At 66.9% G+C, this 255,638-nt stretch overlaps 3 protein-coding genes across 7 annotated transcripts; 1 reads left to right on the plus strand and 2 right to left on the minus strand.

Annotated features, from left to right (window-relative positions):
• Positions 1–81,458: 81,458 nt before the first annotated feature.
• On the minus strand, positions 81,459–160,245 carry TBC1D22A (TBC1 domain family member 22A). Of its 3 annotated transcripts, none has more exons than XM_045834919.1 (13): positions 160,070–160,245; positions 139,901–139,957; positions 138,825–139,126; positions 137,064–137,240; positions 128,519–128,589; positions 125,035–125,163; positions 123,379–123,441; positions 119,859–119,973; positions 113,664–113,773; positions 112,525–112,600; positions 101,845–102,021; positions 87,988–88,083; positions 81,459–81,939 (listed from the first exon to the last, which is right to left on the minus strand). In XM_045834919.1, the coding sequence occupies exons 3-13, from the start codon at positions 138,994–138,996 to the stop codon at positions 81,485–81,487; spliced, it is 1,641 nt and encodes a 546-aa protein (XP_045690875.1). In that variant the 5' UTR covers positions 138,997–139,126; positions 139,901–139,957; positions 160,070–160,245; the 3' UTR covers positions 81,459–81,484. The 3 variants fall into 3 exon arrangements, with proteins under 3 accessions (XP_045690875.1, XP_045690874.1, XP_045690876.1); XM_045834918.1 differs by lacking the exon at positions 160,070–160,245 and adding an exon at positions 146,243–146,467; XM_045834920.1 differs by lacking the exon at positions 160,070–160,245 and adding an exon at positions 146,243–146,467 and having other exon boundaries at positions 81,673–81,939; positions 101,894–102,021.
• A 3,233-nt stretch (positions 160,246–163,478) lies between these two features.
• CERK (ceramide kinase) lies at positions 163,479–191,983 on the plus strand. The gene is made up of 14 exons (XM_045834756.1): positions 163,479–163,638; positions 163,787–164,281; positions 175,521–175,634; positions 176,014–176,136; positions 177,553–177,678; positions 178,832–178,895; positions 179,470–179,615; positions 184,153–184,227; positions 185,055–185,207; positions 185,830–185,935; positions 186,653–186,729; positions 187,412–187,617; positions 188,259–188,449; positions 189,939–191,983. Exons 1-14 carry the CDS (start codon positions 163,479–163,481, stop codon positions 190,009–190,011), a joined length of 2,109 nt encoding a protein of 702 aa, XP_045690712.1. The 3' UTR covers positions 190,012–191,983.
• A 1,376-nt stretch (positions 191,984–193,359) lies between these two features.
• GRAMD4 (GRAM domain containing 4) lies at positions 193,360–243,532 on the minus strand. Of its 3 annotated transcripts, none has more exons than XM_045834951.1 (19): positions 243,286–243,532; positions 219,671–219,881; positions 217,646–217,766; positions 206,930–207,050; positions 205,630–205,691; positions 204,157–204,289; positions 203,682–203,707; positions 203,168–203,259; positions 202,722–202,813; positions 201,796–201,844; positions 200,671–200,742; positions 200,268–200,311; positions 200,072–200,181; positions 199,814–199,971; positions 198,171–198,315; positions 197,414–197,507; positions 196,750–196,834; positions 196,109–196,177; positions 193,360–195,690 (listed from the first exon to the last, which is right to left on the minus strand). In XM_045834951.1, exons 1-19 carry the CDS (start codon positions 243,312–243,314, stop codon positions 195,583–195,585), a joined length of 1,821 nt encoding a protein of 606 aa, XP_045690907.1. In that variant the 5' UTR covers positions 243,315–243,532; the 3' UTR covers positions 193,360–195,582. The 3 variants fall into 3 exon arrangements, with proteins under 3 accessions (XP_045690907.1, XP_045690908.1, XP_045690909.1); XM_045834952.1 differs by lacking the exon at positions 243,286–243,532 and adding an exon at positions 242,038–242,160; XM_045834953.1 differs by lacking the exon at positions 243,286–243,532 and adding an exon at positions 234,600–234,746.
• Between the last annotated feature and the right edge of the window lie 12,106 nt (positions 243,533–255,638).

The raw sequence follows: 255,638 nt of genomic DNA on the forward strand, positions 1-255,638 counted from the left end.
AATGTTGGGTGTTGGACCCAGAGGCACAGAACGGGGTTGATCATCATCCTTGGCTGGTGGCGGTGGCAGAGGTCATTTTCCAAAATCGGCCCCACGGAGGGGAGCCCCCCTCCCCCAGGGCTCTCCCAGGACAGGTGGGTCCCCACTCCCCGCCCACCTCCCAGCCCCGAGCACGCCTCGTCACTGCCCCCTAGAGACCAATGATAAACTCTGACTGGTCCTGGGCCGCGCCGGGCGCCTGCCCCCCGCCTGACCTCGGGCAGCTCTCCCCGGCCGGGTCGCGCTGACTTGACCTCCCCCTCGCAGCTTCTTCCTGGTTATTGATCTCGGGGTTTTCCCTTCAGTTCATTTTCGGTAAAGTGCGCGTGCCCAGAATATCATTCATTATTTTTTATTTATCACTTCATGCATTTGTAAGCCTGGTACATTTTAAAATACAAGGGAGGGCCAACGTGGGTCAGTGATAATGAATAATACAAGAGTTAATAAATAAACAAGGACACCAGAACAAACCGTTCCGCGTGCTCCCGACGGCAACCCCGCTCTGGCGCGCCCGGCAGGGCGCGCGCCCCCGGCCAGGGCTCCCGCGCAGCCTCGACCCCGCCCCCCGCCCTCTCCTGGTTCTCCTGCGCTGTTTGCTGACTCCAGTGGCATTTACTCGTGTTTAATGCTTTTTTGTTGTTCTGTTTACTGCAGTTTATCAGTTTTATTGCTCCTGTGACAGGGAGCAAGTCCTTGAACACATTTACAACTCGGCCACTTCTCTGTGTCCTACGCCAGCCGTCTCCGCGTGCATCTCTATTACAAAATAATCTCCCTGCCCCCCGACCGGGTTTCGCCGAGGTTCCCTGGGTGTTAATCACAAGCCGCGGCTGGCGGCTGCCAGCGGTGGCGCTCCCGCCGCCCGGGCTGGGTGCCCTTGGTCTTCCTCCACCTGACTCTGGGCTCTGCCGTGCACTGGGCTGTGGCCGCCGGGTCCGCGGCACACAGGACACACGCAGAGGCTTGGGAAGAGCTTCTGCTCTGGGCTTCGCTCTCCTCGCCGTCCTCGGAATTCTGGGGCCGTCTCGCGGCCGAGCCCAGGCCGGCCGGTGGGGAAAGGCCGCGCCAGAGCCAGCGCGCCCCGCCACCAGCTGGCCGACCACCCGATACGCAGCCCAGGCGGCTCTGGGTCGGCTGCCTGCCCACCCGCCAGCCCCAGGGAGGGCCCAGCGGAGACCTGCCGCGCGGACCCGGAGCAGAGGAGCCACCCGGCCGACCCGCTGAGCCAAGCACAGCGGTCCACTCAGGTCACGAAGTCTCGGGGTGGGGGGGGATTCGTTATGCACCCAAAGCCAGCAAATGTGAGTTCTCCGTCTGCCGATAAAGTGATTCCCGGTGACGGGTTTTCCTCTGGGGACTAGTCTGGTTGGATGCTGGACGTTTGGGTGCGTGGCATTGAACTGTCTGCCATGAACACATGGTTTCTTCTTTCTTTCCTCCTCCCTTCTTTCCTCTTTCTTCTTTCTTTGTGCTGAGAGTGAGTCAAGAGAACGTTTACATTCCACCTTTCCTTAGTTTACAACCTTGTTTTCAGCTTGACGACGCTGTAGTTTGCAGAAGGGACTTGAACGGTTGCTTTGCAGTAGACGGCTGATTTCTTTACGGCCTAAGAGCTCGCCGACTTTTGTGCAGGTTCCGCCAGTTCCACACGAGAAGCGGACCCCCCGGAGCCCCTCCCCCGCTGCGGGACTCACAGCACAGACGCCGACGTGTGTTCGGACCGCCCGTCCTCCGCCGCCATGCGCTCCAGGGCGGGCGTCCCCCTCGCCCCGTGCGCCCAGCACACGAACCTTCTGGAGGGTCCTCAGTCGGTGTCGAGTTGTTGAGCGGTGAGCAAAGGGGCCTAGTCAGCGACGCTAGTGTGGTCCACGTTACCTTGACCTACGACTTCTGACCTCCAGACTGCCGGGGGACAGACCCCCACCGCCCGGTGCTTGCAGGGCCGGGTGTGTGCTCAGCCCCCCGGGCCCGCCCCGGGCTCGTTGTCACCTGCGCTCCCGTTCGAGGGGCAGGCGGACGAGTGCTAGGGCCGCGCCCCCTGGAGGACACCTTCTGGGTCACAGGGGTTCCCGGCCTGGGGGACGGCCACGTGCCCTGCTTGGCCACAGGCTTGGCTTCAGAGCCCTGAGAGGTCACAGGAAGCGGTGCTGTCAGCTGACCCTCATGAGCGAGGCCGTGGCCCGGCCGATGGGAGCCCCGGGCATTGCGGCCCCGCTGCGCTCGGTCAGCGGCTCGGCGCTGTGGCCACCACGGCCAGCAGGGGCAGTGACGGACAGAGGTGCACCGTTCCCCGCAGTCCAGTGGAGGCCAGAAGGACGAGACCCAGGTGCTGGCGGAGCTGGGCCACAGGGGACTCTGTGCCAGCCCCGCCCAGGCCCTGGGGGCTTGCCGACACATCGCCCCAACCCCGCCTTCTCCTCCCGTCCCCTCTGTGTGCGTGCCCGTGTCCAAATGCCTCCCCCTCCTCTGGACACCCGTCACGTGGGAGTGGGCGCCCGCCCTGGGCCAGCGTGACCTCGCCTTAACTGACGGCATCAGCGAGGCCCCTACTTCCGAACGAGGGAGGGGGCATTCTGCAGCTCTGGGGCCCAGAACCTCAGCGGACGGATTTTAGAGGACACGTCCCAACCCCGCACCGTCACCACACCTCAGAGGCCAGGCCCGTGGGCGCCGCCTCCCAGCGGTTCTTCTCTTCAGAAGTCGTTTCGGCCGCCCTAGGCCCTGCGGCGTTCCACAGACATGTTTGAATCCGTTTGTTGACACTGTCAAAAAAAAAACTCTCCGGGGACTCATGTCGACATTGAATTAACTCTGAAAGTCCATCTGGAGATCATTTAACAATCAGCCACGCCGAGTCACCCTGGTCCACGAGCAGGGTGTGGCTTCCCTCGCTCGGGCCCTCTCCGGTCCCGACGCCCCAACGGGGCGTTTCCTGCGGGCCGACCCCGTGCGCCGCTCACCAGGCCGAGATCCCAGCGTTTCACTTCCTGTAAGGCTACTTTACATGGTAGCGTTTCTATACATTCGGGCTCCCAACGATCCATTGCCCGCACACGCACCTACGATTCAATTTTTGTGTCGGCCCTGTGTCCCGCGTGCTGACAAAACCCACCCGCTCTGCCCATGCCCTGATCGATTCCCCAGGGGTTCCGAGACATGTGGCGAGGGCGCACGCAAAGAGCTGCAATTCTGTCCCTCCCTTTCCCAAGCTGCGTGTCTCCCGTCGCTTCCTCGCCGGAGTGCACGCCCGGGACGCACCGCGTGATGTCGATGGAGGGGCAACTCTTCTCCCGCTCCCCACCCGCGGTAAAAAGCGTCTCGATTCTCACCGGGGAGCAGGACTCGGGCTGTGGGTTTGGAGGGCGACCTTCTTCAGATGAAGGACGTTCCCTGCTTTTTCTAGTTTGCTGACCGCTTTGATCGCAAATGGAGTTCAATGTCTTGTCAAATATTTTTCTGCAAAGCGTTATTTGATCATACGGCTTTTTTTTTTTTTTTTTTTGTCTTTGACTACACTGGGTCACCCTGACCGCTGTTTGCTCGTGGAGCATGCCTTTCTGTATTCCCGGACTCGGTTTGCTGGCATTTTATTGAGGTGTTTCTAAAACTGGTTTCAGAGAGGAAGGGGGAAGGGGTGAGACGGTGGCGGGGTGGCGGGGGAGAGGGAGAGCTGCGTTGTTCCACTTATCTGTGTGTTCCTGGATTCTCGCACGTGCCCTGACCGGGACTGAACCCGCCACCCGGTGTATCGGGGCGACCCTCCAACCAGCTGAGCCAGGGCTTACGTTTCTGCCTCTCTGGTCGAGAAACGTGACAATCTTCACCAGTCTTCTTCTCCTGCCTTCGTTTTTTCTGGTTTCACCGTCAGGGGAGCTGGGGCCTCATGAAATGGGTCAGGGAGCGGTCCCGCCTCTTCAGCTCTTGGGGGAAACCTGCTCCACAGAGATGGTGCTCTGTCCCCTCTGAGTGTCCGGTGACACCCACTCGTGAGCCCGTCCGGGCCTGGGGGCTCTGCCCCCTTTGGAAGATTTTAAACGATGAATCCAACGTTTTTGGTAGATATTGGATTCCTCACAGGACCTATTTTTTCTTGAATGGATTATGATAGTTTGTGGCTTTGAAAGAATTGCTTCATATCATCAAATCTGTCAAATTTATGTGTGTGGGCTGTTTGCAGTATTTCCTTAATGCCCTTTAAATCTCTGCGGGGTGATTCTCTCCCTCCCTCTCTCTCTCTCTCTCTCTCCCCCCCCCCGGCCCCTCCCTCGCCAGTCTGGCTAGAAGTTTATACATTTATAGATCTCTTACAAAAGCAGGTTTTGGTTTCCTTCTTCTTCTGTTCTGAATGTTATGGTTTTCTGCTTCAGCCATTATTATTATTTCTTTTCCTCTATTCACTTAGGGTTTACTTTGCTTTTTAAATATATATATATATATATAGTGTACTCAGGTAGAAGCTCACGTTTTTTTATTCTGAACATTTTTTTTCTTTTTTCATTAAATATTTATTAGTATAAACTTCCCTCTAAATATGTTGCCATCTGTACCCCACAGATTTTTAGGTGTGCTTTCTGTGTTGCATTTTCACTTCAGTTCAGTTCAGAACATTTTCTAATTTTCCACAAAACTTTATTATTGAGAAGCATGCTCTTGTTCAACTGTCAAATTTTGAGGATGTACCAATTATCTTTCTCTTATCAATGTCTAACTTAATGCCACTTTGTCCAGAGAACATACCCTGCAGAATTTCGGTACTTTAAAATTCGTTGAGGTTGGTTTGATGATCAGAAGAATACAGTCTGTTTGGGCCAATGTTCCCCGCGCACTCGAACGTCACACGTGACTCGAACGTTGGTTGACACGTCATATAAATGTCACCGGGATCCGTGCGGCTGACAGCGCTGTTCAGTACGCTGGGTCGTCCCTGGTTTTGCGCCGTGTGCTGCATGGGTTACCAACAAGGGAGCAGTGAGTCTGCGCACGGGATTGCGGGTTCGCCCGCCTCTCCTTCCGCTCGCCCGGCGACGCCGCGTTTGTTTGGCGGCTGCATTTTGGGGGGCTGCTGTCCGTTCATGCAGGTCGGTCCTTTCACCGCTGGGTGGCGCCGGCCCCTCCGCGCCCCCGAGCGCGGTCCGGGCTCCGCGCTCTGCGCTCTGCCGAGTGGTGCGCGCGCACTGGTTCCAGGTCCCCTTTGATCAGAGTGGAGCGGACGTGGTGCGTCTTTGCCCGTCGTTTTTGTCGTTTCTCCTCTGCCCTTGTGTTCACAACGGGCTCTCGAAATGGCACTTCACTGTGTCGTATTTTTATTATAATTCTGATCACCTCCGACTTTTCAAAACACAAATGACTGATGATACTCACCTTATTTTCTAATTCATCCGCTTTCAGAGCGTGATTGGAACATAGCGCAAGCCCGCAAGGTTCTCCCACGGGAGGGCCGAGCGGCTGGTTCTGGCTGCACGCACGGTGCGGAGCCTCACGGCGATCAGACTGAGAGTATCTCCGGCATCCCCACGGGGGCTCCACGTGCGTCCGCGGTCGCTTCCCTGCACCCCACGCAGCCACCACTGATGGACTTCCTCACACGGGGACCCGCGTGTTCCGGACATGTCCCACGTACCGCGTGGTGCTGGCGACTGACTTCCAACGTCTGGCTTTTCACCGCGCCTTTAGAGTCCATTCTGTGCGTCTTTCCCCGCGTTCTAATCGGATCATTGTGATTTTTTTTTAATTTCACTTTCCCTACTGCGCCCGGACTGCTTCTTGGGTGTGGGCTGAGTTCCGTGGTTGCTGTAGGGATTGCGTGGACTGAACTGTGTGTACAATTAATATCCCGCCACTTGGAGTGGAGTGTGTGCACCTCAGCGTCGGGTGGGCTCCTTCCGCCCCCCGGGGCTGCGCGGGGCGCGGGGGGGGCGCGCACGCGCCCAAACACATACGCCCCGGCGGGCGCTGCTGTGATCTTGCTTTTTGTGCTCTTGCTTATTTCAAAGAACTTAAGAGGCGGCTGGTCTATTTACCCAGACAGGTATCCCTTTTTTTTTTTTTTTAGTGTTTCCTTTATTGACAGTGTTCCAGATTTTCCTTTGGAAAAATTCCCCTTATTTCTGGAAAACGTCCTCGGGCGTTTCTGCTGGAGTGAAATCTGTTGGCACCGAATTCCCTCGGGGTTTCTTCATCCGTCCTCACTCACCCGGGCCCTTGACAGGTGTGTGATGCCGAAACCAGAACTCCAGTCGACAGCTTCTCTCCCTCCGCCCTTAAAAAGCATCACCGTGGCTTCCCTGGCCACCCTGGCCTGAGGAGAAACCCAGTCGTCCGCCCGGGGCCTCCTTGCCCGCGATGCTGCGTCTGCCTCTGGCTCCTTCCTCTGTCGTTGGGGCTGACTTGCTTTCAGCAGCTCGGTTACTGTTCGCCTGGTCGAGGGTGTCTCTGTGTTCATCTGCTTGGAGGTCCTCGAATCTGTAGGCTCATGTCTCTCCCCAAATTCGGGGACACCTCTAGCCCACACGTGTCCCCGCATCTGCCCGCACCCCGGTTTTCCTCCTCTCTCCCCGTGACTGTGACGACGCGGGTGTGAGAGCTGTGGCTGCTCCCCCAACCAGACTCAGAGGTGGGCTCATCACCCCCACCCGCTTCTCTCCGGCACTCCCGGCGGAGGGCCCCTGCTGCCGGAGCCCCCCCAAACCCCCCCCCGTTCACTCTCTCTCTCTCCAGTCGCCTCCCACCTGCTGCTGACTCCGCTGGCGACACTGTCACTGCAGCCGTCACACCTCCAGCTCGGGAATCCCCGTCTGGTTCCTCTCTCCGCCTCCTGTCTCTTGGCTGTGAACGTCTCCCTTTCCCTCTGTTTCTAGGGGTCCGCCCTCACTTTGTAGCGCATGGTATTTTTACCCTTAAATGCCACTCGAGTATTTTCCTAGTGACACCAGCATCTGTGTCCTCTGGGCACCGCTGGCTGCTGATTGGCTCTTTCCTAACTGCCTGGGGCAGCGGGAGAGAAAGGGAGAGAAGGAAAGTGGAATGTGGACTCCTCCCCCACGTCCCAAACCTCTGGAGTCTCCCAGGCGCAGCTCAGGCCCCGGGCAACGGTTTTCCGGAGGTTCTTTCTGCCCACGCCTGGCGTGCTCACCTGGTTCCGCTGCCGTTCGGGCCAGGCTGGCAAACGGCAGGGGACGCGACACGGGACACTCACCGCCAGCTCAGAGGTTCCCGGTTCTCGTCTGTGCCTGCTGCCGCCCCCCACCACCCCGCGTCCCCCACACGCTCTGACCAGGCGTCGCCCCTGCACACCAGAGGAGGAGGAGATGAGACATGAGCCGTTATTTCTCAAAATTAGATCTTGATGTACACTTCAATCTTCAGTCCTGCGGGAGGGGACCGCCAGCTCCACGGTGCAAACGGGAAAGCGGAGGCCGGGCGTTCGCACGTGGGTGGATCTCGGAGCCAGGTCTGCGCGACCCGCCTCCACGGCCACTGCCCGGGGAGCTGTGTGGGGTGGGGGCGGGGACGGGCGCCCGGTCCCCCACCCAGCTCAGCCCCTCGCTGTCTGCGGGGGTCTCCCTGCACCAGAGCCGGTCCTTGGTGCTCCGCGGTGCCGTCGGTGAAGTGAGGGAGTCACCCAGGTGTCCCCTCTGCACCTTGCAGGCAGACTCCATACGGGTTTCCCTTTCGACGGGACACCGAAGGCCCGCTGTAAACGCCCCTGGGTGCCAGGGGTGACCTGGGCAGCGGGGACGAGCCAGCAAGGTCACCCACCCCTCCCGGCGCCCCCTCCCCGGGCTGCCTTGGGGCTTTGCTGTCGGGGAGGGGTGGAGAGCTGGTTTTCTCTTCGTTTAACATGAACAGAAAATCGGTGAGGCCTGTTTGCGTGGGGGGGAGCTTGTGGCCTCACACACACCTGCGTGGCTGCAGCTGGCCGTGTCCCTGCAGCCACGTGGCCTGGGAGACTGCCCCCTGTGGCTGGGCTGGGGGGCTGGGAACGCGGTGGGATTCCAGGATCCCCGAGTGTGCGGAGCGGGGTGGAGGGACCCGGGTTCCTCCCAAGACTCTGCAGGTCCTTGGCGGCCCAGAACCCCAGGGCCCGGCATGGGGTTTGCCCCGCTCCCTGGACACTCTCTAACGGGTGCCTCCACCGTGACCCCTGGCGCCCCCTGCCGCCCCCCCGCCGCCAGTGCCGGGCTGGGTAAGGCAGGCGCCCGCCCGGCCCCCAGGCTGTCACGAGCAGCTCAGCTCCCAGGCACAGGTCCTATGGGCCCGCCCCTCTGCCCGCACACACGGTTCTTCCTCCAAAGGCCCCGCCCATCCTGTGTCCCTGGAGCGGGAAAGCCAACCCCGCCCCTTCCCAGGGTCCCGAGCCCCCTCTGCCCCACCCCCCGCCCAGGGTGCAGAGGGCGCGGTGCCGTCAGCCCCCCTCCCCCGCGCCTCTGGCTGGTGTGGGCTGGTTCCCGCCGGCTCGGCCCCCCCTTCTCAGCCCCGCGCACTTTGGAGCATCTGAGAGAGAGTGATTATGTGCCCGTGGATCCCTAGCAGGCCGGAGCTGTGTCTCCACAAATGGGGTTTTTCTGGGTCACAGCCCAGAAGGAACCGAGAGTCCCGGCGGAGCTGCAGGGAGAAGGGGCCGCACGGCAGGGTCGGACGCCGGCCCGCATGGTGCCAAGGGGCCGCGGTGCGCGTCTGCAGGCAGCCGATAAGAGCCCATGGCGGGGCCTGGAGGGGCCGAGGCCGCCGCCCGCCTCTGAGTGGCTGTGTGACCCGGGGCGGAGCGGGCCGCCCGCCTCTCTGGGCCCCAGCTCCTGTCTGCGCGTGGCAACAGCCCCTGCCCACGGCTCACCCCGTGGGGGACGTCACCGCCAGGGGGCGCCGGCCCTACCACAGCTCCACGGTTTAGCGCCGACTTGTGCTCCCGGCACGGGACTGCGGGAGACGCTGGGGCCCGTGGGAACACGTCACACCCGGGGAGGCTGCGGCCCGGGCGGGGGCTGCAAGGGGAGAGCTCAAGTGGAGACCTGGGCGCACGCCGGGCTCTCCCACGCAGGACGGGCGGTGACTCGAGGCCCCGTGGCTCCGCCCGGACGCCCCTGAGCACGGAACTCGGGCCGAGGCGCACGGCGGCCCTCAAAGGAAGCACCCGCGGCTCTCGGGGCACAGGCGTCCTCCCCCCCCGCCCCGCCCGTTCCCTGCACGCGACTCCACACACGGCATTTGGGGCGACAATGCGGTGACCTTGGGCATTCCAGGGTTTCTGGCCTCGGGGAGCGGGCCCCCTTCTGTCTGCAGGGGAGAGCCCCTCCACCCCAGCATGGGCCTGACCCACCCAGCCCGGACGCTCTGAGGGACGGCACCTCCTGGGGTGGGGGAGTCACTGGCCAGCACAACCCGGCTCTGCCTGCTGGGGAGAAGGAGGAGGAAAAGTGAGACCGTGGGACAGAGCCACGGCGCCCCCCCCCACGGCTGCCAGCGGGCCCACGGCACCCGGCGTGCATGTAGCCCATTTCTGTGCGAGGCGGCATCGAATCAACATGATGCCGTTGGTTGCCACGGAAACCGCTGCTCGCTCACTCTCCTCTCCAGGGCGGTGGCGCAGGGTCGGCTGTGAGGTTGACCAGAGCCTGTCGCCTCTCCAGGGTCTGTTTCAATAAGCAGTGACTCCTGGAGCAGAGCGTCACCCGGCCCCCGTCTGCGAGCGGGTCGGGGCACCGCCTGCCCCGCAGGGCGCAGTCACGGGAAGGGCCGGCAGCCTGGCGGGCGCCTCCGGGCACTGGAGCCCTGCGAGAAAGGCGCTCAGGGAGAGCGTGCTCAGTGGAAGGTTCTGGAGCCAGGGGTCCGCGGGGGCTGGATCGGCCGGTCAGTCCCCAGATCTCCGTGGGGCATCGGGGCTGCAGGGAGAATGGGCCTCCAGCCCCTGAGTCCACACGGTGAACATTCGGGTGGGGACCCACCGTGAGGTCCCTGCCGTGTGGTCAGCGTCGCCAGGAGGCAGCAGCCGCCGCCCACGTGCCCCAGGTTGGAGGCGTGGACACTCAGCGTGGCCCGTCCCCACGGCAGCACGCCATCGGCCCTAAAGAGGCGCAACATTCTGACACAGAATGAGCAGGGGTGAACCGGGAGGGCGTCCTGCGGCACGGCCCTGCCGACCCGGGCCCCTGGAGCAGGCAGCCTCGTGCATACGGGAAGTGGGATGGCGGGGCGGGCCATTCTGGTCCTGCAGGGGGTGGAGCCGGCCACCCTGTGCCCTGCGGAGCGGGGGCCCTGCCGCAGGCGGCACCACCGGGAGGCTCCGACCGTACCGGGGACGGTGTGTGGATTTTGCTGTTTTACAACATAAAAATAAGAAATGCTATCCCTGCAAAACACTATAAACCACATTTAAAAGCGAATGACACATTTTACAAGGTGGGAAGAAGAGAGCTGAGATGAAGGCAGGCGGAGCGGCCTCGGGGTACAGAGGGGCCCCTGCGGGGTGGGCAGCCCCTGCCAACGCACCTCCCCCCACCCAGGGAAGGAGCCGGGGGTCGCACGCAGCTGGGGCACTGCGGGAAAGAATGTGCCGTGGTCGCCCACGGCTGGGAGGGAGTGGCTGGCTGGGCGCCCTTCCGCACAAATAGGCAGACAGAGGAGCAAACCCAGGCCCAGGCTCTGGCGGGGTCATCGCCCTCTGGGCCAGCGGTCAGTCCTTTCCTGGCCCTGAGCCTGCCCCCTGGGCCCAGCGGGCAGCGCGCACCTGAAGCGGCAGGTTTGGGAACGGGCCTGCCCGGGCTCCCTAGGAGCACCCTCCCTCCTTGGCCAGGCGCGAGGTGGGCACCACGGGGCCTTTGCACAGGCTGCGGCATTTCTCTTCCCCAAAAGGAGGGCCTGGCCCACGAGGCTCCGGCTGCTGCCAAGGCTGCTGGCGAGGGGTGATCCCAGGGCCAGACCCACCCCCAGGGCCCTGCTGGTGCTTGTCTCAGCTGGGGCTGCGGCCTCTCTGTGCAGAATGCTGCCCCCCCCCCGCCCCTCAGCCCCGTCTGCAGGCTGGGGGCAGCCCTCACAGGGGACAGGACGGGCCCTCCCGGGGGACAGGGAGACGCCGGCCCTCTGCCGGCCCTGCCAGGGCCGCCCCTCAGCGCACGCTCACCTCCGCAGAGGCACCGCGCACCCCTGCACGGAGTTGGGGGCAAGGCCAGCTCCTCGCTGCGGGGGGGGGGGGAAGGGGGCCGTTCTAAGAGACAGGGACACGGGTGGTGTGCCTCGGGCCCTGGGTTTGGTTCAAAGGAACGACAGTGACAGCTGCAGGCCGCCCCCTGGGGGCGACAGCGCAGGAGAAACTTCCAGCAACCCCCTGCCTTCCGTCCAGGGCCCCTCCCCCCACCCGGGCTGGCCGCCTGCCAGCACCGTCAGTGAAGATCACAGCCTCACTTTGCAGGCGGGGCCGGGGCAGGGCCGCGAGGGGCCACTGTGGATTCAGGAAGCCACGGCCCCTCGGGGAGCGGTTTGCGAGGCGAACGGAGGCGAGTCCAGTCCTCCGTCCCGGGGTGTCGAGGGGTGTCGAGGGGTGCCGCCACCGCGGCGGAGTGGCCCACGGAGAGCGACTGAGCTGTCGGGGACGGGAAGCGCACAACACGGACGTGACCACAGACGCCGGGCTCCGTACTCTCCCCGAACCTCAGGGTGAGGGCACAGGCCGGTCGTGACGGGGACAGGCCCGGCCTGGAGGGACCGGGGCTGAGATCCTCCTTGTGACAGACCAGCCCCCGTCCGAGGGAGGGCGACGACACCCAGCAGTGGGAGTGACGGCTCACGCACCTGGGGGTGACGAAATGCACACCTGGGGCGATCACACACACACACCTGGGAGTGACGGCGCACAGTAGGGGGTGACGGCACATAGTAGGGGGTGACGGCGCACAGTAGGGATGACGGCGCACACACTCCCGTGGAGTAACAGGCAGTAACAGGCAGTTGACTCAGGCGACGTGTTACAGGCCCTCCAGGTGCCCGGCCAGGGGGCTCGTGATGGTCCCACGACGAGGAACAAGGCTGAGATGTCGCCCCCCCATGGGGTTCAGCCCCTGGAGGGGACGAAGGGGCTCAGCACTGCCCCTGCCCCGGGGGCACTTCCCACAGGTGTCTGCCCCTCCTCCGGGGCACTGGCCCGGTCCCCTGCCTGTCCCCAGCGCACCAGGGAGGTGGCTGGGTTGCTTGGTTAGTCGGTTGGGCTGGTTGGTTCTGAGTTGGTTGGGCAAACGGGCGGGTGGGTGGGTGGGTCAACTGGCTGCTCTTCTCCCTAAATGACAAAGCGCTGACCCTCACGCCCAGCAGAGAACGCTCCCCCCACCCCAGAGAGGGGTCTGCTTGGAGCGCTCACGTCCCGTGCCGACCTCACCGCAGCTCTGCCCTCTGGGACCGGAGGAGAGGAAACGGGAGAACCGAAGTGACACGGCTTCTTTCTCTGCCTCCTCACGCGATGGGCGAGCCCCGGAGGCCAGATCGCTGCCTCTCCCGTTCACGCCCGCCCCTCACGACGCGAGCAACCCGTCGGCCGGCGCTGTGGGTCCAGCGTTTTAAGGCCAAGTTTTAATGCCAAGCGGCCCTTCGCTGAGGCGAGTCAGCCACCCGAGCTCTCCGCAGAAGGACCACCCAGCAGCCAGAGAGCAGTGAGCGCCCGGGTCCCAGGTCACAGGTCACACTTTGAAGGCGTTTGCGGGCGCCTGGAGGGGTGGCCAGAGGAGGGTGGCCCACGCAGGACGCCCACCCCACCCCGGGAACGCAGATCCCACACCAGCAGCTCCGACTGCAGCGCCCGGTTGAGAATCTTCCTGTCGGCATCCCCGAGCGTGCGTGGTGCCCGGAAGGCGCGCACCGAAACGAGGGCGAAGCTCTCGCTGGTTTCCCCGAAGACTCGCGTCCTCGGGCTGGGAAGCGAATGACCCGCCTTCACCTGGTCACCCAGCAAACCCTTACTGACACCACGGACCTCGAACCTCCGGAGCCCCGAGGACAGAGGGAGAAGCCAGACGCACGCGCACAGTAGGGCAGACGGGGATATCCCCACCGGCCGCCGGCCCTGGGCTGCTGCTCCCAACGCCGCAGGATCCCGGCGCGTGCGTCTGACATTCTCCCAGAAGGCTCGGGCCCCGGGTGTTTGCCAAACATCGACCCCACGGCTCGGAAGCCGGCGTGATGTTTCCGGGAGATGCCATCTGGCTCAGAAGTGACATTTACCCACAAGCGGCACAGAGCGGCTGACGCCGCGGCGTGTCCTTCGCCACGCAGGCCCCGAGGCACTCGCGGGAGCTCGCCCCACCGCCTCCCCGGGTCCCCGCGGGCTCCCGCCCCGGCGCGGGGCGTGGGTGTGAGGCGGCTGCCATGTTTATTCATGCTCTACACTCAATTAGCTCGGAAGCAGTCGGAGGCCCGAGTTCAGAAGTAAAACTCAACCCAGGAGTCTTTTTAAAAATTCCTCTCCCAGTGGGAGACTTTCTGGAGACAAAAGCAAACCCATTTAACTTATTACTGAAATTGATTATCTGTTCCGCAAGACGCTGCGGCGGTTTGCCTGGGAAGGAGGCACAGGACCGATTACGCCAACGGGAAACGGGCCAGAACCAGGCGGGGCGCTGCCAGCGGCGGCCCCGTGACAAGTGACTCGCAGCCGCACTCACGCTCCACCCGGGGCGGGGGTGGCACGGCACACCGTGGGGTGTGGGGCTCAAGATCAAGCTCCAGAGGATGACCCCGAGCCGGCAGAGGGAGGCCGGGCGACCCCACACCCCTTCACCCGCGGGACAGACCGGGGGTGCTCCGGCGTCTCCACCCGTCAGGACGTGAGGGCGCCTGGGCCCAGGCTGAGTGACAGCCGGGGCTGCACCGGGAAGGGAGGTGGGGCGGGGGCTCCTGGAGGGCCCACACACCTCAGGGGCTCTGGTAAGAGGGTCCATGGCCCCCGGCCCCCAGAGGGGTCCCCAGTGTGCGCGGTGGCCCTGCTCCAGGCGGGGGGGCTGAATCAGGGGAGTGAGGTGTCCTCCTCAATACACTGTGAGCTCCTCATCACACGGACTTCATTTTATAACGAGCACGGGAGAGGCAGCCCCTGGCCCTCCCCGGGGCAGAGTCGGCAGGGAGAGGAGCCAAAGCCAGCCCTGGAGGGCGGGGTCGTCAGCAAAGTGGAAGAGCGATGATGTCCTCTTAGTAATTAAATACATCAAATTAATCACTTCGGAAGAATCAGGTCCCCAGCAGGAACCAGAACTCCGCTCAGAGGCTGAACCGGGAAACTGACGAGGACTGTTTACAGAAACCAGGGCACCCCAAGGCAGCCTCCCCCAGCGGCCCCGGGGCCCTGACGGAGCCTCCCGCAGGTGGGGGGGCAGGTGGGAGGGGCCCTGGGGGCTGGGGCCTCAGGAGGGAGCTGGAGGGACCCGGCCAGGGGCAGTCCCAGGGGGCAAGCGAGACTCTCCCGCCCCCATCTCCCACCAGGACTGCCCTGGGCTGCACGCACCAGGGGCTACCGTCCCCGGGACTGGCTTCCTGGGTGCAGGTGGGGCATGGAAGCAGTGTCGCCAGGTCCCCCTCACCTGGGAAAACATCAAAACATGCCAGACTGCCCAGGGGGCCACCGACCCAGGCAGATGCCAGCAGGCCCCTAGGTCTCAGCACTCGACCCACCCACCAGCGGGTGAGGGGCGAGGGAAGGGCTTGAGTCACCGAGGGCCAGGCCACCCCTGGGCCTGGTCCCCAGGGCGTCCTCGCCCTCACTGCAGCCAGAGAGGCAGGCCTTGCCCCACCCCCAGGCGTGCAGATGAGGCAGAGGGTCTTGGTGGGTAGATCAGCACGTGACAGGGACATAACCAGGGTCCCAGGAAAGGGGCTGCCACAGAGCAGTTTGGGGAAGGATCCTAAGGCCTCGGCCAAGTCCTGAGTCTCGGTTCAGAGCTCATCCACCCTCTGGGGGCAGGCCGCAGGCTCCGGAGATGGAGAAGGGGCGGGGTCTCGGGTGGGAGGGGCAGCACGTAGGGGTGGGGGCAGGGGGGGCACATCTCCGGGTGGGGCTTCACCTCCTGCCAAAGGGGCTGCACCGCTGTCCCCGTGGCCCCGGGGCACAACCCTGAGTCCTGGCCATCCTGGAGCCCTCCGCCCTCCGCCCTCCGCCCTTCGCCCTCCGGAAGTGGCAGAAGACGCGCACGTGGCCCCGCAGGCGCCGTCCCACAGGCTCCACTCCGCGGCGGGTTCGGGGCTCCGCTCCCACCTCGGGCATAATTTAAAGTGAGCAAGGAACGCTTTAAACCATAAATTACTGGGCCGGCGTCCCCCCGCCTCGCGCCGCGTGATGGATGCCGGCGCTCCGCGGCGCCCGCGCTGTGGCTCTGCGCGGCACGTGGTCCCCCCATCTCCGCTCCGCAGCGCGGCTCCATTAAAAATGCAGCTCGCGGGCTCCCATTGTTGTTGCTCCCGCTCTTCCCCAACATCCGTCTTGTCTTAAAGCCGCCTCCTCCTTCAGATCCTTCCGCGCCCGTGTCCTCCTTACCGTCTCCTCTGCTCTCGCCCTGTGTCCCCTGTCACCTCATTTCCTCCCAGACGTCACAGATGCGCGCGGCTGTGCGCGGCGATGCGGAGGCAGCAGGGGGGCGGGGAGGGGCGGGGCGCTGTCTGGACAGACTCAGAAACCTGCAGGGGACGCGCGTGTCGGCCGGACCCCGGGCCCCCGCAGCCCGGGACAGAACAGTCAGCACCAGACTCGGCTCCAGAAGGCCACTTGGGCCTGGGGACGAGTCACGTGTCCTCTCTGGGCCTCACTGGCCTAAACCGGAACACAAGCGGATAAAATTACCGCTGACCCTCCGCTCAGCCAGGGTCAGACGCGACCTCCACAGTGGCTCTGCCACCGTGGTCACTGCATGCCGCCGGCCTGCTGCGCCCTACCTTACCATCCTGGGAAACCCGGCGAGGGGGTGAGGGGTCCCTCTGGAGCACCAGGCCTAACCCTGCCAGGCCAGGCTCCAAGTCCCCAAGTCCCCACGGTTGGGGGTCATTCTGCACATGTGCCCTGCGGTCTCGCTTGCTCCCCGGGGGCCAGCGTCCTGTCCCCAGGGGGCCCTGGACAAAGCCGGACATCACATCCCTCGGAGGGACTTTGCTGCTTGTCTCACTCTGGCCCTCCCCACCCCAGGACCCTTGTGATGCAACTATCCCCCCAGATAATCCAGGGTCACTCCCACTCTGTCCCTAACTCACCACAGTGGCAACGTCCCTCTGGCCTGGTGAGGTCACACAGCCTTGGGGTCCAGGGACCGGTGCGACCTCGTTGGGGACCCGTTCTTGTGCCCTCCAGGGGAGGGGACCCAGAGCCTTGAGGAGCTGGACAGGGAGCAACCGGAGCCCCTGAGGGGACTGAGGCCCCCAAAGAAGGGGGGTGGAGGGCACTGCCCCCAGGCCCCGGCCGGCCACCCTGCCACGGGCCCTGAGTTTCTTACACGTCCTCCATTCGGCTTTTAATCCGTGCACAGCACCCTCCCCTGTGGCTCCAGCTGTGCGGCCTGGTGACTCCTCCGCCTCTCCCCGTTTTCTGGTTTGCCCCCGGCCCCCGTCGCCCCCTGTGCTGTGACGTCACCCACCCTGCACCCGCCCACGGGAGAGAGGCCTGTGTCTCTCCATCGTGCCCTTTATCCACCCTGGGGTCCCCCTCTGCCTCCCCCACGCCCCGCCCAGTCTATCACCAGTGGGTCTCATGCAGACCCCCGGCCTCCCCTTCGGCTGCCCGTCCCCGGGGCACTGCTCCAGCACTGAGGGTTTGCTCCCCAGGGATCGCCATCAGCTTGGTTCAAATAAACTCACCATTCTCTCTCTGCAGGTCTGGGTGTTTCTCATACAGACCGCCCCCCGGGGGCTGGAAGTGTTAACACAGGGCGTGAGGAGCCGGAGACTCGGCCCATCGCCGGAGCTTCTGAACAAACACGGAGATCCCGGGAGGCCCAGGCCACGGCCACGGCCACGGCCAGGGCGGCTGAGCCGCTGGGGGACCCTGGGGGAACCCCGGCCGGCTGGAGGGCTGACAGGGCAACTTCTGTGACCGACACTGGTCTGGGGGGCTGGCGGTGGGGGAGGGGGGAGCAGCAGCCGCTGAGTACTGATAAATGGCTCATCAGTAGGGACCCGGCGGCTCCGGTCAGCATTTCCTACTGCCAGTGAGCAGTGACGTCGCCCCCACTCCAGACGACTGTGAATCAGTGGCGGTCTGTTTTCCTGGGACAAGCAGGGGGCTTCTGTGCAGGGGCCCTGAGCTGGCCCTCGGAACTTTCTAGAACACCACTCCAAATGGAGAGACCCTGGAACACGCCACACCCGTAGGCAGCAAGAAGACCGACGCGGAAATCCCCCGAAAGCTCCCGCGGGCAGCGCGCCCCCACCCGGCGGCTGTGGGGACTGCCAGGGTCTCGGCGGCTTTTAAACCCCCGGCGCCATCCGGCCTCTCGCGATGAATGACGGCACGTCGGTGTCACGAAAAGAGCAACCAAACGGCCCTGCCAGGAGTCACCGGGGAAATACAGCCATCCCTCTCCCGGCCCCGGCAGACAGTGGGCGCGGCATCAGAGCACCGCGCACCCCGCGCGGGGCAGAGGCACGTGGATTGGGGGCCTGACGCATCGGGCTGTTCACGAGGCTCTTGCCGGAAAACCTGGCAGAGGAACGCAGCAGCGCTTGTGTGGCTAGCCCACGGTCGGGACCCGCTGTCGGGGCCCGCCGGGGACCGGCCGAGCCGAGTGTGCAGTCAGACCGGGCACCCCAACCCCTGAAGCCTGGGCCTCTGCGGCCCAGCGTGTCCCTTCTCCAGCCTCGGTCTCCACATCTGTACAGCGGCCGAAATCCCCGGGGTAGGGCCGCAGGCCCTCAGCAGCTGCACAGCTGACTGGTCTCCCTGCCCCGCCTCCTCTCCCCCCTCCCGCCCACCCAGCACCAGCACCCTGAATCTGCAAGGGTCCCCCCAGGCCTCAGGCCAGGCCCAGCCCCTCCCCCGCGCCTCAGCCTGGAGGGGCCCTGAGCAGACCGCCCAGCCCAGCTTTGCCCAGTGTCTGCAAATCGGTGTGGCTGTGGGCCTCTGCCTGCGCCGATGTGCATCACAGCCCCAGAACCGGAAGCAACCAGCTCACACAGAGGGGCACGCATGTGTGAGCGTCCTGCTCCATGCGCAGAGGGTCACGGGCACCGGGATACTGCGTCCACACACGCGCACACACACACACACACGGCTGCGCACACCAGGGGGACGGGGACCAGACCCAAGGGTTGCACGGCCACCCCGCCCTGCTGGCCACTTGCAGGTCACTGTGGCTGCGGAATCTGGTTGAGACCGGTTTCTGTTTGTGTCCGCTTCAGGAAACGGGGCGGGCAGAGCAGCGAGCAGGTGCTCAGTGCAGGTGCCGTTCGCTGCGTCCCTGCGTGGGCCGAGGAGGGCAGGGGCGCCGCGGCCCTTGCCCCCTGCTCTGACTTCCCTGCCTCGCCCTTCCCGCCCCTCGCCCCCGGCAGGTGCAGCCCCTCCGTTCCCCAGCGCTTCCTGCTCCTCAATCCCGGGTCCCATGGAGGGGCAACTTGGTGCACGGAGCCTGAGGCTGGGGCGCGGAGGGTGTGGGGTCAGATGCACGTCTGCCTGCACGGTGGTTCTGCCCCCACCGCTCGCCAAGCTGAAGCCTCCGGACCGTGCAGCCCAGGGCCCGGTCAGGGAGGGGCCCCCCTGGGCCCCAAACCCCGGGTTTCTCTCGCCCTTTCAGAGCGCCCCTCAGTGTGGAGCTGGGGGCGGAGCCTGTCTCCACCACCAGACTGTGAGCTGCTAAGAGCAGCGGTTCCCTTCCCCCTCTTGGTCCCCCAGGGCTGTTACTCACCTGGCACCAGCGGCACCAGCACCATTGGCTGCACGGCCTGACCGACCAACCTGCACCGGGTACAGCCTGCGCCCAGGGCCTCTCTGAGGTGCCTCAGTGGGACCCTCCCTAGGGACCTCATCCCGGGCCTCCAGAAGGGCCTCTGAGCAGGTGGCTGGGGACGTGATCACACCCAGGCCCCACCGCGGCCCCGCCGACCCGGGGCAGGCACCTCGGACCCAGGCCCCAGAAAGGCGCAGGCCTCGCTCACCTCAGACCTTAGCCCGCCCGCTGTCTCCAGGGTCCGAGTGGGGGAGCCAGCTGCATCGTCACTGTCAAGTGGACAGAGTGTGGATTTTGTGTCCAGACCAGAAAAGGAAGCCCTTTCAGTATGGCCGGTCGCACGGGGTCCCCTCAGCTCCCAGCCCAGACCCCTGCTCCCGCCTGCGAGTGGAACCGGGACCCCGGCGGTCTCGGCTCCTGTCGCTGTGGCCCCCGCACAGGCCCCCGTTTCAGGCAGACGGCAGCCTCGGGGCGGGAGGGCGTGCCGGCCGGGACCAGAGGGAAGCAGCCGGGGCAGCAGGGCTGACGCTGCCCCCACCGATCGTGTTGGCAGACGCCGCTAGAAGCTGCCCCCAGGCACTCCATCCGATTATTTAAATCGTAGCCTCTCCGCTTGCTGTGAAGATTGGACAGGACCGGACATTTATTAGCTAACTGAATGACGGTAATAAGATAGCAAATCCAAAGGAGCAGAAAATTAAATGTTCTTGAGTTATCTTATTGAAATTTCCCTTCTACGGCTTTTATTGGAGGCGACAGCGCCAGAATCTCAAAGACGCGTTGTAAGAGACTTCTTTGTGGGGCTACCCTGCGGAAGCTGAGGCCGTCGAAATGCCAGCAGCCGGGGAAGCTGGCAGGCGGGGCTGACGGGTGGGCGAGGCAGGGGCCCCGCTGGGCAGCCGCCTGGCGCTGGCTCTCCCCGCCCCCCTTTTCCCGGTCCTGGGCCCCCGGGGAGCTCGGAACAGACACCAGTGTGCCCAGCTGATGGCTCTGCGGATGCAGGCTTTGCATTTTATTAGCAGGGTTCACTATGTTATTCACTGAATTTTGATTACTTATTACCATAAGGAGATGCACGGGTTTCGTGAGCAAGACGGGGGGCTGCAAGGCCCGTCCGAGCTGCCCTGGGCTCTCGGCCGGCCGCCTCCAAGAAAATCCCAGAAAACGAGGCCCGCCCTCACGCACAGATGCTTACTTGTCTGCTGCAGACGCAGCGAAGCCACTGGGGGGCGCTGCGGGACCCAGAGAGAAGGAGGCTGTCCGGAGCAGAGCCCAGCCACGGGCCGGGTCCCAGGAGCTCGGGGCAGGGACTGCCTGAGCCCCACTGCGGGGGGCAGTCTCCCCCCCCCCACCGGGGCAGGGACTCCTGCACGGGACTCAGTGGGCCCTGCCAGCCTTCCCCGCCCCAGGCCGACCTTTCTAGGAAAGTTCACCCTATCCCCACGACGGCTTTGGTAAGTGCCCTGCAGACCACGTGGTGTTAAGAGTAATGGTAACAACACGACCGGTGCCCGGGTCTGAATCTGTAAAGGGACTGTGCACCCTGAGGAAGAAGGATGAGGACACCTGCTACAAGGGCTCCCGGCGGCTCCCGGGGCTCAGACGTTAAGCGGCGGAGCCTCCCCGCCGTTGCTCATTGCTGCCCAGGGGCTTCTCGCCAACCCGCCCGGAGCCACCGCGTGCACTGGGTCCTGTGGCTGAGCAGCCCGGATAGAGGAGTCCCTGGATCCTGCATCAACCAATAGGACTGACGCTTTCCCCGTCCAATCAGAGCCATTTCATTCTGACCAATCAGGACAGTGCCTTTTGGATTTACCCGACTGTGAGGCCTGAGAGCCCTCATTTGCATGAGGATGGACCAATCAGGGGCCCGGCGCAGGGACTTCCGTCTGTGTCCCCCAGCTGCCCCGGGCACTGGAAGTGCCCTTCCTCTCCATCCAGGACTGGAGACTCCCTTCCCCGGGAAGCAGAGCCTCTGCCGGGAGCGGGGCCTCCGGGGCTGCCCCCCAGCCCTGCGTCCCAGCCCTGCCTCCCGTGTCCCCGCTGAGCTGCTCTGCATTGAATACAGTGTCTTCCTTTACTGCACCTCAAACGGGGGCTCCCGTTTGTGTTGAACTGGTGGCAGCAGACGGACCGTCATCTGTTTACAGTGACAACGTGGCGACGAGGACAGGCCAATTCCACTGAAGGAGGAGTGCAATGCGACCATCCCCCAAACACAAGAGGCTTGAAATCCCTCCCCCGCCCCTCCCCAGGGAGGGCAGGGGCCTGTCCGGCGCAGCCTTTACCCGGTGCTCCGAGGACGCAAGGGTGGGGGGCGGGGAGCAGGTTCAGGACGGCTGGGCTGAGTGGCTGTGCGCCGCAGGGGTCGCTAGCGGTCTGGCGTGGGCCTGGGTGATGCGGGACAGCGGGACTGGCCGGGTGTGTGGGAGTCACGGGGGCGGGGCAGTGGGACTGAGATGGCTTAGCGTGCCCTCGGTGGGCATGTCAGCCAGCCCGGGAGGGGCAGTCTCTCCCGGGCAGCGAGGCCCACGGGGTGGCGCCACCACGAGGGACAGAAAACGAGCAGCGTGACTAGGGTCCCCGTGTCTCCTCGCTCCCCCAGCGGAGCGGATCCATCCCCTGGTAAAGACAAGACTCCGCAGCCGAGGACAGGCCTTATCTGGGCACCCGACCCATCGTGTCTCCAGAGTGACGCCCCGCATCCTGACTGTGCATAGGACAGCAGTGTCCCCTGTCAAGCAGGGAGGGACATCCCGGAGGGGGGGAGGGAGGGGCAGGTGCCCTGAGGGCCCTCCGGGGGGTGCCTGCTGAGCCCCTGCATTGAGCCGGGTGCCGGGATGTCCTGCTTTCCGCACCCACTGCCACTCCGAAGGCAAGCCTGCGGCGACACACCGCACAGCCCGGGGCTTTCTCCCGGAGCCTGTAAAACACGCTCCGGGGCCTTTGCCTCTGCAGCCAGCCCGCCCCGCCCTACCCCGCCCTACCTCACCCCGCACCCAGCCCCCCCCCCGCCTGCCCGCCTCCGCCCCTGCCCACCCGCCTCCTCACAGGGAAAGTGCAGGACCCGCAAAAGAGTCCTCAGCTCCAGAGTGTAAGGAAGCGACCCAAGGCCAGAGAAAGGGCGTTAAAGGTAACAGTGACCGATGCGTGTGCACACTCTCTCACACACACACACACCTGGGCACAGCACCTGTCCCCGCAGCTGGACAGGAAAATCTCATTTGTCACCAGACGCCGAGTTGCTACCAAGAAGGACTGGCCCCGGAGTGGGGAGTGGTCAGCTCCCCCGGAGCCCTGTTCAAACTCCCACCTGCCGGATCCTGAACGCAGGACACAAAAAGGTCAAATGGTTTCAAGCGACTTAACTGCATCCCGGGAAGAAAGCTCAAGGATACCGCTAGGAATACGACATGTCCAGCATCGAACAAAATGAAATTCGTAATGCTTGGCCTCCAACCAAAAACTACCAGGTGTGCAAGGAAGTTGGAAGCTATGACCCGGGATGAAGGGATAATCAATTGAAACTAACTCCTAACTGACAGATGATAGAATTAGCAGAGAGGGACATTAAGACAGTTATTATGGCTGCATTCCATATGTTTAAGTTAATCCCATATGTTCATTAAAGATGGAAAACAAAATGTCCCAAACTGAACATCTAGAAATGAAACTACAAAGCGTGAGAAGAAAACTACCCTGGCTGAGACTGAGGGCACGAGGAGCGATGAGTCGCTATGACAACAGGGCAGCCGCAACTACCCAGACATAAACCGCAGCGGGAAGACGGGGTTTTGGAGAGCGAGGAGAGCGTCGGCGAGCGACGGGCAGCCTCAGTTAGCCTGGTAAGCATGGGACTTGGGTCCCCGAGGAGGGGGATGGCAGGCGAGGGAGGGCAAAAAACTTTTGAGTGTTCCAAACTTGGTGATACCTTTAAACTCACAGACCCCAGCAGCTCAGCGAGCCCCAAGCAGAAGAGATATGATGTAAAGAAGACAACGTAAAGGCGCATCCCAGTTTGCTCAAAAAGACCAATAAACGGAAAGTCTCAGAAGCACCCAGACATAAAAGACAAGTTATAGACAAATAAACAAACATAAATACGAGAGAAAATTTCTCCTCACAAAAGATGCAAGAAATTTTGCATCAAAAGTGTGAAAGAAGTAAGGGCTCAATTCTCACTCCTCCAAAAAAAATGCAAGAAGACAGAGCAGCAGCATTTTTAAAGCACCGAAAAGAGAAGCCTGCCGATCCAGACCTCTGTGTACACCTAGTGCGGTGTTCCTACAAGAATTTCTGCTCCTGCCCCTTCTCTGCAACACTGTACTTGAGATGCTAGCTAGTGACCTAAGACAAGCTGAGAAAAGGAAAGGCATCCCGGATCAGAGAGGAGGGTGTCAGCCGCCCTTGCTCACAGACGGCGCGGCTGCTGGAAGTCGGGCGAAACGCACGAGAGAAGCTGGTGGAGTCGCCGAGTTTCGAGAGGCTGCGGGTTGCGGATCAACACACAGAGTCGGTTGTGTGTCTGTGTGTCGGTGACAGTCACACCGTGAGAGTAAAACAAAATTATAACCGCATCAAAACATGAAAAACTTTGAGATAAATCTGGCAAAAAATGTAAAACACCTTAACGCTGAATGCAATGATCACTGCCAGGAGAAGCTAAAGGAGACAAATAGAGAGACACCACATTCGTGTTGTTAAGAGACCAATTCTTCCCCAATTGATCTACATACTCAATACAATATCAGTTAAAAAATCTGGGTTCTCTTTGTAGAAGCACACAGACTGATTTAAACATTTTTAGGAAATGCAAAGGGCCTAGAATAGCTATCGAACTTTGCAAAACATGAAGAAAGTAGAACACACAACGAGGATGCTCTGATTTCAAGACTCGTGGCAAAGTCGCCTCATCCAGACAACGGAGCCCCGCCAGTCAGACAGACAGACAGACCGCCGACGCAACAGGACAGAGCTCGCAGAACAGACCGTCCCGCACGTGCACAGCTGGCTTTCCACGGAGATGTGACGGCAGCTCAGCAAAGAAGGAGCAGTCTTTTCCACAAAGGGTGCTAGGAAAAAAATAGGTACGTACATGCAAAAAAAAAAATGTACTTCAATTCATACCACAGACAAAAATTAACTCAAAGCACAGCTGCTAACTATGAAAGTTCTGGAAGGAAAGCACTCTCTGTGACCTTGAGGTTTGCCTGGACACGGCACCGGAAGCAAAGGCTGAACGTGAGAAGGTAAAACCGGAACTTCTGCCCCTCGGAAGACACCCGGAGGTGAGCGCAGAGTGGAAAGGCGGCTGCGGACCTGAGATACTATTTGCAAATCGCCCCGTAGACAGAGGACGTGCATCCAGAACGTGTCAAGACCTCTCAAAAGCCACGAAACTGAACTCAATTTTTTAAAGGCTAAAACGTCAACGGCAGACACTTCACAGAAGGAAGTGCGAGGACAGCAGCCGCGCCCACGAGGAGACGCTCCGCGTCGCTGTCGTCAGGGCAACGCGAGGCGGAGAACGGCAGGGGCGTGTGCTGCGGACGCCGCGGAGGACAGGCCCCGCGGAGGACGGGCCCCTCTCGGGGCCGAGGCTGCAGACTGTGGGGGCACGTGACGGCTTCCGAAAACGTCCAGTTCTCCCGGACCACGGGATCCCATCCTCCCACTCGCAGGTGTGTGTCCCCAAGGCAATGCGAGCCCGGGCCCAGGCCCAGATGCGTGCACGGGCGGCCACAGCGTCTTTGTTTTGTGGGACTCAGTTACACGTTCATCGGCCGTTAGAAAAAAGACACAGAAGCCAGGCGGAAGGGGCTCTCCCTGACCAAATTTGGGGCCATGGCAACATCAAAATCAATTTTGATAGTGACGTCTTTGAGCCGCACTGGGGCCCCTGGGCCCACACAATCAGCATATACCCAGTATAAGTCAGTATCGATTATACTGCTATGGACTGATTGATTAATTTCCTGATCTTACAGAAGGATGCCAAATAATCAATGCAGAAAGAAAGATGAAGTTAGAACACCACCATTTATCAACTTACGTAGTAATAAGAAATTCAAGCAACAAATATCGAGGCCTGCTAACTACAGATGAAGCTGGAATGAGAAATGGTATTTAATACAGTCTCAGGGTGTCTCCCCACAGAATACTTACACACTGCAAAAAAAACCAATAACCTTATAGGATAAAACTGTGCAGACACGGCCTTAATCAAGTCATCGTGACGGACTACATTCTCCAAAGGCGCTTTTACCAGTGTCTCCAACCTGCATGCTGTTCTTCCATGACCTTGAACCTGCTCCCACTAAGTCTGGTCCCTCCCTTGATCATGGACCGGTCTGTGTGACTACCTTGACCCACAGAGCGTGGCGGAAGTGGCCCCTGATCTGAGGTCATGAACATGACACGTGCATACACCTCATTTTCTCAGAACAGCATTCTGAGGACACCCGCCCCCACGCTGGGAGTCCCCCAGCCTGGAAAAGCCCAGACCGCCCTGTGGGGAAAGGTCCCAAGACTCCAGGGAGGGAGAGGAAAACGTCCAGACAGCTGTCCCAGCCACCGGTTCACTGCCACCACCCGAGAGACCCCGGGGCCGACCTCCCAGCCAAGCCCTCCCTGAACCCTGATTCGCAGGAACCGCCAGGATTACAAAACGGTCGTTGGGTGCTGCCAGGCGTCTTGGCGGTTTGTCACACGGGCAGAGCTGGCTGGAACGGTGATGAGAGTCGACAGTGTTGGCACGGCGGCACCCAGTCAGATGGAATGAGCAGCAGGCGGCATGACAGATACGGCATGCCTCCTGGGCAAAGCAGCACAACCTGGGCCCGATCAGGTGGAAACAGCAGCCCCCCCCACCCCCACCCAGTGAACAGACCCACTGCAAAATGCCGGCCCACGACCTGCAAACACAGCGGGGTCACGGGAGTCCGGGAGAGACTGCGGGCCCGCTCCAGGAAGGAGCTCGGGGGACGTGACCACAGGCTGCCCTGGGCCTGGGCTGGCTCTCTCCTGCCAGGAAGGGCATCGCTGGGACCATCAGTGAAATTTGAATGAGATCTCCGAGTGAACTGTGACGATTTTTGCAACATTTTTGTAAGTTTGAAATTGTTTCAAAATTAAAAAGAGGAAACATGAAAGGAATAGAAACAGCCTTGGTTGTGCTGAGTTCTGTGAAAGGGCTTGTGGTGCTCAAGGTCGGAAAGGAAGGTCATTGTCATTTCGATCAGGCTGTCTTCCCCCAGCCCCTGGGCTGCCGGGAGACACCTGGACCCGGCCACAGAGGTCACAGGTGGGCAGTCAGGGAGGAAGGCACTTGGAGTGGGGGAAAGGCGCGTTCTGGGGCCTCGTTTTGCATATGGTTGTTAATAATGCAACATTGAGTCTATTAAAGACGGTGAGAGGTAACTTTGGCCCGTGGGAAAGGACTATTATGCAAATTCAGGCAGAGCAAGCTCCTTAAAATGCACATATTTAAGGAAAGCATCCAGAGTTTTCAGTCATCGGTTTCTTTTAAAAATAGTCCCCAGACAGCATTGTTTTCACCCGTCACCATGGCAAAGCGAGCTCCAGGTCTGGACTCCAAAGAACAGGACGCCAGCTCCACAGTTGCTGCATCTGCGCCTGCACTGGGGACGCGCCTCGCAGGCTCCAGGCCCAGAGCATCCTCCGGGCCTCGTCTTCTAATCCTTTCCAGACCCGACGCCCGCGCTGGGATCCGGAGCCGCGCGGAGGCGCCAGCGGCGGGGCGCTGTCCAGAGCCGCGCGGTGCTGAAGCTCGCCCTCGCCAGCGCCTGGCAGAAACGTGGCCTCTCCGAGGTGCGTCGCTGGGACCCACCTGCGCCATCCTTTCCGTGGGAGGCAGCGCGCCTCATCTGCAGCCATGGAAACAGCTCTCAGATAAGCAATTAGCGCACAGGTGTGTACTCTAGATCCGCGGTAGTTTGGATTTATAACTGTGAAAGCAATTAGTCTACATAATGAACTAATCACTTACTGGAATTTGGAGTTCTTTGGGATCTCCATGTAACACGCGTGTATCAAGCAAAATCTCGTTTTCTAAATGCTGGTAATTAAATCAACTCCAATTTCACTGCAATTACGCTGAGCACGACTATCATAGCAGATCTGGAAATTGCCCCGTGTGTGTTTCCCTCTCCCTCCCACCTGCTGGTTAAAAGAAGTGAGGTTACATGAGAATCCACTAAGGTAAATATTTCTCTTTGTGGGAGCATGGAGTGACCCTATTTTATAAAAAGGATTTGCTTTACAAAGGTTAAGGCTAATTTTTAAGATGACTAAGTGCCCCTTATGAATCAGTAACTCTATAGTATGCTATCTAATTTAATTCATATGAATATATGTGACTACATATATATATATAGTCATACTTTTACAGATGAAGAAATTTGGTCCCAAAGTACGAGGTAAAAGATAACAAAAATAGTTACTAGACACCAAATAAGTGTGTGTGCTATTCTTTAACATCTGTAACAATCCTAAAGGGAAGAATTACCCACCAATTATACATGGGAAACCCGAAGGTCAGAGGTGTTAAGACACCCACTGAGATTTGTCCCCAGTCAGTGGTAAATCTGGGTTACAGACCCAGACCTGACCGGCCCCAGACCATACAGCCTCCCCAGGCCCCCGAGCAAAAACCCAGGCCGGCCCTTGGGGGACTCGGGTCCCCCCCCACCGCCAGACTCGGCACCACCACCCCAGGACACCCACCCTCACCCTTTGTCACCCCCCACCCAGCCCCCTCCAATGACCCCGCCCCCACCAACAGTGCAGACAGCGGAGGCCACCGCAGGAAGGGTGGACAGTGAAGTGTCACTGTCTTTCCTTCAGGGGCTGGTGTTCAGGCCGGGCAGCCGGTGACAGGCGGTGGCTTCCGTGACCCGCACAGCCCCGCGTGGCTCTGGGCACTCCGGCCTGAGGACCCACACCCGCCGTCCCCACGTCCTCCCGGGACGGTCAGCGAAGGAGAGACGCACAGGGGTGTGAGAAGCCGTGTGGGGAGGACGGGGCAGCAACGAGAGCATCCCTGCGGTCCGGCAGTGCAGGAGGGAACCGCACAGGACACGGGTGGCCATGGCGGCGGCGGGACAGCGGCACAAGGGAGACCATCACAGAACCTCCCGCCAAGAGCTGCCCCAGCAAGAGGCAAAGCGGTCAAAGGTGAACCAGGGAGCCCCCTGAGGTCCCTTCTTTGTGGTCCAGGAGCCTTGCACGGGGCCCTGACTTCCGTCACTGCCAGCTCCTCCGCAGCGTCAGCGTTGACCAGGAATCGAGGAAACGCTACTTCAGGTCGCAGCTGGCGCGTGCACCACGTTTTTTGCTGTCACAGCGGTTTTACCCCCGCCAGGTGGACACACCGCCTGCGGGGCGGGTATCGGCCTCATTCCGCGGCTCCGAGGTACCGGGAGATTCGCCCCAAGCCACCGGTCAGAAGGGGGCAGGCTGGGACTGGGACCCCAGGCGCTGACGCCCAACCAGCATGGGGTCCCCTGCCGGCTGCGCCATCAGGGAGAAGCAGGGAGCCCCCTGAGGGCTGCCAGCTGTGCCCCCAAATATCGCCCCACCCCCAGTTACTGGCCTCGGGGCCACTGCTGCCCGCGGCGTGGGGTCCCTCGCCCTCACAGGCGGCTCCGAGAAAGGGGGCGGGTGGGCGGCCGAGGCCACGCTGGCCCCGCGCGGCCAGTCCTCTCCTCCGCGGCCCCGCCGCTCGCCCCGAGGGGCGCTGAATGCCGGCACTGCTTCTGCGTCGCCTGCCGGTGCCCCGCTCGCCCGGTTATTTAAACTCCAATAAAAAGCAGAATAAAAAAGTTAATGGCCTAAAACTTATTTTGTGAACAAGCTAAGAGGACATTTTACTCATAAACGTGCGGGAGGAAACAGGATTCCATTTCTGTGGTTATGAGACAAACAAATATCTTTCCCGAGCACCGCAGCGTCATGCAAATGAGCCGGCAGAGCTCACAGGACCAATCGGGAGGCCTGGGAGGTGCCCCCCCCCCCCCGCTCGTCTGCGGACTCCCAGCTCCTCCCACCTGGAAGCTGACCCCCAGGGGAACAGGATGACACAGCAGGGATGGGGACCCCTCCAGGAGCCCCACCTCTGAACAGGGTGCAGCCCCTTGTCCCTCTTGACCAGCAAGCAGGGGCCTTGGAACAAGGCACAGCCCCCCTCAGGACCGCCAGGGAGGACACAGGGTGGGGGGGGGCAGGGAAGGTGCAGCGCACACGGCCATCGTGGAGGAGGGGCAGGCTGTCAGTGGGAGCAGAGAGAGACACCCAAGCAGGGCATTCCCCGAAGGCTTCCTGGAGGAGGCTGGAATCACTCTCAAAAGGGAGTAGGATTTCTCCAGGTAAAGAGAAGAGAATTCCAGAGCAAGAGTCTGAGCGAGATGGGGAAAAACTGGGCAGCCGTGCTCACAGTCCCAGGGCTGTCGTGTGGGAGCTGCTGAGGGAGGGCCCCCCACAAAGCCCGCACCGGGGAGTGGGCGAGGGGGCAGAGCCCGGGACCCCCGGCTGGGATGAAGCAGAGTCCGGCGAAAGGCACTCTGGTCAGGAGTCCAGCGAGCCCTCCCGCCCCTCGCCCAGGCCGCGGGAAGGATGCAAATGGATGTAGCAGTACCGTGGCTCTCCCCACACCCAGGTGGCTCTGCCCCGGCACCCCATTCCTGCCCCCTCCCGGAGCTGGCAGTGTGCAGGGCAGGGTGGTGGGAGGGGCAGCCGGGGGTCCAGAGGAAGACGAAGGCCTGAGTGCCCTCCAGCCAGGAGACCCCTCCCCCCTCCCACGCGGCAACCACTGCGCCGGCCCCTCTCTGACCGCCGAGCACCTCACACAGCACACGCCTGTGCGGGGGACCGGGACCGGGCGGGGGCAGGGTGATGGGCTGGCTCAGCGGCTGGAAGGCCAGCCTAGCGTAAGAAAATCTGCAGGCGTATGTAACAAAGCGCATTGACTCACACCCTGAACGAGCCCTGCAGAGCCCCCTGGAGGCGTGGACATTGCCCTCTCGGGGGCTCGTCCTGCAGAGACAGGCCAACACCAACCAGAAACACCCGACACCGTGAGACGCTCGCGTGCACACCCAGGCCGCTGGCTGCCAGGCGTGAGGGGCCTGGCGCACACGGCTCCAAGCACCGCTCGCCCGGGGACGGGTCTCCCACGCCCAGGCCCACCCTCCGCGGCGCCGTGAGTGTGGCAGCAGGTTTTCCAGGTCGGCGTGGCCCGGCCAGACGCCGGCTGGCGATGGCTGACCTTGACCTCGTGAGACTGGGCACCAGAGCTGACAGGAAAGAGTGCCGTGGGTGTAAAGACAGCTAGAGAGAAGTTCTAGAAATAAACCGATAAGAGATGTGACAATTGGAGTGAAAACGTGACAGACAGGTGAGAGCAGACCATGTCCCTGTCCCAGCTGGCGGGACAGTCCCCGAGCCGGGAGGCAGAGTGCAGCACGAGCCCCGAGGGACGTGACGGGCGTGAGGGACAGGCACGGGGGGGGGGGGACAGGTGCTGTGGGGACAGGTGGGGAGGCGCACCTACTGCTCAGAGTCCCGAAGGGGCTGACAGGAGGGGACGGAGGCAGCGGGCGCCCGAGGCAGGGAGAGAGTTTCGGAAGCAGAAGCAAGGCGCTGGTCTGCAGAGGCTCGCCTGGACGCCGTGCAGACAGGTTTCTGGACAAGAAACCTACGTTCGCTTCCGTCGCAGCTGGACCGCAGACAAGCACAGAGGGTGTCAACGAGACACCACAGCCAGCGAGAAGTGACACAAATGTCACCAACACAGGGGCAACGGCCAGACTGAGGGCTGGTTTCTCGGCAGCCACCCGGACACCAACGGACGTGGTGTGTGCAGAGGGAACGGAGGGGCTGCACCCCAGACCGCCACCAAGGCGGGCGAGGGCGTGCTCCGGAGCGAGACAAACGCCAGGCAGCACGCTGCCACTCGGCCCCGAGCAGACGAGCCCTCCCGGCTGGCTCTGTCGGACGCCGGGAGGCCGCTTGCCCCGGAGACCGAGAGGCCCCCGGGGGTGGGGCAAGGGCAGGGGAGCTGGAGAGCGCGGGAGGAGCCCGGACAGGGCGCGGCCGCGTGGAGCCCAAACGACAGAGGCACCAGCAGCAGCGGCAGCAGCAGCAGCAGCAGCCGCCCCCGATCCAGGGGCTGAAAACCTACAGAATTTAAAACCTGTCCAAATGGCCAAAACAGCGCCCAGCTACTGGAGCGGGAGTGGGGGGGCTGGAAGTCAAAGACCCCCTAGACCAGGAGTTTCTGGGCAGCAGGGCCAGTCTGCACACAGCCCTCCACTCGCTGGGTATGAGGACGGAGGTTTCCAGGAGTGTGCTCACAGTGACAGTGCCAGGGCCGCCTAAGAGTGGTGGCGGGGGGGGGGGGGGTGACTCAGGCAAACCGAGCACGCCCGGAAGGACACAGTGACAGAGCCACGGCGGGGAGAGAGACGGAAGGGCGAGGACGGCAGGAACTCGCCAGCACCCAGCACCCGTCCCTCTGCACGCCAGACGTGAGTGGCCCGGACTCGTCCGTCCGGGCGCAGGGCAGCCCCACCAGACTCTGAGCCGATGGCAGGCCTCCAGACCCCAGGCCGCGTTCACGGGAAACCCTGCGAGACTCCAGAGTGCGGGGAGGGCGGGAGAAAGGGGAGGAAAACATGTATTGGCCAAAGGATTTGGAATTTTTTTGAATTTTATAAAACTGGAATCTAACACACACGTGTAAATATAATTTTTGCTTGTATATGTTTACTCTTTTATTTACATATATTTATTTACATTTGTATTATGTATGCATATACATTAGTCAAACAACTGAAGGTTTAAGGCAAAATGTATAGAAATAAAAAGGTCACTGTAAAGTAAGAAAAAGTTAAATAAGCCTGGATAGATAACAATTCCAAATAAGAACAACGCAGGTTCAATGAAACGTAACTGATAACACACCTAACAGCACAGCGTCAAAACACGCGGCTGAAACGGACGGAACTGTGTCCAACTCCCGATCCACGTGGGGAGGGGGAGACGGGACCGGAGCACACAGCGCGGACAGCAGGAGGAGCAAGTGCGCTATCCCGAGAAGACGCCAGTGCGCAGAAGCCAGCGAGCAACAGGCGAGGCCCGCCGAGCTGTGCGGCTACTAAGGACACGCCAGGACTCGGGCGAGACGAGAGGGAGAGCGAACGGCGTGAACCAGGGAGAACAGCGCCGCCAGTGTCTGAGCAAGAGGCGGAGGGGGCGTGGCCACCGGGGGCGGGGCTCCGGACTGGGGCGGGGCGGGGCCTCCGCGGGGCGGGGCTCCGGGCTGGGGGCGGGGCGGGGCTCCCCGGGCGGCGAGGTTGCCGAGTGCCACCGCACTCTCTGCACCTGCCCGCTTTGTTTGTCTCGGGCACACCTCTGACAGGGCGCACGCGCGTGTGTCACCAGCACTCTCCCGAGTAATCAGGACACTCCCATTTCTGACACCTCGTGTCATCGGCCGTCTCGCTGCAGCAGAATGCCAGGGCCGAAGGGCGTGGTCACTGTCGCGGGGGTCACTGTCGCGGGGGTCACTGCCACGTCCCCGAGACCTGGAAGAGGACCGGGCACACGGGGACAGCGCTCAGCAGGGAATGAGACGCCCTGCGCGGCCCACGGGAATGCCTGACGTCGCACGAGTGGAAGCCGCCAAGGAGGACCCGCGGCTGTCTCCCAGCCGCCCTGAAGGCTGACACCCACCAGGACAGGTCTGGGCGCGCTGGCTCGTCCCACCCTGCGGCCCGTCCACCCCCGCCCACCCCGGGCGGGGTCGGGCGTGCTTGGAGGCGCTGCGAGAACGTTGCCACTTACTTTCCTAAAAGCGCACCTGAAAATAATCTGCTCCTGGTAATTGTGTGATAAGTGTGAAGCACTCAAAGACAGTTGGACCTGTTTTGCATCCTTCTAGGTGTCTTTCTGAATTAATTTTGAATTCTTCAAGGGCTTCTTGGCCATTAATTACAATTAACTCCGTCAGTTGCTCCGCTCCCTGCATCCTTGATCCGCTCCCCGGAGCCGGGTCTGTCCGCCTAATGGATGCAGCCCGTGGACGCGGCGCGGCCCTGGTGGCGGGGCCGCCAGCCCAGCCCTGGGGCACCCAGTGGCCACCCAGAGCTGGCACCCGGTGTGAGTCAGTCACTGCCCTGGAATCTGCCCACTGGGGTGCCAGCTTCTCACTGACAAGCATTTACACTCCCCAGTGGAGTGCTAGGAAATAGAAGGGAAACCATCATCGACAGGGTCCAGTGCAAGGGCTGGCGGGGGGCGGGGTGCAGGGGGGGCAAAGAGTTAGGGGACTGGACTGTTTGCCACCAAAAAAACCTTCCTGAAACAGGTGAACGTATCGAGTGACCAGCAGCGGAGGCCACACCCGGTCATGGGCAGAGCGAGAGCTGTCCGCCCCGGCTGGGGCTGTGTTCGCCCATCGCTGACGCGTCCACAGCCCGGCGTCAGCCCAGCGCCCCCCACCCTGCGCAACGGGGCGCCACGTCCTCGACCCTCCCTGAGCCGCAGCCTCCTCACCTGGGGCCGGGGACCACAGGCCCGCACACCGGGCAGTTGTTGGAACCGCCAAGCCGATGCGAGTCCTGGGCAGCCCTGCACCCCGACAGAGTGAGGGGTGGGTCCCGGCCCCCTCTTGTTCCCGCCTGAGACCCGGCCCCCTCCGACCACAAGTCCGAGAAGGACCAGGCAGACGGGGGCTCTGTCACCCTCCGTGTCCTTGTTGCATGTCCACGGCCCGAGAGCTGCCCCCCAGCCGCGCCTGGGGTGTGGACAGAGGCTGGGGAGCCTCCTTTCCATTCCCGGAACTTTCCTCTGGTCCTTTCTTCAAACTGCGTGTGCGATCTCTTCACCGCGCCCGACTTCGGCCTGGAGGGTCCACCCTCCGTCGCACGCAGAAGCTCGGACACGCCAGTTCAAACCCTTCGGCCGCTCCCCGCCACCTGCCACCTGCCGCTCTAGGACTCGAGTCCCCCCTGTGGGCCGTGCGCCCCGCGCTCTTCCACTCGGAATGTCCCCTCCGGGAGAACCGTCCTCCGGGGGTGGCAGACGTGCCCCAGTGGGGCTTCCGCACTTGCCTCTGCCGGAGACCAGCAGCTTTGACCCGAGCCGCATGGGTCTCTCCCGGACCCGATGCAGACTCCGCGCCGCAGGGGCTCCGCGCCGCACAGGGCCGGCACCCCCAAACCAGGGCCACAGCAGGCGGCAGGTGCCACTTGCTCGTCCCACTCCCGGAAGGGACGGCCTCGGTCAGACCTGGATTCTGGGAAGGGAGCTCCCTCCGCCTCTCCCACCCCGGCCGCTGGCCCTGAGCCGCCACTCCCCACACTAGGGGGGCCCCGTCCACACCTGCTGCCGGGGGCTTCCCCTCACCTTCCAGCTCCACCTGCGTTTATAGCCGGGGGCTCTGCAACCCATCCTTGCTGTGCCTGTGAGCAAGGGCGCCCCCTGTGCCCACCCACCTGCCACACCAGCTACAACGCAGGAAAGACACCGTGCATCCGGCGTCCGGTCGGGGGGCGGCTCTGGCCGAGGGAGGCAGCGGCCCCATCACATGGGGACACCGTCCGACCTCTGCTCCGCTCCAGGCGGATGCCGCGTGGTGTGGTCAGCACCGCCGCCCGGTCCCGGTCGGGGGGGAAACGCCCTGGTCCCGATTCTCCGGATGAGGAATCACAGTTCACAGCCTGACACCAGAGCTCAGAGTTAGTCTCGCCCTGCTCGTCCACAGGAAAGGCCGGCATCAGCTCTGTCCTGTACGGGACTTCCGGGGAAGCTTCTGGAACTCCGGGTGCCCAGGGTGACCAGCATCCTGCCCAGAACACAGAACCCAGGACTGTCACAGACGGAGGCGGCGGGCAGAGCACTGCCCACTCCCCACCCCTCCCTCTGCCAGCCCTTCTGTTAAACCGCCCTGGGAAATGGGGGGTCACCCCCCAGGTCAGTCCTAGCGATGCCCACCTGAGGCCGTCAGAGTGGACAGTCCCCGCCCTGGCAAAGAGAGCTGAGGCGCAAAGGGCTGCGCAGCCGCGCCCCCACTTCCCAGGCTGACACCCCACCCCACAGGTGGTGTTGGGCCGTGGGGCTGTGGGCATGGTCAGGGCTAGAGGAGGTCAGAGGGCCAGGCCTTTCTAGGAAGAGGAGCCTGGGGTCTCTGTCTCAGCTACAGGAGCGCCAGCAGAGACGCCCCCGTAGCCGGGAAGAGAGCCCTCCCGGGAAGCGCACTCGGCCGGTTCCCTGAGCCCGGGCTGCAGCCTCCAGCTCGTGAGAGGCCAGGGGCCTGTGCACCCGGTCTCTGTGCGGTGCGACCGCCGGAGCCGCCGGAGCCCAGACGGGCAGGCGTGGCAGCGCCTCTGAGAGGGAGGCCGGCCAGGGCAGTGTCGTTTACAAAACCTCCGGGGGACGCTGGCCCTAAGGACCTGCCTGGCTTGTCTGGCCCACCAGAGGGACGGACACAGCCCTGGGCAGTGGCTCCTCCACTGTCACCTCGGGCCCAGCGAGTCAGGGAGGCCGGGGGGCGAGAGCAGGGCAGGCTTGGAACGAGCCCACGCCAGCACAGCAGTGTTGAATCTGCTTGTCCGTCAGGCCCGGTGGTCAGGAAAGGGGACAGTCGTCACGTGAGCAGGGCGGGGGCGGGTGGAGACGGCCCCAGTCACCTCCGGACCCTGTCCCCAGTGCCCTGGGTTGCCAGTGGGCCCAGGGCTGAGTGGGGGCCAGTGACCGAGCACAGGGGTGCTCTTGTTCTCTCCAGAACCTTCCGGGAGCAGGCCGACCAGAACCGTCCGGCTTCCAGGGCCGCCTGGGGCGCGCTCCTGGTCGGCTCCACCCCACACACTCCCCTCGGCCTCACGCTGGAAGCAGACACGTTTCTCTTAGGACCACCAGGCAGAAACAGGGCGAGCCCATTACCGTCCGAGCTCTGTCCTCACCGGGGCCCCTGCAGGTCCCCGGTCACACCCACACTGAGCATGCCCCCCGGGGCGACTCCCAAGCCCAGACCAGGGCGGGGGCTGCCGGGAGCCAGGGGGGATGCCACCAGCACTGCAATGACAAAAGTGGTGACAGACGGCCTGTCCCGGGAGACAGGCAGGTGTCATTTCACGACAGCTGGTGACGCGACCACCGTGTGGCTGTGATCATCCAAGCTGCTACTCATGAGGAGAGAGTTCAGAGGGCGCGGTCACGTGTCCAAGCCCCCGGGCGGGAGGACACAGCGGGGAGCGCTGACCCCAGGTGGCCACGATGGCCGAGTCCGGGGCTCCACATGTGCCCACCGGAGCAGGGGGGCCTGGGCGCAGACCCAGCCCGCCCCTAGGTGTGCTTCGGCACCCTGGGTGCCGGCCAGAGGGAGGAAAGGGCCCCCCCCACGGGAGGAGCCGGTGGACAGCAGGGTGACCCTGCCAGGGCCTGAAGAAGCCAGGCATCAGCCACGATGCAGGAATAAAGAAAAGAAAAAAAAAGAAAGACAAATTGGACTTTATGAAAATTTTAAAATTTTGTGCATCAAAGATACTGCCAACAGACGAAAGAGACAGCCCCCAGAATGACATGCCCCTCGGGGTGCTCTGGGCGTGGGAGGGGGCTCGGGCAGCCCTCCTCGCCCAGCTCTGGGCTCCTCCCCCGCCCCAGCCCCTGGCCTGGCGGCTGCTCCCCGAGCCCAGGACTGTCCCCTCCCGGCAGCCCTGCTGGAGACGGGGTACAGCCTCACTCATGCGGGTCTCCGTCGAGATAAGAAACAGCTTCGCACTGTGGCTGTCAGAGCAGCCCGCAGCCCGGCACGTGCAGCCAAACAACCTCCTCTCCAGCGAGGAGAGCTCTTCTCCCGTCGTGATGGGGGCAGCTGGTCAGAGACACTAAGTACAAACCACTTCACAGAGCGACAAGGGCACCGTTGCGGATGGGCAGGTGCCAGTTCCACTGCCGACTCAGCGGCGGAAGCCGGGCCTGGATGTGCAGCGTTCCTTCCAGAGAGGCTCCCGCGCAGTGCCTGGGGCGGGGGGGTGGGGGTGGGGGTGTCCTAAGGCCAAAGGTGGCGGGGGGCGCAACTCAGAGCGGCACCGGCGGGGACCCCAGGGCAGGGGCAGCGCCCCCCAGTTCCAACTGGGGAGAGAGGCCCCCGGAGGGGACGGATGGAAAGGCCACATCCGAGCTCAGAGCCCGCAGAGGCGGCGGGAAGGAGCAGAAGGGAGCAGCAGCTACCGGGGTTCCCCTTGGGGACAGGCAGGGCCCCCGGGGCAGGGCGCCTGGGTAGCCACGCCCTTCGGAACCCTGCGACTGCGGTCACGGTGACCGTGGAGACGACCGGCGGAGCCGCAGCCAGGCTGGCGCCCCTGTGGGCACCTGGGCTGCTGCAGCCCCCCAGCAGTAAACGTTCCTTGGGTGCCCACGACCACCCCCACCCGGGGTCTCGTCTTCCCCAGCAGGAAACTGAGGCTCAGAGGAGTGCGGAGGGAAGTCGCACATCCGCCCCAGGACCTCTCCAGGCCTCGAGAGATCAGTCCTGTCCCCGCCTCGCTCTCCACGTCACCCTGAGGCCCCCACAGGGCCAGGCCGCCCACAGCGACGTGCCGGGCTCGCCGGGAGCCATGGTCCCAAATTCCATTGGGCCTTCTGTGGGGCCTGCCCTTCGTCCGCTGGGGGCAGACTGCACACTGGCGAGGGCCCCGGACCCTCCGCACGTCCTCCCCGCGCCCGGCCCCAGGAGCGGCCCCGCGGACAGCAGCACGGTGGCCGCCGTCTGTCCCCGCTCCCTCCTCACCCTGGAGTCCGGGGGACACAGACGCCCAGAGTGTAGACAGGACGGGGCGGCGGCTGGCGGAGGCTTTGAGTTGCCTCCACGCCCAGGCCAGGGGCTGCGCGGGGCCGAGGCCAGCACCCCGGAAGCCGGGACAGCGCACCCAGGCGGAGGGACCCTGCCCCGGCGGAGGGTCAGCGGCCCAAACACGCGCGGGCCTGGGGGTCAAAATGCCGACCAGCCCTGCTTGATCAAGACCGCGTTGATACAACGTAACCGGGCCTGAGAAGCCGCACTGAGCGAGCGAGCCAGCGAGTGCGCGGTGCCCTACTTGCGCGCGCGGTGAGGACGCACATGCGCGGTGACGTGACCTCAGACTCACCTGCAAGAGCGGCGCTCTGAGAGCCCGCAGCCCAAATCCGAGACTGTCGGGAACTGGGAAGGAGGGGGGCGTTCCCAGCGCACCGGAAAGGCCACGCCTTAAACGCTGACCAAGGACAACAGAGGACAACCACAGGTTGCCACAGAGGACGGTGCACCCCCGGAACGGCCGCATGTCGCCACGCAGGGAGCGGGTCCTCTTCGTCCGGTATTGGAGAAAACAACAATGTGTCTCGAAAAAGGATGACTCTGTTTTTAATGGTGTTTGTAATTTATGTCCTTATTCGTAGAGAGATAATTTAGGCACGAAGATTTGTTGTGGTTTAGAACAATGATGTGTGGCTCAGCACGTTTTCCCATCTGTTTTTTTCTTCTGCTCCATTGGAATTAAATGCACTAAGTTGTGTCGTTCCACACAAGGTGGACTAACTCCACGCTCATCCCCGTGTTCCTGTCGGTGCCACCCCGTCCGTAGAACCTGCACCTTCTGCAGACGCAGCCGTCTGCCGCCGCTCAGTCGCAGGGACGCTGAAAGAGTGTTCTGGAAGGGCTGTCACTCTAGGGGTGGCGTCTGATTCCCTGCCGTGAACTCGGGCTGCCTTCAGCGACCACTGCGATGGAGAAACACCGTGTGCCTGTGACCCGAGGGTGTCAGAAGAACCCTCACAGCTTCCACCACGGTCTCCCGGAGCAGCCTCTGTCCACCCCACTTTGGCGTGCGCCCCCCCCCCCGCCCCACGGAACAGCCGCCCTGCTGCACCAGCCTGAGCGTCCGGAAAGACAGCTGCTTGCCAGTCCCCACAGCCCAAGCACCACGCGGCTGAGCGAAGGTGCTTCCGGGAGATTCCAGGGCCCAGCCAGGCAAGCCAGGCGCAGTCCACTGGGCCGTCCCGGCCCAGCCCTGACATCATGGAGAGACTCACGCCCCCAGTCCGCATGGACCGCAGGGCCGGGGAGTGGGACGAGATGGCCGCGCTTCGTGCCACCGTGGGCGGGGCTGTCTGTCAGGGGACGGCTCTGCGATCTTCTCCGAGGGGCAGCACCGCAGGTCATGTGTGGCTTGCTCTGTATACATCGCCTGACTTTTTAATGACAGGCTGCTGCTTTTATGGAAATAAGGGTCTCCTTACGGAGAAGGCTCTTTCTGCTGCGCTGGGCTGTCCGCTGGAGAGCCAGCCGCACCGAGAGGAACGCTCGCAAATCTGGGTCCCCCGCCCCAACTTTACTGAAAACCGGCATCAGTGACACGAGAGTGCCATCGACTGGGGGGGGTGGGGAAGGAGCAACTGCGCGGGGACAGGAGCAACTGCCCACGGACTCGGTGGCATCAGGTGCCTGACGCTGAGGAGGGCAGGTGAGCCAGGTTGGCAGCACGCAGCCTGGCCACCCCCCATAATTGTCTATGTCCCAAACCACGTGTTGCCTGCCCAGTGGCTGGACGCCTCCCGCCTGTGCCGGCTGGGGAAGGCTCGGCTCCGGGACCCTCGCTGGCGCGGAGCGGCCGCTCCGGGGCTGAGTGCTCCGCCGCCCCCGGCGCTGGCCCGTCACCCTGATGGAAAACCTCTGCACGCCAAAGAACTCCTTTCAATTAAGGCTGTTTCTTCCCCTAATCACAGAAAAGCTGTGTTATAAAGTCACTTTTTAAGTAGAAAGCCCATATGCCGCCACTCTAGCCTTTTAATGGGACCAGCCCCAGGACGCGGTGGAAACGCGCGTAAATGGGAATCGTTCTGTGAGCTCTCAGAGGGAAGGAAAGCGCCACGGACGCGTGCGTGCAGGCGCTCGCATTAATGGCTCGGGCGCCTGAGAGAGCTGCACACTAATCACCAGGGAATTTGACAAATGAACTCCAAACGGAGGCAACAAATGCAAATGGCCTTGGCGGAGGCTGGAAGGCACTTCTCCGGGGGTGGGGAGGACGCCAGACGCAGAAAGCCCTGAGGCAGCAGCGGTCAGGGCCACGTGTCACCTAAAAGCTGGGCCGGGAGTCGGGAGGTCCCCACTGTGTTCAGACGGCACCTCCTCCTGGTCACGTGACCTGGGGCGGGTCACACAGCCATCCTGCCAGGGCACTGAGTCCTGGGGCTGCGCTGATGACCTCCGGGCACAGTGTGTGTGCGGTGCCCAGCGCACAGCCTGGCCCCCCGCGAGCCCCGCCCCCTAGCGGGCCCCGCCCCCCGTGAGCCCCGCGGCGGTGAGCTCCTGTGACCTGCGCTCAGCCCCCAGGGAGTGCACCCTCTCTCCGGACCATGCCGGCTCGCCCCGGCTCGGCACGTGCAGCACCGTGGGGGGCCAGCTCGAAACAGGCCAGGAGGGAGCGGTCACGCCGCGGACACTGGTGCACACCACAAATCAGGCCTCTATTTTTATAGAGTTGTCGTTAAATATTCACCAGCCCACCTCTGGACCCAGCGGCAGAAAGGGATGGGAGACCCTGAGACGGGACGGCTGAGATCAGAGCACATCGCGGTGAAGAGGCACCCGCTCCCTCTCCCAGCGTGGCGGGTGCCGCGTGGTGCGGGGGGCAGTGCGTGGGCTGCAGAGTGACGGCTGGCTTGGAACTCTCCCACTTTATGGGCGGGAGCCCTCTGACAGCCCCGTCTGCCTCTTCCGCTCACCGAGGCGCCCCTCCCGTCCACCCGCCTGCACCCCCCCCCCGCACCCCAGGGCCCTGAAGATGTCCCAGCAGTGACGTGACCTGGCCCGTGGGGCGCCCGGGGCCCAGCAGGACGGGCTGGGGGGACTCGGCGGAGCCTCCAGCCTGGACTCTGCGTTTCCCCACGAGAACGAGGGGAACCAGGCCCGGCAGGTGAACACCAGAGGCCCCCGGTGAACCCCGGTTGTTAAAACCCCACAGAAAAGAGTTTAAAGGGGAAATAAAGCCCGCATTGATCTCCCTGCCCGTGCATCCAGGCCGCGGAGCTCCGTCCTTTTATTTCCCCTGGGGAGCAGGCTGCAGCAGCCTCCGAATTAAGGAAATAACTTTGCAAACTCAAGTTTTATGCTTTCTTATTTTAGAATTATTCATTGCCTCAATAGGGCCCTCCTATACACTCCAATAAAAGCTTTTTTTTCTCTCCCATTTGCCAATTTTTAATGATTTTTCCCACCTACTTACAACAAAGCAATCATTTCAAATTAATTAAGTTTTCATTAAAATGTACTATTGTAATGTTCCAGGTACTGCATGGTGATTCTGTTTCCGGAGAACGAGCCGGCTAGAACATTATGAATTTTGTAAGCCGGCCATTCCCGCCCGGCGCCTTCCTCCGGCGCCGCGCGCTGGGGCTCGGCGGCGCGCAGTGGGCTCCGAACGAAAGCTCGAGAGGGGGGCGAACGGCGGCCGCGCTTATTAGCGCCATCAATAAAGGGCGCGCGTCCTCGGAGGACTCCCAGAAGCGCGCGGCCGCCCTGCACACGCCGGCCCGCTTTGCTCGGAGACAAACCTGCCCAGACCCTTCTTACCGCGCGCTGCGCCAGCCGAGGCCCGGATGCCGAGAACACGCGGCCGGGGGCAGAGCTGCCGCAGACCCGGGGTCTGTCCGGCTGGAGCGCACGCGGGTGTGAGGCGTGGCGGGGTGTCTCTCACGCTTACCCCAGGCCTGTGACTGCTCAGCGTGGAGCACGGTTACTTTCAAGACGAACGCGGCTGATTCAAAATCAGGGTCACTCGAATGTTTTAAGCATGCCAAGGAGCCCAGGCTGGTGTGGCTGAGTGGATTGAGCGTCGGCCTGGGACCCTAAGGGTCGCCGGTTCCATCCCCTGTGCCGGCACGTCCCCGGTAGGGGGCACGCGAGAGGCAACCACACGTTGATGTTTCCCTCCCTCCCTTCCCCTCTCTAAAAATAAAATCTTAAAAAGAAAAATCAAAGAACTGAGTTTGACATTAAAGGGGAGAAAAACAAGTATTAGAGAGAAGCAAGCTGACGTCGGCTCCAAGGGCCACGGAGCCTTCCGCTCTCTCCCCGCGTCCACGGAGCCACAATGCAGTGGCGCCGCAGGACCGGGAGCTACCGGCAGCGCGGGGCGGAGCAGCGGCAGCGCCGCGCGTGCGCAAACACTCGCCTCCCGCGGGGACGAGGAGCAGGCCCGCCCACGTGACATGGGAAGGGCGGGCCCACCTTCCGAGCTGGCGTCTTGCAGACGCGGACTCAGCGTGGCCCGGGGGCGGAGTCTGGGCCCCGGACCGTTCAGGCGGCACCCACTGTGGCAGTGTGGTCAGCGGCTGGACGGAGGAAGCCGAGCTGGGGTCCTCCGCACAAAATTCAGATAAATCCTCACTTTGTGCGTTACTGAACGTGATGGTCCCCTTGCCCGGAAGGCCGCCTGTCTGCGTCACCTCGCCCTCTCGAGGCACAGTGGGCACGCGCGGCCCGGCCTGTCCGGGTCCCTGTGCTGCACGTGTCCGCCCGCGTGCCTGTCACGTGGCCAGCCCTCAGGGCTGCGCCTGCAGGGCGAAGGGCGTCCCTGCCAACTGCCCGGGCGGGGGGTGGTGAGACACTCGGTGAGTGGCGCCCCGAGCGGGTCTCAGTGCCCGCCTGCCCGCCCCAGCCCTTCAGCCGGGCCAGGTCCTCCAACCGGAGCCCACGAGCAGCACGGGGCTGGCGTGGGGGTGGGCGGAGGTGAGGCGGGGCAGCCGGCCTGCATCCCTGGCCCCGGCAGCGGTGGGATCAGCTCCGTTGGGCACTGTTCCCGCCTCCGCGGGTACCAACCTCGCCGGGAAGCCCGTTTGCAGGTCCGGACCTGGCAGGGAAATGCACCCACGTGGTGGGCGCCCTTCCCAGCGCAGGTCAGCTCCTGAAGACGCCCTCAGACGGCTGCCGGTCCGCACAAAGGGACAGAGACAGTCACTTTGTACTTGCAACACTGTCCCCACCGGACTGGAGGGCAGGGTGGAGGGGCTGACCCTTCCTTCCCGGGGAATGGAGCCGGGCCCAGCCACAGCCTGCGGCTGCCGGGGCCGCACCTGAAGGCTTTTCAGATGCAACCCCCAGAGCCCCATCCACACCCGGAAAAAATATCCAAATCAGACGTCACAAACACGAAGGACACTGGCTTCGGGAAGACACGGCGAGGAGAGGCAGAAGGCAGGCCACAGACCTTGGGGCGGGGGGGGGGGAATACTCGCAGACCACGTCACCCACAAAAGCCTCGTGTCTGCAGTTTGTGAAAAGGAGCTATCAAAACTCAGCGATTGGAAAACAACACCCAAACTTAAATAAAAACATGGACGAAAAGACTGAGCAGGCATTTCACCAAAGAAGACACCTGGGTGGCAGGTGGGCGCAGGAAAAAAGTGCCAGGCCCCCATCTGCCATTAAAGCCCCAGGGGACAGCACCCCTCACCCACCACCAGCACCACCGAGACCAAAACAAACCAGCACCAGCAAACCCGCACCCCGAGGGCGAGTCCGGACGCAGAGCTGGCAGCCAGATCTCTGCCACAGGCTGGGGGCGGCGGGGTGGCCAGGGCGGGCCGGGCAGCGTCGTGGGAGCTCAGTGGTGTCCAGATGACCCAGCCATCTCGGTCCTCAGTGTGGAGAAATGATGATTTACAAACACACAAAACCCACATGGCAGCACCTACGACGGCCCCAGCAGACACAGCCCAAACGCCCCTCAGCGGGCGAGCAGGTAAAGATGCAGACAGGCAGGCGGCTTCCTTTATTAGATGTTCTTAGTGTTGACATTAGCAAGGACGTCCCTATCTCCGCACACGCCCACCCCTTCCCCTCGGCCGTGACCGAGGTGTTGTCCGTGTCCACGGGTCTGGTTTTATTCTGTCAGTTTAGTTTGTCCATTACAGCTTCTTCAGCGCAGTCCAGCCCCACAGGCACCTCCAGCAAACTGGGGCAGCCAGTTTTCTGAAATCGGCAATGACGGTACCGTGGAACATGGCTCGGAAATAAAAAGTAACCAGGGCTTGACTCGTCCCAGCGCAGGTCTGTCTCGAGACACGTTCAGCCGTGTCAGCGATGCCGCCGGCTCAAGAAGCCGCCGGTATCGTGCCCTGTCTGTGACCTTCCTGAAAAGCAGAGGCCCAGGATGGAGCGCGGGCCAGGGGTGCTCAGGGCTCGGGGCGGGGAGGGGCTGGTCCCGGGCAGACAGGACCAGGGCCCTGGGCGGGTGGCAGCCGCCCTGCACCTCCACGGGGATGCTCAAGTGACTGTTCCCCTGCCAAAACTTGTGGTTCCAGGTAACAAAAAGTTCGTTTTATTGTATGTGATTTTTTTTTATTTAAAAAGAGAAGAACATACAGCCAACTCCGACCCCCAAGCTGGAGGATACTATAAGGAGGAGAGACTACAGCCCTGGCTGTTAGGGCATCGTCCTGATGCACCAAGGTTGCGGGTTCCGTCCCGGGTCAGGGCGCAGACGAGAATCCACCCACGGGGGCACACGGGGGAGCAGGATGGGGGACACCTGTGATAGTGTGGACAGTAAAAAAGAATCAACCAATGCTTCCCCTCTCTCTCTCTAAAAACCGACACATTAAAAAAGAGGAGAAAGTCACAAGGCAATCTCACACAAGAATGCGCACAGAAACACGAGAGGGTGCCGGCCCGGCGCTCGGCACACAGCGCTGTGCGCCGCGTCCTCGCCGTGCGCAGCTTTCATGGGGATTGTGAGCCCGTCCGACCTGAGGAAATCCGTCATCCGGGCACCGGCCGCACACACGCCTTCCTCTCCATCGATGGCAAGGCAGGCGTGCAGGTTTTAAATCTCCCCTTTCCACGGTGGAACCCCTGAAATCACGGGACAAACAGAGGAAGTAGATCGTTCACACCAATCTAAATAATAAAACCCTGCAGACTCGGAATTCATCACGATGCAAAAATGCCAGTGGCCTGTTAAAAGGTAATAAAAATCAATCAAACTTGCAAGAAAAAGGAAAATCTATTGTTCTGACACCCAAAAGGAACAGATGACAAAGAGCCTACAGGCTCCCCTACGCAGATGAAAAATGGCGTTGGGTCCAGTCAGCACCACCCAGGGCCCACGTGCTCGGGCCACGGTGGGGGGGGACAGTGGGCCACCGCCTCGAGTGATGCACCCAGACTCTGGGGGGCTGCGGCGCCCGGGAGCCATCTCGTCACGGTGGGCAGCCGTCCACAGGCAGGACGGACAGACAGACAAAAGAATGAACGAACATAAAGGCTGGATCAGGATGGAGGGGCAACCATTGTCATTAAAAACGCCTGTCGCAGCTTTGCCGAGATGTGGCTCCCACGGCGCGCACCGCTCGGGAGGGGGCAGTGAGGGGTGAGGAGCCCATCCCACGGCCGTTAGTGCGTGCAGCGCGGAACGGCGGCCACCGCGGGCCCTTCCAGGAGCCCCCCACCCCCCCTCCCGGACCGACACCGCCCGCCGGTCTCCATGGGTGCACCCACTCTGCACCAGCGTCACGGCTCGGGAGGCCCCTCGCGTGCCCGCGTCTCAGTCCCCGCGCCGTCTGCAAGCGGACAGGGCTGGCCCCTCCTTTCCAGCCAGGAGCCTCCGTGCGCCAGTTGCCCCTCGCTGCCCGGTCGGGGCGTCCCAGCGCCCTCGTGAGCAGCAGGGGGCACGAGGGGACATCACTACCGGGCCCCTAAACTCGGGAGGAAGTCCTTCCGCCCTCCACCCTCATGCGTGACCTCAGCCACGTGACGTCACAGAGGCCCCCTTCACGGGCGAGGGGTCCCTCTGCTGGTCCGAGTCCCCCGAGTGGGGTTTTTTCGCTCCCTGAGGTGCTCACTTTCCACTGGAGGCAGCTCCTTCCTCTACCGAGGTGATGACGTAGTTCTTGCTTCTTCTCTTCTGCCGGCCACGTGCAGGACACCGATTTTCCCGGGGTTAGCCGGCCTTGCGTGCTTGGGAGGAGCCCCACGCAGCCACTTTCTCCCTTTTGTCTGCACGTGGCCGAGCTGGGCAGGCTCGTGTTTCCCGGGAATGCCCGGGTCTGCGTTACCTCGGCCTGCACTCACGTTTCTCTGGACGTCGTCGTCGTCATCCTGTGGTGTGGTGTAAGGGCGACACTGGCCGCGTCAGGGGAGTCGGCACTCACTCCCTCCTCATGTTTTTGGGAGATCCGGGCTCCCACGAGCCCCCACACTGAACGCCTCCTGACCCCAGTTCCTATCGCCTGCTGTATCACGTTGCCTCTCAACAAAAGATTAAAACACACGCTGAAAGGAAAAAAAACAAAGACTCAGAGAGTGCGGAGATCTTTGAATAATCAGGTCCGGACCGTGAAACGCCTGTGACGAGCCAGTCGGGGCCGTCACCTCGAGCGCAGGCGGCCGCGAGGACAGGCGGGGAGGGCGGGCAGTGAGACGGAAGCACTGCGAACCGCCGGAGGTCGCGCCCCCGGACAGGCGCCTCCGCGGGCTCCTCGGCAGACGGGGCGCGGCTCAGGCGAGAAGCCGTGGGTCTGGAAGCCCGCAGAGCCGAAGTGCAGAGAGAAGAGGGATGAGAAGAGACCGGAGCGCCCAGGGCGCGGGGCGATGGTGAAGGGTGTGACCTGCGTGTCAGGGGGACACCAAAAGGGGGAGAAAAGGGGGAGCAGGGAACTGTTTGGAGGAATAACGGCTGAGAACACCCACTGGGCGGGTCCCGGGCTGGGCGGTGAAACGCGCCCAAGAAACTTAAAAGACTAGAAACCATGTAAAGTATCTCCTCAAACCGAAACAGAATCAAATAGAAAACCAGGGCCACAAAGATGGCTGAAAAATCTCAGAGTATTTGAAAATTAAATAGCTTGCATATAACACCCAGATCATCTTCTTCACACAAAAAAACTCCCAAGAAAAAAAATTTTAAATGTTTTGAACTAAACGAAAATAAAAATGCAAGTTCATGGATACAAAGGCAGCAGGTTTTAAAAGGAAGTTTGTTGCATTCGTGCAAATACCACGTAGGAAGAAAACATAAAATCGATCATCTAAGCTTCCACCGAAGGAAATGGGAAAAAAAAAAAGAGAAGTGAAGAGCAATAGAAACATAAAGCAAGGAAAAGAAAGTAAATAATAAAGTTTTGAGCAGAAATCAATGAAAGTGGAAATACAAAACCAGTAGAAAAAGCCAGTAACTTGAAGAGCCGTTTCTTGGGGACCTGCTAACCCCCAGCCAGGCCAACGGAGGAAGAGGCGGACACGAGTGACCGCCATCGAAGACGCACACGGGGCCACCACTGCAGGCCCCACAGGCAGAAAAGAAGGATAAATGGGACTTAGGGACAACTGCGCCCACGGGTTTGATGACGCAGGCGGCACAGGCCAACTCCTGGAAGAGGAAAACCGCCGAAACTCACACAGCGGGCAAGAGAGGACCTGAACCCGAACACTCAACGAACTGGACTGATACTGAGTAACCTTCCGGAAAAGAAAGCGCCGGGCCAGGTGGGCTCGCCGGTGCACTCTACCAAACTCGGAGCCAGAGGGGAGCCCACGCCCCTCCGACGTGGTCCCCGACGCAGAAGGGAGGCGGAGCCCTGGCTCATCCTGGGAGCTGCCCGCGGCCGGCCCTGCGCTGACCGGATAAAGACGTTGCAAGAAAGGAACCCGCAGGCCCATGCTCATCGCAGACCAAGACGCCAAGACCCTCAACAAAGCACCAGCAGACCGAGCCCGCCCGTGTGTGGGAGAAGCTGGCCCCACGGCCGGGCGGGGTGTGCCCCAGGCACTCACCCAGGTGAGCCGCCACTTCCACGCTTGCAAGGAGGACGGTCACCGCGCGGCAGACACAGAACGGTTCTGAGAGACCGCGACACCCGTCCGTGACACAGACCCTCAGCCCACGGGGACAGGGGACGATTCCGCAGCCTGACAAAGCGCACTTGCAAAGGAGCTCACAGATGATAGACACCGTGTTAAACGGAGAGACCGGGTGCCGGCCCCCAGGACGGGGACTGGCTCCCTCCCAGCCCCGTTCCCGTGGCCCTGAACGTGCCAACTAAGCACCAGGCAAGAAAGGGGGACCGTCTGAACACGCTGCACACCGCGTCGCGTCACTCCAGCCGCAGGGCATTCTGGGGAAACTACCCAGGCAGGGAAAAAGAAAAAACCAAAACACAGGGGTGGGGAGGGAGGGAGGAAGGCCGAGGAGGCAGAGGGCAGGATTCCGGGGCCGCAAAACCCTCTGTGTGACTGGGAGCGCGGCCGTGTGTCAGCAGGTGATGGTCGCAGCCCACGGAACGTGCAACGCAGAGCGCACCTGGGTGCCGCCCGCGGACCTCAGTCGGTCACAGCGCACCTGCACCTGCACGGGTGCGCCAGCCCTGACCATGTGGGACGCAGGTCGTGGGGAGGGCGCGGCCGGGGTTCGCAGGAAGAAACTCTTCCCACCGCCGGCTCCGTGTTTCTGTTCAGCTAAAACTGGTCTAAAAAATAAAGGCTGTTAATTGTTTTTAAAAGAACACACATACATGGGACACGCAGAACCACGCGATGACACGGGTCGCACGGAGCTCCTGCGCGGGCCGGCGTGGTTTCTGCGGAGCCAGCGCGGACCCCCGTCACACTGGTCAGCACCCGGCGGGGTGCGGGGGACCCCGGCAGGCTCACCCTCGGCGAAAGGTAAGAAGGTGGGAAACAGATATCACAGGAAACGCTGGGCACGGGATACGTGGGCATCACTGGGACGGGGACATTCCACCGTGACGAGGGAGTCAAGTCGCCCAAAAGGCCGGTGACCCTGACCGTGAGCAGACCTCACAGTCGGACGTCGCGGGGCACGGAGCAGAAAGTGGCAGGGCCACACTCGTAACTGGGGGCACCGACGGTCTCCCCACAGCGACGAAGAGAACGGAGAGACACACCGTCACCGCCCGCCCGGACCAGCTCCCACGCGCCCCCACCCAGGGCGGCGGATCACACGGTCCGTTCAGATGCCCGTGAAACACTCGCCGAGATGTGCTCCGTGCTGGGCTGCTACGTGGGTCTCAACAGGGTGGAAAGAACTGAGATTCTACTGAAGCGGAAATGTTGCAATACCAAAGCAGAATGAAATTCGAAACCAAGAACAGAAAAATAAATATTTTGGAAATCCTCCAGCATTCGAAAGTGTAACCAGACATATCCACCTACTCCAGGGGTCAAAGTAAAAAAAAAAAAATATATCCCAAGGGAAATCAGAAAATTCATGCTGAATACAAACAAAACAGAAAGTAAAACTTCATAGACTACAACCACGGTGGTGTGCAGAGCTTTCAATGCTGATCTTGGAAAATCAGAAAGGACAGAGTCCGTAATCTTATTTTTCACCGGAAGAAGCTAGAGAAAAGGCGGCTGTGAGACACAGAGTTATTGGCAGGAAGGGAACTACACAGTTTGGGGCAGAAGTAAACCGAGTCGGGGGAGGCGAGCAGAGGACAGGGAAGCCGGTTCTGGCTCTTAGAACCGACCGGCAAGGTGGAGACGCGCCTGCACGGCTGTGTGAGCCGGAAGCCATACACCTGCCGCCGCAGGGGTGCGGCGGCGACCTCGCCACACACCACAGAGAGGGTGACGCGAAGAAAATTCATGCCGATAAATTCAAACACCCGCCTAAGACAGACAAGCTTTTTAATGAAAGACCCCAATTACCAAAACTGACTCAAAAAGAAACAGAAAACCTGAATAACCCTGTAACGACCAAAGAAATGAAATTCACGACTAAAAGTCCTCCGCAAAGTTAAGTCCGGGCCCAGCAGACTTCACTGATGAATTGTATAACACATCAGAAAAAAGCAAAACCAATCCACAATGACCGTCTCCCAGTGAGGGAAGAAAGATGACTTCGTAATTCATTTTATAAAACCGTCATTACCCATTATTAAAACCTGACAAAGATGTTACAAGAAAACTATTCACAGAGATTTCCCACATAAATAGATGCAAAAAAACTAACAAAATCTTAGCAACTCGAATCCACCCACATTTAAAAGTTGGTGCATCTGGGCTTCTGGCCAACCTGGAGGTGTGGGCAGAAATGCTTCGCTTCCCCCTACAACTGAGAGGATAAGAACCGATTTAAAAACAAAGAACAACCAGAACGGCCAGAAAATCATTTGCATGGGAGTCTGACAACCAGAGAGTTAAAGAAGAAACACTCATCCAGACCGGGGGGAGGGGCAGAGATGGGCAGCCGGGAGGACAGGATGCCGGGCAAGGTGGCAGCTGGTAGAGCAGGTGGTCCCACATTCACGTGCGGATACACCGGGAGGAACAACTGAGGAGCAAGACAGACCCACAACCCAGGGTGCCAGCAGGGAAATAAAGCCCCAAACCGCTGACTGAAAACACTGGGGGTTGAGGCAGCAGCGGGAGAAACTCCCAGCCTCCCAGGAGAGTCCGTTGGAGAGACCCACAGGGTCCTGGAACGTACACAAACCACTCACCTGGGAACCAGCACCAGAAGGGCCCACTTTGCTTGTGGGAAGTGGGAGAAGTAACTGAAATCCGGCAGAGAATGGAGCAAGCCCCCAGTGTTCCCTCTCAGACCCTCCCCCACGTATAGCATCACAATGTGGAGATGTGTGTTACCCCGCCCTGGCGAACACCTAAGGCCCCTTCCCTTACAACTTAACAGGTGCACCGAGACAAAAAAAAAATTGGCCCAAATGAAAGAACAGATCAACGCTCCAGAAAAAATACAACTAAGTGATGAAGAGGTAGCCGACCCATCAGATGCGCAGTTCAAAACACTGGTGATCAGGATGCTCACAGAACTGGTTGAATATGGTTGCAAGGTAGATGAAAAAATGAAGGCTATGCTAAGTGAAATAAAGGAAAATGCACAGGGAACGAACAGTGACGGGAAGGAAACCGGGACTCAAATCAACGATGTGGACCAGAAGAAAGAAACATTCAACCAGAACAGAAAGAAGAAACAAGAATTCAAAAAAATGAGCAGAGGCTTAGGAACCTCCAGGACATCTTTAAACGTTCCAGCATCCGAATCCTAGGGGTGCCAGAAGGAGAAGAGGAAGAGCAAGAAATGGGAAACTTATTTGAACAAATAATGAAAGAAAACTTCCCCAATCTGGCCAAGGAAACAGACTTCCAGGAAGTCCAGGAAGCTCAGAGAGTCCCAAAGAAGCTGGACCCAAGGAGGAACACACCAAGACACATCATCATTACATTAGCCAAGATGAAAGAGGAGAGAATCTTAAAAGCAGCAAGAGGAAAGGAGACAGTGACCTACCAAGGAGTTCCCATCAGACTGTCAGCTGATTTCTCAAAAGAGACCTTGCAGGCAAGAAGGGGCTGGAAAGAAGTATTCCAAGTCATGAAAGGCAAGGACCTGCATCCCACATTGCTCTATCCAGCAAAGCTATCATTTAGAATGGAAGGGCAGATAAAGTACTTCCCAGATAAGGTCAAGTTGAAGGAGTTCATCATCACCAAGCCCTTATTTTATGAACTGTTAAAGGGACTTATCCAAGGAAAAGAAGATAAAAAATACAAACAGTAAAATGACAACAAACAGAACTATCAACAACAGAACCTAAAAAACAAACACTAAAACTAAGCGAACAACTAGAATAGGAACAGAACCACAGAAATAGAGATCACATGGAGGGTTATCAGCAGAGAAGGGGGAGAGAGGGGGAAGGTACAGGGAATAAGTAGCAATAATGGTAGGTACACAATAGACAGGGGGAGGGTAAGAATAGTACAGGAAATGGAAAAGCCAAAGAGCTTATATGCATGACCCATGGGCATGAACTAAGCTGGGAGGGGGGTAGAGAATGCTGGAGGGTGGGGTGGCAGGGCAGGGGGGAGGGGAATAAAGCAGAGAAAAAAAAATTGGGGCAGGTGTAATAGCACCATCAATAAAATATACTTCAAAAAAGCTGGTGTCTCCCAGGAATGCGAGGTTGTTTCAGCATTCGGAAGATCAAGAAAGGCACTTCCTCAAAATAATAAAAACCACCTTCCAAACCCCTGCAGTTCTGCTAACACGTAATCGTGAGGACCAAAGGCTCACCCCCTTAGGGGAGAACAGGGCGAGGACCCCGTGTCTGTCCCGGTCGCTGCGGCCAGCGTCAGCCCGGGACGGTCGCCAGCACCCCGGGCGTGAACCGGAGATGACAAGCACGGGGGCTGGGGAAGAAGGACCCGCCCCCTCGCCCACGGAGCGGTCCCGGGACTGGAACCGAGGGCTGAAGTCGAAGGTAGTTGCGGGTAAATGCGAAAACCGAGGAAGTTCCAGCGAAATGACTCTGCGGCCTTGAGGAAGCAGAGATTTCTTCGCTCTGACCCAGACTGCACAGGCACCAAAGGAGGTGTTGACAGATTGGACTTCATAAAACTCAAAGCGCCTGCTCCTCAAGGACATCCAGGGGAAATGAAAAGGCGCGCCCCGGCCGGCGGGGCGGAGTCCGCAGCCATAAATCTCAGCCGAGGCCTGGCACTGGGAGCGCGGAGGAACCCCTCGCGCAGCTAGACGGAGACGGAGCGGAAACGGAGGGACGACTCGAAACGAGCCTCGGCCCGAGAAGATTCGGTAACAGTCCGCAGAACAGGCGCAGAGGCCCAGCGTGACCCGCCACCAGCGGGGGGGGGGGGGGTTCCGGGGGAACCACGCGGGCACCCGAGGCCCGCCAGGCGCACGGCAAACGGGGCGCCGGCGGAGGGCACGCGGCTCGCGCTCCGTGTGCGGGAGGAGGGCGCCAGAGGCTGCCGTCACCAGGGCCTGGCCCCGCGAGTCCTGCGCCCGCCCTGCGACACAGACACTCCGCCCAAGCAGCAGGAAAACGTCGCCAGGACGTGCCGGGGAAGGCTCCTCGCAGCTTTGTTCAGAAGCGCCCAGCGTGGCCCCAGCCCCCGGCCCAGGTGGCCGCCCACGGGGAGCGGGCGCGCAAATTGGGGCGGAAACACGCGATGGGGTCCTGGAGAAACACATACCGCAAAACCACACAGGACAAGACACCCAGAAACAGACCAACGGACACCACCACGTGGGACAGACAGCGTGGGGACTGTGACGTCACCCCCCCTGAGTGGCAGGGCTGGAACAGAGGGGCGCCTGCCGTGTGGCCCGATTCACAGGAGGCGCTGGAACCCGCAGGAGGGGCCTCTGTGATGGAACTCGGGTCAGTGGTGGTGCGTGCTGGGGGTGACAGCAGAGAGAGTGACCGAGGGGACTCGAGGTTTCGGAAACACTCTGTGTCTTGGTGGCGGCAGTGACGGTTACACGCAGGGGTACACTGGTCTAAATTCACCCATCCGTGCGCTCGAAGGGACCGTGTAATTTACTGTGTGTGCAACATGACTCAGTGAGCTGCTTTCGAAACGAGCGAGACTTCATCGGACACGTCACCGAAGAAGATGTAACACGGCCACTACGAGGGCCCCGTGGACACGGACCTCGGCATGGGGGTTGACCGTGGGAGGCGGGCTGGGTGGAGGGGGGTGGAGGGGAAAATGGAGACAACCGTAATAGCATAAACGATAAAATAGTTTTTAAAAAATCTTTACTAAGAAAAAAAATGTGGCAGGGCAAAAGGAGAGGGGAGGGGAGGGGAGGGGAGGGGAGGACCCAGGCGCCTGGTGTTGAGGTAACCTTCAGGGGCAGGGGCTGGGAGTGGGAAGGGTCCCTGGGGTGGGGGGCCTGGCGACCCACTGGACGTAGGGGAGGAGCGTTGGCTGGAGGTGCTTTAGACTCAGAGGGGCTTCCTTTCACTCGGTGGCTGGTGTGGCCATCTGCGCGCTGGTGTGGCCACTGTGGTCCAGTGCAGCGGCAGGAGGTGGCGATGTGGGGCTGCTCGGAAGGTGGGGATCCCGGTGAGGGGCACAGAGGGAGTCCCTGCACAGGGCGGGGGGACCCCGGGCACCCTGCCGCTTCACCCCCCCCAGAGTGTGGGGCCAGGACAGGAGGCAGAGGGGTCCAGGGGAGAGGCTTCCTGCCTGGCCCCCTCCCCTTTCTCAGAGAAGCAGAAACAGGGTCGGGCTTGTCCTGCCGGGCCTGCCAGAACCACCTTGGTTTCTCAGCACTCGGGCTGGGCCCGTCGCCGGGTGGCCAGCCGCACTGCCTGTCTGCCCGGGTGCTAAGTGACAGCCACGGGATCCCACCCGGGAACTGTAGGGGGAGGGGGACACGCGGAGATGCCTGCCGCCGGCAGCGCCCGAAGAGGAAGAGCGCTGGGAAGGGCCTCACCTGTGTTGCGGCAGGAAAAGGGCCCAGACCACCTGGCCGAGTGGACTTCTTTCTCCCCGTGGCCAGCGGTCAGGCCAAAAACGTGCCCAAACGCTGGGTGCGGCTCACCCAGAGGCAAGAGTTTATTTTAAAACCCCCCAGACTCAGGTTCTTACGTGGAAAAGTTGCCTGTCGACCTGGAATGATCGCACTGAGGACCGTGGCCTGTCCCAGCCATTCTCAGCTTTCTGCCTGGGAACGGGGTCGGCGCCCCGCCGGCCCGGCAGAGCCTCGGCCCGGAGCCCCGGCCGGCACCAAAGTCGCCAGGGGCCCCCAACACGCCGGCATCGCTGGCCTTCTGAGCCCTGAAATGCTCCTCCTTTAAAGTTGCATGAACCACATGGAAATGGGGTGACATTTCACAACAAAGCTTATGCGGATTCAAAGCAAAAACGTCGACTCGGAAGAGCGAGCTGGGCCGGCTCCCCCGCGGCGGTCGGCGGGGCGGAGATCGGGGCTCGGCCGAAGACTGATTGGGACTCTGGGAGTGCCATCTGCGGGTGCCGGGGGAGACGTCGTCGTTATCTTGAAATATTCGATACAAAAAGTTCAATTAGATTCAAAACCCATTTGCATTATCGCAAAAATTCCAGCAGTCTATTTGTCAGCGGGAGGAGGAGACGGCGGTTAGGGTGGAAGGATGAGCCTCCCTCCAGACTCGGTTTGGAGAGCGGCCGGTCCGAGCTGCGGCCGGCGGTGAGAAGGGACGCGCCTCCGGCCCTGGGGTCCAACGGTCCTCGCCGCGCGGGCCTGAAGCAGCGTCCCACAGCAACCTGATGGTACAGGGGCCGTGTGGCGAGCTCTGTCCCTGGCTTTAAACTTCTAGAAGGGTTTTATTTTGAAGCTTTACGCAAGTTCAGTATCCAGCCTTCCCTACTCTTTGCACAGTCTCTTAGAACAGATAACACGAAAGTACCTGGGCACCTGCCCCGGGCCCCATGCGGACGCTGCTGCATCCGCTGCGATTTGTCCCCGAGTGGTGTGCACCTGTGGCGCGTTCTGTGTCCGCCGGGAAGCCTTGCAGTCTCGGGCCCGGGTCAGAAGGGGGGGGCCCAGACACAGGGGGCCTGGAGGGGGTGCCGCACGCCACCCACGGCGGCCAGGCCCAGGCCCGGGCAGAGACAGCGGAGGACTCTGGGGAGGGGCCGGAGGCGTGTGGCAAGCCCGGGGACAGAGACAGGAGGCCCCGCCCCGGGAGAAGCAGCTGTCCCGGCTGCTCCCAGACAGGTGGTCCCGCCACCTCAAACACCCCCATAGGACGGCGTTCTTCCTCACCCCCCGCGCCGAGACCCTCGGAAGTCGGGAGCCCGGCACTGCCTGCGCCAGGACGTCGGAGCACCTTGCCCTCACACGACTGGGGCTCCGAGGAGCCAGCCCCGTGCCCCCTTGTGCCCCCAGGCCAGGGCGGGGGGCCCCCTCTGTGTCGTGAGGAAGAGCAATTAGAGGACAAAGGAGGAGCACAGGGGAGGTGGCAGAGACCTGTGACCTGCAGGTGGGTGTCCCTCGGAGCAGAGACACCCCCGTCAACGCCACCGCCGCAGGTGGCTGGGGTCACACTCCCACACCGTGCCGGGGAGGAAGCGGAGGCTCGAGAGGCGGCGGACGGGTGTGGGCCCACGGCGCGGGCGGGGGCAGGGAGGAAGTGCGTGCAGAGCGGGAGCAGGAGTGAAGGGGCGTCGTCTGCCAGGAGCCTGCGGTGCGCCCGGCTCCCGGGCGGGCCCTGTGCGTGCAGCACCCACCTGCTACCTGGCGCGGCCACCCCTGAGGTCCATGAGAGAAACAAGAGGCTCAGGTGGGGGGGGGGGGCGACCCGCCCACGGTCACACTGCTGACCAAGGGCTGGGCCAATGTCAGACCCGGGCAGGGGCCAGGCCCAGCACCCCCATCATGCCCTAGACGCGCTCTCTTGTGTGTTGTGTGTGGGGAGCCGTGAGCAGGGCAAGCAACGAGGAAACAGGAGCACACACAAGCGCCAGGCGACCGGGTCAGCCTCACCCTCGCTGAGCCTGCAGAGGAGCTGGACACGGAGGGACGCTGTGCAGAAAACAGGGACAACAGGCCAAGGGCCAGGATGGGGAGCACACAGGGGAACACCCACCCGGACTGTGGGGGTGAAGGAAGGAAGGCTTCCTGGAGGAAGGGACATGCCATGTGCAATAGAGTGGAGGGGTGTAGCGAGGTGTATCCGTCACCGCTGCTGCGTAACAGGTGGCTCCACTCAGACACTTCCAACCACGGTGTGGATTCTCAGGCCCCCCGGCCCACAGGCCCCCTGCAGATGGGCCGACCAGGCTGGGCCTGCAAGCCAGTCCTGCTGTGGTTGGCCGGGTCCAGGACGCTCCCTCCGCGTGCCTGGCAGTGGGGTCATGGGCACAGAGGGCGAGTCCAGCCACAGTGATGCACACCGGGTCTGCTGGCCTGCCATTCCCGGGGTGGGAGAAGTGGGCGGCGGGGAGTAGGGCGGCCAGGAAGAATGTTCCAGAGTGTTCCGGAGTGCCCTAGGGAACATCCCACAAGGACGCAAACCCACGGCTACAGAGAACACAGAAGGGAGTGGGACCCCGAGTGTGAGAGTGTCCCCAAAGAGGACCAGAGGACCCCGACCCCGTGTCCGTGCCCTTGGCCTCCCTCCTCTGAGCAGGAGAGCGGTCCTGGCGGAAGGATTTGGGCACCCACGGGACTGTCCCATGTGGTCCCTGGGCCACACAGACCCCAGCAGCAGAGGGACATCTTCGTGTGAGGCCAGGACCCACCATCACCTTTGTCCACCCAGACACCCCGCAGCCCCTGCTCTGTCCCCGGGGGGCTGCCGGGGGCCTGGGGGAGGGGCCCTCCTGCAGGCCCAGTTTCCAGGGCGACACTATGGGAAAATGCCGGCGGACACCTGAGAAACAGGCACGGAGCACCCCCTCACCTCCAGGGGTCCAGCGGAGTGTGGTTGGGGGGGGGGGGCCACTGCTGACAAATCAGAACTGGCACGCACGTTTTCCCGGCACCTGCTCGGCCAGCCCCAGCCCGTCCTCGCCGCTTCAGAACCCTGACCCCCCCCACCGATGCGGCAGCCGACGAACCCCTAATTAACTCCCAAACCTCCCGTGCAGACCAGTCTCCTTTCATTCTCGTCAAACCCCCTTAATTACGGACTCGCAGCCGGCCAGCCTGCACACGCGGCTGAGCTGAGCGGCGGCCTGCCTTCTGCCACACCAGGTTTCAAAGAGAGGCTTAATGAGCCTTGCATTTCAGCGAGGACGTGAACTTGATAAGAGACACTGGTACCGGGAGTCCCGCCGCACACCCACCCCGCAGTCCCCTTCGCGGGCCTTGGAGACAGCCTAGGGCCCCCAGCACAGGCCCCACGTCCCACCCACTCCACTTGCAAGCACCCCACTTGCACTGTGGCCTGGCCACGTGACCCACAGGAGGGGCATCTGACCTCCCTCTTGACTCCAGGAGGGTGACTTGCAGTGGCAAAGAACTGGGACGTCGGCGCATCCTGAGCCTGGCCCTGGGGCACCCGCAGGCCCTACCCCCCGCCGGCCGCCACGCCCGGAGAGAGCCAGGACCAGCTGGAGGACAAGGGTCGGGCGAGGCCGGAGGGTCGTCCGTGTGAAGGCCACGCTGGCACAGAGGAGGCACGCCCCAGCGGGGGGAGGATGGCGAGTGGACACGGGGAGAGAGAGAGAGGCCCCGCCCCTGCCCGCCCCTCCCGGCCCGGGCCTCGGTCAGTGTGCGGGGCTCCAAACCCGCCGGTGTCTATTGTGCCTTTGGGGCCCAGAAGGACGAGTGTCTGGGGCCGTCCTCGGCCACGGGACGGGATCTGGGGAGACCGGGGTGGGGGAGCCTCGGCCCTCACCCGCTCCGCCCACGCGGCCGGCCCCCGCGGGCTGCCTGCTTCTGTCTCCACCTGGAGGTTCCGAGCCGCGCAGGCGCCCCCTTGCGCCCCGCCGGCGCCGTAATTAGTCCGTGACCCCGCACTCTCCGCGCTTTGAAACCCGCCCGGAGTCCCGCGCTCGCCCGCCCGCTGGGCTTCGTTTCCAGCGCCCGCGCGCTTTCATCTCCCGAGCCGCGCTCATTAGCGCGCGCACCTGAGCCCCCGCCGCCGCCGCCGCCGCCGCCGCCGCCTCTGCTCCCGGGCGGCTGCCAGCCCAGCCCTGCAAACGGAGCGCCCCCCGCCGCCCCCTGGCATTTGCACCATGGGGAGCGGTCCGTGTCTGCAGCCCTGATCCCCCTTCCCTTCTCCTCCCCAATTTGCAGAGAGCGTTTGAGCTCTGCGGCGAAGGGGGTGGGGCGGGGGGGGGGGCGTTAAATGGCAGAACCACCGGACCAGCGAGGCCGGTGCTGCCCCAGAGTGGGCGAGGGGCTGTGGCGAAGCCGCCGTTTAATTGGTTACCTGTGACCCCCCCTTCTGCTTTCCACTGAAATTCTAACTCCTAACATTTGAAGCCGCATCAATATTCATGAGCGCTGCCCCCTCCTGCGTCCCTGCCCGCCCAGGGAAGGGCAGGTCCGTTTCTCAAAGGTGGGCAGGCAGGGTGGGCAGCCTGGGACGTGCGGGGAGTCCGGGACAGCAGCCCGGCGCCCGGCCGTGGGGAAACTGAGGCCCAGAGACAGAGTGCCCGGGGCCGGGGTGTCGCAGTGTCCCGATGCGGGCCGCAGCCTCCCTGCCGCCCTCGAGACCGGCCTTAGGTCTGCACATCACGGGACGAGGGAAGAACCCGGGACAAGGGGGGCCGACGAGAGGAGGGGACAGCGCCGCTCCGTTTCCATTTTCAAGTCCGCCTGCGTTCCTGGGGAGACCTGGGCCCCCTCCTCGCAGGCCCCGGCGCCGCCCGGAGTCTCAGCCCGGCCGCGCCCTCCGGAAGCCTGGTCCGCGCCATGGAGTGCGGCCCCTCGCAGACGCCCGCCCCGACTGCAGGCGGCGCTCACTCCCTCGGTTTCAGGGCCGGCGGCCGGGCTCAGCGGCCGTCCCGAAACCCCACTTCCCGCCTGGCTGCGTGCGGAATGTTCTGTCCTTCTCGGTAAAACCAGCAGGTTGGCGCCGCCGGACTTTCTAGCTGCCGTCCACCACGGCCTCGCAGCCCCGGGGCCGCTCACCACGGAGATTTATCGGGTCTGGGCTCTCGGTGCGGAGGCCTCGGGTCATGTTAATAGATGGTTCCTTGTGGCAATAAATCCCTCCGCGCTGCAGAGAGAAGTCTATTCCGGATGATTCTCCAGGGCCAACCCCCCTCCCTTCCGAGAGCGGAGGGTCCTTGGGCTGGACCGACACCGCCCAGCAGGCAGGAGCACTCCCGCGGGCCCAGCCAGGTGCCCACCTCTGCCTCCTGGGACCCGAGCCACAGGCAGACGGAGGCGGCTCGCTAACACATGCCGATCACACCTGTGTCTCCAAACCACCGGACGTGGGGTGCGGCCACCCAAGCGGCGACAACCGGGCTGGGGGCCAGGGGCGGGGGGGCCGGGCGGGAGCAGCAGCTGCTCTCCGCGGGGCCGCCCAGCCACGGGCTGTGGTCTCGGGGCTGAGACCAGGGCCTCCCACGCTGCTGCTCCGGCAGCTCCAGCCATGGGGGGCCGCACTCAGAGGGGCAGCGCCTGGGCCGGCAAGGCCCCCAACCCCGCTGCACGGAGTTTCGGGCGAGACTGTGTGCCTGCAGATGAGCCTGTGCTATTCCAAGTGTGACCAGCTGGAGGCGCCCCTCCTTCGTTCAGGGTTAGGGACAGCCCACCTGGGATCGGGGGTCGAGTTCAGCACCTCTGCAGGGCGCCGGGGTGGCCCTGCCCGCCCTGCAGAACGGGGCTGTAGCCACACTCCCACATGCCTCCACGGACCTGGGCAGGGGCGGTCCGAGGAGAGGGGTTTGCAGCCACACGAGGGAGACGGGGCCCCGTCGTCCCGGGGCACCCCACCCAGGAGCCTCCCTCGGCACCCCACCACCTGACCTGGGGCCCTCCTGGATCCTTCCTGTTCCAGCCAACCCTCACTCCCACCTCCTCTCCGCTCCGGCCACAAGGAACCACGTGGCGTTCCCACCGCACGCCCAGGGCCCGCGGCCTCCAGACCCTGCTGGTGCCCAGCCTCGGGCCCGCAACGCCCTTCCCGCGGCCGCTCTGCCTCTCCGGCCGGCAGCCACGGCCGCCCGGGAGCACCGTGCCGGCAGCACGGAAAGGCGCTGTTCCTCCGCGGTCCACGCCCATCTCCCCCACCCCCGCCTGCAGGGCCCGGGAAGGCTCGGCCGCTGCCCTCCCTGTCCCAGGGCCAGTGCTGGCGGGGGTCCGACGGGGACCCTCCGTCCCCAGGAGAGCAGCGCAGGGTGCTGAGGGAGCCTGGCCTCAGCAGGCAGAGCGGGCTCGACATCCCGTCTCCGGGGGGACTTGTCCCCTCGTGACCCCTCCTGGGTCACCATGGCACGAGCCAGGAGACTAGCGGTCATCGTCCCCGGACGGCCTGGTCCCCAGGTCAGCCCACTGATCTGGCCCGAGCCTGGGGAGGCCGCAGGCCCCGAGGCACGAGGACCGCCCCCCCCAGGCCCACGCTCTGAAGAAGGGGCTGCCCGTGACTGTCCATCGTGGGCGTCTCCGAAGCCCGGGACCCGCCCTGCGTCCGCTCCCTGCCCACAGCCACCGCCGGTGGAGGCGGAAGAATCGTGCGGAGCCGTGAGGAGCAGAGTCAGGGCCACCCCGTCTCACGGTCCCCTCCATCCTGGGATGAGCGTGACGTCACCGTCACTGGCGACGCTGACAGAACGTGCTCCCCGAGCCGCCGGTGCCCAGACCGCAGAGCAGCTCGGCCGCCGGAGGGCTTCCAGCGCCAGACCGCCCGGTGGGCCCGGACGCTGGTCATGGCGTCCAGACTGTCCTTCTAAAGAGCGAGAAACACCCGGTGGGGACGAAAGAGAGAGAAACAGAGAGAGACCGGCCGGGGACACCGGGCTTCCTTCTCCTGTGGGCGGCCGCCAGGTGGCCTGGACTGGACGGCCGGGCATCAGCAAGGACCCCGAGCGCCTGCCTCGGCCTCAGGGACCATCTGGTCAGCAGCACCCCAGGGCCCAGGCCCCCTGGGGAAGTGCGGGGACAGCGAGGGCCTGGCCCCCCTCTGCCTTGCCGGCCAGCTCGAAAGGTCGGATGCCTTCCCCGCCTGCAGGCTGGGCGGCGCCCCCCACAGGCACCTCGGTGCTGGGCAGGCCTGGGCCCTGCCGGCTCCAAGGGCTCCGATGCTGCCCGCCCGAAGGGGACGCCCCCACGGGGGTCTCAGACGGACCAACGTTCCCAGAGGAGCTGCCTGCCGGGCAGCGCGGAGCCCTCTCCTGGCCTCGGCCATCTCTGGCCCCCAGGCCAGCAGCCCCACCCTGGCCGGCTCCCGGGGGCCGCCCAGCACTGTCCCTGCCCGGGCAGCGGTCACTGGGGTGAGATGCAGAGGCCACTGCTCACAGTGCACCCCAGGCCTGAGCCAGCCTCGCGGGAAGGACAGCTGTCCAGGGTCACAGGGAGACCTCCGACGCTGGCAAGGCCACACGGGGGGCCTCAGACGAGAGGCGGGAAAGGGCCACATGGTGCTGGGGCGTGTGGCTGTCCGGGGTTGGTCCGGACAACCGGCCTCACTCTGCTGCTCCCGGGGACCCACCCTGGTCTCTCGTTCATCCCGGCCCCTCGTCACAGGACCGGGAGGGGCCGAGCCTGCGGCCCGAGAACTCCGGAGATGAACCAGCCCTGGGCACCGAGGGGCCCCTCAGAGCAGGAGAGGGTCCCGAGGGCCCACCCACGCCCGCCCGCACGCCCGTGCCGCCGTCGCAGGACCTGACCGAGGACCACCCGGCTCGGAGGCCGAGGGGCTCCGGCGCCAGCCCCCGACCTTTCCACCCGCGTCTCCGGAGCTCGCGTCTCCGGAGCTCGCTGCTGGGAGCCGCCTGCCCCGCTGCCCTTTCTCCCGCTCAGCATTCCCTCCCCCACCGCGTCGCTCCGGCAGCAGCCCCCGTGAAACGGCGCGGCCCACGTGCCTTCCCGACGCACTGACCGTCCCGTGGAGCTGCCCCGGGTCCCCAGCCCCCACCTGAACCGTCCTGGGGGCGTGGGGACCACGGAGGGGGCGGGCGGGCACCCGGAGGACACGCCCCCCTTCCCTGAGCCCCCTTCCCGGTGGTTCTCGCCCTCGGCCCCGCCCCCGCCCCAGCCCAGTGGAGGTCGGCGCCGGCTTCCACCGGCAGGGGCCGCCTGGATCCGGGAGCTAATTGTATCGACATTAACCTGTTTTAACGGGCCTAACGCATCAATAAATCATTTTTTAGTGGCTCCTCTTATTACCGCACTTTGCTAATGTATTACCCTTGAAGTGACAAATAGCCCGAGAAATCATTGCCTTCCTGTTAATACACTTGGTCTCCCTAAGCCTCCTCTGGCCTCCCGGCGGTTCAGATCCCTCTGACGTTGATTTAGGGGCGAGTGCGGCGCGCGCCCGGCCGACGCCGCCCGCAGGGCCGTGGTCCTCCGCCGCCCGCCGGCTCCGGGGCGCGCCGGAGCGCGGGTCACCGCGGGTCACCGCGGGTCACTTCCTCGTGGCTGCGGGAGGAGGTGCGTGCAGTCGAGGACGGTGGGGAAGAGCTTCAGGCTGAGGACCTCGGAGAAAAACCGTCCTTCACGCGTTTTCCAGCTACAAAAATCCACAGGTGAGGAAGGAAATAAAAAGCACAACGTTGTCCGCTAACTTCGGGGTTGCCAAACTCCAGCTCCGAGCCGACGGGCGGCCGGGGGGAAAAGAGAAATACTGCTTTGCATGTAACTCGTACTTGGAATAAACGAGAAGCTGGCTGACCTTTCGGGACCAGCGAGCGCCCTTTCGGTGCTGAGTTCTGAGAGGGCTTGCTGGAGCCGGTCGGAGCCCGTGGGCCCGAGAGCTTGAGGGGCTGTTCCCGGCGACCTGGGGCCACGGCGGGGCGGGGCGGGGCTCAACCTGCACACGTCACGCATCCTCCGGTGCGTGAACAAGGGGACACGGGAAGAGGAGCACCGCCAAGAACACAGCCCCACCGACAGCCCCGCGCTGCCCAGGGGCTCGCACACCGTTGTCAGCCCTTAAAGCCGGTGACGGGGGACGTGCCGGCCGCGGGGCCTGGCCCTCCCGCTGGCTGGAAACCAGGGCCTGGCCCTCCCGCCGCCGGGTCGGCCTCCACCTCACGTGTGACAGTTCGCCCATCGCACATCCGTCTGCGCTGGTCTCCACCCGTGGGCCTTTTCTCCCAGTTCCACCGAGGCCCAGGGGCCTCCCACAGCCCACGCACAAAGCCCCTGTGCCCAGCTCCACGGGCTGGGACATGCGTGTGCGCCCGGGAAACTATGGGGGGGCACCAGACACGCCCGTCCGCCCCCGTGTCCTGTGTCCCTCGATTTCTGCTTCTTTGTCCCTGCATTTCCGTGTGTTTCCTGCGGACAGGACACACTGTGACGTGAGGGCTGCTCGCAACTCCGCCGTCCGGGGTGGACATGGGGACCGTTCATCCGAGTGAGCCACCGTCGTCCCCGCAGCGCCCCCTTGTGCCGCGCCCCGGGCTCGGCATCCGGCAGCGTGGCGGTTTCCCATACGCTCGTCCGGCACAGTGAGCAGGCGTCTCTTCGAGCTCCTGGTCCCGGCGTTTTGGGGAGGACACCAAGCGCCGGGGTCGCTGGGTCACACGGCCGTCCCCTTTCACCCTTTGTGAGGAGCCCCCACTGCTTTCCACGGGGGTGGGGGGTGCATCACTTTCCGTTCCCACCAACAGGGCATAGGTTTCCCCCTCTCCACGCGCCCCCTGCAGGAGTTAACCTGGGGCACCGGAGCACGGTTTACCCCGACGACCGGTGTCCATGGGGCTCTCCAGTTTTGGGGTGTGCGAGCATCCACCTGTTGGGGGCCCGGAGGAGCACGCGACCCTTGCAGCCCAGGGATGCATGCGGTCCCACCACGAGCCAGTCTCCAGCCCGGAGGCGTCAGCCCAGACTCATGGCCACGGTGTCCCCAGCCCTTACGAGCGGAGGTCTGACGCCCCGCCAGGCCCTGAGAAGCCCCGGGTGCCACCGCCGGCACAGCGGTCTGTCCGGCGCGGGTGCTGCACTGCTCCCGGGCAGGTGCCTCTCAGTCTGTTCAGGTCCGGGGCTGGCAACGACGACGTGTCACCTGCAACTTCGTTACAACAGTGAAACACCATCAGCAAAAGTCCAAAGGCATTTGGTTAAATTCCAAATCAATATACAAGGGGGGGCCCAAAAAACTTACTCATGAGAAGCTGTGTATATACTCCCACATGTTTACACCTCAGGCTCCTTCCAGGTCCTCCCCCTGGACGCGGTGCACCCGCAGGGACCGTCTCCTCCCCCCTGGACGCGGTGCACCCGCGGGGATGGCCTGCTCTGCCCCAAACGGTTTCTGAACGCGTCACTTTTGATGCCTTTTGGTGCTTCCGCCCTTTGGTGTTTCGCTGCTTCCGCTTTGGCAAAACGTTTCCCTTTGAGGACTTTTTTCATCTGGGGAAGCAAAAAAAAAAAGGTTGCTCATGGCAAGAGAGGGTCAATGGGGGGGCACGGGGGCCACCCCTGATCTGGTCAAAAACCACCGAACACTCAGCGCAGTGTGGGCAGGTGCACCCGTAAATCACCCAGCAGGAAATGGGCAAACATGTTGAAAGAATCTTCAAAGAGCATTCACCAAAGCCGAACACATCCTCTCACAACAACCCCAGCTGGCGCACTGGTCTGGATGGGCTCCTAGAACACCCACCCAGTGGGGGAGCCTGGACTGCAAGGGGCCCGCCCTCCAGAAGAGAATTCTGGTTTGGGGGGTCCCCCTCACATTCCTTTCAGAATTTTTCGACCCCCAGCTGCTATTGCCTCGACAGATCGAAGTTCCTCCACTGAAACTCATTTTCCAAGACTATCAAAGACCAACCGGGACCCGAGAAAGGGTGCTCATTCACCCTCGCTGTCAATAAAATGCAAATCCCGCGAAAATCTTAATTATAACCACATAATTAGTGGCAATGCAAAAACGAAGGCAAGAAAATAGACCCCATCGAGCCGACGTGTGATAATCCATACGCTATGTACCTAATCCATACACCGCGGCTGCACCGCCCACCGGGGCGCCGCCGGCCCGTCCGCAGAGCGTCCAGCCTCACGCGGAGGTCACTGCGTTCCCTTCTCCTCGACACGGTGCCAGCGTTCGGCCATCAAAGCATAACCCGTGATTTTATACGTCTCTTCAATTGTCTTATTATGAAGGTACATTTGTCAAAGTGGGAGGCTGGAACATTTTTTATTTAACAGTTCGTTAACTTGATTTATAATTCATAAATATTTCGACATATGGTGTGTGGGACCGTGTGTGTGCTCTGCTCCGAGCCCCACCAATGTGGGGAGGGGGGATCAGGGTGGGGAGGGATAATCGGGCAGGGGGCCCAAGGCTCTGGAATATTCCATCCTCAGGGATGGAGGCAGTGTCTTTCTGGGTACTTTTCTGTAGACAGTATTTATATTGGGTGCCTTCTTGTATGAAATAATCAACAGTCAGGAAATAAAAATAGGGGTGGGAAAGAACACGCCCCGATGAGCAGGCCAAGGTCATCTGCGTACCGGTCAAGGTCACGGGCAGGAAAGCGGGTCACACCCAGAGACCCCCTGGCTCTGGCGCAAACCGTCCGCATTGTTTATCTGGCTCCGGCCCCCCCAGGGGGACTGCACATGGCCGGCTTGGTCGAGAATAAAAATGCTGTTGACATTTTTCTTACCAGAATTTTTAATAACATGCTTCCTTCTGCGCTGGCTCGAAACACAATGCGTGCCTCTTCTGGAAAGTCTGAAAGCGGAGAACGAAACGCAGTGGGAATGCAAGCAGGCCGGTCGCGGGGGCCCAGCGAGGCGCTGCAGGGGCGCCGGCGCCGGTCCGTCCGGGAGAAATCGCACTCACCGCCCGAAGTGCAGCTTCGCCTGGTGGAGCCCCGCCCCCCCGCGTGCGACTGTCGCCTTGTTGTGTGTGTTTGTCACTCAATGCGCCGGACACCTCCCCACGCTGTCACACTCTCATCGTGAGCATCTCCGGCTGCGCGATGGGCTGGGTCATCTCCCCGTCACGGGGCCCCGGGCGGCCCTCCCTCCTCCCGCTCACCAACCGCCCGGGGCCGGCAGACACCACTGCTCCCGGGTCCTGAGCGGACCCGCGGTCTCCTCCTGAGGATCGGCACCCGGAACTGACCTTCAGAGCTGCCACCTTCCAGGCACGGCGACCAGGATCAGCGGGTGGGAGGGCCACAGACAGTGTGGGCGGACACCTGGCCCACAGCCTGACCCGCGGCAGGTGCCCGGTAAAGCCTGGCTGGCGCCAGAGCCCTGCAAAGTGCCTCTTTCCTAATGACTCCAGAGAAGGATCCCAGGGCAGCCTCTGACTGGCCAGCCTGGAGTCACATGCCCCTGTCCAAGCAGTTCCCTGGGGCCGGGACACGGTGGGCGGGGCTAGGGGGACCCTCAGTGCCCTCAGCGTGGCAGGTGCCCCAGAGAGGGGCAACGGGAGGAGCCCACTGGGCGAACCCACACAGAGGAAGTGTGGGGGGGGGGGCTGGGACTGCAGGCCGCAGGCGGGCACCTGACCGGAAGATCGGGCGAAGGAAGCCCAGGCCCGGTCTTCTGAGCCCCCTGGTGACCCTGACCTTCAGAAGGGACGGAAGCCCACCACCTCTCTTGCACCGCCCTGGGCCGAGGGAAGACTGGTTTCCGGGCTCCAGGCGGCGTTGCTGTGCCCTCCTGCCCCCCACCCACCTCCTTGTGCCCACCAGCTGGGACGGGGTGGGCCCCTTGGGGTGCCAAGTCCTTGAACTCTGGCCACGGGTCGGAGGCAAATAGAGGAGGGGAAGCCCTCGGCCGGGACTGGCTCGAGACCACGTGGCCTCCTCGGAGTTCTGTGGGCGGAGCCCGGTCAGCCCCGCCTCCCCGCAAAGCCCCTGCTCCTTGCATGGCCCCGCCTCCCTGCACGGCCCCGCCTCCCCGCACAGGGGGCGCTCCCTGCTCACAGGGCCCCCCAGCCCCCAGGGCGAGGTCCTCCCTGTCCACGCTCCAGGCTGTGGTCGTGACACAGTCAGACACGACTGCAGCTCCGGGAGCCACACAGCCTCCGAGGTCCGGGCAGGAAAGGCCGACGTCGTTTCAGCCACCAGCTTCCGCACACGTGGAGGCAGAGGCCGGGCGCCGGCCTTCCGGGGCAGGGGTCCTGGTCCGGGTCACGGCTGTGTCCCGGGTGCGCAGACCAGCGCCCGGCCGGGAGCAACCTCGCTGCTCCGGGCCGGCCCGGGCTCGGCCGGGGACAGGACGGCAGACGGCAAAGTGGGACGCAGCACACGACGTGCCGGGCGGGAGGGAAGACGGGGGGCGGGCGGGGGGGCGGTGACCCGTGCAGTGTCTGAGCCGCTCACTGCGCGGCTCTGCTACCTCTGTCCCTCTGCGTGACGCCAGCAACGTCCTCGCCGGAGGGGGGCGCCCCTCAGCCGGGTCCCGGGGGGAGGAGCCGCAGCCACTCAGGACGAACGTGGCGTGAGATCCAGAATCCGAGGGAGGTTCGTTTCTGCCCGGGACGCGGCCCAGGCTGACTGATGGCTATACAGCCGGGGTCGGAGGCTGAGAGACGTGGGCGTGGTCACCGGTGAGCTGGTGGCGGGGCCCGGCCCGGAGCCCAGGGCTCCCGGCCCTTGGCTGGCCCTGCCCGCTTCTGGGGAGGGGGGAGGGCGCTCCCGGGGAGCGCGCAGCGGGCGGGGCAGGGCGAGGCGGGGCGCCCGCCAGGCGAGGGCAAGCAGCGGTGAGGTCGCAGCGTGAACAAGACCCCGCAGCTGGGAGTTGGCCGCGCACCGAGTGTCCCATGTCCAGCGCGGGGCAAGGCGCTCTCCAGCCTTCCGCCCTCTCCTCTCGGTGACACCGGTGACCCCCCCACAGTGGGAGGGACTCGAACCCGCACCCGACAGGCGAGAAGACAGGATCACGCGATGTCATGTCAGTGCAACTCTGCCGCCGTCCTCGGCACGTACCCAATCCCTGCCTGAAACCGCTGGCTTCCCCTGCAGCGGGCCACAGCACAGGCGGCAGTGCATGAGCAGGTGCCGTGTGGGCTGAGCGACATGGGCTCCCAGCCGCTCCTGTGGACACCGACAGGGACTCACCAATCGCCGTAAAGAATAAACAGCATTTCACGTCCTCACGGCTGCGACGCCCTTTGCCCCACCCTGCCTGTCTTCACCGACGTGGGCTGCCGGTTCTGTGGGGCGGACCCCGAGGGTGGCGTGGAGCCAAAGGAGAGACACGCGTGCTCCGTGTTTAACGGGAACTAGGTACGACTCACCGGAAAAGCAAAGGCAGTGCCTGCTTGACTAACTCGGGGGACGTGTCCCGCCTGAGTCCCCGAGCTCTGGGGGCTGAGGCCCAGTCCTGCCCGCTGGGCCTGGACCACAGCGGGGCTGGCGTCCACGGTCCTCCGTCCACGGGCACTCAGAGTGGACGGACCAGTTGAAAACCAGAGCTGGACTCGTGGACCACCGGTCACCCTTTTTCCCACAGTAGTTTGTGGACTCGTGTAATAATGAACCTGGCTAGTTCTTAAACCATGACTTTGGTTTGGGGGTGTCGGTGCTGGAAATAACGTGTCCCTCGCACTGCGCTGCCGTCCAAAGCCAGGAAGAGACACCATGGCCTGGGGACCCACGTGGCCCCGAGGGCTGGGGCCGAGTCCGAGCTCACCTGCGTTGCCGTGCAGAGTTGCAGAAGAAGACGGGGGTGGCCAGTGCCTCTCTGACAGGCGAGTTTAAGTAAAAGCAGGACAGGTGCCTGGCTCCCCTTGGGGGCAGCCAGACAATCAAGACAGGTGGGCGCAAGGATGGGACCACCCTTCGCAGAGACACTTGGCCGTCCAGGCGGGATCCATTGACGAGTGACTGGAAGTGAGACTGAGCCACTCAGGCCCACGGTGCTGGGACTGGGCCCCGAACCCCACCCCGAACACCACCCTGTGCTGAGGCCACTGGTGTCGGTGGCGAGTGGGTGGAGCTCTGAGTGTTCTTGTCGGTGGTAGGGAGGTCTTTGACACGGTTGTAGCCGCTCACACCTTCCCCGTTCCGAGGGGGGGGGAGAGACACTCGGGACTTGTTTGGTGAGCATAAAACCACGCCATTAAAGCCCTATTGGTACTTTTAGAGAATTCACCCATGACGCTAAGAAAACACACAGCCAAACACTGCCCCATCCGGTGGCCGCAGACCGGCAGCCTGACCTCCCGGGCCAGTCCCCTTACACGGCAGCCACTGGCACGGCAGTTACCGTACACGCGTGCTAAGCGTTTCCTGTGTGCCCAGGTACACATGTGTTTACATAATGTACATGGCATGTGTGGTTACTGACCATTAAATTGGTGTTATGTTGGTGGGCCTATTATTAAAAGCTTTTATTAAAAGTAGTTTTGGCCCTGGCTGACGTAGTTCAGTGGATTGAGCGCAAGCCTGGGAAGCAAAGGGTCACCGGTTCAATTCCCAGTCAGGGTACATGCCTGGGTTGTAGGCCAGGTCCCCAGTAGCAGGTGCACAAGAGGCAACCACACATTGATGATTTTCTCTATCTCTTTCTTTCTCTAAAATATAAACAAATAAAATCTTTAAAACATAAAAAAGGAATAGCCGGTATATATTAGGAAAAAGTATTTTTTTTAGGAAAAGTAACTTTTAATAAAAATTTAAATGTAACGTATTTATGTACATTGAAGCAGAATTCTAAAGCTCTTTATGTGATTACCTAAACATTAGCATTTTATGAAAATAAAGCTATTGTTCTTAATACATATTAATATCCTTCAGTCATTCTCCTCCTGATACACATCCTAACACTGCGTCCCTGGCATTTTTCAGAGGAGCATTTTTTTAAAGATTTTATTTATTTATTTTTAGAGAGGGAAGAGAGGGAGAAAGAGAGAGAGAGACATCAATGTGCGGTTGCTGGGGGCCGTGGCCTGCAACCCAGGCATGTGCCCTGACTGGGAATCGAACCTGCGATGCTTTGGTTCGCAGCCCACACTCAATCCACTGAGTTACGCCAGCCAGGCAGAGGAGCATTTAACACGGTATCATCATCAGTGTTTCTGACAGTGTGTGCGCCGTCTTCAGACGGTGTCGCTCGCCGCCAGTGCCCACCCACGGCTCCCCAGCGGGCGCACTCCTTGAGGCCCGGGATCACCGACCCCTCGGGGGCGGGGCCCCTGGTGTGCTCGGAGGAAATCCCTGAAGTGAGAGCATTTTCCGTCCTGGCACCGTCCCGGGGACACGCGTGCGCACGGGCCGGCAGGAACCTTGTCACACACGCCGCCTTGGCCTCTGCGCGGGGCGCCCCTTCCCTGGACACCTGTTTTTTCCGAGCAAAACGTGTGAGGTGCCTCCTCTCCAGCCCCGAGCCGGTCGCAGCAGAGCCCGGGCCTCCCCACTGGACGCCCAGACGTACCCACGCACACAGAGGGGCCGCGCTGGACTCCCCCCGAGGTCGTGCCAGGACGCCGGGTCAGTAAGGATCCGGCTAGCGAGGGGCTCCAGCTCCAGCTTCGGCAGACGGCGCCCCCCCACTTCTTCCACCACCCCCCCCACCCCCTCCCGCGTTCAGTTCGTACAGGCTCCAGCCAACGTCTCCTGCTGTTTCCAATGGTTACAATTTGCGGGAAAGGTTAGTAACTGACATTTTGCAGCTTCCAACCACCAAATGCTTCAATTAAAGATTCCCCACCAATCCCACACAACGGCAGCCAACACGGAGAGGCTCTGTTGGCTCTGTTTACGAGAAGTGGGGTCCGTGACAGGACGTGGGCCGGCCTGCCAAGGAGCCTCACCAGGGCCCCGCCGTCCCCCGCCCCCGTCGGGCCGACAATGACAAAAGTCAGAGCAAGCGTCCCCACATCCGACTGCGGGTTTTCACGTGCAATGTTCACGTCACAGACGTGCTCTCTCGGGTCATCCTGGGCACGCGTGTGCGCGTGGAGAGCTTGGACGGCAGCCCCTGCCGGGGTGGCGGGTTCCCTGGGGTGGGGGGTAGGATGTCCCGGCAGGACCCCAGTACGAGCGCCACCCGTCCACCGAGGAGGTGTTTGCGCCGTGACGCCGGCATCGCCGACGTCACCAGCTGCAGCAGGGAGTGGTGGGGGGACTTCAAAGCTTTCCCGCACCCCGTGAACTGGATGACGGCAGTCCGGCGGCCATCTGGTGGAGACACTGGGAGGCTGGAAGGGCGTCCTCGGTCCCGAAGGTGCTGGCGCAGCCGGCACGTCCCCGAGACCCCCTCAGAGAAAGCCGCCCGCCCGCGGCAGGGAGCGAGGTTCACGGTCCCCCAGGGCCGGCCCACCTGCCGACCAGGCCCGGCTCCCACCCCGCGTCAGGTGACCGGCGGGGGGTGGGGGACCAGACGGCGGCCCCACGGCCTGGCCACTGCGGGCGCACACGCAGCCTCCACCCCGCCCGTCTCTCAACACGACTCGTGACGTCACCTTTCGTTCCAAAGGCGGAAACTGGGGACAATGCCAACAGGAACATGGGCGAGCCGTGTCCCCTCGCCTGGGAGGCGGGGCCCTGAGGGGCCCCTGTCCTGGGGCTGCCTGAGGGGCCGGCGTCGGAGACCTGCACCTGCTCCTCCCGGCCGGTGCGTGCTGCCTCAGTTTCCCCTGCAGACTCAGACACCCACGCCCTCAGGGGCCACCCAGGGCCCACCTCTGCCGGCTTCCCCGCGGGGGCTGGTTTGGCTGACACGTTCCAAGAGAAGACCCTGTGTCGGCCAAGGAGGGGCCCGTCTGTAACTGATGCCTTAGCAGCCGGCACCAGAACCTCATCAGTCTGCGTATCCGGACTCCATAAACACTCACACCAATAAATCCCAACACGCTGCCGCGGAACCGTGCTGGGCTCCGCCCCCAGAAAGCCCTGCACCGCCTGAAATGCCGCCTCAGCCTCAGCCCGTGGCCCGCGCAGCACCATGCGGGTACCCCCTCCTCCAGGAAGCCCTCCCTGGCCGCCTCCCTCCTCACACAGACCTTCGGGACAGCACGCATTCTGACTCCGGTGCCCAGGAAGCCGACCAGACGGGGAAACTGCCCACAGGGAGCCCCACTCCGTGGGGCCGGGACCGTGCACGGGGCTGCCAGCGCACAGAGGCCGAGTCCAGTGGGGGCCCCGAGACGGAGCAGCGACGGGGGCTGGGGGCAGATGGAGAGAAACGGGGGAGGGGAAAGGAAGTGGGGGAGGGGAGGAAAAGGGAGTCACGGCAGGGTGGAAAGGGGGGGGCCATGGGGGCGGGGGCAGGGCTGGGACCCGGACTGGAGCGCCAGCCCACGCACCAGCTGTGCCGTGGCCACCGGCTTTCTGTGGCCCCTCCTCTGGGCCAGAAGCTCTAAGAGCAGGGACAGGCGTCATTCACCACTCACTCACTCACTCACTCTCTCACTCACTCATTCATGCTCGCTCCACGCTTCCAGAGCAGCCCTGGGCACTGTCCTGGGTGCTGGAATCTCAGTGCCCGCCCACCCTCTGAGCCCACCTCCGAGCCCCAGCCCCGCGCCTGGCACAGGCACACGTCGGGACATGCCGGGACATGCCGGGACACGCGGGGGGGGAGACCCCGGCCCGGCGAGCGGGGACTCTCAGGCGGAGCTGCACTGTGGGGCGAGGGATGCGCACGCTCTGCAAACCCCTCCCTGGCCCCGGAGCGGCTTCTGGGTGCACGCCGTGTTCTTGGGGACCTGCCAACACCCAGCGCTCTGGACGGCCCTCAAACGACCAGATGGACGGGCAGGTGCCGCGCTGTTCTCGGCGAGTAGCAAGGAGGACCCACGCCAGGCTGACGAGCGACAGACAAGCGCCTCTGGGCTGCGTCCCCCTCGCCTCGGCCCGCTGCCCGGAACGCTGACCGCCACAGAGGCTGGCACCAGAGCCACGCCCACCACAGAGCCGGGAGCCTGGCTGGGCTGTGGAGTCCGGGGAGGGAGGGAGGGAGGGAAAAGGAGGGAGGGAGGGAGAGGGGAGGGAGGGAGGGAGGGAGGGAGGGAGGGAGGGAAAAGGAGGGAGGGAGGGAGGGAGGGGGGAGGGAGGGAGGGAGGAAGGGAAAAGGAAGAAAGGAGGGAGGGAAGAGGTAGGAAGGGAGGAGGGAGGGAGGAAAAGGAGGGAGTGAGGGAGGAAGGAAGGAGGAAAGAAGGAAGAGAGGGAAGAAGGAAAGAAGGAAGGGAGGGAGGGAGAAAAGGAGGGAGGGTGGGAGGAAGGAAGGAGGAAAGAAGAGAGGGAAGAAGAAAAGGAGGAAGGAAGGGAGGGAGGGAGGAAGGAAGGGAGGGAGGGAGGAGGAAGGAAAGGGAGGGAGGAGGAAAGGAGGAAAGAAGGGAGGAGGAAGGAAGGAAGAAGGAAGGGAGGAAGGAGGGAGGGAAGAAGGAAGGAGGAAGGAAGGAGGAAGGAAGGAAGAAAGGAGGAAGGGAGGAAGGAGGGAGGGAGGGAGGAGGAAGGAAGGGAGGGAGGAGGAAAGGAGGAAAGAAGGGAAGGAGGAAGGAAGGAAGAAGGAAGGGAGGAAGGGAGGGAGGGAGGAGGAAGGGAGGGAGGAAGGAAGGAAGAAGGAAGAGAGGGAAGAAGGAAGGAAGGAGAAAGGAAGGAGGAAGGGAGGGACGAAGGAAGGAGGAAAAGAGGGAGGAAGGAAGGAGGAAAGGAGGGAGGGAGGGAAAAAGGAGGAAGGAAGGAGGAAGGGACGGAGGGAGGGAGGAGGAAAGGAAGAAGGGAGGAAGAAGGGAGGGAGGAAGAAGGAAGGACAAAGGAAGGAAGGAAGGAGGAAAAGAGGAAGGAAGGGAGGGAAGAAGGAAAGGAGGAAGGAAGGGAGGAAGGAAGGAGGAAAGGAGGAAGGAAGGAGGAAGGAGGAAGGAAGGAAGCAGGAAGAAGAACGAACTGTCAGGTCTAACCCCCTTGGTTTACAAAGGGAGAACCGGGGGGCCCACACGTGGGAGCCTCTCCCCGAGTTACCGAGCATTTTCGGGGTGGGACCCCAGAAGTCTACCAGACGGAGGGGAGCAGGGCGCCAGGGCCAGGGCCGGGGTCCTCGCCCGGGTGAGCTCTGCACTCCAGAGGCGTCACTGGGGCCCACAGAGCCCAGCCCTCGGGGACAGGTGCAGCTGCAGCGCGGAACCCCAGGAAGCACAGGCTTAGCTCAGACGCCCCCCCCCCCTCCCCGTTACCCGGGCTGCGGCGACCGCCATGCTCACCGTGGCCCGTTCACCTGGACCCGCCCTGGCAGGCCCTGTTCCCGGTGGGCGGCCGCCTGCCCGCTGAGCCCCCTGCAGGGCCCTAGAGCGCCCCCTGCAGGCCAGGGCCCAGGCAGCGGCTGCGCGCCCTCCATGACCCACCGGAGCAGCCCCGCGCAGGGCCCCACAGCGGCGGCGGTGGCCGGCGGCGGCGGAGGCGGCCGGCGGAGGCTGGGGGCTGCACTGTTTGCGAACGCGGCGCTCCCTCCCCCGCCGCGCACTCTCCCTCTAAGTGTCAACGCTGTCATTTCCCTCTCAGGCCCCTGCGTCTGTTTTGCAAGAAGGTGATTACACATTCATGGCGCATTAATGATCTATTAACGTGGAAAGGCCGGGGAGAGAGAGCTCGGTGCCGAAAGAACACGCATTTTTATTCAGAGAAACTACACGGATGTTCGATGGGAGTGCCCCACTTAGAAGGGACGCGGAGTCCCAGGTGCTCTGGGCGTCTGCTGCCGGCTCCCCCAGCATCGCGGCCACCGGGCAGCGGGCTGGTGGGGAGGAGGCGTCTGCCAGCCCCGGGGGCGTCCGAGGTCCCTGCGCTCCCACCTCGGCGCCTGGGGTTCGCCCCACCCTCCCCGGCGTTGCTGCAGCAACGCATGGGCCTCGAGGGCTGGCTGGTGCAGGGGACGGAAGCCCTGCCCCACAGGACCCCCCCCCCCCCGCGGCCATCGGCTCTGCCTCCTGCAACCGGTTCACCACGAGGACGAAAGGTCGGTGCCATCAGCCACGCGGTGTCTGAGCCTCAGCGCTGCCCGCTGCCCGCGAGATGGAGCCCAGACCCCTCGGCCTGGCGCCCGGGGACCCCACGCCCTGCGCCCCGACCCCAGGCCCCTCAGCCTTGTGTCTGGCCCCTCCTCCACCCAGGCCAGGCCCCTCCACACGCCGCAGCGACAGCACAGGGCACCCTCTGCTCGCAAACCAGCTTCCAGGGGTTCCTCAAGGCCCCGCTGACGCCGTCCACCTCTCCGGAAGCTCCCCTGGTTCCCCAGCAGACACCCCCCGCTGCTGAGTCCCCCCAACACTGACCACGTCCTCCTAATATGTCTGCTGACCAGCTGGTCTTCCCCAAGTTCACTGTCAAAGTCTCAAGGGCTCACCAGAGCAGGAGCTGCTCTGAACCCTGGGGCCTGGTACGGAGGGATGCTGGGGGAGTGTTTGATGGATGGATGGCCAGGAAGACAGATGGGTGGACAGATGGACGGATGGATGGATGAGTGATGGATGGATGATGGATGGATGGATGGACACATGGATGGACAGACGAATGGATGGAGGATGGATGGATGGATGATGGATGGATGGACACATGGGTGGACAGATGGATGGATGGCGGATGGATGGAGGATGGATGGGTGGACAGATGGATGGATGATACGTGGATGATGGATGGACGGATGGACAGACGGATGGATGGGTGGATGGACAGATGGATGCAACCTGGGAGACAGACGCTGGAAGAGGAGGTGAGGGTGGAACAGACTCGAGGAAGACACACCCGAGAGTGGTGGGAGCCGCCACGTGCCTGCCCTGTGCGGCCGGGGAAAGCCGTCACCCAGGAACCCGGGGTGTCCCCCAGGGCCCCCCCCCACAGACTCTCCCACTGTCGGAGTTTGCAAACCCATGTGGGCCCCGGGCACAGCCCCCTGCCCCCAGCCGCCTCGGGCTGCTTTCCGGCGGCGGCGACAGCGGGGTTGAGTATCTGCAACCGCCCCGCACGGCCGCAGAGCCGAGCTATTTACGGAAAACGCCGCCGCCCCCACGGCGAGAAAGCCCAGCACGGCTCTGCTGCCGGGGCCACGCCGGGCCGCCCCATCAGACGGGGATAAAAATACACTTATCTCCAGAAAACGTGGTGCCTCGGGGCACCGCTAAACCCTGCCAGTCCCCCCCCTCCCCCCTCAGTAATCCGCGGCGGAGCGGGCTGGACGCGGCGCACGGAGGACTCTCCACTTCCAATTAGCGCCCGCGGGGACTCGGAAGGACGGCGCGACTGTGACACGGGAACCGGCCGCAGCTTTTTAACGGGGGATTACAGAACAAGAAAGGGCCTTTGAGGTTAAAAGCGGGATTGCTGAAATAACACGGCTGGAGAGGAGCTGCGGACCCAGGGCTGAACCCGCCCCGGGGAGCGAGGAGGCAACACCATCCGGCCCCGCGGCCCGCAAGAGGGAAGGGCGAGAAGGGGTGAGGCCGAGGGACTGAGGCTGAGGGACGGGGACGGGAGACCCGAGTGCGGGGTCACGCCAGCGGGGCCCGAAGGGCACGGGGGTGTCCCACAGCAGTGAGAGCACCGCCTCTGAAGCAGGGAGACGCGAGCCTGCAGACCGCAGCGTGGGGAGCAGGAGTAACGGGGAAAGGCCCGCTCCCTGGTGCGCTCGGGCCCCGGGGAGGTTTCTCTTTTTTAAAACAGCTCCACTTTTTTTAAAGATGTTATTTATTTATTTTTAGAGAGGGAAGGGAATGAGAGAAACATCCATGTGCGGTTGCTGGGGGCCGTGGCCTGCGACCCAGGCACGTGCCCTGACTGGGAATCGAACCTGCGATGCTTTGGTTCGCAGCCTGCGCTCCATCCACTGAGCTACACCAGCCAGGGCTCTGGGGAGATTTCTGACTCAGAGGATAAGAGGGATCCGTGAGCGTGCCGAGTTCAGGGGGGAAGAGGAGGAGGGTTGCTTCGAGAATGAACAAACGCCCCACACGGGCCGCTCCGTCTGGAAGCGCCCACTGCGCGCTCGCCGCCGAGGCCCAGGACACAGGCGCCGCGACGGGGACCGGGCACCATGCGTCCACGGAGACGGGCCGGGCGGCGAGTCGTGTCTGCCCCCTCGCGAGGACGCGGGCGAGTCCCGCAAGCCGTGCTCCCTGGGAAAAACCGCCGCCGTGCGCTGCCGCTCGGTCGGTGGGGGGAACGGGTTTGGGGGAGGGCGGGGGGGGGCGGCGCCGGCCCGAGAAACAGGGGCGAGCCCAGAGGTCGTTAAAATCACCGTTTCCGTCCGGTTACCGGGGAAACGAGGGTGGGCGGAGCTGCGGGAACACAGGCCCCGAGCAGACGGACGGGCGCCGTGCTCCGGACGACGGGACTGACGGCCCGTGAGGGAGTCCATGGTGTTCGGGGAGGGCGGCTCTGGGTGACCGCGAGGAAACCGCGCTGGACGTCTCCCGCTCCCGCTCAGCGGTGGTGGTCTGGGGGCGCTGATGCGGCCCGAGGACCGAAGATGTGTGTCTTGTAGGGTTTACTGTCCAGGGCTCCCCTTGGTGGCCGGTCTCACAGGACGGTGCGGGGACCTCAGGACGGCGGGGCTGGGCCGCCCCCGTGGGCATGGGGGCGAGGGGCGGGTCGAATGTGGGCCCCCCACCCACCCCATGCTGGGCCCCCAGGCAGCCCCGTGTCCCCTGTGCCCAGGCTCTGCCCACAGAACGTCCCCCCAAAGCCCACGGCCCGCCTCTGGCCCCGCTCTGCCCGCTCTCGCCCCCGCCCCTCGCTGCCGGGCCCCTGGGCGGGGGACAGGATGCAGGGCGACGGTGACCCCTCCCTGGTGACCTCAGTGTCAGGGTGTGTCACCGCTCCCAGCGCGGCTGCCCCATGAACCCCAGGCCCCTGGACAAGCGCCTGCCTCCAGCTGGCCACTGGGCCTCAGAAGCCAGTTGGCCGGCCGGGCAGCAGAGGGAGGCTGGGGCGGAGCTGAGTCTGGCCCCTGGAACGGGGGGAGCAGGGGTCCAGGGCAGTATGGGGAGCGATAAACAGGTCACATCACCCAGAACCAGCAGAGCGGCTGCCTGGCTGGCGAAGTTTAGGCTCTGAAACACTCACAGTGGAGCGGCCAGCCCACAAAGGGCTCCGCTGCGGCTGGGAGGGCGCCAGGCCCAGGGGGTGGGCTTCTCCCCACCAAGGACCCCCGCCTTTAATAAGACAACCAGACGGACAGACGGGCATGACCTGCCGGTTACTACCAAGCTGCCACACCCTCTTCCTGTGCCAGGGTCACGTCCGCGTTGGGGGGTGGGCCTGCTTTATTTTTCATGTTTTACTTATTTATTTTTAGCGAGAGGGGAGAGGGAGGGAGAAAGAAAGGGAGAGGAACATCAGTGTGTGGATGCCTCTCAAGCGCCCCCCACTGGGGACCTGGCCCACAGCCCGGGCCTGTGCCCTGACTGGGAATCCAACCGGCGACCCTTTGGTCCACAGGCCGGTGCTCAGTCCCCTGAGCCGCACCAGCCAGGGTGGGGAGAAGAGTCTGTTTTGAGAGGCACTTTGGGGACCAAGATAAGGCACCTCGGGGCCAGGCCCCCACCTCCGGACCGGGAGCTTCCCGTGGGCACCCCCCTCTCCCGCCGCGTCCCGCCCACCGGGAGCCCTGCGCCCCGTCGCAGGACAGAAACTTCCCCGTGGGAAGCTCCGGTGAGCTCAGGCCGTGTGTGTGGGCGTGACTTCCTGCGTGAGCGGACAAGGACCAGGCTGGCCTCTGGGGCACGGTGTCGGCCACCCCCAGGCGGGGCTCCGTCCACCCCCAGCCCCACCGCTGTCCCCAGACTCCCAAGGCAGTCAGTCCCCGCTCCACGAGGGCCCCCCGGGGGGGGGGGCCTTCCCCTGTGTGACTGACTGCGTGTGCCCCTGTGCTCAGGAGGGTGGGAAGTCGTGGGGCTCGGGCAGGGCTCTGTCCACGAACCTCGAGGCCACCATCCCTGAGCCAGCAGTGTCCCGGAGCCCGGCTCCACAGGCGGCCTGGAGACAGAGCCCTGAGGAGCTGGCAGCTGTCACTTTCCCACAGGTCCCCCAAGAGCTGACCCGATGCCCCGTGAACTCCGCAGCAGGGAGCTGAACTCGGAGGCCAACAATAAGGGGAACGGGGGCCGAGGGCTGCCTGCCGCCCCCACGCGGGACCGACGGCTCACAGTGGGACCGGCCGCCCCAGTGTGCCGTGTCATGGGCCGCGCGGCATCCGTGGCGACGACCCTGGGGGCCCAGCAGAAGGGCCGGGCCGCACACCCACGAGCAGGGCATACACAGGCGGTGTCCCCGCTGGCCAGGCTGGGGTGGGGGTGGGGCGGAGGTCTGGACTCAGAGCACAGGTGGGGGGCCGTGCTGGGGACCTGCCAGGCCACAGGGAGGGAGCAGGGCGAGCCTGGGAAAGAGAGGACACGGGGGCGGGGGCCCAGCCTTCGAATACCCGAGCTGGGGGGGGGTGGGGGGGCGTGCCCCAGGGGCCACATGTGGAAACCCCCGGGGAGCTGACCCCCGAGCCACCTCGCCAGCCCGGGGGGGGGGGTGGTAGTGGGCGGCTGCCAGGGTCCCTCAGCTACTGGGTCGTCGGGGCAGCACAAGGAATGTTGCAGCAGCTCCGGGACCTGGGCACACCGGCCAGCCCAGGGACACACTGTGAATGACCCACGGTCCACGCAGCCGTGGCCCCTAGCGAGGACCCAGCCACTCCCTCCACTCCGCCTCTCTCCAGGTCATTGCACAACTGGCCCCTCAGCCACAGCCTTCCTGCCCACGTGTCCTGTCAGAGCTGCTGGGCGGGGGACCGGTCTGGGCCGGCCACGGGCCCTCTGCCACCCTCACCCTGCAGGCACCCCCACGGTCGCTGGGTGTCCAGGACCCAGCTGACTCCCCATCAGCAGAGACCCCCCCCCCACCTCGGGCGTGGTGAGGGCCGCGGAGACCCCTGAGCACGCAGGAGAGCCGTGCCTACCCCGCTGGCACCGTGCCTGCAGGCGAGCTGCGGAGCGTGGGTCCCCGCCCTCCTCCCGCTCCCCCGGCCCAGGTCCGCCCGCCACCGCCCCTTCTCCTTCCAGGTGGTTCCTGCTCCTGCCCTTCCCACGATGCCCTCTCCCACCCAGCGGCCCCTCCTCGCCCCTCGAAGATGTCCCCAGCCCCCCCAAGGCGGACGAGCCCCAGGCACCCGTGTCAGTGCCGGGCCGGTCTGTGCAGGTTCTCACCGCCCGGGCCCGGAGCCGGCCACCACCCAGTGTGGGGAACCCCCGCGGCTCCCTCGGCCCGAGCTGGCGGGGGGCACAGGGTGTGCAGGAGGGGGCTCGGACAGGAGGGCCCGAGGGAGCTCTGGCCCAGGCACATGGGGCAACACCCCCGGGCCTCTGGTCGGACGGGAGGCGGCCTCGGGCGGCGGCGGGCAGCAGCGGAGGCGGCTCGGGGTGTCTGCGGCCTGGAACCTGGACCGGGCACCGACGTCTTCGCCAGGCGACCGGATGAGTTACCACGTCGGTACGCTTCACGCTGACAGCAACACCTTCCCACGAGCGTGCGATGACCCTGCAGAGGTCTCCTCGCACACACGCATGGTCCCCGCTTCCCCGACACGGCACTACAGCCCCTGGGCCGCGGGGGGCGGTGCACGCTCATCCAGCGAGTGGGCAGAGCTCCCTCGGGGCCCGCCTTCCCAGCTCCGCCTGCGCCCGGCGCTGGGGGGGCCGGGGGAGCCTGGGGAGACCCCTGGACGGCATCCAGCGGCCACTCCCACCCACGCTGCCCGATGGTCAGTCTTTCAGCCGGGCTGGACGCGTGACCTCAAGTCACCGGGCACCCCACCCCCACCACCTCCCAGCTGCGGACAGTGACGCCCACAGGGCGTCATGAGGATAGAGGGAGGGTGGGCAGGCAGGGGCCCCGGACCGGCTCCGGGAGCCCGGGCAAGCTGCCTGGCCGCCGTGCCTCGGTTTCCTCGCCTGCAGAGTGGGGTGTGCGCAGGGGCTTGGCGTGGAAGGGCCCGTGCTGTTGCTCTCCGCACCCCCCAGGGGTGCAGAGCAGACGAGGGAGGGGGGCCCCCGCCCCGACCCCTCTGGGTGGACGGGCAGGCGAACAGGGCAGAGGCGGCCGTCCCGCTGCGGCGGCCTTTGCCCAGACGAGAGGGCACGGCAGGGACACGCGTCGCCCGCCTCACGCGCTGTGTCTGTCTGTGTTTTATTCTCCTTCACGCAGCAGGACACACGCCCCGCGTCTCCACGCGGGTCCGAGGCGGCCACCGTGCCCTCCGCCCCGGCCCCCAGGGCGGGCCTCTCCGAGAGGGGCCGCCGCCGGCCGGGGCCTCCGGGAGGCGGTCGTTTGGCAAGGGCGCTCGGGGCGGGAAGGGCCCCGGGAGGCCGGGACCCCCCTCTGGCTCTCTTTGGCGTCTCAGGGAACAGTCAGCCCCCCCAGCCGGGCCCCGGGCCGCGCCGGACGTCCTCCAGGCGGACACCCCGTCGGGTGGGACAGCCCGTCCAGGCCGCTCCCGCGGCCGGCCCCGGGGGGCGCCGCCGCTCATCTCTTGTAGTGGTTGGGGGCGTCGGCGAAGGCGAACTTCAGGCGGTAGGCCTCGGCCAGCAGCAGGCTGACGTCCCCGTCGCCCCAGTGGGCCGTGGGCAGGCTCTGCAGGAAGAGCAGCAGCTCCTGGGGGAGAGACGGGCCAGGTCAGAGGTCTCGCAGTGGCGGGGGGCCGGGGGGAGGGGGGCTGTGGGCCTGGCTCCCCTCGGCACCGAGCGCAGGGGCTCCCTGGGTCCCCGGCCCACCCTGGGGCAGCCCGCAAAGCCCCCCACCCCTGGACCCTCGGGGGCCAGCCCGGACAGCCGGGAGGAGGCCCAGACTTAGGAGACACATCTGTGGGGCGGGGGGCGGGGGGGCTGTGACCTCACTTCACCAAGGGTCCCCAGCACCCCAGGGCCCGGGCGCTGGTCCGGCGGGGCCTGGCTGCCTGGTGCGCCCCGCTCCCGGCCCCACCCCCGGAGGCCCTCTGCAGGTGGAAGTGAGGTGCGCCCCGCGGACCCCAGGGTCCGTGGGCCTGCACCTGTGTGCACCCATCCAGTGACCCCGCAGCGGGGACCGGCGGGACAGGGACACACGGGCAGGCGGACGCCTGGCAGCTCTCGAAACGGTCCCTCACGCGGCTCCCGGTGCCCCGGGGGAAGCCCTGCCGCCCCGCCGGCCTGCCCGCAGCACCCAGGTCTCAGCTCCGGCCGCCACGGAGCTGCCCCCGTGGGACTCGGCTGCCCGGGCCCCCAGCGGAGAAGCCTGGGCGAGGGGCCGAGGGGAGCCGCCCCCTTTAGAACCCCAGCCGGGCGGGCGCAGGGGCAGGACGGCACCACAGCCCCGGATCCTGCGCCCGAACGCTGCCCCCCAGACACCAGGCTCAGGGCAGCGGCCGCCCCACCGCAGACGGGGTCGGCGTCGGGGAGCACAGGCCCGGCACCCGGCGGGGCCAGGCAGCAGGGGGGCTCAGAGGGCTGGGAGGCTTCCTGGTGGACGAGGCCCAGGGGCGGGCAGGGGATTCGAGGGAGGGGCCCACGGGCTCCGTCCAATGAACCCTCAGCCTCTTATGGCGGACACCGGGCTGGGGCGCGGGGGAGGGCGGCCGGGCTCCCGGCAGACGACGCGCGGTGGCAGAGGGTCAGAGCCAGGCCGCCCGCGCTGCCCGCCCAGACAAGGAGCGGCCGGAGACTCAGACCCTCAGCAGCAACCCGGCCTCTGGTCCACGGAGCCCCATGCTGCTGCAGGGCGGGGGCGGGGCGGGGTGCACAGCGCCATGACCAGGGCTCAGCAGTCACACCCCAGGCCCTCTCCCCATGTGGCCCTGGGCAGCTACCTCCGTCCCTGAGCCCTACCCCCCTTCCTGTACACGGCGGTGGTCCTGCCACCCGGCACCGCCGCCCACTGTGTGAGCCCGGGGCTCAGAGCCTGGCTAGGCCGGCCCCTGACCAGTGCTGTTCGGCGTGTCAGCTCGGAGCCCTCTCCCTGCCCCCCGGCCCCCTCCAGTGCTGTTCTCCGTGGCCACTTCTCCTCTTCCTCCATCCATTTCCTTTTGCATTTTAGATACTTTCCGGGGCCTTTAAATTGAATCTGCAGAGCGAGTCTCCCCGGTGCGGCGTCCCCGGGGACCGATCGGCGTCGGCCTGCTGCTGCCTTCCACCATTAGGAGCCGCGCACACGGACGCCAGTCCAATTCCGAGCAGGTCGTAAACAAACACCTTCGGTTTTACCTTTAATCCACTCCGCTCCACATGACCGTGACCCCGCTGCTCGCGAGGTGAGGAGCGGTCCCCTCCCATCACGGCGGCCGCACACTCAATTTCTGGACCTAATTCAGTCTGGGCTCGCGGGGCGGAGGGAGCACAGAGACGCCGGCGCTGAGCCTGCAGCGCTGGAGGGGGCGCTCCCTCCACCGGGCGACCTCACGGGACGGAGAGGAGAGCAGGCGGACGCGCCCTTCAACCCAGACTTCTCTCCCCCAGCAGCCTGTCCTGCAGACGCCAGGCAGAGGGGCCGCCTGCCCAGGCGCTGGGCCGCTGCCCAGCCACGGGCTGCTCTGCAGAGGCTGCCGCTGGGTCGCAGCCCAGGGCTCCGCGCCCCCGGGGAGGACCCGGCGGCGCCCGGCAGAGGGCACACGGAGATGGGCCGTCGGCGGGCCGCCCTGCAAACAAACTGCGCTCAGCCGCCGCTTCTCCGTGCGCCACGCTTCCCCGGCGACCTCTGCACGTACACGCAGCTCACCTTCCGCTCAGAACCGCATCTGAGGGGAACTGTCTTTGTGACGGCCAGGCCACCCCTCTCCGAGTGACAGAGGTGCAGAGGGGACCGGGGGGGCCGCAGGCTCACGGTGCCCACAGCTTCTCCAGGAAGACGGGCTGACGCCGGGCCACGCTCGGGCACGGCTGTCCGCCGCCTGACCATCGTCCTGTGGGGCCGGGAAGCCGGCGGGACCCCAGGCCCTCAGCAGGGACTTGCTCAGCAGAGCCAGGGGGGGACACTGCCCGCCCCTCTCGCAGGCTGACCTGAGGTGCCCCTGCGCCCCGCAGTCCCACGAGCAGGACGGCGACCATGTTAGCTGACGACGACACTGACGCCGCTGCACAGGGAGCAGCTGTGACCTGTCACCACACCAGCGACAACCACGGGACACCGGGCCCCAGAGAGGGCACCACGTGGTCTCGGCCGGGAGCTCGCCGGAGGCCGGAGGTGCTCTGCGGGGCGGGTCCCTGCCTGGGGGCGCAGAGCCTGAGCCTGGGGGGGCCGCCCCACGGGCAGGAGAGAGGGGCTGTGTCCTGGGAAGGGGCCGCGGCCAGCCCAGCGGACGTCTCCGCGCTGCAGCCCGTGCGGCTGGACCCACTGGCCGGCCCGCCCGCCCCACCGAGAGCCAGACACCCCAAATGAGAGCAGAGCAAACAGGTTTTCTTTGCATGAAGAATTAAAAGATCAATGAATGCAACGTCTTCTGTGTGCTTTGTCTCAGAAAACAAACGCCCCAAGACAGGACCGAGAAATCCGGTCCTGTTTGCCCTGAAAATCCTCGAACTAATTAGGGCAACAAAAGGAGCATTCGCACAGACCCAGCCGCGGCTTTCGGGACTGACGGGGGACCGCAGGCAGGCGGCCCGAGGAGCTCCGTGGGCAGCCCGGCCACCGCCCGCCGCCCGCACGGGGCGGGAGCCCATGCGCAGGGTGTCACTGCCGCCGGTGGGCCTCAGACCCTCGGGGGCCGCCCAGAGCCCCCGCAGCCCTCGTTCACCCCGGAGCTCGGCCACGACCCAGTTCCGCGCCCCCTTTCACCGGAAAGGACTCGGTCCCCCACACGCTGCCACCAGGGTCTCCTCGAGGGTGCGGCGGCGTTTGCACATGGCCCCCCCGCCCCCCCCCCCCAGCCCCTCCAGCCCCAGGACTGCCGCCGGCTCCGGGGAGGGCACCGGACAAGGCTCTCGGCTGCTGCCCTCCCGACAGAGGATGGCGGCCCCACCCGAGCCACACCTCCCGGGGGGAGGGGCCGGCGCGTCCCCGAGGCCCAGGCTCTGCCCTTCCCTGTGCCCCGCCCACCCGGCTGCGAGGGGCCACGCTTGACTCAGACTCCTGACGGCCTCCCAGCCCCACCAGGCCTCAGGGGGTGCAGGGCCCGGGCCCCCGGAGCGCCTCTTCAAGCAGCCTGACGACCACACAGCCACGCAGCCCCGCGCTCACACACCTGCAGCCACGCAGCCACGCAGCCCCGCGCTCGCGCACACCTGCGGCCACGCAGCCCCGCGCTCACACACCTGCAGCCACGCAGCCCCGCGTTCACACACACCTGCGGCCACGCAGCCCCGCGCTCGCACACACCTGCAGCCACGCAGGAGCACAAGGATCCACGTACAGATTAGCTCTCAACCGACCCGATTTTGTCTTCAGGATGTCTTGAAACCATACAGAAAGAGACAATTGATCTTCACTTGGCATTTCGTGACATTTGCTGCTTCGGGCGAACACGGGATGAAACGCGAACCCACACAGGCCCGTCAGCCCACAGGAAGCCGCTCTGCAGCCGGAGGCGCCCGTGCCCTGCGCCGGGCCGTGCGCACTCGGGGGGGCGGGGGCTGCCGAGCCCCCCTCGGGGTGTCTCGTGGCTCCTTGGACTCCCTGTCGGGCTCCCACTCTCTCTGCTCAGGGTCTGCTCCCTACACCCCCTTCCTCCTCCTGCTACCCGCCTCCAGGGCTCCCGCCCCAGCCTCTGTCCCTCCACAGTCGTCCTCCCCCAGGTCTGGGGTCCTGTCCCAGTGCCCAGCTGACCTGGGGCTCCCCTGCCGGGGGGCAGAGGGGGCAAGGCCGCCCCGACTGCTGTTTCCCCTCGGCTCACCTCCTGACCCTCCCCCCACGCCCACATCCCCGTGTTCCCCGCAGCCTCCCCGGACCCGCTCCGCCACCCAGCCACCCCTCCCTGCCCTCCCCGGTCTCTCTCCCCGGTCTCTCTGACACCTGCGTCCTGCCCTCCCCGCATCTGTGACCGCTGTCCCTCTGCTGCGGGCCCGCTGCCCCCGGCCCCTCGGCACCCACAGCTCATGGAGACCTGCTGTTCCGGGCTCCTTCTGTCCCCCCGCCGGCCGCCCCAGCCCCTGGTGGGAGGGACCCCAGTCTGGTGACGCACCACACAGGGCCGGCCCAGGGGAAATTCTGAGGGGCGGGTGGTAGACCAGGACCCCAGACAGCGGCGGACACAGGCCCTTCCACCGACAGCCACCCGTGGGCAGGGGGCAGAATGCAGGCTGGACGGACCCAGACCGCAGGCCTGAGCGGGCCTCAGAAACCAGGGTGAGGGCGAGGGGCGGCCCCCCCTCCCTGCCGCCCCCGCCCGGCACCTACAGGCGGGCCGCGGAGTAACGCCAGGAGGGCCTGCCTTTCCCCGAGAAAATCCTCCTCCACCGAACACGGCTCTGTTCCCATGGGGACGGCGCGGAGAGCCACGCTACCTCCCACGGGGCCCATCGCAGCCCTGCCGAGGCTGGGGCTTCAAGAGCCTCCCCCCCAACCCCGAACACCCCGAGGCCGGAGGCGGCTTTGGCCTCCGTCGCCCGGCTGTCCTCCGTGGGGCCAGAGACGTTCTCCGGAGACGCCACCTCAGCAGGCACGGCCCCCGGTGCACACCAGGGGGCCCCGGGTGCTCGATCTGGGTTCCACTTCCTTGTTTCTCGGGCCACTCGGTCCCACTGCCCACTCACGGCGGCGCGCACGCTCGCTCTCCGTCCAGCCCCCAGGACGGCGGAGCCCGGTTCATCTCGAGTCTCAGGGAGAAGCAGCCCCGCGCCCCCCGCCCACCCGGGCCTGTGCAGGGCTCTGCAGGCGCCGGGTTCTCGCCACAGGGCCGCCGGGCCGGGCCGGGCCTGTCCCCAGCCCCCACCGCCCTCCGAGCGAGGCCGGCAGACCCCGCCCCAGAGGCCCCGGTCCGCACCCGCCACACCAGGGCGCCGTCTGCGGGTGAGCAGCCGCACGCCCTGGCCCTCACGCGGGCGAGAGAACGTGGCTGCCCCCGCAGCCCCCACAGGACCTTGCCTCCTCCAGGCCCAGCTAGCTGCCCAGGCCGCACCCCCCGCTGTGCCCGAGACCCGCCCCCAGCCTGCCCCTCACCCGGGAGAGGAGGGCACCTCCGGCCCGTCAGGGCAGAGCCCGGCCCCGGTCCCCACGCACCGTTCTCGTCACTGCACCAGGCAGAGGACCGCCCACCCAGCACCTCGGCCACAGGGGGGAGCCCACAGGGAGTGGGGCCACCGCGCACAGACGCACAGCGGGGAAGACGGGCTGGGGACTTGGCCCGCGCGGAGCCCCTGGGTGGGCCCGCAGCCCGATGGAGGGGTGCGGGGGTAGCCCTGCCTCCACGTCGGTGAGGAACTGGGGCCCAGAGGCTGACCCTCACGCCCCAAGGCGCACAGCTACCAAGTGGCCGGGCCCAGGCCCTGAACGTTCCCTGACTCGCCCCAGCCCACTGCCACCCCTGCCCGGGACAGGGACAGCGGCCCCCGGACGGCCCCCGGGGCCTGGGGGCAGCCGGCAGACCAAGGCGGCCCGCAGACCGGCTGCCGCGCCTGCCACGCTCTCCTGCAGCGGGGCCGGGGGTGGGGAGGGTGGGCTGAGGTGCGGAGGACCCTCCCCGCACGGACAGTGGGACCCGGAGCCTCCCCCCCTCCCTCCCACAAGGCGCTCCCGTACCTGGAAATCGCCTTCCTCGAGGATCTCCTTCCTCCACCGCAGGAGGAATGCGGCGCAGACGTACAGGTGGAAGCGGGAGAAGCCCTCGGGCTCGGACTGCAAGAGAGAGGATGCGGCAGGGTCAGCAGGCGGCGTGGGCAGCTGCGCAGCCGCGGGGGCCGGCGGGGCTCCCCGGGGCCGGAGCTGGGGCACCCACACCCTCCCCCGAGGGGCGGGCTGGCTGGCGGGGAGACGGAGTGTGGAGGGCGGACCAGCCGCCGGCAGGTTCGAAGCCGGTGTCTGCGCTCTCCCCTGCACAGGTGGCAGCCCTGGAAACAGAGGGCGGGCCCATGGGCGGGGCCTGCCACAGGGGAACACAGGCGCCCCACCCCCAGGGCCTGGCTCCCCAGCACCGCCCCACGCGGACGCTGGCTCGGACGCTGCGCCCTCGGACGCTGCGCCCTCGCCCTCTGCGCTCCGGCCGCTCCCGTGTTTCTGGGCCCGGGGAGACCCTCCCCCTCTGCAGGCACGTTCCTTAAAACCACGCTGGCACCCGGCCCCCTTTGGTGTGTTCTGCGTCGGAGGGGCCTTCTGGACGCCAAGCCCACCCGTCCGCCAGAGTGGGAGCCACGGCGGTTCTGCTGATTCGCATCAGCAACAGACATAAGCATCGAAAAAGTGAAATGTTTGTCTGGGCTGGCGCTAAATCAGCCATTCGAACTCAAGGAGGCGCCACTGAGGGCTCTGCGAGGCCCACTTGCCCGAGCCCCCCGCCCCCCGCCCCCCGCCACCCCCCGCCCGCACCAGGACACCCAGGACACCCAGGACACCACACCACTGAAAGGCGGCCATCGCCCTCAGGACCACGTCCAGGCCCCTTAACGCAACACGTGGTCCCCTAAAGCCGGTCCCCGCCCCCCACCTGACCTCGGGCCTTCTCGGTGCCCCCAGCCAGACCCCACCAGCCGCACCTCTGCATCCCAGCCAGCGGGGATCCTTCCCCAGGCCTCTGGGCGGGCTGAGCCTCTCCGCCCCCCAGGCCTTCCCGGCTCCTCCTCCTCCTCCTCCCCTCGGGGCTGGGCTGGGTCACTGTCATCTTGGAGGCTCACAGGTCCCTCCCCCACCGCCCCGGGGCCTCTCCTGCCTCCGGCCCCACGGCAGGACGGACAGCGGACAGAATGCGGCCGCACCCCCGAATCCACTCATCCAGGTGCGGAGTGCAGAAGCAAACACCCTCAACAACGTAAGCTCTAGAAACCGACACGTTTGACCGCACGAACGTTTACTACAGTCTGCGCGTGACAGAGGCAGCACCACGGAGGTGCCTGCCGTCCAGAGCAGGACGGCAGCCTGCAGCGCGCAGGACGGCACCGGGCCGGCGTCCAGGACGCAGGCGCGCGGCTAGCCCCCCGGAGCCCGCAAGGAAGGGGCGCAGCGGGCCCGGCGGGCGGGACTCACAGGCAGAGCCGTGCGCACCCACTGGCGGTGCCGCAGGGAACACGGGCCAGCGCGGGGCTCGGGTCCCAGGTCTCCAAGGGGCGAGCCCGGGGCACAGGGCAGGGTGGGGCTGCTGCTGGGTGGAGGGTGGTCCGCCCCAGAGCCCCGAAGTTTCTCCCCCCAATCAGAGCATCTCCACACAGGGCAGGGGGAGACGCACGCAAGGCTGCTGGGCCAGCCGATGGTTACAACTCCAGCCCCCAAACTTGGAAACCACGTAACCGTGTTCCGGCAGGAGAACAGATACATGCTAGCACGTTCACGGCACGTAAAACTAGGAAGCGTGAGAGGAACGAGACGCAGTGGCACCCACCCAGGGGAACAGACCCTGACAAGCGAAGGGTCTCTGAGACGGCGGCCGGGCGCTGGCGGGGGCAGCCCGGGTGCGCACCGCGGCGGGTCTGCAAGTGGCCGAGGCCGCCTCTGGGGGGGGAGAGGAGGAAGCGTCCACGGTGGGCGTGAAATTTACTTTCTAAACGGGAAACAGGCAGAAGAGCTGGGGCAAAGCGGAGGTGCAACGATCAGGCCCGACGACGCCGGGCAGGGAACGCCCAGGCAGGCGCTCGCTGACTGCCTGCACCTCCCGCCCCGTGAGGACTTTTCGTGATGGAAAGAGACCGGGGACTGACTCGAACCGTCTTTCCCGGAGTGTCAGCAAGAGGCCTGTCTGCTCGAGTGACCACTGCTGGCTGCGGCCCCGGCCGCCTGGTCGGCATCCAGACTCTGTGGCCTCGGCTGCGCCCCACCCGGGGGTCCGACCTCCACGACCTTGGACGGCCCTGCTCAGTGGCCCCTCCCGGGGCCAGGCCACAGGCTGCGCCGGCCCCGCCCCAGCCCTGTGTCCACCAGGCCTCAGGGGTCCGCCCGGGCGGGGCTGCGGCCGGGCTGGCCCCCCGGCCGGAGGGCGAGCGGGGTGTCACGGCCCCGGGCGGCGGCGGGAGGGACAGCCAGCTGCCCCCGACACGAGGAGCCTTCCTAGAGCCGCACTTCGGGCTCTGCGGTGGAGACACTTTTGCTTAGAACACGGAAACATTCGAGCTCAAGGTGACTGCAGGTAAACTAAATGCAAATTACTTACGTATGACATGCTTGGTAAGATGTAGGAAAGGAGGCAAAAAAGCAGTTTCCTTTCGGCTTTCTCTAACAGAGAAAACGTAATAAAAGGAACGATTTTTCACCTTTAATTGCGTCATTAAGCTTCTTTATAATTTTCGGCGCAGAGATAAAAGCGAACGGCCTTCTGGCGTCAGGAGGTTTTCCGCCAGCTACGTGTTCACGGGGGCGCGTTCCTGAGGCCATTCCAGGGACAAGGGCCGCCTCCCGCCCCTCGCCCGGCCCACGTGCACCCACCAGCAAGGTCGGCGGGCCTCCGGGGGTCTCGCCGCAGGGGCCTCCCACGAGCGTCTCAGGCCAGCCGTTCCTTCCGGGGCGAAGCTGGAGCCCCGTGCCCCGCGAGGGGCGCGTCCAGGTCACAGGCGCTGCCCGTCCTGTGCCCGCTTCCACCTTTTCCATCTTTCTTACTTCTCTTCCTTTCCTTCCTTCCCTTCCCTCCCCTCCCCGGACTCGGGGACCAGCGCCCTCTCCACGTCCTCACGTCTGAAGGGGGGCAGTGAACGGACAGACCTGGAGCAGTTGCAGGGGCCCGCGCGCCCACCATGCCCCGCGTCAGCTACGCCCCCACGTCCCCACATCCAGGCAGCCCCCACACCGGTCCTCCAGTGCCCCCCACACTCTGCCCCCACGCCCGGCCGTCTCCACCTCGGCTCTCCGGCGGCCCGCTGCTCCTGTCCACGGCCCCAGAGGGTCCCAGACGTCGCCCCGGGGGGGGCTCTCTCGCGTCGTCCTGTCACAGCCAGACAGGAGCGCTCGGCTGGCTCCCAGGCCCTCCCACCCTTGGAGGGACTCGCTGCCCCGTGGGCGTGGCCACCGTGGGTGCAGGCGAGTGGGGCTGGGCGTGTCCAGCATCAGGGGCTGGGGAGACAAAGCAAGGAGCCCGCCTGCACCCTCGCTCTCCTACACCTGCACCCGGGCCTGCTCTGGGTGCTGCGCCCACCACTGGGACAGGAACGCTAAAGCCCCCAAGACACGTGGGCGAGGTGTCCGGTGACAGGGACAGCCCCGCACCTCCTCAGGGTACGGCCCAGAGTGCGGCTCCCCGAGGTGCCGTCCTCATCCACTCGGACCTGAGCGCGGCCCCAGGTAGGACGGACCCGGGCAGAGCTCCCCCACCGCGCCTGAGGGCTGGCACAGCTCCCCCACCCCGTCACCCTCCCTCGCTCGCCCTGTGCCCAGGGCACGGCCTCACACGCCCCGCCCCGTGTGCCCCCCCTCTGAGGGGATGCAGCCCCCCTCCTGCCCCGAGGGTGTGTGTGCGAACTCGAGCCAGAGGCCGGCCCCGCCCGCGTGCTCGTGGGCCCGGACGACGCTGTGTCCCCGCCAGCTCTGCCGCACTGACACGTCTGTTCCTGGGGGTCACCAGCGTCTCGGGGGCTGGGGTGCTGGGAGGGGACACTCGGAGCTCAGCGGGCTACGAATCCACCCCAGCACACACAGGAAGCGGCACGGGGCCCCAGTCCCCAGGACGCCCGCGTCAGCACGGGCCACTCTCGCTGCGCCTCGGCCCCCTCCCTGCTGGCCTGGGCCGGGCACCCGTGGGTGCTCACAGGGCGGCTGCTGCGGGGGCGCTGGAGCCAGAGACCCCGACAGCTGGCCCGGGGCTCCCGGCTGCGCCTGGTGGGCAGCAGCGGGGCAGCGAGGGCACTTCCACAGGACGGCAGTGGGGCAGCTGCCCGGAACCCGGAGCTCCGGTGCTCGGGGGCCCGAGGACGGCAGAACTGGGGGTGCCCCCGCCAGGGCCCTGCCTGTCCCCAGGGAGCCGCCGCTCAGAGCCCCCCAGGGGCTCCCACAGGAACACGTCAAGGAAGGGCACTGGACAGAGAGTGTGTGTCTGCTTTTCCAACCCCCCACACAGAAGTGGGTGGCTCGCCGGAGAGCCAGGGCCCAGGAGCGACGAGGGACCCATCCACAGACACACCTGCTTCTCTCCGGAGACAGGACGTCCAAGTGCCTGCTGCCAGCACCCCCTGCGTTGTCATGGCGACACTTCCGGCCAGGAACCACTGATGCCCGCCGGTCCCCTCCCCTGGGTTCTCCCAATAGATGCCTGCGGCCTGGGTGTCGGGGGCCTTCCCTGGCCACAGCGTCCGCCCACACTCGTCACCCCCCGGCGGGGCTCCGCGGCAGAGGCACCGAGGGGCGCCGGTGTGGACAGCGGGCCAGGCAGTCGTCGGGGCCCTCCCCAGCCTCGATGTCGGGGTGTCCTCAGCGGGAGGCGGGGCGTCACAGCGAGACGAAGGGGCCGGCGGCACAGCCAGGCCCGGGACACCAGCGCCGGGGGCAGGGGCACAGTGCCCTGCAGCCCAGCAGGCTCCTGCGGGCTCCTGGGCCGCGGCCACCGCCGCGCCGAGTCCACACTCCGCCTCGCCCTCCGCAGGGAGGGGTCTCTCAGAACCGTTTTTCCTGGAATGACTTTTTATCCATCATTTTTATGGCAGAATTAAATTTTAAGAGGGAATTAACAGAGATAGAAAATCTATTGCATGTTCCAGCCCCCAAAGAAAACCTTTATTGAATGCAGGACTTCCAGTTTTACATCCGAACCTGACGCCAGAACCACAAAGCTTTCCTTGTGGCCCGGAGTCCCCTGCCCTTCCCGCTGGAGTGGGGGGACGGTCTGCGGCAGGGGGGCGGGCTGTCCACGAGCTGCACAAGAAGTGTCCCCAGGAGCATGGCCACAGGGACGGAGGACAGGGTTGCACCGTTGCCGCCCGAGCAAGCTCCGGCAGGGCCCCCGAGTGCGGCCTGCAGGACACTGGGCAGCGCAGATCGGGACTCGGGGCCTCTCTGCACCCCCACCGTGCAGCCCCCCCGCAGCCCCAGAACAGTGGGGTGCAGCCCCCGGCCCCGTCAGGCAGGCCCAGCGGGGGTGGCGGCAGGCGTGCAGACAGGCCCGGCCACGGGAAACCCTCGCTCATGCTGCTGCACTCGGCGCGGCCCTCCCAGCCGAACGGGGGCCGGGTGCTGCCCTGCCGGAAGACACCCGCGCTGTGGGGGCCCTTTCTGGCTTCTTTTCGGAACCGCACTGTGGCCCCAGCCAGGGGGCGGAGGAGCGGGAGTGGCCCGGCCCCCCGCCGCCCCCGCAGTGCGGTAGCCTCTTCCCCTGCGCGTCCCCAGAAGCTCTGCGGCTCCCCCCAACGCCTCCGCCCGGGGGTCCTCTGCATCCACGCCTGCCTCAGCGCACGCCAGGCCTCTGGACGCTCGACATGCGCGTCCACCTGTAACTGCGAAGGCCTGGGCAGCACACCCTCGGGCCCCAGGCACGCGGGGCGGCTCCGAGAGGAGCCCAGCTCGGTGTGGGGCTCCCTTGGGGCGGGGGGCCCAGCCCAGCCGCCCCCCCACAGGACCCCACACCCTGCCCAGAGGGGCCCACGGCTGCTCCCCGCACGACGGAGAGACAGTGTCTGCGTCACACCGACGCCCTGGGCTCAGAGGCCCCAGTGAGGGGACGCCGCAGGCCTGCCGGGGTGCCCTGGCCGCCACCCTCTTTCCAGGAACGCCCACTCGCCGGGGCCACCGAGCGGCTCGCAGGCCCAACCAATCGCAGGGTGACTGGTGGCCGGTGCCCCCGACCCCGAGCTGAGGGTCCCCCGTCTAGCTGGGCCGTCCGAGCCAGAAGAAGTGGGAGCAGCCAACCCCGAGCAGGGCGGGCCCAGAGCCCAGCACCTCCGGGGCAGGGACGGCAGCCGGCACTGCCACCACAAACCGGCAGGACCGCAGGGACTGGCCGAGGGCCACACGGCAGCGGGGCACAGGCTCCCGGGACCCCGTGGGAAGACTGGGTGCCCACCCGCGTCCCTGGCTCCGGGCAGCCAACACCCCTCGGTGACGTGTGCTAAGGGCCACGACAGCGACCGCCCCACGTGCATTCTTCACACGTGGGGGCTCGGCCTCGTCCCGGCTCTCTCTCCCCTCCAGCACCGCGGGCGGCTGACCTCTGCTGCAGAGAGCTCTAAGCCACCCGCTGGAGCACGGCGTGCAAGTTCACCGCCAAGGCTCCCAGGACAGGGCGGCCGGCCGAGGCAGTGTGGGCTCCGCACAGCAGGGGTGGGGGAACGACCCCGTGGCGGCGCTGGGCTGGGGGGGCGCTCGCTCCTGCTGTACGGACGGCACTCGCGTGGGGGCAGTGCCGGCCGGAGGCCAGCCCGTGGACTCAAACACGGGCACCAGGCGGCGACAGACGCTGCGGACACACCGCCCCAGGGCGGGCGCGCCTCAGGGACGGGGCGGGGACGGGGAGGTTCTGCACCCTCAGCACTCGGCCGGGCTCCAGGCCCCCACTGGACCGCCGTACCCCCAGTGGGGGTGGGGGGCTCGGCGGCGGCTGCCGCGAGTGGGCCACGGAAACGAGGGCGGGACGTCTCGGTGCCCAGGGTCTCCCTGGGTGGTCCCGTCAAACGAGCTCCCCTCAAAACTTTCTCTTGCAACTTTTGTTGTACTAGACTCTGCGAGAGGACTTACTCCTAACAATGTACAATGTAATTAGCCACTTAATATCATTAAGAAAATTTATGAGCCTTTCTGAGCTGAAAAACAGCCTGGAGTGGTATTTATTGGCGCTCCGGAGCTAAAAATAGGGCCCCACTGCCTCAGTGAGCCACGCTGAGAAAAAACGTCCAGTCACAAATAATATGTCTAATTATGTATTAAACTAATTCTTGCCTTCACCTTTTGAATTTCTAAACTCCTTGCCTCATGTATCACGTTAATTGTTTCCCCAGCCCGCTCCCCGGGACGGGGGGAGGATTAATTACCGGCCGGAAGAGGCTGCCGGCCCTGTTCCCGACACACACGGCGGCCGGCCTCGCCCCTTCTCCTTTGTCCCCGACAACCAAGGGCCCCCCGAGACGGGGCGCGGGGCTGCCGGCCCCTGAGAGGCGACACGATCGTGCCCGTTGCCACGACCGCCCTCCTCTGCCGCCGGTGCTGCCGGCCCCGGCCTCTGCAGGCCTTGCTGCACCGCCCCCGACGACAGGGTGTGAGAGGACGCGGACAGGCCCCACGAGAGGTGGACGCCCCTCGGGGTGGAGGCCACAGCACGGCGAGGCCGCCCTGGAAGGGCCCTTCCCACCAGCGCGACCCGGCCACCACCGCGGCGCAACGCCCAGGTCAGAGGGCCCTCCTGACGCCCAGTACGGTGCACACCTGCCCCCCCCCCCCCCCGTGATGGGGACTCCAGCCAGCGGAGGGGACCGAGGGCCGCCCCCGGGGGCGGGCCACATGGAGGGCCACCTGACCCGAGATCGGCAGCGTCCTGCGGAAGCGGGCAGCCCGGCCCCCACGAAGGGCACCCCGATTTCCTGCCCGTGGGCCCCCCACTGCGGCTGGTGGAGGAAACAGAAGCCAGGACACCAGACCGCCCGCCCACCCACCGTCACTCCGAACACTCTACGGGCCGCTCCGGGGCCTCTGCTCTCCGACCCGCCTCCGCCGCAGGACCCTCCGAGGGGGGGCAGTCCTCGCTCGCCCCCCCACGTCCTGCCTGCCTGGGGCACGGGCGAGAGGTGGGCAGGCGGGCAGATGGCCGCCTGCCCCGACGTCGTCCGCTAACACCTCCCTCCCCCAGCATGTCCGCCTGGAGTTAGAGACGGGACAGGTGGGGACTGAGCCTTCTGCCTCCCGGCCCTGGGCCCGGGGCAAGGGGTGAAGCCCCGCCCCACGGAGAGCCACAGCGGCCAGGCAGAACTCGGGCCGCAGGCCCTACCTCGGGCCCCCCTGGTGACCGGAGGGGCCCCTGCGGAGGTCACGGGGCACCTGCTCTGGGCAGCAGGGTGGCCCTAGCGGGAGCCACGCCTGTGCTGGCACAACTGGGGAGAGGAAGCTGGAACACTTCCAGTTTTCATTAACGTGAGTGAGAGGTGGAAACCAGACCCCAAATAACCGTCATTTATGACAGAAGGAGCTCGTTTAAGGAAACACTGGTACACCCCTCACAACTGGGCTCTTCAGAACGACGAAGATTAAAGCGCACGGCTCATTCTTCAAAAGACGCTGTCAGCTGCGGGGAGGAAATTAAAGACACTCTTAGAGGTAACGTTTATTCTTTGTGAAATCTAATTAAAAGGAACTTATTCCTGACACCTCACGCACCGGATCCGGAGCCTGATGACGGACAGTCTGGCGGAGACGCCCGAGCGTGCAAGTGCCCGAGGCTCCCGAGGGGGTGCGGAGCGGGCGGGCCCCGGAGCCCCGGCGGTCTCCCCAGGACAGCGCACACACAGTGCCGGGAAGCAGGGTCCCTGCAGATGCAGTGAAAGCAGGGTCACGCTGGCCCAGCAACTGGTGTCCCCCAAGCGGAGGGACCCTGGATGCAGGCACACGAGGGCAGAGTGCTGCCCACAACAGGAGCACAGGCTGAGCGGCGTGTCCCCAAGCCGAGGACACGGGGGCGCGCAGCAGGGCTGGGAGCTAGGAGGGGGGCAGGGCAGAGGACTGCCAGGGCGGGTACAGCGGCGGCTCTCAGCGCCCGACCGTGGTCGGAGCCCGAGGCAGCACGCCGCACAATCAACGCCCTCTGTCTGGGCCCGGCCACCTGCCCCCGAGCCTTCCGGGAGCCTGGTGCAGGCTCCGTCTCCCGAGCAGGCCGGCCTCTCGGGGCAGCAGACAGCCCCTGGGCCAGCCCCACGCGGAGCCAGTGGGAGCTGCCGCGCGGGGAAGAGGTTCTTCCCCTGGCCACCCGCGCAAGGGTGTCAGGGGACAGAACACGGGCCCCGGCTTGAGAAACCCTCCTGGGACCCTCGCCCGCCCGTGACACCGGCACCGTGAGCGCTCGCGTCTCTCTCGACAGGGCGTCTGAGGACCAGACCTCAGACCCAGACCCAGGCTGCACGGCCCGGGGGGCGCAGCGGCACGGCGCCTACAGCCGGCCCTCCTCCCAAGAGCACAGGCCCCAAGCACCCGCCAGCACCACGCACGGGCACCACCTGCAGCCCGGAGCGCCTCAGGCCCGGAAAGGCTCCCGACTCACCCAGGGCCACGCCGCGCCAGGCCAGAGAGTCGGCCGGCCGGGGCCCAGGGCCAGAGCTTCCCACTCCTCCCCACCCCCACCACCGGCGCGACCCGGCCACCACCACGGCCAACCCACAGCCAACCCACAGCACAGCGGCAGGGCGGGCGCAGGGAAAGGCGCAGTGGGCAAGCAGGAGCATCAGAGCCCATCTATGCCAGGCACAAAGCCCGGCTCTGAGGCCAGTGGGGGTGGGGGGAGGGTGTCCCCAGTGCCCCCAAGTGGGACGCCTGCTGCCACAAAGCCCTCGGCAGCTGAACGCTGAAAGGTAAGAATGGGCTGACTAAATTACATTTGCATATGCATAGCCATTTTTGAATACTCAAGAAATAAAAGCTTGCAATACTTCTCAAACAATGCAGACTTCATGCATATTCAAATTTTCCTTTGTGTGGAGGTGCTTGCTCTGTCAGCGGATGGGCCTGACAGAGGCACCGAGGAAAGGCAGCTCCGGGTCACCAGGCAGGGACCCGCCCTGTGCCGGCCACTCAGATGGCCCAGCAGAGAGCCACAGGGCCAGGGCCCTCAGCTCGGCCCCGTGGGAGTCTGCAGCCTCTCTCTCTCTTCAGACTCCGGAGGACGGGCCCAGCACTGGCCAGGAGCTCCAGCAGCCTGGCCTGCAGACGCGAGGGCCCAGGGCAGAGCCGTCCGGGGGTTCCCACTCTCTGCCGCTGCGTGCACTGAGAACTGGACCTGGGGGGGGGTGCGCAGGTGGGGGAACAGGCTTCCTCTTTCCGCACCTTTGCAGCCCGCCTCTCCCCAGACAGCAGCCCGCCAGGGCCGGCTCCAGAGCATGCTACAGGCTGGGCCCGGCTGCCCTTAGGGAGCCCCCCACCCCCGGACCCCAGGGTCCAACAGGCACCCCCACAAGGACTCCCAGCAGCAAGCCCGTGGGCAGGCTCCGGGGGCGGGATGGGGCCGGGCTGGGATGCAGACTCCGTTCCGCCCCGCGGCTCCGGGGGGACGTCCCCAGCACGCCCTCTCCTCACAGTCGGCCCCGTCCCGCGTCCCCGCAGGGTGGCCTGGAGCTGCACTGGGACGGAAACGCCCTGCAGACCGCTGGCCCTCGAGCCACCTCCCCCGCCCGGTGGGCCCGCAGGCCTGGGGTCCGCTGGGAACCCCGTGCGTGCATGCGTGCGGTGGCCTGCTCCGGGAGGCGGCACCCCGCGCAGGCAGTGTGAGCGACCAGACCCGAGGCCCTAGGGATGGAGTGCCAGCCCGGGGGAGAGCTGGGGCAGGGGTCTCGGGGCGTCTTACTCAGAATGCAGGGGCCTTGGGAGCCACCCAGGAGGGATTTGATCAGAGCTCTGAGCCAAGAAAAGCGACCCTGCGACACTCGGAGGGGCCCCACCGAGACTCCACCGGCCGGCGTGCCCCTGGAATCAGGAAAGCGAGCCTCGAGAACTGGGACCACCACAGACCCCGAGAAGCTGAGCGGCCCCGGGCCCACCAACCTCCCGCGGCCCTCCGGTTTGGAGGGAGGCTCGGCCTCCTGCCCCTCCTGGGGACTCTGCTCTGCCCGCTCCCCTGGGCCCGGCTCCTCCCTTCGGGTCCCGCAGGGAAGCCAGGCAGCAGCACCCGGGCGATGAAGATGATGAGGGTGGCGGACTCGCCTGCCCGGCCTCCCCCTACCCACCCCACCCCACCCACCCCCCTTGCCAGCCTTCAGACCCACCCCTGGTCCACGCCCCCTTCCGTTTGGCGGCTGTCCTCACAGGTGACAGCCCCGGCCCCTGCCCACTGGCCCCGCCCTCCCTCCCCAGGGCTGTCACTCCAGCGGGAGGAGAGGAGGGCCCCCGGCTAAGCCTGGTCTGTCCTCCGCACGCTGTCTCCTGGCCACCGGTCCTTCAGGAGAGGACAGTACTCGCTCTGACGAGACGCAGTGTGGGCGTGGGTGCCGTGGTGTTCGGGAGGAAAGGCCGAGCGCCCCAGCCCCCTCCACAACCGCCCTCCTGCACGCGGCAGCGAAGTGGCTCGCTCCCTCAGGGACACAGACGGGGAGCGCCAGCAAATGGGGGGGGGGGGCGGTGCAGCAAGAGTCAGGGGGGAGGAGCCTGCACGGCATCTGCCCGGCGGAGCAGAACGCAGGGAGCTCAGGCCCGAGGGGCTCGGGTCCCCAGCCGCGTCAGCCGGCACTGGACCAGGCCCGGGGCGGTGCCCCTTCCCGGAGGCTGCCAGCCCCCACGTGCCGGCCGGCCGGCCGCTGAGGAGGGCGCAGGGGACAGCTCCGGACGGCCCAGCCGCCCGGGAACAGGGCCATCTCCCACTGGGGGGCAATTTCGGGTGGTCTGTGGCTTTTGCGCCCTCCCCGGTCAGAGAGGAGGCACCTCCTGGCCTGGCGTGGGGCCCGGGACGGAGCGGGGGTGGCTCGCTGAGCCGCAGGGCCACGGAGCTCCTGCACGGCACCGCCCCCCAGCCCGGAGCCCCGGGGTGGGGGGGTGGGGGGAGGGGCCGCCGACGGCCGCCCTGCGGTCACCGTGCGGTTTCACTGCCGAAGAAGCAACGCGGTTTCACGGGGCTGGGGCCTGCGCGAAGAAAATATCCCCAGCTTCCCAGATACAGAAGAGTTTATGAACAGGGGGCATCCCCGCAGAAACGAGTCCACGGCAGAGACGCGTCAGCTCGAGACAAAACCCAGTTCCAGGAAAACTAACTCAATGAAGACGCCACACCCTGTGCTTGAATTTTAATGCCTGTTAGGGGTTTCGGCGAGGGGTGGAGGGCCCTGGACGCGTGGCCCACCCCCCGGCTCCTCGGAACGCGCCGGACTCAGCACCGAATTGATCCGTGGCGGGGAGGGACTGCGACACGAGGCGCCCTCTGCGCGTCTAACGGGGGGCAGGGCGGCCGACGGCTGAGGCCGTCGCAAACGACCGGCGCCCGCCCTCTCCGGGAGGTTAAGCCCCGCCCCCCAGACCCGGCCGCGCGCCCGCCCTCCCCCCAGGTTAAGCCCCGCCCCCCAGACCCGGCCGGCGGCGCCAGGCTGTCGGCGGCTCTGGCCCAACGGCCCAAGGAAAGGCTTTATGTCCCGACAGACGCTGGTGCGCAGAAATTCTGCGGCTGCCAGGTCCCTAGAAAACCACAGCCCAAGTAGGACAGGTGTTTTTTTTTTAAATCCTCACCCAAGGATATTCTATTGACTTTCGAGGGAGGAAGGGAGGGAGGGAAGCAGAGGAGAAGGAAAGGGAGGGAAGGAAGAGAAACAGAGAGAGAGAGAGAGAGAGAGAGGAATACTGACTGGCTGCCTCCTGCATGCGCCCAACCGGGAGTCGAACCCGTGACCCAGGCATGTGCTAGATCAGTGATGGGACCCGCTACCTTTCGGGGCAGGGGACGACGCTGCAACCCGTGGAGCCGCCCAGCCAGGCCGATCCCCTGACGCACTGCACCGCCTGCAGTGACCGCGGTGTGGACAGTGCGGCCAGGAAAAACCACGCCAGCCCCCGAGGCCCGGGACCACGAGACACAGCCGGCACGCGGGGGCACGCGGGGCATGCGGCCGGCGTCAGGGCAGCCGGAGCACCCTCACCCACGGCCGTGCACTCGCGAGGCCCTGGTGGCCGAGCCACAGCGGGGCCTGGGACCGAGGCCGCCGCCCCAGTCAGTCTCGGCTCATCCCCACAGCCGCCGCTGCTGCCCGCTGCAGGGGTGCCGCTCTCAGGGAGGACGAGCCACCCCCTCCACGGCGTGACTCGGCCTGCCGGGCGCCCACGGGGCACCGCAGCCTGGCCTCGGCTGCAGCCAAACCCCAACAAGATGGGGAGGGGCTGGCCTAAGCAAGAGGACCCCCGGGGACGGAGGCCAGAAAAGTCACCCTCCCAAGGACACGGACGCCCTCACTCTCTCGGGGGGCACAGAGGACACAGGCTTCGTCACCAGGTCTGCATGAGCACGGCAGACGCGGCTCGGACCCACCGAGGAGTCCCCGGTCTGCCCAGGAGCCGCCGGCGAGCCCGAGGGCCGGGGCGCAGCACCGTCACCGCGCAGCGCAGCGCAGGGACATCGGCTGCACGCCCCGCGCCAGCATGTCCTCTCCCCGTTGCGCCCACTCAGACGCCAGGGACGCCAGAGACGGGCTTTCCGAGCCTGCCGTCGCCCCGGAAGCCCGCCCTCCCTGAACGCAGAGTCAGTGGGGGGCGGGGACTGCGCTCACCTGGGAGGTGTCCCACGGGCGCACAGTCAGTGGGGGGCGGGGACCGCGCTCACCTGGGAGGTGTCCCACAGGCGCACAGTCAGTGGGGGGCGGGGACCGCGCTCACCTGGTAGGTGTCCCACAGGCGCACGGTGGGGGGCGGGGACCGCGCTCACCTGGTAGGTGTCCCACAGGCGCACGGTGCAGCGCAGCGGCAGCTCCCTCATCAGCAGGTTGTTCATCCAGCGGAAGGCGAACTGCAGGTACCGCACCTCGTGCTGCTCCAGGTGCCGGTGCACTTGCTCTGCGCGACAGAGACACAGGGGCCATCAGGGAGCGCCGTCTAGACCGGGCCTTGGGAGCCACGCCCACCCTGCTAAGGGGCGGGGCAGAGCCAGGTCACCCCCGACCCAGCCCCCCAGGCCAGGCAGAGGCCCTTCTCCGGCCCCGGGCGGCACCGCCCTGGGCCCAGTGCCTCTGGGTTCCAGGTCTGGGGCACGGTGGGGTCTGCTGGGCCCCTCAGAGGGGCCAGGCTTTATCCCCGAGCCCCCCCACCCCACCCCCCACCGCTCTGCGGGGCTGCAGCACCTGGAGGGATCACTGCAGGAAGCGAAGGTGCCGCTGGCCAGAGACCTCACAGCGACCTCATAGGGACCATGACCCTCTGGAGGGCCTGCGCGGGGGAGCTGTCCAGTACAGCAGGTGCGTGTGGCGTGAGGGGCCAGGGGGACGGTCACTGTGTGGCGCTGGGCAGGCCCCCAGGGCAGCAGGCCCCCAGAGAAGTTCACCCGCGTGGACCCCAGGACACCCGACATCCGCCCGCACGGTGGATACGGCGGCTTGTCAGCCGGGGAGCCGTCAGGCCCCGTGTGCCCACAGGGAGCGGTCAGCCTCGGCCCCCAGTCCCGGCAGGAGCCAGGCTGCCCGGTGGGGACGGTGACGTGTACAGGGCGGGTCCTAGTCTGGGCCGCAGTTGGGCCCGGCGCTCAGCACGCTCGTTAAACCAGCAGGACGCGCCCGGAGCCCGAGTTCTCGGGACACACAGACGGGGCGGCCGGGCGGAGGGACGGCCATGGGACAAGTGACAGGCAGAGCTGCGCGGCCGCCCCAGCCGGGCCCCGACAGAGGAGGCACGCTCACGAGCTGGGAAAACAAACCGCCCTGAGGTACGCCCGTGGGGCACGACACCTTCCCAATACGGACCGGTGGACAGACCCGGAAACGAAGCCTCTGTCGCCGCAACAGCCCGACTGGGCAGGGCGATGGCTGACCCTTCTCCGGTACGCTGCGGCCGGCCCCCCCCGAGACGTGGCCACAGGGGACCTGTCTGAGGCCGGCCGGAGGAAGCCCGACCCCGCCGGAACTGACGGGCGGCTGCCTGGCGCCCACCGCCCCCGGGGCAGCCTCGCAGACGCCGGAGCCGCAGGCGCCCGTTTCCCGCTCTGCAGGCCACAGGAGCACGGGGGCGGTCGGGTCGGCGGCGATGAACCCGGACCTGAGATCTCCGTTCCACTGGGGGTGAGGGGACACCTACAACGCACGAGCAGGCAGATGCGAGGACGGCCACCTCTCGGGCCGAGAGATCTTTTCCACGAAACCCTCGGTGGCAGGCCAGGGCCTGGGGTCACCATGAAGGGGCCGGCCGGGGGGGCACGCGGGAGAAGCCACCGCGTCTGCCAGCCACCTTCCTCGGCAGACCTGCAGGTTGAAGATCCTGCTGAGACATCTCGTCTTCCTGACTGAAAACTAAACTAAACAAGCACGTGACACCCCCGGATTCACGCTGGGAGGAAAGAGCCCACGGAGCCCGCGGACACGGCAGGAACCAGAGGCCGCGTCCGCAGGGCCGGGCACTGTCCGCGCGGCTGCCCGTGCTCGGGTGCCTGACGAGGGAGGCGGCTCCAACCCCTCCGCAGGCCGGGGGCCGACGCGTGCAGCGGCCTCGCTGGCGCCTGGGGTGGGCTCTGATTCGGGGGGCGGTTCGACTCGCTCACCCCTCGGGAGACGACAGAACAAAAGCCGGCCCCTGGGAGCGGACGTGGCCGCTTATAGCCAAGAAGGCCTCCTTCCGCTCGGGGACGCGCTTCGTGCTGACAGCTCCACGAGACGCGGGGGGGGTGGGGACAGGAAGGCAACGGACAGGCCTCGGGCGGCCGGGCCCGCAGAGGGAGGGCTGCGAGCCTCCCTCGGCTCAGAAGCTGTCCCCAGCGGAGGCTCCGCCCACAGAGCAGCACCCCGCGGGGCCAGCAGGACAGCCCTCGGGCTGCTGCGCTACACGGGCTGTGGCCCAGCGCGTGGCCCGCTGTGGACTCCTGGGCCGCCGCAGCCCACGAGCTAAGGGGCAGAGGGGCAGGATCACAGACGGACGGAGCGAAAGGGGCCAGGCTCAGGGCCGGCACCAGCCGCGGGGACACCTGCCCTGAGAGGACCCCCGGCAGCACCCGCCCCGCCCCCACTGCAGCCTGGGGGGGCGAGGGGCGGGGCGGGCTGACGACACGCAGGCGTGCCGGACCTCGGCCACGGTCGTCACCGGGCACATGTCCTGACGGGGACTCCGTTCCTCACTCGGACACCAGACCGCCTTTCGACCACCACCACTGCCTGCCTTCCAAGGGACCCTGCTGCCCCCGGAGGCATCCTGGGGACCGACAGGCAGGCAGAGCCGTGCCAGTAACTTCACAACACGGTCTCGGGACCGCGCGAGGGCAGGAAGAGAGAAATCGCAGCCCCCCTGCCCGGCGCCCAAGCCCAGCGGACCACGGGGGGCCGCTGCACGCCCGCCCAGCCCCCACAGACAAGGACGGGTGGAGGGCGGCAAATGGACCAACGGACGTGAGAGCAGAGCAGAGGAGGGAAGAGGATGTCCTGTGAGTCGGGACGGACGGACGGACGGACGGATGGGACGGCTGAGCCCAGCGGGCCCACGGGGAGGGCCCCTCCCAGAGCCCCTGCCCCCACAGCTGTGGCCCGAGGCCCGGGCCCGGCCAGGGGACAGGACTTGCTCCGAGGGGAGGAGGCGTCCCACTCACCGTCTCCGAGCAGAGACGCCGACACGTGGCCAAGGGAACAACTCCGAGCCGCCCGTCCCAGGCCCCGGAGCCCAAGTCCACGGCGGGGCGGGGCCAGCGCTGCGCAGGCTGGTGTCTGACCACGGGCGCGCGGGGAAGGGCCCCGATGTCCAGTGCCTGCTGAGGCCTGCGGCACAGACCCGCCCCCCACGGCCACGCAGCCGTGTCCTGTCCACCCCGGGGCCCTCCAAAGTGTGGAGGGGCCCACACTGTGAGGAGGCCAAGCGGGGGCTGCAGGGCCCGAGCGGCAGACAGGGAGAAGCTGCGGGCCCCGGGCCCGGGCCGCCCCGCCTGGCAGCAGCCCCTGAGCAGGGAGGCAGGCGGACGTCCACGCACAGGGCGCCAGCCCAGGGCAAGAGGTCGGAGCTGCCCGAGCCCACTCGGCCGGCACTGCGCCCGGGCGGGGGCCGGGGGTGTGGCTGCAGCCAGAGGAGCACGGGGAGGCCACCCCGGCCCCACAGAGGACCACTCACGGAGGGCCCCGAGGGGCCACCGCTGGCCGCCCCCCTGAAGGCAGGAAGGGCTGCGCCGCCTCTCAGGGAGGGGCCGGCGGCTCCGGGGCTGGAAAGGGAACGACCCCACCGCAGTGCCCGTCCCCTCCAGCCGCCGCTGGCTCAGACACGGCCCAGCAGCAGAAAGCAGACCCTGGCTCTTTACGGCGGGGGGACAGAGCGGCTCACAGCCTCCCCGGCAACCGGTGACCACGGACAAAGCGACTCTGGGGAACCGTTCCAGAGCCAGGTTTGATGGCCTGCCTTCCAGCCCAGGACTGCTTCTCCTGCTTAAGGTCAAGGAGAATTGCTTTATTTGGAAGTCTCTACTTTAATTAAGTAGTCTCGGCTTGGCAATAAACTCTGAACATCCATCTCGGGACGGAGGGTCACAAAGATGTCATCGTTAAGGAGAAAAGCCTCTCAATCACGAACCGCGGGCGTCCCACGGGACAGCCGCCGCTGACCCCCCACCCCCGCCCGTGCGCGCACGCGCCCACCAGGGCGGCTGGAGCTGACCCTGCAGCGTGGCCGCGAGGCTCCGGGAAGGACAGTGGGAAGGGACAGAGGCTCCACCCCGCCCCCCGCCCCCCGCAGCCCTGCAGAGGGAGGCAGAGCGCAGGTGCAGGGCCCGGCCGGCCGGCTGAGGACGGGCCTGGAGCTCCGGCCAGGGCCGTAAACGGGGTCGGGGGGGGGGGCATCTCAGAGAGAGGGCCGCGGCTCTGAGCCCAGCTTGTGCGGCCCCTCGGCGGCGGCGGCGCAGAGCGAGGGCTGCATCAGAGCTCCCGCGGCCCCTGTCAGCGCTCGGTCTCCTCCTTGAGCAGGGCAGGGTGTCCTTGGTGGGCAGAACCCGGCCGGCAAGTCCGGGCGGGACCTTGAGAGGGGCCTGGCTCCCGGGGCCCGTGAGGGGAGGGGTGTGAGCGGGCCACAGGCCCCCAGGCCCTGTCGGGACCCTGCCGGCTCGAACGAGGGCGGAGAGCTGGCCCTCGGTTTGCGGAGAAGAGCCCCCCACCCTGCCGCCTGCCCAGGGGAGCAGGCCTGAGACCGGCTCCAGCTGCGCGGAGAACCAGGGGTGGGGCGGCAGTGAGGCCCAGAAAGAGACAGCAGGGGAGCGGGGGAGGGTCCGGGGGTCCCGGGTGACAAAGTCAAAGCCACGTTCTTCCAGCAGCACTGCCCGTGCTGGTGGCAAGGGGTCTCGGGCCTGACCCCGAGGTCCTGAGATGACCGCAGGAGACGCGGGGACTGGGCTCCTCCCGCAAAGGCCTGCAGGGGCAGAGGGCGGGCTGGGGCGGCCCTGCGCCACACGGGTCTGGGGCTGCGAGCCTGCAGGGCGTGGGCCATGGCTCCCGAGCCGCAGGGCCTCCGTCCCGGGCCTCAGAGCCCGAGCCCCTGGCAGAGCGGTGTCCAGAGCCCTGGGCGGACCGTCTGGGCAGCGGGAGGGACGCCTGGAGACCCCCGCACATCGGGCTCCGCCCCCGAGAGTGCGCTGTCCCCACAGCCTCCACGCTGGGCGGTCAGCGGGAGCAGCTGGGGGGGCCCAGAGGCCACAGCCGCATCGGGGAAGGCGGGCTCGCGCGGGGCAGGACCACCGCATGCTGGGACCGCTCCCGGACGTCCACGGGAGTCGCTGGACAAGCTCACTCTCGCCCAGTCGGCCCCCGAGGGTCAGCTGTGCTGACCGGGCGGAGTCTTTCCCTCACGCACACAGACGAGGAAGCCGACCGTCTGGAGACAGGACAGGACAGCAAGCACCGGGGCTGCCGCAGCCCCGACCCCCAGGCCGGAGAGGGGACAGTCCCCTGCTCACCACACTGCAGCCCCCAAGCCACCGCCACTGCGCGAGCCCCGAGCACGGGGCAACCTCTCCACCAACCCCCCAGCCCGCGCGGGCCCCCAGCTCAGGGCACTGTGCTGGCTGCTGGCCGAGAGGTGGGGGCGCAGCTCACTCCTCGCAACTGGACACGCCCGCCTGATGCTCCTCCTCCTCCCTCCCCTCAGGCTGCGGGGAGGGCGAGGCACCAGGCGGCACAAGCTAACGGCCAGGAGTCCCAAGAGGAGCCGCAGCAGTGGGGGCGGGTCTGGTGGTGGGTGGCCTCACCGTGGCCAGGCTGCAGCCTGCCGCCCCCCGAGGGAGCCCCGGGCACAGGCAGGCTGTGCCCACAGCACAGCGCGGCGCCCCGAGCAGGCAGGAGCAGGGGGGCCGGAGCGGGGGCCGGGCTGGTGAGCACACGCCTCACCGCACCTCACCGCACGGCTGGGAGAAGCCAGCAGGGTGAAGCGACTCGGGGGAAGGACTGGGGCCCGGCCTGGCACCCGAGGCACCTCTCCGACGCCGGCCGCTCTCAGCAGTGTGCGCGGCGCAGCGGCCACGCTCAGGGTCAGGGACGGGGGCCGGACGGGAACCAGGGCGTGTGCTCCCCACGCACTGTGCTTGTGCCACGCCCGACTCGCTCCTCTCCTCCGGTCTCGTGTGTCCCGTGTCCCGGGTGATGCACGCACCCCTCCTCACAAACACGCACCAAAACGCACCTGCAGGCTTCCCACTGCAGGCGCAGGGAGCCAGCCTGACTCGAGGGTCGTGACCCCCGCCGAGACAGAGGACGCCGGGTGGCCCGAGCCCAGGGACACAGAGCCGCGGTCACGCTGGGCAGGGCCCTGAGCGGCAGCAGGTCCTGGGGACGGGGCCACGGCCTGAAGCAAGGGGGCGGGCAGGAGAGCACAGCCCGCGGCACCCCGGCCTCACGGCCCCTGCACGTCCCGAGGGTCTGCCCGCACCCCGCCAACCACCACCAGTCCGCACGCCCCGGGCAGGACCTCGCCCTCGATGTGACGCTCCTGTCAGCCGTTGCGGGGCAGGACAGGGCGCACGGGGCACAGGGAGCCCGCTGTGCCACCGGAGGAACGGACATCCCGGGGCTGGAGCGGTGCCGCCGGCTCGGCCTCCGGTCTCCGACACCCCCTCGCAGCGGTAATAAAAACGTTTTCACTTGGGTGACGACAGAGCCGAACCTGGTTTAGCAGCTGTAACTAAATTCTCCCCTGAAAGAATAAGTCAATTTTAACCTCGTGCCGCAGCCGAGACAGCTTTCAGAGAAATGTCACCGGAGTCACACCGAGTCTCGGCTCAGAAACTCGGGGGAGGGGGACGCGCCAGCGGGCGCGAAGCCCGGGACATGCACAGGGCGGGCTGCTCCCCGAGAGAAAACGCCCCGTTTTGGCGCACAGGGGCCGGAGCACGCAGTTTCAAGAGCGACGGCCACTGCCACCCTCGGCCTCCCCAGGTCCGGCCAGCGTCGTCCGCGCTGACAGGTGTCCCGGGGGACGCAGGACCTGCCCGGGGAGCCAGAGCCACGCGCCGGCCCTGGCCACCCACCCAGGCCCGGGTGGCCAAGCGGAGCCAGCCCTCAGAACGGGCACCGACCGTGAAGGAGGCTTTGCAACCCACACACACACACACTCACACACACACACTCACACACACACACTCACACGTGTCTGCAAACCACACACGTGCACATATACATATGCCTGCACCCCGCACGTGTTACCATGTCCACAAACCACACACACATATACACACACACATGCATGCACATGCCCACAACTCACACGCGTGTGCACATACACATGCCTGTAAACCACAGACGTGTGTGTGCATGCACATGTCCACAAACCACAGGCACACGCGCGTGTGCACACGCAGGCACGCACGGAGCTGGCCACACGCCCCGGTCCCTCGGGTGAGAAAACCACAGCGCAGGGCCCGGCCACAGACGTCGGGGCTCGTAAACCTCGGTGTTCCCCACGGAACTGCTGCCCCGGCTGGGCGTGGAGAAGCAGAGGGAGAGGCCAGAGACCGTGGGCGGGGGGGCGGGGCGCTCCCCCCCGAGGGACCAGGGACACGGGCCAGCGGACGCCTGCCGCTGGGAGCCCGACGAGCAAACTCGGAAGTGGGTTGGGGGGGAGGGGGGGCTCGCGGGCGGGAGGGAGGGAGGGAGGCGGCTGCAGGTGAGAGCAGGGACTGCAGGGGGGGGACAGGCCCAGTGCAGACAGCTCACGCCCCGGAGCCCCTCGCGGGCAGACGCGGCTCTGCCTGCCCCACCGGGCTCCAGCAGAGACCCCGCCCGCCCCGGGGGTCCCCCCAGCGGACGTCAGCCTAGGTGCTGACGCTCTGGGAGGGCTGTGTCCCTCTCTGAGCCCTCAGAGGGCACAGGGCCAGGGCAGGGTGGGGGTCCCCAGCCCCCGGGCGCAGACCGATCCCCATCCGTGGCCTGTCATGAACCTGGGACCCGGCAGGGGGTGGGCGTCTGAGCCCCGCCTCCTCATCCCCGCCCCCTATCCCTGGAAAAACTCTCTCCCACGACAGACACGGCCCCTGGTGCCAAAAAGGTTGGGACGGCCGGTCGAGGGGTCCGGCCCACTTGCTCCGTGAGGCTGTCGCGGCCACAGCTCCCTTTGGGGCCTCGTCTGCGGGATGAGCGCGCCCTCAGAGCGACGGCGGCGGGGTCCCGGCTCTGGGTCCCGGCTCTGGCATGTCCTCAGAATCAGCCCAAGGTCTCTGTGCTCTCGTTAGCGGTTCAACACTTTTAAGAAACGTAGTTTCTTCTTCCTCCTATTTCTTTCCTTTCCCCCGTCGGCTGACTTAGAAACAGAGTCTCGCCCGGCGTCTCTGAGGCGCCTGCAGTGGGACACTGGGCTGGAACGCGCCGGCCCCCCCCATGCGCCCCGGCTCTGCTGCTCCCTGTCGGGCAGCGCGGGCTCCTGCTCCGGTCCCGCCCCAGGGGGTGCAGGAGCCACCCCGGGGTCCCCCTTCGGCAGCCCAGCTCGCACTCAGCACGGACCATCGCTCCCCCCCCCCGGGGCCCAGCCTCTCGGGCCGCCGCCCCTCCTGCTGCCCACCGGGGCTCTGCGCGGACAGGAGCCTCCCCCTTCGGTCACAGCCCCTCCCGTCCACGGAGCAGACGCTTCCGAAGGCCCGGGGGTAACGGGGGGTGCGGTACCACTCAAATCAGGACCCCACGTCAAAGTGCTTCTTACACGTCCTTCAGCCGTTCCTCCCCACCTGGAGAGAGGACAGCGGCACGGCCCCTCTTCTGCCCACCCCGGTGCCTCCCTCCGCCCCCGGAGGCCTGTGACCTCGCCGCCTCTCCGCCCTCTCCTGGCCTCTGGGGGACGTCCTCACGGCACTTCTGCTGCAACGCCCCGCCTCCTGCGGCTGGACCCCGCAGCTGGACCCCGCGGCTGGACCCCGCGGCTGGACCCTGCGGCTGGACCCCGAGGCTGGACTCCGTGGCGGGGGGGGGGGGGGGCTCAGCTCTGTGTGCCACGAGCCGCCGGGCCAGGCCCACACACGTCACCTCCCTCACCGAGCCCACGCAGCGCGCCCCCATCAAAGTGCCCGAGTCCTGGAATAAATGTTCCTCTTCTCCGAAAACGCAGAAACGAGGCAGTGGTTTTTTAAAGGCGATTTTTTCTTCCCCGCGTAGCCTTCCTTCAATAACACCTTTACAGTCCCAGGAAAGGCTGCAGGCCCACAAATTCCTCCCGCACGGGGGGGACAGCGTGACATGGCGGGGGGGGGGGGGGGTCGCGTGGCTGAGGCCTGCGGCACGGGCCCCGCCGGCTGCGGAGTCCAAATCTGCCCCTCCTGCAGGTCTCCTGCGCGAGGGCCGGCCCCCAGGGCTCACTGGGAGAGCACACACACCACGCAGCAGGACCTGTGACGGGCGAGCCTCTTCTGGGGGCGGGGACCGCAGAACGCAGCGGCCGCCCTCGCACGCTGTGCGGCAAACACGAGTGTGACGGACCCACAGGCCCAGCCCCGGGTGGGGCCTCCGGCCACTGTAGCCACCCGCTCAGCAAGCACCGGCAGCGCTGCGGCTTGCAGCCCCCCGAACCACACGGCGCGGAGCGGGGCTGTCCAACCACGTCCCCGGCTGCAGCCCAGGGGCAAACGGGCGCGAGCCGCGGCCTCCTGGCCTCCACACGCACGCAAAACCTGCCCCGCAGGGCCCGAGAGGAGGCGAGCACGCCACGGAAGCGGCAGATTCATGCGCCCTGCAACCGGCCTTCCAAGAACCAAACGGGACTGGGGGCGGCTCGAAGCTGCTGGCCAAGAAAGCGTCCACCAGTCCAAGAAGCGTCTCGCTGTGGGAGGAGCAGCCAGCACCCCGACCGCAGCGACACCAGCGGGACGCGGCACTCGGCGCCGACGGGCGGCAGAGCAGCTCGGCGTGCGGGACCGAGCCAGCACCGCCGGAGCACCCCGAGGCTCCCCAGGACCGCCGAGGAACCCCGAGACATCCCAGCGTGCTGACCAGGTGACGATCGGCCGTCAGACACTCAGCATCCCGCAGACCGCGTGCCTTTCTTGTGCGGACGCCCGCTGCCGCCAAGGCTGTCTGCAGGCCAGGGCCCAGGTCGGGGGGCTGTGGGGGGAGAGCCCAGGTCGGGGGGCTGTGGGGGGAGGGCCGGGGTTGGGCCCCATGTCCACAAGGCGGCGGGGCGCCGTTTTCTGCACGTTCGGCGGAACGCCTGCCAGCTCCCCCGGGGCTCCCCACGAGAGATCATCCCCCCCGCCCCCCGACCTCGTCCCCGGCCGCCTGGGGTCACAGCTCCACGCCCGATTCCGCCTCGCATTCCTGCTGACGCTCTGCGCGCTAGGTCAACACCCCGCCGGGAGAGCGGGCGTGGCTCGGCCGGCACTCGCCCTGCACTCGCGCGTCACTGCGCTCCGGTGCTGCGGGGCGGCGGGCGGCGAGGGCAGCGCGGAGGGGCCACTGCCAGCAGGGAGGTAAAAAGCATCGTGAAGCCCCCACTTCAACGTGAAGGCGTGACCTGCGACGGCCTGAGCACGCCCTTCGACCCCTCCGAACCATGAAAGATGTTGTCATCCCCAGACCCGGTAACTGCTCGGACCCCGCGGAGGAGTCACGCGGCACCCCTGGCAGCAGAGTGAGGGGCGGGCCAGAGCCGGGACGAGGGACGGCCGTGCGCAGGGCGCCGGCTCCCCGGTCGGGACGGTCAGTCGCTGGGCCTAACGGCGCAGGGGCTGCCCGCCCGAGGTGCTCTCAGCTCCCCGCGCTGCGCAGGGACGGCCCTCCCACCCCGTCACCCCAGCAAGGGGGAGGGGCGCCCCTCCCAGTGGGGCCTCGGCGGGATGCGCGGCTGCCCCGCACCAGCCCGGGGCGAGCTGGGGGGCCGCCTCCCACAGCCCCCATCCCCCCCGGCCCGCAGGGGCTGGCTCACCATCGATGCGGCTCACGAGCTCCTCCAGCATCCGCACTTTCGTCTGGATCCCCGGCTGGGCGAAGGTGTAGTTGTCCTGCGGAAGAATGACGAGGGTCACGCGCACGGCCAGGAAACACGCTCCGCGGGGACCCGGCGGTGGGACACGGGAGGACCACCTCGCAGACGGGCCCGTGCCCGGGCGGCAGGCTGCAGACCCCGCCGACGGCAGGGCCCAGGAGCCCGACTCTGAGGCCGGGGGTCAGCCCTGAGGTGCCCGTCTCAAGGCCACTCAAGGGGACACTTGTGTGTGTCGATGCAGGACCTTCCCGTTGAAATGCAACAAACGGGCCTCAGCAGGCAGAGCTCACTCTGGGCACGCGTCTGCTGGACGCAGACCGGCACTCGGGCAGCGCGCGAGCAGCACAGCCCCTCGGAGCGGCAGCCGCCTGTGCCCGTGGTGCCCGTGGTGCCCGTGCCCGTGCCGGCAGCGCCACGCCACACCAGCGACCCCAGGAGGGCCAGCGACGTGGTCCCCGAGCGGGGAGGGAGCGGGCGTGGGGCCCCTCCCGGTGGACGCGGGTGAAGAGGCCCACGGACCGCGACGGGAGGGCAGCCGAGGCCCCGGGGGGGCAGCGCTGGTCAGAGGGACCCGCGGGGGAGCCCGGCACAGTGGCTCAGGGGCCGCGTGGCCTCTGGACCCGGCAAAGGGGGGACGACGGTGCTGCCGCCCAGGTCTGCTCGGACCTGGGAGGGCTCGGGGACCAGGTCCCAGACGCAGACAGCACGGGGGGGACAGACGCCCCAGGACCAGCACTGCCACCACGGAGAACACAGCTTGGCCCAAGGGCGGCTGGCACCCCTTCCTCCCGGCCTGGGCACCCCCGACACGGCGGCCTACGGGCTCCTCAGCCAGCACTGGGCCCTGCAGAGCCGGGCTCCAGCTGGACTTGCACAGGGACAGGCGTGCGCCCCCTGGTGGTCACGGGAGGCCACGCAACAGCCCCTGATGCGCAGGGCCCAGCCCCGGGCAGCTGGCTAAGGTGGCACTCCTGCACGGCACCCCCCCGCCCCCCGAGGAGCAGGCACTGCCCCGGCGGCAGAGACCTGAGCTGGTGAGCTGGGACGGGGCGGCTGCGGGCCCCCGGGGCCGGGCTCACCTGGATGCCGTCCAGCAGCCGGCTCATGCACCAGTACGTGTCGGCCTCCACGTTGCGCAGCACCTCGGCGGGCACGCGGGACACGTCGGCAACCTCCTCGTCCTCCTCCTCTGCACAGCGCGGAGAGACACGGGAGTTACCCCGGGCGCGGGGGCGCGGGGCGCCGGCCGGGCGGGCCGCCCCCTCTCCGGCTGGGGCCCACTTCTGCTGCTCTAGCGGGGGTCCGCCCCGCAGCCTGCATGCGGCCCAGCACGGGATCCAAGAGTCACCGGAAACACGGCGAGATGTTCCGGGCGCGACCCCGCGCCGCGGTGTGCCTCAGGCCTGACGTGTGGCCCCGCTCCGCGGCCCTTCTTCCCGCACGGCCCGGGGACGCCGGAGGCTGGCCCCCCCCGCCGAGGAGCAGACCTGCGCCCCTCCCGCCCCGCCGCTCCCAGCACAGCGCCTCGGCAGATGCAGACGATTAACATCCTCGGTCCTCTCCGATTAATTAGCATCATTAATGGACTGTAAGTGATGGCTTCTCAGGCATTTCACGTCCTCGTAAGAGAGAGCCTAAACACGCCACTTACTCCTGACAGAGACCTGGAAGTTCCCCGTGACATTTTAACGGTGGTGTCTGAGGCGTGTTCACACGCGTTGGGCAGGGGTGAGGCGTGTTCACACGCGTTGGGCAGGGACTCCCCCAACGGCCCCGACCCAAGGTCAGCGCTCCCACAGCCCTGCAGGTGCGTCCTCCCCCGCGGGGAGCAGAGAGAGACCCAGGCGCGCGGGACGCAGACGTCGGGCGGGAGGCCCGGGCACCGAGGCCCGGGCATCACCCCTCCCCGAGCACAGGGTCCCGACGGGGAGGAGCCGTGAGCGTCCCAGTGCAGAACAGACGCCTCACGGAAACGGCCCGTCGGGCGGTTGGACGCACTGACTGCCGACCCTTCCCGACTCGCTGTCGTCCAGCACGACCCTCGTCGGCGCCCCAAACCCCGTTTTTAAACTCAGTTCGCCTCCCTTCTAGTTTGCGAGCGTGCGCGGCACCTCTGCAAGGACAACAGGTTTAAAGTCGGACACAGGAACGCTGGGTGCTGGAGAGTCACTGGATCTGAAGGTGGGGGGCCCAGGGCGAGGGGCGGGGTCGCCCCCCACACCCAGGCGGGAGGCCCTTGAGGGCTCACCTCCGGGGGCTAGGGCCTGGACTGGAGTCTCAGGCCCACGCCAGGCCCCGCCCACGCATCACGCTGCCCTTCCTGCCGCAGGATCCCATGCACCGACACAGGGTAATCGGCCCCCTCCGGGGCCTGCCGGGGAGACAGAGTCTGCAGAATCCGCCCGGCCCCCGCCCGAGGGGCAAGCGTGGGCTTCCATCCAGGGCCACGGCGCTGCGTCAGCAGCAGCAGCAGCGGAGGGCCCCCGAGGCCTCTTCCATCCACGCCCTCCCCTCCCGGGGCCTTCGAGGCTCTGAGGCACGCCCCCGCCCGCAGCGGAAGGCCAGCGGGAAACCAGCCGCGCTAGGACCCAAGCTCCCTCGTGCGCACAGCAGCTGGCCGCCGCGCCGGACCCCTGTGCGGGGCGGGGTGGGGGGGGGGGCCCGGGGGACTTCGCTTTGTGTTTAGCTGGCTCCCTGCTGCATCCGAGCTGAGGTGTCAGCGCTCACGGCGGGCCGTTTGCAGCTCTTCGGGGAAACGAAGTGACGGCGTTTCGCTCGGAGCCCCACACCAGCGTGTCTTGGAAGCGCCCAGGGAGCCGGAACAGGGCCCTCGTCAGAGAGAGAGAGCCGGCCCTGCCAGGGGGCATGTCTGTCCACGGGAAGCAGGCACAGAGGGCCCACAGAGCACGCTGGAAGCCCAGGCTGTGCTGAGACAGAGCCCAGGGGCGGGCCCACATGCAGAAAACGCCCTGGCTGGCGGGGACCGCCCCCACCCCCACGGCCACGGCCTGCCAAAGCCGGCAGGTCGGCACGGGCTCCACCGGGCAGACACCCACCCACCAGACCATCTGCTGTCAGGGCCTGGAAGACTCACACTGTCGGGCGGGGAGGTGTCCTTGAGCTGTGGCCCCGAAAAGGCCAACAGCCAGGGCTGGTGTGACCTCAAGACCACCTGACCCCAGAGGCGCACACTGGCCCCGTGCATGCCGTGCATGCCGTGCAGCCGTGCGGGGCGCAGGAGGGGAGGACACCGGGAGGGGGAGCCCCTGGGGAGGCCCTGGCTCGGGCACCAGGCCCGAGGACTCTGGTGCTGGCTCCGGGCGGTGCGGCCCGGCGTCCCTCTGGCTCAGCCCGAGCAGCAACATCGCAATCGCAGGGGCTCCGCAGCGTTCACTTCCGACACGGATGACGCCCACCTCAAGGTCACAGACACGCCACCGTCACGGCTCCCCAGTGTGTCGGGGCTGAGGAGCTGTGGCCCACGGACACTGGTGTGCTGTCGGCAGAGGGGACGACAAGCCGAGAAGCCACAGACCAAGGACACACCGGGACTGGGCACGGCCTGCCGACCACCCACCTCCCGACCCTTCGAGAGACCCCCAGTGACCGACCAAACGTCTCCCGGCGCAGCTGGGTCCCTTCCAGAGGAAAGGGGACGCCCTAGGCCCCCCGTGCTCCAGGGATACTCCCCACGCTGGCGCCGGCAGGCATGGGGGTGCAGAGGAACCTGACCACCGGCTGCCCTGGGGAAAGGGGGGCAGAGGCCCCCAGCCAGCGCCTGCACACCGACCACCGCGGAGGCGCAAGCGCAGGTCTGGGCACCGCCTCTGAGGCCCGGGAGCTGGTGCAGGTGCTGCCAGGACCAGATCGACTCCACACCGCCACCTGCTGGCCCTGGACGCCGGTGGCCCAGGACAGAGGGTGCAGGCCGGCCCACCGCACTGCCCTCCCTGCCTCCTCAGCGACATCTGTCACCAGGCACGTCACTCCCACTGGGTCTTCACGTGCCTGCTTCTGTCCCCGCTCCAGCGGGGCTCCTCACGGACAGGACCGTCCTTGGTGTCCACGCCCCGGCACCCCCAGGCACGCGCAAGCACACGCCCGGTGAGCGGACGGACGGCCCGGGAGAACGGGGTCGCTGCACCAAGGACCAGAACCGTCTCCTGTGAGCAGTCAGCCCAGAAGCCCTGTGAAGAATGAGGAGAACCTGACCCAGTCTCTTCCCCTCCCCCAAGTGGGGTGCCGACCCAGCCCCCACCCCATGCAGGAGACGTGGGTGCCCTTTGGGGGTCTCCCTCCGTCAGGGGGTGGGGCAAGCAGCCCCGGGTCTCCTCCACCCCCCCCTCCCCGAGCCCACAGAGCCCCTTCCTCGGTCAGAGACGCCTCCCACCACACTGGCCGGGCAGTGCCCCCTTCGCCCCACGGGGCTGCGGGCACGGCCTCCGCTCTGGCCGCCCCAAGGCCGGCTCTCGGGCAGGACTCCCCGGGAGCCCAGCGGCTGCCGGCCCCTGTCCTGGGCTCCCTGCTGAGCCCGACCCTCCAGTCTGGCTGGGTCAGCACTCAGGGTGCCAGTGACCTCGTGTACCCCGTCACCTCTGTGAAGACCCAGAGACGGTCGCGTTCAAGGCGCAGGGGTGAGACTCCAGCACTGAAGTGGGGAGGGGGCCGAGAACTTCGCCCACAGCATTCATGCGCACACACACACGGTTGTTAAAGCCCCATTGAGGCCCCAGCTGGTGTGGCTCAGTGGTTGAGTGCTGAGGACCTGAGGACCAAAGGGTCGCCAGTTCGATTCCCGGTCAGGGCACAGGCCTGGGTTGCGGGCCAGGTCCCCAGTGGGGGTCACACGAGAGGCAACCACACACTGATGTTTCTCTCCTTCTCTTTCCCCCTCCTTTCTCCTCTCTCTAAAAATAAATAAGACTTTTTCATTAAAAATAAGTAAGTCCTCACGGAGGACATGTTTTTATTGATTCTAGAAAAAGGAAAGGAGGGAGAGAGAAGAAAAGACAGAGGGAGAGAAACATCAGTCAGCTGCCTCTTCCACACGCCCCAGCGGGGACTTGAACTCCCAACCCAGGCCTGTGCCCTGACGGGGCACCTACCCCGCAACCCCTGGGTGTGCAGGGCGACACTCCAACCGACGGGGCCAGCGCCCTGCGCCCTGCGCCCTGCGCAGCTTGTTAATAAACCAGAACTGAGACCAGAGACGAGGCTCCTCGCCCTGGTGCTTCACCCCCGCCCTGACCCTGCCCGACGCCGAGAGTTTCTCGTGAACTCTTGTTCAAGGCTGCTGGGAGGTCGGCGCGCCCCAACCGGCTCGACCTTCCCGACGCCGGACGGGGGCTGCTTGGGGCCCGGGGATGGACGCCCACGGGCGCCCGTCCTCGAGACAGGAGGCGCCGCGCCCCTGGCCCGGCACCCCGGGCTGCCCGGACGGGCCGCTCCCCCAGGGAGGGAGGGCGCCAGTCTCCCCTCCGCCGCAGGGCACTGAGGGTCGCGTCTTTGCCGATCCGACAGACAAAAACAGAGCTGCACTAGCGGTGCGACTTGCACTCTCACTCCGTGAGAGGCCAAACTCGCTTTTAGTTCGTCAGTCATTTGTGTTCCCCGCTTCCCGGCCTCTTTGCTTCTTTCCAAAATGAACTCCTCTGGCTGTCTGCTGCTCACAAAGGGAAGAAACGGTTCCTGAGGACACACACACACCCGCAGACAGACCCAGCCCGGGGCGGGGGGCGGGGCGGGCGGCGGCGCTGGGCCAGCCCTGGCACTGACGGGGAGGAGCGGCCCAGCGGCTTCTCTCTGGTCAACGTGGGGCGGGAAAGACCGAAACTCAGGACACACCGCTGTGGGTGGCTGGGGAGCAGCTCGCCAGGTCTGACCTTTCTTCCTCGGCTCCGCGTCGGTGCGCTCCTGATCAAATCCATCAACACGTGCTCGTTAACCTGCCTGGAGTCGGTGGAAACTAACAAACCACTTCAACGATAGATCAGAAAGTCGTAACGGCATTTCCGGTTTTGTAAGTGGCTCGCCACGTCGCAGGAGGCCACGTCGCAGCACTGGGCGCGGGCACGCCGCACCCGCCCGCACGGCCCGCCCTGCGCACTGCCACTACAGCCACGAAACACACCTCCCGGCGAGAGGAACGGCTGTCAGGAACCGCTTCTTGTTATTATTCACCTATTAAACTCCCTTAATCGCCCGTCAGTTTCGCTGCTCCTGACACGGGTGATAAACGACGTCTCTCGGCTCGGCAACGCACGACCAGGTGACCCCTTCGCTGCCAGAGCGGCCCGGACCCCCCGGAGCTGCGGGCTGCCCGCCCTTCCCCGGGCTTTGGTCACCCCCACCCACCTCGATCGGGGGCCCCGTGCAGAGGCATGCCGCTGATTTACGCGAAACGACGTGGAGAAGCTGCTCATTACGCCGTGCGGCGTTACCTTCCACTAGATCCCTGAGGGGCAGGTGACCCGTCTCGCTCGGGTGCACATGGGTGAAGACACTGATGCCCGGCCCCGTGCGGCTGCCGCGAATCCTGTCCCCTCCTCCGCCCCAGGGGCGCCGGCCCGGCCCCAGCTCCTGCCCTCCGCGGGGAGCCTGGGGCTGCAGCAGGCCAGACGCACAGACGCACAGACACAGAGAGGACGGCTGTCCCTCCAGGCAGTCACACTCGGGAACAGACCGCGAAGAGAGGCAGGGCCCCGGGACTGGCCGTGGCACCTTCCCCTCGGCGGTCACAACCCACACGCCCTGCGCCCGGCTGCCTGGGTGGGAGCCGAGCCCGCTCTCTCGGAGTGGGCGCCCGGGGGCCGCTGCGTGTCGAACCCCTCCCACCCGACGCTTTTCTTCTGCTCTGCGGTAACCGCATCACCAAGCAACTGCGTGAACACTGGCCTTTCTGAGAAAGCGAGGACTTGAGAGACCAGGGGGTGACACCCAGCACAGAGTCACCTGGGCAGTGCCCAGCTGAAGGCTGGGTGGAGAGGGAGACCACGGCAGGCTGGCCTCCAAGGAGGGGAAGCCTGCCCTGCCCAGGGGTGGAGGGGAGGAGGGCTTCCTGGAGGAGGGGGCCGATGACTCAGGCCCTGAATGATGAGCCCACAGAGCTTCAGAGGCGCAGCCAGCCCGCCACCTTGCTCCCCTCGCCGAAACCGCTCCTGCCCAGCGCCCGCCCCGTCAGGTCCAGCCCCTCGGCCCAGCCCACGGCTTCTCCACGCGAGGCCACCGTGGGTCACGCGAATGTCTGTGAGGAGCATGCCCCGCTGGGACCTTACCCGTGTGCTCGCAGATGAAGACCACGAAGAAGGGGGTGACCAGGTCGTTGATCCCCTGGACGTACCCGCTGGCGGGGTGGCGAATGGCCCAGATGAACAGTATCCGCTCGAAGATCTGGGAGGGAACGGGACACGTGCTGAAGCCGGAGACCTCAGACGCGGTCTTTCTCTTCAAATAGACGCGGCCAGCTCCTCCCCGTTGCCAGCGTTGAAACACAAACAGTACCCGTTTGCTGTTTACACTTTTTCTCCCAGTTCCAACAGTCCCACTTCTTATCGACACACAAGCCAACGCAGCGTCTCGCCAACGGCGGGGCTCAGCCCCAGCGCCCGCGCAGACCCTCACAGGCCCACCCTCTGCCCGGCCCCGGTCAGCCGTGCAGCGGCCCCCGGTCCGCCCACGAGCAGCTCCTGACAGGCACAGGGAGGGCGGGGCCAGCAGAGGACGATGGGGGCGGGTGGACCCCTGGCTGAACAGGTGCAGGGAGGGAGGAACGGGTGGGGGGTGCACAGGCAGGGGGAGTGGGTGGGTGGGTGGGAAGAGAGATAGATGGACGGGTTAGTTGGGAGGGAGGGTGGGTGGTGGCTGAATGCGCGGACGCAGGCTCTGAGCCTCCCTCGCAGGGGAGACGGACCTGCTGACCAGAGGCAGGACCGACAAGAGGTCCAGTTACGGCATCTGCACACGACGTGGGGCGACCTCCACGGTGAGGCCGGGCAGCCCCCATCGTCAGAGTCACACCCCCCGCCCCCGGCCTCCCCTCCTCACCCCTGCGGTGCTCCGCTCCCTGCCCCTGCCTCTGCGCCACCCCTCCCGCCTGCCCCCCACCTCGTCTGTCGGACAGGGGTTCCACCCCAGTGCCCACAACCCCACCACCCAGGCCACACACACACGATGCACACAAGCATACGCACACGTGTGCGCTGTGCACACACCCTCGCACACACTCTCGCAACCTCGCACACATGTACACAGTCAGACGTGCGCGCGTGCACACGCACAACGGACTAAGAGCTCGCATCTGGTTCTGGGCCAGCCGGCAGGGCCCAAGCAGGAGGGCGAGCACCACCTCAGGGCGCCACCTCCAAAGGGAGGGCAGGCACTCTCCACGGGCCTCGCCAGAGCTGCTGGGGGGATACAAGCGTGATGCAGGGAGCTATGCAACCAGCTTGCACCATGAGGTGGGCACCAAGCAGAGGAGCAACCAGTCCACAGCCTCAGCTCACACCCGAGGCGGGAACCGAGGTGTGTGCGAGCCCAGCAGCGCGGGTGCGCTCTCGGCATCACCTGTCCGAGGCCACGCCGCCCCCACACGCAGAGACGACACCTGAGTTCGCCTCCTGGCTAACACCGGGCCAGCGTTCCCACACTCTTCCCCAGGCCCCTCCTCACGGCTGCACGTCCCCCCACGAGGCTGCGCCCCGCTCCCCCTCGCCCACTCGGCCAGCTGCAGAGCCCCACGTGCGTGTGCCGGATGCCTGTCTGCCCTGGCGCTGGGCTGCCCCGCTGCAGTGGGAGGGGACAGTCGAGGAGAACCGTCTGGGAGTGACTGGCTCCGCAGAAAACCGATTTCCTCCCCCTGCCCTGTCGACGGCCTGTGCTCTCTACTAACGCTGGACTTTCCAACACACCAAGTGCACAGACAAGAGACGCCGACGTGCAGAAGTGCACTTACTGCAGCAATTGAGACAAAAACCAAACACTTTAGACAGGAAGAAATCCAGTTCCTAAGAGACACCATTTATAACAACAACAAAATGTATGATAACGAAGAAGACACCTAACATACAAGAACTTCTACACGGCAAATCCCAACACTTCACTGAAAGGCATTAGAAGCGGCCTCGAAGCGGAGAACCGGCGAGCCGGTGAACACGGAGACCAAAGTCCATAAAGACCCGGATTCTCCCACACCCACCGACAGACTCGGCACAACCCAATCACCAGTCAGACAGACCGGGGCCGCAGACCGGCAGACGCGGGCCTCTGACCCCCAGGACGTCCGCGGGGTGGGGGGGCAAAGGCCTGCGACCACACCCTCACGGTGGAGAGGAAGGGGTGGCCGTGGACGCCCTGCGGAGAAGGAAGGCTCCACTGTCCAGGAGGAGGAGTCGGTCAGCAGGGCGTGGCCCTGGGGAAGGCGCGGGGAGGAGGGAGAGCACAAGACCAGGTCTGTGCGAGGATGAGCCACGCACATGCGGGGCCGGGACGCCCCTGCCCCGTGACGCTGGGTCGCGGACAGGCGAGCAAGTCGAGTCCCCACCTCCCCCACCCCGCACAGCTGATGCGCAGGGACCAATTAAACCCCGGGACGAGGGGCTACGGGTCGGCCCTTCGGGTGGAACAGGAGAGGGCGGCCCCGCGACCTGCGCGAGCAGGAGAGCCGCCTGAGCACAGCCCGCGCAGCCCGCAGGAGGGATGCGGGCAAACGAGGGACGCGCGGGGGAAGACTGCTGACCCCGAGAGCCACCGAGGAGCCAGGGAGCGACCAGCCGCGGGCGGGAGACGCTGCCTGCAGCGCACGGCTGGTGAAAGCGCGCAATCCCCAACACAGCCGATCAGGGCCCACGAGACAGGCAAGAGACAGTCAGGGGCCCGCGTCTCCCAGGAGACGGCCCGCGGCGGGAGTGCGGGAGCACGTGACGCGGCGTGCGCCTGCGTCCGCCGTCAGGAGAACGGAAATGAGCGCGGGGAACCCCCGGCGGAGACTCGCGGGGGACCGCGCTGGCGACATCAAGGACTGGCGCGGGCGTCACGCGCCGGGACTCCGTGCCCCGCGGGCGGGCACACGCTGACCCCGGACTCCCACCCAGCAGGCACGTGGCCCCCCGTCAGAGCCCTGGGGAACCTCTGGTCGGTCTGCGGCGTAAACGTCCACCCGGGCTCCAGGCGGTCCGGTCCCCGGGACAAACCCCAGACTCGGGACCCCGAAGCCCAGCAGCAGGAGCAAGGCTGCGGGAAGAGGGCGGGGAAGGGGGCTGCTCCACAAACAGGAAGATGGCCGAATCGCAGAAAATAAGGCCGAGAGAGAAAAACCAACCACCTGCAGGGACCACGCAGCCCCAGGTCATCGTCCTCTCCGCGTCACGTGCACGCACGCATCACACGGCACCACAGGCACGCATCGGAGTCAGCAGGGTCCGGGAGAGTCACAGAGATAAGTCAGGAGAGGGGGCGGGGCGCCGGGAGAGGGGCGGGGCTCCAGGAGAGGGGGCGGGGCGCCGGGAGAGCGGGCGGGGCTCCAGGAGAGGGGGCGGGACGCCGGGAGAGCGGGCGGGGCGCCGGGAGAGGGTGAGGACGCAGAGCAGCCTTGCAGTGCAGCCAGTTTCAGGGTCGGGTGCGCCCGGGAGTGCATCTGCGCGTCCAAGCGCTGCAGCCGCGGTTCCGCAGGCCTCGGCCCGACACAGTCAGGCCGTCTCACGCGCAGGGGTGGCGCTGTCATTGGCGTGCCCACGTCTGCTGCAGGGGAAGCGCCTCCACACACCCACCGCCCCACGGGCGCCTCCGCACCGCCCTTACCTCCGTCACTTTGGGTTGCAGTATTAACGCTTCCGGATGCATCCGCGGGATGTCTATGTGGATCTGGAGGTGGAGGAGGAAGAGACGAAAAATGACAAATATCGCTTCGAGCATTACGATTAAAACGGCGACACTCAACGACAGTGCGCTGGCGCTGGCCGGAACCTGCTCCCTGAGACACAGCCTGTCCCCGAGCGCGCCTTCTGCGGGGCCCGAAGGCCGGCCGACACGCCCCACGGCGCGGTGGGCGGCTGCTGCGTGGGCGCGAACAGGGCCCGCCCTCCGCTGCAGGGTGACACAGTCCGCAGCGACCAGCAACGCAGATTTCCAGCCCCGGACACGGGAGCGTCTCGAGGGCAGCGGCAGCGCCCACGTTTCCAGCGGTGCCAGCGTCTTCCCAGGCCCCGGCCACTCCTCCTCCCCGTCACCAAGTCCTTGGGGGACCCGGGGCACTTTTTCCGGAGCATTTGAAAACCTCCACTGGGCACTAGAGTTGTAATAAAGTCCCCACCCGGCGGAGGAATACGTGTGCGGGGCGAGAAGCAGCCGATGAGCCATCAGGGCCAGAGCTGGCCTCACGCCCCCGCGCCCAGGGAGACAGCCCGCGGGCCCAGGGGAGACCTGCGCGTCCTCACGCAGGCGCGTCCACAGCGCGAAAGCCCGCGCGCGGCCCGGCTCTGGCACGTGGTGCTGCGTCTCAAGTGAACAGGGTCCGATCTAGTCCTCGGGAGGGCCTGGACGTGAGCGGCCGGGGCGGCACGGGGGGAGGGCGTGGGGCTGCCCCGTGAGGGCACGGTCCCAGGGTCTGGGGGCCAGCACACCGGAGCACCCCGGGAACACGGCTTCGAGGCGGCAGCGGGAGGAATCGGCAGCAGGTTCAACACCGGAGCCGACCCCGCTTCCCCGCCAGTGCGGCGGGAGGCCGGAGCGCGGAAGCTGACCCTGCCCTAGGCCAGCCCCGGCCCGGTCGGTCTCCCGTCCGTGTCCCGAGGGACCGAGCGGCAGTGCCCTTGGCCTGTGCTGTGGGGCGCCTGGGAGTGACAGGGGACACTCCGTGCGGCGGCGTGCCAGCAGCAGGGGGCCCTGGCGGGCAGGGACGCGGGTTCCTGGCCCCCGCCCCCCCCCCCGTCCTCACTCGGGCCTCGAGCCCCCCTCTGCAGAGAGCCAGGCTCCCCCGCACCCCGCGGTGCGGAGGGCGCTCCCCGGAACCCATCCCGGCACAGGAGCAGGGGTCGCCCAGCAGGGGGGGCTGTCCCCGGATCTTCTCCCCGGGGCGGGGCGGGGCAGCAGGCCGGGCGAGCTCCTTCCCTGGGGGCGGGGTTTCCGAAAGGAAACGTTCCACCCGGACCTCGGGAAAGGCAGCAGTTCCCCTCAGAAGCCGAGGCTGCGCTACCGCTACTGCCAAGAACCGCGCCCCTGCTGCCTGGCAGCGCGAGCCGCTCCGAGTTCCCACGTCCCGCGGAGCCACGGAGGACCGGACGTCCCCAGCGGCCGCTCCAGCAGCAGACCCTGGGCCTGCGGGGAATCCCAGCTCAGCTGCGTGCTGTCGAGGTCACTGGTGGAATCAGCAGACGCAGGCCTGCGGCCCCACCGGGGACCCGCGAGCCACGCCAAGGGGACGCCCGGGCGCCAGGTGCAGGGAGCGAGGGCGCCCACCTGTCTGTACGTGTGCTGGTGGGCCGCGTCGTTCCTGGAGTCGTAGTAGTGCGCCACGAAGGCGAAGTACTCCTCCTGCTTCCTCTGCAGAGTGGCCGGTCTGCGGTCCACGTTGGCGGGAAGGTAGCCCTGAGGAGGAGACACGCAAACAGGGTGGACGTGTGGTCAGAGCGAGCGCGTCTCACACGGCACAGGGGGCCGGGCAGCGGTGGGGAGGCCGCACGGCCCCAGACAGGCGCGGCGGTGGGCCGTGCGAGGACCCCCGACCTGCGCAGGTGTCGGACTGACGGGCAGCGCCCACACTCCCTGCCCACCTCCGCAGGACCCCAGGACAAGCCCCTCCCCTGCACGGGCCCCGCCCCCGTCCCATGCAGGATGCCAAGGTCTTCACGGCCGTGCACACGACCACCCGTGTCCCCTGGCCGCCGCACTGAACTCAGCCCTCCACCCGAGGGCTCGCTCATCCCGCAGCGCAGAGCAGGAGTGTCCGTCCGCACGAACGAAACCCCGCCTGCCGGTCGGGGCCGCCAGGGCCGCCGGCAGTTCTCGCCATTCACGGCCCGCACCCGCCCTGGACGGCACCTCGGGCTCGCTGCGAGCAGCCCACACCTGCGAGAGGCGCGCACACACCTCTGACAGAGGCCGCCCAGGGCAGTGACACTCCTGTGGCAAGGGCCTGGGAGCGTCCCCCGTCCTACACCCCGCAAACACTCGGCATTGTCCGGCTTTTCCACTGCAGCCATCCTGCCGGGCCCGCAGTGGCCCGTGTTAGAAGCAGGTTTGCCTGCGTGTCCCAGAACACGAGTGGGCGTGGCTGTGTGTCTTCGCCTGGGAGGCGCCTGCACAGGTGCTGCACGGGAGCCCTGCCACACACGCTGTCCTCCCGCGGCTCCTCTCCCTGCTGACACGTGTCCCCACTGACGGGTCTCGGGGCCGCCCCGACTGGCCCAGAGCCCCGGTCGCTCAGTGTTTGTGCTCAGCCCCGGCCACCAGGGGCCTAATAAAGCTTCCTCCCCACCGCATCTCACTTCCAACCCTGACCACGCCTCCCGGTCAGCAGCAGGTGCTCCAGGGGCCGCCACCGCCCACTCTGGCAGCGAAGCCTTGCTGGGACCTGGCCGCTGTGCACGACAGGGGCGGAGCTGCGGGGCTGGGGGACCCCCGACCGCGGGAGCCACTCACGCAGGCGAACGCTCTGCGCTTGTGCACAGCCCTTGCAGGGAAGGCCCGCCGCACCTGCGCTGCTCGCAGAGCCCTCCCCCGGGCCCCCCACCCTGCCCTGCACGGGGTGCCCAGTCCCGGCGGGGCCAGCGGGAACCCAGGGAGCCGCGCCCTCTTCAGGCCAGAGGTGTCTTCGGAGACGGCGTGTGGGGGCCCGGGCACCGGCTGCGCCCGCCGTGACGACGGCGCCATCCAGCCCCAGGCTCGGTGCTCGCAGAAGGGCCGCCCCAGGTCACGCCTCTCTCGGCCCTCGGGGCCGGAGGCACCAGCTGAGCACCGAGAAGGGGGCCGCTCTGCCCCAGGCCCCAGCGACGGACAAGGGGCAGGCCCGCGCCGCCTCAGATCCCGAGCGGGGGGCCGGGCCGACCCGGGGCTCGGGGCCGAGGCTCCGTGCACAGTCCACAGGAGCAGGTCCCGCGCGTGCTGTGAGCCACACAGACACACGTGCAAACATGCACACACGCACCCCGGACGCAGGAATGCCAAGGACGGGCACCTGCGGGTGGACACAGGCCGCACCGGCCTCCTTTCCCACACTTGCCGGAGCCCCAGGGGGCACTCGAGGCCCCACCCACCTCCCTGTCCAGGCCCAACCCCTCGAGCAGTGGTCGGCGCACACGTCCGGGTCGGGGTTGGCGTCTAAGGTGGAGAAGAAGCCGGGGGGCCGGGAGAGACGGAGCCGGCGCCCCGGGGAGGGTCCCACGCCCTCACGGAGCGCACAGCGCAGCGTGGCCTGCTCGGCACCGGGCCTGACGTCCCAGCTCAGTGGTGGGCAGGCGCACGGCGCTGCTGGGCCGCCCCCACTGCCCACGGGCAGCGACGCCCAAGGGCTCCGAGGGGCAGCACAGGACGCAAAAACTCCCCGCACTCCCCAAACCTCAACGATCTTGCAGACGGACACTCGCCGAGGCAGCCAGGTCCCGAGGGCACCAGCCACGGAGCCCCCCCGCCGCGCACCCTCCTGCTGCTGCCGTTCCCACGGGGAGCACACACGCGTGGAGCACACGCGGGGGCACACGCACGCGGGAGCACACGCACGGGAGCACACGCGGGGAGCACACACGCGGGAGCACACACACGGGGAGCACACGCGGGAGCACACGCGGGGAGCACACGCACGGGGAGCACACACGCGGGGGCACACACGCGGGAGCACACGCGGGGAGCACACACGCGGGAGCACACGCGGGGAGCACACGCGGGGAGCACACATGCGGGAGCACACGCAGAGAGCACACGCGTGGAGCACACGCATGGAGCACACACACGGGGAGCACACGCGCGGGGAGCACACGCGGGGAGCACGAGGCAAGGTGAGGCCTGCAGATAACTAGGCAAGGCTGGAAATTATGCAAATGACACACATCCAGGGACGCGGCGAATCCTAAGTGACAGGACCTCGGGGACCGTAATTGCCGGATTAGCGAGCGACACACACACTGATCCTGCACGTCACACAGGGCACGCGCAGCCTCAGATGGCTCTCGGCGAGTCCCGCCCACGGACCCGCACCCCAGCAGGCCGGCGTGTGCCCCGCCCCGCCCCCGTGGAGCCCGAGTCCCCAGCCGGGGCGCCCGCAGGGGCCTGGGCATCAGTGTCTCCCAAGCGCCTCAGGAGACGCGGACACGCACCCAGGTGGGAGAGCAGACCCAGGGGGCACCCCGGAGCCGCCACAGGTCACTGCCCGGTCCCTGCCCGGCCCGGCAGCACTCAGCGGAGCCCGTGCCACGGCACAGTGCCACCCACACTCACCCTGACACCGCAGACCGCCCCGAGACCCCAGTCTGCTGAAGCGCCCGGGCCGGCAGAGGAGGCGTCCGGGGACCCTCGGAGCAGGGAGCACCCGGCTGGGAGAGCCCCGCCCCGCCGAGCTCCGGGACGGCCTGCGACCCCGCGCCGGCGGGGGTCCTGGCTGAGGGTCGTGCCCTAGACACGCTCCTGCTGAGTGGGGGACGAGGGGCAGGACCCCCACCCTGCTCCCCGGCCTGTGACAACAGAACCCTGCCCGGCTGACTGCGGCAGGGCAGCCAGGGCACAGGGGAGCGGGCCGAAGCCCAGCAGCGAGGGAAGCGCCACCTCGGCCCGGCACAGGCCAGTGTCACCGCAGTAGGCCGGCCACGTCCCGGCCAGACCCAGGGGCCGCCCCCGTGGGAGGACGGACCCCCGAGGGAGGACAGACTGGACGAGGGGGACAGGACCCCTGCAGGAGGATGGTGGGCAGGGCCAGCGGGGGCAGCGGGGGCGAGGCTGACAGGACACTCACCGAGAGGAGCTTCCAGGTGATGGGACGGACCGGCTTCGGGATCCCGGACCAGCTCAGCCGCCGCAGCTCCTCTGTGGGCGGGGAGAGACGGGAGAGAGGGTTACACACAGTGAGCAGCTCCCCCGAGCGGGCGTCCCCCCCGGGGCCCCGGGGCAGGGGGCCCCCCCCCGCAGACGAGCCCAGAGGAGCCTGCAGGGCAGAAACCCCAGACGCCGGCGTCCTCGGCACCCGAGAGGAGTCCCCCCGCGCCCCAACAGCGCTGAGATCTCAACGTCACCCGTCCCCCTGCGACTCCCAGGTCACGTCTGCGCCTGCTCCCCAGGCGTCCCCAGCACCACCCGGGGCAGGCGAGCTCCCCGGGGGCCGGCCGCCTCCCGAGGCTCCCTCCTCAGCCCCACTCCCTTCTCTGCTCCTCTCTGTCCCCCCTCAACGCCTCTTCCCCGACTTAGCCCCTGCACGAGGTTCCCCCCTTCCACTCTGCCGTGCGTGGTGGACCCGCGCGCGCAAACGCCCGGAAGAGGCACGTCTGCGGGGGCGGAAGGCAGGCCGTGGCCGCCCAGGGCTGGGAGGGCGGGGCCAGGGTTTCCCCTCGAGGACCAAGGGCCCCTGCGTGGAGTCACTCAGCTCCACCACAAACACACCGACAGCCACCGGGTCGCAGCCTTCAGTGGCCGAGCCCACCGACGCAGAAGTCCCAGAGTCTCGGATAAGGAGTCTCTAGACGCCACGTATATCCCCCCGGCTGCCCCCCGGAAGGCGGGTCTGGGACGGGCTCCTGGCTGCGTTGCCCCCCGACGCCGTCAAGCCGCAGCCGCTGTCGCGTGGCGTTTAATAAAGGACAGGTGGCTGCACGTTAGAACTCTAAGTCCTTTCGCGCCGAGGAGAGGCTTGACTTCGCTTCTGTGCTTCCCGGAGGACCCGCTGGAGACAGATCCTGGCCGCCGCCAGTTCCCGAGCCGAAAAGCACACACACACCTGCGCTGGGACTCAGCCCCGCCCCCTCGGGGAGGTGGGGCAGTGGGGCGGCCTCAGAGAGCAGCACCTGGCAGCAGGTCGCTCCATTCCCGGGCGGCGTCGGCGACGAGGCGGGGCGGCAGGCACGGCCCCTCTGACGCTGCGATGCTCCGGGGTCAGCGGGGACAGCTCCCCCAGCGGCCGCTGGAAGAGCTTTCCGCCACAGCCGCGTGTCTGGCCAGGACCCTGAGGGTGACCCCACCCCTTCCGGTTCCCTGTCCCCACGCACTGGCTCCCTGGCCCACACCCCTCCCCCTGGAGGAGCCCCCGGACGCCACCCGTGGCTGAGGGAGCTGCAGAGGAGGAGCTGGACACGGCCCGGAGAAGGCCCGAGGACGGGCTCGTCGGGGATGGGCTGGGTCACTCCCAGCCGAGCTGCAGTGCGACGGCGAAGGCAAGGCAGCATGGCGCATGGCCTCCCACGTGAGCGCCCAGAGGAGGCTCGAGGGAGACACCCAGGGACGGGGCCAGCTGACCACAAGCCGCTGCTGGCCCCCGGTCCGACCGGCTGCGTCGTGCCAGAGCCTCCACCCGGGGTGGGGGGGGGCGACTCCCCATCCACTGCTGGCCCCCGACCCGACCCGACCCAGGGGCCCTGCCCTGCCTCCCCGCCTGCGCCCACGCCGCCTCCCCACACCGCGGCGCTCACCCCTTCCTTCCCCGGCGCCCACGCCCGCTCCTGCCAGCACAAGCTGCACCCGGGCTCGGTCAGTCTGCACCACGCCCAGGGCCCCCCAAGCACAGGGCGGCACCCGCACCCCGGCCTCACGGCCCTGCAGGCCAGGTGACGAGAGGGAACCGGCGGCAGCAGCAACCCCCCACCTATGAAGTGACAAGCACGCGGCACAGGCTCCGTGGGTTTGCGGGAGTCCAGCCCGCGCTCCGCGCAGGCAGGGGCGCCCACACGCCACCCTGCGCCAGGGGGACAGCGGGGCGTAACTGGGAACCGTGCCAGGGCCCCGCGGGGGCACGAGGGGGCGGGCCTCCCGGGCCCCCGACAGCACAGCCCAGCACACGGGTGGGGAGGACACACTGTGCCGGGCGAGGAGGGGGCCGGGGCCGTCGCCGGCTGCGATTCACCCGCCGCGCCAGCACCGCGCTGTCCCGCCGCGCCGGCCGGGTCTTCCACGTTCTAGCGCCTGTTTCCGTGTGCGGCTAGCAGTCAGCAGCCTGAGCAGCGGGCTCCTGAGTCTGGTGCAGCGCGGGCTGAGCGAGCAATTAGGAGTCCGGTTTCGGGGACGTTAAACGCCGGGGTCTGATCTCTGGCCCGGGAGCGGCAGGCGGCCGCTCCCGTCAAGCGAGAGCCGCCGGCGTTTGATCCCCTCCTGCCTGTGCCGCCGGGAAGGGGGAGCCGGGGGAGCAGCCGGAGCCACTTCAATGGGCGGCAGAGATGACACGGGTCTCCGCCGGGCGGCCCGACAGAGGCGGAGAGGAGGATGGAGCACAGGGCGCGGGGACAGTCTGGTCTGACAGGGCGAGGGCGGGAGCAGCTGCGGCAACAAGCTCACACAGGCACAAAGGGGCACGGGCTCGACGGTGACCCCCGCTGCACTCTGGGTAGAAGCGGTTCGCGCCTTCTACCCAGCAGAACGGGACGTGGAACGGGGCAGCCCGAGTGGCGCGGGAGGAGAGGCCGCCAGGCCCAGGCCGGGCCGGGGACGTCTCCCCGGGGGCCAGTCTCCCGCCCCGCCCCCTGGGGGCAGTTCCCAGGCCCCTTTCCCAGAGGAGGGCCTGAGACCCAGTCTGGGGCCCTCCGTCCACGCCTCGTGCACAGGCCTGAGCTCAGGCCCGGCGGCCAGGGCGCCGCGCCCGGTGACCACCGCCCACAGCAGCAGCGACGCCCCCAGGACCGCTCTCACTGCGAGTCGCAGCAGCTCTGGGGGGCCGACCCCGCCGTGGGGAAGCACACGCCACCACACGCCACGTACACGAGCCGTGCAGACGGGCGGAGGAGCACCGGGCGCCCTGCCCGGCGGACCTGGCTGCCACACCCCGCGGCGGACAACCCCGGCCCTCGTCCCCTGACAGCTGCCTATCTGGGAAGCGCCTCGGCGTCAGCCGCAGCACCCCCTCCCTCCCCGGGCCGGCACCCCCGCCCCCCTGAGCCCCCAGGGACACCCTGCCGGCCCGCCCTGTGGCGGCGGCGGCTGCAGTGTCGCCGCAGCGAGGCACCCGGTCCTCCAGGAAGCCTGGACACCGGCGGCCCCGCGCGCCCACCCCCCTCCCGGCCCCCCCAGCGCAGGAGCCCGGGACGCCGAGCACAATGGTTCCGGGGCGCTCGACAACTTCTGCGCCCGCATCACTCATCCCGCGGCACGAAACTGTTATTTCACCGAGATTACTGTAAATCGCTACACGGAGAGCTGGCTCGCACGAACAATTAAATGATAGATATGATAAACTAGATTTATAAGCTTTGTGTTCCCGAGACGTAAATTCCTTGAGTGATGGAGCCCGGCGGAGCCGGAGGACTCCTCCCCGGCGCCGGGCCCGCGGGCCGGCAGCTCCCCCGTCAGCCCCGGACGGGAACTGGCTGCGAGCACAAACGCGAAACAGGAGGCCTAATATCGCCATGGCAACCGCAGCAACTTGTTTCGAAAATGAATAATAGCTCTGTTAGGTGCTTCATTAAAATTTCCTCAACCGCAGACGGCCCTGCGTCTCCTGAACGGAACAAAGGCGCACTCGGGGCCCACGCAGGAGACTGGACACGACGCCAGGCCCGCCGGCGCCCGGCGCCGACACCCGCCTGCAGGAGGACGGCGCCCAGTCCGCTGCCCGAGGAGCCTCCTCGCCCCTGCCCCGCTCTCCAGAGGCACATCCATCACCCAGGGAGCCGGTGGGGGGGGGGGTGACACACTGTGTCCCCAGGGCAGCCTGGGGCCCGCCGCCCCCCAAGCCGGGCTCCCCTCCTCCTCTCCACCAGGGACCCTGTGAGGGCCACCACCTGCCACCTCACTCAGACGGACCGTCACCCCTGTGACTGCCTGAGGACCCCACGGGGCCCCGGCGGGACCACCAGCTGCCGCAGAGCCCTTCCTCCCAGCTGTGCCCCCGTCCCGAGGTCCCCCAGCCCCCACAAGCACCGCCAGCCCCGGCCAGTCCGGCCTCCACGCCCACCCTCTGCAGCGGGTCCTCCCCGGCGACCCCCTGGCGGTCGCATGCCCACCACAGGCCCCTTCTCGGGTGCCACGCCCGCACCCACTCGGCCCAGCCCGGGTGTGTGTGAGGACACCAGCGGGCACGCGGGTGGGCACACGGGCTGCCCGGAGGCGCCACAGAGGCACACGGCGACCGCCGCGAAGCTGGCGACCGGCCCGGCGGAGGCACAGTGTGCTGCCCAGTTTCCTGATCTCAGCGGTGGCAACCGCGCAGACCACGGCAGGGCAGGCCCGGGGGACACTCCTCCGTCACTGTCCTCACCCCGGCCCCTCCGGTGGCCCCGGGAGAGAAGCGCGGGCCGCCGTGCGACGGGGCGGTGCCCATCGCTGGGCCCCGCCTGCCTCCCTGCAGCGCCACAAGGGGCAGAGTCCTCAAGCCCACACCGGTCAGAACACACGCCCCAACACCGGCCCAGAGAAACGGGCGCCGAATACCAACCGCACAGACACAGACGGCGCCCAGCACACGGGGAAAGAAAACCCGGCCCAGCCTCAAACACGGGCGTGTGGGCACCAGGATGTTTGAGGCAGCGTGGGGGACGTCAACCGCGGAGCAAGAGGGGTGGCCGAATACGACGAGGGACACCCCCCGACCAGGGACACCCCCCCGACAAAGGACACGGCGCGGTCACGGAGCGCCCGCGGGCGGAAGAACGTTCAACCGCAGGAGAGGGCCCGCGACTCGCTGCTCGACGGAGAAAGAACGCCGAAGTGTCTCTCGGCCCAGACGAGCTCCTGTTTCAGAAATGACTTTTCATATTGCATATTTAATATGTGAGGACGGTTTTTATTTGAAACAACTCGCTGTAATCTCTTCTGGCAAGGAGGTGTTACATAATTCATCGCAACGGAGAAAACAAATTTCTCCGCATCTCTGCTCCGCTCCCAGTGTCTCGGGGGAGAGCGCCGAGGGGTGGGGCCGAGGCCCTGCTGGCTCTTCTGTGTGCTGGGGGGCGGGGGGAGGGGGCCTGCTCTGAGCAGTCAGGTAACCGAGGGGGGCGGGGCGCCGCACCCACCACCACCCACCACCATAGCTGGGACGGGACCAGAGAGCGGACCCCACAGAAGAAAGGCCCCTGCAAGAGATTCCTGGTGACGGGGAAAAAACGTTTCTTTTGGAACTTGCACGTTCAGCGGACGACTCAATCATGCACACGACTATCAAGCTGACCCCCCGAGGCCCCCCGTCCCCCACGAGGCCTGCTAGGCCGCACTCACTCCAACGACGTGTTTTAAGGCAAAACGGAGGCAGAAGCAGCGAGCTCCCCGAGGAGGTCGGCACGGGGAGAAAGGGGCGCTGTGCCAGCCAAGTGGGTCCCCGGGGTCTCTCCTTCCGGCCAGCTGAGGCCCGCCCCCCAACCTCCAGCCCCTCCCCGCACGGCCGGTGTCCCCTCCCACAGCTCTCAGTCCCGCCCGCGTCCAGTCCTGCCCTTTCTCCCCCCATCTGTTGTGTCTTGGAGGGTGGACCCATTCCCAAGGCCCAGCCCCAGCCCTCAGGGCCCCCGTGGACAGCCCTTCCCCCACAGCACCTCTGGTCACCAGCAGGTCCACCTCTGGAGGCTCAGAACACTCGCCGCACGAGCCCCCCACGCTCTCCATCTCCTGTGCCACCCCCCGCCCCCAGCCACCTGACACAGAGCACCTCTGAACAGAGAGGAGAGCTGGAGTGTTGTTATGCAAGCCCTCAGGGGCCACTCGAGTTTTTAAACACTGCATAATGTAGCTTTTTCAATGAAAAAAACCCAGTAAACAAAAGCGGAACTGGGCATCACCCGCCCCCAACCTTCACGTGAGAAGCCCCCCTGCCCCCCACCGGCCCCCCAGCCCCGAGCACCGAGGGGCGTTTCCCCTAGTGCCACTCACACTGCGTTTCTGACACCATTAGCCACGCCGCGACTTTGATTAAGCATATAAATTAAGTGTTGATTCAGACAGATATACAGTTTTAATAACAATTTTAAGTAAAGATCGTTCTGAAAACACACAGCCATTAGGAGTGATGGTCACGAAGACTGGAGACACGGGAGAGGCTCACGACGTAACGCTGGCTGGGGAACCACGAGGCACAAGTCACACCCACGTCCGCGCCGCCTCTGTGAAAACTCGCTGTGGGGGTCCCGGGGGCTGGCAGGGGTGGGGCACACCTCGCCAGCACGGCCGCCCACCCACCGGGTGCCGGGCGCACTGCGGCGCCACCTCATGCGCTTCCGGGGCAACCCGGAGGCGAGCACCGCGACCCCACTCACACGCGAGGCAGCTGACGCCGAACGATTGAAAACCAAAACCAAGGCCACTCTGCTAGCGAACGGCGACGCGTGGCCGCGCCCAAAGGGACCCAAAGCCCACCCTCTTGTCCCCGCCCCGCGCCCGTCCCCAACACGCTGAGACTTGCGGTGGCAGGGTGACTGGCGACTGTGGTTTCCCACCCGCTACCTATCACGTGGGGATTCTTCTGGAACTACATGGGTGAGGTGACACGTGGAGGAGGATGGGTTTAAAAGATATCCTCAGCCCCGGCTGGTGTGTCTCCGTGGACGGAGCGCAGGCCTGAGAACCAAAGGGCTGCAGGTTCGATTCCCAGTCAGGGCACGTGCCTGGTTGCGGGCCAGGTTCCCCAGTAGGGGGCGCACGAGAGGCAACCACACACTGATGTTTCTCTCCCTGTCTGTCTCCCTCCCTTCCCCTCTCTAAAAATAAATAACTTTTTTTTTAAAGATATCCTTATCTCACTTTTCAGAGCATGTTGTAATGACAAAACGACACTCATTTTTTAAGCATTCGAGGCAAATGTGAATGAACTTTTCCCTTTAGGACCAAGTTAAACACACACTGCGATTTCTCCGGAAAGCTCTCACTCGGTGTCAGTATCCCAGGAGTCGGCTCAAAACCAAAGCCAAGGCCTCTCCTGGCACCGCGTCGGCAGTCCCGGTGCCTCGGGGCAACGGTGACGCCCGGGCGCCCTCCACTCCCTACGCGATCCAGCGTCCTCTTCCCTCTCGGCAGCCGGGGGGACGCTTCCCCCGACCTCGGGAACCGCATTCCCACGGCCCACGGCCCGTGCGCAGTACTGCCCACCGGACTCCTCCCCACCCCCACGCCCGCCCTGCGGCTCCAGTCCCCGGAAGCCCCCCCCACCCCCGCTGTCCCGCCCTCGCCAGCGTGGTCCGTCCTCACCGCACCCCCACAGGCAGACCCTCGCGTCCCCGCACGGGGCACAGCAGCACGAGAGAGCGGCGAGGCTGCAACCGGCGGCCGGCAGGGCGAGGGGCAGGGCCTCAGCGGGGACGGGGACGGGGACGGGGACGGGGACGGCGGTCAGCGCGTGAACTCGGTGCCGGCCGGGCGCGCCCCGGCTCTGCCGCCGCTGTGACCGTGCGGAGAGAACGTCCGGTCCTCGGAGGCACCCAGCGGCACGGCCGGGGGCAGGGGACAGGCCGGGGACGAGGGCACACAGGGCGTGCGCGGCACAGGCGGGGGACGGAGGTGCGCAGGCGCAGCGAGGGTGAGTCTGGGCGGACGGCCCGCTCCCACCGCTCCCCTGGGAGCCCCGGGCTGCGTCAGAATCCGAAGGTTCGGGCCACGCGTGCCCGGGCCACCCGCGGGCACAGGCACCTGGGACGAGCCGGGGAGGGGCTGGGCGGTGTGGGGGAGAAGGGACCCCGGTGCCGGAGCAGCACCTCACAGCTGCAGGGCCGCCCTGTGCTGCCCCCGAGGGAGGGGCTCTGCCACGTCCACGGGCCTCGTGCGCCACCTGCTGGCTGAGCAGGGCGCTGCCGGCCCCGGACACCCAGCCCCCAGAGCTCCCCTCTGGCACTGCCTCCCCCCAGCCCCGCCCGACCTGTGAGGGCGTCGGCAGCCACCCTGGACGCTGCAGTGCCCAGCGGAATGCCCCTCACGGCGTGCACGCCACAGAGAGGAGACTCGTAGCTGCAGGCCCTCGGGCCCGTGCGGCGCCCCAGCAGACACACCCGAGCTGGTGCCCCCGAGCGTCCCCACGGGTCTCGTGGCCCATGGGCTCCACAGCGGCGCCTGCGGGCAGCACCCACAGCCTGCAGCACCCACAGCCCGCCGCCCTCCAGCCCACTGGGAGACCCCGGCTAGAGGGGCATGCTTGGCAGCGGCCTGCCAGTCCGCAGAGCTGTGTCGGCGTGCACCGAACAGCGAGCCGTCCGCCTGCCCGGCCGCACCGGCTCGCCCAGGGCGGCTCTGCGAAGCCAGGAGGGCACCGCCAGGGCCCCGGGAAGGAGGAGCAGGAGCTACGCGGTCCGACGGCGTTGGAAGCACATTGACACGACCCGTCTGAACGGGAACCTCCCCAGGGAAGACAGGCAGGAAAGGGCCACAGACAGCCCTCCACCCCCGGCACTTACCCAGGTCGGTGTTGGGGCCGGCGAGCAGCTGCCTGAACTTGTCCAGCCGGGAGGCCTCCCTCTCACTCAGCGCCGAGCTGCTGAGGGTGCTGGGGTCGCACGGCCCGCCTGGTGCGGCCATCGGGGAGTGGGGGAGGGACTGGGACCGCTGCAGCGGGACGGTGCTGCCGGCACCTTCTGCAGAGGGAGAGGGAACGGGGTGAGGGCGGCCGCACGGCCTCCGGACGGCCATGCTCCCCACGGGGGGCCGCGCCGGCCCTGGCTCCCCGAGTGAGCGGCGCGGCCCTGGCTTCGGGGGCAGTAAAGTGAAACGCGCCAACACCTGTGATGGCCACCCTCCCTTCTACCAGCGGGGTGTCATTCACCAGTGACACGGACACGCCCCAGGTAAAAGCAGGACGGTGACAGCCAAGTGACTGCAGACCACCTCCAGGCTGGGCAGCGGCGGGGGTGGCCCTGTCAGGCCTGCCGGAGTGGGGCTGGGAGGAGGGTCCTGAGTGGGTCGGAGGAAAGCCCCGGTGGGCGCCGTGATGGGAGCGCAGTGCAGGAAGGCGCCGTGGACAGAGGCGCAGGCCCGGGCCCGCCAGGGACCAGGACGTGGCGAGGCCCAAACCCACCGTCCCCAGAGCCCAAGACCCCAACGCCTGACTGAGCCCCCCCAACACCCCCGAGCTCCACGGGGAAGCAGAGAAAACCAAACCCCACCGCAGGGCGGGGGCAGGGGTGGGGGCCGAGTGCCCACTTGCCCAGCCCTCGCCCCGGGCCCGGGGTCAGCAGCCCAGGACTGGGGACAGCCCAGGGGAAGGGCCGAAGGCTCCCAGGTCACTGGACAAAGAGCCACCAGGACCCACAAAAGACCCCACAGCAAGAGGCCCAGGGCTAAACCCCATGGAGCCGTCCCACCTTCAAACTGAAATTTAAAATGGAGTGAAAAATAAACTCCCAGAAACGAGAAGGAACAAACCCCACGGAGGAAGTGGGCCCCCACCCACGGGTGGCAGCTGCTGCTGGGCGGCAGGCGGACAGCACCCGCTCCTGCCTCCCCAGCTCATTACACCGACAGGGGCCCTTGGACACGAGACCACAGCCTCCGGGCAGAGTCTGCCCCAGACCAGCCTCCCAAAACGCCTGCAGAAGTGGGCCCAGAGGAGAGAGCAGTGCCGCCCCTTCCCCCGGCTCTGGCTCCTCCCCCCCCCCCCGTAGCACCCACGGGCGGCCACGCCGCAGGCCTCCACAGGAAGGGCGGCCACGCTGGGTTTCGGAACCGAACCTGCCGGACGTCATTTCTGTCGTCGTAGCGACCACCCCGGAGTCGCCACCATACCACGGAAGGACCCGCTCGCCCTTGAGCAGAGCACACGCCCGGGCCCCTCTAAGGTGGGGTAGCAGATCGGGGAGGGCAGCACCGTCCCCGGGGGAACAGGGAGAGCGGGGGCCGGGTCTCCCCGTCCCTGTGGGTGGGTAGCACGGGGACATCCACGCCGCCCCCCTCTGCTCCCCGCCACAGGAGGCCCATGAGGAGCCGGCCGCCTGGGCCCGGGGGGGGAGGGGGGGTCCTCCCGAGAGCTCTCGGTGCCGGTGCTCAGTCCCAGACTCCAGCCCCCGGAGAGGAGCACGGTGGCTCCTCCCGCCTGGGAAGGCCCGGGGCCACCGGGGTGAGGGCCCTCAGGGCCCTCAGGGTCGTCAGGGCGGGGCCACGCCGTCCCCAGCAGAGGGGCCGTCTCCCTCTGCGAACCGCACCCAGCCCGAGTGCCCGCCCACCTGCGGGACAGGCCGTGTGGCTCTCGCTGACGGACTTCACCAGCCGCAGGTCCCCTCCGGGGACGGGCGGGGGCTCCTGCCGCTTGAGCTGCTCCTGCCGCTGGCTGTGGCTGCGCAGCACGCGGCGGGCCGTCTCCATGACCACCTCGGAGTCCAGGCTCTCGGCCGCCATGGCCAGCAGCCCGTCGTCATCCTCGCCGGCGTCCCAGGCGTCGCTGGTGTTGCTCTCGAACTCCTGGAAGGTGCTGACCCTCTTGGCCTTCACGGGCGTGGGGGGCGCCTTGGGCGCGGCCTTGAGCAAGCTGCAAAAAGCACAGGCGGTCTCACCGGGCGGACGCCAGAGGGGGACCCCCGGGGAGAGGAGTGTGGTTTGCGGCGTCACGGGAGCCGGGAGGGCGGGGAGAAAGCGGGCGCGGCTCACCCGGCCGGGAAGGCCCTGGGGACACGGAGGGGAGGGCCCCCCGCCATGCGGCTCCCCCTGGGACAGAGGGCACCCGGCTGACCCCTGACCTCGCCTGGCCAGGACCCGCCTTCTCTCGTCACAGTGTCCCCACCCTCCGCCCGAGGCAGCGCTGGGGGTGGGGGCAGAGACCACCCACGGAGCATGACCTTTGGGGGTACAGACGGGGATACGAGACCCCCGCTGTGCGACTGCAGGCGACATCGGCCGCTCTGTGTCTGTAACTTCTGGGGCAGGGCCACCCTGCCCCCCCCCCGCCCGCCTGCCCCTGGCGGGGAGCCGGACACAGGGCCGAGCAGGCCTCGGGCAGCCGAGCAAGGCGCCGTGCAGAGCGAGGGAGATGAATCCCCTGCATCCAGGCGCCGGGTGAGGCGCGCCAGCAGGGGGCTCCAGCCCCGTGTGCCCTGCACAGGCAGCCCCGCTCCGAGCCGTGGCTCCCACGTCTGTCTATGCACAGGGGGCGCGCCGGACAAGGCCAGCAGTGTCTCCCACCAGCCAGTGCTGGACACACGTGTGCTGACCCAGCAACCACGCCCTCCCCCCCCCCGGAACGCCAGAGGCCGCCAGAGCCGCCGGCCCGGCCCCCCCCCTCGCCGGAGAGCGAGGCTTCACTCACGTGCCGTGTAACAGCGGGTCAAAGGGGGGGTGCTGGGCGCCGTACACGTGCTGGATGCTGTTCAGAAAGAACGGGGAGACACGTTAGCTCCTTCGCAGGCCCCCCCCCGCCCCGGGAGAAAGGCCGGCTGAGAAACCCAGGAGCCTGAGGGGGGCGACTGCCCGTCAGCGGCCCGGGCTGCCCTCGGCCGGTCTGGGCAGATGAATGGCCCCACACAAGCCCACAGCCTGCAAACAAGCAGGCATTCAGCCCTCCCTGCCCGAGAGCGCGCCAGCCTCTGGCACCAGCCGCAGGACCTGCGGGAGCCGCCAGCCACTCGGCAGCGGGGACAGTCCCGGCAGCCTCTGCGCGCGGACGCGGCCACAGGCGGGACAGCACACGGACCCGCGATGCCTGTCAGGAGGCTCCGGCTGCCCCGTTCTGTCTGAAGACGGAGCGCAGAGCGCAGAAAGGACAAACACCACTCTTCAAAGACTTACCGGTTTCGTTCCATAGTCTCACCCTCCCGGAGCACATTTAACCAATGAGAGATGGTAACAAAGTAACCAAGTGGCAGACACCCAGCGAGCGAGCCGCCCACACCCTCCTCCTGGGGATGTCCGGGCGGGGTCTGTGCACGCGGGTCCTCCCTGTCCGATGGGAGAGGCTCGTACGCCCCTGGCCCTCGCTTCCCCGCTTCCTGCCCGGAACACAGATGCGAGGCCTGGGGTTCCACAGCCGCTGTGCCACCGGGAGAAACGTGCGGGAGGGCTACGGCACCCAAGACGGGGACGGGGTGTGGGCCTCTGGGGACAGCGCCGCGCCGCCCGCCTGGGAACCGCCCCCAGACACCACGCAGGGAGCAGGCCAGCCCCCGAGGGCAGCGACCGCGCACACGGCCACGGACCGTCCAGCGTGCGGACGACCTGCCTGCTGCCCTCCGCCGGCGCGGATGGACGCCCTCCGGTGTCACCTGGCGACGACACATCAGGTCTGCTTCCCGGAGCCGTTCCTGCTCCTCAGCTCACCGGAGCCGCCTCTTCACTCCGCACACACTCCCCGGGGTGCCCAGGACAGACGCCGCGCGCCCACGCCGACACCGGCGCGGCAGCGTCCACGCAGGGGTATCAGTGAGGCCAGAGGAGCGGAGGCAGCCCACTGCCACCAGCAGGCACACGGGCAAACAGTGCCTGCCCCCCCCCACACACACACACACATTACGGGTCCGACGCAGCCGCCAAACGAAGAGCCGACACACGCCGAACAGGACCCGCCCCGGCTGCTGCGTGCGACGTGCGAGAAGCCGGCCACGCTTTCATCCACGTGAGACGTCCCAGAACTGACGCATTGCAGGGGCCGAGAGTAGACGGGCGCTGCCTGCCGAGGGGAGGGGCGGGGAGCACAGAGTCCCCCCCCCAAGGGGAGGACGAACAAGGGGAGCTCCCCTCTCAAGGGGAGCTCGAGAACCGGGGGGAGGGGGACCCGGCCTCGGGGCGCACACACAGGAGTGTATCCCCGAACCCACACTTTGAATGAGTAAAGGGTGCTGCATGTGACTTTAAAAGGATGGATGGCATGTGAGTCTCAACACAGATGTGAGTTTTCTTTAAAGACGATAATAGAGCTTCTACTTGTTTCTTTTGGGGTCTCTCCTGGACCCCGCCCGGTGCTCCGAGGAAGCCCAGACCGGCCGCATCGCCTGCCCCGTGTGCGAGACGCACAGGTGGGCTGAGGTCCCCCGCCACACACAAACAGGAGGGGGCCAGCCCTGTTCTCTCGGGGTCCCCGGCTCCCAGACGCCCAGGGGTGCCCCGCACACCACGGGGCAGACACGCCACGCCCGCTGTCAGGTCTGAACTCCTGCTGCACGGAGACCATGAGAGTTTTTCTTAGCAAAAAAAAATGTATATATATACACACACACACACCCATATACAAATGTATATGCGTATATACATATGTATATATATACACATAAACAGCTTGCCTAGATCAAGCACAACCCATCAGTTATGGTCCCTTTCCGGAAACTTCAAGGAGGCATCCCTGACCTTGGTAGGGGTTCAGAAAGAACGGGGAGACACGTTAGCTCCTTCGCAGGCCCCCCCCCCGCCCCGGGAGAAAGGCCGGCTGAGAAACCCAGGAGCCTGAGGGGGGCGACTGCCCGTCAGCGGCCCGGGCTGCCCTCGGCCGGTCTGGGCAGATGAATGGCCCCACACAAGCCCACAGCCTGCAAACAAGCAGGCATTCAGCCCTCCCTGCCCGAGAGCGCGCCAGCCTCTGGCACCAGCCGCAGGACCTGCGGGAGCCGCCGGCCACTCGGCAGCGGGGACAGTCCCGGCAGCCTCTGCGCGCGGACGCGGCCACAGGCGGGACAGCACACGGACCCGCGATGCCTGGGTCCCTTCCAGTGTTAGGGATCAAAAGGCCTGGGTTCAAGTCCAACCCCAGCAGCCGGGAGCCGGCCCAGCATTAACCACGTCCCTTCTCTGAGCAGACGCCGCCCCGCCCGGGAGCGGGAATGAGAACGCGCAGGCAACGAGGGGGCTGCGCGCACACGCACGCCTGCGGTCTGAACCCCGCACAGCGGCCCGCAGGCAGCGCCCACCAGGGGGGCGCCCACCCCACCCCCTCCAGGACCCGCCTCCCGCAGGGCGTCTGGACGCTCTGACGGCTGCTCGCCCGGGGGCAGGGGCACCCGGTCCGCGGCCGCCGCGTCTGCGCGTTGCGCCCCCCAGCGGCCGCCGCACTGTCACGGGCTGCGGGCCCCGCTCCTGCGCGGCGCCGACTCGTCAGTTCTCCCCGGGCACGCACGCCGCTCGCTTAGGGCGCGGGAAACGCTCCCACGAAGTTCAACCTCAGACGAAAACGAGCCTCGTTCTGTCTTATTAAAATTTCATTTCTACTCGGTCTTGCCAGCTAAAAACAGAAACAGGTTTGAGGCTGAAGCCATTTTAGGAAAATCACTGGCAACCACCCCGTTTCAGGTCACGAACCCTGCCTTTTGAAGGCACGCCACCCAATAAACGCTCACCAACTCTCGCTGCTTTAAAGCACTGCGGCGCCTCGTCATGTCACAGAGCGGCCCGGGACGCCTCCTGAGCAGGGGGTTCACACGGGTCCGCGTGGAAAACGACGGAACAGTGAGTGAGTCACACCCACGCCTGACCCCTCTTTCTGCGCCAGCAGCTCGGACACCGGCGTCTGTCCCGCCCCGAGTGCACGTGGGGACAGGGGTGCCAGCGTCTGCAGTCGGTCTGCGGAGCACCTGGGCGTCCTTCAGGAACCGAGTGACGAACCAATGAATGGGACAGGGTCACGTGACGGACTGTGGCCCAGAGGAGCCACGGCTGAGCCTCGGCTACGGGCATCAGGGCAGGTGAGTCCCGGGGCCGGTGCACTGTGCGCGGAGAAGTGCACGTTCCCAGGACAGTAACTGCAGCTCCGGAGTGGGCGTCTGCAGCACCACCGCCACGCAGCGGATAGTGCCACGCCACGCCGCCCGTGGCGCAGTCCGCCCCACGGAGCCGCCGCAGAAACAGGCGGCCCCTCAGGCCCCAAGCCGGTCCCTGGAGGTCCCAGCGGCGCGGTGCGCCCTGAGCACTGGCCCCCCGGAAGGAGGACGGGCCGGGCTGCCCGTCACAGTGCTCACGGCCCCTGGGCCCGCAGAGACGCAGGCGATTGCCGAGCCACAAGGCCAGCTGACCATGGCCATCCCTCCACACATGACTCGGGCATGAGCACGTTCACAGTGAGCCTTTTCCTCACACAGAAAAGCCCCGTGGGCACGCACGGACACGGACACGGAGAGCGGGCTGGCGGCCACCAGCAGCCCGGGGCAGGGAAGTGGGTGGGGGACGGGTGGGGACACAGTGAGCCCGAGGGGCAGCGTGCAGACGGCGACTGCAGCGGATGACCCTGTGCAGCGTGCTGGGACGCCGCCGACGGTAAATCTCGTGTAAGTTCCCGTCGCGAGAAAAGCGAGTTTGCAGCCACGCGTGGCGGCAGCCGCTGCCGCTCCACGACAGCGAATCCCTGCGCCGGGCACCCGGAACCCTCGCAGCGCCGCGCCGCCTGCTAGTCACGCCTCGTGAAGGAGCAAGGAGTTCACTGCAGAAAACCTAGAAAACCCGCACGAGCGAAGGGTGGCTCTGAATTTAACGCGGAGGAGCACAACCCCGCCAGCATGGCAGCAGCTGCCACCAGCCCCACACCCGGCTTCCCGCACCCCTTCACTGCTGAACCCCCTTCCGCTCCCGGTCCTTGCAGCCTGCGGGGGGGCCTCCTCTGACCACCACCCCCAGATCCGAGACCTCAAGCCTGCCACCCCCCCACTAGGGGGCGGCACCACTGCCCCCACCGCCGGCATCGGCCGCACGCGCACCACCTCCCGCTGCCGGGTGCACGCCCCAAACACCGCGCCTCACACCTACTGTCCACGTCCAGCTGGACAATGACATCCCCGCCAGTCACCCCGGAAGGGCACGACAGGCCGGCCACCTCGTCACACAGAGGCCCCCCGGGCCTGCTGCTGTCCCCGCTGCCTTGCCTCCTGTGGCGTTCACGGGTTCCCAGAAAAGGTGCCACTCCAGTCTCCGCCCCCCGCCTTCCAAGGCCATCGTCCCAGGCCTGTGTGTCTGTGTCCAAACTCTCCTCTTCTTATCAGGACACCAGCTGCCCAGGCTGGTGTGACTCTGGACTGAGCACCAGCCTGCGAATCAAAGGGTCGCTGGTTCGATTCCCACTCAGGGCACAAACCTGGGTTGTGGGCCAGGTCCCCAGCAGGGGGCGCATGAGAGGCAACCACACGAGGATGTTTCTCTCCCTCTCTTTCTCCCTCCCCCTCTGTCTAAAAATAAATAATAAGATCTTAAAAAAAAAAAAAGGGACACCAGTCATTGGACCAGGGCCCGCCCTAACCCAGTGTGACCCCATCCTAGCCTGATCACATCTGCAAAGACCCCTTTTCCAAACAGGGTCACACACATGGGTCCTTGAATCTGGGGAGCACAGGACTGAACTCAAGCCAAAGAGAAATCACCAAGAGACACAGTCGCCGACCCAAAGGTCCATCCACCGTCACAGCCACACACAGGACCGCGGCTACCCGTGCCTCTCTACCAGCCGCTAGGAAGCGGTTTCTTTAGACCCAGGCAGAACTGAACCTGGAGACCCAAAACCAGCACACAAGTCCCAGTGCCCCGCGGCACCTGCTCCCAAGTCCTTGCTCTGGAGCGCTGGTCACTGCTGCCACTCGGACCTCCCGGTCTCTGCCACTCCTGAACTCCCACGGCTCCCTGCACCCCAGCCCTGGTTTGATTGGAAGGTCTTCCTGTTCTTCAATCGAGTGCAGTCCTACAGCCGGAAAGAGGGCGACCCCGCCCCCAAAGCCACTGCGTCTGAGCTGACAGCCACTCCCCCCTGCGCATCCCACCTCACGCGGCACACTCGCCGCTCCTGCCCGGACAGTGACCCGCTTACAGTTCCGCAACGGAGCGGCGGGGCTCCCTACGGGGCTGTGCTCCTGAGTGACCCTGCCTGCACTTAACTGTGCTGGGATGCCGCCGTCCGTAACACTCGGCATCGCAGACTGAAGTTTCTAAGGAGAACAGTCTGTGTCCAGAAATCGGGGAGTCCGCTCAGGGCCCCTCTGTTTCCACCAGCAGCTGGCTCCACCCCGAGAGGCTCCGCCGGGCTCCGTCCCCGCCTCCCCCAGGGCCGCGGCCGGCCGGGCGGGTTCGGTGACACGGCGATCGGACGAGGACTTTGGAGCTGCACGGCGTCCAGCGGCACCCAGGTCGCCGCGGGCACTTGTTTCTTGTTTTGTTTTATTCTATTTTTATTTGCTTCCTGCTGCCGATCAAGATAGCAGTGGGTCTGGAGGCCAGAAGGGGGGACTCGGAAACTCAGGGGAGCCTCCCACGGCCGGCCTTCCTTCCTCCGGGCAAGGCGGCGGCGGCGGACACGGGGACCAGGCCAGTCAAGTGGGTCAGAACGACCACGCCCCGGGCACAAGCCGATCCCGACTCCGCCAGACTCCGCGGCTCCACCGAGTCGGTGCCTTCCAGCACCGCTCCCCGCCCCCAACCCCGGGCGCCCCGGGAAGCGCGGAAGAGCCCGCGGAGGCTCGGGACCGACTCGCCGGCCGCTGCGCCCCCGCCTTCCAGCCTCGCTCCGACCGAGGGGCCGCTGTCACGCCCCAGACCCCACGCTCCGACCCCAGTCCCCTCCCACCCCCGAGCAGCGTCCTCGGAGACCAAGCCAGCCCGCCCCAGGCCCCGGCTGGACCCGCAGCCCAGCCCGCCGTCGCCCCACCTGACCCCTGACCCCTGACCCCGACCTGGAGCGCCCCGTCCCACCTACCTGCCCGGGACCTTGCTGTTGCTGCGCTTCCAGAACTGCTTCCTGGCCCCGTCGCTGGCCATGGCTCCTCCGCATCCCTCAGACCGACGGCCCTGACACCCCGAGTGCTGCCGGACCGCCCCCGCGGCTCTGTCCCGTGCCCCAGGGGACCCCCTCAGCCGTCCCGGGACGCTCCAGCGTAGAGCCTAGAGGCTCTTCCGCCTCCCTCCGGAAGTTGTGCCTCCGCGCACCCGGAAGTCCCGCCTCCGTCCAAGCCGTGCGAGAGGCCGGAGCGGACTCCCAACGCTATGAAAGGGCGCCGCCCGGCGGCACGGCGGAGGAAGTGCAGTGGCCGGCGGGGTCTTCATAGGGACAGGGGTCCCGACCCGAGGGCCGGGCGACGCTGCGGGCGGTGGTGGAGGCTCTGTCCGCCGCCTGCTTGAGGGAAGGGGGAGTGGGGTCAGGCCCGACATCAGCTGAGCAGCAGGGGCGCCTGAGACGTGAGGACTCCCCGCCCGTGCAGGGCCGTGCGCGTACGTGCGGTGCGTGCCAGCAGAGGATGTCAAAGGCTCGGCACCCAAAAAAGAACATGCAAGTATCGCTTTTTATACCGATGACACGTTGAAGCACTGTGTTCGGCACATTCGGCTCAGTAAAGCATATTGCTAAAATTATTTGCACGTCTTTTAACCTTTTCTTTTTAACGGGGCCACCAAACATGGTTCAGTATACAGTTTGCATTAAACTTCTTCAGCCCTGTCGTAGAGACTGAGGCGTCGGGGACCGGCCCGTCCGGCTGGGTCCGCGGCAGAACCTTCTGGGGCTCCGAGGCACCTCTCGGACGGGTCTCTTTTCAAAGAAGGACTTGGTTACGCTCTCTAGTTCAAGTCTCCCCGGCCTCCCCCCACCCCATGCCGTGCTGGTGCGTGACACCGACGGAGGGCCTGCCTCGTGCCCTGCACTGCCCTGGACACTCTGCACGGCGGGTCGCCCGCCAGCTGCCCCCCGGTGGACGCTGCCCTGGACCACGCTCATGACCCCGAGCCTTCACCCTGACTGCAACAGCGAGCCTTACCCAGCTCCCTGTGCCCCTCCCTGGGTGTCGGCGGCGCAGAAACTCCACTTCTTTAGCGTGACCTTTTCTCCTTGCTGTCCTGCGGAGTCAAGCTGGCCTCGTCCCCTACTGGGCTCCCCTGCCGCCTCCCCCCCACCCCCACAGCACGTCCACTGCCTTCCTCGGGGAGCCCGTTGCTCGGACAGTGGGGTTCTGGTGAGCCGCAAACAGCCCCAGGAACAAAGCCTTGGGGCTGGTGGCCGCGGAAACAGCGGCCGCGGAAACAGCTTCGGTCAAACTCAGTGTAACATCTGAGCCTCAGCTGTGTCCCGTGAAAGGGGACAGCCCTGCCGCCACGCCCTCAGGAAACCGGACAGATGGCACCGACATCCGGACCTGACACAGGGATCAGCTGCTTTGCCCCACGGCCCCAGCCAATCAGGGGAGCTGGTGCCCCGCCCCCACGGGTCGCTGTGACTAATGGTTTTTCCGTGTCCATCTGGCCCCTAGGAGCCTTCGGGGCAGAGCCCCAGCCCACCTGTGTCTCCGGTTGGCACCACCCTCTTAAATACACCTTTACCTTCTCGGCGGCAAGTTGGGCTTTGATGCGAGTGGGCGAACCAGCCCTTTGGTCCAGGAACAGGCACCTGCCACATTTCCCTGGCTTCCCTTCGACGGCATCTGTCTGCACACAGATCTGGAGAGAATCTGCCGATGGGACCATGCCATCTTCCGCCTCCACGCCCGGCTCGGTGGGCTCCCTGAGTGGGACATGGGTGACCACCACAGGGGCTCTCTGGGGTCCCCTTTTGTCACAGCCACAGACCCTACCCTCTCCAGGGACTTCCTCCCAGGAGTGATCTCAGGGGATCTTTGGTGACTTCCTCCGCCCCCTCAGTAGATCCTTGGGGATCCTCTGAGGCTTAGCCTCATGAACTTTCCCAGGGATCCTGTCCTTACATGACCTCAGGAATCTCCAGAGGCCTCTGACCCAGCCTCGGTGGGTCCTGGGGGACCCCTTCCTAACAGCCTCGGGGAGTCCCCTAGGATCTGATCCCAGCCCCAAGGCCCTCCCAGAAACCCTCCGAGATGGAGTCAGCTGCTAACAGCCTGGGGCTCCCCTACGGGCAGCAGCGGGGACTGCGGGGGCGGGGGTTCCCCCCAGCTCTGTTCCAGGGACTGTGGGAACCGACGCGTGAGGTCGAGCGGGACCGAGACGGCGGAAGTAGGAAGAGCTCACGGAGGACAACTGACCGTGGCTGTGACGGGCTGGAGGGAACGGTACCGTCTCGGGCCCGGTTGCTCGCTGTGACTCATTGTATCTATGGACTCAGGGCAAGGAGTGAGGCTGAGCTGCCGTCGCCCCGGCCCGGGATCCCTCCAGCCACACAGCCGACCCTGACCCCGGAGCAAGAGTCAGCCCGCGTGTTTCCGGCCAGCGCCGCGGGCTGGGAGCCCGGGGCGCAAACCTGAACAAGGGGGTAGGACTCAAACCAGAAATGTCTGTCTCCTAGCAACGAGCGTGCCGTTCCGACTTAACGTCCCCTCCGCCCTCGGTTTCTCGGGTGAGGACGGGAACAGCTCCGGGAGGCGAACCCCGGATTCCGGACTCAGGCTGCAGACTGCGCCCTGCTGCGGGGCTCCCGGAGCCGTAGCTTTTGGTGAGGGCTTGCTTCCCCTCATTCGGGTCCCAGGACAGCGGTGTTTTGTGGCTTCTCTGCGTCTAGATGGGCCCGTGTCAGGCTTACGGGGTCTCAGCGTCGGCAGCAGGACCTCGGTGAGCCAGCCACCACGCCTCGGGTTCCGAAGCTCCACCCTGAGCCTCCGGGTCCTGCAGGCTCGCGGCCGGGGCCCCTAGTAAAGAGGCGACATGAGGTGGCGTTCGTCTCCGAATGCTGCTGTGGCAGATGACCCCAAACTAAGTGGCTGGAACAACCCGAAGCACTTTCTTACCGCTCTGGAAGTCCAAGTCCAAAGTCAGCTTCCCGGGGGTGGCCCAGCTGTGTCCCTCCAGCAGCTCCCGGGAGAGCCTGCCTCCCGGGCTCGCCAGCCCCCGTGGGCCGCCCACCCCCCGTCTTCAGAGCACCAGGCTCCAGCCGCTGCCTCATGCATCGCGCTGGCCCCCTCACTCTGACTCCTCCCGGGACCCTCCAGCGAGGGCCCGCCCCCCGGGGTAGGAGTGCACCCCACGCCAGGGCCCTTCACCTACAAGCTCCCTGCTGCCAGACCCGGTAACATCCGCCGGGGTGGGGCGTGGAGCTCTCGGGCCGCGATTCCGCCGACCACGGTAATTCCTGACATAGAGCGAAGGCTCTCCGTTTCCCCCCACGAGGGACCGGGGTCCCCCCCTCCACAATCCCATCCTTCCCGCTATTCCACATCCCCTTCCGGCACTCAATTCTGCACGAGCCGGGCTGTCGGTAGCCCCAGGAAAGGCAAACCCAGCGCACGTCGGCGTACACTCGTTAAACGGAAACCTTCAAGGTCGAAGGCTTTTCTGAAAGAAAGGGCTCAGCGAGCCACACGCCAACCAGAAAGAGGCCGGGCCCTGGGCCGCGCGGCCCGAGCCTCCGGCAGTGGGCCTTCAGGCTGTCTTTCCTCCTAGTCGCAACACGGCTGCCAGCTGCCGCCAGGGCTGCAGCCTCCCCTGCCCACAGCCAGGGTGGTGAGCGTTTTGCTTCCCAAAGCTCCGCACAGCAGGAGCCACAGGACACAGGCCTGGGAGGGCTGGGGGCCGGCTTCCCTGCTGTGTGTGTGGGGGCGGGGCAGCAGGAGACAAGACAGAAGGCGGGGAGGATGGCTTTGGAGACCCTAGACCCAGCGCTCAGCCCAGCGGCCCCCCGCACTGCACGGAGGCCCACCACTCCTAGGGACAGGCACCTCCTGCCCAGGAGGTCACGGGGCCGATCCTGGGCGTCCTCAGAGGGGGTCAGCGGGGGGCACGTCAGACAACGCTACGAAACAGCAGCCGAGGGTCATTTATAAACAAACGTGGCCCTGGCTGGCGTGGCTCAGTGGACTGAGTGCCAGCCTGCAAACCAAAGGGTCACCGGTTCAATTCCCAGTCAGGGCACAGGCCTGGGTTGCAGGCCAGGTCCCCAGTAGGGGGCGCTCAAGAGGCAACCATGCGTTGATACTTCTCTCCCTCTCTTTCTCCCTCCCTTCCCTTCTCTCTACAAATAAATAAATGAAACCTTTGAGAAAAACAAACGAGTGTGGACCTGGTGGGGTGTGTGTATGTGTGTGTGTGTGTGTCGAGTTTCCTTACTGGTGGACGTGCACAGCAATGTCGGAGGACCCTGGCGAGATGGCTGTTCGTTGCTGCTTGGTGTCTTGCTGCCCAGAGTAAGTAGCAGTGCCTGTCCCCGCTCACCATCACAGCGTGTCTGTGCACGCCCCGCCCCTGTCCCTCGGCCCACACCCACCTACAGGACTCCGGACCCCGGGACAGAGGCGGCTCCACTTGGAGGTGAGTTCCCTCCCTGCAGTGCTCACCATCCGCCTCTAGATGGCGCCCGGTGAAGCGGAGATTGGGGCCGCCCGAGGCCCGGGATCCGCCGACGAGACCTAAGGAAGAGATTAGGCTGCTGCAGGGTCGGAGGGAGTGTATCTGTGCCTGAAGTGGGGTGCCCGGGCAGAGGCCCTCAATGCCTGCACCCAAAGGATCCAGGGCTACCGGGTCCAGTGGCCCGCTCTGCACCCCTGGCGTGGGGCAGCCAGAGGGCCAGGCCTGGACGCTGCCTTGACCGCTGAGCAGTGTGTGAGGGCGGCAGCCAGCAGGGGAGGACGCCCAGGCCAGCCACGGTGGGCAGAGAGGGGCCCCCGGTGCTGACGCCAGCCCCTCCGGCCGGCAGGGCTGGCAGCGCCCCCCCTGCAGGGCTCCGGGCCAGAGTCCACACGTCCCTGCAGCTCGCCGGCCACGGGGTGTCCAGCGGACAGCAACCTCCCACCCAGCTCACCGGCCCACGCGGGGCTCCTCGGTCAGGAGCGGCAGGCGGGGCACACGCGTCCCCCCGGAGGGAATGGAGGCGTGGAGGGCCTGGGCCACCCTGTCCCGGCCCCCGAGGGCCGGACCCCGTCCACGCCTCCTGGACCTGCCCCCAGCTCCGCTGCCAGCTGGGCCGGGCACTTTGTCCACCCCGGCGTCCAGGCCGGCAGTGTCCCCACTGGGGAGGCCTGGCGCAGGCGGTGGCCCCGGAGGACACGGAAGGGGGTAACAGCCCGAGCAACTCCCAGCCCCGCTGTGGGCCTCACCTTGCCCATCTGTGAAACGGGGCCTGACCCCACCCTGGGCCCCTCACCTGGATCTTCAGATCGAGGGAAGAAGGTGGGCCATGGGGGGGTGGGACGGAGGGGCAGAGGGGGAGGGAGGGGGAGGGGCAGAGGGTCAGGAGGGGCGGGAGGGGCGAGAAGGGGAGACTGAGAGCCCTCTCTCTTTCCAAACCCAGGCGAGCTGTTGACGGACGCCCTCAGCCTGGGGCTCCTTCCTGGAGCTGTCAGGACTGGGCTTGGCCCTGCGTCCCTGTCCCTGCCTGCGTGCCTGCGTCCCTGCCTCAGAGAACCTTGGGCTCCGGCCAAGGCCAAGGGTGTTGCGCACCTGCCGCCCTGCCGCCCTGCCCCCCTGCCCTGCCCGTTTCCTCCTTTCCTCGGTCGCTCCTGTCAGCCGCTGACCCCAGACGCTCCCTCCCACGGCTGCCTGCCTGCGCCACGCCCAGTGCCCAGCCAGCGGCGGCCAGCTCTGCACGCAGCCTGGGTCGCGCCTCCGGATCCCAGAGGCCGTGAGTCACCACACTGCAGGCTGCTGGCGGGCGGCGTGTCCAGGGCCGAAGGGCTCGGAGAAACCAGAAAGGAACTGGGCGCTGTTCCCCTCCATACAGGACAAGGTCTAAGCCTACGGGGCCAGAGCCCAAGGCCTAGCGCCCCCCCAACCCCCCACCCCGTGCTGAGTGCCCAGGACCCACAGCCTGAGGTTCCCAGAGCTCTCACCCCCTCCGGCCCTGCCGTCCCCCGAGTCATGGGCGTCACATCAGCCTCTGTGAGCCTGGGACACCGGGTGCAGCCCGACAGCTGGCTGCGGTTGGGTGGCCCCAACTCTGTGTGGCCCGGGCCCCGCCCAGCCCCCTCCCCACCCCGTGTGCCCCCGAGGCTCTGCTAGAGCTCCACGAGAAAACTCAGGGGCGGGGCCTCGAAGGGACGCCCGCTGGGTGCCAGCCGCGGGGCCTGGTGCCTCGGATAGTCCGGGGGCCGGGGCGACGCTGCACTGGACTCCAGTAGCTTCTCCCCACCCTGCACCCCGAGACTGGCCCGGGCCTGCCTGGATGGGCTCTCAGCACACAGTGGGTCCTCTGCGTCCCCAGGAATCACTTTCCACAACGCTGAAGCCCCTCCCACTCGCGGCACGCACCGCACACCACACTGCACCACCCGCCGCTCCTCCCCAGCCACCGCTGGGCCTGCCCCTCACCGGGAACTCTGAGCCCGGCTGGCCGCAGGCCCGGCACGCCCGGCTCGGGCCACGTGCCGCGGGGGCGGCAGGACGGCCTGGCAGAGGAGCGTGCTGCGGTAGCCTCCTGCGTGCCTGTGTCCACGCTCCCACTCCAGGTCCTGCTGGCTCCGGCCTGTCTCCTTCCTGGAAGGGGAAGCGGGCTCCCGAGAGGGTGGTTGTTTTGTCCGCAGAGTGTAAGCAGGACACAGCGCAAACTGTGGGCACCCGGAGACCCGGCCCTCCCTTCCTGCTGCCCACCGAGAAGTCCCCGCCTGTACAGAGAAAACAGGCGCGTGTCCGGGCCAGGAACACGCCCGGGGCCTTCGCACGCCAGGCCCGCAGGCACCTCGGGGTCCTCTCCCGGCACCCGACTTTGTGGGTGGGCAGCCGGGGCCCAGACACCAGAGACACATGGTGGAGGCCGGGCTGCACTCGGCCCCAGCCCCCGACGCCCCCACTAGCCCATCCTGACGCCCCCCTCGTGACAAGCAGCAGCCTCCCAAAAGGACAAAGGGCAGAGGGCAGAGGGAGCAGCGCAGCTGGAGAGGGCAGCCCCTTGGAAGGAGGAAGGGTGGCCTCTCCCACGCTCTCGTCTAACCCCTGGTTCCTGGGTGTCGCGGTGGCCACAGGGGCCGAAGTCGGAGGGGCAGTCCCAAGAAAGACCGCACCACCTCTTGGGCCCCCAGCTGGGGTTCTCGCCCGCCCCAGCTGTCCGAGTGTCCTGGAGGCCAGAGCCCCGCGTGGACGGACAGGCAGAGGCCAGCTCACGGCAGCGGTGTGATGCCCACCAGCCCCCAGGGAGGGGCCGTGAGCGTGCAGACCCCATATTCGGGGTCTGGGCCCCCGACTCCAGGCGGCACAGAGCAAAGTGGGAGCCCACCACGTCTTGCCGGGCAGTGCAAGGACCACCGACACGCAGGCCACCGGGGGGAGGGGGCGTGGAGGCTGCAGGTTGTCACCCCCGCTCACCAAGTCAGGGGGTCTCTGGGGTCGGCGCCTCCCCAGCCTTCGCTGTCCTTGGCCCGTGGGAAAGCAGGAGGACGGTGGGCCGGGGCGTCCCTCAGGGCACCCCTGCCCCCCCCCCCCCGTGGAGGCGCACAGCTGCAGAATTTTCCACAGCTCTCCCAGTCCGCCGGCAGGGCCGCTGGGTGCTGGCTCGCAGCTGCCTGTTCTATTTCTGCTCCAGGCCCAAAGGAGGTCACCCACCTGGTGTCACCCGAGGTGAGCCCAGCCAGAGTGCCTGGTGGCCGGGAGCCCGGCCGCCCAGCTCCATGCCAGGGGAAGGCTGTGGAGCCCGGGCCAGGGCAGCCCGGGGCGACGGCCGCTTACATCGGAAAGATGTGCCAGAGTGTGGGACTTCGAGGGCCAAAACCGGGAAGTCCCGCGCAGGCCGAAGGAGCTGGTCACCGAGGGCGGAGGGGCGACCCGGTGTGCCTGCTCTGCGGGGCCCGTCCCCAGCTGAGCCGGCTCCGGCCACCCCGCCAGGGAGAGAGGCTCCAGACAGCACGGGAGCTGCTCCTCCAGCCCCAGAACACGCCAGCCCTGAGCTGCCCGGCCAGGCCAGGACCGCCGCCCAGTGGGACGCAGGCCATCGCGGCAGCAATAGCCAGAAGCCGCTCCCCTGAGCGAGCACCTGCTGCATCCCCGCCCTAGGCTCGGGCCTGGCCCTGGCCCTGGTGCTGTGCACGGACTCTTCCGGAGGCCTGGGGACACACCCACACTCTGCCTCTGGAGTGTCGTCCGCCCCGAGGCATCGGGTGGTGGGTTTGGGACCCACACGCACAGAGGACAGCGCAGAGACCAAAACATTAGGTGACTTGCCCACAGCTGTGCTTCTCCGTGGGGGGACCCCCCTCCCTGCCCAGGGGACTCAGGGTGATGTCTGGACGCATGTTTAATGGTGACAGCAGGGAGCTGCCTGCAGGCTTGGCTGGCTCCCCCCCCCCCCCCCCCCCCCCCTCCGCCCGGCTCCTCTGACTCCAGGCTGGGGACCCCTGCAGGTCACGAGGCCGGGCCCTAGCGAGTGCAAGGCCTGGCGCTGCAGTGGAATGGAGGGGTGGCGGGCGCTGAGGATGGGACGGGGGAGGCCACGCCAGAGGCGCCTGGGGTCCCAGGGAGGACTGGCCAGCCCCTTGCTGTTTCTCTGGCCCAAGGCGCCTACGCCTGCCCGCGGGGTCATCGCACCCCCAAGGAGCAGCTCAGAAGCCTCGGTCTCAGGCCCCTCCTTGGCCTCCAGGTATCCCCGCGGAGTAGGCGGAGAGTCATCAGCAGCGCCTCGGAGGTGAGGTGCGATGACAGTGTAGAGGGAATCACCCGGAGGACCGGGCAGCCGCCACCTCCGCGCTGGGCCTTAGACCGCGGAGACAGAGACCTCCAGCCGGGGAGGGCGGGGCATCAGCGTTCCCCACTGCTGTCTTCAGAGGAGGCTCGGGGGCCTGTGCTTGCACCCGCGCCGACCTCCGTGCGCCTGTTACCAGACCCAAGCCCGCGTGCCCGAGACTCTGGAAGGCCAACGCTCCGAACGTCGGGGTTCGGGATAAGGGAAGGATTTTCTACCGGGAAGGCGCCGACCGAGAAGATGGGAGGCCTCGCGGTGCCTCAAATCCATCCTCGGAAAGTGCAGAGTTCGCCTTCTCTTGGGGGAGGGGGAGGGGAAGTGGGAGGGGCCGGAGGCCATGGGCCCCCGGGCATCCGGGCGCCCTTAGGGGGTGGAGGGAGACTGTGCTCATCGGTCTGCTGACCCCCGTGGATGTGAGTCGGGTCGGGAGGTTCCTGCCGCTCTCCGGGGAGCAGTGCGACTGTCCCCTGCCTCCTGGGAGAGGCACTTCGGGGCGAGGGGCTGTTCCTGGGACACTCCAGCCTGGAGCGGAATTGCTCCGCGGTCAGCGCGTCCGCAGCAAAGCGGAGCGGGCGCTCTGAGCCCGAGGCCGCGGAGCGGAGCCAGCGGGGAGGGGATAGGGTCAGAGGGGCCTCGTGGTTCACGCTGTTGTGTAACTCCGATGAACCCACCCACCACTACCACGAGTGCGTGTGTGTGTGTGTTCTGTAGACGCCGGGGATCCCACCCGAAGCCCCGCCCCTCGGCACTCACGGTGCAGCGCGCACAGTGCGCCGGGGACGCGCAAGCACAGCGACACCCACCGCAGCATCCCGCGGTGGGACGGAGACACGCTTTCTAAAAAGGGCGGGAGGGGTGGAGAGTGCTGGGCGAGCGGGCGGGAAGGTCGCTGTCGCTGTGGTCGAGGACAGAGACTGCAGTGAAGGGACCCGGGCCCGCGGGGTCCAGGGCGGGAAGCGTGTTCGCAGCAGAGGCGCTGGGGCGTCTAAAGGCCAAAGCAGAGATCCTGCCGGGCCGCCCCTGGAGGGCGGAGGCCCAAGGGGAAGGCCGGGGCGGAGGCGCGGGCCTTGCACGAACCCGGTTTTCCTTCTTACAAGGGTCTCTTCGGCGAACCAAAGTGTCGCAGGTTCGATTCCCAGCCAGGGCACATGCCTGGGTTGCAGGCCACAGCCCCCAGCAACTGCACACCGATGTTTCTCTCTCTCTCTCTCTCTCTCTCTCTATCTCCCTCCCTTCTCTCTCTAAAAATAAATAAATAAATATTTAAAAAAAAGAAGAAGAAGAAGAAGGGCCCCTTTGGCTGCCGAGGGAAGCAGGAAGACGGACTTGTTCCAGGACGGGGGTCGGAACACCTCTTCCTGCTGGCGTGTTTAATTGTCCTCTGACAGGTCCAGACGCCATCGAATCCCAGCCCCCAGCCCCCGAGGCTTCCTGGCGGGAGGCGTGGCGGTCAGGTGCCGGAGGTGCGGAGCCGCAAGCCTGGGCTGTCTGAGAAAGTCGCCGTCACCTTCCCCAGGGCTGGCGGGCCGGTGCGGGTGGGAAAGGGCCACGCGCTGCCCCTGACCGGCTCGGGGCGGCCGGCCGGCCTGCATGGCGGCCTTGCGCACGCGGGGACAGGAAGGGGCCTCACGGGACAGTGTGGCCTGAAAAATTCCCGAATGAAAGCAGGTCACCCCCGGTCACCACGTCCTCGGCCGGCGTCTCCCCTGACGGAGGTCACCCTCCGCCGCAGCTGAGCCCGTCTGCGATCTCTCTGCGTCTGAGACGACGTGGCCTTGGGGTGTCCGGGCGCGTTCCTTCTTCCCAGACCCTTGGGGCACCGTCCCTCACCCCAGAGCGGGGGGCCGCACACCCCCGGCGTCACTGTGATTGCGTTGACTGTTCACAGCTACCGACCCTCACCCGCAAACGCGGAGGAATTTACCCAATCCCCGAGACCCCCCCTTGGCCTTCTCCCACCCCCCTAGTCCAGCACCGGGGGGGGGGGGGGGCGCGTGACCTCCATGTGTGAACAAAGGTGCAAAGCTGCCATTCCCCGGAGCCTGTCCTCCCTCCCTGGGGACTCTGCTTCCTGGCAGCCGCCGCCAGTTCGGCTCAAATACACTCATAAAAATTCCCAGAGGTCTGGACGCTTCTCATGTTGACACTGGCGAGCAAACCACGCCCGTCCACATGCACGCGGGGACGGCTTCCTCTGCACGCCCCGCCCCCACGTCCACAAAGCTCTGGGACGGCAGGGCGTCCGGGCTGGGGCTAGAAGGCTCTTGCTTTCTTGCTTTGCCTTTTGTTTGATCGTGGGAGGATTCGTTGGCTGTCTCCGGGGATGAAGGGGGACCGGATGGGGTGCTCCCCTGCCGATGGGGGCGTCGGCCGGTTCTGGCTCAGATGAGGTGGGACCCAGCTCAACCCCACCCTAGTGGCCGATGGGGCCTCTGGGCCTCAAGCCTTCCTTCTGTAAAATGGGGGCGTTCTGCTTTGTCCCCATGGGAGGCTGTGAGCTGGGTCCCGACCGACGCAGAGCAGGGAGTCGGTGGAAGGGGGGCCCCTGTTTTCCGGCTGCATCCGCAAATTCTGGAACGCCTTCTCGGGGCAGGGCGGGGGCAGTCATCACCGCCTTGGGCACCTACCCCGTCCTGCAGCGCTCCCTGGTTCTTCCCCACAGAAGCGCGACGCCCCTCCCAGGAAGCCTTCCCGCGCCCGCTGGGGCCGGCCCCTCTTCTAGGCCCTCTCAGCGCCGGGCCCCAGGCCTGCCTGACGGTCTCGCCCGCGGTGAGCTCCGCGCAGGCGCCCCTGGCCGCTCTGCCCTCAGGCTGGGTCCTTCCCCGCCGGGACCTGGTACCCAGGAGGGCTCGGGGCACATGAGTCTCGGGACCGGCTGCAATTCCTGCACTTCTTCTTCGCAGGCCGCCGCCCCTCCTGGCCTCAGTCTCCCCACCTGTGAAGGGGGCGGAACCAGCTGCTCCGGGTCCCCCGGTTCCCCTGCCAGCACTGTCCTCAGGGCACAGCTCCCGGCCCAAAGCTCACGTCCCATCGCTCTCCCCTCCCTGGTCCTCGTGCCTCAGTGCCCACGGTTTCCAGGTTGCCCTGTCTTTTCCTTGTGGTCTTCCCGCCACCCCCTACCCCATGCCACACGTGTCCTCTGGCCACCATCGCCGGCTGGCAGCCGTCTCGGCGTGGCCTGTCTCCTTTCCCCATGGCCGGTGTCAGCGATCCCCGAAGACCGGCCTGCAGTTCAGGTTGTTGCCACTGGTTTTTCTTCTTCCTTGTTTTTTTTTATTTGAGCATTGTTTTGGACTCAGGGCTACTACCTCCCTTGTTTACGCTGTGAAACGTGAATGGGGCGCAGACACTTGGCTCTTCCTCGCCCGCCACACGCCCTCCCTCCGGAGGGTGTCGTCTGCGGTCAGCGGGTCTGTTTGGGGCAGGTGCCCGCGTTCCCGGGTGCGCCAGGCCCCAGACGCAGCCCCGCCCCTCGCACCTGTCCCCGACACACCTGCCTCTCACCCCTGGTTCGCAGGAGTTCCTGGGGCCCCTGCCTCCCCCCGCCCCACCCCCTGCGGCCACATCAGGTCACCTGGCTCGTGGGCCTTTGCTCTTTCCTCTCGACTTTTTTTATAGACCTCAAACATAAAAAGACAAATAAACCTGCGGGCTGAGTGATCCAGCCTCCTCTTATCGGGCTGGAAATCACAGTTGGCGGCGCTTCTGGGCAGCGAAGGCCTCCGCTGTGGCCCCGCAGGCCTTGGGCATGAGGCCAGGTCTTCCCGCCCCGACACACCACTCCCCCCAACCAGGACGGACGAGGCCTCCTGGCCAGCTCCAGGCTCTGTCACAGACATCCCCAGGAAGGGGGCCTCCCTGGACACCCCTCCCCGAGCCCCTGAGCCCGGACACAGTGGCAGCTCCCAGCCACTACCGGGTCAAGGCCGCCCTGCGTCGTCCCAGAGCGGGCGCCGAGCTGCACACGCAGGGAGGCCCCTGGGAGGGGGGGCCTCGGGCAGCGTCCCCACAGCCTGGCCACCCCTGCCAAGGCCTGTGGCTCCGGCCCCCCGCCCAGCCCGCCAGCCAGCTCCCTCCGGCTGCGTGGAGGAGGGGGTCTCCCTGCCTCCCGAGCTGCCCCAGAGCCCCCCCCATCGCAGGAGCTCAGGCAGACCCCCACAGACAGCTGCCCTGGGAGGGGACACCCAGATGCTGCCCGGGTCACCCCTCGCCGCTGGATCCCCCGACCCAGACCCTCCCCTCCCCGGGACTGCTTCCTCGGCTGCGGAGAAGCGGCCTGGAGTAGGGTCAGCAGGGTCCCCACCCTCCGGGCCGCGGACAGGTACGGGTCCGGGCCTGCGAGGAACCGGGCCACACGGCCGCGGCAGGTGAGCGCAGACAGGAGGCGCCAGAGTCGTCCCGAAACCGTCCCCAACGCTGGCCTGTGGACAATTGTCTTCCACAAAGCCGGTCCCTGGTGCCAAAGAGGCCGGGGACCGCTGATCTTGAGGCCCGAATGAGCCGGCACCGAGCACAGTGGCCGGCAGCCTGTCAGGGCCCAAACGAGGGGGTCACCGGGACAGGCCCGGGGCCCACAGGGCCCACAGGGTCCAGCCCCAGCGTGAAAACGGCCTTGGGGGCCCTTCCCAGGGTGCGGTGCTGCCTACAGTGCGGGGGCAGGGGTGCTAGGAGCCCCAGTGCCTGGCCACCTCTGGAATTATTTTCAGGGAGCCCCACCTCACCCACCCGTGGCCCCCACCAGAGGGGCCCCCTCCACCCAGCCCGGGCTGGGCTCGCCCAGGCAGGCGGGCAGGTCTGGCCTCTGAGACTGGGAGTTGAGTCTGGGTGGGGCGGGGGCAGGTCCGGCAGGACAGCCCGGGTGCCCTAGAGGACCGGCCGGGCCACTGTGGGTGCAGGCCAAGCACGTACCAGCGTGCGTGTGCGCCCCTCAGGCCCCCCTCCCCCACGGCGGTGAGACGTAGGAGTGCCCACCCGTCTGATGGCCGTCCTGTGTAACTCGTGCGGGTCGGGCTGCTCTTCCAGACCGCGGTCTCTCCGTCTGTCGGCGGGAAGGTGATGCCTACATCCAGCAGTCATTGCCGGGGTCACGTGTGCCACATGGGGACGGGCGTCTCATAAATCACCAGTCCACCCTCCCGGTGTTCAGCCTCCTGGGGCCCCAGACATTCCTCCCAGGCCGTCGGCCCTGACAGGCGGCCAGCGGAAGGCTGTTCCCGCAGAGCGGAGGGCAGAGGGCGGCTGGCCCAGGTGTGCTCCCGCCCCTCCCGGGAGTGCCCGGGTGCCGAGGCGTGTGGCCGACCGCGTGGGGAGCCGGCCGGGGCGGATAAGCGGGCAGCTGTCACCATAAACAAGGCCAGGGCCTCCTGGGGCAGGGAGAAAGTAGGTCAGGGGCCTTGGAGGGGATGCTGCTGGAAGGGGCAGCTGGTGCCCAGGCCCCCACTGGTGGCCAGGGCTCTCTGGGCAGGAAGGGCCTCTGGCATGGACGGCCCAGTGGGGACGACACTTGGAGGTGTTCGGGGGCAATGCCATGTGCCTAGGCAGGACCTCAGGGTCCCGGCAGCCCGAGTGCGAGGTGCCCTGGGTCGGCAGTGGGCGGGTCAGGGCTGGCCAGAGACCAGGGCTGCAGCCCAAGCCCGCAGACTGGACAGGGCCAGGTGGCAGGGCCCGACTGCGCGGAGCTCCTGGCTCGGGGTTGACCCCCTGCAGAGGGCCGGGGCCAGCTGTGCCCTCAGCAGGCCGGTGACAGGTGGGGACATTGCCCCCGCCGCAGCAAGTGAGGCTGGCACGGCAGCCTGGCCAGGAGCCCCACACGGTGAGCAGCCCAGAGAGGCGCAGTCTCAAAGGGGGGCCTGTGGGGTGAGAGGGGCACGGGGCGGGGCTTCCCCGGCAGCGCTGGGGGAAGGGCCCTCAGACAGGGCCCCGCGTGGGAAAGGTGTGTCTGCCAGGGCCCAGGTGAGCGAGGTGGCTGGGAAGCCATCCAGGTGCTGGGGCCTTCGAAGGCTCTCCAGTTGATAGTCCTTTGGACGGATGCCTCCACGGCCAGCTCCGCACACAGCAGGGCCCGGCAGCCGCCCTGTGCCTCCCGTGTCCCCAGGGCTGAGCTCAGAGTCCTGGGCCTGAGGCCTCCCAGCCCTCCCCCATCCAGCTCACCTGCAGGGAGTGTGTCTTCTGAAATCCTGGCCTTCCCTAGCACCTTCCCCCCCAGGCGGAAGCGTGGGGTCTTGCGTTGTTGCCCAGGCCCCTCCCAGCTAAGCCCACAACCAGAGCCTCCCGGGTGCCAGGCCCACGGTTTGCTTCGCTCGGGTTGCCAAATTCCACAAACCAGGCAGCTCAGCTATCGGAAATTATCTCCTCCTGCCCTGGCTGGCGTAGCTCAGTGGATTGAGCGCGGGCTGCGAACCAAAGCATCGCAGGTTCAATTCCTAGTCAGGGCACATGCCTGGGTTGCAGGCCAGGTCCCCAGTGGGGGCCATGTGAGAAGCAACCACACAGTGATTCTCTCTCTTTCTTTCTCCCTCCCTTCCCCTCTCTAAAAATAAATAAATTAAATTTAAAAAAAGAAAGAAAGTCTTCAAAAAAATTATTTCCCCCTGGGTCTAGTTCACAAAAGAGGCTGGAAGTGCAAGGTCAAGGTGCCGGCAGGCGTGGCCCCCCCCCCAGAAGCCTCTCTCCTGAGCTCGCAGAGCGAGGGCCTCTTGCTCTCCCGTCACACGTGAGGGCCCCGGGGCTCTGCGGGTCCAAACTTCCTCCTACGGGGCCCCAGCCAGACTGGATTAGGGCCCACCCACTGCACCCTACTCTATCTTGGTCCCCTCTTCGAAAGCCCCGTCTCCAAACACAGCCCCGTGCTGAGGTCCTGGGGGTGAGGGCTTCAGCACAGAATTTTAGGGGGTCACCACTCAACCCCTAGCCGCCACCAGCACTGGGAGCCCCGGGCCTGGCCTATGCGCTTGGAGTCTGCTGAGTGAAGCAGTGTGGGGGGCCCGCCTTGGGGCTCCCCGGTGTTTTGGAGTTGAGTTGCTGTCCCTTCCGCAGAGCCTCCCGAGGGCAGGGCGGGGTCAGAGTCCTCTCCGGGTCCCCCGCTCGGACGATAGGACCTTTCACGAGCCGAGGTGTGACATTGAAGGGTCTCCCGGTGAACAACCCGTTCGGGGCGGAGCAGCCTCGCCCAGAGGGGCCTCAGAGAGAGGCGGGGCAGGGAGACCGCCGCCCGCCCCTCCAGAGCCCCTGCCCGCCAGCCCCTTCCCGCCCCCTCGCACGCAGCGTCTGTATCCAGAGAAGTTTCACATCCGCGTTTCGGGAGCGTCGGGGCGGCCGCGTGGGAGGCAGGGCCGGGCAGCGACACCAGGCAGGCCTGGCCCCGGGCGGGGCCGGGGCTCCCAGCCCAGCGTCAGCCCTGCCCGAGCCCTCCTGCTGCCGGGGCGGGCGCCCAGGAAGGGTGACTCACAGGGCGATGGCAGCTCGGGGCCTGCCCGTGGGCCACCCTGTGCCAGGCTCGCCCTGCTGCCGTCCACAGGGAAGGCTCCCGAGGGAAGCGAGGAAACACTGGGCTGGGCAAGGGGGGCTGCGGGGGGCCGGGGGCTGGGGCCCTGAAGCCAGACCCCCGCCCCTTCTAAGCCTGTGCCTGTGAGCACGTTACTCATCTTCTTGGAGCCTCCCTCCTTCTCTGATAAATCTGGGGCAGGCGCGCTCTGCTGACTACACCCGGGCCTGTCTCCGGCCTGGGGGCCACAGGGCCAACGGGCGCGTCCCCATGGAGCTGAGGAGGGCAGACACACTCCGAGGGCGGGCTGGAGCCCCGCTGGGGTGCAGAGCAGCGGTCCACTTGGCTGGGTGGTCAGGGACGACCCCCTGCGGACAGGGGAGGGTTTAATCTGGGCTCAGAACAGCAGCCCACTCTCCTCGGGCCCGCTCAGGAGAGGGGCTCAGCTGTCTGCGCCCCGGCCCCCACCCCCACTTTCTCCCAGGGCCCTAAGAGAAAGCCCCCACCTCCAGGTGCCTTCACTGCCAGCCGGCCTGCAGGGCCCTTGTCTCCGGGGGTTCCCGGGGCAGCTCACACCCCAGCATGCCCCCTTGCAGGCCGGCACGGGAGGGCAGGGGCTGTGGGACCCCCAGCTGCTGTCTGCAGCCTCCAGCCCCAGGGGGCTCACAGAGCCCTGTGGTGGGCAGTAGTCCCCCGCAGGCCCCTGAGCCGGCCTCTGCTGCCTGGGACCAGGACATGTCTCCTCAGCCTGGGGGTGCGGACACAGGGGGACCCTGCACCCAGCCGGCCTGCTTTGGAAGCCGGCTCCGTCCCTTACTGCGGACTGCCCAGGCCCTGACACTGCCCGCACGGGCAGTGGGGACGCCGCAGCCCCCGCCTCCTCAGGCAGTCGTCAGGATGGGAAGGCAGCGGAGAAGAGAAGGTGGCGCGTCCACGCTAGGTGTGCTAGGGCCCGCAGCTCCCGCGGGTGCTCGAGGACCGCAGGGCCGGCCCAGCCAGGGAAGGAACCTGATGCCTCACGTCACAGGCCACCCGTGGTCGCTGCACCGAGATTGGCGTGGGTGCCCACTGGCAGGGTCCGCCCCGCCCCAGGGCCCCCGGCCTCCCGCCGCCTCCGCACGACTCCACACAGCGTTTCTGCGCCGCCAGAGGCCCCGCCTGCCTCTGCGACCCGCCGCGGGGGCGCTGCTGAGACCCTGAGAGAGGCTGCAAGGGGGAACCGCCTCCTTCGGAGCCGGAGCCGTGCTGCCGCGCCCGGGCCAGCGCCTGGTCCTCGCAGCGCGCACCCGCCGGGACCCGATCTGTCCTCGGGTCGCCGCGCGGCCCCCTGGTCTCGCCGCGCTCGGTCCCCCGAGGTCCCCTCCGCCCTCCCCGGCCCCGCGGCCGCCGTGCGTACGGGGTGACGCAGCGCCGCTGGCCACGCGCCCCGCCCGCCCCGAGCCGCCGCCGCCGCCGCCGCTGCCGCCGCCGCGACCCGGCCAGGCTCCAGGGGCCGCTAACGGTCCCGCGCTCCTCGGCGTCCGCGCCCCAGCCGGGCCGAGCCGAGCCGGCGCCCGGGGCTGGCGCGATGGGGGCGGCCGAGCCGCTGCTCTCGGTGCTGTGGGTGAAGCGACAGCGCTGCGCCGTGAGCCTGGACCCGGCGCGGGCGCTGCTGCGCTGGTGGCCCAGCCCGGGGCCGGGAGCCGGCGTCCCCGGCGAGGGTGAGTGTTCGCGGCGGGCCCGCCTCGGCGGGAGTCCCGGGGGGCGCGCCGGACGGGGAGGGAGGGGGCCCGGGAGGCGGAGGGGGCCGGGGAATCGGTGGGGGCCCGGGAGGCCTCTGGTGGGGCGCGGGGAGTGTGTTCACCGAGGGGCAGAGTGACGATAACACTCGGGGAACAGAGAGCGAGCCTGACTCCTGGACCGGGAGGGCAGGGGGCTGTGACCCGGGAGGGCGAGGCGAGAGGTGTTGCCGCCCGGAGGTCGGCGTGAGTCCAGCGGCGTCCCTGGGGCCGCATGCCTTGGACCAGCCCACAGGTATCTGAAGGGCACTGTCCCCGGAGGCTGATGGGAGGATCCCTAAGAGGCGCCACCGGCTCCGGTTTCTTAGTTTAACCCCCCCGGGGCAGAGGCTTCCCTTTTGGGGATCCAGAACCCAGAGGCAGCCTCACAGGGTCCGGGCTCGCTCTGGGGAAAAGTGAAGGGCCCCGACCTTCTGTCCCGGATGTGCTGGGGGCGGGGTTGCCCTGGTGCCGGCCTGGTCTGGAGAAGTGTCATTTGGATAAAAAAAAAGAAAGGCTGCAGCAGCCCGGGGGCCGCTGTGTGGTGGCCGGGTGCACACGCCAAGGGCAGGCTGTCCGAGCCGCAGGGCCGTGGCAGAGGAGTGGGCAGAGGCACGTCCCGGAGACGTCATGTGACCCTGGGAGTGGGGATTCTGGAGGCCAGGCCTGGGCAGTGAGGGGCCGGAGGCCAGGCGGGGGAAAGCCGGGCTGGTGAGTGTGGGCGTGTTCTGTTTCATTCATTTGTCCTCTCCGAGCTGTTCCTGAAGCCTGCCCGGCAGCCCAGCGCCTGTGACAGGGGCCCAGCCCGGTGGCCCCACGGGGACACTCACACAGGCGGGCGGGCAGGTCTGAGGAGGAGCTCCAGCCCGGGGTGGGGGGCTGGCCCCTGCAGGACCGTGCCTCAGCAGCCCTCACTCCCACGGCGGCGAGGGCCAGAGGCCTGGACAGGCTGCACGCTGTGGGGGGCGAGGGTGCAGGCGGGAGGGGCGTCCCGTGCAAAGGCCCTGGGGCCGGCCAGCAGGGGCATCCGGTGGGGAGGGGAAGCGGGCCTTCGCAGGGGCTGGGCTGGGGGCCTGGCCGTGGACGCCCCGGACGGCTCTGTCCAGCGTCGTCACACTCGTAAAGGGCCCCTGTGGAGAGGGGCACGGGAGGGCCGGGAACTGAGTCGCCCAAGAGCCACTGGGGGAGGGGCAGGGGTTCATCGTTTCAGTCCCTGGGGTGGGGGTGGCAGAGGTCATATTCTGGGATGCCTCTTCAGCACCTCGGGGCAGGCGCAGGTGCTGGGGCGGGTGCCGCAGGCGCTGTCTGACGCTGCTGACCTAGGTCGGGCCAAGGTCAAGGGTAGCCTTGGACCCATAACCTGGTGGTTTCTGGCCTTGAGTCACGGGAAGCCTTGGGTTCTGACAGCTTGTCTGTGGCTAGGTGTCTGGGAGTTCCCTCCTGTAGGGTCTTTCTGATGTCCCCTCTGGGGGACATGTCTCGCTGGGTGTCACTGTCCAGCCTCCTGGCACCCCGGCCCCTGCCCCTGCATCCAGTTGCCACTCTGGGATGCTCCGGTGACGGAGCCTGGCCCCGCGCCGTGGGCTTCGGAGCTTTTCAGTGGGTCTTGGGGCCTACGGCTGACCACATACTGCCCTCGTGTCCTGTCTGATGGGTCACCTCTGGGCCAGCCGTGGCCGGGCCCTGCAGGACAGCCACCTCTGCCTGCAGACAAAAGACTGGGCTAAGGACGGTTGAAGCCACAGGCCCGGCGAGCATCTGAACCTGGAGGCTCGGGGGGGGGGGCCCAGTCCAGCCGCTGTGCCTGTAACCACCTCCAGGTCAGGCCGGACCCCGCCAGGCTGGAGAGGCCAGGCGGATGGCCGGGAAGGAGGTCCTTCACCACCGGTTTGGGGTTTTGAGATCCTCAGCTGGCTACTACTATGGCTTCGGGTCGCCAGTCCTGCCTTCTGTGGGGTGGCAGCGTCCACTGTGCGGTCAGCTTGCATGGGTGGGCTGCCCACCCTGCAGCTGCTGCCCTCTCTCCTGGACCGGCGGCTGCTGCTCGGCTGTGACCCTGATGACACTTTTGTACAGGCGCATGGGGCTTCCCAGCAGGCACCCCCACCCCCACCCCCCGCCCCCATCCTGAGGCTGGGCCCAGGCTGGCCGACTTCCCCCAGGGGGCAGCCTGTGCTCCTCACCTCTGTTCCCCCACAGCCCACACCGTGCAGAGACACAGCCATGCCAGCTCTCTGGGTGTCCTTGTAACTCTGCACCCTAAAAGGCATCAGGCCCCCCGGTGGATTGCTCCCTGTTCCAGGGCAGAGGGCAGACCCCCACTGTCCACTGGACACTGACTCGGTTAGCAGAGTGCAGTGCCCAGCCCTGCTGCCACCCCCACTCCTGCCCCAGATGTGTCCAGAGGTGCCTGGACAGGCTGTGGCCTGGTGGGGGAAGGGGCGGAGGTCATACAAAAACAGACTCCGGAAGGACCCTGTCCTGAGGCCAGCCAGACGGCCACCATGGAGCTCCGGGGACAGGCAGGGGAGGGGTGACATTGAGAACCCCCCTCTTAAAAGGGCAGAGAGGGGGGCCGAGCTGGGTGTGGCCACGTAGGATATTTCAGCCAGTCCCCCCACCCCGCCGTTTCTCCCGAATATCGCTCCTGCTCTCCACGGGAAAACTGGAAGCTGGGAGGTGACGGCCCCTCAGGCCCGTGATTTACCAAGGGAGCTGGCTCCTCTCCCGGCCCCGGGCTGCCCTGCGGGTGGCCACGGGGGCACGCGGCTGGGCGTCTGGGAGTGAAAGGAACCCGCAGGCCCAGGGCCTGTCGCGCCAGCTCAGGCTGCCAGCACGTGCTCCCGGGTCGGAAGTGGGGCCGGCCGAAAACAGGAAGCCCGACAGAGGCCTCCCTAAGCGCCCTGCTGTGCCAGTTGAACTTGCACAGGCTGAAACCATATCTGGATTTCGTCCTGGGCTTAGACTCTGAGTGGGTTCTTCTCGAGTTGGGGCTGAGAGCAGTGGGGTGGGGGGAGCACTTCCCAGGCTCCCCCTTTGAGGGAGGAACCCCCCTCCTTCCACAGCCCCACCTGGGACGCCCGGGCCTGGCGGTGAGCTCCGCGAGCAGGTCATGAATGTCGTATTGACAAAGCGCGTCCCCAGCACTCCCTGAGCGGCGAGTTACGTGGGTGAGCCCGAGACCCCGCGCGGAGCCGCCGCAGGGACAGGTGCCCGGGCTCCGGGGCTTCCCAGCAGGTGTCAGACAAAGCAGCCACCACCCCCCCTCGCCGCAGGTCCTGCGGGCACCTGCCTCGGTGGCTGTCAGATTACGTGGTTTTGCAGCGGCAGCAAGACTGCCATTGTCCTGAGATTATTCCAAGGTGAGCTGGCATGTGTTATTCTAAAATAGGTCAGCAGCGTTTCTTAAAGGGCCAGAGAGCGAATGTTTCAGGCCTCGTGGGTCCCAGTTTCTCGGCTCTGCGGTTTCGGCAGAAAGCAGCTGCCGACAGTCCTCGAGTGCAGCGTGTGGCTGCGTGCCGATAAAACCTTATTGGTGAGAGCAGGCCGCGGGCTGGACCCGCCGGCGGCCGGCCAACCGTCCTCCAGAGCCCTGCTCCCGAAGAAGCAAAGGCAGCGTGATGTGTTGTAAAAGCAGCTGATCCGGACGGCCCCAAATACCGTGGCCTTCCAAACAACACACGGAGCTGGTCATCCGGAAAAACCGCCATGGCAGTTTGGGGAACACACTCATTCGCGGTCTGACCCGGCCGTGCACTTGGCTGTCAGCAGAAAGCCGGTCAGCACAGGATGGAGCGCGGCCTCGGAGGAGGAGCAGCACAGACGGACAGACGTCTGCAGACCGACCGACAGAACCAGGCCGCTCCCTTCCTCGCTCTCGGGTCTCACTGGCCCGCCCGCGTCAACCCAAGTTCAAAGAGAAGCAGCGTGTGGGGCCGGCCCGGTCTGCGTGGGCTGGTGCTCCCCGGCCCCAAGAGGACGGGTCGCTCGCGTGGGCGGAGCCTCGCAGGAACGGGGCTGGCCGCCGGGGGGCGGTGCCGAGCTCGCCCTTCCCTGTGCGCGCCGACCTTGACCTTCCGTCCACCTGTGCTGTTTGGAGGGGCTGCGCCGTCTCCGACCACGACGGCGCCCTCCTCCGTTCGGCCTGGTGGGCCGGTCCGCTTTGGCGTCACACGTCTCCCGCTCCGCGGCGCGCGCACGCTCAGGGTCGCGGTGCCTTCGCTCCGGACCGAACCCTCCCCTGTGCGCTGTCCCGCTCTGTCGCCGGCTGCCTCCGCCCCGAAGTCGGCTGCCCCTGCCGGCACAGCCGTGCCTGCTTTCGGTTCACCGACGCCGCGCGTCCTCTCTCCCGGCGCTCGTCGGCATCACTCGCTCCCCGGGGACTGTCCTCAGCCCGCGCACGGTCGAGCCCTGTTCCTCACGCACTCGGCCGGGCCCTGGCACTTCACTGGGAATTTCGGCCTGCCGCTGTTATTTTTTGTTTTCCTTTCTTCTCCCGCTTTTCCATTTCTCCTTTTCCTTCTTCCCGCCTTCCCGCGGATTACTTAACACTTTCGTAGAATTCCACTTTGACTTATCTGTGTGTCTTCATGGGCTATTGTGCCTCTCCGTGGGTAGCCCCTGGGTGGCTGCCACACCCCTGACCCGCCCGGGGCCCCCGGGCAGTCCCGGTGCCTGTCTGAGCGGGGTGCCAGCCCGCACCTCCCTCTGCAACACCCGCCCCCCGCCCCCTTTCGTCACGTGGTGGCCCGTCTCCTCCCCTGCAAGGGGGGCACACTTGTGTGTTACAACCTCATCTTCAACCCTCACGCGCAGCCCAGACGAGTCAGGACGGAAAGAAACCCCGCCGTGATCCCCCGAGTCTCTTTTCTCACCACGTTCCTTCCCCCTCTTTCCCGGGGAAGAGTCCTCGTCCCAGCGCCTCTAACTGTTCCTTCCCGGCAGGTCCGCGGGGCGAGTGCTCTCGGCCCTCCCCCACCCGAGCGCGCCTCGGTTTCCCCGGAGTCCCGGAGGGACGGCCCTGAGGACGCACTGCCCCGCTTCCTTCTGGCTTCCACGGCTTGCGACGAGGAGCCCACCGCCCCTCTGCTTCTCTTCCTCCCCGGGTCCCCGGCTGTCTCTGCCGCCCACTGACTGAAAGGACTCTTCCTTTGTGTTTGGTTTTCAGAAGACTGGCTACGATCGGTCTCAATTTGGATGTTTTTGGGTTTGTCATAGTTGAGGTTATGTCTTGACAAATTTGGGACGTTTTGGGACATTTTTTAGTACATTTTCAGTTCCTCTTCTCTCCTCTGGGAGTCCAGGGACGGAGGAGACGATCTTTCGTTACCGCCCCAGAGCTCCCCAAGGCCCCGCCGATTGCGTCCAGTCTGCTTATCTGAGTCATTCAGGCCGCGAGGCCTCTATTGTTCAGTCTTCGGTTCACCGACTCGCGGCCCTGTCCCTTCACTCCGACGCCGGGTCCACCCGTCTGTTTTCTGTTCTGAGTATTCTGTTTTTCAACTCTAAAACTCCCATGTGGTTCTTTGCGTCTCTGCGTCTCTGCCGAGACCTCACACGGCTGTGGTGCGAGTGTGCGATTCTCATGAAGCACAGCCACTGTGGACACCCCGACCTCTTTGTCAGGTGACGCCGCCGTCTCTGCCATCTTCACGCTGACATCTTGTGACCGTCTTTTTTTTAAAAAAAAATAAAAGACTTTGTTTATTTTATTTTTAGAGAGAGGAGAAGGGAGAAAGAGAGGGAGAGACACATCAAGTGTGTGGTTGCCTCTGGTGTGCCCCCTACTGGGGACCTGGTCTGCAACCCAGGCAGGTGCCCTGACTGGGAATCGAACCGGCAACCCTGTGGTTCGCAGGCCAGCACTTAATCCACTGAGCCACACTTGTCTTTTTTTCATTCGTTTTGAGTGCTTCCTGGTTCTGGGCGTGCTAGTGAAGTTCCCTTCGACCCCTGGACGTGGTTGCATTGTTGTGAAACTCTGGACTTTATTCAACCCCCGTCAGCTGATGTCCGCTGGCCCTCGGTTCCATCGGGGAAGTCGGGCTCGTCGTCATTGCCACGTGGGGGAGGCAGTCCAGGCTCCCGGGGTCGTGGACAACCAAGGAGGGGCTCCTTGGTGCTGCCGGGTGGGTGGGAGTCCCGGCCCCTCACTGGGCCCCACCGAGCCTCCCCGCTCCCTGCAGGGTGTCCCGCCGCCTGGGTGAGTGGAGGAGGGTGGTGCAGAGAGGTCTCCGGGGACACCGCCTGGTGAGGAAGATGAAGGGCACCTGCTTGACGCATGGGTCACCACCGGCCAGCAGTGATCACGGAACGCTGTGGATGGCTCGTCGAAACACGAGAAAAAACATGCACAGAGACAACCAGGTCCTGTGGGGGATAGGAGCAGCAGGGCCGCCACTCATGTGGGGAGCGCTTGGCCACCCTCTCTCCTGGAGGGCGCCATGGCCAGCCTCCCTGGTGGGGAGAGCACCCCGTTCCCCCTCCGGAGAGGCTTTTTACTGGTGTCGTTTGCATAAGAATTCAGGTAAAAGCTCATTACTCATTGCTAGGAAGTAGGGATCAAATAATAGATAACAAGGAAGTCTGAGGGCCTATTTTGAGTCAGGGTCAAAGAGCTGTAAGACTTTAAGGAACAAACTAACTTCCTCCTTGGACCCTTCTCATTCCACTGAGAGCATTCTAAACAAAGCAGGTTTCACAGTAATTTACATGTTCTTTCTTAGGCCTGATCACCCGGAGAACCCCCGCCCCGCCTTTTCAGCACAGGGCAGCACCACCCTGTCATTGTTTCAGGCTTAGGTGGAGCAAGGGAAGTAAGGCAACCAAGAGATAAGGAGGTTTTTCTCCCAGATGATGAGGACTCAGGCTTTGTCAAAGCCGAGGGGCCAGGGTCCATCCCCGCCTTTTGCTGTAGCCCCCAAAGTCCTTTTGGGGGCCTCCCACGTGATCGTGCCTGTCTTAGGTCGCCCCCCCCTTGGGGAATCTTACCCATCTTTGGCTAACCGACCAAGCTTTGGGGTTCAGTTATGAATGAAGCAGCAGAAGCAGCACTCCTGTCAGGGAGATAAGCTTTTGTCTCCTTGCTGGCTTACGGTTCCAAGGGCGTTCCCTTAGCCTTAGCCTGGGTGGGGGTTACAGCTTCTGATACCAGGCAGGGTGGTTTCCAACACCTGCTGCTTGGGGGGTGGACATCCAGCTCCTGTGCTGTCCACACGGACCCTTTGGGCAGCGAGGCTGGTCACCAGCCAGCCATGTTCGGGGGGCAGAGTTCCACCTCCCTACGTGGCTTTTCTTGCTCCAACCTGGCCCGGAGTATTGGGGTGCCTCCTTACACCCCCGAGGGTGAAAGTCTGGGCTCCCCATCAGCCTGGGCTGGCATGTGGGGGGTGGAGCCAGTGTCTTCTGTGTTCACTGGAGGGGGGTGGAGTGGGGGGGGGCGGTCTGGCCTAGGGTTTTCCGTCTCATTGGGTTGCCCTCCCCTGGGCCTCTGGCCGAGGGATCTGGCTTCTGTGGGAGCTTTCGAGCACACCCATTGGACGACGGCTTCTGTGATGTCCACGCTGATATCTCTGAGGCCACGGAAGCCCTAGGGCACGCCCCCTCCAGTGGGACCCCCAGCCCCGAGGTCCCCCGGGGAGGGTCCCCTTCTCCGCACCGCATAGAGTCTCGTCCCGCCTGCAGTGCGTGGGGAGGGCCGGGCAGAGCGCACCAGCCCGCCTGCGGGGGCTGGGAGGGCCTGCGCGGTGTGTCTCCCGTCTCTCCCCTCCGGGGCCGGATTCCCCCTGCCGACCTGTCCCAACCCCGGACTCGCCCGTCACGCCCACTCTGCTCCGCAGCCTCTCCGCGGGACTTTTTTCTCCGGACACCGTTCTCTCAGTTCTAAACTTTCCACTCGGCTCCCTCCGACCGGCTCTCCGAGCTTCCCACCCACTGTGAGAAGGTGTAGCAGCACCCCACGGAGCATGGCGGAGTGACCGTGTAAGGCGTTCATGGGACCGCCCCCCGCCCAGTCTGGGTCATCTCAGCTACGCGCCTGCGCACCGTCTTTTCCTTGAGACCGGCAGCGCCGCCAGGTCCTCGGTGTTTTGATGAGTTTTGGATCCCGGAGAGTTTGGTCATTGTGCCGTACGGCTCTGGGTCCTGTTAAATTCCTCCGGGGAATTGTGTCTTCTTGGGCAGGTGCTCGGCCTGCTCAGGCTCAGACGCCCGTGCGCCTCCCGTTGTGGGAGGGGCCGGGGGCACGTGCGGGCCCGCCCCCTGTTGTCTCCTAGTGCCGCGCTGCTGGGGACCACCCCTGGGTTCTGGGTGCCGGCAGGGAAGGCAGTTCCGCCCCCGGGGCGCCCCTGCGCTTCCGGCGTGTTCCTCGCGTGGGCGGCCAGGTGTGAGCCAGGCCACACGGAGTCAGGACGCCCTTCCGCACGCCTCCCGCCACGCTCAGGCTCCTCCGCCAGCCGGAGCGGTACATGCGCTTTCCTGTCCGCGGCCAGCGCGCGCTGTTCCTGACCTCGGGCTGCCCCGGGGCCAGAGCTGGCGGCGGGGGCTCCTGCCCGGCACTCGCTCACTCCTCTGGGGGCGCCCCCGGCCAGCGGCCGCTGCTCTTTGCCGTTAGAGACCTCTTTCATCTCGTCCGGCCCTCTTCTTCGTGGTCAGTGGGAGGGACGGGCAGCTGTGGGCTGGGGTCCCAGTGCTGCGTCTGTCTCTGCCTGCACCCGGAGTCCTCGCCACGGCCGGTGAGCCGGCCCAGTGTCACCCTCATTTCAGCGACGGTCCTGGGGGGCCACCTGGATGTGGATGTGGGGTTCATGTCCACACCCTCCACAGGCCTTTCTTACCAGGCGGAACAGGACTCAGCCCGGCCCCCAGCCCTCCTCTGTCCCCTGGCTGGGCACGGGCCCCACAGCTGTCTGCGCCCTCTGGTCCGGGACCTGGAGTGCAGGCACCGGATGGTGGGCCCAGGTGTGAGGAGAGGTGCGGTGGCGCCAGTGCCGAGCAGAGACGGGTGTCCCGTGTGGCCGTGTGCTGGTCCCGGAGCAGACTCTGCAGGGGCAGGGTCCGCATCCCCCAGGTTCCCTGAGCCTGCGCACTGGGGACTCGGAGCAGCATCGGCTGTGCCCCGCCCCCAGGACCACCCGTTCACAGGAGGAGCCCCATCCAGGGGGACCGGCTAGAAGCGCACCTGGGCAGGGCAGGGAGCTGGGCACGTGCCTGGCCACGGACCTGCAGGAAGAGCAGCAGGGGGAGGAGCCACGGCCACGGAAGATCTGGGCAGACCATGCCGGGTCCACGTTGTGTCTTCAGGCCCTCAGTGGGGGCGGGCCCGGGGGCGGGGCCAGAAGGGCATCAGAAGGCTCTGGGGTTGCTGAGCAAGCAGTCCGGCACAGAGCACCCTGCCCAGACAGGGGCTGCAGGGCGGGTAGTTTCCGGAAGCCGGGGAGATGGGCTTGGATTTAGGAGGCTGATGTGAGGCCCTCATGAGATGTCCCCGTGGCGGGGCCCGAGACGCAGGAGAGTGCCGGAGTAAACACGCCACCTCTCCGCGGGCCTCGGGACCGTCTGCCTCTGAATCTGCTCTTAGGAGAAGTGGTTGCTAAGCACACGAACCCCACATGGTGTGGCCCTCACTCCGACGACGCTGCCCCCAGGAGACACTGGCTGGCGCCGAGCGGAGGCGCCCTGGTGCCAGGCGAGCAGCCCTGTTCTGGGGAGGCCTCCCGGAGTTCTGCTTAAAGACAGTGTCGGGTTGTTGCTTGAACGAGAGAAGGGCGTCTCCCTAGAGCCTTGGCCAGCGCGCTCTCCACGGACAGGGCGCGATCAGCCCAGGAGCGCAGTGACGCGGAGAAAAAGATCGCGTGCGCTTGCACCCCCACAGCCGCAGCTGGTGAACCGGGGCAGCGGGCCAGCCGGGCCGGGGGCACCGGTCGGGTCAGGGCAGGGCCTGCGGTGCAGCAGGCAAGCCAGGTGGGCGCGCTGCTGGCACCGACGTGGCCGTCCGCCGCCCGCTGTCTGGGGTAGGGGGTAACCTTCTCCAAGGCGGCGCGGCAACCTCTCAACTCCTCGCGTGCCTTTAACACAGACCTTTAAGGTTTCATCTAATTTCACACGCGGTGCAAGATGATGCAAAAACGCAAGCAACCGCCAGTCTCAGGTAGAGAATGAAAGTGTCCCACCTGCATTCCAGGGGTTGGCTCCCCGCGAGGCCTTCCTTCCCCATCTTTCCCTGACCTGCGGTCCCCGTTTACGCCTCGTGTGTGCGCAGGCGCAGACGGTGGTCCGGTCCCTGTTGATGAGTCCCGTGTGCGCAGGTGCGGATGCCGGTCCCTGGTTAGGAGTCCGGTGTGCGCAGGCGCAGACGGCCGGTGCCGCCCATGCCATCACGTGCTGTTGCCCAGTGCACAGCAATGTCGTTCAGTCCTCTTGTTTCCTGTCCAGCACGCTGCTGCTGACCTCCTCAGGTCCTCGCTGGAGGGCTTTGCCCCTGGGGCCTCCGCGTCAGTCCATGAGGCTCGCGAGCCCTGTGCTCTTCCGGATGGGCGAGCTCCTCCAGGCCCAGGGGGAGGGTCACAGGCTGTCGTCCCACGGCTGAGCGTCCGCCCCGCTTTACCGGAGGCGCCTGCAGTCCTAGGATTACAGCCGCCCCCAGTGTGTCTGGACGGCCCGTGGGTGGCCTCTTCCTGGCTTACCCAGAGTGGAGAATGCCTGGGCCATCTCCCCGGCGTGCAGCCGGGTCTCCCGCTGCCTCGGATGGGCCCTGTCCCCGTCTTTCCCAAGCCCCTGCCCACCCCCGGCCCCACCTCCGGGTGGCCCCAGGGTCCAGTTGTCCGGTTCTGGGTGCTGCTGTGTGCCTCGGCCCGCCTGGACTTCTGACACGGTTTCCCGACCACCGCTCCCCCAGCGAGCGCAGCGGCTGGCCGGGTGTCAGCGCCCAAGGGCTGCGCCGCTCGTTTGAAAAGTTCCGTTCTGCGTTTGGGCATTCTCTGGGCTACGACACCCCATGTCCTGGCGACACCGAGTTGCCCAAACGTACTAGGCTCTGAACTGAAGAATGACGCTTGACTCTGCGTTCGCCTTTCGGGCTTCTAAGGACTAGGGGAGCCGACCGCCCCGGGATCCTGGCGCCGGGCCCCTGCGTTCAGTGCGTCGGACGAGTCGGTCCGACACTCGACCCGCGCTGTCGTTGCAGACGCCTGCTCCGTGCCCGTGGCCGAGATCATCACCGTGGAGGAGACGGACCGGCATGGGAAGCACTACAGCGGCGGGAAGTGGCAGAAGATGGAAACGCCTTTCGCATTCACAGGTGGCGAGACCCGCGGAGCCCCGCCTACACGTCGTCCTCCTTAACCCCCGGGCGGGTTCCCCGAAAGGGGCTTTTTTCACTTTAACAAACTCGGTGCCTCCTTGGATTATCTTTATGCAGACTTCCCTGTGTCGTTTTCCACGGTGTGATTTTAACCGGTGTTTAGGCTTTGATCACGTTTTATTTTCTTGCGTGGGCTCAAAGGGCTGAGCAGTCATTCGGGGTTTCCCAGTGTGCCTGGGGAGTCCCGCCTCGTCCGCAGGGACGAGCTCCGCCTCCTCCGGGGGTCAAAGCCTGTGGGGGGAGTGGCCCCGTCCTGCTGGTTGGGGGCGGGGTGGGGGCGTGGTCTGCGGGGAGCTGACAGCTTGTCTTTTCGCAGTGCACTGCGTGAAGAGAGCCCGGCGCCACCGCTGGAAGTGCGCGCAGGTGACTTTCTGCGGTGCTGACGAGCAGCTGTGTCACCTGTGGCTGCAGACCCTCCAGGAGCAACTGGACAATCTGAGTACGTGCGGCCCGCGTGGTATTTAGAGAACGACCGAGTGGCTGTGGAACCTGGGCCTGCACGCGTGAGCGTGCATGCTCGTGGGTGCACAAATGCACGTGTGCGCGTGACCGTGTGTGATTCTGTGGTGTGTACACATGCGAGTGCGTGGGTACATGTATGTGTGCTCATGCGCATGTGTGCTCGCATGCACACACATGTGTGGGTACGTGTGCATGTGTGCTGTGTGGTCGTGTGCATGACACACATGTGTGGTGCACCCACATGTGTGTGTGCTGCGTGACCTCTGCTTCCTGCCTCTCACAGCCGGTCTGTGGCCAAGATGGAGGCGATGCTGCGCCCCTCACACACTTTCTGACCAGGGGCCAGCGGGTGCGGTGCCCGCAGGGTGGGCTCTGGCTGGAGAAGCCCGGCAGGGCCGCGGTGTGGGGCGGAGGCGGCCGCAGCATGAATGTGCGACCATTCCTCCACTCACTGAGGAAGGTCACCAGGAGCCCGGCATTGCCCATAGTGCCCCCGCAAGCGTCCCAGCCTGTGCCCTTGGCTGGACACGCTCACACTTGGGTGCCTACCTGGGCTTGGGGTCGCTGGGCCGCACAGGGTACGTGTGTCCAACCTCGGAGACACGACCAGCCTGTCCCAGGGTGACAGGGCTGCAGCGACACTCCCACCCGTGAACACCCGAGTCCTGGCTGCCCCACGACTTAGCCACACCCTTCAAACCTTAGCCTTTGGGGGCAGTGGGGGGGGGGGTGTTAGGTCGATTACAGCTGTCATCTGTGCTTCCCTGTCAGCCCCTGACGCCGAGAAACGCACTCCCGTTCACCGGCCACTCGGAAACCTGCGGGGCGTCTGCGCGGCGACTTCTGTCCGTTTTTCTGCCGGGTCATCTTTCCCGACGACGTGCAGACACCCCCCACACAGCTCGGTCCCACCCTGTTGCTGGGTGTGCGGGTCACAGCGCCGCCTCCCATGGCAGGGCTGGCGCCGGCGCCGTCTTCTGTCCGCTCCTTGGACAATGAGGAACGGGCCATCTCGATGTTGACATAGTCCCGTGTCTCTTTTCCAAAACTCTGCGGTTAGGTTGTGTCCATGCAGTTAAAAACACTTTTTCTTAACATTGATTTTTTTAGGGAGAGAGGAAAGCGGGGGTGTGGGGGGGCAGAGAAACATTGATGTGTTGTTCCACTCATCCGTGCATTCACTGGCTGCTTCTTGTATCGAACCCGCAACCTCGGTGCGTGGGGGCGTTGCTCTGACCGGCCGAGCTGCCCGGCCAGGCTCTCACTAACGCTGCTTCTCAGATGACCTCAGCAGGAGCCTGAAGCCCTGGCGGGGTGGTTTCCAGCAGCACGGGGCCCTGCCACGCTCCTTGGTCACCCTGAGCGTGACCGCCGCGTCATTACTGTTTTGCAGCGTGCAGACCGAAGCACTTGCTGGTGTTCATCAACCCCTTCGGAGGCAAGGGCCGAGGCAAGCGGATCTACGAGAGGAAGGTGGCGCCCCTGTTCGCGCTGGCCGCCATCACCGCCGAGGTCATCGGTAAGGCTGACGCCCTGCCGGGCGCGGACGCTCGGATGGGAGAGGGATTCAGATGTGGCCGCTGGAGGTTTGTAGCCTCCAAGGTTATTTTAGACAAAACAGAATGTGTGGGGTGTGTGTGTGTGTTTTAACAAATCGCAAAGAGAAGGATACAAATAGAGAACGCAGACTTTTCTAGCCGAGTCCTAGCATTTAAAGCACCGAAGGAGAGCACCATGAAGGGGAAAGGACGAAAGCTCGCAGACAGAAAAGTCTGGCGAGAGAGAAAAGCAATTAACGTTTTAGAAACAGCTTTGTCGCCAGGTGGCGCTGTGAGAAACGGGATGCGGCACCACGTCGGCGGCTCCGTGTTTTCAGAGCGCGCTGTCGGCGCCGCGCAAACCCCGGGGGGCGGGCCCTTGGAGGGAGGGGGGTCTCGTGTGAACTTACTCGAGGGCAATGGGCAATGGGCCGCTGGGGCCACAGGCCTCAAACACGGGGGGTCCTGCCCAGTGACGCAGCTTTCTGAGTCTCCCCGAGGGGAACAGTCAGGGGTCCACTGCCACCTTTTATGGCAGCAAAACACGGGACCCAACTTCAATGTCCCCAGACAGGAAGCGGGGAGGTAGAACTGTGGCGAGCCCGAAGGCACGGCGTGTGGTCCTTCGGGCGGCCGTCCCGGGGAGGTGTTAACGGTGGGAAGTGACTTGTCGCCGGGAAGGCCGGGGGGCAGAGTCTCGGGGGCAGAGTCCCCCGAGTGCTGTGGTGCCAGCGTTGCAGCAGAGGCCATGTTTCTCGCGTGGGGTGTACAGGCTCTGCACTGATGTTACCTTTTCTACGTTTTACTGTATTCTCAAGTTTTCAAAGTCACTTGGATAATAAGGGGAAACTATAGCATAGAAGAGTAACAGCTCTCCAGAAAGTCATTATTTGTCGGCCACCACGTGCCAGGAAGGGCCACCAGGCCCCACAGGCGTGTCTCGGAGAGAGGGGCCCGTCCCGCGGGGGGGGGAGGGGCGGGTGCTGCTTCTTTCTCTGGAGGGGACTCGCGCTCCGTCTGAGCAGGGACCTCTCACGGGAAGGCCCCCTGAAGGACGTGTGGGGCCTTGGATGGCGGGGGTGGGGCCTCCAGGCCGAGGGTCCGCTGCAGGACGCCATGCCGTCTCTCCCGCAGTCACGGAGCGCGCCAATCACGCCAAGGAGACCCTGTACGAGACGGACTTGGACAAGTACGACGGGTGAGTAGTAGCCCCTCCGAGTGCCTCGCCCGCCGGCCGTGCGTCCTCCCCGGGTCTGACCCGCCCGTCCCGGTTCTGTTCACGCCTTGCCTGACATTCCCCACCCCCCACCCCCCGACCGTGAAGTGAGCCTGCTTCTCGCGGAAGAGGGGACGAGGCAGAGACCACGGTCCACCAGACTCGTGTTTCGCTCTGGCCTCGCTGCCCACGCTGGGTGCCACGGGTGCGTGGTCCAGGCGTGGCCTCCTGTGGCCCTGCGGGGGCCCGCAGAAAGCACGCACGCAGAGGCGCTCCAGCATGAGGCCTGCGTTTTGGGGCGCTGAGGGGGTTGTGACGGCAGCAGAAGGGCGTCACCCGGGGCTGGCACTGACACGGGGTCGGGGAGGTCGGGCGGCTCCAGGGGGCGCGCTGCGCTGAGGGCGGGGCTGAGGGTCGGGAGGGACGCCGACGCTCTCGGCCTGCCCTGCGCTCGGGGGCACGCTGCCCCTCCCAGGAGCGCCGCGCGCAGCTGTGGGGGGAGGGGCCGTGGGGACGGCAGGGCCGGGACCCTCACGCGCCCGCGTTGCCTCCGCAGGATCGTCTGCGTCGGCGGGGACGGCATGTTCAGTGAGGTCCTGCACGGGCTGGTCGGCAGCACGCAGCAGAGCGCCGGCGTGGACCAGGACGAGCCGCGGGCGGCGCTGGTGCCCAGCCGGCTGCGCATCGGCATCATCCCCGCAGGTGGGGCCGCGCGGCGCCTGGGACGTGGGCTGGTGGACTCCCCGGCTGCAAGTCTTCTCGAACGGGGTGCTTGTGGGGCCGTGTTCCCACTGCCGACCGGAAGGGGGCGCCTCGGGGCCGGGGCCGCAGCCCCGCCACAGGGCCAGGCCGGAAAGCCGGTCCACGGGGCACGTCAGGCAGGGAGGAGGGCGGGAGCCAGTCTGAGCGGGTTCACAGGTGCCGTGGGCCAGGGGGAGGGGCGGCAGGGCCCAGAGAGCCCCGTGTGGGCCGGAACCCTGGGGCCCTAGGGCGCCCAGCCTGGCCCGTTTTAGATAACCACACGGCAGCACTCGGGGGCCACCAGGCCCCACGTGCGTGTGGGCGTGCGAGCCGGCCTTCCCCTGGGCCGCCTGCAGTGGGCGGTCCGCCGCGCTAGTCCCTGCCCCGCCCCCCCTCGGCCGCTGCCCTTGGTTCAGGACGGCTCGGGGCTGTCTCTGTGTCCGAGGACTGACTTCCCATCACCGGGCCCCCGAGCCGGGGACCTCGTCTCGGTTTCCCTTCTGGTTCACGTCTTCACGTAAACCGTGACTCTGTCGCCCCCACACGTGCTGGCGCTCTTTCGGGAGGTGGTGGACGACCCATCGAGGGGTCACAGAGGGGGGTCACAGAGGTGGGCTTGGAGGGAGCCCTGTCCTGCTCCCGGACGCCCTCCCTCCTGCCTGGTGCCGACAGCCGGGGAGCCCGTGGGACTGTGGCGGGGGGCTGAGGGGCGGGCGAGGGGCTCGCCGAGTCGTTGCCAGTCCCCAGAGCACAGCAGTTGGGGCGTCCTCGGACCTGGAGGGGCCGAGAGGCCTAGTGTCAGGCAGGGAGTCCTGGGAGGCCCGGGGTTGTCAACCCCCCCACCCCCACCCCCAGCAGCCGGGCTGGGTCCGGAAGGCGCTGGCTCCGTGTTGTGTGCAGGTTGCCGGCAAGCCCGCAGGTCCGGAGAAGCACAGTGTTTACAAGCTTTGTGGGTTCAGGGCTCCGCACAGGACGGGCAGGGTGAGGCGCCCTCGTCCGGCTTGTGGCCTGGTGTCTGGGCGGCGTGGCCGGGAGACCACGTCCGGTGTCGCCCATCTGCCCCTGGGTCTCGGGTCTGGGGCCCGGCCCTGCTGGCGGGCGTGTGTTCCGGGGAGGACGGCCCTCGGGGCCCCACGGCCTGTCCCTCGTGCCCTTGGCCCGGAGGAAACCGCACGGAACTGAAGCCTCCACGGAAGAAGCACTTGCACCACCAGGCGGCTCCCGGCACCTGCGCCTCTGCTGCCGGGCCGGGAGCGCGTCGCCGGGGTCCTCCGGCAGCCACAGAGTCGCCCGCCGTCCTGCCACCTGGGCCTTGCACGGCACGGCGGCCACACCTGCAGGCCTGCAGGGGCCTGGGGCTCGGAGCCCCGCTGCGTGGGACGTGCTTGCCGGTCACAGGCACTCCGTCCTGAGCCAGAGTGCCCAGGGACTCGGAGGTCGGGTCACTTCTCCTGGGAGCTGAGCTTTGTTGCTCCCGCTTCAGAAAGGCCGCGTCCAGCGTGGGGTGAGGCAGGGAGGCCGCAGTGTACCTGGCTGGCTACCAGTGCAGGGGGAGTTGGTGCCTGCCGCCTGCCCCCCCGTCGGTCCAGGAGGGTGGGGTCCGGGCGGGGCGCCCCCTGGAGCCGCGGTGCTGGGAGGGGACGGCCGTGCAGCTGACTCGGTCTCGAGGAAGTGCCGTGTTCCGGTCACAGGGGCGCAGAGCACAGCCCGCAGAGTGCATGCCACTGGGGCTGGGCCTTCCCGAGGCCCCGAGGATTCGATGCCAGAGCCAGCCGCCACGCCCCCACGAAGCAGATCTCCTCGCGTTCAGAGCCGGCTCTTCCTCCCGGTTCACATCTTCTCCAGACACGCCGCCTGCAGCGACGATCGGGACGTTATGTCGTGTCCTGGAAGGTCACGGGAGAAAAGGCGTCTTGGGGACGTTTGAGGGGACTGGAAGCCCTGCTGTCACTCCAGGCGCCAGCTGGACCGGCCTCTGTAGACGGAAAACACAAGGGACCGCGAGCCCGCAGACGCCCCGCCCCGCTCTGGGACTACTTGTCCGCACCGGCGTCCTCACTGCGCGCTCCTCTGCAGAGACTTCTCACCGCTGCCACGGACTGCTTCCGGGGCGGGGCTCAGGACTAAGCGAGCAGGGGAGACGCAGACCCTGGGGAGAGCCCCGTGGGGTGAGGAGCCCCCGGCCCAGACGAGGTGCTCAGGGAGGCCTCTGTTGCCACACCCCGATGGGGCACGGTCCCTGCCTCTGGAGCGGGACAGGCTGCGCAGGGGCGCACGTGCAGGGGCCTCGCGTGGTTGCAGGGGCTCAGGTGGCGGCAGGAGACGGGATGGGAGGTGTGGGGGTAGTGGGGGGAGCCCAGTGGCCCCATGGAGGGCTCTGGGTAGGCGTGAGCTGAGCTGGTTGCCTTCCTTAAAAATCTGACTTTTTCGAGCAAGATAACCCCAGCACCCTGTGAGCAATGGCGCCCCTGCCTCACTGGTAAGGAAGGACTGACTGATGGAGAGAGGATGCGCGTAGTCCCGTGCAGGGGTGGGGCTTCCTCGCTGGAATCCACTGCCGCCACCGCCGCCGTTTGGGCTCTGCGCCGCCTACTATTGGTGGATAGTTTGCAGCTACGCCCTACTGAGTGACCTGGAGCCGTGGGCCAGTGGGCCATCGGGCCATCTCCACACCCGCCCCCCAGAGCAGGGCCCCGGCTCGCACAGCCGGCCGGGACGGCAACCCCTCCCTGTCCCGCCCACGCCACCCAGCTAAGAGGGCGCCTCGCTGAGCCGCTGAGCCGGGCCGTCAGGAAGGGCAGCTTCTCTGTGGCTGTCACGGGGGTCGGGGTGCCTGCTCCTCCCCAGAATTTCAGGAGTCCTCCAGCTTCCTCTGAGTCTGCTGAGCCCAGGGCGACCAGAGACTAGTAGACCGACCCAGAAAGGAAGCAGGACTTAAGGAGTCTTGGATTTGTAAGACCTGGTGCCACCGAGAAGCCACACGGCCGCGTCACTGCTGCCTTTCCTGCCCCAAAGATCACACGTGTGACCTGTGATTAAACGCGGGGAAGGCTGGGCATCTGGTCGGGCTTTGTTCTAGGGATGGTGGAGTGCGCGCGGCTCTGGGGACTTCCGGAAAGTTCTAGGGGCATGAAGGACTCCCTCTGCCTTGGGCCCTGGCTCCAGTTAATTCGGCGGCTCATTCGCAGTTTGTCGTCCAAGGAGCACCTGTGTCGGCTGCCTGGGTCCCTCGGGAAGCAGGTCCGGGCGCGGGAGGCAGTCTGGAGCCCGCGGCTCGGCTGAGCCAAAGACACTTCGAGAGTTAGCCATCCCTATGATCTCAAACGTTGGATTAAAAATGTTTACTTTCTGGCTCATGTTTGGAACCAGACGTCACCCCAGTCAAGATTAACAAAAAATATGCATGTTGCAGTGTGTGAGCGTGAACAGGCGTGCACGCGTGTAAGTCACTGTAGAAGCCACGCTCCGCCGGGAGTGAGGGAAGATCCTTCCGCTCTGACCTCGTGCTGGACCAGGTTCTGGATCTGGTAACAAAGGAGCCAGCGGCCAAACCCCACTGTTGGGAACCGCGGGCGCCCAGGCTTCCCCGGAAGCCGCACTTGGAGGCGTCCCAGGCCGGCGGCCAGAGCCCCGGTGTCTGCCCCTGGCCGGGGCCTGTGAACCCGGGGCCACCTGACCCATCGCGGTCGGTCGGCGGTGATACCGTGCCGCCGTGATACCAACTGCTCGGCCCATCCCAAACCTGTTCAGCGAAACCCGGGCCGTGGGGCTCAGGAATCCGGTCTGAAATGGTGCCTGGGGGCATTCTCCGCCCACTCAGGCCGTGTCCGCCGCCTGGATTCTGACCCCGCTCAGCAGCTGGGCCAGTAACCACGCCCTCCGGCTCCGGGTGGGCGGGGTGCCCGGAGGTCACGCCCACTCCGCAGATGCTGTGCAGAAGGAGGAGGGGATCCTGGCTCGCTGCACTCAGGGCGGTTCCAGCAGGTCCGGCCTGGCCTGGCCTGCACGGCTACCTGCCGGTGGCGGCTGCGCCCTGGACCCGGCAGGACCAGCCAGGGCTCCGGCTGCGAGCAGGCGCACGGGGACGCGGAAGTGCCTTTCTGTGAGCGCGGCGCTTGTCTCGGTGCACGGGCCTCTGTGGCGCTTTTCCACGACCTTCGCAAGCGTCCTGCTTTGCCTGCGCTTTCCCACTGGAGACGCCTCCGCCGTCCCTGTCCCCGCTGGGAGGGGACGCTCCGTGCAGGGCACAGAGCTGTGTCCCCTCCGCCACCGCCGCAGGCGTTTCTCGGGGCTCCACTCCCGGAGACCCTGGAGGTCAGCTCAGTGTTCTGATGAGTTAACGTCGGTATTTGCAGTATTCCCGCTGCAGGCCAAGTGCACTGACCCCGCTGACTCCAGGCCACAGGGGAGAGGGAGGAGCCCAGCACGCACTTGGTGCAAACCTGCAGGTTTCCAAATTGACCGCAATGGCACTAAGGGTTCCCTCGTCCCCCGTCAGGGTCGACAGACTGTGTGTGCTACTCGACGGTGGGCACCAACGACGCGGAAACGTCGGCCCTGCACATCATCGTGGGTAGGTCCCGCCGGCCTCTCAGGCACCTGTGCGTCCCCCTACCCCGGGCCCCGACCTAGGCGGGCGGGGCTCCTGCCGCCTCGTCCCACTTCCCACGCCGTCAGAGGGACCCTTCAGAAACATGAGCCCTGCACAGAGCCCTCAGGAGCCCCGGGGGTAGGGGCCCACCAGCACCCCGTGACCCGGCCGGCTCCCCTCAGCGTCCCCAAGCGCCATCCAGGCCGCCGCCCCTCGGACCCGACCTGCCCCACGCCCTGCACCTGCTTTCTCCCCATTCAGGGCTCTGCCCCTGGTCACCCGGTCAGGCAGGCCTCCCCAGGCCAGAGTCCCCGGCTGCCGCCACAGCCGCCCCTGTCCTGCGTGCTCGGCCTGGCTGCTCCTCCAGCACGAGCCTCCCCAAGGCCGGCACGCCAGGGTCGGCTTCCAAACTGCTCCCACGTGCTGAGGCCCCTGCACAACGCCTGTCCCCATCCTCGCCCCAATGGCTGAGTCACCCTCAGTCCCGGGCGTGCCACCCATGCAGAGCCGCCGCGCAGGACAGCGTGCTTTGACGTGCGCCCTGGCTTCCTCGTCAGACCCCCTCCCTCCCTCCCTCCCGCGGGTCCCGGGGGTCGGGCCCCACGCGGCAGCTCTCCGAGCCTGATTCACAGGGGTAGTCATTGGACCCAAGAACGGGGCCCCCAGAGCGCTGGCCACTGCCTCAGTGCCTCCTGCACCGTCTGCGTTGTAGTTGCATCTCCTTCAGCGCCTGCAGGGGGGGACAGTGAGGGGGCGGGGGGGGGGCCGTGATAGGCAGGAAGCAGCTCCCCGGGGGCCTGTCTTGGCAGGGGACTCGCTGGCCATGGACGTGTCCTCGGTGCACCACAACGGGGCGCTGCTGCGGTACTCGGTGTCCCTGCTGGGCTACGGCTTCTACGGGGACATCATCCAGGACAGCGAGAAGAAGCGCTGGATGGGTCTCATCAGATACGACTTTTCAGGTAACTCGGGCACTCGGGCAACTGAGGGCTTTCGCGCACCTCGGTGGCCTCGTCCGCACCCCGTGAGAGGAGGGCACCCGTGACACACACACCGGGACCAGCCCCCCTGCAGCCGCAGGCCCCGGGCATCCTGGGGTCACAGCCGGTCCCCTCTCGTCTGGTCACAGACCAGGAGCCAAGGGGCACGCAGCCATTTCCGGGCAGTGCAGAGGGAAGTCTGCGCAGTTCAGGGCAGTTCAGGGCCCTGAGGCTCCCAGTGCAGAAAAGACCCCAGAGAGGGGCGGGGGCAGGGGCGCAGTCTGGCCCTCTGGTCACTCCGTGGACCCGTCGGTGGCGTGAAATCGGTGGCGTTGGCCCACACACTGCCCTCTCTCGTTCCTTCTGGGCGAGTCTGTGATAAGTTAAATTGAGTAATTCCGATTACAAAGCCTTTTCCGGGGAGAGGAGCGAACAGAAACCTGGGAAGCCTTACTCGCCGAAGAGGTCTACGCAGAACCGCAGCGCGGCCGGCCAGCCAGACGCGGGGTCCAGTGTGGGCGCGGGCCAGGAGGGCCCTCGCGGCCCCGCCCCCCGGGTGGCCCCGCCCCTGGGTGGCCCCGCCCTCAGAGGTCTGCGTCCTCAGGTTTGAAGACCTTCCTGTCCCATCACTGCTACGAGGGCACGGTGTCCTTCCTCCCCGCGCAGCACACGGTGGGCTCGCCGCGTGACGGGAAGCCCTGCCGAGCTGGGTGAGCGCACGGGGTCCGCGGGGGGTGACGGGAGAGCGGGCAGGGGGTGGCGTTGACTCGCGCTGCGAGGTCTGAGGGTGGATTCGGGGGCTGCGGGTTTTGAAGGGTTTGGGCTTCCCCTAGAAGTCGCTCAGACGTCGGAGCCCCCCCCCACCCCCGGTCCTCTCCTTCTCGAGGGGAGACTCTGAGACCCCGAGGTCAGAACGGCGGGACACAGACGTTGATGGATGCGTCGCTCAACTCAATGAGCTGACACAGCGTAGTGCGCGTCCCGCTTGGCGGCGTGGGGGCGGGGCGCCCCGGACCACACGTGTGTCCTCGTCTTGGGAGTCAGTTCTGAGTCACGCGCCGCGACAGCGGTGACGTCCTCTGTCCTGTGGCGGTGACGCAGGCTCAGTGGGACGCAGGTGCCAAGTGGTGCCTTCCGTGTCTGGTCCTCCAGCCAGTGCAGCGCCACGCCAGCTGTGCCTGGGGGGGCCGGCACAGGGGCCTTGGGGTGGTGGCCCCAAGTCTTAGGGAAGGACGCGATGACATGCAATTTTTAACAGTAAATCAAATTTTGAGAATTCAAATAAATACGTGAAGGAAGCGCTTTTAACTAAGCCTCTGACGTTGAAACTGCTTGTTGCGTGTGCTTGTTGGATGGCAATGCTTCTGAGTGCGCGCCCGGCCACGAGGTCCCCCGAGTTAAGGGAAGGCGGCGCCCTTGTTTTCCAGGTGCTTCGTCTGCAGGCAGAGCAAGCAGCAGCTGGAGGAGGAGCAGAAGAGGTCGCTCTACGGCCTGGACAGTTCCGGTGAGGTCTCCAGGGAAGCTCCCTGCCCTCGCGGTGTGCGGGGAGGGTGGGTGCCGGAGCCAGCCCACCCCCTGCCCAGGCCCTCCCTCGCCGCACCGGGCGCGTCCCCTTTAACGTAGGCAGCCACTGGCCAGGCTCCGGGGAAGAGCAGAGGTTTGGAAACGCAGCGTGCGCCCCCCTCCTCTGGGTCACTGGCGCCCCGGGCCAGCACTGCTCGCGAACGGGGGTGGGCGGCCTCCGGCGAGGGCGCACAGTGAGGTCTCAGGGATCTGCTGGAGGGGGATGGGCACCGCTGTGCTCCAAGAACCGTGCTCGGGCGCTGCAGCGTGCGCTCCAGAGAACCCGCGGGTGTCACGAGGCGTCCCTTTTCGGGTTTCTCCCGCCACTCCCGAGTCTGAAACTCGCCCGTGGCTCGCAAGCAGGCCGCTGTGCGCGGCCCCGGTTTTGAGGCGTCCTTCTGACGTCCCCACCTGAGGGCCGGTGACGGCTTCCCAAGTGGGTGCCCGGCCTGCGTGGCGGGGTGTCCTTAGCGGGTGACAGACGGTGGGCTGCACGACCTCTGCCCCCACTGTGTGGTCGCGGGAGACCCCGGGAGTGTCCAAAGCAGCGGAGCGAGGGGTGGGTGGCGTCCCGCCGGGCCGCCCACGCCGAGCGGACACCCCCGTGCCCCCGTCCACTGCAGAGGAGGTGGAGGAGTGGAAAGTCGTGGGCGGCAAGTTCCTGGCCATCAACTCCGCCAACATGTCCTGTGCGTGTCCCCGGAGCCCCAGGGGCCTGTCGCCGGCCGCCCACTTGGGGGACGGGTCCTGCGACCTGATCCTCATCCGGAAGTGCTCCAGGTTCAACTTCCTGCGGTTCCTCGTCCGGCACACCAACCAGTGCGACCAGGTGGGTGCGGGGCAGTCTGGTCGCGCCACGCCCCTTTACCCGCCGCGTCTCGGCCCGCCCCCGCAAAGCTCCCGTGAGAGCGTGAGCTCTTTCAGCACAGGGAGTACCAGACATGGCTGCTCACGCCGGCCTCTCCCTGCTCGGACAGACAGCAGCAGGCGGCGCACCCAGAGCCGGGCCGGGGTGCAGCCTCCCGCAGCCCCGCCAGGTCACCCCGCATCCTGGCGGGGACGGCGAGGATGGCCGGGGCCCGAGAGTGTGCAGACAACGGGGGTCAGCCTCTGGTTTTAGTGAGCTCCGTTTTTTAAAAACTTGAGTTGTACACACAGGAGTCCCACAAACAGTGTGAGTGCTGTGGCGTTTTAAACAGTGCTCGCGGGGAAAGAGGAGGAGTCTGCCAGTCCTGACTCACACGCGGTGGCCGCGGCGGGCGGGGCGGTTTCCAGGGGCCCTGGGAGCGCTGACCCGGGTGCCTGGGAGGGCAGGTCCCGGACTCCCGTCCACCGCCGGGCGCCCAGTGAGCTGGACGTGCTGCCCAGAGCGCTGTCGGGGGGCGGGGGGAGCGCGTGCTCGAAGGGAGCCACAGGCACGCCACCCTCCCCCCACAGTAACTCGGGGAACGCCTCTCCCCCTCTCGCTAGTTCGACTTCACCTTCGTCGAGGTTTACCGCGTCAAGAGGTTCCAGTTCGTGCCCAAGCAGGCGGACGAGGAGGAGGGCAAGCAGGGGCTCAGCCCCATCTGCAGCCAGCACTCGCCCTGCTGCTGCGCCGCCGCCAGCAGCTCCTGGAACTGCGACGGGGAGGTGCTGCACAGCCCCGCCCTGGAGGTCAGGTGCGTGAGCGCCCCCTCGCCCCCTCCCCCCGTCGCCATGGAGGGCGTGGCCCCGCCCCGTCGCCTGCGCTTCCGCTTCTGGCGCCGTGCTCTTCACGTGGTCGCCTGCACGGGTCTCTGAAGCCCCTCGGTGTCGGCTCCTTCTCTCCTGCGCCCTGGGCGCCGGCACCCACCTCGTCCCCACCTAAACAAATGGCTGTCAAGGGCCCTGGCTGAGTCCTGGCTTCCTGCGTCCACCAGGAGGCGCTGTGGCCTCCAGGGCCCAGCCCACTGCCTGGACTTGGATTCGGCCCGGTGGGGCCCAGACCCGGCCTGGCAGTGCGGGGCTCCTCCGGCGGGTGAAGTGCGGGAAGGGGGGCCTTCCCGAACCCGTTGCAGCCCACTGCGTGTGGTGCTGGAACCCTGTCGTTGCGTCCCAGACCGTACGTGCACGTGGCGTGTGTTACGTGACCAGGTGAGGTGTGTTTCTCCCGTGGAAAGTAAAAGCACACACGACTCGGGCAGAACGCGGGGAGTGGCCGCCCGCAGAGGTCCCCAGGACCTGGGTCTGCTCGGAGGGAACCCAGGGGGCGCTCGTCGGCAGCGACGGCGCGGGTCCCTGGAGACGGTGCCCACCTCGCGGGAGTAGGTGACAGCCGTGCCCGACGCTCCCGGCTGCGGCCCCCGAGGGCGCTGCAGGTCCTGTTTGTAACCCACCACCCGACACGGCTCTCCAGCCCGCGCACCCCCAGCCCAGAGGCGGCCTCGGGTCTCCCAGCCGCCGTGGGCGTCCCCCAGAGCTGCTGGCAAGGGCGGGCTCGGGAGTCTGTCCTGGTCCCAGTCCGGCATGCGCGGTCCTCGGCCAGGACGCGCTCGGCGTGTGGGGACCTCCGGGCGAGCAGGGCCACGGGACCACGGGAGGACCCGTGAGCCAGTCCCACGCGCAGGGACGCAGCGTCTGTAGGCCGACCGTACACGTGAAGGCAGTGGAGTTTCCTATTAAACCGCCGGCTCACGAATTTCCTAGGGAAACGGGACACTTGGGGAGGGGGGGAGGGCGTTCTATGAAGTGTGCGCAGGCCGCAGATCGTGATGGACATGGCCACCCCTGAGCCAGCGGGGGCGGGGGGGGCCGACATCGGTCACTGGGACCGTGCACAGAGCGGCGGGCGGTGGGGGGCCTGTCAATGTGGCCTGCACGTCCCCCACGCGCACAGGACCCGGCGAGCTGGCGAGGCCGAGGCAGGACAGTGGCCGCCTGCGGAGTTCGAGCCCCGTCCTCCCATCGCCGGGTCCCCCCCCCTTCCCCCCGCCCCCGTGGCCGTCACCTGCTCTCGTTTACGAAGCCGGCCTCTGGGGGCGTGCACCGCCTCTGACCTGTCCGCACCGGGTTGGACCAGCTCGGCGCAACGCACGCCCTGTGCGGGGTGACGGTGGCCCCGCCCCCGGGGCCGGGAGGCGGGGGCGGGGCGAGGCGAGGGGGCTTCAGCGCGGCCCGTTCCCTCCACAGGGTCCACTGCCAGCTGGTGCGGCTGTTCGCGCGGGGCATCGAAGGGAGTCCGAAGCCAGAGCCGTGCCACTGAGACTCCCCTCCGGCCGCCCGCCCCCCCCCCGCCGGCGGCTCCCGGAAGTGCAGGAGCTAGGACACCACTGCAGACCCATGACGTGGACACGTGCATTTACACTTAGAAGTTTATTTTTGATAGTTAAATCTTGGTTTTAGGAACCACGCCTTTGCCCACGGTTCTGTGACCGCACCGGACGGGCATCTTCCGCTCCACGGGCGTCGCTGGGCCTCGTTTCACGCAACTGGCTCCCAGCGAGCGGTCCCTGTGGACCTGGGGCGCTGGCTTCGTGGATCTTAGCGCCACGGATGCGCAGACTTGGGAATGGCCAGTCAGCGGCTCTGCTGCGGTCCTTCTAGGGACAGTGTGAGGGGCCTGCTCTCTGCCGAGGCCCCGTGGGACCACGGGGCGCCTCCGGGCACTCGGACCTGCTTTGCCAGGCTTATCAGTAGTGGTCAAGGGCAGGGAGGCCGCGGGCTGGCTGCCCTTGTTCTACCTTTGTCCGGGCACGCGGGGAGGGCGCCGTTCCCGGGTCCTTTCTGCGGGGCACCCACGACCCAGCAGGGCCCCGGTCCCGGCACCCCCGCCCAGCGGCGGACCGCTGCAGGGAGAGAAGGCACGCAAGCGGTCACTGCATCTCTACGACCAGCTGCCCCCACGGCAGCAGCGAGCGTTGCTGCGACAATCTGGCTGGCCGCTCGGGCAGCGGCCGCACCGTTTACAGTCGGAACTCGAGGCTTCATAGCTGCACAAGCAGGCGGGGCGGACGGAGGCGGCGGGCCGAGCGTGAGATGCACCCCTTGGGGCTTCTTTTTCGGCGCCCGGCCCTGCCCCGGGGGACGGGGCCCCTCGTGCGGGGGTCCGTGTGGTGCAGGCCCCCAGTGCGCACACACGTGGCCCCCATCTCTTCTCATCGTCACGCTCATTTCCACGTGTTCACTGGCAGCTGCGTCCTGCCCGCCCGGAGGGGTGATGCGGTGTCCTCCGCATTGTCAGGGCTGCAGCTGGCCGAGGGTCGCCGCCCCTCGCGGCCTTTGGCGGCCACAGGGTTTCAGAACACACTCGCCGGGATCTGCGTGTGGAAGGACGAGCGAAATTCCCCATCTCGCCATCCGGCCCCCCCGGGTCAGACCTGAGAGCGGCTCTGACAGTGTGTGTGTGTGTGTGTGTGTGTGTTTGAGGGACCGCATCACTGAGGAAGTCCGAGAGCCGTGCGGTTGAGTGGCTGGTGGGTGGGGAAGCCTGGGCGTGACGTGACTGTATGCGGGCCATTGCCACTCTGTTTGCTCCTGGGGGAGGAAACCACAGGTGTGGGACCAGCAGCCCCGCCGGTGAGGGTCTCTCCGCAGGGGAACCGGGGGGGCAGCAGACCGCTGCTCCTCCCAGGTCTCCCGGGGCAGCCTTCAGCCCTGGGGCCCCTGGGAGGTGTGTTCGTGCTCACGTCTGCCCTGGCGCTCACTGCCCGTCCCAGCAAGGTCCAGGCCAGAGATCGAGCCGCCCGTGTCACACAGGAACACCAGCCACGCTGCGCGGTTCCCAGACGGCCTTGGGGGGGGAGTTCACCGGCTGCATGCTGGCGTTAGTGCCCGCACACTTGGAACTTTTGGGGGGCCGCTGTGACCGTGCGGACACTCCAAGAGCTCGCCGGCAGCCCGTGCTGGGACGGGAGTGCCTGTCAGGCATCCCCGCACGGAGGAACCTCTGGATGGAGCCAGCACACCTGTGCACCCGGGACCAGCAGGGGAAAAACCGGGAGCCGAGGGCGGCTGGGGCACTCGGGGGTGCCGAGAAGGGCGGTCTGTGCCGGGGCACTCCCGGGGGCCGGTCCACACGGAGCTCCCGCTCGGGCCTGCGCTGTGAGCGCTGCACCTGGGACCCGTGGGCAGAAAGGGGCCGACTGTCCTCTCTAATCTTGCTGGTTTCAGGATTAGAAAACAGTCACTTGCTCTGATACATCAACAAGACAAAAATAAAGTTACTTTGGGCAGAATTGGGCTGTTGTCAAATAAGCCATTCGTACAGAGAGCCCCGGTCTGAGAAAAAAGCGTTGTGAGTGATTTCACCTCCCTCTGTGTTTCTGTCTGTCCCCAAGCCCCCAGGCTCTCCCCACCCTGAGGCAGCCCTTACTCAGATCTGCAGCCAGAGTGGAGGCTTCTGCTGGAAGGGGCCCCGTGTCCCCAAGAATAAGACCCAAGAACTACAGGGGCACCAAAGAACCCTTCCCCTTCGTCCCTGGACCTGCCAGGAAAAGCCAGGAGATGCCCTCTTAGAATGTGGGGCCCCGCCCCGACAAAGCCAGCATCCGCTGGAGACACACCAGGTCCCACACACGAGGACCCGCCCCCACAGGCCCAGTGCAGGCCCTCCCCATAATGCACTGGGGCCGCACCACCCTGCCGCTGAGCATCGCAGCATCATAGACTGCTCGCCCGCCTGGGAAGAGGCCAAAATTAAAACTCCAGTTCTGAGTTATGTCCTCTACTGAGTATGTACGGTGCTCACACCATCGCAGAGTCAAAAAATCAAAGTTGAACCGTCCTGAGTTGGGGCCGGTCGAGGCTGCTGCCAAACGCATGCGTTAGCACGTGGCGGACAGCAGAGGGCGCCAGTCACACTGCAGTGGGGCTGGCGCACCTTCTCCACACAGGCATCGGGCACCTGTGCGCCTCTTTGACAGATTCTCTCTCTCTCTCTGTCTCTCTCTCTGACACACACACACACACACACACACACACACACACACCCCACCCCCGGGAGCAGCCAGCCCGGCTCCCTCCCCACCCAGGTTCCCCCAGGGAGCGGGGTGTCCCAGGGTGTGCCCGGCACAGGCCAGCCTGAGGCCTCAGCGGGTTTGGCGCTGGGTGGGCTCCTGCGTCCGTGTGTCCAGTGTCAGCCCCTGGACTGGCTGAGGCACGTGTGCCATTGGGAACCCCTCTGCCTGCAGACCTCGGTTCCAGAGCTGCCCAGGCCCCCCAGGAAAGGCACCTCTAGGTGAGGCTGGGGCTAGGGCTTGTACCCCAAACTCTGTGCTGGGTCCCCCCACTTCTGAGCTCCCCGTACACCCTCGGGGGGATGGCACTGTACCCGCTGCCACGGGGCCAGGCTCCGGCTGCCCCCCCTCCTCCTCCGGAGCCCGGCTCCCAGCCTCTCGCTGAGCTCGGCCCCGCCCCACAGCCCATGGCCCAGGGCCCTGCGCCACCCCTCGGCCTTCAGCCAGGCGGCCTTGGGGCCGAACCTCCGCCACCCTCCAGTGCTGGGGGCTGCAGGGACCCCGGCCCCCCCTGCCCTCTCCAGCAGCCTGCACTGTGTGGGGGCCCCCCACCCCCCCACTCCCTCCCCACCCACCTTAGCACAAAGCACTTCCAGTTTATTTAAATAAAAATTATAATTTATACAAGACTTTTTCTTTAAACAAGATTTTCTTTAAAAAAATGTTACAGGGGGGGCGGGTTTTCATCGGCTCTTCACGCAGCACGGCCCCTCCGCCGCCAGGGGGCGACACTGTGGAGACTATTTACAGACCGGAAGCCGACAGGCCTCGGGCGTAAAAAAATTAACATTCACTCTAGTTCAGTGGTTAGTCATAGAAATTAAATATCTGCCCAGACTTGACACAATTCAGCAGAAGGACGGGCTCTCTCCAGCCAGGGCCCAGGGCCGGCAGGGGTCCGGGCCCCTCCTGCCGCCGACCCAGTGTGCAATGCGGGGACCCCTTCCCGCGCCCCCGCCCCCCTCCGCCCACAGGGCCGAGCGGCCACACCCTGTCGCGTGGTGAGTTTTCATCTCCCCTTCGTCTCGGAAGGGGCTCCAACTGGACCACCCGCTCCGCCGCAGCCGACGAGTCCTACGCACCCACAGGGCCACCCCCCGGGGCTCGGGACGCAACCCCGGCCGTGCTGACACACACACACACACGGGCCCCCCGCGGCCGGTCTTCCCCACGGCCCGTGCCTGGGGGCACTTCAGGGCCCACTATGCCTTGCCCTGGGCACTAACGGGGCTCCCTCTGGGGCTCGTCCCCTGGCTGCACTCGAGGCCTCCCACGAGAGCCGGCCCACCTGCGTGGACGTGGGAGCCAAAGCCAAGGGTGACAGCAGGCTCCGCCGTCATTCCCGACCTGCAGAGAATCCCGTGGATGCCAGGCCAGGGTGCCCGAGAGCCGGGGCTCTGCGGTCCCCTCAGACGTCACCGACGGGGCGGGGCGTGTGCCTGATCTGCCCGGTGGGCGTGGCTACCCGGTGCTCCCAGCCAGGCCCGCCCCCGTTTCCCGTAAACAGGGGTGACTAGAGCAATGCCGCCGCTCTCCCCGAAACCAGAACACTGGGACTGGGGCAAAGGTAAAAACTACACGTGAAAAATGATACAAAAATAAGAAAAACAGCTCGCTCTCTGTAAAAAATATAATCTGTTTCTTCAAAAAACCACCACCTAGTGACCCCCGCAGGACTCAGGACCAGCGACGAGGGGCCAGAAGGGTCCGTGCCGGGGGGCGCACCAACCCACCCCCGTTTCTGCAGTGGCCACGGGCCCGTCCAGACTCAGAGTTGGTCCCAGAACAGACCGAGCCTGGCCACCTACACCAGAGTGGCCTCCTGGGCGGGGTAGCGGGGGACAGGTGGGCTGGGGGCCCGGGGGGTGAGGCTGGGTCCCACCCACAGGTGTGTGGGCAGGGGGACACAGCCAGGGACACTGTCTGACACTGGGGGCCCGGCTGCCCGGGGCACAGCTCTAGGCCCAGCTCCCGGTCACGCCCCACAGGGTCCTCCCAAGTGGCCTGAGCCACAGGGACCCCCCAGGGGCCCAGGATGCTCCTGGCCGTCCCCAACCCCAGCCCTGGAGTCCCCCTCACTGACGCTGGTGGCTGAGCCTCGAGGCCAGTGGTGGCCTCGCTCGCTGCAGGGACTTTCACTGGGCCGCCCCCGAGGCCGGGCAGACGCGATCCTGGGCCCTTCCGGAGAGCGAAGCATTACCAACTGCTCTGGCCGCGTGCCACTCTGCACCAGCATCAGATGCCGGTGACAGACCCCCGTGCTGGCTCGTCAGGCCCCAACGGCAGGTGGCCCAGATGGACGGTGGGCCTGACCCCAGCCTGAGGCCAGAGGGCGCTCCAAGGACACCCAGCAGGCGCCCAGCTGATGGAAGAGTGAGTCCTGCTGGCCGCCGACGGAGGCTGGTGACGGGGCTGCTGTCCTTCGCCCGCGACGCCCTGCAGCTGTGGCTTCGGTGCGGGGCAGCGGCTGGCCTCCGGGGAGCCGGGCTGCGAGGCCGGGGACAGGAGCCGCCGCCGTGCTTGGTGGCTGCGGCTGGGACAGCGTGCGTCCTGCGTGTCATCCTCTCCGGGGCCCCCCCCCCGAGGACCCCCTGCCCTGCGTCCACAGTCCCGGACGTGCCTCGCCTGCAGGGGGACCAGCACCAGCCGTGCAACCCAGACCCTGTGTGAGGCCCTGAGGAGGGCCCTGGACACGCAGGTCGGCCCGACAGGACCTCGGGCCGAGGGGCATTATTGCAAAGGTCGCGAGGACATCCGGCTCCCTCCTCACCACCAGACGGCCGAGGGAACGCCCTGCGGTGTCCCCCGGAGAGACGGCCCTAGCTGTCGCCACCGGCCGCCGCCACTGCCGCCGTGATTTTCACGTACTGGTTGAAGATGGTCTCGAAGGCCTCATCCCTGTGCACCATGGCGCCGAACACCAGCGGCTGGCAGGAGGGAACGCCGTCCCTGAGCCCAGGTGGCCAGGTGGGCGGGGGGCAAGGCCACCCACCCCCAGGCCCTGACGGGGCCAGGTCCACACGGGGCCCCGTGGGGCCATGTGAGGCCCCGTGGGGTCAGGGTGCTCAGGGACAGACCAGCCCCCGGAGGCCAGGCCTCAGAGAGACCGAGGCAGGAGGTGCAGGACGGGCCCCAGCTCCGCCCTCCCCCGAGAAGCCATGCTGGGCCGACCCCAGCTGGCCTCGGCCTCTGGCCCCCATCTCAGTGTGGCGGGCTGTTCCTGCAGCCACAAGGGATGGAGGGGGGTGGGACGGGGGTAAGAGGGGACCCCCAGGGTCCGCGGCTCTGAGCCCGCCTCGGGGAAGCCCGGCCATACCCACCCCTGGGCCGCCCGCCCACACTTACTTTCTGGGTCGAAGGCGTCGACACAGCGATCCCCATGCCCGACCCCGGGAGGACAGACAGGACCTTGTACTGGGGACAGGAGTGCACGACGTCACCACAGGCCTGTCAGGGGACAGGGCCTCGCCGCCCCCCCTGAACCCAGGGCATCCTCTGTGGGGCCCATGGACCACGAGACACACTGCGGGAAGCAGGTAGGCCCCCCACACCCACAAGGGTTCCCACTCCGTGGGGCCACCCATCGGGGACATTGGCCGGAAAATGCCCGAGTGGGGACGGCTGTCCATGCCCTCACCTAAACCTGCCCGGGGCAGGGGGTGGGTCTCAGGGACGAGAGTCAGATTGCCCCGTGGTCAGAGGGGCCCAGACCCTGACCGCTGGGCCCACCTCACGGCACTGCCCCCCCAAACCTGCAGGGGGACGCCAGGCGCCGGCCCACAGGAGGTGGGGGGGGGGCAGGGCCCGGGGGCCTTCCAGAAGGGGAGCCCTGACTGGGCGGGAGCCGTGCCCAAGGAGTCTCCAGGCGGCACCTGCCCGGCTGGGAAGTAGGTCCGCCCTCCCAGCAAACCCCGCCGGCCTATGTCCCCGTGGCTGTCCTCTCCCCCAGACTGGAGGGAAAAGGAAAAAACGGGGGGCACACCGACCTTCTGGATGTCCGTGATGTCCGCCAGCCGGATGACTTTGTTTCTCTTGGAGGAGCCCGACTTGGAGCTCTCAAAGCACAGGTAGCTACAGGGGGCGGGGCGAGACCCAGCAGCACCTGCATGAACCTGGGGGGCCGCCAGCCCTGGCCGCCCCAGCCCCAGGGGACGAAAGGCAACCCCAACAGAGAGCGCCCCCGCCTGTCAGGTGCTCTGGCCCTTGACAGCAGGTTTCACTTTTAAAAACAGCTGCACAGACTTTCGAGGTTAAAAACCTCCCGCTCTGCACCGAACCTGAAATGCATCCCCAGGCGCTGGCACCCTGGGGCGCCCCCAGTGAGGCACCCGAGTGTCCCTGAGGCGGGGTCCCTGGCCGGGGTCTCCTCGGCCAGCCCCTCAGCCCGGGATGGAGAGGGGAGCCTGGGCCCCTGGCCGCTGCTGCGAGTGTGGGGGACAGCGGGCCGGGGGCCCCCCGAAACTGACAACAGCCCCCGCCCGGCCTCCCACACGGGGCGGGGTGCGCCGCCTTGGGGATAAGCTGAGTGCAGTCTCGTTCCCCAGGGCAGAAAAGGCAGAGCCGTCTCCGGGCTGCAGCTCCCCACAAGGAGCGTGAGGAGGACCCCGCCCGCACCCCGACACCCCCCCCCGCAGGAGGCCCCTCACTCACTTCTCCGTCACGTACAGCACGCCGTTGCGGATGTAGTCCGTGGGCATCTTGCGGTCCCGGTTGATGAGGCAGCAGCGCCAGCCGCTCTCGCACACTGCGGGGGCACGACGCCGTGGTCCACGGGGGCCGCTGCACCGGCGCCCACCCCCACCCGCCCTCTCGCCCCCAGGCCGAGGCCACCGGGCGTGGGGGGGGGGGAGGAGGGAAGCACGAGGAACGTGAGGTGGCCCTGGGGGTCCTTCTCCACCAGCACGGGCCGGCTGTTTATTTTGTGTGCTCAAAGGGCGAGGACGCGGTCGCAGAGCAAAGGAAGAGAAGCCAGACCCTGAGGGCGTTTCACGTTCTAGGTCCGAGGACCAGGAGGGTTCAGAGGGTCAAACTGAGCCTAAATTCTCCAGGGCTTTCTTTCCGCGGCCGGCACGGTGCTACGGGCCAGGAAACTGGAAGAGCCCAGTTCCCCGCCAGCCCGGCGGCGGTTTGGGGGTTTCGCGGGGGGATCCTTTCTGGGAGGTGGACAGAGACCTGGGCCCCCGTGTCAGACCGGCCACAGACCGGCCGCGGCCCGTGGTGCCGGGCTGGAGGGGCCTCGGGGCCCCACTCCGGCTGGGTGTCTGCCGCGCAGCCGGGCGCTGCACACGGACCCTCTCCGCCGGGCGGGAAGTCCAACCGAGGCGGCAGCCCCCCACCGACCCCACGACAGGGCGCCCCCCCCACCCCCGCCCCGGCCACGCGGGTCTCAGGCGCGCAGCTCACGCACCTGCCAGCGGCCGCTCGTTCTCCGTCAGGTTGAAGATCTCGTGGAAACTGCCCTTCTTGGCGCCGTGGAAGCGGCCGGCGTCGTCGTCCCTGCTCAGGCCGGCGGGCGCGCTGGACACGCAGCTGCGCGAGGCGGTCGTCTGCAGCTGCCGACAGCATGGGTCCCCGTCAGCCGGGCCGGCTCGGAGGGGGAAGGGGGACGGGGGACAAGGGACGGGGGACGGGGGACACACGGCTGCCCCTCACACCAGCAGCAGACGCAGACACATGCACAGCCGTGTGTGCCCGGCTGTGGGGCGCCGGCTCCCCCGCAGGCCCCGGCGGGTGCCTGGGCCTCATCGGAGCCTCTCCCACTGGGCGAGAAGCCCCACTGCCGTGGGAACACCCCATTCCCCCAGCGACGCCCACACCCCAAAACGCCACACGGAGCCCGCACCCCAGCACACGCAGACCCAGGCCACGGGCGGGGCCGGAACCGGTCGCGGGACAGGCCGGCAGCAGCAGCAGCGTCGGAAAGGGAGAGGCACAGCACAGCAGCGGCCCCGCGGGAGGACAGGGCTCCCACGCGGCGCCGTACCTTGTCCTGCCCTGACGGCTGGCCGCGAGGGAGACGGCAGACACACACGTGGGGCCGTGACAAAAGAGAACCGGGGTCCGTGTGACACCAGGTCGGACACGCACGCAGGCTGGGCGAGTTGCTGGCCCGGGCCCCGCCCGTGCGGGGTCATCCCCCGCCCAGGGGCCCACGTCCCCGGCCCCCATCACGGTCTCCTGGGAGTGGCCAGCACGCAGTGCTCCTGACCCCAGGAAGGCCCTGTCCGGGCCACAGAGGGCTGCCCCTGGCTGTCCGGGAGCCAGGCTGCCAGTCTCTCTGCCTCTCTGCCTCTTCCCCGGGGCCCACCGCCTCACACATGCCCCCTGAGCGCCCAGCGGCCGAGTTCAGGCTCCCGACGAGCCTCACTGCCCCCAAAGTGGGGACCATCACCCAGAGCTTCCCTCCCACTGACAGCAGTGCCAACAGGTCACTGAACACCCTTCTCCTCAGAGCACAGGTACGCACAAGACACTGCAAGCCAATGCCACCTCCTCCAGGAAGCCCTCCCAGGCCTTCCGGGAGTTCTACTAGATCCAGGACTGCCCCACCTATCCGAGCCCCTGAGGGCAGCTCCTGGGCTGACTCGGCTGAAGGAAATGTGGACCCAGCGCCAGCCCGTGAGAACAGTGTGGGGGCTACCTCCAGTGCAGCTCGGCCTGGTCACCTGAGCCTCAGAGCTGGAGATGGCAGAACCTGGCACCCACCCCCGAGGGACCACCGCCAGGGTGTCCTCCTCCAGAGGCCCCCGGGCTCTCTACGGCCATGGCCGACACCCCACAGCCTGCGGGCCCTGGGCCTGCCCATCCCCGGGGGGTCTGTGGGAGGGTCCCTGGGGGACCAGGCAGCACGGGGCCCCACCCGGGGCTGGCTGGCCCTTCCGCACAGCAGAGCCAGGTCGCAGGGACAACCCCTCAGCTGTCTGTTTCCAGGGCCCCATGAAGCAGGAGGGACAGGAGAGCCCGGGGACCAAGCCTGCAGTCGCAGAGCAGGGGCGGCTCCCACCCCCGGGCCCCCCGGGCCCCCCAGACCCCCGCGGGAGGCGGGCTCACCCTGCGGGGCACGGCGGCGGCGCTGGAGCGCTCTTTGAGCTGGGGGTCGGTGGGCAGGCTCTTCCAGATGATGTAGGGGGTGTCGTACTTGGCTCGCAGCCTGGGGCAGCGTTTGAAGATGAAGTCGATGAGGAAAAACTTGATCCCGGCGTAGAGTCCTGGGGGGCACACAGCCCACGTCACCGGGGGAGGGGCGGGCGGCAGAGGCGCGGCCCCGCCCCGAGCCCCCTCCCAGGGAGGGGGGGCACCGCCACTCACCCATGGCCAGCCCCAGCAGGCGGTAGGGGAAGAAGCAGGAAGCCAGGAAGGCGGCCCACAGCGCCACGTACAGCTTCTGCGTGATCTCCGGCTGCACCCACATGAACAGGCTGCACGGGAGACAGGCGGGGCTCAGCCGGGCGCGGGGCGCGCCCGACACGGGGCCGCGGGTGCGGGCAGGCGGGCGGGGACTTACTTCTTGATCTTCTCCAGGATGTCAGCCATCTTGCCGAAGAGGTTCTGTGGGAAGCCGCGGCCGCGGTTAGGACGGACTCCGGGGCCGCCGGTCCTCAGGGCAGCACCAGGAGGGCCCCGGGGTCCCGGGCAGCCCCCATGGGGGACCAGAGCCGGGCACTGCAGCCCGTGGTCCCACCCCGGCCCCCGCCCGGGGCTGAGCACAGGGAGGGTCATCTCTGAGTCATGGGTCACTGCGGGGATGGTGGTGTCCGACCCCCACCCCAGGGGCTGGCCGGGCCTGGCCCCCAGGGGCTCCGACCGGATGAGGGGACCCTGCCACGCCTGGGGGCTGTCTCGGGTGTGCGTGCAGGGCAGCTGACGACAGCCAGACCGGGCGGGGAGGCGGGGTGCTGGGGCCGCACCTGGGCCTTCTGGGCGACGTCCAGCACCAGCTGGAACTTCTCGGACACGGTCAGGTCTTCCTTCGGGGGCTCCTTCGGTCAGAGGGGAGAGAGTGTGCCCACTCAGACGGACCGTTCGGAGACGTCACCCACAGAACAGTAAGCACGAGGCCTCCCGCCCGGGGCCCGGGGCCACTCTGCTGCCCCACGCCAGGGGGGCCCACACGGGGGGGCCCTTCTAGAGGACACCCCCTTCCACCTGAGAGGGTGGGCGGGCAGTGGACACCCCCACAACCACAGGGCTGAGGCTCCCCTCTGAAGCTGCCTGAGACCACGCAGGCCCCCACCTCACTGTACAGGTGGGGAAACTGAGGCAGCGGGGGCACCGGATCTGGCCCTGCGTATGCAAGCTCGTCCAACAGAACCCTCCCAAGAGCCCCCTGGCCGTGGTGGACACAGGCCTGGCCCCGGACATGCCCGCTGACCCGTCTCAGGGGCCCTGCCAGCACCGCCCACGCAGCACACCTACTGTGTGCCCATGCACAGAGTAGGTGCTCAAACATCGGACCAGGCCCTGAGGGCTCCTTCCTGCCCACACCCAGGGGTTCTGCCCGGGGGCCAGTCCTCCCTAGCGCGAGGTCAGCAGATGTTTCCTGTGTCGGGGCCAGAGAGTGGACAGGTGTGTCTCTGCCACAGCCCCTCAGCCCAGCCGTCCCAGCCCCGAGGCAGCCAAGGCACGTGCCACTGAGCAGGCACGCGGCCAGTACAATGTCAACGGCAGACTCAGGCCACAGGCCGGAGTCAGGGCCGACCCTGCTCTGCCCCGTGCTGGGCCAGCCCGCTGGCCACCTCAACCCGCCCCACCGCTGCCCAGCCAGGGAAGCTCAGGAGGGCGGGGCGGGGCGGGGCAGCCCAGCCGGGGCCAGTGAGGGGAACTGGGGCTGCCAGCTACCAGGGGGTCAGGGAGCAGCTGCCCGGGGCTCCGGGCTGGGGACGGCTGGCCGCCTCCCCCCGGCCTCTCCCGGGCGGGCAGGACTCTGGGTGGGCACCCACGCAGCTGCACCTGGAGGCCCCAGCGACCTGTGGGGGGCCCAGTCGGGGCCTGAGCCTGTGGAGACGGACGCGACCTTCACCCCCGGGACTCACCACCACTTCCGACACCTCCGGCACGATGCTCCACTGAATCCTCCAGCCCCTGGCGACGGAGACGGCTCGGAGTCACGGGGCCGCCTGAGGCCCCGCCCAGAGCGCCCGGTGGGAGCAGCGCCCTGGGACTCGGCCACAAGGGGCTTCAGAAGCCCCCGCCCCTCACGTCTGAGACCGCCAGGGCCACTCCCTGGTGCAGCCCACTCAGGTGGCTCTCCCGAGGGGGACGCATTTAAAAGCCCCCAGGGGCGATGGGACAAGCAGCCTTTCAGGAGGCGTGGGTGAGGCAGCCACGGGCCTGTGGTGGGCGAGCCTCGTCCTGGGCGGGGGCCCCTTCCCCGGCACATCTGAACGTGCCCCAGGAAGCCCGTTTCCAGGGGGCCGGCCCTGGGAGGTGCCCGGGCAACAAGGGTGTAGGAGCGTGCATGCTATAAGGCCGAGCCCGACACGGAGCGCAGGGCCCTCAGGCCCGGCGGCAGCGAGGTCACTGTGCCGGGGTGACCTCAGGTTCGGTGGGACCCGGTGGCCCGGGGACATGGGCGTGGGCATGGGGATGCTGGCCTCCCTCCAGAGCCCCCCCATGGCTGCAAGAGCCCACGGCTCACTCTGCCCCAGCTCCCGTCCCACAAACGCTGCAGGGGCCACCTCGCAGGGGCCACCTCGCAGGGGCCACCTCGCAGGGCCCGGCGCCCTCGATGGTCCGTCCATCCCCCACCCCACATCTTCCCGGTGGTCTGGGGGGACCTGGGGGGACCTGGGGGGACCTGGGGGAGGAGGGGCTGGGGAGTTTGGGAATCGCCCGTGGCAGCTCCGGCAAACCTGGGGGTTGGGAGCCTGTCCCAGGGCTGACCCCCCAACGCCAGTGTGTGCGCGCGGCAGCGTGGGGACACAGCCCAGCCACCCCCGAGGCCGGCCGGCCCGCCTACCTGGCTATGAGGTAGTTGAGGGACAACCTCAAAATGGCCAGAAACAGGAACATGGGCAGCGCCCAGCCATGCCACACGGCGTTCATGTAGACCTGAGGCGGGGAGGGGGAGCGAGGCTGGGGGCACAGCAGGCCAGGGCCGGCGGGGCGGCCCGTTGTCCCCGGAGCACCCTGTCCACCCTGGGGGGCGCCCTCCCCGTCCCAGGACCGGCGGCTCACAGGCCAGCCCGGCCCCCAGGTCACCGTGTGGCACCCAGTAGGAGGGGCCCCGGGTCCCACAGGGGCAGACAGAACTCCCCACTGTCTCCTCCGCCCGGCTGGGGGAGCAGACCACAGCACCAGCCTCTGTCAGGCTGGGTGACCCCCTCCTGACCGCCTGGCACCCTCACGCTGGAGAAACTGGGGCCGTCCTGCACAGGGAGGGCGCCCACCCCGCCCAGCACTCACGGTGAAGGCGATGGCGGATGTGTAGACGGAGTACCAGTCGGATAAGGCAGAGAGGTTCTTCACGAAGCTGGTGACAGGCTTGGCCCCGCGCTCTGGGGACAGGACGGAGGGCACGGTCAGCCGGCCCGCAGGCAGGCCTGGAGGTCGGGCTGGCCACACCAGCCCGGGGGCCCTGCGGCAAGGCACTCGGCAGGCTGGAGAGGCTCTCTAGAAAGATGGCAGAGCCCTCGGCCAGCCCCACGCCCCCCAGGGGGATCAGCCCCACACCCACCAGGGGGATCAGCCCCACACCCACCAGGGGTGCTCAGCCCCCACACCCACCAGGGGCCAGCCCCACACCCACCAGGGGGCCCAGCCCCACACCCACCAGGGGCCCAGCCCTCACACCCACCAGGGGCCCAGCCCTCACACCCACCGGGGGCCCAGCCCTCACACCCACCGGGGGCCCAGCCCCCACACCCACTGGGGGCCCAGCCCCACACCCACCAGGGGCCAGCCCCGGCGCGGAACTTACTGAGTCGCCGCATGTTCTCGGTTAACCTGAAAGGCAGGGGAGGGAGGTGAGCACCAGCAGGGTCTCACCTGTGGCCGCGCCCCCGACACCGCGCCTGCCGGGCCGTGCTGGCACTCGGGCAGCACGGGCGACCCTGACGTGCGGGAGCCACCCACCCAGATGCACCTGGCTGCTGCCCCCCACGCCGGAGGGGGCCCCGCCCATGGACTGCCCCTCATCTCCCACCCACGCTCCCCAGGAACCCGACTGGCTGGTGCCTCGGGAGCTCACGGTCCCTGTGTGTGTCGCACGCACGAGCCAGACCAGAGTGGTGGGCACGGCAGTGCAGCGGCCCCCAGGAGCCCGAGAGACCTGTGCGCATCGGCCACGGGGGGCCGGTCCCTGGAGGCCGGCGCAGCCACGCCACAGGCAGCCCCACCTCCCGGCTCCCCTGAGAGCCGGCCTGGCCCCCGGAGACCCCCCCGGGCGGGCCCACCTGCGGGCGCTGAGGGGCTCCTCCGTCTCCACGGTGCTCTCCTCGGGCTGGAACCGGAAGTCCTCCACGTACTCCCCGAACTTCTCATACAGCCACTTCTGCACGCGGGGGCACAGCCCCTGGCCGCGCCGGTCTGTGGGGACAGGCGGGGTCCGCTGAGGCGCGGGGCCACGGGGGCCACGGGGCAGCAGAGGGGCCGGCAGGAGCTGGAGGAAGCCCCGACGGGGGCGGGGGGGCAGGGAGGGGCAGGCCCACGAGCAGGGGGCCGGACCTGCCTCCACCACCAGGTGCACGCCAGCCCGGCTGGGCCCGGTGGGTCTCCGTGGGCCTCGCCCAGGGCCCCGCCTGACAGAGGCCGTCCCCATGTAGGCGCCGCCTGGGCAGCACGGCCCACGGGGGCCTGCAAGAGCCTGCCTCCCATCCTACCGGGCGCACTGGTCCGCCCGGGGGGAGTGGCTGGGGGGCTGGCTCCCAGGACCCTGAGCCCCAGCCAGGGGACAGGTGTCGGGGACAGGGTGCTACGGGGGTCCCCCCTGCAGTGAAGTGGCCTCTGCTCTTCCACAGCCAAGGCTCGCGAAAGCCACACCCACCGCAGACCCAGAAAACCGGACAAACCCCACAGAACCGGGGCATTGTGGGTGCAGCAGTCTGCCCCTCAGACGGCAGGTCCCGGAGCCGCCCGCAGGGGGCGCTGTCCACCACCATCAGAGGGCCGGGTGAGAGGGAGCCCCTCACACTGTCCCCACCCCTCACCAAGGTCGGGGAGGGCCTGGGGGCTCTCCACAGGGCAGGGGGCTCTGAGTGGGAGGCAGGGTCAGCTTTGTTCCCCACAGCAGCTACGGACCCAGGGTACTTCTGGACACGGATATTTTAAAACACAGGTAACGTTCACAAGCCACAAAATGTTCTTTTTTCAATCACTAAAATGTGTAAAAACACTCAAAATACAAAAGCAATGACGGGCTGTAGTCTGCCGACCCCCAGGTGTGGCTCGGGCCTGCTCTGGGCCCACGGGTTTGGGGGTCCAGAGCCCCAGCTGCAGGACCACCCCCCACCCAGACTCCTGCCCCTGCCGCCCTCACGCTGGGCTGTACTTGGTGCCCACCCCCCCACCCCGGGGCCACAGCTCTCCCTCGGACACAGCCCGGATGCAGTTTCTCTCAGGGGTGGGGCCACAGGGACCCTCAGAGTCCGGGTCTGGCACCCTGCACGCCCCGCTCACAGGAGACCCATCCTCGTCACGCACAGCGCGGTCCTCGGGTCCCCTGCGCTGCTCCTGCCGGGGAGCCCCTGCCCCCCGCTGTGGAGCCCAAGAACCCAAGGGGACCGGGGCTCTAGGGGCGCGGCAGCCGACCCTGCACCCGGACCCCGGGGGAGGGGCCCGGCAGGAGGCGGCCCCGGCGGCGAGCACAGGGTCCCGGAGCAGGACGGACACCCTCCAGCAGCACCAGCACCCACCCAGAGGGGGCCTACCTGCGCCGTTACTGAGCTGGGCCTGGCTTTTCGGAGGCTGCGGGGCCGCCTGCTCCTCAGCTCTGGAAGAGGGGAGAGGGGAGCGGAGAGGGGAGGGGCTGACGTCCTCAGCGCAAAACACGGGCAGGGCAGCCCGGCGAGTCCCAGCGCTCACAGGAAACCCCGCCGCGCCGCGCTGCGGGCACGCAGCACCAGCGGGCTCCCTCCACGGCCCTCACTGCGCCGTGAGAGGCAAGACTTTTCCCCTTAACAACCAACAAAACGGGCCTCGTAAACGCCCTTTTCTCTCCTGTAGTATTGTCACGCACTTGCTCCTTGCTTTACCGTTAGGCTCAGAATGCACGGCTCCCTGCTGCTAATTTACTGGCCTGCTAATAAAAAGATACTCAACACCCGGAATCCTCAAGCACCACGCAAGGCTACAGACTGGGCGACCCCCTGCCCCAGCGGGCTGTGCCCAGGTCCCCATGTGGCCCAGCCACCCCCAGCCTCAGCAGTCTCCCGGCCCCGGACCCCTCTCCCGGAGGCACCAGCTCCTGACCGTCGGCTGGACTTTCAGCCACAGGCCTGGCCCCGCCCTGTCCATCCCACGCCCGTGCCTCCTGCCTACCCTGGCCTGCCCGCCCGGCCCCCTCATTCTGCACTGGTCCAGGCTCCCAGCGCACCCGTCCGGCAGACACCCCAGGACGTGGGGGAGGCACTGCTCCAGGTGACCCGCAGCGGGGCCTGGGGGGGCAGGGGACCCCAGGACCGGGAACGTGGGGCCCGGAGACCCTCACTCAGCACAACATGCACACCCTTGGCTTCCGGGAGGAGGGGGTGCGGTTTCTGCTTCGTTCACACAAGTGACTCCCTGCTCCCACATCTCCAAGAGCTCGCCCGGTTTGCAGGACTGTAGCCCCAGAACCATCACCCGGAGCAGGAAGCGCGGAGGAAGCGCGGAGGACCCGCAGGACAGGAGCCAGCAGAGCGCGCCCAGGGCCCTGGGTGCGGCGATGGGGTGGGGGTGGAGTCCCGGGAGGAAGCCGTGGTCAGGGACGGGGGCCCAGCCTGCACGGCCCTGCTCCCAGGGGCTGGCCACCCAAGTGACCGTCCCCACCTGCAGCCGACTAAGTGGGGACTCGGAGGGGAAAGGAGAGGAGCCCGGGCAGGAGACTCCGGGACCCGCCGGGGTCCCTCCGCTGCTGCTCACCGGGCCGCGGGCACCTGCTGACCCTGCCCCTGCACCTCCCCACCTGGCCCTGGGCACCTGCTGACCCTGCCCCTGCACCTCCCCACCTGGCCCTGGGCACCTGCTCACCTGGCTTTCAGCACTTCCTGGACCTTCTGCTCCAGCTCGATCCGCCGCTGCCGCTCCCGGTCCAGCTCCTGCCGCAGCGTCTCAGCGTTGGTCTCCTCGCGCAGCTTCCGGAGCTCCTCCTCTGTGCGGGGGGGGAAGGGCCGGTGACCGCCCGCCCCTCGGGCTGTGTGGGCGCGAGGGGCGGCGTGGGCGGCAGGGCACCGAGAGGCCCTCCTGCCTGACGGGAGACGCCGGCTGCCCGCTCCTGTCCTGAGTGGACCCCCGTAGGCGGGGCTGTTAATCGGGCTCCTCTCACAGGGCGGGGGCGGGCGAAGAAAGGTGAGACTCCACTAAATAAACCGGGTGCAAGACGGACACGTCCCCAAGCACCAGCCACCTGGCCGACTGGCAGACGCCCAGGGGCAGGGGCCCAGGACACGGGCAACACGGGCAGCAGGCGGCCCTGGGAGGGGGGTGGCCCTGGGAGGGGGCGACCAGACAAGCCCGGCCAGCTGGGGTGCCGGCGACCTGGAGAGCGAGGCCGGGGCCCCTAGGGAAGAGCAGGGGGCCGGGGGACGTGCGGAGCCCTGGGGCCGGGAGGCAGGCCCGGCACCGCGTCTGGGGGGACAGACACGCACCATGTGGCTGCCGTGGGAGCTGGCGGAGGAGGAGGACATGTGCTGGGCAGGGGCCCGAGACGTCCCTGTCCTGACCCCCGCGACCGGGCGGCCCCACGCGGACCAGGGACTCGGCGAACGCGATGCAGTGGAAGGCAGGAGAGGGCCCTGGGTGACCCGGGTCACGCAGGTTCGTAAGAGGCGGGTCAGAAGTCAGAGAGCGCAGAGTGACTGGGAGACGCCTCCTGGGACTCTGGGGCCAGGGGGTGGGGGCGGGGCAGGGGGCAGCTTCCTCGGGAACCTGGGAAAGTCAGGAGCAGCCCCTGCCCTGAGCTGACGACTGGCCGGCCGAGGGCCAGCCTGTCCAGCTGGGGCCATGTGAGCCCGAGGTCGGCTCAGCGTGGCCTGCAGCAGCCACAGTGCAGGTGGCAGGTAACCCCACAGGAAAAGCCATGTTCGCTCCCCAGACCTGGGAGCGCGGCTGGTTAATCCGCCAAAATCGGGCGGAGGACTGGGCCCGGGGGCGACGGGGTCTGACCAGCGACCAGGGCGACCCCCAGCTTCTCCTCCTGGCCCGGCCGCCTCACAAGACCGGGGGACACAGGGCCAAGCCCAAGACCAGGACCTTCAGGCCAAGGTCACTACCACAGCCCCGGCCCAGACACAGGCCAGCCTGCACCAGCAGCTGTGCGCGAGCAGCAGGACCCTGTCCCACTGCACGGAGGGGGCCCAGACTGAGGGGGGCCTGCGGTCAGAAGACCCTGGGCTGACATGGGCACACACAGGCACGGACACCCCTCTGACAGCTGTGGAGGGCGAGTCCGGGGTGGGTGGCCAGGGCTCAAGGCGCAGGGTGGGTGGGGCCGGCTCCTCGGGGGGCTCTGGGGGGATGTTTCCAGGCCATTCCCAGCTCCAAGAGGCACCTGTGTCCCAGTGACGACATCACTATGACCTCTGACCCCGACCTTCCCCCTCTCACAAGGACCCTCCGATGACAATGCGCCCCCCCCCCCCAAACAGGATCATCTCCTGTCTCAGACCCTGAACTCCATCACCTCTGCCCAGCCCCTCTGCCGCGCAAGGTGCCACGTTACAGGTTCTGGCGATCAGAACGTGGACCCCTCAGGGGGCGGGATCTGGCCACCACACTCCCCCTGAGGTGAAACTCGGGGTCCCAGGAGGCCCCAGGGGCTCCGGGGTGGGGGCGTGACACCCTCCCATCCGACCCGGGAACGCACGGCTCACAACATGGGGAAGGGCGCCCTCTGGCGGTGAAAGGGCGCTCAGGGGTGCGGGGCCCCAGCAGGCTCCGCCCTCCAGCTGAGCCCGAACCTGCGCCCGAAGCAGGACCCGCCCAGCGCCCCCAGCGGTGTCTCCGTGGACGGTGCCCCGAGCCAGGCAGCCCGCACCAGTGTCAACTCTCAAGGTGACGAGGACACACACACAGAGGACACTGCCACGAGCCCTCGGCCTTCCACGGCACGCCCGGGCGGCAGGCAGCGCGCTCCTGGGGGCTCTCCAGAGCCCCTCCACCCTCCCGCGGGGCGCCCTGGGTCGGGGCCGCCTTCCGCGCAGGCGGCCCAGGACGCCCCATCACTCCACACCAGCTAGGCTGTCACCAGTGGGGCCCCGGGGGAGGGGCCGCATGCCTGCCTGCCTGTCAGTCAGGCCTCCATCACAGCCCTGCAGGGAGAGGGCAGGACCATGGCCTGAGGCCGAGGGGCAGGGCTGCAGCACGGCACCTGATGATTCGCGCTTTTCCAGGCCCGGCAATGGCCGAGATGGGCTCAGGGCTCCGCGGCAACTGCTGAGCCAGCACAGCCAACTGGGGTTACAGCGGGTGAAAGGAAGCCTGGGGGGGGAGGCCAGGAGAGCCACACTGCCCGCCCCAGGGGTGAGTCAGGACCCCCAGAACCTTCCAGGGCCCACGGGCACGCCCAGGAACCAGCAGCTCGCACCGGGATTCCCAAATCCCCCCCCTGTGCTCCTACTTGATGGGGCACCCGCGTGAGCAAAGGAAGCTACCAGGTCCGCGGCCCCAGAGGGAGGGAAACCAGGGTCGGTTCCCCAGGGGGCCGGGCCTGCACCCGCCCACCTCCCCCAGAGTAGGTGGGCAGCAGGGTGGGACGGGGGGGATGGGGCACCCAGGCAGCGCACAGAGATGTCCACCTGGCTTCCCAAAGCCTGTTGTCCTCGTCCAAATGCCCCTTCCGCAGCCTCGCGTCCGGACAGACCAGGCCACGCTCCGGCAGGAAAAGGCCACGGCGGGCCACATTTCTGCATGGAGACTGCTGGCCGCTGCCCTTGAAGACATGGGCAAGAAGGAGGTGCAGGCGTGGAGCCCCGAAAACAGGAAGGCAGCATGGCATGACGAGGACCCCGGCCGGCACTCCCCACGAGGGGCGGCCCGCCCACCTGCTCCGGCCGGCAGCCTCCGGGTCAGGGAGAAGGGCGGGGCTGGCCAGCTGATCGGGGACTCGGGAGCCCCCGCCCCCAACCGGCCCGAGGCTCGCTGACGCGGGGGGACACGGAGGACAGGACTGAGCTCATGCGACCGCACACCCAGCTGCACGCACGGGCCACCGCCCGGCCCGCCGCCGGCCTCCGGGGAAGTCACCGGCGGGGAGGGAGAGACGCCCCTTTCAGGCTATTTTTAAACCCGTGAAAGTAGAACTCTCAACCAGGAGTCCTCCTGGCACACGGCTCCACAGGCCCAGCCACAGCCAGAAATAACAATCAAGTGATAATCCTTAAATAAAACTCGTTCCCACCAGCCAGGAACGCGCACACGCAGGGACCCCTGGAAAAGCGGCTCCACCCCCCCCGGGCCAGGTGGGAGGCCTGACCCCTGGGGGCCTCCCCCGGGTTCTGCCCCTTCACCTCCCTCCTCACCTCTCACCCCCCACCACCCGGGCTCCCAGCCTCCCGGCCCCCACCCGCCATCACTGGGGACCCTTCCAGGAGGCAGAGCCACACCCCCCGCCCAGAGCGACCAGGTGTGAGGTGGCGAGCGAGGAACACACCTCTGCTCTCGGCGGCCGGGGCAGACATACCCCCTGCACGCTCTGCCCCTTCCCCCGCGCTGGGGAGACGGCCGTTACAGGAAGTGAGTCACGGGCCCTGCGAGCTCCGGTCTCATCTTCTCCCTCACGCCCGCCAACAGCCTGTCATTGGCCGCCACCCCGCCGCCTCCGAGGCAGCGCCCGTGGGCGATGAAGTGCGGGGACCAGGAAGCGGGATGGGAGCACCTCGCACCCTCTGGGGCGGTGCTGTGCTTCAGGCACGTTTCGCGAACGACCAGGGTTGGGGGGGGGGACACACCCCGTTCCAGTGTCCCCCGTGCATGTGAGGAGGAAGAGGAGCCGGCCAGCATTTCGCCCAGAACGCCGACTCCCCGGGACCGGCGCCTTCCAGCAGAGAGGGTGGGGTGCCCCGCACACCAGGGCCGAGCCAGGAAACGGGTGCTCACCGGCCCCCACCCCCCTGCCCCTGGCCCCTCCAGGCCCCAGCCCCTCCCTGCAGCCACAGGCTGTCTGCTCCCTCCCAGCAGGGCGGGGTGGTCAGGGACCCCTGGCCCCCAGCACGGTGAGACCAGGCGCCAGGTCCCTGAGTGGGGACCCACAGGAAGCAAAGGTGACACAAAATACGTGCTTAGGGGCCCAGACACCAGAGAGTATGGGGGCAAGGAAGGGGCATCTGGAGAACCCAGGCTCTGGCCGCCTGGGGGGGGGGGGCTTGAAGGGAACGTAGAGGGGCGCCCAGTAGGGCAGCAAGTCTGTCTGTCCACCTATCCCCCATCTGCCCGCCCGTCCGTGGGCGCCCACAGCTGCCCGGCCCTGCGCCCAGGCCGCGGGGGCTCACACGGAGGTGGCAGCTGCTTCCCCTGCTCCTCCTGGGGGCCCAGCGCCGCACAAGAGGCATGACATGGGCTAGGAGGAGCCCCCCGTGAAGCCGGAATAGCAGGGCGCCCCCCCCCCCGCGCCAGGAGACAGCCTGGCAGTGCCAGGCCAGCCTGGGCACACGGAGGAGGTTCAGCAGGAGGGGACGGCCCAGGAGGCGGCGGGGGACAGGGAGGGTGTGCTGGCCCGGCTGCCCCCTGCCCCATGGCACGCACGGGGCCCAGGGAGTGGGGCTCACCCCGCCTTCCTCACAGCCCCGGGGGGCCCGGGAGGTGCTCAGGGGGCGGGGTGCAGGGTGGGGACAGGGAGAGAGGTCACAGAGCTCTGCCTTCACCCGCCCCCACGGAAGCCGATGCTGCCGTGGTCCAGGCCGCTGCCAGACGCGGCGGGGCCTGGACACGGAGCCACGGACATCGCACTCTCGGGCAGTTGTGTCCCGGCTGCCTCTCTGGCTGCTCCCTCACCCGGGGCTCCTGGGGCCCTGGGCCCAGGACAGCAGGGCCTCCCCCCTGAACTGTGCACCGAAGGAACGGTGGGGGGGGGGGTGCTGGCAGGCAGGGCCCACGGCCGCCAGGCGCAGTCAGCAGGCCTCTGTGCCCCAAGACCCGCCCCGGAGGACGAGCCAGGGCCGCACGTGCCCATGGACGACGGGGGAGCGTCCTTGCCCGGCAGGAGACGCGATCTGGGGAAACGGAGGTCTGGCCGGCCCAGCCGGCCGGGCGCCGAATTTCCTCAGGGGCCACTGTCTCGGTTCCCTGGGTGAACACTGGGTGACTCGGACACCCAGCCCCATCGTCCCCATCTGCTGCCTCCTCTGCGCATCCCTCCCTGTCTGTCTGTCTGTCTGTCCGGGCCACCCACCAGCCCCCCCGAGAAGGGGCAGAAACCGCTCAGGGGGCATGTCGGTGTGGGGGCGGGACCGTCCGACCACGTCCTGGCACAGGGGGTTCATCTTCCCGCTGCAACTGATGAACAGGAGCAGTTTTTCATATAAAAAAAATAAACAGACGCCCCAGAGCGGGGCATCTCCAGGCCCAAAGGGGAGGGTCCGGAGGGATCCGATCAGCCCCACACCCAGCCCGTCCCTACCCTCAAATGCGGTGGCCGCTGGCCGCTCCCCAGCCTTCCGGACTCTGGCTCCTGTAGACCGGCCCAGAACCGGGGACCCCTGTGAAGTCCAGGCATCCAGAAGACCCTCCTGTGACCCCCGACCAGCTTCCCCCAGAAGCAACCGCAGGGTAACAGGCAGCCACGTGGACACGTGTGGGGCAGGGCAGGAAGGGGACCTCCCGGGACCCCTGGGGGCTCAGGGGCACAGGGCCCTTCTCCTGCGCCAGGCTCTCCGGGAACCGTCACCGCCGCCTCCCTGGCTGCGTCCACCAGCACCCACCTGGCCCTGGCCCTGAGCAGGTGGGTGTCGGTGGCCCAGAGGTGGTGGCAGCCCCTGGCCCAAGGGCTGAGGACCCCAGGACATGCAGCCCCACGGGGCAGCCTCCAGCCCATCTGGGGAGGACTCCACGGGCCTTCACGGCTCGGCGACATGGAACCCACACGTGCGAAGGGGTCTCGGTGTTACCCGGCCCCCAGGAAGCTCGCGCAGCCCCGAAGCCCGTGAGCACCCCCACCTGCCCCCGTGACCCAGCTCCACGTGACCCAGCTCCACTGTGGGGCCTGCTCCCTCGGGGGGTCGGTGGTAATCGCGCCCCTGCCAGCCGGCGGTGCCAAGCGAAACGCACTTGGGGCTACAAAACGGGCGATGGTGCTTCTCACTTTTCTGTGCGCTGCTTTCACGAGTTCAGGGTCCTGCTCCGGTCACGAGCCAGCCCGCCCTCCACCCCCCTCTCCGTCCTGTGTCATTTTCTCCCAGGAGGGACATCTGTTCCCTTCAATATTTAATGACCGGCGCGCCGCTGTGCGCTTGGCCATGTCCTCCCGCGCGAGAAGCAGCCTGCTCTGCTCTGAGAGAAATCACCACGGGCGGCTGCGTGGCCGGAGGGCGCTGACCGCAGTGACACTGACAGGCGGGCAGCCGGGCCTCGGCCCCCGGCCGGCGGTGGCGGGGTCAGACCGTGGGCATGAAGCGCAGACACAGCCCAGCCCATTGCTGCAGGCGACAGGGAGGCAGGAGGAGTGCAGCTCGTGACCCGGACTCCCCTCTGCCGCGGAGGCCGTCGCTGGGGCACGCGGAGAAGTGAGGACAAGGTCTCCGGGGAGGTCTCTGGCCGTGAGGTGCCCGTGGGCTGGCTGTGCCGGCCGGCGGGGTCTGGGCGAGATGGCGCGCTCACTCCCGGGAAACGCACACACAGGCGTCAGGGCTCAAGGCCGCCCTGCCGTCCAGTCTGGGCGGCCACCAAAGGGCACAGAAAACGAAACTCAGACGGAAGGGGAGACACGTGGCTGGAAGGGGGGACGCAGGCACCGGCGGCAGAGGGGTAACCTGCGTGGGGAGACTGGCTGGAAACCACACGGGGGTCTTGGCAACACCCCCGAGAGTCTGAAATCATGTTGAGTAAGTTATCAGAGGAAAACGAATGGACCAAACTCTGCACTGAACTGACGAAGCCAAAAAGAGGGGAAAGACTTTTCCGGGCGACTTTTAAGTGACATAATCGTACGCGCCTGGGGGGGGATGCCCCGGAGGACAAAGCGCAGGAAACACCCCCCCACACACACACCCCCTACAATCAGGACAGTGCTGCGTGTCACCCTGAGGCTGCTGTGTGAGTCACCGCAGCCCAGCTGCTGGCCGCTACCCCTCGCCGGGAACCAGCGCCTGCTGCAGGCAAGGGAAATGGGGGAGGAGCCGGACGGGGGTCAGCGAGGACCGCCGCCACAGTCTGTGAGCGGGGACTCAGAGAGGGTGTGCACACCTGTGCTCACTGCCGCTCTGCTCACAATCGCCAGCTGTCCTCGGCAGCCGAGTGTCTGCGGGGGGAGGGATGGATTGAAAAAAAGGGGGTCTGCCCGTACCCCGCTTCCCACCCACAGGAACAGAGAGAAGAGGTTCCCGTATTTTGCCGTGTATAATGCACATCCGTGTTTCTGGCCCAAACTTTCACGAAAAGAATCTTTCATTTTAGTGTTTTAGTTCATTTACTTATTTAGAGACAAAACTGATCATCATACTCCAGGCATGACTCTGCACACAGACATCATCACTGCTTTCTACAGTTACACTTTAAACCCGTAAGCGCAAACAAAAGCGTTAAAAACATTTACATAGATGCGGAATTAGTACTCCTCCTGTATGACGTGCATGCTTATTTTTCCCTAAAAAATTTGGGCAAAAAAAGTGGGCATTATACACAGCAAAACCCAGGAATTCCGGGGTGGGCTGGAAGTGCTCAGAGAAGCCGGGATGTCTTCACCCGCCAGAGAGCAAGGAGTCACCCACGGAGGCCGCAAACCTGAGAAGGACCCCCCCCCCACACACACACACACAGCTGCTGGACTTACGGGTGGGGGAGGGGAGAGTCTGGCTGAGCGCCGAGGAGACAGCAAGCGCAGGGATCCAAGCACATCGACCGTGCTCGGACCCGGTCTCACCAGGACACACACCCTGAGCAGAACATGATGCCATCGCATTGAAAACTGGAAAATGACGGGAAGCGTCCGAGCGTGCACCCTGCCCTTCCTCCACGGGCTCCCCCGCGCCGGAGCAGCGGGACGGTCGGGCCTCAGGAACACGTGGGCTGGGACGCGCAGGAAGAGCGTCAGAGCCGGACGAGCGGTGGGGCCGCCTCCCAGGAGATGAGACGCTGGGGCGAAGCCCTGAGGGCGGAGGTCAGGGCCGGGGTCACACCCCCTCGCCCGTCTGCCCGAGGGACGGACACGTTAGGTCCCCTGCCGAGTCCCGGGACGCCCTGAGCGGTGTCCGGAGCGGAGAGCCCGCCACGAGACCCCGCCACGGAGGGCCCGGCCCCTCCACAAAGAGCCAGGAGAGCAGCAGCAGCAGCAGCAGCAGCAGCAGCAAGGGGACTGAAGACACTCACCGCCCGTCCCACGCGCGGAGCCCGTTGGAAAAGGGCGACGAACGAAGCAATCGGGGAAACTGGAGCCTGAGCCGGGATGTGTGACGGCGTTAGAGAAAAACTCGGTTTTTTCAGTTGTGACATTAGGCGCGTGGCTTTTGTTTTTGCAAAATGATGAGCTGCTGCTACAATATTCACAGATGGAACGACCGGGTGCGGGCAGGGACTCCCGGGGTGGGGGGAGGGACTCCCGGAGCTGTGGGAGCGCGGGGGGCGGGGCTTTGGGAGCGCGGGGGCGGGGCTTTGGGAGCGCGGGGGCGGGGCTTTGGGAGCGCGGGGGCGGGGCTGGGGGGCACAGGCGGGGACCACACTACTCGCTGTGTGTGTCTCCAAAATCCCCCCTCCCCCAAAAAGAAAGCCCCTCCGCGCCACCCCGAGGCTGTCTGCCCCGAAGGCCCCGCTCTGACGACTCGAGGGCCCCGGGAACGGGACACACTCCTCCGACCCAGCAGCGCCCAGCACAGACGCAGAGGGCGGGTCCCAGGACGCCAGCGTCGCCGCCCCCGCAGCTGGGGCCTCCTCTCCTCCGCATCTGGTCAGCCCCAGACCGGCGGTCCCGTGGGTCCTGCTGTCCTGCCCTCCCGAAAGACGCTCCCCCCCCCCGCCCCCGCCAACCCCTGCCCGGTGGGGGCATCCTTGTTGGAGGCCCTCAGAGATCCCTCCTTTCACGGAGAGCGCTTAGTTCTGCGGGCTCATCGGGACCCGTGACATGGCCGATTTCCGGCCACTTGACCACAAAAGCCAAGTTCACGAGGCTCCATCTGCTGACGCAGGGGATCCTTGCCACGCTCAGAGCCGGGTGGGTCCGGCTCCGCAGTCCGGCCTCCAGAGCAGCCTCCACCGGTGGCCCCCGCGGCCCCGGCCCAGCAGCCACCAATCAGCCAGCAGGACGGCCTACCCAGCGCGCTCATGTGTCAACTTGCAGAGCTCGGCTCCAGTCAAGGTCACAGGCACCAGTCAGAGGGCCTCACAGGCAGGCGCGTCACCGCCTGCTGCCCCAGGCAGACCCAGCTGGACCACTCCCCCAGCCAGCTCAGTAACAACCTCGGGTGCGTGGGGAGACCGAGGCTTCCGGGGGGGACACCCGCACACCCACACACACCTGCATGCACACGCACATGCCCACACGCCCACTGAGGGGAGCGCAGACCAGCAAAGGGGGTCTGCAGGCAGGAGGGGACGGCAGCACGGGACGGCAGCACCTGGGGGCGGGCCATGTGCAGAAACACAGTGACGGCCACAGGGCCCCCTTCCCGGGAGCAGGAGGCCAGGCACCCCCCAGCTCCCTACCTCCACCTGCAAGCGAGGGCCCTCGTGGCTGCTGCTCAGATGACACTGGGCGCCCAAAGCCCCAGGGACACACAGGACAGAAGGAGGGAGATGACTCCATGGGGACAGGGAGCTCGCGGGCGCTGGAGGGAGACCCAGAGGGGCCCGGCACTGTCTGTGCAGCTCGGGTGTGACCGGCGTGAGGCCGGGCTGCTCCTCCCCGCCACCATGGTCCCCAGCACACCGCCCACAGCCTCAGGTCGGCAGGGGGACAGCTGCCCGTGCATGGGCGCTGGGCTCGCCTGCCTGGGTCAGGGCGCCACCCCACCCCTGGGTCACTGCATTTCCTTCGCCCTCCCGTCCTCGGCTTCCTCACCCCTCGAGCAGAGGGTGAGAGAGGGGCAGTGAGGGGTCAGAGACAACACCCAGGATGAGACCCTCTCTGCGAGGGACCCACAGGCCACCTGCCAAGGGACCTCTGCTGTCAGCACCCCCAAACCGCAGCAGGAGCGCGTGGTCTCGCAGCGCAAACAGCCCGGACACCGACCCAGGCGGCCGACACGCGAACGCAGACGTACTCGCACTGTCCCTCCCAGCTGAACGCATGACCAGAGGGAGCACAGTAAGCCCAGGTGTACGTGTCCATAGCGCTCGGAGAGTCCGAGCTGACGGCTGGAGACACGACGCCCCAGGTCCGCCGAAACAATCCTGTTTCCCTCCTGCCCTGTGACCTTCCCCGCCGCCCCCGAGGGCGAGGACATCACCGCCCAGCAAACCAGCACTCCGGGCCTGGCGGGGCGGCTGAGGAGGGGCCACGTCTGTGCTCCCCAGGAGCCCAGGGCCGCTGTTGTGACCGACCGGCTGAACCTCTGAGCCCCGTGTCCGCCCTGCCCCCCCCCCCCCCCGCCCGAGAGCACTCACGTAAGAAGTGTTTTTCCAGTAAGGCGATTTCCAGGTGACCTTTGATCTCGTTCAGCCGATCGAACTCTGTCCGGTTGAAGTCCTGGACTCCCGCAGCCATGATGAGGGTCCCCGGGCCGGCCTGGAAGGGAAGGAAGCACAGGCAGCTGGCATCCCGCGTCCACTCTGCACCCCGAAGGGGCCCGAGGACCCCGCGTCTGGATGGGCTGGGCCCAGAGCCCCCGCCTGCCACGACCCCACGGACAAGGCCAGTGTGTGGCCAGCCTTGATTAAAAGCCCCATCCGTGCACCGCGGCTGCGCTGGCCGGTGGAAGGGGAGCTCAGACAACGCGGAGGTTCCCGGGGCCCACGGGGGTGACGCGGGCCGCAAGGCCACGTGGCTCACGGGACGGGCAGACGCTGGCGGCACGGAGCGTCCCTCAGGGGACGGGCGCTGACTGGAGCGAGGGTGCACCCCACCGTGGGGGTCCTGGGCCCGGCCACCCCCACCCTGGAGAAAGAGCCCCGAGGAGGATCGGGGGGAGAGCGAGGGGCCCGGCTCACACAGCCCCAGTGCACCCGCCCTGGTCTGCCCCGAGCTCCCAGGACAGCACCGGGACCCCCGGAGCCCCAGGACGCACAGGCTGCCGGGCTGCATCACCGGCCCTCGGCTCCGGGGCCTGGGAGGGCGCGACCCCAGGCCTGCAGACGCTCCGGGCTGCCACCCCACCCCGCACTCAGTCACACACGCCCATGGGGGCCGGGCCTTGGGTCTCCACTGGCCCTGGATGGACAGAGGGACGGATGGACAGACTGAGCTGGGAGCCAGGTCAGCCCGACTGCAGCCTCTGTGCAGGATCTTTGACACACGCGTGCACGTACATGCACACGTGCACACACACACACTCACAGAGCTAGGCACCACATGTGGGGACCCTCGCTCCTGAGAGACCCACCCTCGGCCCTGAGCGCAGCCGAGGGCCACGGCCCCAGCGCCCCAGGCCGGCGTTGGCCACACAGAGCGGACCCCGCTCCCCTCGCCAGCCGAGCCCACGCCGCTCCGCAACACCACTGCACCTGCCCAGGACGCAGCGGGCAGGGCCCAGGCCTGGGGGGCCCCGGAGAGGGCCGGCTCCCAGGAGGCAGTGCCGGTCGATTATTCGTCCTGCCAGGAGGGGGCGCACAGGCCGGTCGCCAGCAGGGCCTGGGTAGTACAAGGAGCCGGGGAAGGCGGGTGCCCACCGGGCACATCGGCGAGGAGAGCCTGGCTCAGGCGCTTGGAGGGGAAACCACCCGCCATCAGATTTGGTGTCCACGCCGGAAGGCCACCCACAAGCGGCCCAAGGTGGCTCCGGGCTTCCTCACTGGCAGCGGGGGGACTTGGTGGTCGTGCCCATTGGGGAGGAACCCAGGGGCCACGCCCCCCAGGACGAAATGCCAGCCTCGGAAGGCTGGGCCCTCCGGTGCCTGGTCGAGTGGGGGCCGCAGGGCCTCCCCAAGGCGCCACAGACATGCGCTGTCCCAGTGAAGGGGGCCCCACCGACAGGCCTGTGGGGACCACCGTCTCCACAAGGGCCGACAAGAGCCCGCCTGCTGCCGAAGGTCAGGGGCACGCACCAAGGGCAGCTGTCGGAGGCCACGGCCAGCAGCCTCCGGACGGGACGGCACCCTGTCCATCTCCCTCCCCCTCCCCCATGCCACGTGCTCCCAGGGGTCAGGCTGGGGTCAGCACTGCTTCCGCGTGAGAAGTTTGCCAACCGCCCAGGAAACCAACGGGGAAGGAGACCCAGCTGCTGGACCGGCCCTCGGTGCGGGAGGGGCTGCTCACCCAGGGTCCAGGGCCAGGCCCACCAGGGGCAGGGGGCAGGGCCGGCAAACAAGCCCAGCTTGTCTCCGACCAGCCGGGCAGGACACGTCTGCCCGGTGCACACCCAGCCCGGCCCCTGGGGCTGGGGGACCCCACCCCGAGGGCCCCGGGGTCCGAGGCCAAGCAGCGGCGGGGACCGGGGCCGTTCCAGTCCCCGGAGGCCGGCGCGGCACACTCACAGGGTCCCTCAGCTCCTCGCTGTCCCGGGGCGAGGCCCGGGGCGCCTTCAGGGGGGCGTCATCCCCACACTCGGTGTCCGAGGCGTTGGGGGACTCCGCCAGGTCGAGGAAGTCGTCTCTCTTGTGACCTCTGAACCTGATTCTGTCCAGCCTCCTTAGCATGTTCAGGACTGAGCCCCGCTGCTTCACCTTGACATGACGGTCAGGCTCCCTGCGGGAGAACGGGGGGCAGGGTCAGCGGGTCTCGGTTACGTGGGCCCCGCCCTCCACATACACACACACACACACACACACACACACACACACGGCTCCAGCCCTGCCCTCGGGGTGGGGGGAGGGAGCCGGCTCCGGGGCTCCCGCCCCCCACTCCCCCCACTTCCCCCCACGGCTGCCCACAGCGGCCGGCCCAGTGCGGCCCCACGGGGCAGAAGGGGCCTGGTGTGTCCGCAGGGCCCTCCCGCCGGAAGGACGGGCCGGCCTGGGGTCCCGGCAGCAGCGGGGACCCTGGGACAGGGCGGGGGAGGGACGTGGCGGCCACAGACGGAGAGGGGCCGACGCTCCTCGCAGGTCCTCCTGACCAGCGGCGAGAATGTGGCCGGGGCTGTGGCTACGTGAGCTGCCCGGGACAGACTCGGGCCCCTGCTCCACCCGGCCCCTCGCCCAGGCTGCTCCCACTGGCGTGCCCAGTCCCCCCTCCTCTGCCCCAACCTGGCCGGGAAAGCCCAGGCAAGCCCCCAAAACCCCAGGGAAGGGGGGTGAGTGGCCCTTCCTCTGCAGGTCCGGCCAGCCTCACTGGAGCCCAAAGCAGGGGCCCCGCAGCCCTGACCCCAGTGCCGGTCCCACGGCGCCTCGCCTGCGGCTGCCGGCCGGACCTCGCCCACACCCAACCCCGACTTCTCCAGGAGGCCCCGCAGAAGGAGGGGGGGTCTGGACACACCCAGGCTGGAAGCCTGCCCTGCTGCTGGCCGGCTCTGCGAGCCCCAGCCCCCCCCCCGTCCAACATGGGGATGACCCAGCGGGGCCGACGCGCCCGAGAGTCCCCGAGGACACGCTTGCGGGCTGATGCCGCTGGGCCCGGGGCCCAATAAACGACGCTTCTTTCCACGCGGGGCCGGCAGGAAGTGGGGGAGCAGGATGGCGTCCGCAAAGCGCGCCCCCCCCCCACCCCCGCCGCCCCACTCGGGTGTTTCACGAAGAACCGGGGTGGCGGGGAGAAGCGCTTCCTGTTTCCGACGGTCGGCGCTCGGGGCTCCCCCAGGGCCGTTGATCAGCCTGGCGGGGGTGTGTGGGGGGGGGGCTGCCCCGCCCTCCAGGGGCCGGGCTCCCCTTGGCGCCCCTGCTCCGGGCAAGGCCCCCACACAGAGCAGACCGCACCGGCACCGGCTCCGGTCTGCAGGGATGGGGGAGGCGTGCGGGTGTCAGGGCGGGGGCTGCGGGCAGGTGCCCCGGGGACAGGTGTGTCTCGGCACTCCCTCGAGATGCTCCAGGGTGGCCCGACGAGGCCCTGGTGCCAAAGCCACAGGAAACCCAGGGTCCCCTGGGACTCAGGAGGGCAAGCAGTGCACAGTGCCATGCAGGACCGTGGTGGGGGAGGTGGGGGGTGGTGGGGGGTGGTGGGAAGTGGTGGGGGGCAGTGGGAGGCAGTGGGGGGGGAGGTGGGGGGTGGGGAGCAGTGGGGGGGGCAGTGGGGGGGGTGGTGGGGGCAGTGTGGTGGTGGCGTCCCTGTGCCCAGGGATGGGGGCCTGTGGCCAGCCATCTGGAAAAATGTGTGTGTAAAGAAGCAGTAAACTCCAGATGGACTCAAAGGTTAAGTAAACTTTAAAAAAACAAGAGAAGAGAACTTAGTGTTTATCGAGTCCCTCGAGGTGGGGGGACCGTCTCCTCAGGAGACCGAGGAAAGGATCACGAAGTTGAAGAGGCCCGACTAGGGTCAAGGGGACGACCGTAGGCGTCCGCGGAGAGCCGGGCAGCGGCGCCAGGGCCGGGGCGGCGAGCGGGCGCGAGCAGGGCTACAGCCTCCGTCACGGAGCAGACCGAGGGGGTGAAAGCCGGGGAGCCCCGGACACAGAGTGGGAACTCCCCGAGCGGAGGGGGCGGGCCGTGCACACAGATGCCCCCCTACCCTGCCCCCGCCAGCACTCCCTGTGCAGACGCGCCCTGGGAGCAACCCGACGGGGGGCGGGGGGGCCCGGTCTGGCTCCCTCAGAGAGAGGACGGCAGCGCTGGGAATGACCCCCTCCCCGCTGTCCGGGGCAGGGCCGGGCGCTGGACTCCCGTCCCGGTGAGGGACGACGGCAGTCACCAGTGCTGCTGCCCCACAGTCACCGTGACAGCAAACAGGCCCTGGGGCGTCCGACGGGGACACAGGACCCTGAGTGGGGGCTGTAGGCTCATGGGTGGTTCGTTACGCTTCTCCCCCCACAAGTCCTGCACCGCCTTCCCACTGTTCTTCAGAAGACGCCGAAATACTCGGGGGAGGGGGACCGAGGCCACGGACAACCTGCTTCCTTCCACTTTGATTCCCTGTCAGCCGGCGTCAGGCAGACCCCGGGGCTGGGCCCTGGCCACCCTCGGCCGGAGGACAGCGCCCAGGCTTGTCCCTCCCGGGCAGGGCTCCTCCCCCGCAGGGCGCACTCCCCGAGGCCGGGGCCGCCTTCCTCCCCAGTCCAGCTCCTGCAAGCCGATGAGGCGGCCGCACAGGGAGAGGGGACAAAGCACCCAGTGTCCGGGCCTGCCACCATCAGAACTCAACACGCGCCCCGCCTCAGGGCCAGCCCCGGGCCCCTGTGCGCTGGGCTACCCGATGGGGCGCTTCCTTCCAGGCACCAGGACATGCCAGCCCCTCCTGCCCGCTGCCCACAGCAGCCCACATGGGGGCCGCCGAACAGGCAGCCTGCCGGGGCGAGAGGCTCCCAGGGGCCGGCTCCTCCCCGCCGCCCAGCTCCCCCCGACCCCCCAGCGCAGGCTGCCGCCCCATAAGGACCAGACTCCACAGCACCCATGCCACCCACAGCGCGGGGCCAGGCTACCGGGCGGCCCCCACGCCAGGCCCGCACTGGGCTGAGGGGCACCCCACCCCCAGGATGACGCATCTAAAGTACACTCAAGTCCCCGTCTCCAAGGCAGGGCTCGCCCACGGGTTCCGGCGGCACACGATTCTGGGGACTCCGCTCAACACAGCACACCCCAACCTCCAGGTGAAGATGAAGGACAGAGGGGGACGGTCGTGGACAGTCGTCCACACAGAGGCCCAGGAAGGCCGGCTCCCAGACACCCGCCGTGACCCCGAGAGAGGTTTTTCCCTCGGGGCCAGCGTCCGGGAGGGCCACCTCAATGAACCTTACCTGCACCTGCCTTCTGGTTGCTGCTGCTCTGTGTCCCCCGCAACTAGCCCCCCTCCCCAGGCCCATGGGAGGAAGCCCCCCTCCTCAGAGGCTGCCCCAGGAACCAGCCCTCGCGCACCCCCACAGGCCCCCGAGGGCAGCTCCCCACACGCCCACCCCTCAAGGGGACCCGCTGCCCCGGGCCCACACAGCCGCCGGAGGGCCACCAGCCCATACCTCCCTCCAGGCGGAGGCGGGGGCGCTCGGGAACCCTCCTCAGCTGAGGCTCCGCCAGACCCCCGCTCAGAGGGCACGGCGTTCCTCGGGGAACCTGAGACCGTCCGCCCCGGGGCGGACACCCAGTGCCGTGCACGGGGCAGTGCCCGCCAGGCTCCGGGCCCTCTGCGCGCAGGCCTGCGTCCAGCAGAGCTGGCCGGAGGCACAAAGGGCTCCGCTCTGGAGCCCCGCCGAGCGGCTGGACGCACAGAGGCCGCAGTGTCTGGGGAACAGGGCGCTGGGAAACCACAAAGGACTCCATTTCCCTTTCCAGCCCAGGGTTTTAAAAAAAAAGTGGTTCCCAGCCTCGGGGCCTGCGGCACTCCAGCCGTGGTCTCTGGAGCCGTGGTCTCCGGAGGAGTGGCACACGCTGCTCCCGCTGGGCCCCCAGCTGCGGCCCCACAAGCCCAGCCGCACCCCCAGGGTCCGGGGCTCGCCCGCTGACCACAGGAAGCACCCCGTCCCTGGGGGTCACATGCGTGAGGACTGAGCGCCTCCCTGCCCCAGCCCCAGCAGCTGGTCCCAGCTGCCCGCCATCTGCCAGGCCTCCGTCCTCAGGGAAGACGGCCCCCAACCCCGTGGACCCCGAGGCTCTGCAGGGGGCGGGGCGGGGAGGGCAGGCCGGGGGGGGGTGTCGGCCAAGAACCAGTCCGAAGCAGCACCCACAGCGCCCCCTGCCAGCCGCTGCCCAGGACCCCAGCACACACGGATGCTGGGGGCCTCCTGGGACCCGTCTGGGCAGCTGAGACTGGCAGTCCCTGCCCCTGCGTCACGCCCGGGCTCCAGATGTTGGCTTACACCCGATGACCCTGGGGTGTCCCCAACTCAAGGCTTGTCTGGGGGCCGCCACCGTCAGCCTGGCCCCCGCCAGCAGCACCCAACACTCCTGGAGTCAGCCCGGGTGCTGCCGGCCCCGCCCCCACGCCCGCCGGGCTCAGAGCTCACGCAGCTCGCCCTGCTGGCCCTGCCGCAGGTCTCACCGGCAGCCCGACTCGCCACGCTCAGCCCAGAGCCCCAGTGCCCACGTCCACCCGCTGCTCCGGCCACCGCCCTCGGGGGAGCCCTCGATCGCGTGACCCCTTCCTGGCCGGCCACCCGCCTGCAGGCAGGCCAGGCCGGCCCAGGTGGCCACAGGGCCCCCAGAGCCCCTTCTCCACCCGGCAAGAAGCCAGACCCTGGGACGTCTGGATGAGACCCCCACCCTGGGGGCTTCCCACCCCGGGTTCCAGCCAGCCCCGCCGTGGGGCCCGGCACCCCCGGTCCCGACCCAGCGCCTCTCCTCCAGGTGCCCCCGCAGATCCCAGCATCCCATCGGCACGTTGTCTGGAACTTTTGACGGGGCGGGCCCCTTGTGTGGAGCCTGCGACCACCCTGTCAGGACACAGGCCCCTGAGGTGGGCAAGGGGGGCGCAGCCCTCCAGGGCCGCTCCAGCAGTGGCTGCCGATGCCGGGCGGGCACAGACCCGTCGTGGGTTCCGCCGTGAGGGAAGGGAGGGAGGGTGCGCACAGGGGCCTCAGCCCGGAGTGCCCTAGAGCCAGCGACGGGACAGCTCCCCCCGGCACAGTGCATGGACCTGCCCGCGAGCCCTGCCGGAGCACATGACCCCTGGGGGCAATTCCTTCCAAGGCCACGGCCAGCTGGGCACTCCTCCAGCGGGAGGCCTGGGGTTCCTCCCTCGGGGACGCGTCCTCAGGGACTCTTGGTCCCACCAAGCTCAGGGGCGCACCTCGTGCAGACGCTGCGTTCACTGCCCCCTCCCCCGGGCCTCCTGGTGCCCCAAAGCTGACACGGGGCCCCAGATCTCGGGCAACCCCTCCTCTCCCCACCCCAGGTGTCACTCGTCCGGGTCACGGCCACTGAGAGCTCAGCCGCCCTGAAACCGACCAACAGACAGGGAAACTGAGTCTGGGGAGGCGGGACACACACCGGTCTCACTGGACTCCTGAGCCTCTGCGTGCCTCAACCCCAGGCAGCCCGGCCACCCCCCTCCCGGGCACAGGCCTCTAGTAACGCGTCCATCCCTCCGCGTGGCGGCTCGGGGCCCCTCTGCTGAGGACGCCGCGTGGGGAGCCCGGCGGAGCGGCCCCACGGTTGTTTGCTTGAGTGGAACAAAGCCAGCGGGAACCCCTACGGTGTCGCAGCAGGCGGACGACTCGCTGTCACGGGAGCAAACAGGCTGGGAACAGGAACTGCACCCAGGAGCCCGTCACTTTCTCCTCTCTGCCTCGCTCTCAGCCGCAGGCCCCGGGCAGCCCCGGCCCTCTGGTCCCGGCGCCCCTCCTCGGAGGGCCTGCTGCGGCTGGGCCCCAGCACCTGAGGCAGAGAGGGGGCCGCCGGCTGCTGTCAGAGGCCAGGCCGTTCTCTAACGCACTGGGGCCTGGAGGGCTGCGGCCGAGGAAGACCCAGGGCGCGCGGTTCCGCGGGGCTCCAAGAGCCAGCCCTGCGAGGGGCCTGGCAGCCGAGGTCTCTGTCGCCACTTTCCAGCTGGGCTGCAGCCGTGAAACCGGAAACCGGCGTGGCCAGGGGCCAAAAGAGCACTACTTACAAAACCAGAGGCCGAGGCCAGCTCGGTCCGGCCCCTGTCTCACGGCGATAAACACGCAGCGGAACGAGGCTCTCGACTGACCGCCCGCTCGCAGGGGCCAGGTGGGCCCAGGTGGGCCCGGGGCCGGAGCACCCCCGCGCCTGAGCGGGCCTGCCTCGCCCCCATCAGTTACTTCGAGGAAGGGTGCGGCCGAGGGGCCCGGGGTCAGAGGGAACACGGTGAGGACACCTCACGTCTCTGTCCACCTGGGCGTGTGCCAGGGGTTCTCCCACGGCGCCTGGGACCCCCCTGAGGCAGAGGGGCCGGCTGCAAGGAGACGGGCTCTGAGAAGTGTCCCCCCCCCCCACTCTCCCCAACCTCCCCCACCCGCCCGCACCCACAGCCCCGGCTCCCCTCCGTCTCAGGGCGGGACCCGTGCTTCCCCGAGACGGACCAACAGTGCAGTGAAAAGACCCCACGAACGCAGGGGCCTAGCCCGCCTCCCCCAGGAGCAGCCACCTGCCCTCCGGGACTGCACCCCCCCCACAGAGGCGATCCAACACCTCCCCACGCCCCTCAGGTGCCGTCCCCCGTGTTCCCCACCCCCCTCAGGTGTCCCCCGTGTTCCCCACCCAGCATGCCGTCAGGCGGGGCGGGAATGGCGAGCCAGGCCCACTTTAGAGAACTCGGCGCCCTAAGCAGCCCCCAGGTGAGAGGAGTCTTCGAGCCCCCGGAACACCTGTCCTTCCTGCGCCCGCCTTTCCTAACGCGGCGCAGCTGGGGCCGGGCGCAGGCCCAGCCCCGGGCACTCCCGCGGGCCGGCCAGTGCCTCGGTCAGCTGGGCGGGGGTGGGAAGAGCCCAGCACAGGGCCTGGCGGCAGAGGGGCCGGGCCCTCGGTTTCAGCCTCTGCCTCCCCGTGCTCCCTGCCCCGGTCCCGGGCAGCCCCCAGGGTGGGGACAGCGGAGTCCCGCACGGGTCCCCTGGCTGGGCTGACCACAGGGCGGCTCCGCAGGCAGAGGGGACGGGCCGTGGGGGAGCACTCCCACACTCAGCACTGTCCTCAGGACTCGCCCGCCAGCCCGGGGTAACCCGGGGCGAGAAAGCCTGACATCCGGGCCCCGCACGGTCAGGAGCGACCACTGCTGCCATCCGCCGGTGTTCGACGGGCACCTGCTGGGGTGCGGGGGAGCCGCGGCCCTGAACTCCGAAAAGGGTGACAGACAGCGACAGGCCGGGGAAGCCCCCCCAGAAGGTGGCGGCCATCCAGCGGGCTGGCCGTCCCGAGGAGCCCTCTGCCCAGGGTCCCACGAGCTCCAGGAAAGGGCGTGGCTGGACACGGTCCTTTCCCCAGACCCAGCCAGAAGGAGCCAACAGGCAGAGACGCACAGACAGGCGGGCGGGCGCAGAGGAGACCACGCCCAGCTCGGGGTGCAGGCTGGCGGCGGGGAGCTCGCGCACAAGGAGTGGGCTGCCACCAGCTACCACTGGAGGCGGGGTGCTGGGGGACCACCACACGCTTCAACCCTTCTGCATCCTGGACCCTGAATACGCTGACGACTACTCCACAGCAAACTAAGTTTCAAAATTAAATTTTAAAATAAAAGGGTTCAGATTTTTAAAAATTACTCTGAAAACAACCCCCACCCTCCACGGCAGGGAAATCTCTCCCGACATGGAACCAGGAACCTTTGGGCCCCCCGCCAGACCCTTCTGGGGGACCCGCAACATCAAAACTACGTCCAGGCCCCGGCCGCCCTCCGCTCCTCCACCCTCCACGCTGGCTCCGGGGCGCCCCCGAGGGCTGCAGGCGCCGAGGGCCCCGAGGCCCGCAATCACACCCGCCCACGGCCGCGCGCAGCCAGGGCCGGCCTCACGGAATGCTCCTCTCCGTGGGGGTGGGCGGGAGATGTAACAAGTGACGTTCGAAAACACGCTGCGTGTGCACGCGTGTGATGGGTTACTAGACGGCAGTCTGAGGCTTGCTAATGAATTTAACTTCTGGCACGGAAGACCAGTGCGCACCCCACACCCAGGCTCTCGGGGACCCCTCACGCGGGACTCCAACGGGGCTCCCAGACCCCAGAGCCTGAGAACCGAGGTCCCCCCTGCCAGTGACCCTGGGGAGCAGTGCAGGGGCGGGCCGGGGCATTGAGCCCACGCCCCAGCACCCCCACACACCCCAGGCCTCCGCAGCCCCAGCTGGGAGCCCCCCCTCCCCGCACAGACACAGCCTGAGGCGCCAGGTGGGGGAGCGCGGCCCTGGTCACAGTGGTGGGGCCACCCCTCCCCCCACGCCCCTTCGCCTCACTGGCCCGTTCACCCGGCAGGTGGGGACGGCCCGGGAGCCCTCCTGCCCATGGGCGCAGCCCACCCTGGCACGCCCTGGCTCGGGTAGACGGACGGGGCGGGTGGGTGGGGGGCCGCCCCAGGGTCCCCACAGTTACGGGGCTGGAGAGGGTGCGGCCAACCTGGAGGGAGGGGCCGGGCCAGCAGCCCTGGCACCGCCGCGCCCTCACCTGCGGGCCTCACACGTGCACCCCACCAAACCTGCACGCCCGCACCCCCGCCCCCCATGCACCCTCCCTCCTCCTGCGCCCCTCCCCGCCCCCCCCTCGCTCAGGCCAGAGGAGGAGTCCGGGAGCACACGCTTCCTCCCCACCGACAGCCCCACGGCCTCTGCCAAGCAAACCGCGGCTCCGCCACCCAGTCTGTTTACAGGCACCCCTCCCTGCCTTCGGATCTGACAGACCTTTCACGGGTCGCAGACGTCTCCTCCTCCAGGAAGCCCTCCCTGGCAGCCGGCGCACCGGGAATCTCTCCACCCATGAGCACTCCCGCCCGCACTCGGGCTCCGACGCACGCACGCACCCGCACGGCTCGTGCCCCCGCCTCGCCTCCTGTGTGCGTGAGGCTGCGTCCAGTGAGGGCTGCCCCACCTCACGGGGGAGGCGCAGAGAATGGCCCGGCCCGCGGGAGCCTGGAGCCGACGGGTGCTGCCCCTCAGGGAGACAGCCCGCCTGGGGACACGAGGGCACAGGGACAAGCCGGCGGCCCTCTCAGGAGGCCACAGGCACCGCCGGCCTGAAGACATGGGGGTGGAACAACCCGGTTTCAGAACGGCAGCTCTGGGAGGGCCGACGGTGCGAGTGCGGACCCCCCCCCCCCCCCACCGCAGGGCCCTCTGCGCGGCGTCTGTAAGGAGTGCGCGCCGCTGCGGGGCGGCGTGGACCCCACGCACCCCGGCTCCGGCGGGGCGGCGGGGAGGGAGCCACGCGCACCTGGGCCCCCACAGGGGGTCGCCCCCGCAGGGGCCGCCTCCCTGCACAGGTAATTAGGGACAGCACCGTGTGTGTGCGGCGGCGGCCGGAAGGGGGCGGCGCTGAGGCTCCTGGGGCCGGCCAGGAGGGGTTGTGTCTCTGTCTCCCACCGGGAACAGGGCAGACGTGGGAAGTGCGGCTCGCGGCGCCCGGTGACATTAACCCTTGGAAGTGTCCACATCCCAAAACACAAGCTGGGAGACCACGCTGCAGCTGCCAGCGCCCGCAGCCCCCACCTCCCCGGGGGGGGGGGGCAGCTGCACGGGGCCCTCCGGCCCCCGGCCCCCAGAACCGACTTCCTGTGTGCATCCTCGCCGCCTCACCACGTCCCCACTTGACCCCACGCCGAGGTCGGCTTGGTTCCCAGGCCCGCTGCGTCAGTCCCACGGGACCTCCATGCCGCCGGACGCCGGGGGCCGGGAAGCACTGGGCCGTGGGCACCGCAGGCCCCGGGACTCCCACCGGGCTGCCCACTGAGGCAGGGCCCCTGGTGGGGGGGGGCCCCAGCAGGCACTCCCTCCCTGCACCATGTCTGGGCCCCACTCGCCCCTCCCCCCGCTGTGGCCCGAACGGCTAGTACCACAGACACAGGCGCCGTCCCACCTCCCCCTCCCCCGGCCCGCTCAGGCCGAGGGCCCCACTAGGAGCAGCAGCTCCTGGTTCCAGAATCAGTTCCTCCTGCCCTTGGGGGAGCGGCTCCCCCACCACAGCCGAGGCCGGCCCTCCAGAGTCCTGCCCCCAGCCGGACCCCCGAGCGGCCAGAATCAGCATCGGCTCCCACAGCAGCCAATCAGACCGACTCGGCGCCCCCTGCGCTGACAAGAAGCGGGGGGCCACTGCTGGGGCGTGGGGGGCACCGGGTGCCCCACACCCTCCGTCCTCCGCATCGTCGGACCCCAGCTGCCGCGTCCTGGACCTGACGTCTCACTCGAGTGTCCATCAAAGTTCGGCCGAAAAAGGCCCCCGCTGCCCAGCCCTGGTGGCCCGAGAGCCCGATGTACCCGGAACACGCCGCGCCCCGCTGCACACGACGGGCCGGGCGTGCGGCCAGGCCACGGGTGGGAGCCCACACCGCAGGCAAGCCTGCCCCCAGAGCACCCTGCGAACAGACAGGCCCCGTTCACGAGCCCGGAGTCACCTGCCACGGGAGAGGGGCATCGCTCAGCGGGGCGTCTCCAGGTCTGAGATCCCGACGCCGCGGCATGGCCTCCCGGCACGCCCGGGGCCTCAGCTCCCCGTCCCCGGAGGAGCACCCAGCACGGGACGGGAGGAACTCGCCAACGTGGCCTTGCGGTGCGTGGCCCTCGGCCAGGATCCCCACGCGAAGCGGAGGAAAGCCTGGCTCTGGACGCTGCCTCCGGCGTGCACCCCTGTCCCGGCCGCGGGGTGGCCCCAGCTCCAGCCCAGCTCCGGCCCCAGCGCCTCGTCCTGTGAGGCCGTGGCAGCTGGCGCCCGACCCAGCCGCCCGCCTGAGGTCTGGCAGCGGCTCCCTGGGGGAGGGCAGGACTCCGAAAGCAGGCGTGGGACCCGGCTTAACCAGACGGACAGGTTGGCGAACAGCACGGCGGCCTCCGCCCCGGCCTGGAGAGGGCAGCAGAGCCGGCCGCAGCCGCGGCGCCCAGCCCGAGGACTGGGGAAGTGGAAAAGGCCCCCAGACGGCCAGCCTGTGGCCCTGGGGGGCTCCCCTCCCAGTTCCAAAGGAAACAGAACTCTGTGACTGCTCCCACTGAGGAGGAAGGCCACCCGAAGCCCCTGCCGAGCATGCGGCACCCCCAGCCCCCAGGAGGCCCCAGGCGCGCCCGTCAGTGGCCACGCAGGTGCTAGGGCCCGTGACCCTGCGGGAAAGGCTGCCCGACCTCGGCCACGCGAGCACACTGCCCCCTGCGGAGCCCCTGGTTCTGGCCTCATCCGCGAGGTTTAACCGGGTAAGCGCCAGAGCCCGGGCATCCGTTCACGGCAGGGAGGCACCTGCAGGTCTCCCCCACCCGGCCCCGGGTCCCTTGGGTGCTGGGCCAACGCTCAGCGGTCCCAGCGGTGTCCACTTGGGGCCGGCCAGCCCTCTCAGCCAGGACGGCGGGCAGCACGGCGTCCCCTCTCACCAGCTTGTCCTTGCCGCCAGCTCCCGCTCCCCGCTGACAGCTGCCCCTCGGCTCCCCGGCCAAAGCCGGCGGGGCCCAGGGACAGTGCCGGAGACCTGGCGGGCCGGGCACCCTGAGGGGCGGGGCAGCACCCGACCTCACGCATCCAGGGCTCAGGGCTTCCCTGTGAACTCACACCTTGCCCCCCTGACAAGGTGAGACCCTTGGTGATGTGGGAGACCATCGGCCAGAGCAGCTGCTCCCCTGGTGACAGCACAGGACACGGGACGGCGGGGCTGGGTGCGGGGCCGGGCGTGCTGGGGTGGGAGGAGTGGTGCCCGGACCCACCCTGCCCGAGGGCGCAGCCACCGACAGCCCGTTTGCCTGGCGGGGGCCCCAGCGCCTCCACCGGACCCCGGGCATCGGGCGCCACCTCCCTCCCGGGAGCACAGCCGGCCACCAGGGCCACAGGAGGGGGGTCTCCGGGCCGGGAAATTCCTCGCTGAGGGTAGAGTCACAAGCCCAGGACACTCCCTCCAGGCGATCTTCTCCTGGAAGGTTCTGGAAACCTGAGGCAGGTCCGCCACGGTCCTGTGGCACCCCGTCTCTGGCTGGCCACCCAGCACCACCCTGGGCACCTGCTGTCTCTTTGCTCCCCGGGGGCCCTCGAAACCGCCCCCGCCCCCGTCTCCTGGCCAAGGGGCGCGGTTACCCAGGCCTGGTCTGCGGGCCCCACGTGGGGGGCGCTGGACTTCCTTCTCTCGATGCTTTGCCGCACAGCAGCCCCCCCAGCCTCCAAGACCCCCCGCTTGGCCCCTCACCTCCCCCCCAGATTTCAGGGGGGCCCGGGCTTCCCCTGCAGTCCCTGGGAGACACTCCTCGTCCAGGACCAGGCTGGCCCCAACCAGCTGCGTCTCCAGCACAGACCTCGGCGGCGGCCGCGGGGGCACTTCTACGCCTGAAACCGGCGGGAACACCCGCCCTCCCCGGGGCTCCCCCACCCGGGTTCCCTCCCCACCCACGGCCTCTGAGGGGGCGGGGCCTCCTCCCGGCTCCTCTGGCCGCTGCTGGGCTCGGCCGGGCGCCCCGCCCACCCCGGACGGAGCGCACCTGTGTGCCCCCTGCACCTGCCCTGGCCCAGAATGCTCCCGTCGGCCTCTGCCGCCCACACCTGTCCCTCTCTCGCCCATCAGGGGTGGGAGGCAGGACGCGTCCGAGCGGAGGGGCGAAGCCGCGGTCACACCGTGGCGTGGAGTCCCCCGAGGGAGAGAGGGCTGGGGGGCACGGACCAAGGGACAAGGAGCCGGGATGCCGGCCCCACCGGCAGCTGGAGGCGGGAGTGGGAGGGGCCGCTCTGCTGAGAGCAAGGATGCAAACGGGCTGGGCCCCGCGGGGCCCGCGACGGCGGCCACGACCCCAACACGGGCGGAAGGAGTCACGCCTTTCGAGTCCCCCCCAACCCACGGGAGCTGCTGTGCAAACTCGGCCGCTCACGGCAACGCTGGCGCCCCACCCACACCCCCGCCTGCCCACCGGCGCGGCTAAGGAGCGCCAGAGGGGACACCACTGAGCAGGCAGACCCCGCCTTCCTCACCTGGGGGCGTCCATGCGCACCCCCTCGCCTGGAGCACCAGGCTCACCTGCCGGCCAGGTGCGGGCTGCGCCCCCGCTTGGAGGGTGGGGGGCGCTGGGCGGGTGCTGCTCACCGGCCTCCAGTCGGAGCCCAGGAGCTTAACCACGTCTGAGGTGGGCTCACGCCTCTGCCGCCGGCCGGCGGGGGACAGGGCCTGCCCGTCGCAGGGTCGGCGCGGCCCCGCGGCACACAGGCCCCGCGCCGGCGCCGGCTGCCGGGAGAGTCCGCGCCCGTCGCTTGTCGTGTTTTTGTCAGAGCGGCTCCCTTCCGAAACACCCACACGGAGAGAGCTCTAATTCAGGTTATGTCGGTGAGCAGAAATAATCACAGAACAGGGTTTATATCTTCTAATTACACAGAATTTAGGACGGCACCCATGTAAGTGATTCCGAAATACTTCACAAATAGGTCACACAGGCCCTTCTTGCTGCCAAGACCTCACTGCCGACGCAGCGGGGCCGGCCTCCGCGTGCGGCACCACCGGCAGCCGGCAGGGAGCCGGCGTCCCCCGCGGCCACCGCCACGGCCTGGAAGCTCGGGGTTCGGGGCGGCCGAGACGTCTGTGGGGCACGCAGTGTGTGCCAGCAGCCGCCGGTCCCCATGGAGGACGCAGCCACCGGCTCCCCCACCGGGACCCGGGGGTCTCCTGCAGGTGCAGGGGGAGGCAGGCGCGGCACCTCCCTGACCAGATCGGGACCGCGGGAACCTCCAGGGGAGAGACCGAGCCCAGCCTGTCCCCGTCCCCGGCACGAGCCGCCGAGCCGGCGAGGCCGCACGGGACTCTCCCCATGACTCAGCGTGAACAAGTCACTTAACGAGTTCCAGACACACAGCCACGCAGTGGATCGCGGAGGACGCACTCGCCCGACTTTAAATGAGGCGACGGGCGTTGGCCTCGCGTGCCGGGCAGCCTGGGGGGGGGTGGCGGGGGGCGGGGCAGGCACCCGTCACTCGCCTCCAAGAGCCTCGACCGAGGCCCCGGGCCCAGCGCGGGGACGAGGGTCAGAGACACGCCCCCTGCCTGGCCGCCCTGCAGGTCCAGGATGGTTGGAGTCCCATCGTCCCATCGGACTCTTCCCGCCCCGCCCGGCCACGGCTGGCCAGAGTGCAGGGGAGGGGACGCAGGCCTCCCCGGGGGGATGTGACCGGGGACGCTGGCAGCAGCTCCGGCCTGGCCTGACTCGGGGAGGCCCGGGTACCAACCGCAGCCGTGCTCTGAGGCAGCGGCCAACTCCGTGTGGCTGAGCCCGGGCGACAGGATGCGAGGTGAGGCGGCCTCCCTCTCCCCGGGCGGGCAGGCGGGCAGGCGGGGAAGGGGAAGCAGCCACGGGCCCAGCGAGGAACCTGGGGACGAGGAACCCGCGGACCGGGGTTGCAGAATGAGCCAGCGCAGGGCGGTCTCTGCAGGTGCCGGGAGGGCTGTGGTCCCCCCAGAGCGTGAGCCAGGAGAGAGCGGTCAGAGGTCCCCAGAGGCCCGCGAGTGGGCAGCAGGGCCACGTCCATCTTCTGAACACCTAAGCCCAAAAGCAGTGGGCAGGTGGGGCCAGGGACGGGGGCCACTCTCCGGCCCTCCACGAACTCCTCTGCACAGCCGGGACAAGGTGGCCCCTTGTGGGGAGGAGGCGGCAGCCACCGCCCACACCCCTGGCACCCAGCACTTGTCCAGATGCGGTCTCCCTGGACAGCCCCCCACGCCCCCCGGTCAGCCCAGGCCCCACCGCGCCGCGCACCCTCGGGCCACGCCGATGGGGCCCCTCACACCCGGGGCTCACTCACCCCCATGGCCAGGTCTCCGAACGCAGGAGGTGGCCGCGTGACCACGAAGGGTCAGGTGGGCGTTGTCAAAGCTTACAGGGGGGCTGTGGGCTGTTCTTCCAGGGCCTGTCCACTCCCAGAGACGCAATTCTAGGTGGTCAGCTTAGAGCGGGGGCCCCGGGCAGCCCGGTGAAAGCCCCCGCCTGCCCACCGACCCCCCAGGCCACGCCCCTGCGCCTCCAGACAGACACTGACACCTTGGCACAGCCCCCGCACCCCCGGCAGGGTGTGACATCCGGACCCGGGGCGGCCCTGCCCCCGTGCGCCCCCACCCTGCCCACGGCACCGCCTGCCCCCACCCGTGCCTGGCTCGCCGCAGCTGGCTCATTCCACTTCCTCCCCAGCAACGTGCCGGCCGCGGCCAAGCCCCATCTACAGCCAGCGGGCTGGGCGGGAGGGGCCGCGGTGACCACGAGCCCTCCTCGCTTCTTGAAATTCCGCCTCTGGGCCCGGCACCTTGGGGTCCCTAACCGCCACCCACCCCCTCCACCCCACACCCACCTCACACCGCACCTTAACTCTCCCAAGGTCGACCTTGGATGGGAGCCACCCCCTCCCCGCATTCTTAGGCAACGGCTGTCAAACACGGCACCGCTTTCCTTCCTCATGCTGGCGGGCCCAGCGTGCCAGCCACGCGCTGGCCCGGTGCGCCAGGCCGGGGAGGGCCCTGGGGCTGCCGCTGCTGACCACCACCCCCCTGACAGGCCACAGGCCTTCCAAGTGGCCTCCTGTCCGGTCCCCCTGTCTGCCTCCGACTCTCCTCTCTGGAGGGGACAGAAACTGGCCCCTGGGCAGGAGCCCACCAGGCCCCAGGACATGCCCAGGAAGGCGCTGAAGGAACACCCCAGGCAGGCAGGCAGGGCCCCTGGGGACGGCTGGGCTCTCCGACCCCACCCCGCCGCCCCATGCGGGGGACACGGGGACAACCCTCGGGCCGTGCACCCTGGGGCGGTCCTGTGGGCAGTCAGTCACAGGCTGTCCTCCCAAGAGGTAGGTTCTAGGCTCTGTGGTTTGATGGTTTGCATGTCTTTTTAACTTCCCAGGTCGCTCACAGCTCGAAAGGCCGAACTGCCCAGCCGGCGGAGGGCCGGCCGACACACCCCTGCCTGTGCCTGCCCCCAGACGGCCCTCCAGGCTGCGGCTGGGCCGGGCTCGGGCCAGCGGGCAGCGGGCACCCCCCCTCCACACAGATGCCGCCCCAACAGCGACCACCAGGCAGCCGCCCAGGGCCACTGTGACCCCAGAAACCATCCTGGTCACCCCAGAGCACGACACCCAGGGAAGGGCGATGTCTCCCGGCCGGTGGCACCCACAGCCGCCCGTGCCCGTCACTCAGGGCCTCTGGGCACACACACCCAGCCCAGACAGCAGGAGGAGCCCAGTGGGGCCCGGCACAGCCCCCACCCTCCTCGGGGCCCCCAGCAACTCCTCACACACACCCCCCATACCACGACTGGGGGCAGTGGGGGCCACGTGGGGGGCCCCAGGCCCGCAGCAGAGGGAAAAGGGCTCTCAGGATGCGCACCCAGGGGCATGGCTGCCGAGGCTGGACCTCCGGGGTGTGTGCTCCGAGTCAACACCACCTCCAGATTTCAGGGGGTCAGGGGTGCGCCCGCGCCTGCGGGCAGGGCTACCCAGGCTGGACGGGGGACCCGGCCGTCCTCCCTGCCTCTCCCTGCCTCTCCCTGCAGGTCGCGGACCTTCTCAGGGGGGCGGTGGCGCCCGGCCTCTGCAGGGGGCCCTGCCGCCCGCACCCCCCACCCCCCCATCCGCGCTCCTGGAAGCGCAGGAGGAACTGCCGTGCACCCGCACTCCGGCCCACAAAACCACTTCCTGCGGCCAGGACACCGAGTCCGAGCCCACCGCGGCTGCGCCGGAACTGAACCGTTAGGGCAGGGGACGGCAAACGGGGAGCCGGTTCCCGCCGAAAACCGGTGTCCATCGGCAAAGCAGGGTCCGAGGATCCGAGGGGCGAGGATCAGACGGTGACCGCGTGCCGTCGAGTGGACTCACCCTCCCCGAGGGCAGGCGCCGAGGGTCCGCACGACGGGCACAGACGCGCAGGGGACCCGTTCCGGCTCCGAGGCAGCGAGGCCCAGCAGCACCCACGGCGCCCAGCACCCAGATCTGGGCCTCTGAACGCACCCTCCGCGGAGGGAGCGGGCCCCTGGGAGACCTGGCTGGCTCGGGGCTGGGGGGAAACACACAGTGGGGGGGTGGGCCGGAGCCCCCATGGGCCGGATAGTGGGGACGCACTCCCCTGACCCCACCAAGACGGGGCGTGGCGACCGGGGGACCCTCCGACGACCACAGCTGGGGACCACAGAGTACTGGGGGGGGAGGGGCTGTCTCACAGCCCTGAGGGGCATGAGTGCGCCCAGACCTCCGTCAGTGACTGGATTAACTGGTGGGGGGGGGGGGGGGGAGACGCCTCCGGCATGAGATTTCCAGGCTACCCTGACAGACCCCCCACCCCCCTCGGGAGGGGGGATGCGGCTCCCGCCCCCTTCCCTTGGGCCAGGAGGCATGGTGGCCTCCCTCCAAAGAGGGCGGCGGGGGCAGGGACGGCCCCGGGGTGGGGGGAGGCGGGGGGGACCTGACACCCTCTGCCAGGAGATACAGGGCGACATCACCGTGGTCAGGTGGGCTGGCAGCACCGCCCCCGGAGGGATGTGATGAGAGGGGACTTCCCCTCTGTCGACTCCCCAAACCCACAACGCCGCTGTGACCCCGAGAAAAACACTCAAATTCCCACAAATTCCAATCGTCCAAGCAAACTCCATGGGGGGGCCGCAGTGTGTACCTGACCCCTCCCCGGGCCACCCGGACCTTCCACAGAGTCGGGCCAGAGGAGCCCGCGGCCGGCTGGAGGGGTCCTGGGGCCGGAAAGTGACGTGGGGGGAAGGCACGGAACCCCAAACGAAGCATGGGCCTCACTCAGTAACAGCCTGTCGATGTGGCGACTTAGCATTGCGTTTGCAATTTTTGTGTAAATCTAACACCATTCTAAAAATGAGTCTACTCTTGTTTAAATCCAGCCTGCCACCCAGGGCGCCGTGAACTGGTGTGTGCACTCGCCAGGAAGATGATCGGGGACAGAAACAGTGGGGCGGGCAGCGAGAGAGGGGCCCCGCCCCCTCCCTACCCCGCGGCAACAATTTATTCCCCACACGCCCGCCCACCCACCCGCCCGCCACTGTCCCGTGAGGCCGGGCAGCGGGCCCTGCCCTCCAGGAGCTTGGGAGGCCGGCAGGTCAACAGACAGCCGCACACGGGGAGAGCAGCGCAGGCGCCCTAACTCTGGGGGAGTGGGACAGCCAGGAAGGCTCCCTGGAGGAGGTGACCTGACTGCAGCTCAGACAAACAGCCACTGAAAACGAAATGGGAAACGTGAAATGGCTCGGGGGTCTGCACACTGTGGCGGCAGCGACAGAAGGGGCTGCTGTGAACTCTGACCCTGGGTGTCGGTGAGGCCGAGCACGCCCACCTCGACACAGACAGAAGGAGGTCAGGGTCACCTGGTCCCAGGGAGCGGGGGCCCCCCTCCGGAGAGGCACAGAGCCCCACCCTGCTGCCGCGCAGCGCCGTGCGGTTGAGAACGCGTCCCGCCAACCCAATGGCCTTGTTGCTCATTCACGAGACGCATCCGAAGCAGCAAACCCACAGAGACAGGCAGGGGCCAGCAGTGGCCAGAGACACGTGGGGTGGGGTGGGGGGTGAGGAGGGACAGCTACGGGTGCAGTTTCTCCCGGGGCGATGGAAAGGCTCCCGCGTTAGAGTGGGGGGGCTGGGGGCGCCCCCGACTCTGTGCACACGGGCCAGCCGCCTGCGCACTCCCTGTGGGCGGGTCGCACGGCGCGTGAGCTACACCTCAGTACAGATGCTGGAGAGACGGACACGCCTCTGGCTGCCCAGCCGTGATCCCCCCCAGCCCCATCGGCTGCCCCCGGGCTCCCCAGCCGCTCCCAGAGCTGCAGCTGCCGGTCCTGGGAGGCTGGGCTGCAGAGGGGTCTCCGGGCCAGAAGAGGGTGCCCGTGGCCACCCCAGGTCTCCCACAGAAAGGTGGGTCCATGCAGTCACTCCCCAGAAGTGTGCAGAGCTCCAGCTCTGGACGTGTGGGGAAAAGTGCTGGAGGAGAGAGGAGAGGCCCGGGCTACCAGGGAGGGGACACTCAGGGGGCTGGGGACGAAGCGGGGGGTGGGGGGCAGCAAGTGAGGAGGTGCTTCTGGGACAGGAGCTCATGGGAGGCCGCCCCGCCAGGGGCAGGAGCAGAGGCGTGGCCACACCCACAGAGGGGGCAGAGGGCAGGGGCGGGGCTGGGAAAGGAAGCCCAGCGGCCTGGGCGGCGTCTGGGGCGCAGGCTGGGGTCACGTCCCACGTGCCCACCCGCCCAGTGAGCTCCAGCCCTCTCCCTGAACACGGGGACCCCAGGGGGGGTGCCGTTCCCCAGGGCCCCCAGCCCCCGCGGCCCTCCATGGTGCCCTGAGCATCTGGCCTCTCCCACCCTCGGCCTGACTCGGGTTTGGGGGCCTAGAGGGGCTTGGGGTCAAGCCGCCCTCCCCCCCATTCCCAAGGGACAGGGGACACCTCAGGCACAGTGCTTTCTGGGCGCCCCCACGTCACAGGGCCCGGTGTCACGGATCTTTCCAGAAGCTCTCACTCCCACACAGCCACGGCCGCTCCACCCACACCAGCCAGTGCTGAGGATGGGGCAGACCCCCCACCCCCTTCCTCCTCCTCCTCCTCCTCCCTCCTGGGGCAACCCCTCCCGCCGGGGCCACCTCCAGGCCTCTGGCTGCCGAGTCGCAGACCAGGGCGCTGGCTGACAGGTGGGCTGAGGCCCAGAGAGGCGGAGTATCCCACCCACGAACACTCGGCAAGACCAAGAGCCTTCCCCACCGAACCCCTGAACCAGCTCCGCTGCTCAGCGGCTGTGGCCCCGGGGACTTGGCTTAACGGCTCTCAGCCAGAGCTTGCTCGCTCGCTGGGAGGGGAAGCCAATGTCAGCAGCCACCTCCAGCTGCTACAGACCCCGCCACAGACCGTGGCGGGGGGCCGTGGTCGTCACTGCGTGCTTGTCATCGTCACTGTCCCTCCACTCACGCGTGCTTCTCCCGCAAACCCCCAGAAGCGTAGCCTGGCCAGGGGGCTGCTAGGGAGCCGGCCCCACGTCTGGAACCCCACGGCCCCGGTCCCCGCCCCAGCCCTGCCCCCGGACGACCCGGGACTCAGGTGGCCAGGCCCACCTCTCGGGGTCTCAGGCCCCTCCAAGGCGGCAGGACGGGGTGACGGTGCGTGTCACCAGGACCGCGTGGGACAGCGCATGGAACACACCGAACACATATTGATCGATTTCCAGCGCCGTCACTAGTGTCTTTGACAGGCCGGCACGTCCCGCCCTCCGGTGCACCCGCAGGGCACCGAGTGCAGCGCTCACACACACAGTCACAGCCCCGGTGACGACTGGAACACCGCACGACGGTGACCATCATTAGAGGGAATTACAGCCCGTGTCTCCGTCCAGCCCCTGCGCACGGGCCACATGCAGACACCCCGGGTTTTCTCCGACGAGGGAACCTCGCTTGCCTCCTCCTCCTCCGTCTGTAAGAGCAGCCGGAGCAGCCGGCCTTGAAGTTCTCAGGTTAACGGATTACATTTCCCGGTGCCCAGCGGCTCCAAGCAGGGCCCGGGCTGCCCCACCTCGGGGGCTGGGTGGCGCCTCGGCCACTCCAAACACCACGGCAGTGTCACCTTCGGGGACCCGGGCCTCCTCCCACACCCACGGGACCGACCGACCGGGGAAGACGCGAACTCACCCCTCAGGTTCTCTAGAATCGGCCCGGCACAGTTGCCACGGCCATGCCACCGAACCTCCAGGAAGCACAGGCCCAGGCCGACGCAGCGCCGGACAGCCTGAGCCGGCTCTCGGTCCCCCCAAACCAAGGCCTGCCAGGCGCCACCGGAGGGGTCGCCCTCACCCCGGCGGCTTCCCGCAGACGCCGGTCCGGGCCGAGCCGGGAGAAGCTGCCTCCACAGCAGGTGCACCTGCAGTCCCCCCACTGCTCACGGCTCACCGCTCACGGCTCACCTGTGACTTCCTGCAGCGCAGGGAGCTCTGCCACCACCGGCGCTGGCAGCAGCCCCGCTGGGCCGTGAGCCCACACTCGGCTCTCGACAAAAATGGCCTCCTTGTCCCTGGCCAGTGTGGCTCGGCGGCTTGGAGTGCCGTCCTGTGCGCCGACAGGTCACAGGTCTGACCCCCGGTCAGGGCACACACCTGAGTTGCAAATCCGGTGCCCGGCGGGGGGTGCGTACAGAAGGCGATCAATCGATCGATCGATGTTTCCCTCTGGCATCCTGTTTCTCTCCCTCTACAACCAAGGAGCTCTGTGGGGAGTGACGGTCTCCCCCGCCCCAGACGACAGGCACAGCAGCCTCCCAGCCCGGCCTCCAAGGGCCCACGGCAGCCACGAGGCAGGAGCCCCCACCCTGACATGCTCGGGGGGCCAGAGGGCCGAGCAGCAGAGACGGCAGGCAGCCAGAGGCCACACCAGGGGTGGCGGCCCAGCTCCCCAAGGGGTCCGCTCTCCCCCCAAAATGAGCACCTGGCTGGACCAGGCCGCTCCCGGGTGAGAGCCCCGTTCCCTCGCAAAGCTCGGGCAGATCCAGATTCTGGAGGGAAACTCCCGACCCACGGAGTGCGGGGCCCTAGGAGGGGCTCACTGGGGCCCCTGAAGTGCTGGGGTTCCCGCAGCACAGCCGCTAACATGGGTGACACTATGGAAACGTTAGTAGAGCCCCCCGCCCCCCACCCCCCAGGGTTCCAGTTACATGGGTCCCATCAGGTCGCGGCCTGGGTTTGGTGCGCGGTCTGTTACAATGTAGCATCACTCGGATACTCTGTTACACAGAGAGGACGGGCTTCAGGCTCGCCGCCTCCCCTGGCAACCAGCGCTGGAATCTAATAACACTCCACTTCCACTGGGCCCGAGCCGCGCTCTATCAGAAGCGAAAACGGTGATTCAGGGAAACCAGCCTGACCCCGGTTTCCAGCTGGCAAAGGTGAGGCCGGGGGAGGGGGAGGAAAGAGGAGGTCACGGGCGCTGGCGGCTGATTCGTTCCCCGACACCCACTCCAGGATGGGCTCCGCAGACAAGTGGGGCCCCCCCGCCGCCCGCGCTGGGGGAGGACGGAACGAGCCGCCCACAGGGCCAGGGCCAAGCGGACCACAAGAGTTTCCCCTGCGTCTCCAGGAAACACCTCTCCTGAGTGCGGCGGGCAGACACGGCAGGGGCCACGCCACCGGCACTGCCGGCCCCATGGCCCACCGCCAGGGCGGCTCCGAGGAGAGAAGGGCACAGGCGGGGGTGGCACCCATCTAGAGGCTGGGGACGCCTACCTGCCGGTCCCCGGGCCCAAGCGGGCAGTCCCACCATGAGCCCAGCGCTGTCCAGGCAGAGCAGGGGCAGGGGCATTCCTGGAACACACTCTCCCAGCCAGACTGCCTGCCCCCAAACAGGCCCAGGGCACGGGAGGGGCAGAGCCAGGGAAACAATGGCCGCCCAGGGGGCAAAGGGCACTCCCGGCCTGGCCTGGGCGCTCAATCTCTGCGCTGGGTGTGCCCCATTGCCCCTCCCCCCCGCCCGGGAATGGGGGAAACTGAGACACAGACAGGCTCAACTGCCCAAGGTCAGAGCAGGAGCGTGGCCGGGGCCTCCTGAGCCCGCCGCTCACTGCAGCCCAGCCCAGGCCGGCCGGCCAGGTCCCGCTGGGCAACAAGCCCCAGGGCTGGGTGTGTGCAGAGGCTCTGAACTCTGACCTCCTCACCAGCCCACACGGGGAAGGCAAGAAGGGAACTCTACTCTGCAAAGGGGGTCCCCCAAACGCAGTGGTCCCTGCCTCAGGGGACCCTGGGCTGCTGGCAGGACCCGGCTCCCGTGGGTGCTCCCCCCACCAGGTCTCCAGCCCGGTGGTGGGTGCTCTTCCTGCCACAGAGCCTCCACGTGGGGCAGGGCCCATCTCTGGCTCCCCTGCCCTCCCTGACAGGGGCGCAGGGCCTGCTCTGGGCAGATGAGGGCCAGGCTGGGGGCTGCCCCGCTACACCCCACCTCGGCTCCTGCCCACGGGCCTGGGCCCCAGCAGAGCCCCGCTGACCAGCAGTCCCAGACAAAGGCAGAGGAGGAGGCACAAACAGAGGTGTGAGGAGTGGGCGAAGGCCCACAACTTTTTGGCAGGGTCGTCACGGAGGTCGCAGGTCCCGGGGGGCTCCCTCCTCTCCTGTGCCCTCACAGAGTGGGTCGGGAAGGCGACACGCGCCGAGCCCACGTCCCCGTCTGGCCCCGGCGACCCCCGGCCCCGCGACCACCACGCCAGCCCGGACCCCGCAACGTCCTCCTGTCCCTGGCGGGCCCAGTAGAACGCAGCCCGGGAGACACCGGGCGCCGGGACGCGCCCCCGGCCCGCGCGGGACCCGGGGGCGTGTGTCGGGGCGCGCCCGCGCGGGGCCCTGCTCAGCGGGCCGCGGGCTCCGGGCGCGGGGAGAACGTGGCGGGGCGCGTCGGGTCGCGGCCCTGGCCGGCCCGTGCCGGGAGCGTGTCCGGGTGTCCGCCGAGGTCCGTGTGGGCGTCCGCGCGCGCGCGCCGCTTACCCGGAGCGGAGATCGGGGCCAACTCTCATCCACCCGCCGCCGCGGCGCCCGCCTCGCCGGCCGCCCGGCCGCACTGCACCTGCCGCCCGCCCGGGAGCCCAGCGGCGCCGGGGAGCGCGGAGGAGGCGGCCCCGCGGGTCCCGGCCACGAGCGCGGAGGCGGCGGCGGCGGCGGCGGCGGCGGGGCCAGGTCGCGCGCTCGCGTCCCGCTGCGCGGAGTCTGCGCGCCCCCGGCCCGGGCTGCGCAGCCGCCGCCCCGCCCCGCGCGCTGCCCGCAGCCCCCGGGCTCCTCGCACAGCCCCGCCCCGCGGCGCGCCTTAAAGGGGCCGCCCCGCGCCGGGCCCCGCCCCCCGCGCCGCGCCTTAAAGGGGCCGCCCCGCGCCGGGCCCCGCCCCCGCCCCGCCCCCCGCGCCGCTGGCGCCCGGGCCTGCGGGAGCGCGCCTGCCCTAATGGGTCCGCGCGCGCGAGTTTGGTCACGCGGCTCAGCCTTTGTTTGGGTGGCCCACGTGCGTCCCCGCCACTCGCGCCCACGTGCCTGCGCGGCGGCTCCAGCATGTCCGCTAGCCACCCGCGGTCACCGCCGAGCGGTCCCGCGCGTCTGGCTCGGCAGAGCCCTCGGGCACAGCCACGCACAAGCACGCCAGCTGCTGTCACCTCGCCCGGGGCCCGCCCGCCGGACACCCCATCAGGGGTACATGGGGACCGCATCCATGCGCAGTGGTCTCGTGGGAGGGCAAAAATTCGGGAATGAGATCAGTCCTCACTAAAGGCCGGGGTCAGCAACCTCAGTAGTCAAGGAGACCGCCCTGCAGAGAGAGAGAGAGAGACCCCTGCCCAGGCCTGCCACCGCGCCCCCCTGCCTCCAGGGGTGAAGTTACCAGCCAGGCCAGGAGACCTGGGCTCTTGTCTCCTCCGAGGGAAGAATTCAGTCGAGAGAGAAAGTGCAGCAAAGCAAGCAGGCATTTACTGGCCGCAGCAAAAGCCCACTCGGGACCGCGAAGCGAGGAAGGGCTCAGCATAGAAGCACCAGGAGAGCCCAGGAGGGGCTGCCTTAGCTCCCTCGGGAGGCAGAGCAAGGGGGCTCTGAGCAAGGGGACCGGGTCGGGGGTTAGCCCTGTGTAAGCTGCTGCTGCCCTTTGCTCCCGGGGTTGCAAGACTCCCGAGGTCCCGAGGAAGAGGGGGCACAGTCGTGCCCCCCCCCCGGGGGAGAGCGCGTGCTGGTCCATTGTCCCGAGGGGTTTTCTCTCTCCTTCGCAGGTGGGAGTCTCGGGGGAGGCCTCAGGGGGCGGTTTTGGCAGCACCGTGGTCCGTTTTCCAGGTGTGTGCTTTCTGGGCCCGGGGCTCCGCTGGTTGGCCGGCACCAGGGCAGGGGTCACTGGTCAGTGCAGCGGGTGCTGAGGCAGCCACGGTGCCCCTTGCCTGGTTTTGCTGCTTTTCTGGGCCTGGAGCGGAGACACAACCGAGGCCTGGGAGGTGTCTTTAGGGAGGACAGGTTAGGGGGTCCAAACCCCGTGAGCCACGGCGTGCTCGGGGAGGCACAGGCACCTGGGGGGCGAGGCCCTCGTTTTCCCGGCTTTGCTCACTGCCAGGCACCTGGGTCTTTTGGCCCTGCTGACCGTCTCTGCCTGGCCCCTCGCCCTTGCTCAGCTCCGGACTGTCCCACCGGCGGCCGCAGAGGCACTCAGACACCCGAGAGCCATGCTCTCACTGTGCACAGAGCAGCCACCTCCAGCGGGACGAGCTGGCCCCACAAGGCCTGCTCACCCCTGGGCCTGCGGGTGGCCCCTGGGTTGCACACAGATGTGTCAAATGACCGTTTCTAACCCCAGGCCCTTTGCACAGGCTGCAGACCCTGCCTGGAGTGCTCTCCCTTGCCCGTCACCGGCTCCAGCTGGGCACCTTCCTCTGACCAGCCAGCAGGGGCGCTGTGCCCCTGTACTGTCCGAGGGACAGTACACCCAAGGACAGTGGTTTTTCTCCGGCCATCTCACCCCTTTCTGCTCTTTTCAGACACACCCATGCTTACGTGCCCCCTCTTCCAGGAAGTCTTCCCACACTGGACTGCCCCTTTACTCTGAGCCCTCCCAGAGCCATTCTGTCCATCCTGAACTCTCTCAGAAGGGCCAGCCTGCCCGCAGGCCCCTCCCAGCCAGGGCCCCCGTGTGGGCTTCCTCCTTCATCCTGGCCCCGGGCCACAGCCCCTGGCTGCCCTCCCCTCCGCACCCCTGCCCCAGCCATCCCATCCTTTGGACTTGGACACTGGCCTCCAAGCTGTTGTCCGACTTTGGATTTTGAGCCCTGGCCACAGCCTTGACGCATCGCGGGCGCCTGCTCTCTCTCCTCCCTCCCCCCAGCTGCTGGCCGGGCCGTTACAACCTTTGGCCACACCGCCCAACCCTCGAGCCTCGGCTTCCTCATCTGTAAAGGGGGGAAGGGAGATGCCCACCGCGGGGCTGTGGTCTCTACCGAGGCCTGCGTGGTCCCCACCAAGGAGGTGGGTGCACCGTGCAGGGGAGGCCAAGGGCGTGCAGGCCGTCCGAGGAGGGCTCCGGGACAGGGTGGACAGTGCCGGCCTGTCGGCCAGGGGGCTGGAGGCCCGCCAACCTCTGTGTCCCGTGCAAATCAGCGTGTGCACCCTGCAGTCCCTGGGAATGCCTTGCACACAGTAGGCATGCAGCAAATGCCCTGCCGAGTGGCCAGATGACACCCAGGAACGTCACTCCCATATTTCGTTGACTTTAAGGTGCCATCGGTAAGATGCTCCGACTTAGTAACAGCTTTCCCGGAAACACTGAAGCACCCACCGCCGCGTCAGCTGCTCTCCCGCGCTGCAGGTGCTTCGGCTTCTCAGGGGGTTGAGGGGGAACCCGTGCGCACCTCTGGGGGCGGGACGCATGACGTGAAGGGCTTCCCCTGCTGTGGTCCGGGGCAGGCTGTGCTCCCTGCAGAGTGGGGACGCCTCAGCGGGGCTCAGCCCGGCCGGGAGGCTGCGGAGCGGGGGCCCCCTGCCTGCAGGCCTGGGCCGGGCCTGCCCAACAGATGTTCAGTTCTGGCTTCTGAGCCTAACGGACTGCGCCACCTCGTGGCCGCGGACGGAAGCGCAGGAGCGGGCGCCACGCCCCTTGAGGCAGCAGGTTGGAGACCTTCCCAGGCCCCGCCCCTTACCCAATCTTGGTGCCGGGGCAGGCGGACCCGGCGCGGCTGCCACTTGGCCACGTGGCAGGACCTCCCTCCTCGGCAGGCCTGCCTCTGCCCCCTGGAGTGGGGACAGGGAGCGGGCCACTGCTAGCCTGGATCTAGGCTCTGCGTCTTTGCTGTGTAACCCTGGCGAGTTCCTCCCCCTCTCTGAGCCTCACTGTCCCTACTTTGCAGGGTGGTGGCCGGGGACCTCCGTCCTCCTCGCCCCTCACTGGCTCCACAAGCGCGCAGAGGCAGCCAGCAGTCCCGCCTGGCCCTCTTTGACCTTATCGTGGGGCAGAGGGTTGGTGGGATCCGCCTGCCCACGTGGTCGGTGGGGGGCTGGCGCTGGGGGCTGTGGAAGGAGGCCAGAGGGAGGCCGTGGTGGGAAGGGGCAGCCGGCTATGTTCGTGGGCCCAGGAGGGGCTGAGTGAGCTTGGGGCGGGCGGGGGGGGCTTGTCAGCAGAGTGACCAGTGAGGGGAAATCCCAGCGGGATTCAACAGACCAGGTCCACACAAAGTTAGGATAAGAAAAACAGAGTATGACAGAAATGTGGTCCTATATCCTCTGTCCCATAGAACTTTCTAGAATGATGGAAATACCCTATATCTGCACAGCCCAACTCTGTAGGTAGCCACCCGTGGTTACTGAGCACTTGAAACGTGGCTGGTGCAACTGAGAAGCTGAGCTTGTGGGTGTGTTTCATGTTAACTAATTCAACTGCCGGCAGCCACATGCGGCGGGTGGTCCTACCACTCGGACAGCCCCCCCGCCCCCATGAGTTACCACGGTGCATCGGACTCACTCCCCCAACGTGTGAAAACTAAAGGCCAAAACATTAAGAAAAGGATAGGAATCGTGGAGCGACAACATAATTCAGAATTAGAAAAACTCGGAAAAGGGAAGGCTGGAGGAAAAGAAAATTTGCGCGTCGAACGGGTTCAGGGAACAGCTGGAGATTGAAGCAGGAATCAGCTGGAAGCGGGGACAGAGCCACCGGGGACGCGAGGAGGAGGAGACCAGGACGACAGGAAGTGCCTTGGGAGGAATGGAAGGTGGGAAGCAGGAGATTTTTTTTTTTTCATCAAAAAGAAGCGTGAGATGAAAAGGACTGAGGGAGAACAGCAGGTGGGGAAGACAGGCAGGAAAGCCCGAACGCACGACTCCTCGTGGGGACGAACAAATGCAGAAGCTGTGATTCGAGGAAGTGTTCCTGAGTTTTCCAACAAACGCCCTTGAAATCACACACGGAAAGGTCAGGCCCCGCCTGAGCAACGCGGACCTGGAAGAACAAACACCGGGACAGCGGTGACTGGCGCTGCTGAACTTTCTAGAACAAGAAAGGACTGTCCTTCGGACACCCTGGTGATAAAAAGAAAAACAGTGTCACCCGCAAGGAGAAACACCAGACGCCCGGGACTACTGACAGCCGAGGTTCACACCAGCACACGTGTTCTGATAACATGAGCCCGGAATGTTCCGCCCGGTCCAGGCGGCCGCCGGCGTTGAAGGCTGGGGAGGGGCTGCTCCCTCCCGGCTGGGGTCACTGCTCCCGGGAGCCTCTCCTGGAGTCCATCCACGGGAACAAACTGCAGGGAACCGGGACAACCTGGGAGGCAGCGAGACGGGCCGGCGCGGAGCAGCGGCGGCGGCACCTCGTCCTCGGAAGTGAACTTCACTGACCTGATGCCCACCCCTAGGGGGAGGTCGGGCGCGCGTGGGAAGCTGGGTCAGCTTGCTGGCCACCTTCCGGGCGGTCACTGGGCACGGAAGTACGACCTCAAACCGGGTGCTGGGGCGGACAGGAGAGGAGGGTGAAGGCTACCAGCTGGTGTCGTCATGGCTCCCCCCAGGGGCCGGCAAGGCGATGGAAGACAAAGTGGGGGAGGGAAGGGAGGGAGTTGGGGAGGAGTGGGGAGGCCGGCAGGCAGAGAGCGGACCAAGGATACTGGATAAAGACATTAATATAAAGTCATCAGCCCTGGCTGGCGTAGCTCAGTGGATCCAGCGTGGGCTGTGAACCAAAGCATTGCAGGTTCGATTCCCAGCCAGGGCACATGCCTGGGTTGCAGGCCATGGCCCCCAGCAACCGCACATTGATGTTTCTCTCTCTCTCTCTTTCTCCCTCCCTTCCCTCTCTAAAAATAAATAAATAAAACCTTTAAAATATGTATATGTTAAAAAAAAGTCATCAGTACAACATGCAAAGATATAATAAAAACACAGAGTAAATAAGATGGGCTACCTGAAGACAATTATTCGTTTTTAAAAGTGAAGAATACAAATTTATTTCATAGTCTTAAAGATTTAAAGGACAATTCACAAATTTCAAAAATAGTTCCCTCAAAGAAGGGGGAGACAGAATAGAGAGTACTTATTTGAGAAGTATTTTTTGCCCTGGCTGGGTAGCTCAAATGATTGAAGCATCGTCCTGTAACCTTTTGGTTGCGGGTTCAATTCCCAGTCAAGGCGCATACCTAGGTTTCAGGTTTAGCCCCTGGTCTGGGTGCGTAAGGAGGGTGACCAACGGATGTTCCTCTCTCTCTGCCCCTCTCTCTAAAAACAAACAAACAAAAAATGTCCTTGAGTGAGTATTAAAAAAGGAGAAAGAAAAGAAAAATAAAAAAATACCTTTCTTTGTAGACTTATTAGTAAAACAAAACTAATTTTTAAAAACTCTAGAAAAATGGCCCTGGCTGGTGGGGCTCAGTGGATTGAGCACTGGCCTGTGGACCAAAGGGTCTCGGTTCAATTCCCAGTCAGGGCACAGGCCTGGGTTGTGGGTCAGGTGCCCAGTAGGGGGCGCACGAGAGGCATCCACACATGGATGTTTCTCTCCCTCTCTTTCTCCTTCCCTTCCCCTCTCTCTAAAAATAAATAAATAACATTTTTTAAAAAACTCTAGAAAAATGAAATGAAATAACCTAATTGCCCGTTTAGAGGGTGACAGAGCCACACAGAAGTGTCCAAGTGACCCTCACACACCATAATTTGCACATCTCTCGTGGTATGTAACCCAAGGACAAAACGAAGCACAAAACCTAACTCTTCCCGGTGGCGGTGCCGGCGTTGCCGCCATCTTCCCGGGGTGGTGGCGTGCGCAGCGTGGCCCAGAGACCGTGAGAAATCATCGTCCCCAGGTTCCGTGAGAGAGGGGACTTCCCAGCAGGTCCTCGACTTTAAACGCTGCAGCCCCGGAGAGGAAATGCCGGGGTGTTGATTTATGCTGTATTTCTTCACAAACCAACGTTTGTTTTTTTCTGTCCAACGAAAATGCCCTGGAAACGTGCCCCCCCCCCGCCCGGCAGCAGTGACATCCTTAACAGGAGATCACGTTCCCCGACTTCCCGTCAGAGGAAGCAGCGCCGCACGGAGGGCGGGCCGGCTCCAGGCGGGGACGGGAGTGTGCCGGGGCGTCCGGCCACACGGAAAACGCAAGAAGCCGCCCAAGACCGCCAGGGTCGAGGCGAAGTGACCAGAGGCCGCTGAGCGGTCTCTCTCGGAGCGGGGAGAGGACGGCTGGGGGCTGATGAAGGTTAGAGCCACGGCGGCTGGAGTTCATCAGCTGTGCTTGAAGCCACGAGTGCAGCAGGCGGCCAGGCCAAGTTCACGGTCACAGACTCCCGGCGGTCAGCGCGTCATTCTGACACTCGCAGGAAGCAGGAAGACACCGGCATCTGTCTTGTCCGCCCCGAGGGTCGTAGCTCAGGGCGACCATGTCACTGATGAGGGGGAGTTTCTCCGCGTGGAATTCCGGCCAACAAACCGACAAAGAGGCGGTGATGGAGTTTGAATGGCGTTGCTTCCCGCCTCCTGGTGGATTAAGGGGTCCCCGGCGAAGATGGGCCGTGGCCCACCCGGGGTGGTGCTGACCCCCCGAAAGGGAGACAGCCCATGGTGGTAACTCCTCAGGGGAAGCCCACCGTCACCCACGAAGCCACCGGCCCAGAAACAGTGAGCCTGACTCTCACAGGCCCGCCGGGGTCTGCCCCGGGTGGTGGCCACTGCCCCCTGGTGGCCGCTCCCATCTACAGGGGAAGGTATTCAGTTCAGTTCGGTGCAGAGTTCGGTGCTGGGCTGAACCAGCCCTCCGTGGCCACGTGTGGCCGGTTCCCGCAGGATGGGCCGGCGTGGCTCAGGGGGCGGCGGGGCGGGGGGGCTGCTTCACAGCGAGGCGCCGGCTCACCATGGCCCCCTGGGAGCGGGCCCGCTCTCCACGGGCCTGAGCGCACACGCAGACGGCGGGGGACTGTCAGGACGCAGGGCCACGTTTCTGCATAACGAGCCAGCGAGCAGGCTAGAGAAACGGCGTAGGTGGAAACACCCCCAGAGACCATGTCGGCCCCCACCTTCCCAAGGTGCGCCGAGAGCCCCCGGGCCCCTCAAGGCCCCCAAGGGCTCCGTGACCCCCTCAAGGCCCCTGAAGGCTCCCCAAGGTGCCTCAAGGTCTCCCAAGATCCCACAGACCTCCCTAAGTGCCCCAGACTCCCCAAGGTCTCCTAAAGTCCCCTAAGCCCTCCCAGGACCCCAGGACTTCCCGTCTCCCTGTGACCCCCCCCCTCCAGGCCCCACGGCCACCCTCTGCACCCCAGCCCTCCAGGAGAGAACCCCACACCGCCTCTTTTCCCGGGGTGTCTGGCTGGAGCCCGCAGGGGATGAACCTGACTGGCCAGTGCCTCACTCCCTGCCTTCAGCTATTAGTTCTCTTTGGCTCGGCCTTGGGGTCACGTGACTTCCCAGGCAGGTCACACCGTGTCGGGCGCGACTGCCTGCCCCCGGCTCTGTCATCAGTCCCTGCCGGAGTCCCTTCTCTTGCCCAGGCAAAACTGCCCCCAAGGGGAGGGTGGAGAGGCCCAGACTAGCCCCGCCTCTCAGGGGTAAGAGCCACGTGCAACCTGTGAGAAGCCTGGTGCACGGACACACGGACAGAGGGACAGACAGACGAGCCTCCTTAGACCCGAGGCCCCGCAGCTCCTGGTGGAAAGAGGAAAATGACAGACGAGGAGGGGGGAGGGTTTGGCCTCGGGCTGCGCGGCCTCCCCGGTCCTGGCGTCCTTGCCGCACGCGTGGGGTGGGGGCGGGTCGGGGCCCTGGGGCTAGCAGCCCCTGGACTTGACCCTGGCTCTGCCCCACAGAGGCTGTGTGTCTCCAGACGGGTTGCCGAGCCTCTCTGTGCCTGTGCGCCCTTGCCTGTTCCCCAGGGGTCAAAGAGCGCAGACCGCCCAGGGTCGTTAGGAGGGGTCGCGGAGTCGGGGCTCACTCGGCATTTACAGCAGCGCCTGGCGTGGAGCAGAGGCGGGGGAACCGGCCCTGGCGGCGTCCCCCAAGCACCCTTAGTCATTCCGGGAGCGTTTCCCCGTCGGGTGCCCGTGCCAGGCCCGGGCCGCGCCCGGGGTCGACGGGGACGAGCTAAAGGGAAACACGACACACACACACACACACACGCATGTAACCACAGCCCACACCAGCCGGGCTTGTGCTCTTCCCGGGCTCAGAGGGACCTGAGGGGCAGGAAGGGGCACTGGGGTGGTCAGGGAAGGCTTCTCAGAGGAGGGGTATTTCAGCCGGGCGGCAGTGACAGGCTGGAGGCTGGAGAGCAGCAGCTGGGGGCTAACAGCCCCCCTCCCCCGACACTGACCAACCCGGCTCTCCTCACGCGCTGTAGCTGAACCCTGAGTCAATGCACTAGCGTGACTCAGGACCCCTGGGGGCCTGGCCTGCCCCACCCCCGTGCAGTTCTTCTGAGGTGTCACGCCCGCAGGCCTCCAGCCCTCGCCAGGGCCCGCGGCCACCACAGGGTGCGGCTGAGAGCCAAGCTGGGAGCCCGGGGCCGGCCTGGGCAGAGGCTGCACCCAGGAGCAAGCGGGCCGCGCTGACTCCCGGAACACAGCCCGCGCCGGCACCAGCCTGCCCAGGCAGGCCCTCGGCCCCCGCTCACCATGACGCAGCCGTCTGGGCCCGGCCCAGCAGCCGCTCCTCTGGGAAGCATTCCTGACCCCCAGGCTGGGCGGGGGTCTCCACGGGGTCTCTGGCCTTGGGACTTTCCTGTGGGACATGGACAGAGGGCAGAGTCACCCGGGAGAGGAGAACCAGATCGGCTGACGAGGAAGAGGAAATGCATTAACACATTCGCAGCCAAATTGGAGGCACCCTTCAGGCACGGCTGGATCCAGGACTACAGGGCCCTGCCTCCCTCTGTGTCGGTTCATCTCCCGGCATCTCTGCGCTGACTTTCTCCCCGGCCGGCAGCCCCGGCAGGACCAGAGGTTTTGTCTGCCCGGCTGTTCTACAAGCTGTTTCAGAACAGGGCCTGGCTGGCTGAAGTCACCTGCCAACCCCCGGAACGGGAAGGCCTGGGGTGAGCTGTACCCGGACCACGTGGCCTGAGAGTGGGGGCCAGTGAGCTGGCCGGGCAGCACCGCAGCAGGCCCCCTGCCGCTGGCTGCCCACCAGACCACCTGCTGCTGGGCAGGAACAGTGTCGGAACACCTGTGCGCCAGCATTGCCCGCCACTGGGCCGGCCACCGAGCGAGGGCTCCTGCCCACTGGCTTTGGGCGGGCTCCTCGGGGCCTTGGCACCCGCTGCCCCCTCTGCCCGGAACAGCCGAGCACCTCCCCCCTCCTCCAGCGAGCACCTCCCTACCCTGCGGGCCTGCGCCTCTAACCAGGCACCTGCCCGTCACACGCTCAAGCTCCGCCCCCCCGGCCGGCTTCCCTCTCTGGGTGTTTCCTGCCTTTTCCCTTCCTGCTCGGCACCCCGGGGCACAGCTCCAGGTCTGGCTTGGTCCACGGGTTCTCTCCTCCGCTGTTTGCTTGGTGGAGTTGAAAGTTGCAACACTGATATCTTCGTTTGTAAAAGCGCTACTTGGTTGCTTTTCAAATCTGCATCTGCGAGGTCTTTCTCCCTCACAGACTCCCCTGCCTCTTTGCTGTTCTTCCTTACTGCATCTTGTGTCGCTTCGTCTGTTTCGAGCACTCAGCTGCCCGAGGTTTGGGGGTAGCCACGTCCTCGTCATGAGAGTCCGGACTCTCACCCACGACGGCTTTTCCCGCATTGCCACGTGGGACGCATTCCTCCAGCCAGCGCTCTGGTCCTCGCGCCGACCGTCCCAAACAGGCACCCCGCTCTGGGGCTGCTCTTTCACCCCTCGGCGTGGGGTTCCCACATGAGGGCCCCCAGCCCCGGCTCTGCGCGGCCGTAACTTCTCGGGGAGACCAGCGTGGCCGTTCCGTGCGGCTCCCTGCGGCCCTGAAGCAGACACACTCTGACTTCCAGGAGCTCTCTTCGCTGGCAGGCAGGATCGGACGGGACCACGCTCCCTGTAAGGGGGTCTCCCTGTAAGGGGGTCTCCCTGTTAAGGGTCTCAGCTCCAGCGAGGAGTCTTGGGGCCCCTCCTCCTCAGCACTGCCAGCCCTTCCCCCCGCCCTGCCTCCGTCCTCATCTGGCGGGAGCATCCACAGGACGCTGGTGTTCCTCTGCCTGTGCCAGCTGTTCCCCTGGTTTGCTTCTTCAGGAGCCTGGCAAGGGCAGGGGGTCATGAGCGTGGACAACGCCGGGGCCTGCTGGCAGCGCGCTGGCCTGTCGGGGCACCCGCTCGCCCCGCTGCTGGAAGTCAAGTCCAGCAGCAGCTTCGCCTGTGCTCTCCAGGCACCACCGCACGGAGGGTGGGCGGACGCAGTCGGGGCTGCCGGTCAGCCGACCCGGAGAGGAGAGGTGGTCCCGGGTTATCGGGGTGGGCCAGCGTCATCAGGAGGGCCCCTAGAGAGTGGGAGCAGGAGGCAGAGAACCAGTGCCGGAGCGCGGCGGCGTGAGGGAGGCCACGGTGATGGCCGCCGCTGGCGTTGGGGGCGGGGGACGGGCCCTGGCCCAGGAGGGCATGTGGTCTGAGCAGCGGGACCGGCAGGGGAGCGCCCCCCGCCCCGCCGCCACAGGAGCCACAGGAAAGGAGACTGTGCTGCTGATGCTGAGTCAGCCGGCGAGACCCCTGTTGGACTCCCGACCTCGGAGCTGCAGGATGAAAAGTGTGTGTGTCTTAAGCCACCACGTCCGTGGGCTGCTGTTGCATCAGCCACAGGAAACTAATTCACCCCGTTTCACGGGGGAGGGGATGGAGACCCGGGGAGAAGAAGGGACGTGCCCGAGCCCACGGCCAGGGGCACCGCCAGGCCTCCTGCCTCCCTGCCCAGCCCTCCTCGTCCGGCCCGCCGTCCTTCCCGATCGGCCACGGCGGGCCCGAGTCCCCGGCAAACACCCGCAGGGGGAGAGGCTGGCGAGGCGAGCCCGGTCCGGCCTTCCAGGCTCACCGGGAAGGCACATGCCCCCTGAGTCACGCAGCGCACCCAGCTAGCCAGTTTCGACAGAGGTTGGAACTCGCAGGAGCCCGGCGCTGTGCCAGCAGCCCCTCCCTGTCCTCTGTCCCCTGACGCAGGTGGCGGTGCGCCACAGATGTCAACGGAATCGGGAGTTTCTCAGCTTCCTGGGCGCCCAGCACCCCACCTCCCGCCGCCTGGCCTGTGGACGGTGTCCTCATGCATCTCCACGCCCCTGTGTCTGCTGTCCCGGGGAGCTGCGGGGCGGCGGGGGGGGGCTGCGTAGCTCAGCACGCTCCCGGGCTCAGAGGGCAGGACGCGCCACTCCAGCGGGCGCCCCCATCCTGGGCTCCCTGCTGCCTGGGGCCGGAGCCCGTGCCTCGGCAGTAGAGCCATCCCTGCACCCCTGGGTGGCTCTGAGAGCCCCCCAGGCCTCAGACCAGCTTCCCCCCGGGGACCTCTGCCAGCCCTGGTGACCAAGAGGCCCCTCTCGGAAGACGGCCGCCCCAGGCTGCCTTTTCTGCCTGGCGAGGCCGGCCTCCAGGAGCCCCTCGCTGCCCGTGGCTCCTCGGGGCTGGAGCCTCTGGCTCGGAAGCCACAGGTCTCTGACGCACCGCATCCCGTATCTCGGTCGCCGGGGGGGCCAAAGTCCCCATGCCCCCTGGAATCTGGGATTCCCCTTAGGCCCCACGGTGCCCGCCCAGGCCCGGGTGGAAGCAGAGGTGGCAGGGCCTTCAGGCTCAGGGTCAGGCTGGGGGTCAGGGCGCCCCCTGCCCCACCTCGTGGCCCAGGTCCTGCCCCAGTGTCCTCGACGAGCAGGCTCTCTCCCTGTCCTCCAGGCCCTGGGCCCTCCTCCAGGCCCCTGG

Source organism: Phyllostomus hastatus, unplaced genomic scaffold (genome assembly GCF_019186645.2).
Source record: "Phyllostomus hastatus isolate PE091 unplaced genomic scaffold, TTU_PhHast_1.1 phas_contig_198, whole genome shotgun sequence".
NCBI classification, from domain to species: domain Eukaryota; kingdom Metazoa; phylum Chordata; class Mammalia; order Chiroptera; family Phyllostomidae; genus Phyllostomus; species Phyllostomus hastatus.

What these genes read in the sequence shown, in the direction of transcription:
- CERK (XM_045834756.1), top strand. Translation starts at nt 163,479, where the DNA reads ATGGGAAGGCAGCGGAGAAGAGAAGGTGGCGCGTCCACGCTAGGTGTG. An exon ending in AACGCCTTTCGCATTCACAG is followed by an intron (nt 175,635 to 176,013) that starts GTGGCGAGACCC and finishes GTCTTTTCGCAG; the next exon opens with TGCACTGCGTGAAGAGAGCC. An exon ending in GGAGCAACTGGACAATCTGA is followed by an intron (nt 176,137 to 177,552) that starts GTACGTGCGGCC and finishes ACTGTTTTGCAG; the next exon opens with CGTGCAGACCGAAGCACTTG.
- TBC1D22A (XM_045834918.1), bottom strand. Translation starts at nt 146,304, where the DNA reads ATGGCCAGCGACGGGGCCAGGAAGCAGTTCTGGAAGCGCAGCAACAGC. An exon ending in AACAGCAAGGTCCCGGGCAG is followed by an intron (nt 139,958 to 146,242) that starts GTAGGTGGGACG and finishes CTTTCTGAACAG; the next exon opens with CATCCAGCACGTGTACGGCG. An exon ending in TCGAGGAAGGCGATTTCCAG is followed by an intron (nt 81,940 to 87,987) that starts GTACGGGAGCGC and finishes TCTCTCCCCCAG; the next exon opens with GAGCTGCTGCTCTTCCTGCA.
- GRAMD4 (XM_045834951.1), bottom strand. Translation starts at nt 243,314, where the DNA reads ATGAGAGTTGGCCCCGATCTCCGCTCCGG. An exon ending in GCGAGGAGCTGAGGGACCCT is followed by an intron (nt 217,767 to 219,670) that starts GTGAGTGTGCCG and finishes CTTCCCTTCCAG; the next exon opens with GCCGGCCCGGGGACCCTCAT. An exon ending in ATCCTGGAGAAGATCAAGAA is followed by an intron (nt 200,182 to 200,267) that starts GTAAGTCCCCGC and finishes TCTCCCGTGCAG; the next exon opens with CCTGTTCATGTGGGTGCAGC.